Source organism: Carya illinoinensis, chromosome 3, assembly GCF_018687715.1.
Source record: "Carya illinoinensis cultivar Pawnee chromosome 3, C.illinoinensisPawnee_v1, whole genome shotgun sequence".
Taxonomy (NCBI): domain Eukaryota; kingdom Viridiplantae; phylum Streptophyta; class Magnoliopsida; order Fagales; family Juglandaceae; genus Carya; species Carya illinoinensis.
Genome location: NC_056754.1, coordinates 13,134,828 through 13,407,525, shown reverse-complemented (window position 1 = coordinate 13,407,525; position 272,698 = coordinate 13,134,828). Strand labels below are relative to the sequence as shown.

The 272,698-nt window shown below is 35.0% G+C and overlaps 19 protein-coding genes, 1 long non-coding RNA gene and 4 pseudogenes across 34 annotated transcripts; 10 read left to right on the top strand and 14 right to left on the bottom strand.

Annotated features, from left to right (window-relative positions):
* Positions 1-13,165: 13,165 nt before the first annotated feature.
* LOC122303922 lies at positions 13,166-15,640 on the top strand. 2 transcript variants are annotated; one of them, XR_006240857.1, is made up of 5 exons: positions 13,166-14,175; positions 14,324-14,422; positions 14,518-14,620; positions 15,206-15,448; positions 15,589-15,640. It is a non-coding gene; the product is annotated as an uncharacterized LOC122303922 (long non-coding RNA). The 2 variants fall into 2 exon arrangements; XR_006240855.1 differs by having other exon boundaries at positions 13,167-14,175; positions 14,518-14,616.
* Positions 15,641-22,049: 6,409 nt separating this feature from the next.
* Positions 22,050-25,535, top strand: LOC122303349 (F-box protein At5g39450). Of its 2 annotated transcripts, XM_043115104.1 has the most exons (3): positions 22,050-22,474; positions 22,542-24,476; positions 25,037-25,535. In XM_043115104.1, exons 2-3 carry the CDS (start codon positions 22,615-22,617, stop codon positions 25,059-25,061), a joined length of 1,887 nt encoding a protein of 628 aa, XP_042971038.1. In that variant the 5' UTR covers positions 22,050-22,474; positions 22,542-22,614; the 3' UTR covers positions 25,062-25,535. The 2 variants fall into 2 exon arrangements, with proteins under 2 accessions (XP_042971038.1, XP_042971037.1); XM_043115103.1 differs by having other exon boundaries at positions 22,050-24,476.
* Positions 25,536-25,671: 136 nt separating this feature from the next.
* On the top strand, positions 25,672-28,548 carry LOC122303351 (annotated as a pseudogene).
* Positions 28,549-29,472: 924 nt separating this feature from the next.
* Positions 29,473-32,874, top strand: LOC122303347 (farnesylcysteine lyase). The gene is made up of 5 exons (XM_043115101.1): positions 29,473-30,100; positions 30,427-30,600; positions 31,314-31,673; positions 31,777-31,952; positions 32,447-32,874. Exons 1-5 carry the CDS (start codon positions 29,576-29,578, stop codon positions 32,706-32,708), a joined length of 1,497 nt encoding a protein of 498 aa, XP_042971035.1. The 5' UTR covers positions 29,473-29,575; the 3' UTR covers positions 32,709-32,874.
* Positions 32,875-33,530: 656 nt separating this feature from the next.
* LOC122303348 (vacuolar protein sorting-associated protein 20 homolog 2-like) lies at positions 33,531-37,859 on the bottom strand. Its single transcript, XM_043115102.1, has 6 exons — positions 37,489-37,859; positions 35,902-36,054; positions 35,483-35,635; positions 34,769-34,852; positions 33,938-34,088; positions 33,531-33,844 (listed from the first exon to the last, which is right to left on the bottom strand). Exons 1-6 carry the CDS (start codon positions 37,588-37,590, stop codon positions 33,819-33,821), a joined length of 669 nt encoding a protein of 222 aa, XP_042971036.1. The 5' UTR covers positions 37,591-37,859; the 3' UTR covers positions 33,531-33,818.
* Positions 37,860-48,141: 10,282 nt separating this feature from the next.
* On the top strand, positions 48,142-52,143 carry LOC122303346 (amino-acid permease BAT1 homolog). The gene is made up of 7 exons (XM_043115100.1): positions 48,142-48,389; positions 48,585-48,767; positions 49,296-49,415; positions 49,521-49,712; positions 50,705-51,010; positions 51,184-51,366; positions 51,531-52,143. The coding sequence occupies exons 1-7, from the start codon at positions 48,309-48,311 to the stop codon at positions 52,020-52,022; spliced, it is 1,557 nt and encodes a 518-aa protein (XP_042971034.1). The 5' UTR covers positions 48,142-48,308; the 3' UTR covers positions 52,023-52,143.
* LOC122303345 (lipase-like PAD4) lies at positions 52,116-57,166 on the bottom strand. Its single transcript, XM_043115099.1, has 4 exons — positions 56,949-57,166; positions 56,513-56,846; positions 53,402-54,106; positions 52,116-53,024 (listed from the first exon to the last, which is right to left on the bottom strand). The coding sequence occupies exons 1-4, from the start codon at positions 56,966-56,968 to the stop codon at positions 52,209-52,211; spliced, it is 1,875 nt and encodes a 624-aa protein (XP_042971033.1). The 5' UTR covers positions 56,969-57,166; the 3' UTR covers positions 52,116-52,208.
* A 12,009-nt stretch (positions 57,167-69,175) lies between these two features.
* On the top strand, positions 69,176-80,688 carry LOC122303344 (ultraviolet-B receptor UVR8-like). The gene is made up of 12 exons (XM_043115098.1): positions 69,176-69,485; positions 71,327-71,513; positions 72,285-72,431; positions 73,976-74,057; positions 74,558-74,713; positions 75,961-76,134; positions 77,014-77,085; positions 77,438-77,509; positions 77,641-77,759; positions 79,204-79,289; positions 79,384-79,436; positions 80,400-80,688. Exons 1-12 carry the CDS (start codon positions 69,395-69,397, stop codon positions 80,469-80,471), a joined length of 1,311 nt encoding a protein of 436 aa, XP_042971032.1. The 5' UTR covers positions 69,176-69,394; the 3' UTR covers positions 80,472-80,688.
* A 1,611-nt stretch (positions 80,689-82,299) lies between these two features.
* LOC122303343 (auxilin-related protein 2-like) lies at positions 82,300-100,948 on the top strand. 3 transcript variants are annotated; one of them, XR_006240654.1, is made up of 9 exons: positions 82,301-83,205; positions 84,900-86,562; positions 86,641-86,776; positions 86,890-86,987; positions 87,135-87,200; positions 88,116-88,205; positions 98,306-98,482; positions 100,049-100,452; positions 100,618-100,948. XR_006240654.1 is itself a non-coding variant. In XM_043115097.1 (8 exons), exons 1-8 carry the CDS (start codon positions 82,598-82,600, stop codon positions 100,085-100,087), a joined length of 2,856 nt encoding a protein of 951 aa, XP_042971031.1. In that variant the 5' UTR covers positions 82,300-82,597; the 3' UTR covers positions 100,088-100,599. The 3 variants fall into 3 exon arrangements, 2 of the variants coding, with proteins under 2 accessions (XP_042971031.1, XP_042971029.1); XM_043115097.1 differs by lacking the exon at positions 100,618-100,948 and having other exon boundaries at positions 82,300-83,205; positions 86,662-86,776; positions 100,049-100,599; XM_043115095.1 differs by lacking the exon at positions 100,618-100,948 and having other exon boundaries at positions 100,049-100,599.
* A 522-nt stretch (positions 100,949-101,470) lies between these two features.
* On the bottom strand, positions 101,471-106,665 carry LOC122303342 (amino acid permease 2-like). Of its 3 annotated transcripts, none has more exons than XM_043115094.1 (7): positions 106,528-106,665; positions 103,733-103,853; positions 103,368-103,601; positions 103,162-103,255; positions 102,814-103,028; positions 102,552-102,691; positions 101,471-102,414 (listed from the first exon to the last, which is right to left on the bottom strand). In XM_043115094.1, the coding sequence occupies exons 2-7, from the start codon at positions 103,851-103,853 to the stop codon at positions 101,761-101,763; spliced, it is 1,458 nt and encodes a 485-aa protein (XP_042971028.1). In that variant the 5' UTR covers positions 106,528-106,665; the 3' UTR covers positions 101,471-101,760. The 3 variants fall into 3 exon arrangements, with proteins under 3 accessions (XP_042971028.1, XP_042971026.1, XP_042971027.1); XM_043115092.1 differs by lacking the exon at positions 106,528-106,665 and adding an exon at positions 104,051-104,240; XM_043115093.1 differs by lacking the exon at positions 106,528-106,665 and adding an exon at positions 103,998-104,238.
* Positions 106,666-111,907: 5,242 nt separating this feature from the next.
* On the bottom strand, positions 111,908-118,563 carry LOC122303341 (probable glucan 1,3-alpha-glucosidase). The gene is made up of 6 exons (XM_043115091.1): positions 116,850-118,563; positions 115,583-115,856; positions 115,253-115,388; positions 114,205-114,415; positions 113,809-114,015; positions 111,908-112,527 (listed from the first exon to the last, which is right to left on the bottom strand). Exons 1-6 carry the CDS (start codon positions 118,419-118,421, stop codon positions 112,159-112,161), a joined length of 2,769 nt encoding a protein of 922 aa, XP_042971025.1. The 5' UTR covers positions 118,422-118,563; the 3' UTR covers positions 111,908-112,158.
* Positions 118,564-119,080: 517 nt separating this feature from the next.
* On the bottom strand, positions 119,081-124,614 carry LOC122303340. The gene is made up of 10 exons (XM_043115090.1): positions 124,054-124,614; positions 123,686-123,783; positions 123,550-123,595; positions 122,803-122,885; positions 122,632-122,696; positions 122,389-122,450; positions 120,481-120,540; positions 120,356-120,388; positions 119,317-119,382; positions 119,081-119,219 (listed from the first exon to the last, which is right to left on the bottom strand). The coding sequence occupies exons 1-10, from the start codon at positions 124,501-124,503 to the stop codon at positions 119,172-119,174; spliced, it is 1,011 nt and encodes a 336-aa protein (XP_042971024.1). The 5' UTR covers positions 124,504-124,614; the 3' UTR covers positions 119,081-119,171.
* A 283-nt stretch (positions 124,615-124,897) lies between these two features.
* Positions 124,898-149,511, bottom strand: LOC122303338 (beta-galactosidase 10). The gene is made up of 19 exons (XM_043115087.1): positions 149,200-149,511; positions 148,524-148,619; positions 148,104-148,216; positions 147,882-147,948; positions 147,645-147,737; positions 146,379-146,522; positions 145,387-145,475; positions 138,494-138,599; positions 138,212-138,299; positions 137,974-138,092; positions 135,566-135,730; positions 134,561-134,769; positions 133,114-133,223; positions 132,026-132,135; positions 130,526-130,633; positions 127,470-127,580; positions 127,135-127,346; positions 125,977-126,313; positions 124,898-125,235 (listed from the first exon to the last, which is right to left on the bottom strand). The coding sequence occupies exons 1-19, from the start codon at positions 149,410-149,412 to the stop codon at positions 125,125-125,127; spliced, it is 2,601 nt and encodes an 866-aa protein (XP_042971021.1). The 5' UTR covers positions 149,413-149,511; the 3' UTR covers positions 124,898-125,124.
* Positions 149,512-161,173: 11,662 nt separating this feature from the next.
* On the bottom strand, positions 161,174-167,923 carry LOC122303339 (beta-galactosidase 6-like). The gene is made up of 18 exons (XM_043115089.1): positions 167,681-167,923; positions 167,135-167,230; positions 166,925-167,037; positions 166,710-166,776; positions 166,166-166,258; positions 165,909-166,052; positions 165,663-165,757; positions 164,814-164,922; positions 164,373-164,457; positions 164,066-164,184; positions 163,668-163,835; positions 163,160-163,344; positions 162,957-163,048; positions 162,706-162,815; positions 162,286-162,393; positions 162,071-162,178; positions 161,825-161,970; positions 161,174-161,440 (listed from the first exon to the last, which is right to left on the bottom strand). Exons 1-18 carry the CDS (start codon positions 167,849-167,851, stop codon positions 161,290-161,292), a joined length of 2,160 nt encoding a protein of 719 aa, XP_042971023.1. The 5' UTR covers positions 167,852-167,923; the 3' UTR covers positions 161,174-161,289.
* A 4,486-nt stretch (positions 167,924-172,409) lies between these two features.
* Positions 172,410-174,347, top strand: LOC122303337 (NAC domain-containing protein 2-like). The gene is made up of 3 exons (XM_043115086.1): positions 172,410-172,715; positions 173,247-173,521; positions 173,648-174,347. Exons 1-3 carry the CDS (start codon positions 172,556-172,558, stop codon positions 174,095-174,097), a joined length of 885 nt encoding a protein of 294 aa, XP_042971020.1. The 5' UTR covers positions 172,410-172,555; the 3' UTR covers positions 174,098-174,347.
* Positions 174,348-180,780: 6,433 nt separating this feature from the next.
* LOC122303670 (aspartic proteinase Asp1-like) lies at positions 180,781-184,343 on the bottom strand. Of its 2 annotated transcripts, XM_043115551.1 has the most exons (8): positions 183,702-184,339; positions 183,502-183,616; positions 182,811-183,037; positions 182,142-182,375; positions 181,786-181,924; positions 181,470-181,666; positions 181,270-181,340; positions 180,781-181,013 (listed from the first exon to the last, which is right to left on the bottom strand). In XM_043115551.1, the coding sequence occupies exons 1-8, from the start codon at positions 183,941-183,943 to the stop codon at positions 180,904-180,906; spliced, it is 1,335 nt and encodes a 444-aa protein (XP_042971485.1). In that variant the 5' UTR covers positions 183,944-184,339; the 3' UTR covers positions 180,781-180,903. The 2 variants fall into 2 exon arrangements, with proteins under 2 accessions (XP_042971485.1, XP_042971486.1); XM_043115552.1 differs by lacking the exon at positions 182,142-182,375 and having other exon boundaries at positions 183,702-184,343.
* Positions 184,344-184,822: 479 nt separating this feature from the next.
* LOC122303336 (aldehyde dehydrogenase family 3 member H1-like) lies at positions 184,823-190,557 on the bottom strand. The gene is made up of 12 exons (XM_043115085.1): positions 190,362-190,557; positions 189,595-189,696; positions 189,249-189,501; positions 188,976-189,044; positions 188,768-188,864; positions 187,629-187,835; positions 187,347-187,462; positions 187,160-187,264; positions 186,914-187,086; positions 186,723-186,813; positions 186,120-186,269; positions 184,823-185,328 (listed from the first exon to the last, which is right to left on the bottom strand). The coding sequence occupies exons 1-12, from the start codon at positions 190,400-190,402 to the stop codon at positions 185,089-185,091; spliced, it is 1,644 nt and encodes a 547-aa protein (XP_042971019.1). The 5' UTR covers positions 190,403-190,557; the 3' UTR covers positions 184,823-185,088.
* Positions 190,558-192,166: 1,609 nt separating this feature from the next.
* LOC122303334 lies at positions 192,167-197,534 on the top strand. Of its 2 annotated transcripts, none has more exons than XM_043115084.1 (2): positions 192,167-193,285; positions 197,138-197,534. In XM_043115084.1, the coding sequence occupies exon 1, from the start codon at positions 192,337-192,339 to the stop codon at positions 193,255-193,257; it is 921 nt and encodes a 306-aa protein (XP_042971018.1). In that variant the 5' UTR covers positions 192,167-192,336; the 3' UTR covers positions 193,258-193,285; positions 197,138-197,534. The 2 variants fall into 2 exon arrangements, with proteins under 2 accessions (XP_042971018.1, XP_042971017.1); XM_043115083.1 differs by having other exon boundaries at positions 192,169-193,262.
* Positions 197,535-198,859: 1,325 nt separating this feature from the next.
* Positions 198,860-206,321, bottom strand: LOC122303333. 7 transcript variants are annotated; one of them, XM_043115078.1, is made up of 5 exons: positions 205,959-206,321; positions 203,445-204,337; positions 203,257-203,378; positions 201,169-201,258; positions 198,860-199,235 (listed from the first exon to the last, which is right to left on the bottom strand). In XM_043115078.1, the coding sequence occupies exons 2-5, from the start codon at positions 204,157-204,159 to the stop codon at positions 199,119-199,121; spliced, it is 1,044 nt and encodes a 347-aa protein (XP_042971012.1). In that variant the 5' UTR covers positions 204,160-204,337; positions 205,959-206,321; the 3' UTR covers positions 198,860-199,118. The 7 variants fall into 7 exon arrangements, with proteins under 7 accessions (XP_042971012.1, XP_042971015.1, XP_042971013.1 ...); XM_043115081.1 differs by having other exon boundaries at positions 203,526-204,337; XM_043115079.1 differs by having other exon boundaries at positions 201,169-201,243; positions 205,959-206,317.
* A 1,322-nt stretch (positions 206,322-207,643) lies between these two features.
* Positions 207,644-210,563, bottom strand: LOC122303331 (15-cis-zeta-carotene isomerase, chloroplastic). The gene is made up of 4 exons (XM_043115075.1): positions 209,916-210,563; positions 208,962-209,108; positions 208,644-208,853; positions 207,644-208,127 (listed from the first exon to the last, which is right to left on the bottom strand). Exons 1-4 carry the CDS (start codon positions 210,555-210,557, stop codon positions 207,792-207,794), a joined length of 1,335 nt encoding a protein of 444 aa, XP_042971009.1. The 5' UTR covers positions 210,558-210,563; the 3' UTR covers positions 207,644-207,791.
* Positions 210,564-212,043: 1,480 nt separating this feature from the next.
* On the top strand, positions 212,044-218,997 carry LOC122303329 (annotated as a pseudogene).
* A 54-nt stretch (positions 218,998-219,051) lies between these two features.
* Positions 219,052-220,255, bottom strand: LOC122303330 (annotated as a pseudogene).
* Positions 220,256-229,354: 9,099 nt separating this feature from the next.
* LOC122303740 (protein DOG1-like 4) lies at positions 229,355-230,879 on the bottom strand. Its single transcript, XM_043115671.1, has one exon. It carries the CDS (start codon positions 230,690-230,692, stop codon positions 229,760-229,762), a length of 933 nt encoding a protein of 310 aa, XP_042971605.1. The 5' UTR covers positions 230,693-230,879; the 3' UTR covers positions 229,355-229,759.
* A 10,037-nt stretch (positions 230,880-240,916) lies between these two features.
* LOC122304506 lies at positions 240,917-251,843 on the bottom strand (annotated as a pseudogene).
* Between the last annotated feature and the right edge of the window lie 20,855 nt (positions 251,844-272,698).

Sequence of the window (272,698 nt, the reverse complement as noted above, 5' to 3'; positions counted from 1 at the left end):
CTAAAATAGTTCTTGAATTTTTTAAACATCTTCCAAAAAAACTCTTTAATTTTTTATTTAATCAATTTATTCTTTGAATTTGATATTATTATTATCAATCAATTTCTTATTATGTTTACAAAAATTTTATACGTAATTACTTTTATATATTATTTATACACTCTACTAATGTATTTAAAATAATTGTTTTGATCAATTACATAATAAAATGTGTAAGGAGTATTCAAAAATAATTATATCATATTTATCATCTTTAAATTATTTTTTATTTTTTTAAAAGAAAATTTTAAAAATTAATAAATATTATCTAATTATCATTATAGGATAGATGTTGGATACGAGTTTGGTCCGTAGATTTTTCCTTTTTCAAATTAAACAATTTTTTAGGATGGTCGGATAAGAAAGGAAGGCCCTTGATCACATCTTAATCCAAAGATCTCGCCAAAATTTAATGTTTTATTATTTTGAATGTATTTTTGTCTTTATACCATGCTGATGTGTCAAATATCGTATGTTTGATTAGCTACAACGTGGTGTAAATTTCCTGAAAAGTAGAAATTGATGTTTAAAAGAATTTGGATGGAAGGAAGTGATAAAAATGAAAATAAAATAAAATTCAGATGGTAAAGGATTTTAAATTTAGATTTTTTATTTTAAAAATCGGATCGGATCATATGTTATTAGATTATTAGACTTGATAATAACGAGAAATCACTTTAGAGTAATTTTTCATTAAATAAATATAAATATATTAAAATAAAAAATAAATAAATAAATATAAATATATTAATAAAGGAGTGTTGGGGACAAGAAGTTATTAGCTATGTAAGTGGTGTTAATGATTATACCGATAAAAGGGTAAAATATTCCTTCTTCTATGGAATATTATACCCTCACTTTCTAATCTTAGGCGGGAAAATCAATTATATCCTTCAATTTCCTTCCCCCAAAGTTTTTGCTTTCTTGAAAAGTTGTGTTTTTGCGTAACTTCTAACCGATAATTTTTAGATTAGGACTATCTCAAAGATGTTTTACAATTCAAGATGATATATAGAGAGAGCGATATTGATTTTCATTCTAAATTTTGTTATCACGAGTCACACTTGATATCAATCATATGAAAATTATGTCTACTTAACTCGCTTGCAAATAGAATTATTTCTTAATTATACTACCTAACTAGCGTCACTAAAGATAAAACTTGGAATGAAAACATTTATCCTCTAAGCATATATAAACATCCTTTCTAAGACTCTCTCACGGATCAACTACCACACTAGATAGAACCATCATTATAAAAGGGAAAAAATAAAAAAAGGTTCTCTCTCACACTCTCTCAATACTACATAGGATTAAACCGCCTATTTTAATATTTAAATGTAATTTAATAACTAAGTAATGCATTGGATTATGCCATTGCACCTCTGTAATATTCCACGATGACAATGAGATCCATAGTACCCCTCTCTCTCTCTCTCTCTCTCTCTCAATTTTAATCACGATGATCTATTGGCTGGATTGGATTAGCAACAAATAGTAATGGCAATAGATGTTAATGATCCAACAAACACAATACTATCTAGTTTGGGTGATTTTGGATGATTAAATAATCTCAACATGCTTCACTATTATTTATTAATTTATTATTATTTTTCATATATTTTTTATTATTATTTATTATTATTTAATATTTTGTCATTATTTTTTTTACTATTCACAAAAAATATATATATATAATCAGCTCAGTATTAAAAGACAACCAACTCAACGGCCTGACTCTTAATAAGATAATGCCGAAGTGTGATAATGGCTGCTAATACCACGTATCATCGCCATTGTCACCATTGTCTAGCTTCGTAAGACTATAACCTATCATCAAGTGGGCAGTGTCATCAACCGCAACTAATATTAATCCTAGTAGCTAGCAAAAAATAATAATAAATAAATAATGGTGACCATCTCTTTATTCTTGGCCGTGTCTTCGATACCATGTCATCACTCTTGATAAGCCTTCTTGTCAAAAATGAACTTATTACAACATCTTTTTGGTGTACGACCTTCAGCCTTCAAAGAAGCTTTCATATGAGCAATAGAATGAAAAAGCAAAGGCTTTAAGGGTATCCTACCAATCACATCTCATTAATCATTTTATTTTGACAATGAAAAGGCATTATTATCAATTTATCTCGAATTTAGATTTTGATCATAAAAATGATTTAATTTAGAAAAAGCGTTGGATTTGGAGAATGATGAGCTAATATCTCATATCAAATCTTTGTAGACAATTTATAGAAAGCATATAGGTAGTTGTTAAAGAAGAATAGCGCAAAGATTTTATATTCTACATCCAAAATTTACTAAAATTACCCAAATGTTCGTGTATATTAATACAAAGATCTATCAATTTATTCAAGAAATTGGTTAGTCGTTAACTATGTAATTATTTAATAATTAAATAATAACATAAGGTAAAAAAATTGCATAATACCAAGATTGTTAATGAAAAAAAATTATTTTATTTAAATAACTCTTTAAAGATAAAATTTTACGAGACAGTCAAACTCAGAAAAATCAATTTTATTATTTAAAAATTAGTTACAAGCAAGTTTCAATTACAAAACTTTTATCAATTGACCCTCTTACTTAACCAGACAAACAGCAGTAGCAGGTAGAATCTCTGACGATCTTTAAACATTAACTTTTCTCTTAGAACTCCAGTGGTTGATTCACGATTACATTATCTCAATCTTAGATCAACGATCATACTCTTTGAGAGAAATAATATAAAAATTCTCTAAGAAATTTTCTTATCAAGATATGCAATAAAATGCTCTAAAAAATATCCAGAATTAAATCTCTACAAATTCCAACCAATAGGATCTCTTAAATAAATAATTTGAAAGCGGTTTGAATTACAATAGAATTCTACTAACAAAACGACTTTGTCACGAGGACTCTTCTAAAGAGATGCTGACACTTGCCACTAAATTTTCTCGGTAGTAGCAGTTTCAAATTCAAACTCTTTTCTGGATAATTACATAATCATTGAACTCAATTTTCATACTCTTGACTTATCTAAAACACTTTCTAATAATTTCTAGATAAACTCAAAATAATTATAGATAAAGTCAAACTGTTTTACATTAATCCAAATTATAAAACCAAAAATAAAATAAAGTCTATCATCTCAGTTACCTAATCTTATCCAGACTTATCAACTTAATCACTTAATCATAGTCAAACTCTTGCATCTACATTTACTTTCTCTATAATCTCATTGTGATGAGATACATATGAGCCAATAAAAAATTTGGAGTGGGACAATAACCACATGTATAATATCTGAATTCTAGTTTTATCCATTATAAAATAATAGAATTACGTGAGTCTCTACACAAAATATAAGGCATACTCACAATCCAAATAAAGTCATTGGCTTCTAGAGATGCGTCAACAACCTAATTATCTTACTTTATTGATTATCCTTAATATGCTCCAAAGACATGATCATTTACTTAAATCCTGTTTGTATAAAACTTATAACAAAATGATTTTACTATTAATTATGGGGTCCATATAATTATGCATATCCCATGTGGTATTTGATGCCTCGATCATTATTGCTCATTACACTCGATCCATTGTCATCATTATTGATAGCACATAAAGGGTGCCTTTAACCTTTTGTTTTCTTGAGTATAATGTTCTTTCCGAGTAAACTAATTAAAGGATTACTGTTTCATTGGCAATGCCCAGAAAAAAGATATAACAAGACTAAAAAGGTGGAATAAAGCAGATTACACTTTACAGACCAGCTACTTAGCGCCTTATCTACAGCATATATTGCAGGGATCAATACGCACTGTGCCCAGTAAACGCACCATACTTTCTGACAGTGAAAAGCACTTTTGAAAGCATTGGCCAGTACAGAAGTATGCATGACTTTCTTGTAAAAAGAACATTACTGCCGCATAAATATGGTCATACTTTGATATTCGGTCAAAAATTATACAAGTGAAGTTAAAGCTAGAATAAGACTATTTATGTTGTTTTCACAATTTCTCGTAATTATTAAATTCTCGTCACTTTATTGGTTTAACACTACAATTATTTTTATGTATTTTTTTTTAATTTTCTTTGATTTTATTCTTTTTAAATTAATTTTATTCTTTTACACATAATCCATATTTTGGTAAGAGAATTTTTAAAAAAAAAATATAGTATGTAATGTATGATAAATAAAATTTTTCATACAGATGTTTTACACTTTCTAGTCTTTCGAAAATTTACTGGTTATATAACAAATTATGAAAACTGATAATATTACATATTCAAATTGTAAAAAGCTTACACGTAAATTCTTTATTAAAATTATTTGGTAGTTAAAACTATGTTGCTTTATCTATTCTCGTCTAGTTCACGATGCAAAATACAAAGTCTATTCATATTTTGCTCTCAAATCGACGTATAGAATACATAATTCACATCATTTAAATTTTAAAATTTTATTTATAAAATTTAAAATTTAAAATTTATTTTTTAAATCAAATTATATCACGTAAATACTTAATTAGATATGCTCTATACAATAATTTGATAATAGAAATTTTTTAAAAGATATAAAAAAAAAAGGCTCATAACATTTGAAATTTTAAGATTTTATTTATAAGATTATATTTAAAATTTACTTTTTAAATCAAATCATGTCAATGCTTTATCTAATAATTTTATAATATAATTTCTTTAAAAAGATATAAATAAAGGGGTCATAACATTCGTGGGAGAAAGAATAGAGAATGTAATAATTCATGGTAAGTCATATCGATTAGGATATTAAAGAGTGGGACATGGTTTTGAAGAAATTGATTGCTACCGAATATAAAGAATATTGACTGGCCATTTGATGATGGAGATAGGATAAATTAATATATATTTATGTATGTATGTATGTATTAAGATATACCATCCATGTGTTAAAAAGTTGACTGATTTATTTGGACGGTTGGTTTGTTTGTTTACAACATGCGCATGATCGCCTCATGTGTAAATGCCTCCCAATTAGGGTGCTTGTGGGGCTTTGCCTCTTCCCAACCAATAGCTATTAATTTAAGTGTGTAAAATTGTAAATCAGTTTGATCCGGTCCGGCGATGACCTATCAGTTTTCCCACCGAAAAATACAGTGGTAAGTGTAACTATATATTAATATATATATTAATTTAATATATTTGATTAAAAAATAGATTTGATTAAGAATAATACTAATTTAAATTTTAAATATAAAGGAATCAATATTGATATACAGATTAATATACGATATTACTTGTACGTGGCAAAACTCGTCTATTCAGTTTGACTCAATTATTTTTATTATTTTCTTTTTCTTCTTTCAAATAAATTAATAAAAAAATTATTCAAATTATTAAATTAAAATTAATTGAATTATTAATATAAATTATATAACTAACTCATTAAAAATAATATTTTATATGATCGATAATAATAAATTATATGAAAATTAAATCATTAACTTATATAATTACTATATAAAAATACTATACTAAATTATTATAAATATTTTTAAAATATATATAAGAATTCAATCTGGTTCAATTCAAAATTTATAAGTTTTAAGATCGGATCGAATTTTTTTGATCCATAATTTATGAAACTGAAATCGATCGGTCTGGAGTTCGGTCCAATCCAATCCAATCCAATCCAAATCGGATATTTTGGTTCAGTCAACTTTTTGAAGTTCTGCTTGGCCTTAAGGAATTTTTATCTCAAATATAAAATTCTTATCTCATCATTACAACTTTCTCAAATCCTCATACAAAATATAATAAATAATTTAACTTTTTCTTAACTTTTTCAAATCTCAATACAATAATAATATTAAAATATAATATTTTAATATTTAATCTTAAAACTCAAAATTCTCATCTGAAAATTCTCAATGGCCAAGCAGAACCCTTACATCTCTAATTATTAAAAGCAACTGGATTAGGCTTTTTGATTGGCGCTTAGGATTGAATGGAAAATATGCAAAATACAAATAACCACAAATGTCAGAAAAATAGAAAACTTCATGATGAATATGACATTAAATTGAGAGAAATGTTATTTATTATCTTTACACCACACATTAATATATATATTTTTATTTTTATCATTTTATTTCAATAAATATTTATATATATTAATATATATATTTTTAAATAAAATGATAAAAATAAGAAATCACGTATTAAGGTATCGGATTGGGAATGATAAAGAAGAATTTTTAATAAATTATAGTGGCTGTGCTGAAATCGTAGAACAATTATTTAGGTCTATCGTATTGCTCCGTAATAAGTAAGAGCTATTAACACAAGTGGAGTGCCGTCTCTCTTCTTTAAGAAAATAATAAAATCAAATATTAATGTTAATAAATATCTGCATGTACGTGTGTTTGTAAAATAGAAAATATAATTAATTACAGTACAATTCTATTTTAATGCTTTTATACAATGAATAATGCTAAAGTCACTTATAAAATCTTCCGAGAGAGTCACTGATTGGTGGTTTTTTTTTTTTTAATTGATTAAGTAAGTATTTTTAAATAATATTATGATCTTCTTAAAAAAAAAGCTTTTAAAATAATTAAAAAAATACATGAAAAAAACTTAAAAATAAAAGGAATAATTTTATAGGTGAGCTGTGTCGGGATCCATTATCTTACATAATATATTATTTACGTGATATAATTTAATTAATAAAATAATATTAAAATTAAAATTTTATAATTTATATTATGCGGTGGTAGAAAGAGGAAGCACAAGTATTAATTGCGAACTAAGGTGGGTGACGGGATGAGCCTATCAAAGTATCCTCTGCTAGATCTGAGGTTACGCCTGGTCCCGAATATAAAATGCGACGCCGATACATAAATATGGGTGGGTCAAGGTCGGCACACGGCGTCAAAGCACTGCATGTGCTTGCTCGCCCTCCTACGCCGCAAATCTGGACTGACATCTGCAGCTTGGCATGTTTGGTAATTGCAGTGGCATTGGATTCTACATCCATATATGCAAAGTAATATTTATATGATAACATGAATTTAAATTTTTTTATATTAAATTATGTATCTTTGTATTTTTGTATGATTATAAATAGTATGTATACAAATTTAGAGATCTATTATTCACTCTTCAAATTTTATTTCTATCTCATTTCACTCTCTCTTAAAACCATTTTCTCTACTCCCTCCCTCAACAATACAACAAATCTTCACCTTAACTATCATTTTATTATTATAATATCATTTTATTATATTTTTAATATAATATATAAAAAAAATTATATTTATTATTATTATATTTGTATTATTAATACCAAATATATGTAGTTGATGTTAATTGTAAAATATATATAAAAAAATTAATTTTAAGAAAAAAATTATGTCTCATATATGCATAATTCAATGTGAGAGTTTTTATTAAATGACAAAATAAATCTCTAAAAGAGGTGTTTTTGTGTGTGCATATGCATAAACCAATGTCAATGCTATAAGAGGATGAGAGATAAAATTTTCATTTTATCTCATAATTATAATTTTTTAAATTTTTTATATAAAATATAATAAACAATTTAATTTCAATTCAATTTTTATAAATTTTAAAATAATAATAATATTAAAAAATAATATTTTAAATTTTCTTTTAAAATAAAAAATTCTCATCTCCCAAACCTACCGGCGAGTTTCAGTGGAGTCTTGACTTTGCACGTTGTCTTCAATGGAGCTCCCCTCTTATTTTTCCACTTACAAACAGTATAAACCAACTATACTCATGTCACACAATTTGATTATATGGTTTTTTTTCTTATCAATCATTTAAGTGAAAAATATACTTAAAAAATCTATCATGTAAATAAAATATAAGATTAAAAAAAACATTTCTATATATTAAAAATAAGGTAATATCAGGACATTACTTCTCGTGATTCTTACATCGATTATAATTAATGCATAAAATTTTTTCACTTAGAACTTTTCACGATGCTGATCTGATCATGTATTTTGCTTGAAATTAAATTGAGCTCCATAATATTAATAATTAAATAAATAAAAGGAATTACATTAGTATATTACATTTTGTGATTCTTGGGTAAGAGATAGCGTATAAAAAACCCTCCATTTTTTGTTAAGACTTTTGATATGAAAAATAATCGGTGACAAACAGAAGGGAGAGACATAGTTATAATGGTAAGACAAATAGTATAAATCTAAATTTCCCACCCACATTCATTCCCTGCCCAGCTTTGTATGGAGCCCTCCATATTAATCTATGTAAATAAGCAAATCTTGGTGGGGCGGCTACTGCACCCACCATTTGTATACGGCAGAAAAACGTACATGGCTCCAGCCGTCTATCCAAAGGATCCCAAGTTCAACACCTAACCACCACGTGCTTGTTGGGTTTTAGCTTTCAATATATATATATATATATATATATATATATTGGTTAAAGATATAATCGGTCCGATCTGATTCAGTTTAAGGGATTAATGGATTGATAATTTCGGTTCATGATTTGTCTAAAACAGATAGATTATCCGGACCGTTAGTTATCGATTTGGCCAGTCTAATAGGTCTAATTTGGTTGGTACGAGTTAGAAATAATTTCCTCTTTTTTTGAAAAATTAATTAATACAACAAATTAATTAAGTTAGTAAAATTCAAATTAAGTAAACTCTTTAACGTTGATTATGTAACTAATTTATTAAAAAAATAATTAATTATAATTATATCTATGATGTCAATAATTACTAACTTAGTACTTTAGTATTTACAATGGCCTATATTAAAATTCTAACATTTAATATATGGTTAATAAATATGAAGTAATTTAATTGTCTATAGATTATTCATACTTACTTGCAATTTAGGTATCTTAAAAAATTACCTAATTACTTTAATTAAGCGTAAATAGTAGAGTATGTATGTACATATAAAACATATATTATCATATATTTTATCATATGATATATTAGTTAATTGATAGCATATATTATTTTAACACTTTATATGGTTAATGATAATAGATTAAATAAAAATTATATAATTAACTTATACAAAACTTTATAAAATAACATATTATACATAATATTTACAAAAATTTCTAACAATCTAATTCGGTCGGTTTCAGTCCGGTCAGATCCAAAAAATCTACACTCTAAATCAGACTGAAAACCAAATTTCTCATAGACAAAGGACTGAAACCAACCAAAAATTTTTTTGGTCTGGTTGGTTTTCCCTAGTCCGAACCGAAAAATTCTCACTCCTACTGATGGCCCACAATTATGCACTTTTACTCGACCTTTACTCTGGACACCAGTTATAATATGAGTAATGCTAAATATAATCATGAAGTGTGTAATCGTCGTACTCTTTTTTAAAATGAGTATAGTTCATTATTAAAAAAAATTAAATTTTTCGTGCATGTCTTATATTATTCACTTTTTAAAAAATAATGCACTGCATTTATACACTCTATAATTATAAATATCATTTCTCTATATATATTAGGGCCTCTTATAATTTGGACCTCAATTTTTTTTCTAAGCATTTGGACCTCCATTTGTTTGTATTTATATACTGCTTGAAGTCTTGGAATGAAGTAAAATTTTAGAGAGTATTTATATATGAATTCTTGTAAATATTTTGAGTTCTACAACAAATGAGAATATTGCCTAGTGAGTGGAGCATAAGAAATACGGAAATAGTACCAATGGGCCCTACCATGCATTTTTTTCTTTTTGCTTTTGTGGGCCTCTTCTTCATTTCCTTGTTCTTAGTTTGATATGATTAGATATATTGACACCCGGTATGGAGTCCCCCCCCACGTACTTGATCGTTAAATTTGGCTTGGATTCGTTACTTTATAAGCGTTGTTTTATTCTGGAGTCGGTGTGGTGTCGGTGTGCTTGGTAGAGTATATAATTTTTTCCCCAATATCAACCAAAAAAAACTATTGTACACGTTGTTTTAATTTTGATACAAAAACACAAGGTTTTCGGTTGACTAATGCCCCCATCGTTTATTAAGCCCCGTGTATTGCTTACCACCATTTTTGTAACTCCCTTTAAACAAAGGTTAATACTATGGACGGTGCTACTCTCACAGCGCTACCGTTAGTTATACGTAATATTTTTTTTAATTTCTTATATATATATTTTAACATTTTAATTTTTTTTAAAATTTATAATATTATTAAAAAATACTCACTTAATTATGGAATAAAAATTAGATAGGAGCTCGGAGCAGTGAAAGTATCATTTCCCCAACACTAAATGGACAATGATACACCACTTAACTACGACTGCACATTAAAATATTAATATATTTTTACTTTAATTGAAAATTTCTCTACTTTCAACAATTCAAAGTAAATAAAATAATAATTTTTTTTTATACTTAATTGTAAAAAAATTGTAGTATAGTTTTTCTTCTATCATTTTCCATACTTACAACAGAATGTGTTAAGTTGGTAAAATAGAATTTTACAAAAATATAACTATTTTATAAACCACAAAAAAAAACTTCCACTAAATGTACCACTTCTGTTCTAAACATATCTTATAAATAAAATATATGTTAAATAATCAACCATTTATCTAAAAGGTTTAAGACCGTTAAATGCTAATTTGATTAAACTTTTAACCCTCATGATCATAACATTTCACTATGCTTCTAAATTCAACATCCACAACAATCTACTCTATTGACACTGATCCATGAGTAGCTTTTTCTCTTTTGACAGCTTGACTCATTTATCAGTATTCAATAATTTAACAACATAGCCATACATAGTTACAATATATTTTAATCCAGCTTATAGGTTATTCCCTCCATGACTTGAACTTGTAACGTGGTCTATATTTTGATACCAATTATTAAAGATTCAATCATTGATAAAAAAATATATTAGAAATATTAGATACTAATTTATTAAGCCTAGGAACATAACAATATAATTGTAACATCCTAAACTACTGGGCGCCCGTGGCTGTCGGGAAATGTCGGAAACAGAGTTGCAAGTTGCGACCAAACTACAACGTGATAAAAATTAAAAACATTGTTCTCCATCGCCATTCCCAAAATCCCATGTAATGTTATCGAGACTTTTACAGCGCGCACACAAATAAAAAGCTTGAAAATGGCAATAATAAAGCAAGCCATGTTATTCACTAAGCAGAAAGAGAGACAGAACAGAAAGGCAATGTTAACAAACATGTGGGCATATATGCGGCCGACCATTCATTTACATATGCTGAGGGATGCATACCCACGTTCTCTTTGGCAATTGCAGTAGTTGAGAATCAAGTCACGTGTAATGTGCCTCTCAATTGTCTGGTGCTAGTGGAAGGTTATGGCTATGGTTAGGATTGAATCCCCCTCCAAAAGCCAGCTTTGCCAATAAATTCCATCCTTTTGTCCTTATTGTTAAATGGCTTTAAAATAAAAGTAATTATATATGTAATTGTGAAGTGCATAAACACTATGTTATTGTTTTGATAAAGAGTGTAATCTACTATAAAATAATATGGTTTAATATTAAAAAAATAATTTATTTTTACATAGGTCACGTATTTATTTATTTTTTTAAAATGATTGTACGGTCCTCATGCAGTTACGACTGTAACTATCATTTTTCTTATATTATTGACATGACAAGATATCATTTATAAGAGATTTGAATTTTAAATTTTTTTTTTTGCAAATCAAATTTTGCTATATCAATGACAATGATGGTTTACTTTATGCACCGAGTTATATATATAATTTTTGTTAAATGTTGTTTAAGATAAACTTTGCATGATCACCCACCAGTTGGTGACACAACGTGAAGGATATATCACTACAGTTTGTTCTATTAAAAAAAAAAGGACTTTGTTGAGCGGATATCACTGAAGCCCATGCTATGAGGCCCATGAAGCCCACTTAAATCCCAACCTACTGAGGTCCAACAGATTAAGATAATCATAGGCCACTTGGTGGCAGGCAAATTGTTAAAGGAGTCGATTAACTCCACTCAAAAGTAAAGTAATGAACCAGAATATCCTAAAAAATTAGCTGAATAATTAGAGAACGGTTATTAGGGCGAATATCGAAGAAGCACATTTCATAAAAGATACGTCTTGTAGCTATAAAAGATCTCAAAAAAAAAAAAAATTTACAAATTGATATAACTTCATATCATTTATTATATCTAATTTATAATAAAAATATATATAAAATCATGTAAATTTATAAATTTATTTTTATAAAATCTATTTACAGTTAAAATATTTTTCTAATAAAAAATACTTATTGCATGACTTGAAGAGTATTAAAGATGGAAAGATGACTAGTAATTTCACTATTTATGTACATGGAATCTGTGGAAGGAAGGATAATAGTTTGTCATCTTTATAATTGATACAAAATGATAGTTAAAATCGTGAGTTGATAAGTGTCGTGTAATTATTTTAAAAGATTAAATAAATATAATATTTATATAAAAATTAATTTTTAATAATAGATACTTGCGCATGACTATATATATATATATCTATCTATAATAACAAGCATCTATGCTTCTGCTACAGTAATAAACAGTACAATCCCATTCCGTTTTCGTGTATTTCATATTTTCACTTTTTCCTTTCATTTTGTGTATATTGTCCGTACAAAAAATTTTTAAATTGTGATTATAATAGAAAATTTTTACTGATTGTACAGTCTGCTGGTCAGATCAGTGCATGCGTACAAAAGTTATTCTTTCTTTTAGTTGCTCAGTGCATGCGTACAATTAATTACAATTTGTTAGACATCATAAAAAAAAATTAAAATTCTGCTATCTGAGAATCCGGATGCTATAATAATTTTGTCTATTTTTTTTCCAATGTTACCCTTAACTGTAATTCAAAATTTTGTTGGGTTTGCTTTTATTTTTCTTTTGCTAACTGCCATTTTAGTCTTTTTCTACATTTATGATCTTTTTAGTTCTTATTCAATGCTGACACTCCCAACCCACCCACTCTCTCTCTCTCTCTCTCTCTCTCTCTCTCTCTCTCTCTCTCTCTCTCTCTCTCTCTCTCTCTCTCTCTCTCTCTCTCTCTCTCTCTCTCTCTCCGCTTATTCCTCTTCACTGCCACACTCTCACCTCTAGCAAAGCAAAACCGAGACACTACCGCCTCCATCAGTGAAGCACAGTCTCTCGCGTCGAATCTCTAACCCGTGGAACTTTTCAACCTCAACATTGCATGCCTCTGGTCTCAGCCTGAAGAAGACGAAGAAGGAGACAAAGGCCGAGAAATCTCATCCTCCATCTGAATGAGAAACAGAGGTGGGTGAAGAACACCAATGGATCTTCCCAAAGCTATGTTTTTTTTTTCAATTTATTTTCAAACAACGAATTTTTGAATGATTACTTTACTGAAGCCATCAAATCGGAAGATTTTGTTCAATGTTTTTGGGTTTTTTTTTTTGGGTGTGATAGACATCTGTATGATTTCGGTTCCTTTTGTTGGGTTATTTTCTGTGAGAAAATGATCTATCTGATCATGCACGTATCAGCATATATGGCTTTTATTCTGTTTGAGTTATTATTCCGTATGGTTTTTATTCACTATTTGGTAATTTTCTTCCTGTTGTGTATATGCACATGATGTATATGATTGGGCCGTTTGCTTTGTGTTTGCCGTGTGGTGGTTGACCGTGCATGGAAGCTTTGTTTCAGCAGCAGAGATACCCGTGTCATGCCGTGTTTAATGGATGGAATTAGTACAACTAATGTTGGCCGGATTCATAGTGTCAATTTGTTTGGAAGCTTGCTTGTATTTAATGACTGTCCACATCACTTTCAATAACCCTTCTTATTCGTTCTAAAAGAGGTTCCTTTAGTTTATTATATTTTTTATATTTTGTTTCTTGAATTTTGCATGTGGGATGCATATGAATTGTTATTTCTTCCCTCTATCATATTGAATATGATGTTGCTAATGTATTCTTTTTATTTTATTTTATTTTATTTTTTATGGTGATTATAAACACAATGGCAAGCACATATGGAGCAGTGGAAATTTGGATGAATGAGCATGTTTGAAGACTTTGCACAAATAACTGAGCTGATTTTGTATACGACTTTCTTGAGGTGTTTCTCTATCATGACTACTATTACCACCGTATGAATTAAGGATATCAATATCTTTAAAAAATAAAAGATATACTTTCGAACCTCAATACTGCAGAAGTTGTTTTTGTTTAATCTTGTTATTATTGTTGTCATGAAATTGTTCCAGACTTCTTCAAAGAAAAGAAGTGGGCATTGGCTTATATGGTGGTTTGAAGGGGTGGCCACAGTTTCAGATTTGATGCAAAGTAAAGAGTTCACCTATAATGTTGGTACTTCCTCTCATCAGCCTTTCGAACCTCAATACTGTAGAAGTTGTTTTTGTTTAATCTTGTTGTTATTGTTGTCATGAAATTGTTCCAGACTTCTTCAAAGAAAAGAAGTGAGCATTGGCTTATATGGCGGTTTGAAGGGGAGGCCACAGTTTCAGATTTGATGCAAAGTAAAGAGTTCACCTATAATGTTGGTACTTCCTCTCATCAACCATTTCATATAGCATATGAGGCCTCTATATAAGCAGCTTTAGCTGAGCTAACATTCTTAATAGATGTGATTTCAGATATAGGTTTTATTGTTTTACTTGGTTAATAATATTATGAATGATTCTATTCTTTTATATGGAGAATGTTTATTCTTTTAAGGGAGAATTCTGTATAGTACTTTTGTTCAAGAAACATGTACATGTACATGCAATGTACATGTGCATGCAATGTAATGAATTGGTTGTGGACATGATCAAGTGATGGGTTGTAGCTGTTCATGCTCTGGTTGCAGCTGTTCATGTTGTGGTTGCAGCTGTCTTGAACTCAGGTGACAAGTTGGTATTTGGAGCAAACCATGCTTATGTATCCTTTTATTTAGGTTTTGCATGTTTACTTCAATTAGTTCTATGGTGTTGACTCTGGGTTAGAGCATGAGGAGAGCAGTTTAATAAATGGGTTTAAATTTTGTTTCTTTGCATGTCATGGTTTTCTGCAGCATTGGGTTTGTTTTTACACATATTTCCTTCTAAGACCCTCATTTCTTGGTTTCTTTTAATTTTAATTTTCAGGGTGTCTACGAGTGGGACGTGAAGAAAACCCTCAGTTGATCTCTGTTGCAGTAGATATCCGTCACTGGTTGCATATAGGGGCTAACCTAGAGAAATAACGTTAAGGAATAAAGTCTCCTTTGATTTCTGGCGGAGCTTGACTGGTACATCTTCAATGTGTTCAATTGAAATTAAAAATATGGGCCTACTCTGCAGCAGAAACCGTCATTTCAGAGGAGTAGAGGCTGAAAAGAATGCGCACACGTAAGTTCTCTTTTTTTTTTTTTTTTTGATTTTTTATGTTTGGTAAAAGACATCCTTGGTTATGCCCATGTATGAAATAATTGTAGAGCAACTTTATGTGGCATATAGCTTTATTTTTCTTTTCAATGTGTGTCTTACAGGATGCAGAAATTTAAAATTATCTACTTGTTAATTGAAGCTCATGAAGGGAGGGAAAAAAAAAAAGATCCTATTTTAATGATTGAAGACAGCACAGGGCCTTATACATGGTTCTGCTGGTGGTGCTTTGCAAAAACTAGACAGAAATAACAAATGTGATTTTTTATAGAATTTGTTTGTTCTTAAATGTTGTTTTTATTTTTATTTTTTGGTACATATGACTTTAAGATGAGTTTTGGGAAATTAAATTTTTTCTTTATTTTATAAAGGACTAGTTTTTCTCTTTTGTGGGATTCCCATCTGCCTGTTGGTATCCTTTAATAAATTCTGCAAGTTTGGCTTATACACACATCGTTATATAAGTTACTTTACAAAAATGCTTTCAATTTAAAACATAGTTGTATGAATGGTTGTAAAAATGTCGAATGTCTATTATTTTCCTAACTTTCATATATCCAACCGTTGCCATAGGCTATTACCTTTAGTCCTGGATAATCTTTTGTATGTCTGCCCTTAGCTGGACAATCATCAATGTAACTTTCACTTGTGAATGGTTCTACCAGTACTTGATTTTGTTCGTTTCTCTTAAAGGCATGCTTGAGTATAGTTGGTTTATTAGGTTTGAAGTAATGATAGCTACTCCAACACTCCAAATAATTCATATTGCTACATCCATTAGCGATCATTTCTGGATGTTTTATGGCTATAATTCATTAAGAAATCAAGGGAAAATGGTTGAAAACTTGAAGAACCAAAGAGAGAAAAGAACTTGCTGCTGTTTGTTACAGTTTTTGCTGGTCTGTTTCAATTTTCTGTTCTATTTTGGATTTCTGTTGCCCATTGTTTGTGTGATTTTGTGTGGCTTCCCTGATTTGCAGCTTCCATGGAAAAGAAAAGAAGAAAACCATGAAGAAATCTGGAAGTTTGGACTCTCGTTAGACTGGAAAAGAAGTGAAAGAGCAATAAAGGAAATTGAGTGTTAAACTAGACAAAAGACATGTTACTTTTGTAGCCTTCTAAAGCAAAAAAAGGATTACTTATAGGAGAAAGGAAATTGAGTTTATAATTTTAATTGTTGAGAAGTTTATGTGGTTTGTTCACTGCAATCAAAACATTGTATTTTTTTCCCCTTTTAGGATTAATTAACTTGGTATGTGTATGGTTGAAAAAATAGAATACGTTGCTGAAAACTCTCTGTTTTTCAATGTATTTGTTTGTCTACAGCTGTTGGTATTTATACATGATGTAAAGGAATAAATACAATTGAGTTGGTTACAAATCACCGTAGACATCAATAACAAATTTGTGTACTGTTAGCTTTTAGAACTTGTACTCGATTGCACTGTGCTCTGCTGTTGAGTGGTACCCGTGGTACCCTGTTGTTGTAAATCATGATCACTCTGTAAGTGTCCTCCATTGTTTGCTGTAGTGTCATGCCGAGTGTCCTCATTCTGTTTGTGAAAAGGTGGCATAGAGTCTCTTATTTCAATATGTACTACTAATAATGTATTTAGCATATCATTCTTATAGGTTGTGTTGTGTCTCTAACCTGTCCGAAAATCACACAAAACAATTTTAAAGTGGTTCAGCAAATTGCTTACTTCCACTGGAGCCTCTTTTATAGAATTTGTATAAGATTTATGAAAATCTACAAATTCTCAATTCTCTCACGTCCATCTTTCTCTTTCTTTTCTCTTCTCTCCTCTACCTTCTCTGCAGATCAGAACTCTCCTATTTATAGGAGGAGTTCTCCTCAACAAGTTGCTAAATACGGTGCAGCAAATTGCTGCTAAAATTATGGGAGGCGCCTGATAAACGGTGCCTAACAAAACAATGCACCTTACGGTGCATGTGCAAATCATGCCATTTGGGTGGCTTTCAACAATTACCCCCTCCACCTAAGTGTGTCATATCAGACTGTTTACAAATTGATTCATTCTTCAAATGAATGCACATCTTTCTTTGACATGAGAGACTTCTGCTATCGAATATGCTCCATTGCACCCGAGGGTGCTCAGCAGTGTACAATACTAATCAAGTCCAAACAGTGTTAGAACTTGATTCCTATGACGACCTTCGTCAACATATCTGCTGGATTATCTTCAGTGCCAATCTTCTGAAGTTTGATGTCATCTTCTTCTAATATTTCACGTACAAAGTGAAATCGGACATCTATATGTTTTGTTCGAGAGTGATAAACCCGATTCTTGGCCAAATGGATTGCACTTTGACTGTCACAGTAAACGGTAACCTCTTGCTGCTCAAAGTCCAAATCTATTACCAATCCCTGTAACCAAATAGCTTCTTTCACGGCTTCTGTTACAGCCATCATCAGTAGCATGTTTACCTCTCCACATTTCAATGGGTGTCTTCCCATCATTGGCAGCTGCGGGTAGTCGGTTGATGAGGTGGCAGGCATATGTCACAGTTTCAGCCTAAAATTTCTTACTGAGTCCAGCATTCAGCAACATACATCGCACTTTCTCTAATAAAGTACGATTCATTCGTTTTACCACACCGTTCTGCTGCGGTGTATCTCGTACTGTGAAGTGTCTGACAATTCCCTCTCTCCGGCATACTTCCATGAAGGGGTCTGAAGTGTATTCACCTCCATTATCAGATCTAAGCCGCTTGATCTTCATGCCGGTCTAAGTCTTAACCATTTTCTTCCAATCAAGGAAAATTTTCAGCACTTCATCTTTATTATTCATCGTATACACCCACACACGACGAGAATAATCATCAACAAAAGTTACAAACCAATGTTTACCTCCCAAAGATGCATTTTGGGTAGGTCCCCAAACATTGGAGTGCACATAGTCAAGAATTCCCTATGTATTGTGTACTGCGGTTCCAAACTTGATTCGCCTCTGCTTCCCCAATACACAGTGCTCACAGAAAGATAGTTTACCAGTCTTGGCACCTTTGAGTAAGCCTTGTTTCACCAGTGTTTGCAAAGCTTTTTCTCCTGCGTGTCCCATACGCATATGCCAAAGACTGGTGGTGTCGGCATCAGTCTCATCTAGCTTCTCACAGCCCGCGGAAGCTCTTCCATCAATAGGACTTCCCTGTAAGAAGTACAAGTTTCCTCGCCTTAAACCCTTCATTGCCACCTGAACTCCCAAAGTACACTCTCATTAGTACTTTGAGAGTTCCGTCTTCAATGACGATTCTGAATCCTTTTGAATCCAGAGATCCCAGTAAGATGAGATTCTTCCGCAAGTCTGGAACATACCGAACTTCTGTTAGAGTCTTGATGCTGCCATCGTGCAGCTTTAACCGAATGCTACCTATTCCCTGTGTCTTACAGGCACTGTCATTGCCCATAAGTACTACTCCACCCTTGATCTTTGTGAAGTCAGTAAATCAGTCCCAATTGGGACACATATGATAGGTACATCTGGAATCCATAATCCATTCATCGGAATGACAAATGGATGATGAACTTATCAAGGAAAAATCCGAATCATCATCTCTGTCCACGACATTGGCTGTAGAGGGTTGATTCTGCTGTTGTCCCTTCCGGTTTGGACAATCTTTCCTCCAGTGTCCTTTATTGTGACAAAAGGAACACTCGTCTCTGGCGAGTTTTCTGCCGACTGATGAACCACGTGATGTGGTCCGGGTTTTCGATTGAAAACCGTTCTTCTTTCTGGGATACCTTGACTGTGGTCTCCCTCTTGCTGTTAAAGCTTTACTTGATGTATCTTGATGTACCTGCTTATCTTTTTTCCTGTACTCATTGCTAATTAAAGAACTAGATACATCGTCAAAACTAATACTTTCCTTCTCATACAGTAGAGTAGTAATTAAATGCTCATATGTATCGGGCAAGGAATTTAACAAAAGTAAAGCTTTATCTTCATCTTCGATTTCAACATCTAAATTTAACAAATCAGCAAGAATTTGGTTGTAATATTCAGATGTTCAGACATTGAAATATCTTCATGAAATTGGAATCTGAAGAATTTCTTCTTCAAGTGTAAACGGCTCTTAATGCTCTTCTTCATGAACTTATCCTCCAATTTCTGCCAAAGTACCCTAGCATTTGTCTCTCTTATAACAAAATATTTTTGTTCTTTGGTAAGGCATAATCGGATTGTACTACAAGCTTGAGTATTAAGCTTCTTCTAACCCTGATCAGTCATATCATCTGGCTTTCCTTCCAACGCAATATCCAACTCTTGTTGGATCAACATGTCCATGACTTCACACTGCCACATGCCGAAGTTGCTTGTTTCATCGAACTTTTCAACTTCAAACTTGGCATTTGACACAGTGGACCGACGTCCTGAGCTACTGGCATGTTCAGAGCTCCTGTCTCTTCCAAATCCTTCCATTTGAATTTAGAAAATTTATACTCAAAATTTCAAAATTCTAACCGTTCGGATGATTCCAGAACGATCCAAATAGTAGAAAAGTACTATTTGATTGCTGAAATCGGATTCCGAATGGCTTAGATCAAGCCGAAAATGGATCTGAAAAACGGACAGTTCTGATCTGTCTGGCGCGTGGGATGCACGCGCTGCACAGTGCGAGTGGGCAGCGAGTGGCGAGTGGATTACACGCGCTACAGTACCTTGTGCTCGTGGGGGAGAGTGAGGCGCGTGGATTACACGCGCCGAACCTCTGTAGGGCGCGTGGGGGCACGTGGGCGCGTGTGGCTCAGTCGTCTTCTTCCTCCGATGCGCGTGGGGGCGCGTGGATGACAGCAGATGCACGCGCTGACCTTCTAGGGGAGAGTGTGGGCTCGTCCAACCTCTGTTTTTGATGCCGTTTGCGGCAACGATTTCGTTTCGACGCGAGGAACACCTTGGAGTTGTCAAAAATTGATTTTGAGCAACTTGAATTTTCGGACAGCTCGAACCAGAGCTCTGATACCAATTATTGTGCCTCTAACCTGTCCGAAAATCACACAAAATAATTTTAAAGTGGTTCAGCAAATTGCTTACGTCCACTGGAGCCTCTTTTATAGAATTTGTAGAAGATTTATGAAAATCTACAAATTCTCAATTCACTCACGTCTCTCTTTCTCTTTCTTTTCTCTTCTTCCCTCTACCTTTTCTACAGATCAGAACTCTCCTATTTATAGGAGGAGTTCTTCTCAACAAGTTCCTAAATACGGTACAGCAAATTGCTGATAAAATTATGGGAGGCACCTGATAAACGGTGCCTAACAAAACAATGCACCTTATGGTGCATGTGCAAATCATGCCACTTGGGTGGTTTTCAAGAGGTTGAGGGTGTTAAGCTTAATGTAAATGCTATACTCCACTTGAATTATTAGAGTTTTTTTCCAATGTTAAATTTTTTATTAGGATCAATTTTTTATCAAAAATATTATTTTTTTCTTAAATAACCAATTGAACTAACTAAGCCAACGTGCTACGTCCTTTACTTATATATATATATGATATTAATCTTAATTTATTATCCCTAAAAAGAGAACATTAATTCAGTATGTACGTGGGTGCACGAAACACAAGTGATAAATTAATTAATTATTTTCATTCCCACGGACAGAGAGATAAATTAATTAATTAATCACACACAGCAGGGGAAAACAACGACAGTTTCTATACTGACAAAAAGGAAACATTTATTATTATTATTTTTAGAATAACATGTACACCCACCACGAGACAATGTCTCACTCCAAATTTCATGTATTAAATACTATACTTTCCCAATTGTTATAAAAAATTTTAGTATATCCAACAAATTCAAATCATAGTCTTAACAATATCAAAAGACTAAAAATAAATATGGATTTTAAAATAAAAAATACTAAAAATTGTGAACAAATATGAGCTTGTTAAAATAATATATTAATCAAATTTGAATGACCTAGTTTTATAAGGATCTTGAATTTTGAATATTTAGCTAAGTTCAAAACAGATACAACTGTAGAGAACGAGAGTAACTAAGAATTTCTTTGCTTATGTCATTTTGAGAACTCTTATACTTATGAGTTTGCGAGTTTATTTTTATAAATTTTTTTTATAATTAAAATATTATTTATAATAATATTAAAAATAATTTTAGAATATACAAATTTTATGTATTTAATTTTTTAAATTAATGTATTTTTATGTATTTTATTAATATAATTAGTTATATTATTTTTTTAATATAAAATAATTATTTTAATTAATCATATTAATAAAATTTATAAAAATAACTATTTTTTAATTTTTTTTAAAATTTGTGGTTGTACCAGATGTCCACAGTCCAATCATGCAAGATGGCCCGCTTAAGATAATAAGAAAACAAATGCTAAATTCCACACACTTTAAAGAACCCTTGGACAGCGGGATGAGAATAATGTGATGGCTTTTTGGACTTTTCGGCATCTTTCTCCTTCTCCTTTCCATGTTTTTTACGGGTGGGCTTTTGGTGGGGAGTATTTGGACTTTTGGGGCTTGGCTTCTACTTTAAGCTCAATTTCTTTCAATATTGGTTGGCAGGCACAGACGGACACGAGAGGAGCCGACCCCACACTGCTAGTACCAATGCCCTCTTGGACTCGTCTTACTATTTCTTCTCCTCCGCCATTATGCCTTTCAGAAGTGGAAAAAAATCCCAAAAAGAGGGTCGAAGTTTGATTGAGTGGACTTGACCTCGTCAGCTCATCTCATTCCTAGGTTTCTCATTAGTCTCCACATTTTAATCCCCCTTTGTGAACTGTGACCTATCTCTCCAGTGTCGTCCATTGCAGGTCTGATGGATGGAACCGATTTAAGTTTTGGAGATTTTGGAACAAACCCAATTGAGTTTTGGAGAATCTTTGACAAACCCTTTTCATATTTGGTCTGTATTACTTTATTTATGCTTCTTAGATGCAATAATTGAGGAGTCTGAGGCAAGCCCATTTCGGCTCGGTTCCAGGTCTGATTCTGTTCATTTTGTCTGTTTTCTTTTCACCTAAAGATTTGGGATTGGGTTGTGTCTGTAGTGAATTATGCAGTTTAGGCGGTGAAGAACATAGAACTCTGGTCAAATATCCACCAATTGTTAGTCAAATTACAATGTTGTCTGAACCCTGCGACTCGAGCTTTCTCCTTGCTCTGCCGGATGATGTGTTTGCCATAGTATCCCGGTCCCTCTCTCCGAGGGATCTATGTAATCTCAGTTTATGCTGCCGGAGTTTGTGCGCCCTCGTGGCCTCTGAAAAGTTCTGGCTCACCCAATGTGAAATGATAGGGGTCGTGCCCCATAGAGACCTCATCGAGTGGCGAAAGGGTGTCTCTTCCTACGTGGCACTTTGCCGCTTCCTCATTTGCATTCATCCATTGATTGGAATTTGGGTTCATCAGAACCCCGAGCTTGGCAACGTGGTCTATGTCATGCCTGGTTTTGTTTCAGTTGTTGGATGCCGGATAATCCCACAAGAGCTTGGTCCATTAGGCATTGAGGATGGTCCCATCCTATGGGCTCCTGTGTTTGAAGTTCTTGGTAATTATGATGGTTCCGCCACATTTTTCCTCCATGGAAGGGAGAAGGGAAATGACTATTTTTATCCTGGTTCAGTTAAACCTATCGAGAGGACTTGCAATGTGCTATTGCTTGAGGTGGAGGCATTGCAAGAAGAAAATGAGGGAAAATTGTTGCATAGCAAGAGCTTAGCTCACCATTCAGATAACGATCTAAGAAAAGTTAGTAGGTCAAATATTGGAATTTCAATGTCTCAAAGGATGCTTGGACCGAATGAGGCGAAGGTGCCATTTGGTCGACTGGCTTTTGTTGATAGAAGAAAATTGCTTAGTGTTGCTACCAGCCAAATTCGTCAAAAGGTTCCGGATTCTGCAAATGGGCTACTATTTCCAGGGTTAAGAGATGATGAAGATAACTTTCAGAAAGATCTGGCATTCTTATTGGAACGGAGATCACTGCTTATGGAAATGTATAAGTTTAGTGCTCGTCAAATTGATTGGAAGGCAATTCCTGAGCTGCCATCTGATCCTACCCAGTCAGAATTGAACCAGATTAGAAAGAGTCTTGATCGTCCAAGTGGTTTTACCAATTCCCTCAATTGCGATGATGATGGTCACGTACAATGCGCCAAGAGAAAAACTCTTCGTGGCTACTTTAAGAATAGCCTTAAACAGTTCCTGGGGAGGTCCAGCTCAATTAATGTTGGCAATGCAATTTCAAGGAATGGTTCTTCAAGCGGCGGGAATAAGCATGCACAACTTCACGAGTTTTTGACGTCAGGTGATGCAATAAGACTTGCATTACATGCATCCACTATCAAGTTATCTTCTTATCGAGCATGGCCAAACATGCATGACAGTCGGTTTGCCCTCTACAAGTTGCCCATGCGGGCCCCAACTGCTGACCATGAGTATGCTGGTTTATGGGGAGGGACTTTTGGTTGGCCTCCTGGGAGGCCTACAGAAGAAAAACCTGGTAAGGCTCTCTTCTTTCTACTGCTCTCTTATGAGGAGTCCCAAGGGCAGCGGCATCTTATCGCAACCAAAATATTGGAAGGCACCCACTACGTTCTGCATCCTAATGGCTCAGCAATGTTTATAGTGAATATAGATGAGCCTTCACCAGATCCATTTCCTTTCGATTCCGATGTAGATTCTATTCCTGTGAATCTAAAGCATGCTTTTATGGGAGAGGGTATTGCAAATGGTTATGGATTCAGGTATCCCGGTGCAAAGCCTGGTTCCCTCTTTGCATTTCAAAATGGTCTTCTTGCCTTCATTTGGAAGGAAACCAGGGCAGTCTTGACCTTGCAGAGACTCGACTTGCAAGAGCTGCTGAAGAAGGGTGAACAAGTGCCTGCGCTACCTCCAATCGCCAACTTTTCATATTTGACTCGGTCATACTCAAACGTGTTTGCAGGCTTCGCAAACAACTCAACTTGTTTGTCTTCACCAAGGTTTGGCTTTCCTCTTAGATGAATAATTATGTTGTGGACCTCTCATTTTATTTTATATCTCTCTCAGTAATTGATATTGTCTTCTTGTCGAAGTGTAGTTATTTTATATAGAGTACTTGATTTCAAGAATTCTATTTTTTCATGCAAAATTTGCTTCATGGTCCAAAAGCTTTACATGGTGGCTACTCTTTTGAATATTCTTTTTTATCCTAAAATGACGTGGACATATTCAATCAGAAAGACTTGAGAAGGATTTTATGAGTAGCAGAGGTAGTATGGACTTGTACACAGTTGGCAAGGCTGACACCAAGTAGCTGGATTTATTCTTGTGCAAACAACATGAGAAACATGAATAAATGCTTATGTAGTTAGGCTTCTGACATGATGCGAGATCTTGAATTTGTGAAGGCTATACAAATCAGACTTTTTAGATCAACTTTAAAATTGTATGCCGCAAATCACCTCTTCTTCAATGACAACTTCTCTGCTGTATCTTGCTACCTGTTGCCCCTTTCACTCTGATGATTTCTTACTTACATGAATGGGATCTGCTGATGCAGGACCTCTGAGGACATATCTTCCTAATCTAGAGAGGATGAGTACTATTGTGGTACTAGTTGACCACTCGATATTATAATTACTTAAAAGCAGTTTGTCTATTTCTAAAGTACACTTGTATGCTATTGTTGGGGTACACTGAAGGGACAAAGTGGGTGTGGCTTTGTGTGGATGGGAATAGTTTTTTTTTTCCTCCTGAGCTCAAGCTAGGTTATCTTATCTTGACTGCAGGACGATTAGAGTCGGCTTTCCTTAAAGCTCCATCACGGTTCATCACTCACAAGCCGTACATCCTATCTTGGTCTGTGTAGCCATGGGCCATAGTTGATGCAAGTTCACTTGGTAGGATTGAAATGTGAAGATTCTTGACAGTTAAATGAGTTAACGAGTGGTGTGTGAAATTCAGAATTTTATCAGGGAACATAAAAAGTTGTTACTGATTATAGTTACACATATAAGATTTCCGAATTCTGGTTTTATGGTAAATTTTATTTTTTGTGATTTCTCTGGAACAAGTTTTGGGAAGCTGGTAACAGTTTTTGCATCCATTTGAGAAAATGTTGACAATTTATTCGCAATCACGTTTCCAGAAAATTAATTTATCAAGAAATGATGTCCAATTATTGTCCGTTCCCCAGAGGCACTGGTTCAAGTTTCTTTGAAAGTGCAGAAGGGTGCTGAAAGACTCACAAGTTAAGATGATATCCTGCGTGTATGCACCAATTCTCTATTTTTCAGTCCTCTACTGCATCTCCTACCTCTGATTACTGCCTATCATTTCTAACGGAAGGTGTGTGGGAAATAAAAGCAAGTAGATTATGAGAACAGAAGAGATCATAGTTTTGGTTCTGCTCTTGGATGCTAAACGTTGCTCAATCTTTGGGCTTTTGGGATAAAAGCAAATGACTATTGATTGCTAGGGGTTGGCCTATGTGATGAAGGCCTTGGTCTTGGGGAAGACTCCTCTCAAGGTCCAAGGTTCAATACCTCATGGGTGCAAATAATTCTTTGGGGCCACACCCTCTGATAAAAAGCCAACGATTTAATCAGTTCTGTATAGGAAAACTTTCAAAGATGTGCACGGGACTGAAGTTTACTCTGTAGGAGTGGGTCCTAAGGGCCCTGCCTTGGAAAGGTTTTCCGACATCAAAAACAAAATAAATCCAAGTATACTATTGGAATTAGAGATATCTCTGCTAGCTAGCCAAGTTATAAGTTTGTGTCTTTGAGTTTTTGAGTTTGGTTTGAAGCTATTGAGGTGAAGCTGTTCTGCTCAATTCAATTGATGCTACGTTGATAATATCAAAATGTGATGTCGTTTCCTATTTCTCAAGTTACCAAGTGAATGAGCACTCTTGAGGTATGATGCCATATTTCCATTTGACAGGATTAACATTATCAATACTGCTAGATACAACCAAGAGGGAAAACCGTTGAAAAATCGGCTAGCCACGTCAGTCAATCTATGAATTTTTTTTTTTTTTTTAAAGAGTTGTCTGAATGACACTATGTGAAGACGGACCAGAATGGCGGAACAACGTCAACCATCGTTACTCGATATGAGTGTCCCAGAAAATCAACAAACTCCGATCGACCTTCCTTTCATATCTAGTCCCTCGACTCATCGATTTTCCATACTTGCTCCCATCATCTCTCTCTCTCTCTCTCTCTCTCTCTCTCTCTCTCTCTCTCTCTCTCTCTCTCTCTCTCTCTCTCTCTCTCTCTCTCTCTCTCTCTCTCTCTCTCTCTCTCTCCAGAACATGAAAGGTGTTTTGTGTTGAAACCTATACCTTAACTACGCCTTGCGGCTCATCTCGAATCCATGGGAGCTTACAAGTATGTGTTGGAGCTATGGAGAAAGAAGCAATCCGATCTGATTGAGGTTCCTGCAGAGGGTGAGGCGTTGGGAGTACCGCCAGCACCCTTCCATTGTTTGTGTTACCCACACGACTCGCCCTGACAAGGCTCGTCGCTTGGGTTACAAGGCAAAGCAGGGTTTTGTGGTTTATCGTGTTCGTGTTAAGCGTGGTGGCTGGAAGAGGCCTGTTCCCAAAGGTATTGTGTATGGAAAGCCCACAAACCAGGGTGTTACTCAACTGAAGTTTTAGCACAACTAGAGGTAAGTTGCAGAAGAACGTGCTGGTCGAAAGTTGGGAGGTCCCGGGGTTCTGAACTCATACTAGCTTAATGAGTATTCTACTCACAAGTATTATGAGGTGATTCTGGTTGATGTCGCTCATAATGCAATCTAAAATGCCCAAGAATCAATTGGATCTGCAATCCTATCCACAAGCACATGGAGCTTTGTGGTCTCACTTCTACTGGGAAGAAATATAGGGGATTGCATGGAAAGGGACACCGCCACCACAAGCAACATCCTTCTCGCAGGGCAAACTGGAAGAGAAACAACACTTTTTCACTTCGTCATTACCGTTGATTTTGGCTATGTCTTTATCATTTTATAGTCATTCGTACGAAGGGAACATTAGTGGTTATTTGGAATTGAAATTTTTGAGATCGTGATACTTGAATTATGTTTTACTTTGAAATTTTACTTTAAAAAAAAGTGAAAGGTGTTAAACTCATTCATTCCAGAAATGCGCATACACACACGAGAGAGAGAGAGAGAGAGAGAGAGAGAGAGAGAGAGAGGGCCAACTGAACAAAAAAAGAAACATTTGTACTAAGCTTAGTGAGTGGAAATGATTTTCATACATTCCAACAAATAAGAAAAAGAAATTGAAAATGTCATTTTTTGTGTCTTGCAACTTTTTTAGAAACCAAACACAGCAAAATCCATAACTTGACATGGTAGAAGCTGCGGTAGTGTGTTTTTTCACTTTCCACTCCGCCCAGTTCTCACCGATTGTTCACGAGAAAATTCATAGGTCATCGGTGGTGGCTATCATCGTTGGGTCATAGGTGTCAAGGTTTTTAGGCAGATTTAAACGGAGGCAAGCTCCTATGAGAAAACCCAAAAGCAGCACCCCCCTCCCCCAAGAGCAGCCACCTCCCTCACTGAGTTCACAACCAAGCCAACTCAACCGAGCTATCAACGGTGGTGGTCATCATCGTTGGGTCCCAGGTGTGGGGGATGAGGGTTGTGATGGAAAAGGCAATGGGAACTGGACACTCAGACGAAGAGAACTGGAAAAGACTCAAATGAAGACTCGTGGGGATGGGTGTGGGATGGAGGCCTCTATGCTTGGGTTAGATAACAAGTAGAAATAGAGTCGTTTTTAATAATGCCATGTCGGATGTGATGCCTCGCCGATTCCCCAAGTCGGTTGTTTCCATCATTTTCGAAAAATTATACTAAGACATTTGTGGGCATTAATTTAACGGACAAAGGATTTAAACGATGCTGTGCAGCCATGGCTCTGATTCATTGTATAGTTAGGCAAGTTTGAAAGCTAACGCCTACATTGAACTTGTTCATCTGTACTGCCTGTCATTTAGTGCTCCCCGATGTTGCCAAGTTCAGATGACATAAATATGGAGTCAATTTGGTTCCTCAACTCCTCTCAACTCATTTCATCATTACAACTTTTTTAAATTTCAAAATAATAATATTAAAAAATAATATTCTAATAATATTTTATTCAACTTTTAACTTTTATTTCAATTCAATTCAACTTAACTCAATATCCAAATGCAGCCTTAATCTCATTCTGATATGAAGTGATCAGAGAGCTTAGATTGCACATCTAAGAAGCATTTGCCAAGCAAGCACCCCGAGTTATATAAAGTATGTCACCCGCTAGGGAACTTAACAAAGTTCCTTTGCTATTTTAATAAAAATAAAATTTTATATACCATACTATCATTTTAATTTTATCTCAATATATATATGTGACATTTATTATCATAAGATGATAATTAAATGATTTTTATTATTTAATAGTGATAAATATGCTATATATTATATAATAAAATAAGAATGAGATAAGATTGTGGTATATAATATTACTTAACAGGCCAGTTGCCCCTTTGGGCCTTCAAAATCCACTTCTATTCGTTGGCTCTTTGAAGCAAACCTAAAAAAATTGGACACGAATTAATAGATATTTTTTTATTATTTTTAAATATTATTTCAATTTTAATAAAAATAGAAAAATGTGTATAACATAATCCAAAGAGTTAATTTTGGAATAAATTAATTGAAAATATAAATTTTAGTAAGAAGATGATATAACGAGGCTAAGCTAAACGAAAACAACTGTGGAGAAAGAAATGGAAAAAGGATTGAAAGCTGAAACATTGTTTTCAACAAATATTGTATCATTTTCTGTCACTGTTTTAGATAATTTTAATTAAATAATTATTTGTATGAATATAATATATATATATATATATATATTTTTTTTTAATAAGATGACGTCTTAATGGTAAGTGACTCCAACACTACATGATAATTTATCTTATACAAGGTCAAAAAACATAAAAAAAAAAAACAAATTGTCTTTCGGCACTAAACAGAGGCGAGGAAGGTGGAGACGACTTCGAGTTCGAGAAGAGATCATCGGTTCCGAAGCAACAGCATGTTGTCACCACTCGCCGTCTCCCTTTTCACCTTCCTCCTCGTCTGTCCATCGCTCTCCTCCCTACCTCAATCCCCTCTCCCAACCCCAACACCAGCTCCAAATGATCCGCCCACTATCTGCATCGTCGGCAGCGGAATCGGCGGTTCCTCCGTCGCTCACTTCCTCCGTCACTACTCCTCCCACCCTTTCTATATCCGAATCTTCGAGCGTAACGGCATCGTCGGGGGCCGCATGGCCACTGTCAACGTCTCCGGCCAGACCTTCGAGGCCGGTGCCTCCATTCTCCACCCCAAGAATTTCCACGCCTTGAACTACACTAAGTCCCTCGGGTTGAATATCAAGAAGCCCTCTTCTTCGGATTCTTTCTCTCTCGGCATTTGGAACGGCAAGAATTTCGTGTTCAAAACTTTAAGCTTTAGTTCCAAGCTCCCATTCGTTGACAAGATCGTCTCACTCGCCAATTCCGTGCTCATGTTCCTGCGCTACGGGTTTTCACTCCTCAGAATGGAGAGCTTCATCGAGGTCTTTCTTTCTTCTCTCTTTTTTTTTAACTGACCTGCTTTTTGTTTCTGACTTTTGGTTTGCTTTATGGGAAAAAAGGGAGGAAAAGATGGAAGTTCCTTTTTGTACAAAGATTGAAAATTTTCAGTGATTTTTTGTTTGTTCTTTTTTTTCGATTCTTGCTCAGAGAGAAAAACTACTTTTTATCTCCAATTGCTGGACAAGCAAGTATTGAATTGATGGGCTACTTCGTCGTTTTTGGTTAATTAAATGACCAAAAAAAGAAAAAAAACACTTACCTGAACGTTCATAAAACTATTCTCCTGTTGTGTATGTTCGTGATGTAGAGTACCGTGGACAAGTTCTTGAAGTACTATGAAAGCTCTGAATCCAGACCAGTTTTTGAGACTGTGGATGGGATGCTAAAATGGGCGGGTTTGTACAATCTCACGACCCGGACTCTGCTGGAGGAAATGATTGATTCAGGGTTCTCTCCCTTATTGATAGAAGAGCTTGTCACTGTAAGAACGTTCAGTATTTTACTTCATTGTTTCTTGCATTATTCTTTCTGCGCATTGGTTGACTTTGGTATTTTTGGACTGATTTCGGGAACTTTTACATGCTCATGTTCAGAACAATTGTATTGTACGATGAGAGCCTTTAGACGTTGATTAAAAAAAAAAAAAGGAGTTTTTGAACGACTTATGAAATTATGAAACATTTCTGGACAACCAGTGAACATATTTACAGGTTGAGTATAGGTGAAGTGAAGATTTTGAGATGGGCTACTTAAGAAACTTTTAAAAGTTCTTAAAAATAAACGAGCAATTTCGTAAAAAATTATTCTGCCTACATTTGTTGTGAAATAATAAAATGTTCAGCTCTGATAGCTCAGAAATATGTGAAGAAAACTAGCAGGTATACTGTCTATCGTGAGAAGGTGCCATGGGAATTTGAGATGATGTGGTAGAGGGACTTGTATGTGCTCTTTGAAATATTTAAAAGGCCAGAAGCTATGCCATTCTCCAAACACTGAAGATCTTATATTGAAGGAGAGGCATCCTTTTTTTGTTTCTTGCACGGAGTATCTTAGCATCTTAATTCTTTTCAAAATAATGAAAGGTGTCGGTTTTGGTTATAATTATGATACTTTAGATTGAAAAGTTAACTTTGAACTGGAGAACTTAGATTTTTCAACATCGATCACATTTCAGATTTATCATAATTTACTCAGGTCATCACAAGAATAAATTATGGGCAGAGTGTCTCTATCAGTGGACTTGCTGGTGCAGTTTCATTGGCAGGATCTGGTGGAGGGTTGTGGGCCATCGAAGGAGGAAATTGGCAGATGGCTGCTGGATTAATTAATCGCTCAGATGCTGCATTGCACCTCCGTGAAGAAATAGAATCTATCTCTTATCTGGGAGAATATTATGAGCTTAACTCCACAGTAGGGAATAGTTACACGTGTGAAGTTACGGTGGTTGCTACACCTATGGATGAGCTGAATATTCAGTTTTCCCCTCAAATTTCAATTCCTAAGAGAGAATTACAGCACACCCATGCAACTTTTGTGAGGGGCCTTCTAAATCCTGTAAGTATCCTAACAATTACTAATATTTTTTATCATCCCTTTTTCGGTATGATCCATGATTTAAATACTTACCCCATGATCTTGGATGTATTTCTGTGGAAAGGCATATTTTGGCCTAAATGTTGTATCAGAAATCCCAGAACTGGTAGGCACGATAGAGGATTCTGACCTTCCATTCTCAAGCATTTCAGTTCTAAGGCAACATGGTGAGAAAGATATGACTTACAAGATATTTTCTCGTCAACCCATGGCAGATACGTTACTGGATAGCATCTTTAGGTAACATCTTACATATGGGTATTTTATAGCATACTTTTTTTTCCCGTTTTCTTTCTTTTCTTATTCTGATTTTGTTCTTTCTTTTCTTTTCTTTTCTTTGGGGGGGGGGGGGGGGGGGGGGGGGGGGGGGGGGGGGAATATTGGCAGTGTCGGTACTCGATTTGTGTCCATGTGATCCAATACAGAAGTTACCCACTTGTGCTTAACAAAGTTGCTAAAATTAGAAATTTTCAGAGGATCTGGGTTTCTTTCTTGATACATAGGATGTCGGAAGTTAATTTCTGTCGATTTTCTTGCTTCCAGTTAGCAAAGTAGCTAATTGATAATTTAGGAAGGAAATCGCGTCAACTCTTGATACTGACTTAAAGATTTGGATCTTTATAAACCATCTATGGTACCAATGGAAGAGATATAGTGGAGAAGTTAAATGGTCTTTACATGATGTTTTCGATTTTTGGGTTTTGTTTTGATACTAATTTATTGCTGCATGCCAGTGTTAGGCAGGAGACAATTCGGATTGATTGGGGTGCTTACCCTCACTACAGTGCTCCTGAAGTTTTTGCACCATTTATCTTGGATGGTCGGCATTTGTACTATGTGAATGCTTTTGAGAATGCAGCTAGCACAATGGAGACAAGTGCTGTTGCAGCTGAGAATTTAGCACGACTAATCCTATCAAGATTTTTTAACCTAGCACCCTTGATTTCATCTAACCTGAGCTCAAACTCTGGGGAACTTTTACATGTGGACCTGTGAATTGTGTATATAGTCACAACTTTTACACCGAATAATTTCAGATATTGGTTAAGATCCTAATGTAAGATTTTGGATATTAACCATTTATGTCTGGCCAAAGAAAGAAGCTTGTATCAGGTATTTTTGTTTTATGATATTTTGAGAAGTTGGTGTGTATGTGCTAAAAGGAGTTCCGGCAACTTTATCATTTTTTACCTTAGCATTGTAAGTGTCGTCTTCTTCTTACATTTTTCTTAATTATAGTTGTGGTTTCCTCAGTTGCATTAAAATTAAAAAGCAGCAAGAGAATAGAAAAAAAAAAAAAAATGAATAAATGAGACTGAATATGATTTTGTTGCATTCAATTGGGACATTCTTTCGGGTTTTATCCTATACAAATCTTTATCATCTTAGACCAAAAAGACATGAGAAATAACCCAGTTCATCAGATACTGGATTGGACTATTTGGATTTAAAAAAAAAATAAAAAATAAAAACAAAGAAGCTCTCGATGAAAGACTTTTCCAACTGGATTTGGAATCATCGTACTTACTTTTCTTGTCATCACTTTTTCGGCAGGAATGGTGAAACCTTTGAACCCTAGACCCTTTGGATTTCTCTTTTTGTTTTTAAGGATTTCTGTTTCTCCCATTAAATGTTTCAAGGATTGTGGTTACTGGTTAGCGTGGAACTACTTGTTTTCTAAAAAATATCAGCATCTTTTCAACCAGAAACCAGTTGGCAATGTAACAAATGGCAGCTATTATCCTCAAGTGTCCCGATAAAGGTTTCCATCATGTATTTGTATTCAAACGTACATGGCAAACAGGCTGATCATAGCAATTTTGAAAAACAAAGAAACATGAATGAGTTTTATTGATCAGCTGACAGTATTTTGCAATATCTTTATATATGAAGAACGTTGTCAAGATACACATATGTACAATCCAATGTTTGTGCTGAAGAAATCCAAATTAACATCTTACGCAATTGCAAGAATCCATACCCCTTCCCCCCCAAGAAAAAGAAAAAGAAAGTACCAGATGCATTGACGCAGGTCAAAGGTGATGGTTCATTGAAGTAGGCAAACAACTTGACATGATGGCAACATAAATTCCACGTTTTTCCCAATCAAGCTGGCAATGGTTCCTCCAAGACTGCGTTTCAAAAAAAAAAAAAAATCAAGCATTTGTAGTTAGAAAATGTGTATATATATATATATATAGAGAGAGAGAGAGAGAGAGATCGACCTTTCCTCTTTGTGGATACTTCAGCATCATCCGCAACCACTTCAGGTGCGACTGGTGCTTTGGTTGGTACATCTGGAAGGTTCAGCTTCTTGTTGTGTTCTTCGGAAGATTGTGTTTTAGTTGGAACATCAGGCAGATCTTGAAGGATGATCTGAACAAGCAAAGATGATTTTTCTTTCAGAGAAAACGATTATGGTTTGAAGGGGCAATGGCAATGCAAACATGCAAAGTAAAAATCCCAAAATAAAGACAAAAAGTAAACACAGTCTGGAAATGAAAGTTCAAGCTACAAATTGAAATAAAATCAGTTCAAATAAATTCATCTAGCAGCACAAATCAACTAAATTAACCAAACTCATTGGAAAGAACACAAATAGATACTTCCACTGTTTAATCTTATAAAGCACTCATTGCAGCATCAACATAAGACAGCGCATGAATCATGAAAGCCTCTTCACCGTCAATTGAAAAATCTAATATTTACATCAGTCATTGAATGCCCCACAAGTCAGGCTTGTCCCAAAATCTGGGACACACACCAAGTGCCATTTCTAATATTTTATACCGCAATATCACAGGAAAATGAGTACAATGCTGCAAAACAATGCTCGACTACTAGATTTAGTGTGGCGAAAAAGTGAAGTGTCTAAGCAATATAACCTCTGTACAGCAGGAAAGACATGAATTCACACAACTTCAATACTGGAAATGGCCAAAATTATGAACACTCAGGATGAAATATATATATAATTTATACTGTAGAGTTATATCAATATAAACAAAATTCAGGCACATTATGGACCCGTTGTCTGAATAGAAAAGTATACATACCTGACTTTCCAAGTTCTCAAATTCTGCCAAAACTTCTTCTTCATCTTCTGCTGATAATTTCTCTCCCAATATAGCATTAATTTCCTTCATAAGAAACATAGCAGTACATACATTAAAAATTTACTTATATAAAAAAAAACATACATTAAAAATGAATTTAAATTTCCAAACAACAGGAACATGAGGTATTAAGTTGGGGAAATGTAAATGTGTGTAAAGGAAAGAAAAGAAACAAAAAAGGCAAAAAGAAAGGAAACACTGTATCATATGCAATCATGTTGCTGCTTATATTACTTTTCAAGCTTCTAAAATTAACCTAAATAATGATAAACAGTATACAGAAGCACCAAAGACTTGCCAAGATGTTACTGCTACAATTTTATCTAAAAGGAGAGAGAGAGAGAGAGAGAGAGAGAGAGAGAGAGAGAGAGAGAGAGAGAGAGAGAGAGAGAGAGAGAGAGAGAGAGAGAGTCCAAAATATTTAGATTTAAAACCTCACCCATATAAACATACAGTCCTTAAATCTAACAAAGCTGGAGCAGCATAAGAAACTAAACAAATTACTAAAGCTCTATAGAGATGAGAGAAAACGTTTCTCAATTGTCGGTGATATTTTCTGTTTAGAATTACCAGATCCAACATTAAGCAATATGCTGTTCTCAACCATGCAGTATAAAGATACAGAAAAAATAAAAGAGGCAGTTTCAAGCTTACATCTTGATAAGCTTTTGCTTCATCAGTATCATCCACTAATTTTTGAACATCCTCCAGGTTGATCTCACTTTGTATAGCTTTAATTGCATTATTACCAGCCTTTAAACTATCAAAAACAGCTTTCTGCTTGCTTGCCAGTTCAATATCTGCCAACTGAATCAAAATGTAAGTTTGGTATCTCTGTTTTTTTCTCAAAGTAGTTTACAATCTCATAAAACTTGAAAGCAAGTTTAAGAGCAGCTCCAAAACATAAAGCTGGTCATTCATTTAAAGTTAAGAGAAACAAATCCAAGCCCATTCTATCGCATTAGCAAAGTAACAAAATCAGTGGAGAACTCCTGGGGTGAACAATTGCCTCTGAAAAAAGTAAGGAAAAAAACCTTGAACAAAAGAAGTAAGCTGAAGATTGGTATAGTTACCTGTTGCTCAACATTAATAATCCAGGCATCAACTTGCTTCAATAATTCTTCTTGTGCCTTTTTCTTCTTCAATGCTAACAAGGCCCTGTCCTTTTTCTTTTCACGAATCAAGTCTCTTGCTGCTTGCTTTTCTGCTTCAATGACGGCATCAAGCTGAAAGGGGTGGATCACAAGAGGAAGCAGCATAAGCAATTTGTCAGACGAATATGCATATGAGTTTAAACTACACTTTCATTAGTGATCCTTTAGAAGGTTCCAGATTGTTCAAAAATCTTTATAAATAACTAAAAAATAAGAGTATTGCTACTCTTCATTCTAAATCCTGTCATCCCTAGTCACACCTGACAATGTGTCACATATCTCAAGTGGTTTCGTCTATTAACCACTTGAAAGACGAAACCACTTGAAAGGTAACCACTTGAAATCTGCCACATCACCATGTGTAATTGGGGATGACAAGGATTAGGATGCAAAAGAGTATTACTCAAAATAAGAAAGTCACATCTAACTCCTATATAACTTGCAGCAACAAGTCTATAATGTTTCAATAGTGTATACTTAATTTCTCACTGATGTTTTACAAAACAATGACGCATAATTGAAACCAAGCTAGAGCCGAATGCAAATCTTTCCAGGGTTCAGCATAATTTCATTTGCCACGCCAGTTTGATTGAACAAAACCAATTGGACAAAATGTACGTCCAGAGTAAAAAGCAAAAAATCAACAACCACAAAGCTAGATAAGTAAGTATAGGAAATAGCACTCAATGAAAGCACCAAAAAATTATATAAATAAATACATATATGTAGTAGCTGCAATAGAGGAGCTTAAAGTTCAAACAAATACATTCAAATGCACGCATGTCTGCAAGCCAGTGTTGTTTTTGTTTTTGTTTTCCGACTTAAGGAACACGATTATGTTATTAAAAAAAAAAAAGTAAAAAACCTAGGTATGCAAATCAATGTTGTTAAAAGCACCAGATGCATGTCAGTGCAAAGGCCTCATCGAACCCAAGTGTGAAGTGGAAGCAAAGGCGAGGAATGTGTCTGATCTAAGTAAAGCGCACGTATCTTAAATACATGTCAAGCCAATCTTCTTTGGTTCCGTTTAATCTAGGGAACAAACAAGTACAATACGGATAATTGTAGTAACAATGCTTCCATTAATGAATCACATAAAGAGCGATGGAACTAAAAGCCGATGAAACGAAATGATGTTCAAACTTTTCTTGGACCTAATCAATGTAAGGCTGATGAATCTATCAGGTCAAGGTCATCTTCCCGAGAATCATAACTTCCATACTAGTTTTTTCTAAATACAACTGCAACTTGTTCCCCATATTTCCCAACAAGAAAACTAGTAAATTAATGCATATTCTTCCACAAATAACTATACTTTCATTATATTTTCCAATTTTTTAATCAATTTTTTACTTAACTCTTATATGTTAGTTCCTCAGTTTCACATGCAAAAATCCAGTTGAAACCAGTAGAATTCCTCAAAAAATTCAGTGTCAGAAACTAGAAGGGAAAGGAAAAAGAAGAGAAGATGAAGAATTTTTTTTGGGGGGGGGGGGGGGGGGGAACCTGTTGTTGATACTGGCCGAGCTTGCGTCGCTGAGTCTTGAGAGAGAGAATCGCTCGATCCACTTCCGTGATCTTGGGCTTCTTCACAAATAAATTCCCCATCTTTTACTACCCAAATTTTGGTTGAGTTTTCGAAGCTTTTACTTTCCGGTTAAGAAAGATGATTCTCTGCCCCAAAATCCTAGCTTCCTTCCTGTCTGTCTCCGAAGCTCTGGCGAGCTGAGCTGTTACCTCTGAATATAGTCCATAATCATCGCCAGTCCCTTATGTGTACGTATGTATGTACATATGAATGATCTGATATGCTTTCGCCACTCTTTAATTCTAATTGAAATTGTATGATTCTGGAGCCCAACACGAAGCCCAAACCCAAGTTCCTTCCTGCACAATAACAATAAAACAATGTGGAAAGTCGTCTTCCTCCACGAGCCTCTTTAACTAACAATCAGAAGCGACGCTCTTGTTGATGTTGTAAAATTTGCTCAACAGTTAGAATGAGAGAAATAGTCATTTCTAATCTACTGACATGATTTAAGCTTCTATCGGTGTTATTTGGGACTCCTGACGATATTCTGACAGAGCCATACAGTACCAGTGCATATGTTCATGACGGTGAAAAGAGAGCAAGTGTAGAGAAAATAGAGAAAAATAGACACAGATTTATGTGGTTCGGCACTAGATTTACGTCCAAGGAGGTTTGGGGAGGAGAAATTTACTATAATATTCTTGTTTTATAGCATCTCATGACCTCTCATCTATCACTGTACAAGGAAAGTTAGAGATACATTTACTAGAAAATAACGTATGCGCCAGAGTTCTCTAGAGTTGAAGAGAAAAACCGAGGAAGAATGAGAAGTCAAGGCCCCCTTTTTCCATCTGGTTGGAGGCTTTTTATATATCCTTTTATTGCTTGCGCCAATCTGCAGTGATGAGACCCTGCCCCTTTACGTGCACCAGTTTTCTTTCTTTTCCCATTATCCCTCTAACTTGCTCTAAGGCCTCATGTCATTTGCCTGCCCCATGTCCCTCATTGTCCCCCTTTGTCCTCTAACACCCAACTAGGTGGATTGGACTTAGGCCCTGGGCCTTGGGATTTTACTCCCCTCACAGTATCCCATGATTCTTAAGGGCAACCTATGCTAACAAAAGATCTTGAGAATATGTAAGATAACATATACAATAGAAACTGTCAGTAGGAAAACAAAATATTATGTCTGTGTTAAGTGATAAATGCCTCTAAGGGTGAATTTAGGCAAGAGGCGTGTGTGACTACGTAAGGCGCAAGCACGAAGTTCGGATGCAGCGTGAGACTAGCTCGACCCCACAAGGTGTTAGCGCAAAGCTCGGATGTGGCGGAAGGCTGGCTCAACCGCACAAGGTGTGAGTGCAGAGCTCGAATGTGGTGGAAGGCTGGTTCGACTACACAACGTACGAGCACAGAGCTCGGGATGTTGTAGGAGGTTGGCTCGACCCCTCAAGGTGCGAGCGCGGATGCAATGAGAGGCTGGCTTGACTGCGTAAGGTGTAAGCGCAGAACTCGGATGCGGGGAGAGGCTGGCTTGACTGTGTATCGTTGGTATGTTTATTGTTGTAAGAAAGTTTATGCTTGTTTTGTGTCTTTGTTTCCGTTTCACTATCAATGTTGGAGTTTGTGCAAAATAACCCATGTAAAGTGGCCAGAGGGCACGTCGACCCCTGGGTCCACCTTAGGCGATTGCCAAGCCAGTCGACTCGTTCCCTAAGATAACCCACGCAAGGCAGTTGTGGAGTTCGGAAGCTCGTTAACTCTGAATGCTCGTTCCCAGAGGCAATGGTTGTGGCTCAAGCTTGACACTTAAAGCGACGAGTCTAGAGATTCGGTTTTGTTGAATGGGGGGTTGGCAAGTTTCGAAGACTTGGCATTATCCTACAGTGAGTTTAGGGATCCGACTTCGTGGCGAGTTTAGAGACTCGGTTTTGGTAGACGGGGGGGTTAGCTAGTCTCGGAGACTTGGGCTTACCCCGGATATGGTTGCAAATCTAGGGACTCAACTTTGCTGGACCGGGAGTCGGCTAGTCTGGAAGACTTGGCCTTACCCGGCATATGGTTATGAATTTAGGGGCTCGGCGAGTCTAGGAACTCGACTTTGTTGGACGAGGGGTCGGCTAGTCTCTTAAACTTGGTCTTAACCCCGGCATATGGTTGTGAATCTTGGGACTCAGAGAGTCTAGCGACTCGACGGGTCTAAGGACTCGACTTTGCTGGACGAGGGGTTGGCTAGTGTCGAGGATTTGGCCTTACCCCACACATGGTTGTGAATCTAAGGACTCGACGAGTTTAGAGACTCGACTTTGTTAGATGGGGGGTCAGCTAATCTCGGAGACTTGGCGTTACCCCACATATGGTTGCTAATCTAGGGATTCGACGAGTTTAAGGACTCCACTTTATTGGACGGAGGTGCTTGCCATGCTGAATTGTTCCGTCAGAGTAAGGGGTCACATGGCCTATGTTCTACGCTACAAAAAGTGGTTAATAGAAATGAATTTACACAAATCGTAAGAGAGACAAACCAGAGGGATGTTAGCCGTTGTAGTCAACAAACACTATCTGCTTTGACTGAAAAACTATTCGTTGTCGGCTATGATTTTTCTATCTTCTTACTTTTCTTCCTTTTATTTCCTTTACAGGATGCTGACATACTATAGTGGCTTTTCACAGGCCCTCCCATTCCAAGCCAAGAGTTTGAGCTAGGTAGCTTGGGCGAAGGCCCTCGGGTCACGTGGTTCCTAGAGGCAAAGGGCACAATGTGAGGCTGGTTTCACAGAGTAGTAACTACCTCCTGCTCCTGGCAATGAAAGGATAACGGGCTAGTGGCGTTGTTTTGTACCAAGCCCGTGGAGAGTCTGAGCAATGCTTCTCGAGATCGATAAGTTCTTCCCACGCCGAAAGGATTTTCCTGAGAGGTGGAGTCCCGAGTCCTGTGAGCCATGAGTGGTCTGGTCTAAGCCCATGCATGCCTGCTTATCAAGCCCCGATCATTGAGCAGTCTGGTTTGAGCCCATGCGCTCATGCTAGTCGAGCTCGAGCCCCGAGTCATGAATGGTTTGGTCTGAGCCCATGCGCTCCTACTAGTTGAGTCCCGAGTAGTCCGAGTGCACAACAAGGTGCACACGAGGTGAGCAGCCCAACGGGCCCTGTGGGTGGGGGCCGTTGTGGTTGAGCTAGAAAGTGTCGGCGGTTCACATGGTGACCGCCGGTTGGGAAACCATGCTTGTGGTTGGAGGCCGCAAGCTTCCTATTGCGTGCACGACAACGTGCAATTGGTGCACTGTCGTTGGCCAATGCAGCGCCAGTTATGCTGTCGTGGACACCATCGGTGTGGCTAGACGACGCCAAAGGACCATGGGGACCTTCGACGGTGCCCTCCTAGTTGGCACCATGGCTGGGCCATGCTGTTATTGCCCCGTGTGCACGGCGAGGTGCATGCGGGGCATTGTTCATGGCCTTGCGGATGGGGGCCGTGGCGAGGATGGCAGATCGATGGTCCACATGGTGGACATAGGCGAGCCATCTGGGCTCACGGTAGAGGTGCTGCAAGCCACTAGGGAACGACATTGCCGTGCACCACGTTGCACTGTGCGGGCCATGCACAACGGACGTGAGTGCACCGCACTGTACGCACCCCCCACACTATGTATGTGCCTTGCAGGGATTTGTTTTTGTGTGGTAGTGTACAATACTTCCCTACCAACACATGCGCCATGTGTCCTGAGCAGTGTATTTTTAATGTGATAGAGTGATTCAAGTGTAGGGACGAGGAGTCTAGTAAGTCCCTCACCTGGGCGAGGAAGATATACTATCCGTCCATTTTTATAAGTGTAAAATTTAAAAAAAATTAAAATTATTCATCTGGAAGGATGTTGTCCGCTTGTCCGATAATAATCCAGCATGCTGATAAATCATCATTCTCCCACCTCCAGCTTAGAAAGTATTCAGATCCCACATACAATGCTCCTGTTGATGTTGTAATGTAAAGGTAAAAGTTGACTAGGATTATATGACTAAATGATAATATTTATCTTATAATTATATTTGTAATTTTTGGATGAATGTAAAATAATTATCGACTTTATCTTTAAACAACATTGAGTTTACCTAGAAGTTATTTAGATAAGTCATTTAGGTAAAAATTGAGTCCATGAGGATTTACATTTATCCAAAACAAAAGCTGAACAGAAATCAGTCACTGCAAAAGAGAGTTATCGCGAAATGTCAGCAATCTGTTAGGAGACAACTTCGCGACAGATTCTATTTGTTAGCAAAATCCTACTTCAACTGGAACTCTTTCCAGATTGTTTATTTAAGAGATCCTATTAGTTAGGATATGCAGATATTCAGATCTATATATTTTTCTAGAGCATTTTCTAGTGTATATTTTGATGAGAAAATTCCTTAGTAAATTTTCATATTTGTGATCTCTCTTTGAGTGTAATCATGTTTCAAGTGTAAATGATCGTTGATTGAATTTTAGCTTCTAAAGTTCCAATAAGGAAGTTAATAGTTTAAAGATCGCCAAATGTTCTAGTTGTTGCTGCAATGGAAGACAAATGAGTCATTTGTCTGGACAAATAAGATAGTCAAGTTACAAAAATAATCAAGAATTACTTGTAATTTATTTTTAAATAATAAGATTGACTTTCTTGAGTTTGACTACTCCGTATGGTTTTTACCTTTAAAGAGTTTTTTAAAGGGTTTCCCTTCGTAACCAATCGTTATGTCTTGCAAGTTTGATGATTTATTTTAAGTATTTGATTCGTTATATAATCTTGATAATTGAGATCTAACCAATTTTTTCAATAAAATTGGTAGACAATTTCGTGGTTATACAGGAGTACTTGGGGAACTTCATGTAAAAATTGCTCAACAAGCCGGAGGGAGAGAAAGAGTCATTCTCAGCCCACTGACGTGATCCGGGCCTCTATTGATGTTGTTTGGGGCTCTCGGCAGTGTTCTGGCAGAACCATACGGTGTCGGTGCGTACATCCATAGCGATAAATAGAAAACAAGTGCAAAGAAAATAGAGAGAAATAGACACATAAATTTATGTGGTTTGGCACTAGGCCTACGTTCACGAGGGTTTGAGGAGTGAAAATTTACTATAATATTCTTGTTTACAGCCTCTCATGGTTTTTCATCTCTCACTATATAAGAAAAGTTAAGGATACATTTACTGGAGAAAAACGCCTGGGCCAGAGTCATTTGGATTTAAAGAGAAAAACTAAGGAAGAAGGAGAAGTCAAGGCCCCTTTTTCCCTCTGGCTGGAGGCTTTTTATATATCATATTATTGTGTGCACCAATTTGCAGTGATGAGATCCTACCCCTTTGCACCGATTGCAGGGGTATTGTGAGATGAGTAAAATCTAAGGACCCAGGCCTAGCCTACCTAGTTGGGTGTTAGAGGACAAAGGAGGAAGGAGGGACATAGGGCAGGCAAATGGCATGAGGCCTCAAAGCGAGTCAGAGAGAAAGTGGAAAAAGAATGGAAGCTCGCATACGCAAAGAAAAATAAAAGAAATAAAAGAATAGATTAAGAGGTTGTTTAGAATTTAGATAGTAAAGTGAAATAAGATGGTTTTAAATGAAAGTTGAATAAAATATTATAGAATATTATTATTTATTATTATTATTATTATTATTTTGAAATTTTAAAAAAATAAATTATTTATTATATTTTGTGTGAAAATTTTAAAAAATTATAAGAATAAAATGAGATAAGATGAATGGAGGGTTTAAAGTTCCCATCTGCATTTAAAGCTGAAAGCATAGCCATCCAATTTAAATACCAGGCAAATGGCCTGCATTTGATTCAAAAAATTATAGAATTATCAGCATTATTGTGTAGACAAGGTCGCAAGGTATGCAATTGAAATGGGTTTTTCACTCAAAAACCTAGCACCAGTAAAGGGACTGTTTCCCTTTAAATCTGCCGACCCGCTCCACCACCAGACTTCTCCATATCCAGTCCTGCGATGATACCCGGTGTAAGTCTCCTCCTCCTCCTTTTGACTTGGCTTCTGAGAAAATAAGTCAATTCATGATTCATTTTCTTCCATTACTCTTTTGTTTGATTAGTACTATTTTTGTTATTTGATAGTGTAACAAAAATGGTAATGGTCCGTATAAACTAAGAGAGTTTTCATCTGAATGGAAGTTGTAAGGGCCTTGATGATTTGAGTTAAGAATGACACACTGAAATGGGTTTTCACTAGTGAGGAGAGGAGACCATGTTCCTATAATGTGCTGTTCCCCAGGCTTGTACAGAAATGCCATGGACCCAACTCGCCCGACTAAGGTCAGGTTGATCTTAATTATCAGGTTTAAGATGTATGTTAATGTCCAATATGTAGGTGAAATTAAACATACTCTCTCTCTCTCTCTCTCTCTCTCTCTCTCTCTCTCTCTCTCTCTCTCTCTCTCTCTCTCTCTCTCTCTCCATTTTCTTTTTGTTCTTCCAATACTAGTATTTCTAGTATGGAATGCCATCCTTAATTTCTGGAGGTGGTGGCAAACTGCTATCTTCTTAGCTTCAAGGCTTATGGTTTGCATGATGGTATGATTTTCATTTTCGATCATTTGTTAGAGAAACTAAACCACTATTGTGTTCACTTGAATCATTTGCTATAGCAGACTGAATCATTTGAATCATTCGTGTTGGGAGAGATGAGAAGTTGCTATTGTTGAGGAAGTAGTGTGTTTGATGTGTTATCTTTCCATCTCTTTCCATTTTTTTTTTATTGGCATCGAGTGTTTGGGAATAGCATCCTGACTAATCCCAATAGTGCACAAGCTCTCGACAAGGAGTTTTCTGCAAGTGTACCTCGGACAATTTAAGGAAAAAATCTCTCAATCCGATAGTCCCTAAAGATTGTTTATACCTAATAGGATTTGAATCTTAGACTTTGGAGAGAGTATACCACTAAGACCAAGTCCTTTATCACTTGTGCCAATCTCTAGGAATTCCATCTCTTTCCATTCTTTTTTGTGGGAAGTTGTATCTTGTATGTTTTGGTGGAAGGGTTTTTAATTTTAGGAATAAAATGATGGAGTGGGGTTTTTGGAGTTGTGACATTTTGATGAGGAATGAGTTAATGGAAAGAGGTCTCGGGATATTAGGTTGCATGGAAGTCTGGTGGTTTGTAGGATGGGTTTTGGGAAATCTTTGAGGTAGAGTTTCATGATTGATGCTATTATTGATTTGAATCATTTACTACATGTGTTTGGTTCTGTTTAAGACCAAAACCCAGCTTTTTTTTTTTTCTTTTTTTTTCTTTACTTGCAAATTATTATTATTCTGTTTTTTTAAATTGGTAAGACTACCAAAAATAGAAGCTGCAATTGGAAATAACATGAAATATTTGTTTGGGTACTGGTCCACTGGATAAGTTTTTTTACTGTACATATTGCACGATACAATACTCAGATAGTAACTCCATTCTTTGGAATAAGGGTTTGGGTATTGAGAAGTGTTGAGGTATGTTGTGAATAGTAGTGAAAAAATAGGTAAAAAATAATAATAGAATATTGAATAGTAGTAAAAAGTAAAAAGTAATAATAAAGTAATAAATAGTAATGGAGTATGTTAAGAAGTGTTGAGGTATTCTCAATACCCAATCATTGCCAGTATATATTGCATGTGCAAATATATATATATATATATATATATATTGTACAGGACCACAGGTACATATGTTTCCATGAGGCTGAGTTTCATGGTGCTAAATTTAGACCATGTAAGTACATATATAGATGTCACTCCATCTCCAATAGTCTAAATTTAGTACCATGAAACGTGGACAAAATCTTATGGAACACTGGGAACGCTTCATTGCCTAACCGAACTTGATGGTTCCATTCTCACATTGTATAAGGAAAAAAAAAAGACCGGATCTCAATCCAACCTAGAATGGTCGGGCTAGGTTGGGTTGGCACGTCCTGGTTGGTGGATTGGGTCGGGCCCAAACCCAGTTTGGCCTAATTGGATTGCAGGCCTTCTATTTCCCTGGTGGCTTTGACTTCATTATCTTATTTCGGCTTTATTTTAAAAATATATATTTTTACAGTATATTCTAATGCAGTATTAAGATTAAAGGCAGAATATTGGGATAGTTCATTTTGATTTTTTTGATGACTATGTATATAAATATAGTTCTCACTGATAATGCTCATAGCTCTTTTAAAATACCTGAAATTTAGGACTTCTACATGCAAATGTATCAGCTGTCACAAGCACAGAGTTTCTCAGAATTGATGAAGAACTTGTGGTCCCTAATTTGAACTCATCAAGTAAAAGGTGGTCCTTTCAAATATCAAATTGGGACACAGAACTGTTGGGTCAATGTGTTAATATAGTTGTTAATTCATCTTTAATTGTTTGTGGATTTAAGCCCCTCTTGAAATGCATGTGTATATATGACCATCTAAAGAAAAAAAAAAAAATTACCCTTGCTGATTAAAATGCAGTATTTGAAGGTTTTCGTGGAGGCTGAATCTCAAGTTCCTAGACCTCAGGTTAGAGCCACACTTCGCCTTGGATCATAAACATATTCTGTCAACGCAAACAAGGGTAATCTTTCTGAGCAATTGATTTCAATGAAAGAGAAAAGAATGAGCATACTGAAGGAATTCATCACCAAACATAATGCTTCTAATGATGTTCCTAATGAACTTGTTGAAAGCTCTTTAGAGGAGGATACCGAAACCATCGAGAAGACCCATGTGAAGTCAAAGAAGACGAAATTAACATAATTATTCCTTTCCCCTCCTTGGTTTAAAACCCCAAGAGACAAATGGGATGCCTCCTCCATTGTGTTAGAACTGTCTTGAACAATATCTTGAAATAGTTAGTACATTAGATGTCATGTAAGATGAAGTGTTTATGTCCTTTTCTATTTGACTTCTCTATTCTTAAAGACTGCTTGTCACAGAATCTTTGTTCAAGTAGTTTGGCCATGTAAATCCTAACCACAGAGGAACCGGAGCTATTTTTTTGTGTTTACCCAACTTTGAGGCAAAAGACTCAAGCCAGCAGTTGGTGTTCACAGCAAGACGACAGTTTGTCGCCGGAATTAACAGCCGGTCTCAATGCAAATTTCCTCTGGAATTGCATCAGTTGTATAAATTTTCTTATATAAAATTAGTATATAGATCTAACAGTTTTGATTTGATTGAGAATAATAATATCATGGCTTATCGATCGTGCTTAGTCATTATCAAGTGCTATAGTTGCATTTCTTGAATTGACTCTTTCTTGATGGGCTTGAAAGGAGATTTCCTAATAAAATAAATAAAATATCTACTTAAGATCCAGAAAATCTGGAACATCACCTGTTTGACCAATTGAACGGGGAAAAAGGGGGTAATCAAAGAACAAGGAAAGGGGATTCATACGACAAAAGAGAAGATGTCAACGGATTCGAGCTATTAAACGCAATCGTGCTTTTTTTATTTAATAAAATAAAAATAAATGAGACAAAGTTCTTCTCTCATAAAATACAATATTTTAAAATTAAAAATATTATTTTTCGTTTAAGTTATAAATATATATATATTTTAAATAGAATTTATTATTAAAAAATAATTTTTTTTAATATAAATTTCATATTTATCCATAATTTTCAAATGAAATATACGAAATTCGTATATTCTAATATCGTAAATAATATTTTTTAAAAAAATAAAAAAATAATATTTATAATTTTAAAATAAACGTTCTTACACTTTTAAAAAAAATAAATCCAAAAATTATATATTTTTTTAATAATAATTCTTTTATTAAATAAAATATACGAATATACATAACTATGTTTAACATTTCTTATAATTAAAATTGAGAAGAACGAGATTCTTTTGGCTAAATTTAGAGAGAGAGAGAGGATGTGAATGATCTAACGGAAAACAGTATCGCGTAGTCGGTCCTCGTTTTGTGGAGGAGCCGAAAATGAATGATCGAATTGTCAATCGTCCAAACGAGTAAAGTGAAAACGCACTTGGGCTGGAATATAGACACCTGCAAAACAAAGTATGAAAGCGCTGAAAAGCATATCGTCGGCGGGAAATATCGTGGGAAAGTAATGTTGGTTATGTTAATTAGTTGGACAAAATATTTACTTATTTTTAATAAAATATCATGACTAAATATTATTTTTTCTATACTATTTAACGTCCATATATAACATATTATATATATTTTCATTTTCATTTTATTAAATTAATTAAATTATTTTATTCATTATCCATATGTCTAAAGAAAAGAAATAGAAAAGCATGAATGATGTACAGCCTCTAATATAAAAAGGTCAATGCTATGTTCACATAGGATTCTTACCGATAATCCTCACGGATCATGCTTTTTTTTTTTTTTAACATTTTTTAAAAGTATTTAAAAAAATTTTAAAAATTAAAAAAAATCATTAATTCATTTAAAAATAATAAAAGTAAAAATAAAATAAAATGCATTTCGGTAAAAATTTTGGGTCAAAAATATCTGTGGAAATAGTATTTCTCATATAAAAATGATGAGCAGGAAATTAAAAACTATTTAATGCAGTTTCTTGGACGGAACAAAAAATGACATTTCAAAAAAGATTGCTATAGGTTTTGCTGACACGCATCCTAACCGCAACCAGAATATACAAAGGTTTTATAGTTGAAGAGTCAACAATCTCTCCTCCTTTTGTGACTTCTCTAACGATCCAATTCCATATCACGTTTCCAGTTTCATGTTCGAGCTCTCATTTACCAAGTGATATCGTTCATTTCTTGAGGTACGACCTGCTGGAAATGTCGCAAATCCCAGACATGGATTCCGGGGAGAAGCGGCTCAATGAGCTGGGTTACAAGCAAGAACTCAGAAGAGAAATGGTGATTCTTTGTTCGATATTTCTTGCTGCTCTGTTTGTGGTTTCTCTCGAGTCTCCACAATGTTCCTGTATCATCGTATATATTTTATTCTTTCTCGTTGTTTGATTATATAAAATCATCTACTTTTTCTTGCTGATGGCGGTTGTTTTTTCTTTTTTTTTTTTCAATTTTCCTTTCTCGTTTAATTTGATGCAGACTTTGTTCAAAACACTTGCAATATCGTTTTCGACGATGACCCTTTTTACAGGGATTACTCCACTGTTTGGTTCAAGCCTTCAATATGCAGGTCCAGCAAGTCTTGTGTGGGGTTGGGTGGTAGTAACGTTCTTCACCTGGTTTGTTGGATTTGCGATGGCTGAGATCTGTTCCTCTTTCCCGGTTTGTACCTTTCCAGTTTCCATTTTCCCATGTTTTTTCTTATCATTAATAATAATATTGTCGATCCTCTGTCATCCAGTTTTTCCAATATTGAGCATATTTACACTGGAGTTCTGAAAACCATGAAAGTACTAATGAACATGACTTGGTTTCGACTAAAAACTGCGCAGAAGTTAAATAGCTTTCCTGTCTTCATTACAAGAGAATAGCTGTCCAAGATATGATCTTTACTGAGCGAAAAATAACCATTTTGCTTTTATTACACTGGCTACTGGCTAATGGAACTGAAGAGTGGTGATCAATTTTCAGAGCCCCAAACAACTTATGAAAGTTTTACCTTCTCTGAAAATAATGATAGCAATTAAACCAGTACTTCTTTTCTGGCTCGTTAATATCTCAACCTAATATCTATCCTGGTCCCAATCACCATCACACATAGAGGCAACTATTTCCTTGCTAAGGGCTTTGAAATTTGAATGCTTCTTGCTGAGATTTTGTCACTGACTCTCTTGCTTGTATATTAAACAGACTACTGGTTCTCTTTACTTCTGGGCTGCTCATTTAGCTGGACCAAAATGGGGTCCATTTGCATCATGGTGTTGTGCTTGGCTCGAGACCATAGGGCTCATTGCAGGCATAGGCACACAGGTACTTTCTTATCTTTATTTTATAAACTTCATTTTTTATTATTCTTATTTTTGTTATGAGAAACTGCAATCAGATTTCTAACTTTATTTTTTAACTTGCTGCAAGGCTTATGCAGGATCACAAACACTGCAGAGTATCATTTTATTATGCACTGGAACAAATAAGGATGGGGGATATCTTGCTCCAAAATGGCTGTTCTTATGCATGTACATAGGCCTGACTATCATTTGGGCATTTCTCAACACTTTTGCATTAGAAGTGATTGCCTTCATCGACATAATCTCAATATGGTGGCAGGTATACAATCTAGATAGGCTTGCTTGTATGCCTGTTACTGTCTTTTTCATGGGTGCAATGTTATAAAATCCCTTTCGCATCAACAGCTTCCAAATGCTAGTTCCTTTCCTCCCTTTTTCCCAACAACTCAAATGGACCATTACATATGCTCCTTTGCCTACTTGTTGATGGTGTAATATTGTAGTAGTAATTTTTAAGTTTTGCAGGAGATGTATCAAATTGAGAAGCAATTATGTGAAATTCTGTCTGCAATGCATGAAAACAATACAGTAATTGGAATTTTAATAAAAATCATTCCATTTTATCGCACAGCAGTTAAGCTGAATACATTCTCTACAATAGTGCCATTACCAGAATGAGAAAAAGAAAAAGGAAAGAAATATGAAATAATCAAAGTGGAAAAATGGCCATAAGCCAAAGTGATAAGGCACTTAAAGTTTGTGTAGGGAGAATCCTATAATTTTCTTATCTTCTTTTCATATTAAAAAGTTTCAGCAATTAGTGATGATTCGTAGTTGTAATGTATACCAGTCATCAACTGATCAATCAGGGACTGTTGCAGTGGTCTATATATGTAGAACACATCCTCAGTCCTTCGGTTGGCACATTAAGACTCTCTCTGTTTGGTTTTTGAAGATGGGAGGGAATGGAATCTTTGAGTTATCTGAAAGGGGAATAGTATTAAGTTTCTAAGTTTTTTTCTAGGATTTTATTTTCCAACTGTCTTCAATGTGGCAAAGTTAAGCATTACTAATGTATGGAGTTATAAATGAGAAACTCTAGTCTTATAGATGTCTCTTCTTCTCGTTCCTTTCAGTATTCCTACAAAGGAATCATATGAAATTTAAAATGAGGTCATAAGAATTCTTAAACAAGGAGACATGGAGAAGCGTTACCTCCCGAACCTAGTCTTTCAAGCTCTATATCAGCTCTTGGATTAAAGTAATATGTCAAAAATATATTCCAGTTTTAATTAGAATCCTCTTTTTCAGGTTATTGGAGGAACAGTTATTGTCATAATGCTTCCCTTGGTAGCACTGACTACACAATCTGCCTCATATGTGTTCACACATTTTGAAACGGCACCTAAATTGACTGGAATATCAAGCAAACCTTATGCTGTTATTCTATCTTTTCTTGTCAGTCAGTACTCACTCTATGGATATGATGCCGCAGCTCATCTAACTGAAGAAACCAAAGGTGCAGACAAGAATGGTCCTATTGCAATTCTGTCTAGCATTGGGATCATTTCTGTATTTGGATGGGCATACATTTTGTCCCTTATGTTCAGCATTCAGGTATATGCTATGATGACTAATTTTCTTCTTCGATTTTAGTAGCAAAATATGCTCACTTCTGATATGACTAACAGTGATCCCTCACACTGTGTATTTTTAAGTGATATTTCATTTTTCCGTATTAGATATCAGGGTATTGCCTAACATGATATGCTTTGCAAATTTTCACTCAGGATTTTAGCTACTTGTATGATCCAAGCAACGAGACTGCTGGAACATTCGTACCGGCTCAAATACTCTATGATGCATTCCATGGGAGATATCAAAGTGGTACTGGAGCTATCATTTTACTATTTATCATATGGGGTTCATTCTTCTTCGGTGGGCTTTCCATCACAACCAGTGCTGCCAGAGTTGTAAGTGGCTAACATTTTCTTGCTTAACTATTATGTGCATCAGGAAGGGTGGGATCTTAGGGGAATGAGGGTTCATTGTCTTGGTTAAACCGTGTGTGTGTGTGTATGCACATGCGTGCGTGCGTGTTTCTGCACACCATTGCACTAAACTGTGACATTTTCAGGTATATGCTTTATCAAGAGATCAAGGAATTCCCTTCTCATCCATATGGAGAAAAGTGCACCCTAAGCGTAAAGTTCCTTCAAATGCTGTGTGGCTCTGTGCAGCCATCTGCATTCTTCTTGGACTCCCAATCTTAAAAGTCAATGTCGTCTTCACTGCCATTACATCTATATGTACGATTGGCTGGGTTGGGGGTTATGCAGTTCCAATCTTCGCAAGAATGGTTATGGCAGAAAAGAATTTCAAACCCGGGCCATTTTACCTGGGCAAAGCTAGTAGGCCAATTTGCGTGGTTGCCTTTTTGTGGATCTGTTATACCTGTTCAGTCTTTCTCTTGCCAACTTACTACCCAATTACTTGGAATACTTTCAACTATGCACCAGTGGCATTGGGTGCAGGTTTGGCTCTAATAATGCTTTGGTGGATGTTGGATGCAAGACACTGGTTTAAGGGACCTGTTAGGAATATTGATGGCCAGAATGGGAAGGTTTGACTTCTGTCAAATGTTGGACTGTTTTCGGTCCTGGGAACTTATTGTTATCTTTTTTACATGTTTCTAATCACATTTTCTTTATTTGACCAAAAATAGAATAACAACATTTCTGGAATACCAATGCATAATAGTTTACATCAAAATAAACACAAGTCGTTTACAGAAGATACAGTAATAACCATTGTTTCAAAATGCACTAGAAGGGCCATGGAGTATAGACTGGGGAGATAGCACCTTTGATTTCAGTGCTCTGTATTCCACCATCCACAAACTATAGCTTGAATTCTTTGCCAGAACGTCTACAGAGACCTGCTTACTCTCCACCAACTCTCTTGCATACGTTTCAAATGCCTCGATATTCTCCCACAAGAAAGAAGCTTTTCTCATATCGCTTTCACTTTTAACATTCTCAAGCCACTCCCTTGCTTCCTCCACCCTCGCCCAAAAGCATGAATCTTGAGTCAAGCCCGCGAATTTGCTCCTGTTATTGTTTACACCCTCACCAGAATTTCTCTCTCTCTCGTTCCACCACCTATCGAAAATCTCGTACCTCCTCTCCCTTCCATGCTTCAAGTAATGGCCCTGGTCAAGATGCCTACGTTTCCCATAGTATTCTGCAATATCCAGAGGCTCGACCAGGAGTTTGTAGGACTGGGAAGCATTGACCCATTTGGCTCGCCGATTAAAATCATGAGGAAGTTGGTTGGTGTCCAGCATAGAGATAACAGCGTCCCAGAACTTGGAAAGCTTGATCCGGTTCATGTTTACCCTGGGCTCCCTTTTTGAGTTTGATATTGATCCCCACAGCTTGAAGCAATCGTAGTACCCCATTTGATCTTCAGACTTGTCGCAAAATGCTTTATACCATTCTATCTCAGCCCTGTAAGGTGCATATTTTGATAGGCGAATAGCCAGCTCCGCACTCTTCAGGGATGGTGTGCGATCCATCCGTCTCGGCCTAGGCATCTTTAGGCAGTCCTTAGCAGGTCCGGCAACTGATTGCTATAGGTAAAATGATGCAGAAAATAGTTTAGGTATACCACCTCATTGCAGACATGATCCTGTTGAGCTCTATGAAAATGGTGGAGATTGTTGTGTTATTGAGAAAGTGATTAGGCCTTTTGAGCTGAAGTGAAAATTACAACTACAGGCCGAACTCACAGTTTGTGATGTTTTCCCTTTGATTGTATGTTTAGTGAATGAAAAACTTCGTATATTTTCAAAAAATTTGAGATATAGTTTGTATCGAATTTTGTGACAATGGATAGGCAAAAGCAACTCCTGGCTATATATCTATCCCGAATTGGGATTGATAAAGCTATATATTTTGCTGTTTCTCAAAACAAAGCTACTGAATTGGGATTGATAGAATGCAATACCTCTATCCCTAAGGATTGCAACGCCGAAGCAACCCCTGCTTCATAGCTTGACTCAGGAAGATCCGCTTGCATGAAGCCTCTCTGGTTCATGAACTGCACAGAAAGTTTTCCAACATAATCTCCGTAGTTGAGATGATCCTCAATACTACTACTTGGAGTACTGTTGATAAGCATCAAATGCATCATCTTGGAAACAGAAACAGCATTATCCACACAAATTGCTCCCTCCTCGGAACAAAACAAGTAGCTTCCCAAGGGCCAGAACAAACTCGTCTCTTCTCCTGCCTGGGCTAACACTCCCAGATGAAACAAGACAAAGCGAAAGAGCTCAGCTTTATCTTCGTTGCTCAATTGGGCAGGCGTGCCGAAGTGTGGAGTCATCATCATGGACAAGTGCCAATATTGCAGAAGGAAATGCAGGAGAGGAGTGAGGGATGCTAGAGGAGCAAACAGCAGTCTCGGCATGATGTCGTGCTTTGAGACTACGTGACAGAAGTTGCCACCCCATCTTTCTCGCAGGATGGCTCGGGAAAGGGAACCGTTGCCAAGCAATGGAGAGCCAAATGTAATGCACAGAACTGTTGAAGGAGAGGACACAGATTGGAGGTAAGAGAGGAGCCAGAGAGTGCAGAGAGATGCAGTTGTTCCTCCCATGGAATGGCCTGTCACGATAATTGACTTGCTTTTCTCCATTAGTGCCGAAATCTGGTTGCATATGTTTGAACTTAATTAGTTTGTTATTTTTAAGCATCAATAATCATGCAATAACTATATATATGAAAGAATTGAACAACTTTTTTTATTTTCTGTAAAATTAACTGACTTTTTCTAATAGGTTGGCATAATGTGTTACTAATAACTAAATTTACATTGTAATTTGTAAATAAAAATATATTAACATCACTTTACATAAATACACTCATTTAAAAACATAGTTGTAAAAATGATTGTTCATGTATTGTTACTCTTAGCAAATTGCTTACAAACTTTTTCAGAGTATCCATTGACTATTATCTTATGACGAATGATAATTGCAGTCATGATTGCATAAGTGTCATGTAATCATTTTGAAAAAAAAATGAATAAATATAGAATCCACATTAAAAAAAATTAATTAATTTTTTAATAGCAGACTATACTCTTTTTCAAAATGATTGTATAATATTTATACATCTCACGACTATACGTAGCATTGCTTATAAGCACTATATTTAATAAATAAATAAATAAACGATTAATGGGAATGAACCAAAAGAAGAATTTAAACCTTATCTTTGTGGAATATAGTAATTCTCATGTTATAGAAATTGATGACAAAAAATATATATAAATTGAATTAAGCAATAATGGGTATTCAAAATTTCAAATTGCATGACTTGATTTGGTCCAAAATGCGTGCAGGTTGGCCTCTTGGTCAATCAAAACTCAAGTGGATATTTTCTTTTCTTATTACCAGAATTTCCTAGTCCGGTCTTGAAAATAATTGAGGCATCGAATAAAAAATACAAAACAATTAGAATTAATTACTTTCTATGAGCGGACCAGACAATTAGGGTAATCCACAGAGTGATCACGAAAACCAAACACTGCTTACTATGTTTTAAAAAAAAAAAAATTATAACTATATTATAAGTGGGACCAATTAATTTATATATATATATATATATATATTATATGTGACAATTCCTTCCTTTGTTGTTAATGCTGAAGTCTATGCTGTCTTCATTAGAGCTGGACCAAAAATTAAAATTGGACTTCTCATCCGGCCCACAACTTTGAATATATATATATATATTTATATAGACAATAACAATTAGAAGACTAGTATTATCTAAAAAAACAAAAAAAGACTAGCAACATGGTAAAAGAGACATACGTACAATTAATTAATTAAGAGTTTTGTTTCATATAATTATTTTTGTGTATTTGTAATTGGTCAAAATAGTTATTTTATATTAAAAATGATATAATCAATCACATCAATACAATGTATAAAAAATACATAAAAATGACTGCATATAAAATTTTTGATTAATTAATACAAAAAATTATTATTCCTTAATATTGATCTCTAAATTTACCTTAATATTGTTAAGTCAAGACGACCCAAGAAAAGTTTGGCGCTTTTAATTTTGTCCGAATTTATTATTATTTTTATAAAGAGATCCATATGTTTGTATTTCTTTGACTTGATCGAGGCTTGAATTTGACCCACGGGCACCAACTACCAAGTTGAGCTTTACTTCCCATGCAACTACAATTCAAAAGAGCCAATCAAATGGTAGCTGTGCATCAGTCTTTAACAGGGTCTTTTCATATACATTTTTATTTTATTTTATTTTATATATATTTATAAAGAGATTTGTGGGTGGAAGTAAGCTTAGCGATCGAGACTTCGTTAAATTTTTTAATATAATTACTAGCTAGCTACTTAACTCCCTTTTTAAACTTCTTCCATCAGCCACCCTAATTACCAGCCTTAATTAAGTTTGCGTGCTGAATTAAGTTAAAATGAATTAAATTTTTTATAAATAGTAATAAATTAAGATTGTGGAGTGAATTTTATATAATCCACTTAAGATAAATTTGGATATTAAGATAAATTTAAATTTATTTATAGAAAATTAAAAATGGTTGTGATAGATTTTTACGTATAAAGAAATTTTGAGTTAAGAGTTAAGTATTTTGATATTAAACTCAGTTTAAAATTAGATTAAACTGAGTTAATTTCAATTGAATCTAAGTTAAACTTATCAATTTCCTAAAAAATTAGCAAGACTCTGAACAACAACGTCGTGGGACAAACAAAAAGTAAAATACAAAGACATATTAATTTTATTCTTATGGACAAGTTAAGATTAAGAATTTCTTGTCACATATATTTGTTAAATCTAATTAACTATTATTTTCATTAATTTATGTTATCACACCGTTATAATTTATTATATGCTAAATATTTCCAAGATGATCATAATTAAAGTGCGGTGATGATCTCAACGTAAAATAAATACCAGTACATCAAACCTCAAATAGAGTACTCAAATCATGACGATCAAACCAAAGAACTGATGCTAATTTTCCTTTCAAGTCGATCTGAAATTAATTACGTACCTGGTCTTTGAAACTTGGAGAATTATGCATAGACAGAAAGATATGCAGCATCCCTGCATGCACCATGGCTGGCTCCTGGCCTCCATTGTGGCGGTGCAGTTGAGAGAACATGGTCCCGTTGCCAGCGCTCTCCAATGGAACCAAGTTTCTCCAGCTGGGTTCCGAGCTTCCAGGCATCTGGATGCCGGAAAAAGCAATATACCCTACATCTGCAACTTGCTCCGTTACAAAACTGCCTTGCGCAGTGGTGTTGGCGATGCTGCATAGCCTCCATGACTCCGGTAGCAATGGCTTGGAAGCCAAGAAAGTAGCCAGCACCTCGCTGGTCTCGAACCTGCAGACATGATACTTAATTTCAGCCAGGGAGTAATATTATTATAATTAAGTTTTCAAGAGCAAGTTTCTTGTTCAAATTAATGCCGATCGAGTAACTTACGATGAAGCTTCGGCATCCATGGATCGGACGACTAGTTCTTCTTCTTCTTCTTGATCTTTCTTACGTTTCAAAGGTTTGGAGTCTGCAGTGTGAAAGAAAACCGAGTCTGCAGTGTGAATTTCAAATGGTGGGGTCTTGAAATAGAAAGCAGGCTTTGTTGCCTGGAAAGGGGGATTGATTCTCTTTCTTGTTCTTATATCACGATCAAAAACTAAGCAGCTTATATCACGCAATTGTTGAGGGAAATAAAATAAAGAAAGATTTTATTCAGTAATCCTCCACTACATATCTGAGAAAAATAAATAAATAAATGTGTGTGATATAAAATTCATGTTGAATATGAGAATTCTAAAATAAGACAATAAAAAGGAATTAACAAATAAGTACATAATGAGTCGTGTAGCACGATAAATTCTATCGAGAAGCTCATATATCTTCTTTTTTTAAATACATTTTTTTATATTTTTAAACATTTTTTAAAAATAATTCACAATAATATCTTTAAAAATACTTACTCAATTACTAAATAAAAAATATATAGCAATAATTCATCGGATATATTCTTGGTGAGTTTAGCTTTTTTCTTATATAATATTTGTCAAGTTTCTAAAGGCATCGATCATAGTAGGTTTGGCGCGCAAGTAGGATAAGATACAAAATTTTCATTTCATCATTATAATATTTTTTAAATTTTCATATAAAATATAATAAATAATTTAACTTTTTAAATCTCAATTTAATTTTTTTAAATTTTAAAATAATAAAAAAATAATATTATTAAAAAAATAATATTTTAAATTTTTATCTAAAATAAAAATTAATAATAATAAATTTATCTCACCGTCCAAATCCATCCTAGCGAAGGGAAGTACTCCAGCTTGGACTTTGAAATGCCGCGTGATCAGACGGAGAGTGATCGTATTCGTGGGTCAATACTCAATATTGTTTGGTCCTTTACGACTATATATAACATATCAATATCAGTATGTACTGTATATATATATGGACCCACGCATGAGATGACACGGTTACGTTTTACATGGGAGTTGAATATATAATGTGAACATGATGAAAAGAAGTACTGAAAATCAGTCATCATGCTTTTCTAATATTAATTATATGAACAAATATTTCCTCCGAGGGTGTGGTCCAATTACAAATTAATATATAATATGACTTAGCTAGGTGGGGCATGATGGAATAGGGGTCACCATTAGGGAAAAAAACTCCTAAGTCTCTGTGTTTTTTTTCTTGGATACTTGGAGAGCCAAAGCCTCCTAGCTTCCTTTGTCACGTCCCCCACCTACACCGAGATAAATAAGGGACTTAAGGGGAGGTAGAGGATCATTACAAGAAAAATAATTATTTATGAGGAGTTATGTGTGACAAATATAGACTTATTTCAATAAAATAAAATAAAAATAATAATCTTTTTCGTGACGAAGAATTGATCACAAATAAGCGTTTTATTTAGTTAAGTAATAAAAATCATCTTTTCAATTGATAAAATAAAAAGTACTAGACATATAATTTTCTCAAAGCTTTTGATAATTTTCTAGATCAATAAGTGGGTGGCCTAGTCAATTGCACCAATACTTGAATTGGTATATATATATGTATAGTATCGGATCGTATGATATCATAGGTTATATATATATATAGAGTAGAAGGCGTTGGTGACACTTTTCTTTTCTTTTTTAATGAGAAATATACTTCAATCATTTATGAAAGAGAAGTTACAACTTTGACCTAATACATACAGAAAAATTATAAGTCAACTTCTGCAATTAAAGCTCCTCAATACACAAATTTCTTTGTGACTGACATGATCTTAACAATTATTATATCTCTCTACAGACAAACCGTCTAAGAGATAGCACTCTTCTTAAAATAGAGATTCTAAACCCCAGCTTCATAAGAGAAGAGGACTTACACTCAATGGACAAAATTTTCAAGAGACTATTTCATTTTTACTTGAACTAAATAAAAGGAAATAACAGTAAATATAAAGATAGATGTGAAAATAACAAATTACAATTATAACATATGTAATAATACTATTTGTAGAAATATCTATGGTACCACATAATTAATGGGACTTTAAAGTGTTCCATGTAACAATTAATTTCTAGTTTGCTTTAATTTTGTCACAATGCATGACCAATGAAGATTTTAAAGTGCCATGCATCTTGATAAACAAATACAATATGTGGAATTTAAGAAATCAATGATAATATATAGGACGATAATCAATTGCGTCCTATTATAAACGTGTTTCGCACTCCTGCGAATTTTCAAAATAAATAAATCTATACCAGAAGAATCAAGGAAGGCGGAAAGGGTATAAAATACCTTGATGTCTATGTCAATTAAATTGTATATATAGTTTATCTATGAATCAAAGGGCTAGTTTTTCTTGCCTTGAATGTGAATTCCCTTCAATATATTACATGAGAAAATATATTTACAATTATAAATTATATAATTATTGCGTAATCGTTTTAAAAAAATAAATAAAATATGAGACTTATATAAAAAAAAATTAATTTTATAATAATAAATTTTATTTTTTTTCAAAGTGATTATATAATATTTTATAGTTATGTGTAAAATTATTCTAACTAAGGTCTATATCTGGGCACTCTTCAGTATTGGCGCTGACAGGTGGGCTTTGTTGGGCCTCGGGCCATGTGGGGTTGGCCCACTAGAGGGAAGATTTTTGCTCCTTCCACGTCCCATCTCGCCTGCAATTGTATTCACGCGTCTCCATCCTTTCACGTGTGTGCACACGTATTTGTGGGTGGGCTACACAACTTAATTTGAGCAATCTCCTTTATTAAAGAGTCGTCAAACGTTGTCTGTTTCTAATTTGCATGTTTTTGAACCTTCCTTCCACTAGAAAATATTGATCTTGACTTCGGTTTGAGTCTTTGGCATTTCTGTGAGAAAATTCAAGAAAAATTACTGTAAAAGAGACATTTATCTACTATCAGTTATTAACTTATTTGTGACAAGAATAATTAACTCTATTCTAACTTGTAACAAATAGTTTTTCTTATTATCATTTATTTTTTGCGAGCTAAAGGATTTATAAATAAATTTTCTGAATTTTGAATTCATTTTTTCTCACTGTCCATCCTTATTATTGAACTTCACGGAAGGTTTAAATATGGTTTGAATTGAAAATATTATTAACTCATTTTATTTTATTATTATATCTATTTTAAATTTTCATATAAAATATAATAAATAGTTTAATTTTTTAAATCTAATATAAAAAATCAGAGGAGTGCTAAAGTCAAAAGAGTAGCTTTGAAAGAGTGCTACAATGACAAAGATATCTTATTTGACCATTTGCCTTCCAGTATTTGCAAAACAAATTAACCTAACAAGGTAAGGAGTGGCCTTGACTAAGCCCATGTGCCCACTTGAAGAACGAGATCCGAGAATAAAGGGGTTTCATCAATTCGGGAGATTTGGGTGCGCATCTAGGCGTTACTAAAATTTTCCACCTCGACATGGCCTTTAACTGTAAGGCGGACAACACGGGATGGTAACATTTGTAGGGAAGTACGCTAAAATGCTGATAGCCACGTACCAAGGGCCAAAGAGGATTACCAAATTAATACAATAGGTACAGTATAAATACAGACCAAGGTATGCACCTAAAAAATTTAAGCTAATACACCATTAGAGCTTAGCAATATTTTACTGACTTAGACATTGAATGCATCCCTCACCCAAACCCGAGCCAATTTCATTTCTCTTATTAGTAGGACTGTTCATCCGGATTCCGGACCGGGAATCCGGGTATACCCGGCCTGGAACCCGGGTTCCAAATCTGGTCCGGATTCCGGACTGGATTAGTGCGGATTATGACCCGGGCCGAAACCCGGATTCATCAGTGTTTTTACAACCCGGAATCCGGGTTCCGGACTATACCCGAATTTTTTTTTTTTTTTTTAATAACGTAATCTTACTCGTTAATTTTTTTTTTTTCAAGAAAATGATAGTGTTGAAAAGCATAATTTGTTTTTTAATCTAAAAGCCTATATTCTATACAACTTTTTCAAGAAAAAATGTTGAAAAGCATCATTTTTTATATATAAAACAAAAAATATTTCTAGTTAATGATATATGAAGTGTTTCCTTTCAAAAATAAAATAAAATAAAACTAATTACATTTTTAACTAATAACATTATTTGATATTTATATATTACATTACAAAACACACCTACAATATATGAAAATTACATATCTATGAATAACAAGGTATTCTATGAATAACAAGTTATTACAACCAAGGTGAAACATAGGAAAGGTGTCTAAAACATGATCTGAATAAATTTTATAAAAATAAATTTATAAATTGATATAATTTTATGTAATTTTTAAATTTATTTTATAATAAAAGTAATTTTACAATCTGATATACTACATCAATCTATGTCAGTTTATGAATATATTTTTATAAAAAAAATTTGTGATTAAAACATTCAAATAATAAACTCGTAATTGTTAAAAGATTTGTGAACATAAGAAAAGAAGAACTACATATGGAATGAAATGTTGAATCTAGAATTAAGGTCATTTGGTAAGTCCGCGATGCACTAAATTCATACAACGGGATACAATATACATTATATTATGACAAATACAAGTTCCTCTACAATTTTATAACTCAAAACATTTTTTACAATTTAGATAAAGATGCTCGCAATCTATGATCTCCATGACATTAAGGGTTCATTTTGAAATTGCGTTAGAAGTTTTAAAAAGTGTTTAAATAACTTTAAAGGTTCTATAATAAAAAAAATTTGGCTATTTACGAGTTAAATATTAAAGAATTTTTTAACTTTAAATAAGTTAAAAAGTAAGTTCAAAGAAAAGTATCATTTCGTCAAACGTACTTTTCCAAATAATTAAAAATATAGTTTAAATTTTAAAAAGATAGTTAATGAATAAAAATACCTATATAATTTGTACATAACTATAATTTTCAAATTTTTATCGTAATCTTTAAAAAATTAAATAATCGTCATTTCTATCTCAAAAATTATTTTTTAAATTTATTTTCAAATAAATATAACATATTTGAAAATATTTTAAACATATAGTTACTAAATAATAAGCAACTTTTTAATACTATAACTTATTATTTAAGCTATAATTTATAAGCACTAAAACTATAATCTATATTTTTTACCACAATTTCAATTGTGCATGAAATATTATTTGTAAACAATGTAATCTCTAACATGATTTGTGCATAATCTATTGCATTAAAATAACGAGAAATGCTAGAAGGAAGTATTATATCGTATACTTTCACTTAATTAACCTGTGATTTATCATTTTTATTATTTTATTTAAATTTACACATATTTAAATATTAATATAAAATAAAAAAAATAAAAAATTACATATTAATTAAATAGAAGTATGTGATATAAAATACTACAGACTCTAAAAATATGGTACAAGGTGATAAGTTGGACAGGTGAAATAATTAAGTTAGTGTATTATTTTCATCTAACTTTGTAGCAACTACGCTGAAGGCTGCAGGTTTATTAGCGGGGCCTTTCAAAGTTGATAACTCTTTCGTTTCATTTTATTTAATTATTATAATTTTTTTAATTTTTAATATAAAATATAATAATTTTTTTAAATTTTAAAATAATAATAATATTAAAAAATAATATTTTAGATAGAGATAAAAATTTTAAATTTGAGATGAGAGTTTATGAGAGTTTAAAATATTATTTTTAATATTATTATTATTTTAAAATTTAAAAAATTATATTGAAATTTGAAAAAGTTAAATTATTTATTATATTTTATATAAAAATGTAAAAAAATTATAATAAAGAGATAAAAATTTTAAATTTTAAATTAAATTTTTTTATCCCAAGTCTATTCTAGATCCCGGTTCTGTTTGGCTACTGAGAATTCTCATATGAGAATTTTAAGTTTTAAGATTAAATATTAAAATATTATATTTTAATATTATTATTATTTTAAGATTTGAAAAAATTAAATTATTTATTATATTTTATATAATAATTTAAAAAAATTATAATAATAAAATAAAAATTTTATATTTGAAATGAAAAATTTAAGAGTTTTATTACATACAAGCACAGTTGCGCACTAATCTGTATACTAACACCGATTTATTTATATTTAAAATTTAAATTAATATTATTTTCAATAAAATTTACTTTTTGACTAATCACATCATATTAATACACAGATTAATACATAATTATACTTGTAACTATACTTTTCTAAAATTTAAATAGTGAAACAGTACCTTAGTCTTAAACATTTCAACTTAGAGAGAGAAAAATGTACCTCTCCTTGTTGTATTAAGACAGAGATTCACTGTACAATTTGTACTGAACAGCGGCAGTTGGGCTAATTTAACTCTTCATTATTATGGTGTTTTGTCATCTTGCCGTGCTTACCGGCCGTGTTGTTTTGTCGTTTCATAACTCATCATTATTATGTTATGATAAAGGTAGTCGGCATTGATAAATTTTTTAATTTATTATTCTTTATTATTATAATTTTTTAAAATTTTTTTATATAAAATATAATAAATAATTTATTTTTTTTTAATTTTAAAATAATAATAATATTAAAAAATAAAATTTTATTTATTTTTTATTTAAAATCATTTCATCTTATCTCACTATCTAAATAATCTCTTAAATACGTGTAAACTATATGATGTGGCATGCGAGATCTTTCTTATAATAAAACAATTTTTAAATTCGATTTGAATAATAAAATGAGATAATTTATTAATAATAGTGAAATAATTTGAGTTAAGACATTATATTTCTAAACGTAATTCTAAACATATATTAAATATTATTTGTAAACTCTTTGTTTTTTTATGGTAAATTATTTGTAGACTCTAACATGATTTTTATGTAATCCATGATATTAAAATAATGAGAATTATTATAAGGAAGTTTTATACCATACTTTTTAATTTAATTAATATGTGATTTGTTATTTTTATTATTTTATTTAAATATACACATATTTAAACATTAAAATAGAATAATAAAAATAAAAAATTACATATTAATTAGATGAAAATGTGTGGTATCAAATTTCTAAGTAAAATTTCTCTAAAATAATTAAAAAAAAAAAAAAAAACACTTCCGAGTGGTACAAGGTGATAAGTTGGACAGGTGAAATAATTAAAGTTAAGTGTATTATTTTCACCTAACTTTGTAGCAACTGCGTAATTTACTGATACTCTGAAGGCTGCTGTTTATTGGCAGGCCTTCGAAAGAGAGTAAATATTCCAACTTCCAAGAGGATAGAAAACTGGGCCTCTCTTGTTGTATTAAGACAGATTCACTGTACAATTTGTACTGGATAGGGGCAGTTGGGCTTCTTTAAGACAGCCGACACTGTCTTTCCGTGCTTACTGGCCTCGTCGATTTCGGCTGCGTTTAGATGTTAAATTGAATTGAATTTTTTATAAATAATAATAAATTAAAATAATAAAATAATTTTAAAATTTTATTTAAAATAAATTTATATATATTATAAGAAAGTGTTAAGTTAAAAATTATTGTAGGTCTTACGTGTAAGAAGATTTTGAATTAAGAATTATATATTTATATGTTAGATTCAGTTTAAAATTAGATTGAATTTAGTTGATTTAAATAGATTCCAGCAACCAAGCAAAACCTTATCATCATACATATGGTTATCATAGATGTCGTTCGAATTGAAAAATATTCTCAACCTATCTTATCTTATCTCATCTCATTATTATAATTTTATTAAATCTTTACATAAAATATAATAAAAAATTTAACATTTTTAAATTTTAAAATAATAATAATATTAAAAAAATAATATTATAATAATATTTTTTTTAATTTTAAACTTTTATTTAAAATTATCTAATCTCAACTTATTATACAAATAACCTCTTAAATTTGTGTAAACTGTATAACGCGGCATGCAAGATCTTTTTTATAATAAAACAATTTCCAAACCTAATTTGAATAAGGAGATGAGATAATTTGTTAATAGTAGTAAAATAATTTGAGTTAAGATATTTTATAGAATTTTTTAAAATAAGAGATAAAAAGTTAGATAGAAATATTATAAAGTAAAAATCTTGTTATAATATTATTTTATTTTAAAATTTAAAAAAATTGTACTGATTAATTAATAATTAAATAAAAAAATTAAATATTTAAAATTAGATTATATTTATATTTATAATATTTTAATATTAATATGAGATGAGATTGAATATCTTAAAATTCAAACAGAACTTATAATTTGTCCCATTATATTAATTAAGTTACGATGTCACAATAAGAAAAATAATATTTATTTTGTACGTAAAATTTTACAGCTGTAAGAAGGGTAGATAGAGAGTATTGATATGGAGAGATGAAGATGGAGGAGTCTTGTTCGGCATGAAGATAAAATTAATGGAGACCACGTGGCATGTAAGAGAGGTTCATAAACTGGATCTGAATTATGATCCATGAGTCATGACTTTGCCTTCCACTTTTATCCTTAAATTCGGAGTGGATTCTAGAGAGGGTAGGTGGGACTGCATTTAGATCTGGTTCTGGGCTTGAAACACATGGATTGAGTTCAAACATAAAGGCTTTGGTCCATCAGTCAGTCATCGTCTGGTAAACCCCTTAATTTCCGCAATAAATAAAAATAATGACAAACCCATAATAAGGTACCCATGCACTTACCCCATCCAGGTTGGCCATTTATTTTAGGCTGCGTTTTAATGATCAACTCAGTTGAATTGAATTATTATTATTACTAATTTTTTTATAAATAATAATGAATTAAAAGGATAAAATGAATTATGTAAAATTTATTTAAAATAAATTTAGATATATTTAAATATTAAGATAAATTTAATATTATCTATAAAAAATTTAAAAAAATTATAAGACTTATATAAAAAAAAATATTGAGTTGAAAAAAATTATGCGTTCTATATATAAAGAGAGATTTGAGATGAGTTTAGTAAGTTAAGAATTGAGTGTTTGAATGTTAGACTGTGTTTAAAATTAAACTGAATTAAATTGATATCAGTTAAATTTTATAACCAAACAAGACTTAAAACTAATATTATATATAGTTATGAATTGCATAAAATTTTTATATTTTTTTTAAAAGTGAAATTTATTATTAAAAAGTTAATTTTTTTACTTGAATTTTATATTTAATTTTTAAAAAAAGAATATACAATTCTTAAGCAATTTATGATTATAAATTATCATTTCTAATATATTTATGGTACTCCAACAATATTAAGCTCTTATTTGATCATGTAAGATTATATGAAATAAAAATTAAAAAATTAAATTATTTATTATATTTTATATAAAAAATTAAAAAAATTATAAACACAATCCGAAAGATCAAATAAAAGAACAAAAATGTACGGAAGGTTTACAAGTCTTGTCACAATAATTGAAACTTTCAATCAATGACCAATGGTACTGCCGTGGATATTACTACCTGTTCCATTTTAATAAAAAGCCAACAATAAATTTTTTATATTGGTAGCTGGCCTATGCATGGTAGATAAATCAATCAAACTTTTGTCCGTTATGAAGGGAGGAATAGGTCAAGAAGGGTTTAATTATTTATAAATAATAATAAATTAAAATAATTAAATATTTTTTGTGAAATTTATTTAAAATAAATATAAATATATTAAAATATTAAAATAAATTTAAATATATTTATAAAAAATTAAAAAAGATTATAAATATTGTGTATAAAAAAGTATTAAATTGAAAAAATTATAAATTTTATATATAAAGAAATTTTTAATTAAGATAAATTTAAAAATTTAAAAATTAAAAATTTAAATATTAAATTTAATTTAAAATTAATTCTAATTCAATCTAACTTCGAAAAATGATATTCGTTTTTAAAGTTAATATATTTCTAATATTTTTTAAAGGATAATTAAATTAGTTTTATAAGTCAAATGTGTTGAAAATGGACCGACAAAGGAGACAACACGTGGGACGGTGGGAGTGAAAGCTGGATGGATTGGATTAGATTTAGGTAAAAAAAGAAAAAGAAAAAGAAGCCTATTTCCAATATCAATCCCAAATGTTGAGAGAGAGAGAGAGTGATGGATATTTGGAAAGTTATTAGTCTACGTTGTAGACCATATCTTCACTTAAATATTAAGATTTTATTTGTAAATATAAATTTTTAAATTCATTTTTATTATGTATATATCAAATATTTCAGATAGAATAATGTTAAAGAAAATTATCAAATACGTAAATCTTTTATTAAAAAGAGTATTTTTTTAAAAAAAGCTTTTCACACATTTTTTTTTTTAGTGTGATCAACTATTTAATAAAAAGTAAATTTGTACTATAAATAATTATCTTCAAATTATTTATTACTTTTTGAATTGAAAACTACAGCAATAAAAAGAGAAGACGGCAATGCGGTGGAAACTGTCCGTGGTTCGCGGCGACAGGCATAGCTGTTTACGGAAAAATGATATTATGATTATTAAATATATTTATATATTTTTAATAATTAATAGAGTGATTATTAATAAATTTATATATTTTATTTTCTTAATAATTAAGAATGTTTAAAAATTAATTAAAAGATAAAATAAAATTTTGTATTTATACTAATATGCACTCTAGGCCTGATTTGAATTTAAATATAAGATGAGATGATTTATAAGAAATAAAAATTTAATAAAATAGTGTTAAAATATTATTTTTTAATATTATTATTATTTAAAAATTTAAAAAACTTAAATTAAAATTTTAAAATGTTATATTATTTTTATATTTTATAAAATATTTTTTAAAAATTATAATAATAAGATAAGAGTTAACGGAATGTTTATTTACAAATCCAAATAAATCCAAACTTGATATAGCTACCTTAAGAATATTGTTAATGGATTATGTATATATAAAGGACAATTTTGATAAATATAAGATGAATTTAAATTTTGACTATTCTATTTATATAAATCTTCACATTAGAATATCTATTTTTTATTATATAATTATAAAATAATATTAGATAAATTTGATTTTAACTATTCATATCAAATCTTCATATTGGATTATCTATTTATTTATTATATAGTAATGAGTAATTAATAATTTAAAAAATATTTCATTTTTTAATTATTAATTTATGTTATTATATCATATTTTAATTATTAATTTAATTTATTTTATCATATTTTACTATTTTATTTAAAGAAATTGATAAAAATTTGTAAATATAGATAAAGAGAAGAGAGAATGTTATAAAAAATAATAAAATAAATATTTAATTTATATACAATAACTATTAAATTTGATTTTAATTTTAAATTTATTGTAGCTAAAAGTTACGTAAGAGTATCTTCATCCCATTCCTCATCTCCATCCGTATAATTTAACTCAAAATCACATTTCTTCAAATTTTATTCATCTTTCAAAAATTTTCTACATCTCATTCTCCATTTCTATCTCTATTTTATTAAATAATATTTTTTATTCTTTTTTTATTATTTTTTCTTTCACTTCTATTTACAAATTTAACTACTCAATATTTTTTCTTATTTTTTGAACTATTACTCTAATGAATATTTTAAACAAAAATTTAAATTTTGTTTTTGTGAATATGATAATATTTTTAAAATTAATTTTTTTATATTTTTGTAATTAATTAAATTATTTTTAAATTTATTATTTAAAACTATAATAAATATGAGTATAAAAAAAGCGTAGATGATTAAAAAATTATTTATTTTATATATTAGAATAAAATATTAATAAAAATAATTTAATAAATAAATAATGAGTCTTTAAATATAAAGATTTATTATTTATTCTCTAAATCTTTTTCTTAAAATAAGAATTTAGATGTAAAAGATATTTTAATCAAAACTTTATAATAAATTCTATATTATAGAAAATTCGATGCTTTGATCGAGATGTGAATTTTCTTAAGAGTGCTTCTGCTTCTCTAATCTAATGTAATAGCTAAAAGGTACAATAATTTTACATTGTCGTTAGCGCCGAAACTGACCTATCGTCATAGGATGGAAGACCAAACCATAAAATCTAAAAACTGGGACCCTCCATCAATCAATGCCGTTGTTTCTACCACTCCGAAGACAAACAGTGACTACGACCATCTCTCTCTCTCCGGAACTGTGCGCCCAACCGAACAAAGGACTGCCCTTGCACATTACATGTGCCGTCTCCCTAGTCCCCTCCTATAAATAGGTTTCCTTGTCTTCGCTGCATCCACTTCAAACTTGTACCCTTCATCGCTGTCTACTGCACTGCGGATATTCTCGGAGTATCTCTCTCTCGCTTGTGGCACGTTTCTGTTGTCCGTTTGAGTTTGCGGAGGAAGAGAACGAATTTGAAAGCGGGAAATGTCGGAGGAGGGAGCTAGGGAAGTTACAGGCCCTGTTCGTCGAGTTCTTCTCATCTCTGCTGGTGCTAGTCACTCCGTCGTGCTTCTCTGTAAGCTCCTAATTTCTCCCCTTTCCACAATTCTGGGTTTTCTTGTTTCCAAGTCATTGGCTTTAGTGGTCCAGCGATCGTTGTTCCTGTTTCTTACGTCCTGATCAATCTGAAGAAAGTTCCCGCCTTAGTGACGAAAATGGAATGCAATCTAGAGTTTTACATGGGTTGAGTGCAAGTTATTGTTTCTTGGACTTTTAAGTGACGAAAAATCTATAGTTCTAGATTGCATTTTGCTGTTTAGCATTTTGTTTTTTATATTCTCGATTTGTACAGCATTGAGAAACTCATTTTCTATGTTCTTTATATTTATACTTGAAATGTCATTCTGGAAACAACTTTCAAAATGTTTGTGCACACATATGTACGTACGTACGTACGTAAGTATGTATATATGTATGTACGTATTTATTTAGATCTTGTGCACGAGTCTCCGATTAACTATTATTCTCTTTCTTATTCTTTTTTCCCCTCAATTTGGATGTAATTTTTGTTGTTACTTTTTACCTTGAAGAGAGGGTCCCTAGAGATCGTTGTCTAAGGACACTGAACATGCATGGGATTGGCCCTATTTTTAATCGATTTTTACAGCATTATGTTCAATTAGTCAATAGATTGATTAATACTTGGTTTGGTTATGAAATTGGAATTAGTTTTGTGTGTGCTATTTTCATTTGGTATTCCAACTTCATTACTGATTTATTTTGGTAAACATCGGTCTCTCCTTATTATTTTCTTGGCTTTTGCCGTTATTGGGTTTACTTCTATCATGATCATATGAATTTCCTCTTGACATTGCCTTTAACTCCTAGCATAAGCACCAAATGTGAAGTCTGTCATTGTCCATTTCTAGAATTTTGGTTTATTTTCTAGCATGAGTTTCTTCAGTTCTACTCATACAGAAAAATATCATTTTTGTTTCCAGCAACTATTTTCTCAATTATATGCATCAGTGTGCGCCAATCAAATAACACCCAACTGATATAGCGTAGGTTTGGTTGTCCCCCCCTTGAAACTAAAGGACTCGGATGTATGCCGCTTATCAGTCAAGGATTTAAACTATATAACTAGAGCTATAATCACTGCTGTTTTTTATTCGATAATCTAGGATTTTAAGAGACTTACCTGTCCCAACTGTTCTACTGATTATAATATTGGCTATCATTTCTGTGAACCCTGTTAGAGGGATGGATTTCTACACAGAAACACGACAAATTAATTCCTTTCCGATTTCCCCAGTCAGCCCTGGCGTTGGTTCCATTTCACCTTGACACCATACTCTTGAGCTATCCTTAATCTTTGAGTATAATATCAGATTGGTGTCCATTGCCTTTTCTAAAGAGATCATAATGCTTAAGAGATTAGCAGAAGAAAATAGTAATTATACTGATGAGACACACCAAATCATGGGAGAACAAATCCACCTTTTAGGACCTATACTAACCAAATTTGCTTTCCAAGTTGATATGAACTAAATGTGGTTTTGTCAAAGGGGAAAAATTGTATCACTGAATTTTCTCCTCTGATGATGGATATTGGAAGAGCAGTTACTTCAGTTTGCTTATTTACTGAATAACAAAGTTCTTTTGAGAAAAAGATTTGGCTTGGTTTACCTTAAAACTTGTTTTGGGTGTTTTTCCATTGAATGACTTCTATGCCCATTCTGCCACTATGACTATCCTCCTTTATTCTTCTGTTAATGGATGGCTTTTTGGTTGCCTCAGCTGGCTGTTTATATTCAGTGGGTAGTTGGCCTTTGAAAACATCTTCAGCTTCATTCTCTTTCCTACATTCTAACTTAAGTGAATTGGTTTTGTGGGGCTTTTGATAATACATTACAGCTGGAAGCATTGTTTGTTCTTGGGGACGAGGAGAAGATGGACAGTTAGGTCATGGGGATGCTGAAGATAGATTTTCGCCTACTCAATTGAGTGCATTGGATGACCGTGAAATAGTATCTGTTACTTGTGGAGCTGATCATACAACTGCATATTCTGTGTCACATCTGGAAGTTTATAGTTGGGGATGGTCTGTAGATCATCCTTTAATTTTATCTTTTGAATTTTCTTTCTAGATTTATTTATTTATTAAATTTTATTAGAGTTGTGCCTTCTGCAGTATTGCTGCATTGATTTCGGTTTAAAAACTCAACTTGGTATAGAAGTTGACTAAGACAAATAATTTAGCCTGCATGAAAGAAAAAAGTTAAGGAGAAATTGTTGGCCTCAAGAAACGGAGAAGACATCCTCCATCAGATGACGGAACTTCAATGAATTGAGATATAGGTTCTCATCTTTGATAATATGTAATCCCCTCCTTTCCCCTCCTAAAGGAGAGTTTTATTGCCCGTCTTACTGTCTTACTGCTAGAAGCTTTTCTTATCCAGAACGGTTTCCATTTCACTTGCATTTCATCCTTCTGTTTTCCTTGAAAGCTTTGAGAAGCACAATGGCAACCAATTAGTCTTTGAAGGAACATGTGAACATCGGGCTTGAAAAACATTTAGTATGCATGCGCGTGTATATTTGCCTATTTGCTTAGAAAAGTGTTTAGTATTTAATAATTTCGGGCTTATTTTACTTTCCTGCTGACTGCCATATATAATCAGTTCTGTAAGCAGCATGGCATTTAATCCCACATGCAGAATTATTTATTAATTTTCTGTTCTAGGTGGGTCTGCATGATATATGTCTTATCCGTATGTGGTAAATATTAAAATCAAGATATATTGATTTTTGGTGGATTTGTGTAGGTTTCATGTAGCTTGTAAATATATTGTGCTCTTACCTATTTTCTCAGGGGTGACTTTGGGAGGTTGGGCCATGGAAACTCCAGTGACTTGTTCACTCCTCAGCCAATCAAAGCATTAAATGGTATAAAAATAAAGCAAATTGCTTGTGGTGACAGCCATTGCTTGGCGGTGACTATGGAAGGCGAGGTGCAGAGGTTAGAATTCTATTCTAGTCTCTCCCTTTCTCTCTCAATTTTATAACTGATGAATGATTAAAATTTAATTTTTTTCATTATAGCTAGAGGAATGGCCCAACCAAAGGGGGTTTCTTTTCCTCTTTGGCCACCCTCCTTCACCTCACACATAATGGAAAAAATCAAGAGCAGAAGAAAAATACAGAGAAAATTTTGTAACTGAAAATGTTTGTGGTAAAAAAGTACATCTTGAATCCTGAGCAGTATAAATTACGTTGTGGGTTCGAAACTCTGCATTCACACTTTTTAGGGCCATTAAACGGGGGGAATTTTCCCTTGAATTGCTTGAAATGCATTTGTAGGAAACTCTTTGCTGAGGGAATATGCTCCCCGGGATTAGTCAGGCATTTGTTCCTGGATGTCTGGAGCCAATAAAACAAGAGTAATGCTATATACGGTCACGAGTTGTTCAAGCATCATGCACTCTTTTTGAAAAAGAGTGAGGTCCACTATTAAAAAATTAATTTTTTTATGTGGTCTCATATTTACTCACTTTTTTTTGTCAAAAGAAGTGCATGACATTTGCACACTATGACAATAAATATCGTTTCTCATAAAAAAAAAAAAAAATGCATCATGACTCACAAGGTACTTTTGTATAGTAGTTACAATGCCCATGCAAGCATCAAACTGCAGTCCTTGTTTACAGGGAGAAGATTAGGTACTTCACTTGACCTCAGTAAAAAGGCCATGAATGGTGTTGGGAATTTGGACCTCCAAATTCACCCCCCCTAGGATCTACCCTTTGCAGGAGTAACAAGAAAAATAAAGAAATAATAACAACACAAGAAATTTACGTGGAAACTCCAAAACAGGAGAAAAAACCACCAGACCCAGAGAAGAAAATACACTATGTGAAAAATTATTACAATCACATAATTTCTCCCCTCACCCTAAACACACCCACAAAGCTTTCCCCACTAGAAAAACTCTAACTCACACCTCTTCCCATTTTACAAAAATGGACAACAGAGGAATTTAACTAGAGTCAAAAGTTACTAGCTAAGCATTTGACTGGTGCACTTAAACTAAGAGGCTAAGCCTCTTATTTATAAGCCTTGAGAGCTTGCTCCTTCCCATTTCCCACCCATGTGGGACTAACCAAAGGAGCAAAAAGTCCAACAAATGGTATGATCCAATAACAAAATGGGATCAAGTTTCCACTCTATAAATGTCATGTTCGTGCTCCTGGATCCCTCTAGCAAGGTAAAATCATGAAGATTTTGGAATCATTCTTCCAAACACTCAGAAGGGTTGTTTAATAGCATGCTCCTTTATACCAAGCTTTATATTTGGTTGAATGTTTCTGCACTGAATTAATGCTGATTGCAACCATCTTGAGCATACTTATGTTGATATACCAATGCATATATTTCCAGTTTCTAAGTCATTGCTTGTTTTGTTTGCATTGTTGACTTCTGTTGTGAGTTACTGCTTGTGCATATCAGCGCTAACTCTTGGGAAAATGCTTTACTGTTCCATTATCTGTCTTTGTTTGACTGAAGTTGGGGACGGAACCAAAATGGTCAACTTGGTCTAGGAACCATGGAAGACTCTCTTGTCCCGCAGAAAATTCAAGCATTCCAGGTACACTGAGTGATTTAGTTATTTACAATAGACATATATTGGATGCTCCATATCACCTTCATCACTTTTGATTCACAATATTCAAAGTTAAGGATGGTAGGTATAGCTAGCTGTGAATCCTCGCAAGAAAATAAAAAACCAATAGATAGGATTTTTATGGAACGGAAATCTCACCACCGAGTGTCAGGTCCATACAGGGATATATTCTTTTATGCTTATTGCTGTATTATAAATGAACCATGGGCACTACCATGCTACCAACTATTTGGCCAACACCGTCTATGTGATAATTAGTGATCTCATCAAGAAAAAGGAAAGATGGAAGCTAATGAATTTATCAACATAAAGGCTTATCCAACAATATTGTTGCAATTATCACATTCTGGTATCAAGCAACAATGGAACTTGTGAAATATACTGACACAATTTTCAATCAGGTTCTCATACATACTCTTTTATGAAATGATTCATGTGTCTAATTTTCTTTTTTATTTTGTTAGGGAGTCTCTATCAAAATGGTTGCTGCTGGTGCTGAACATACTGCAGCTGTTACAGAAGCTGGAGAGCTATATGGATGGGGCTGGGGCCGATATGGAAACTTGGGCTTAGGCGATAGAAATGATCGCTTGGTTCCTGAGAAAGCTTCTGCTGTTGATGTATGTCCAAAATATACTATCATTTATTTCCTTTTAGAAGATAACAATTCAAATGATCATCTAAGTTTTAGGAGTCTTTCAAAATTATGTTGGGCATCTTCAAAGTTGTAGGTTTTTGTCAGTTGTGGGGATCAATAAGATGGGTTGTGGTCCTATGGATTCCTTTGCATAACTCCTGTTCCTTAGAAGGTGGACTTTAAATAAATATATATTTTTTTGGGCTTCACCGATATTGCTTGATATGAGTGACCATAGAGGACAACATGGCATGCAGGTGAATGATCCCACGATGTGGCTTTAGTATTAATCCCTTTTTAGTTCTTGTACTGCATATGAGATGCTTTTATCTGACGAAATTTATTTTATTTACGAAAGCAAGACCATAATGGGTCCAAATCATTTATCAGAATTTTAAACTTAAGAACAAGGAGCATATAAAGTTATATTAAGTTAGAAGGTTTGACCAAAGCTTCAGCAATGTTCCACAGTTCATTGCTTCAAATGAAAATTAGTCCAGGTACCAGATCGAGGCATTAGTGATATTGTTGCTGACTTGCCCGAACTCAGTTGTGTTATAGGCATGTTGTGAGGCTTGAATGTTTCCTGCTTAAAGTCTCAGCCATTACAGCCCATTTACGAATTCATGACAGAATAAATCGTGTGGTATGTCGTTCAGTTTTCTGGATCCTGCTAGAAATCAAAAACTGCATCCTAATTACTTGTGAGCGGTTCTGTGACCAAGATGATTATGTTAAGTGACTATGGTGCACCATGTTTCATGCTCATATCTGGAACCACACTTTAAATGGAAGGTCTGTTCGGGAGAGCTGTATCAAATTGTATGTACACATGATATGGTATGTCATTCATGGAAGTATAAATCATGTGGTATGTCGTTCAGTTTTTCTGGATCCTGCTAGAAACCAAAAACTGCACTCTAATTACTTGTGAGTGGTTCTGTGATGAAGATGATTATCTTAAGTGACGATGGTGCACCATGTTTCATGCTCATATCTGGAACCACACTTTGAATGGAAGGTCTGTACAGGAGAGCTATATCAAATTGTATGTACATGTGAACTAAACTGCAGACGTCTATATGATTGGAGTCTTCTAATTCAGTCACTGTTCTTCACAGTCTATGATAAGATATAATGGAAGTCTGCATGTGGTGTTTTCATGTTATCTCCTTGTATGTTAAACCTCAAAGGAAAGAAAGATAATTTTTCTATAAAATTAAATTACAGGGTGAGAAGATGGTTATGGTAGCTTGTGGATGGCGGCATACAATATCTGTTTCCTCATTGGGTAAATTATACACTTATGGCTGGAGCAAATACGGTCAACTAGGACATGGGGATTATGAAGATCATCTTGTTCCTCACAAGCTAGAAGCCTTGAGCGATACTTACATTTCTCAGGTGATCTTTTATTCCCATTGTGCTGGTATGGTTCTTAATTGTGTCTAGAAATGATTTTTTATCCTACAACTTTGTGTGTTTGGAATGCTACTTCAAGCTGTTTTGCACCCTCCATTGCCTTGGCGACTAATGAATGATATGGATAATTATGAATGGAAGTTCTACAGAGTCATAACCTGACTTCCAATAAATTTTCGATTGAATAGAATTCTCATTCATATTGAAATACTCTGCATCTGCACTATGTAACTGAAATTGCGATTGGCATGAGACTGATCATGTTTATCAAATTGTTTCTGGTTAATGGAGCATTATCTCTTCTCAGAAAAATTTATTACAGTAGCTTGGGAGTATGTCACTTTTTATTTGGATCATAAAGTTGCGTCCACACCTCTCATACTTCTCCCTTTGTTTTCTTCTTGAATGTGCAGAGGATGTAGGCTTAATATTATGAAAGACATTTAACCCTGTTGTCTGTTCAAGAATTAACTTAGATCAAATTTTAATCCTTACTGAATGTGTGTTTTGTGTGTGTGTGTGTGTGTGTGTGTGTGTGTGTGTGAGAGAGAGAGAGAGAGAGAGAGAGAGAGAGAGAGCAGCAGCAGCAGCAGCAGCAGCTGCAGCTGCTATTGGTAGGTCATGGAGGAAGCAGTGTGGTACAGCAGAGTAGGCCTATGTGGTCTTAAATGCGGTCTGTGGAAGTAGGCCCTGGATTAAGTCATTCCTCAATGTCTTGGAGACTATAAACTATAGATGCATTGGATTGTGGAAATTTCTGCTGTAGAATACGAGCTTTGCTTGAAAATTCACTAGTTGTTTGGAAAAATTAGTGCTTTTAATCCATTTTGTATGTACTTTTCTTGTATTGATGCTATTTAGGTATCGGGTGGTTGGAGGCATTCTATGGCAGTTGCATCTGATGGAAAACTTTACGGCTGGGGTTGGAATAAGGTTAGCAATCTACATCTTTAGTTTTCAGATATAAAATATTTTGTTGTGTCCTCTTGTTCATGAATATTTAATAGATGAGAAGAATGTAGGCTCGAGAAATCTATGGATAGACGAATAATTACTAGTTTTCACTTATTATAAGTTGATCCTATGTGTGTGTGAACACAATGCCCGAGAGTCTAGATGCTTCTAACTTACTAATATTTCTTCCATCTCTAGAGTTTCATTAGCATATCCTTACTCTTAAATTTTACATCACTTGAACCTGATATATATGTACTTCATCTGCATTAGCTTATTTATTGTCTTACGCCTTTTTTCTTTTCCTTTTTTTTTTTTTTTTTAAATATAGTTTGGACAGGTTGGAGTTGGTGACAATGTTGATCATTGCTCTCCTGTGCAAGTAAAATTTCCCCATGAACAGGCACATTCTTATCCCAAGATTGGTTAAGATAGGCCGTGGATTGATGTTCAGTTCCATGGAGTTTTCTTCTGAATTTTCTTCTTTCCACAAGATTATTAGCCTATTTCTTAGTTTTAGTTGGCACTTGGCAGAGAGTAATTCAAATCTCTTGCGGATGGAGGCATACGCTTGCTCTTACCGAAAGGCAAAATGTATTTTCTTGGGGAAGAGGTACCAATGGACAGCTTGGGCATCAGGAATCTGTTGACCGGTAAAGGCATTTAGATCTAAATTAATACCTGGATGTCCATGCATACATTAATATCATCAGTCTATTTGCTCTGAACAAAATTGGTGAATTATCCCTGTCAAATATATTTTTAGACACTGGGTGGGGCGTGGGGAGTAAAGGGAAGTGAAACTAATTGCTGGGTTCTGACCAAAACTGGTGAATGACCTGTCAAATATCTATGGTATATAGTGCTAAGTTTATCTTACTGTTAGGATTTAGTCTTGATGAGCTTAAGAAGAATGCTAGTCCATTAAAAACTTGCTTTCTTTATTGGGTTGTACTTGATTACATGCTATTCAGTCCACTGTGTTAACAGAGCTGTTTTGTGCCAGATTGTTGTGGCAGACACCTAAGGCCAAAATCTTTAGTACTAATAGCATTGGGTGCACCCATCATTTCTGATAATTGTTATGCATAGTTGAAGAGTATACTTAATGCTATATCTGATAAGGAAATACTTAAAACTCAAACTTGTAACCAAGAGATAGTATACTCTATCACAGCCCCTCAAATAATGGTAATTTGTCAAAATCATCATGTGTTTGCTTAACAAAAGATATGGTGTCTGTGAATATTTGCTGTATAATTTCTAGGACAATAAAATTTGGTAGTGTGAATACTTATGCTGCAATGCCACTGACATTGAGGAAGATCTGCCACTTTAGATGGTGCATGAGGATCTGATATCTTATATGATAAAAGATGTGACATATCTTCTTGAGAGCCACCCTGGCTTGTCTGTTCACTGGATACCCAGGAGACCATTAAGCCATTCACACAGAATTGCTAAATGGGCTGAAGCCGAGCATTTTTGGATGTATTTGTGGGACTCAACTACCCTCCCATGTTAATTGGGATGACTGATGAGATCTTAGATCCCCCATGAACATGATTAGTGAATGATGACATTTACTTGGGGAAAAAAGTTCAAAGCTAAACCTAGGGATAGTTGTGGACATGTTTTCTCATCAATCCTTATCAAATCCTTGAGATATTATCCTGCTAACTAAATCTCTGTCGATTGAAATGTGATGAATATATATAGGATCTGGTGCTTCTCACCTTACACCACAACTTACATTGAAAAGATTGTATACTTAATAAGAATTGATGGCATTGATCTAATAGTGTAAACCTTTGTTAGTTGTGACCCGATAATTATCAAAATTTGGGTGCTTTTTGGTTGTTCCTTGCTTGTGAGTAGTGAGTCCTGTCAAGAACAAATTAGAATCTCACACCATAAAAACCGTATCATAAAAGTGAGCGGCTTTGGCGAGTTGGGATATTTAAGCTTGATTAAGTTATTTTTACTTGCTACTTTATCTCTTGTCTGGTTGTGGAACTGAAAACTAACTAGTTAAAGCTTCTTGACATCTCTATATTGTATGCTCAAACTCATGGCTTTGTCTCATGTAATCCATAGGAACATTCCAAAGCTCGTAGAGGCTTTGAGTGTTGATGGATCTAGTGGACAACATATAGAATCCTCCAAAGCTGATCCATCATCAGGTGCTATATTCACCCAAATAATTATTTTTGGCTCATAACTCAACAATCATGTTTTTACTGATTTTTTAATATGTTCAAATGTTTCTTTGGATAGGCAAAACCTGGGTCTCACCATCAGAAAGATATGCAGTTGTTCCTGGTGAAACTGTAAGATTTTGTTTCATATATGTTGACATGAAGAACACAAAACCAAAAATATAAATCTCATGACTTGAAAAAACGCAATTGAAAACCAAACCAATTTCAGTGCATTTCTTTAATTGCTCTTTGAGCTAACTCAATCAGTCAATCCATATCTATTTTTGATGATTTCAACCCAATTTGAGCTAATTGATAACTGTATATTTTTTGAATTGTGTTGGAGAAATGAAATCTTATTTTTTTTCTTGTACTAGAATAAGATAGTATCAAATATATTTACTTTTTCATCCCTGTGCTCAATGAGAAGGGTGTTAGAAAAATTAAAGATAAAACATAGATCTCTTTATTTTGATTAGTTGGCAAGAACAAATTAGGAGAAAAATGAATCTTTTGTATTAAATTTATGATTATATATAAAACACTACTATTTCCATGGCTTTATAACCAAGGATTTATTTTCTTTGTAGACGAGAATATTTGAAGCAAAAGAAAAGGACCCTTGAGTTCAAATATATGAACTGTATTCTTATTGAAACTATGTAGATTCTTATTGAAGCTAGTCAATGATGTCATTTTCTAAAACTCTTTTATATATGATTTTAAATGTTTTGAGTTGCAATATATATTATCTATATACTTTTTATTAGCGCTAAAATACAAGATTCAAAATTGTTATGAATTATCTGATTCAACAAATTGAATTCTCAATTCATTAAATCAGTCCTTTACCAATTCTGAATCTGATTCTGATTCTGATTTTTCAATCATAATTCAGTTTTTAAGATATTTTGGTAGCCTTAACTCTTCTCTAGAATTTCCTTCTTTTTTTTTTATTAGTTTTTAAGGGTGCTTTCACTGCCATACTTGCCTTCGCTTCCGAGAAAGATAGAAATAGGCATCCTCTCTGTCTCTGGCTGGTATACGAGTCTTTTATATCGTGGGAACTCCTTGTTCCTTTTGCTTCTGCAGGTCCGAGTGGAAACAGCCGTTCCAGTCCGGGGTAATGGGAGTGATGCGAGTGTTCCTGAAAAACTGATGTGAAACGGAAATGCACCATATTGTGAATGAGGCCACGCCATGACTTGCTGATGCTGCCATCATTCATGATTGTAAATTCCTAAGATGCCTTGGATTTTATGTTGTTCTATGAGCAAAGTTTTACATCTACCCCTACTTAGTAACAAGTTGTGTGAATGCTATATAATGTCTGGATTTTATGGTATGGCCATGGAAAAGCATTCAATGATGCTTTGTGAAAGCTTCTCTGGGCATCTTTTGTTCTAGGCCCCTTGAAAGACCATTTCTGTTTAATTACACCGAGTGCTAAAACATAAAATGTCAGTTACACCCAATCATTTAAAAATTTTTAAAAACTCATAAGGGGAATCTGTTTAGCCAGACTGGCTTCTGCTGACAGAAATATTATTCTGTAACAGAGTAAGTCCACCAGTAACAGACAAAAATTTTCTCCCCATCTAATGTAGGGATTCTCCATGAATTAGAATTTACAGGACAAAAGTTTGAGATCAGTTTAGTTTGTTAGTTGAGTAAACTGCTCGGTATGCAGATTGCACTGTATAAATGGATACTCAACCTTGCGTTAATGCAAAAGGGTATGCATTTTCAATGTCTTCACCCTTTATCCGGTTACTTGGAGAAGACTCGAGCTTGCCCTTACTATGGTACAAACTGATTAATATGCCTTTTCTGCAATACAAAACCCGAACAAACAATAAAAGTATTTTGATTCCTTTTATCTGGCACAATGGGTTTTATTCTTAGTTGTTGATGACTAGTAATCCATTGTCTGGTAAGATGCATTCTAAGAGTAATGTATAGAACAGGATACCACTCGATACATGGATTATAAAAGTCTTGAAGTGAAGCCTTGATACTCAAACATCATCTTGCAAAATTGGTGTTGGTTTGCTTCTAATGCTCAAAGCAAGCCTGCAAGGGAATCTTCTTCTTCTTCTTCATTTATGAATTATTTCCCACATTGCCAATGTGGGAAATATTTCATACAAGCTAGTATAAAAAGAATATTAGTGTTTCAACTGCTTACAATTTTTATGGTCTTACAGTCAGTGGTATATTTACACACTAATTTGAAAACAGTAAAACTTCATTAAAGATATATACACGTGTAAAATAGTATAGACAACATCATGGTTGTGAATTGTGTGACATTTGTTTTATGTCATGGTTATTTGATAAATAGAGTTTAGGCCACATTTGGTATGCTATTTTTTCACAAAAGAGTTTCAAAACAATTTTCAATTTCAATCCATACATCTTTGAATCTCAAAAATGTTTTTTATCTTCTAAAAACAGAATTTTATCAAATCATTGCCAAGATTTTCTTGAAAACAAAAACAACTTCCTTAGAATCCAAGTTATCCAACACTACAACTTTCACAAAAGTTATATCTAGACAATTCATAAAATCTCTCCACCAATTTTCAAAAACTCTAATACAAAACATATATAAAAAACAATAATTTAAATAAATATTTTTTCACTACTTTTATAAAAAGCAATGTTATATATAATTGTAGAGTGCACAAGCGTCGCGTAATTCTTTTAAAAAAGAGTAGAACTCACTATTAAAAGATTAATTTTTTATCATGTTATCTTGTATTTATTCACTTTTTTCAAAATAATTATACAGTATTTACGCATTTTTACGATTATAAATATTATTTTTTTTTTATAAAATCCTGTAAAATACATATCAAATTTTCCTTGTAGCGAAATATAATTTGTTTTTATGTTTTTTTCTTTAAACCCCAAAAGAAAAGGAAATTAGACATGGATTGGCAGCCTCCTCTCTCAAATGGACATTATTCGTTACCAAACGAAACGAAGGCCCGGGGGATGGTCAGGGAAAAAGCATACAAGAAAGACCCAAACAAAAGTAAAAAAATAAAAAATAAAAAAAATAAAGAACGAGAGAAAAGAGAGCAAATTCTTGAACAGAAGAAAACAATGGAGTTGGAGTTCTGATTCTCCTCCACCATCTCCACCGTACCAATCCTCTCTCTCTCTTTTCTCTACCGCATGCCCCAACGCACCACATCTGATCCTCGTTGCCCTTTAATTTTTCTCCTCTGATCTTGTTTCCTGTTTCTGATTGTTTCCACTTCCGAATCCGGCAGTTTTCCGATATGAACGACTTCGAGGACCTCTTACCCACTGATTTGGGCTTCAAATCACAGGGACAATCCGCTCCAATGACCTCCTCCAAACCCTCCTTCTCATCTAATTTCGGATCGTCGCATCCTCGCTCCTCCTCCTCCAATTCTTTTGACGATCGTGATTCGGTGTTTACATCCACCGGTCCACCCCACAGATCCCAAGACTTCGGCTCCGGATACGGCGATCTCTTCGGTTCCTCGCGGTACCCCAGCAAATCGGAGAGCTCCGCGGCCACCACGTCGTTCAATTTCGAAACCTTTCGCGATTCCGGTGCCACAAAGGCTTCGGCGACGCCGGTATATGATAAGCCGGTGTATGACGACGACATTTTCGACGGTGTGCCTGGGCTGAAGAGCTCCTCGTCGAGGGCGAAGTATGACGACGTTTTTGCCTCAGGTTCCGCATCGTCACCGAAGGGGAGTGATGCGCTTGATGATCTTCTAGCAGGGTTTGGGAAGGCGGAGCGTGAGTCAAAGGGTTCAGGCGTCAAGGGATCAGAAAGAGAGGAGAAGGGTGTGCCGGTCGGTTTCGATGATTTGATACCCGGGTTTGGTGTTACTAATGTCCCTAGTGAAAGGTAACTTTTATCATTGGTGACCGCGTCCGTTGCCTAATTAAGTTTAGTGAGCTTAACTTTTAAACAGTTCGCGTATCTAATTTTTGTGTTGGATTCACTACCCATTTAGCCGTCTTGTGGGTAAAATACGTTTTGAAGCTGGTTTTGATATGTAATTGGATCAACTTTTTGTGGTAGTGATCATTTCGGTTTTTAGCAGATTGGCTGATTTTATTGCATGCTTAAGTCTGGTGAACTTTGATTGGAGCTTTTCAGGTTCTGACTTCTGATTTTTTTGTTTAAGAAATGCTATTTGCATCCTATTATCTGTTTGTGGTTAAAATGCAGGCTAGCTAAGTTTATTGCATAATAAGTTTTGGTGAATTTTAATTTTCTAAAGATAAATCCAGATTAGTTTGGACTTTGTTCTCGGACTTTCGGACACCCAGGGTGCCAATAAAAATAATAATCTATTTTATAGTTTACAGTTGAGATGAATGTTTGTATTGATTTCATGTGCAATTGGATTGACATTTTATGCCAATAGTTATTTGGCTTCAGGTTCTTAGATTATAAGCTGCTTCTGACTTGGCTTTTGAATTGTGGGTGAATGTTGGATTTACTTTTGTGCACAGAAAATCTTGGAACACAAATAAGCAGTAAGAGTAAGAAATGACGTAATACGTTTATTTTATTGAAAATGAAGTATGTAAACAGGAAAAATCATGAAATTATTACATGAACTGAGAGGGAAGAAATCTGGGCATGTCCACATAAGAAAAAGTTCATTGTCTAAAATTTTCAGCCGATGTGCTTGTCTTATATTTGTAAACTGAAGAAACATTGTGTCTTTCTCTCTATCTTTCATAAATTCATTGGGGATCTTAGAAATGGGTTTGGGATTTTTCTTCTTTCATCAGTCAATAATGCTAAGTGTCTCAATTAATTGTGATGCTAAAACTATGAAAGATATGAATGCATTTCATTTGCAAAACACAACTATACATTCGGTTCATGGCATTCTGTTGCTTTTGGTTATAAAGTATAAATTCTTTGCAAAGGAAGTGTCTTGTATATGTCATCCCATGAAAAATATTTATGAGATGACTTTAGACATGGACTGACCTTATCTTTGACATTAACCTGCTGAGTGGCTCTACAGCCACCGAGTCGGGACCCAAATTTGGGTCCCGATAAGTGTATTTCATCTCTTTTATTTTTTTGCTTTATTATTTTTTTTTACATGCATTTTTTTAACATCTTTAAATATTTTTTTTTAAAAAAAATTCACAACATCATTAAAAAACATTTCCTTAATCACTAAGTTTAAAAAAAAAAAAAAAAAACATTGCATCGGGACACACTATCGGGACCCAACTTCAGTGGGTTTAGCATTTCTGTAACTTGCCACTTGCTTGCCTCATCTCTGCAGTCCTGGAAATATTGAAAATGAAAAAAAGCTGAGATTTTCTAGAATGGGACATATACAGTAACATTCATCAATCTTGTTCCCATTGCCGTTATCATATATTTATAAACTAAAGAAAGAAAAATTTGATGAGTAAACTGTATTATGTTTTGTAACTTTTGCTCTATTGGTTTCGTCAGTTATGTTACATCCTGTGTGACTATGCCAAATACTCATTTTTATATTCAGTCTAATATGCTTGTTAAAATTATGTATCAGAACCATATTGCTTAATTTTTTTCTACAGGCCAACTTCAGAGGCCAAATGGTCCTCTGAACCAACTGTAAACCCAACTAGATCAGCCACCAATGTGATGGAAGACCCCTTTAAAATATTAGAATCAACTTCGCGTCCTGTGGTTTCATCTCCTGAGCATTTTGCTGACCCATTGGAAGAAATCAGTAAGTTCAGCAATTCACGAAGCATAAAAAATGAGGGGGCATCTGCTGCTAATAGTGGGGAAGTTTATGATGATACAGATCCCTTTAATGGCCTTGGGAATCTACCGGCATTTTCATTAGAGAGGAATAACAGGGTGAAAGAGAAGAGTCCTTTAATGACAGATATGAGCACGGGTTGGAATAGAACTTCCATTAGTAAAGATTCAATTGAGATGAATTCTGTGAGAAGTCCTGAAAGCCACTTGCAGAAGAATATGCCAGTTGAAAGCGATCAGTATTCTCATCAGACCATGTTCGACATGCCAACATTTTCAACAGATTCTCATAAATCTTTTGGTCAAACAATTCCGCCCCCTTCCTATTCTAGTACCAATGAGGCAAATGCTCAGGTGGATATGTCTCCTAGAGCTGAAGAGAAATTGGATTCATTCGATGATGTATGGCTGACTGTGTCAGAGATTCCTCTTTTCACACAACCCACAAGTGCTCCACCACCTTCGAGACCCCCTCCTCCAAGACCCGTACAGGTTTCAAATTCAAGAAAGAAGATAAATGAGCACACTTCATTCCCAAATTCAGCACAGTACACTCAAGGTCCCAAGTCAGCTCCTGCTGCAGCGAAGGACTCCGTTAAATCTCCCTTTGATGAACTAGAAGATTTTGCCATGGCCAGGAGTCAAGATAATGTTGATGAACACACAAATGGTCTTTTCAACGAAGAATTGGGGATGAACTCGGCTGCTGCTGCCATGAAGGAGGCTATGGATAGAGCTGAGGCTAAATTTAAGCATGCAAGGGAAGTTAGGGAGAGAGAGAGTACAAAAGCTGCCAGAAGTAAAGATGCTGTGCAGCTGGAAAAAGATGAAAGAACTGCACAAGATGAGAGATCAGTAAGAGAAAAACAAGAGTGGTCAGACCGTGATTGGTTGCATGGGGATAGGGAAGAGGAAGAAAGGGAACAGAGAAGAATTGAGAAAGAGAGGGAAAAGGAGGAGAAGGAGAGAGAACAGAGGAGACTTGAGAAGGAAAGGGAGAGAGCAAGGGAGATTGAGAGGGAAAGGGAAAAGGCAAGACAAGCTGTGGAAAGGGCTACTAGAGAAGCGCGTGAAAGAGCAGCTACTGGAGCTCGGCTAAGAGCTGAAAAAGCTGCTGTGGAGAAGGCAAATGCCGAAGCTCGAGAACGTGCTGAAAGGGCCGCCGTCCAGAGAGCCCAAGCTGAAGCTCGTGAAAGGGCAGCAGCAGAGGCAAAGGAAAGAGCTGAAAAGGCTGCTGCAGAAGCCAGGGAAAGGGCTAATACAGAAGCCCGTGACAGAGCTGCGGTAGCAAGGGCTGAGGCTGAAGCACGACTGAGAGCAGAACGAGCTGCTGTAGAAAGGGCTGCCACAGAGGCTCGAGAAAGAGCTGCAGCTGCTGCCAGGATGAACCAACAAAAGAACGAAAATGATCTTGAATCCTTCTTTAGCATGGGCAGAGCTAGCAGTGCGCCAAGGCCTAGGGCTAACTCTTCGGTGAGCTTTTGTAATTGAAACATATTTTTACTCTCTTTTGTGACTTTGGGTTGTCGGTTACCTGATTGTATATTTCAGGACCCGTTGTTTGATACCCAGTCTCAGAACAGGCAAGATCCTGAAGTGGCGAGGAGATCTGCCACGTCTTCCTCAAATATTAGGAAAGTAAATTCTACAACAAATATTGTTGACGATCTTTCTTCAATTTTTGGAGGTAGTTTGAATGCAGCATTATTAATAACACAGTAATAGTCTTTTGTGGCACTCTATCTCATATTGTGGCTGGATGATTGATTTATTAATTATGCTTTTTGTGGGGGGTGAAAGCTGCTCCGTCATCAGGAGAGTTCCAGGAAGTTGAAGGGGAAAGTGAAGAAAGACGAAGAGCTAGGTTGGAACGCCACCAGAGGGCCCATGAGCGTGCGGTATGTGCTCTATCAATGAACTAATCTATTCTCTGTTCCCTTGAAGGAAGAGTGGGGTTAAATGCATATACCCCTCGGACCCTATGGTCTGTTTATCAACAATGCAATTTGTTTCTCTGAAGTTTGTATTGTTGAATTTTGCGTTAGGCAAAAGCATTGGCTGAGAAGAATCAGAGGGACCTTCAAACTCAGAGGGACCAAGCTGAGAGACATGTAAGCACTTGTAGTTTCCATCAAATGTACTAGTGTTCTCATCTGTTTATATTTTGTCTCTTCTGCCAACTGACTGAGTGGTTTGGACATCAACTGAGGTAGTGATTAAGTTTTGTTTAGGTCAGGCTGACACTTATATAGTATTGGATGGATCTAAGTTGGTCATGATTATTACCATTATTATACATTGCTCAAGTAGCACCAGTTCTATTCCCCCTTTCCGTCTGATTGGAATTTAGTTGGAGAGGTTGGTCCTCTTCAAAATAAATAAATAAAATGGATGAAAAGAAAGAACCAGTTGATGACTTTCATGCCTAGAGGCATAATTTCCTCTGAGGCCTGGTTTGAATAGTGAGTTGAGATGAGATGAGATAAAAGTTGAATAAAATATTGTTAGAATATTATTTTTGTTTTGGAATTTGAAAAAGTTGAATTGTTTATTGTATTTTTTTGGAAATTTGGGAAAGTTGTAATGATTAGATGAGCTAAGATGAGATGCAATGAGTTGAGATGGTTTCACCATCCAAACCAGTCTTGAGTCTATTAATGGATGGGTCTAGTTATGTGAGACTTGAACTTGGGTTCATAATTTATTTTCTACCTATAAAAAAATTCATTTTGTTTCTTTTTTTTTTTATTGGTTACAAGATTAGAAAATAACTCTATATTGTTTTTACGTGTAAGTGGTTTAAGAGGCAGACCTGCACTAAAAAATGGGACGGGCTATTTTAGCTTAAAATTGTTGTAGAGATTGATGTGTTACGTTATCTTTTTTTAATGGATTTTGTGTGCATTAGATTTTTATATATAATATTTTGTTCTTTTGCATGTCTTAGATTCTACGATATGCTGAAATTCGCATGGAATTACTGGAGTAATTATTAACTTTGTGATCCTGATGTGCACTGATTTCAGAGGATTGCTGAAACCCTGGATGTTGAAATCAAGCGATGGGCTGCAGGGAAAGAGGGCAATTTGCGCGCTTTACTCTCGACTTTGCAATACGTATGCTTTTGTAGTCGAAATCTTGCATATTCTTTATGCTTCTCATTTAACCTCATTTTGATGCCTAAAGGTATTTTATCCTGCATTCACTTTGCACATTATAATGTGTATATGTTTGGGGGTGTACAGTGTTGCACTTTTTTGTCTTTTTAAAATCTCTTTACCATGTTCTAGCCAATGAGCTCCAGTTGAAGAAGCTCGTCCTCCCTCTGTAGGAATGGGATGAAGGTGGGCTCTTGGGTTCAAGAACCACTAGGTCATTGTATTATTTCCATTTAAATGATCAAGTTTGATCATTATCAGCTTGTTGAGGCTTTTATATGTAACAGAGTACTTACTAGCAGCCTATAGTGGTCACCCTTACATAATTTTAGGTGTTTATTGGCTCTGAAAGTTTTGTTCTTGATTTCTTGCAGTGACCTGCCCATGGCATTGAATAGTTGTTGTATCAATGAGATTGATATTAGTCCTGCTGGGCGGGCCCCCATATCTGTTTTTTCAGGCCCATCTGTCTGCACCCAGCTGGTACCGGGCGGGCAATCCGACTGGTATTACTGGGCTGACGGGCAGACAATTATATTATTAAAAAAAAGGGGGGAGGGGGAGGGTGTAGGGTACCCACCCACCCGGTAGCAGTATATAATTCAGCCACCTCTTTTCCTCTTCTTCATCTCTTACTCTTTTTTTTTTTTTTTTTTTTTAATTCTCCATGACCCACAGCAGATGGGGCCACCTGCATATGCTGGACGTGGGAAAAGGGGACCCCCGCCCAGGTGGGGGCAGGATGCCTGGCTGCCCGTTCTCATAGGGCAGGTAGCAGGCCTAACTGATATTGAAATGGAGATGGAATTTACTACGAGGAGATTTAGTGAATGGTTATGCTTGTCTCCTTTGGTAGTTCTGACTCTTTGATAGGGGATCTTCTCCTTCTTTTACTTCTTGTGACTGGGAGATTCAATCCTAATGAATGATGTTTCTCTCTCGCTTTCATTACTTTGTTCTGTCGTATAGTGCAGAAACTTGAATTCTTTGACAAGAAGGAAGTTGAGAGCTACATATTTTTTAGTTCTTGCACGCTCAGGTGATGCTCTTGTATATGTCCCGTGTCCTTGGGCTATAAATTTAACAGGAGCATCTCTCTCTCTCTCTCTCTCTCTCTCTCTCCACTTTTTCTCTCTGTACTAAAACTCTTTTCTGATGGGTTGTCTGTTCTGGTGATCCTTGCCAGAATCAGTCCCCATTAGTTTTTTCTCCGTTCTTTTTTCTGAGTTGTGATAGGCATGGGTTTCATTAAGCATCTGTTAATAGAGACAAAAGTTTTTGTTTTGTCACTGGAGGGAGGAAACTCATGTCGCATTACACAGAGGGGGAGGAAGGTTACTAAGGAGATGTTGTTCAATCTGGACAGTGCCCGTTGGTTGGCAAATGCAGTAGAAGAATGCTTATTTTTTGGGGGAAGGAAGGTGTTTTATAAGACTTATAGATATGGTGCCAAAGTTCTTTTCGCTCATAGGCGCTCTAACTCGCTCGGGTGTTTCTTGGAGATAACAAACTATGGTGGTGGCACCGGTGGACATGGTATGTTAGCAATCTCGGAAGGGATGGAAGGTAAGGGATGGAAGTTACTATCGATGGAGTTGAAGAATGCCTTGTCTAGGGGGGCTGCGACTAAGCATGGTCCTTCGTTGACCTCATGGATGGCTAGAGAGGATGACAAGGGGAAGGGGAAGGAGAAGGAGAGGTGGTCATATGCAGAGGCAGTGATGGGTGGTGCAGGTAGCAGAAAGGAAGTGGCTGGAAAGAACATTAAGTGGCGCTCTATAGGTAAACATCCAAGCGAAAATGCTGTAGATGGCAGAGTGGTTGTTCCTGAAATGGTGAGTGGGTCACTGTCCTCTCAATCTTCCAGCGATGTTGTTGGTTTTCTGTCCTCTCAAATCTCCTTGATGAAGAACAGAGAGCAAATGTGTGAGCCGTAGGTCATCGTAGTGGCACAGACTTTGCCGTCGGCATGTTCTGGCTCGCTTCTCGACTCCTTGTCGACGACGAGCCTCCTGGTGGCGCCATTGAATATCTTGAAGGAGGTGAATGCAGAGGTGGGTGGACTTGTGGGGCTTGGGGTGGCACAGAACTTGCCACCGATCCCTGCTGAGCCATTCCCTACCACCATGGCGGCATTCCCGAAGCCGGTGCAGGTGGTGGCTCTGGGTGTGGAGACGTTAGAGGATCTGAGTGTTCTCGAAAATCCTGTTTTTGAACGGCAAAAGGAGATGGGAACAAAAGGTGATATGGGGGAGATTGATTTGGCTAAATCTTTGGTGTTGTTTGAGGATAATAGGGATGGGGAGGATTTTCCTACCCCCTTTAACTCGTTTCATCCCAACGCGTTCGACTGGGTTATCCAGAGAGAGATGGATATTAGACATATGGTAGGGATTTCATATGGGGGTTTCGAAGCTGAATTTATGGCCCTACTTACAGCCGTAGAGGCTGTGAACGTACAATCCAAATCGACCAATCATTGAATCTGGCCAAGAAAAAGGAAAGAGAACTCAAAAGGTTAACTTGGGCAATGAAAGAGGAGGGAGGTGAGAAGAGCTCCAATAGGGAGCGTTCCAAGGGGAGGGGTAAAATGGTTGTCCCATGAAGCTAAAAATATTATCTTGGAATGCGAGGGGGCTGCATGATCCTAATAAGCGGCTCCAAGTTAGAAATTTACTTCAACTATGGAAGGGGGATATTTTGTGTTTACGAGAGACTAAGTTGAAAGCAATCTCGAGACAAATAGTTCATAGTTTATGGAGAGGGAAACATGTCGTGCGGTCTTTTCTTCCATAAAAAGGAGCACTTGGGGGTGTTCTAATCATGTTTGATAAAAGGGTGGTGGAAAGGGTGGAGGAGTGTGTGTGGGTGATTTTACGGTTTCATGCTCCTATGTTAATCTTGAAGATGGCTTCAAATGGGCATTTGCTGGTATTTATGGCCCGAATATCGATTTAGAGAGACGGTTTTTGTGGGAAGAATTGGCGGGAGTTCTTAGTTGGTGGGAGCTTCCAAGTTGTATTGGGGTGGACTTTAACACATCTCGCTTCCCAAGCGAAAGGTCAGGGTATCCCACATCACTCCAGCCATGAGAGACTTTTCGGATTTTATCTCGGAACAGGAGCTTGTGGATATTCCACTTTCAGGAGGTACGTTCACATGGTCTTCTTTCTATTGTAACCTCTAGCTAGGTGTCTCTCATGTATACTTCCTATGTATCTGGACTTTGCCTATTTCTATAAATATAACTTCTTGATTACCTATAAAAAAAAAAAAAAAAAATTGTTCACGGATAAAAAAAAATTATTTAAAAAAAAAAAATATTTAGTTCTTAGCCAAAGCTATTGATATACTTGGCTTGTGGGATGGTAATGGGGAGGAAAGAAAATTTAATTTGGTGAGTTGGAACAAGGTTTGTCAACTGGTTTCAGGTGGAGGTTTGGGCGTGAGAAATTTAAAGCTTTTCAATAAAGCTCTACTTGGGAAATGGCTTTGGAGGTGCCATTTTGAGAGTAATAAGTTATGGAGACAAATTGTAAATATGGGAGGATGTGGGGGAGCTGGTGCACAAATGAAGTTAAGGGGTGTATGGGTTGGCTTGTGGAAGTCCATCCAGTTAGTATGGGGGGATTTTGTTAAAAACATAAAATTTAAAGTGGGGGATGTGGCAAATATTTATTTTTGGCATGATACTTGGTGCGGGGATTCAGCTCTTAAGTACATTTATCCTAATTTATTTAGGAATGTTAGAGATAAAGGGGCTGCAGTGGCTGTCTTATAAGATTTCTAATAACATGCTTCAGTGGAATGTGGATTTCAACAGAGATTTGCAGGACTGGGAATTGCGTGAGGTATCTAATTTTTTTGGGAAGATTATATGATATGAAAATTGATCAGGATAGAGAGGACAGCCTGCTGTGGTTGCAATCAAATAACTCCAGATTTTCTGTAAAATCTTTTTATAAGGCATTAATTAGTTAGGGAGTTAAAGACTATCCCTGGAAATGTATTTGGAGGGCTAGCGCCTAGCAAGGTTGCTTTTTTCTGTTGGTTGGTGTCTCTTGGGAAAATATTAACCATGGATAATTTGAGGAAGAGAGGTTTATTTGTGGTTGATTGGTGTTTTATGTGTAAGAAGGATGGTGAATCTGTTAACCATCTTTTTCTTCACTGTGAGGTGGCGACAGTATTGTGGAATGAGATTTTAGCAAGGCTAGGCATTGCTTGGGTGATGCCTATACATGTGGTGGATTTTTTGGCTTGCTGGCAAGGTTCAGTGGGATGTAGAGGCAGTGCAGCAGTGTGGAGGATGATTCCCTTATGTTTGTTTTGGTGCTTATGGCTAGAAAGAAATGGGAGGTGTTTTGAAGATTGTGAATGCTCTATGGGGGAGTTTTGGGATTTTCTCATTAGCACTTTAAGTTTTTGGGTGAAGAATCTTGTTAGGGATGGGAATATTTGCAACGTTTTATTTTAGTACTGTTTTGCTTTAGCTTGTATTTAGGTGTACTCACTTGTATACATCCTGTGTACTTGGGCTATGCCTATTTACTTGGAATAAAATCTCTTATCAACTATCAAAAAAATATACTTGGGTTGCATCTAGAGCAACTTGATATTCAAGTATTGCTTATTTGTTTCAAGTTCTTTTGGTCTAAATATCTGTTTAGGAAATCATGAGTTGGTATTGGCTGCAGTGGTTCTAGGTTTCTGGGAGATTGCTGATACATTGTGGTGTAAGGTTGGCTCTCTCAAACAACTTTTGTGGGCTTGCCTTTGGGCTTTATTATGAATCTATTTCGATTTAAAATTTTGAGGTTAGAGGATGGAGAGAAGATTGGTAGGCTGAACCAAAAACAACCCACTTGCCTACTTGTTTCTTGGAGTTTTTATTACTATGCCTTAAATCCTCCACATGGACTTGTATGCTAAAGAGGACTTTTTTTTAAATTTTTTTGGGAGGCTTTAGTAATGATTTCAACCATCAATTGGTTGGATTTGGCATTGTTTATTCTCCTATCAAGTAGGAGGTTTAGGAGTCGGCAAGGTTCGTGCCCTGTAACAACCTAAGGAAAAGTCTAGCCAGATATATGCCTATACTCTAAAAGATCCTAGATGTGTCTTGGACTTTCCTTTGGTCATTACAAATGAAATCAAAGCTGACTGGTAACACCATGTGGCACTGGATTCTCACTGTGACATAGATCCTAACAAGGACAACAAGGATTTGAGAGAGGAAATTGTGATACCATACTATGTCCCACATTGGGTGGCAGAAATATGGTAGAAGTGAATGAGAATGATAAAAGTGCACTAAGTGTCAAGATTAAAATTTTTGAGTGTCAAGATTATAATTGAAGCTCGTTGGAATCATTATGAAGCTCCGTTCAACCAATTAAGGAACCAATGTGGAATTCACACTCAATGCATCTTTATCATACTCATTCATGTTTATCATAGCATCAAATACTCTTAAATCTAACATATTTTAAAGAAATCATTATGATTGTTATTTGAAGTCAAGGGTGGTTGATGTTCTACTGCAGAAGCTCAATGCCATCCTTTTTATTAATCTCTCGGGCTTTTTGGAAAATAGAACTTCCAAATGTAGTTTTCCTCTCCTTTTTGAGGTAATTCATCAACTTGAGTAAATGGGTGGAGCATATCACACTCTTCAACAAAATTTTCGGAAATGGGCAAGTTGTTTATGACCTAATAGGATGTTGCCTCCAGAAGGAAATGCCAAATATTCTTAAAGATAATTTTAGTCCTAAGAACTAAGAGCCATTATCCAAAATCTCTATGCCTGGATGTCAACTCATAATAGTTCTAGCTTTGCCAAATATTTACAACTTATTTTTTATTGCTTTACTTCTCCCTAAGTTTGTGTTTTTCCTGCATTCCTCCTGTGTACTGTACATTGGGTTGCCTCCTTTTGCCACTTGATAAAATTGCTATTTCCAGTTATGTGCTTATAGTTGGAAGAATTATCTCAAAAATTAAGAAGGGGGAATAGAAAGAATAAGAACCGTACAAGGTCCAGTTGCTAATAGGAAGCACAGTGTGGATATTTGCTGAAATATATATATATATATATATTTTTCTAAGTAATAAGAAATTTATTAATGCAAGTAGATAGGCATAGCCAAAGTACAGAGGAAGTATACATGCGGAAACACCTAAATACAAGCTATGAAACTAGGAGCTAGCGAAGTCTAAAAAGGAAACATTTAAAGAATCCCCATTCAGTACGAGAGTATTTGCCCAAAAACAAAGAGTTCAAAAGAAAATCTCTCTAATTTCTCCCAATGAGCAAGCTGTGTCATCAAAACAGCACCCATTCCCTTCTAGCCACAAACACCACATTAGACATAGAGGTATCATCTTCCAAATATGAGCAATGTGATGGCTGCCCATAGATCCTTTCCAACAAGCCAATAGATCCACCACTCTCTTGGGCATCACCCAAGCAATACCCGATCTGCCGAGAATCTCATCCCAAAAAGTCTCTGTGACCTCACAATGCAGAAACAAATGATCAACTGACTCCCCATCTTTCTTGCACAAATAACACCAGTCCAGGCATATTATACCTGGCTTCCTCAAATTATCTGTTGTTCGAATCTTCCTGAGTGACACCAACCAGCAGAAAAAAGCAACTTTGGTTGGAACTTTGGATTTCCAAATACACTTCCAAGGAAATTGGTTGACACAATGACATGTCAGCACTTTATAATAAGAGCTGACAGAGAGAATTGAATTTCCAGCTTGTTTCCACAACATTCTGTCCTCTCCTCCCTGCACCATTTTAATGTTATACAGTTTACTGAAAAATCAGAAATAATCGGCACTTCCCAATCATGAACATCTGAAATAATTGCAGATAGCTTGGTTTTTCTTAAAGAGCCCTTAATGAGGAGATGATTCATATGGCCCTTGGGGAAGAGGGGAAATGAAAGAAAGAAAGGGTGCCATCGACTGCAGCTGTTGTCTTTGACAAGATAATTTGTACCGAACGACCTGCACTGTTATATTATTATTTTTTTATGAGCACTTACAATGTTGTATCAGCTACTTTCACCATATCTCCTTACACCTGAATGTCTTTCCAATTTGAATATCCCTCCCATATCCTTGTTTTCACATAAACTCAATTCTAAATTTGTACTAGCGGCACTTACAAATTAGGCTTTATGAAGTTTGCAAATTTACCTTGCACGTGAAATATTTCTTTTCTTTATGTCAGTATCGTGTAAGATTCGATAGTTGTTTCTTGTGCTCCATTAGCATAAGGAAGTGATAATTTGCTGTTGATGAGTTTTTGCTATCCTAGTGGAGCACTTTTAGGAGGTAAGTTATGAGTTTAACAATGTAATTGCCCCCTGATGGTGTTGACAGTGGTAAGGCGAAATCCTCTGTGGAAGTTGTGTCAACAGAAGGCGAGAAGGTGCTTTTTCTGGAGACCTTTGATGAGGATTTGTGTACTCTGGTGGTCGATGATCATATATGGAGGGAGAACCGGTGCCTAATTTACAGTTGGTTTGCAAGGAAAGGGATGGCGTTGTCTGTTCTAAGAATGGACTGGAGGAGTATAGGGATGAGTTGAGTCCTATTTATTTGTTACCTCCGGTTTCAAACTGGCAGGTCTCCATTTGGATTGGGTTTTGTGGATGAAATTCTTGGAGAGGCCTTCGGGGCAACTCTCAAATTGCATCATATGGAAGATGGTACCTATGTATTTATGCTGGTGCATTTGGAGGGAGTGGAATGCAAGAAGCTTTGAAGACCAAGAGCGATTGATGGATGAGCTTAGAAACTTGTTGGTCTGGTACATAATATAGCCCTTTTATCTCTAGCAATCCTAAAAAGATTAGGGTAAACATCCTTAAGAGGTGAATCCCCACACCAAATGTCATGCCAAAAATAGATCTTTGCCCCATCCCCTACCTTGAATTTAGTATTCTTGACAAAGGCCCCACATCCCAGCCGAATAGACTTCCACAAACCCACCCCAAACATCCCTCTTACTTCATTCGTACACGAACTCCCTCACATCCTCCCACATTTAACATCCACAATATTTCTCCAAAATGCATTACTCTCATTATGATACCTTCAAAGCCATTTCCCAAGAAGAGCTTTGTTGAAAGTCTTAAATTTCGCACTCCCAAACCTCCACAAGACACCGGGAGACAAACCAACAGGTACCATTTCCCCTATATTACTTATGATCACGTTAATTGGGATTTTTGGTATATATTTTTGGTAGGTATGGTTTTGGGGAGGCCTTGGACATGGTGGTATGCTCCCTCAAGGTCTAAGCTTCGAATTTCATTGGTGGGTGCAAACAATCTTTAGAGGCCATCGGACTGGAAAATTTTTTCCTTGAATTACCCAAGGTGCACTTGCGGGGAACTCCTTATTGATGACATGTGCATCCCTGGGATTAGTTAGGATGCTGTTCTTGGATACGTAGTGCCAATAAAAAAAAGGTATGGTTTTGGAGAGTGGTGGTGTAATTGGATGAAGCATTGTATGACCACTGATAGATTTTCGGTTTTGGTTAATGGTACTCCTGGGGGCTTTTTTAATAGTTCTCGTGTCTCATTTCCTTTTAAGAAATGCTACAAGGAAGCCTTACACCACACACCTCCGCCTAACCAACATGTGATTTTTCATTTTTTTCTCTTCTATTTAAACACGCACATATTTAAGCATTAATATCAAAGGATAAAAAATGAAAAATCACATGTTGATTAGGTGGAGGTGTGTGATGTAAGGCTTCCATGTAGAACTTCTCTTTCCTAGTTGTGCTTATAATGGATGTGCTGAGCAGAATGTTGGAAGCGGCAGTGGGTGGGTGCTTTCTTTCTGGTTTCTCTTCTCAGTGGATGGATCTTTGAATGGTGTGTAAATTGATGACGCTGCTATTTTTTTGTGAGCCAGATCTTGATCAGATTTGTTCCTTAGGGGCCTTCTTGCTTTGTTTTGAAGCTGTTCCAGGCCTAGGTGAATTTTTTGAAGTCTGAAATGGTACCTGTTGGTTTGGTACATAATATAGGGGAATTGGCTGATATTTTGGGTTGCCTATGTGTCGACTTTGCTTGATGGTCTGCGAATATGTATTATGCTGATGCAGTCTGATATCAAGGTTGAAACTGATTCCAAAGTGTTGGTTAACTGGTGGAATGGACAGGTGATGTTCATTGGGCTGTGCAAGAAGAATAGGAGAGAATTGCTCACTCTGCCAAGGAGTTAAACATGGTAGTTAGACACATATATAGAGAAATAAATCAAGTAGCTGATTTCTTGCTAAAGAAGGTGCCAAGGAAATGCGATGGATAGTGGTCCCCAAAGGAGATAACAGGCATGTTGAGATTGGATAGGATAGGATTGCCGGTAATTAGTTGTAAGGTTTTTTCCACGGTTTTCCTTTGCCATAAGTGAGGGTTTTCAATAAAATACTTATTTAGAAAAAAGGGGGGCAATGTGGGATGGTGTTTTTGACAGGCTTGGTATTTCCTGAGTATTGCCTAGGAGGGTGGTGGATCCATTGGTTTGTTGGAGAGGAAATTCAGGGTAATTGTCAAATTGTGGCTGTTTGGAAGATGGTGCCATTATGTCTTATATGGAATATATGGAATGAGAGGAACGGACGTTGTTTGGAAAATAAAGTATGTTTTTTTTTTTTTTTTTTTAGTGTGGGTTGGTGCGCGCGCGCGGGGGTGGGGGGTTTGGGATTACAGATTTCTTTTTCCATACATTGCTGCTTTGGGCAATTTTATTGTATGGGATTAGCTTTCCTGATTTCTTTGCTGCTCTTTCTAGTTCCTAGCTTGTAATTAGGTATTTTCTCTTGTATGCTCCTTATGTACTTGGGATATGCCTACTTTCGTGGTTCAATAAAATATCTTCTTACTTATAGGAAAAAAAGAAAAGAAAAAAAAAAGAAGTTTTATGATTTTTATTTGTTATAAGTTAGCGTTGGTTTTATTTATGGTTTTGTAATTGTTATCTGCATTATTTATACTGACTGCACTCCATTTTTGGATGATCAGGTGCTCTGGCCTGAATCTGGTTGGCAGCCAGTTTCTTTGACTGATATGCTTACAGCGCCCGCAGTTAAAAAAATTTATAGGAAGGCAACTTTGTGCATTCACCCTGATAAGGTGCAACAAAAAGGTGCCACTCTCCAGCAAAAATATGTTGCAGAGAAGGTGTTTGATCTCCTAAAGGTATTCAATCATTATAAAAACCATTTAAATAGTTTCAGAGTAATGTTAGATACAAGTCTAGGGCATATAAGCCCTTTGAAAAAAGTGGGATCCACTTGAAAAAATCCCCCATTTTTTTTATGGTGGGTCCTATTTTTTTGAAAGGCTTGCATGCCTGCCCTAGGCTTGTATCTAGTATTGAGGAAAATGATACCATATCTCCTGAGTTTATCTCCTCAAGACGGCTCATGTATTTTATTTTATTTTTTAATATTATTTTTTACTAAATGGTTAAAGAAAAAAGAAAAAAGAAATGGTTAAAGAAGTTACTATTAGTGTATTGATTTTTTTTTTTTTAAATGTTTGAAATAAAAAGCAAAAAGAGAAAAGAAAAGTGCCATTTGCACTAGGGGGCACACCAAGTGGGCAAACTTGGGTGGCATAGTAGCACTACCCCTAGCATTAATCATAGTTTTATTGCCCATTTCTAGTTAGTCTTCTTGGGTAAAAAATAGGAGAGAGAAAAGTTTGTAGGCTTGCCATAGTCCAGTGTATTTGCAGTTGATAGAGTTGTGCAGTAATTCTGTGGATGCTTGAAATGACTCTGGAAAATCTCTGGCCACAATATTGTTAAAAAACTACTCAATTCGAAGCTACTCTAGAATCACTTATAAAGCCCGGTTTCACCTATTAAGTAGTCAGTGGGACTTAGCACTTATGACTACCTTTATACTTGATCACTCTATATTAGTCATTCATTTTCTGAATGTGGGACTGGGATGCTACAAACATGCTTTTCAGTTATAGATGTACATATTTATGCAGTTAACTGGTCAAACATTGAGTTCATTATATGCATTATGGTTGCGGAAGAGAATACCGCTGGTTATAGGAGCTGCTGCATGCCTGCATAGTAAGGAAAATGATAAACCTACAACTAGTCTACAACTATTTTACAACCCTATTTAAAATGAAGGGTAATTATGTAAAATTGAAAATAATTTTTAACGAAGTGGCAAAATTACATCAGTTGATTTGAAGTGAATAGTAAAATAGTTGTAAAAGAGTTGTAGGTGTATCGTTATAACCATTGAAAAATTCTATTAATCATCTTCACGCCACACACCACACATAATTTTTTATTTCTTTCTCTTATCAAATGTGTGGTGTATGGATAATGAGTAGAAGAAATTAATTAGTGTAGGAAGAATAAAACCAAAAAAAGTTTAAAAATTAAAATAAATATAAAAAATAAGTGTAGTGGGAGGAGATGATGAGTAGCAAATCTCTTATCCATTTAGTAGATATTCAACTCGAATCCTCAAGTCAACTTCCAAATGCGCATGTTCTAGAATAAGGATCCTCTCCATTCTATTTGAAATGGATGACATCCAATTAATGCAAAGTATTGAATATTTTGGTTGTCGTGTTGCAAAGAAGGATAGGATTGACAAGTGAAATGGAAAGCGTCCTGTTTCCATTTTGTAAAGGCGTGGATTTCCATTTTTTATTATATTTACTATTGATCAGTTCATGGTGCTGTGGTTTTATTTTGTAGTGATTAAAAGTTTGCTTATATTGTCACAGGAAGCTTGGAACAAGTTCAATTCAGAGGAGCTTTTTTAAGTTCTTTTGTGCAGGATTTTCACTCGAGTTTAATCTGTTGGTAACTGCGCCACTTGCTGGAGAGGGAGACGTTGTTTGGAGAATTCTCACTCCGGTGTTACTGAGTTTTGATTGAAGTTGAAATGTATCTACTGCTAAAGGAGGCTTCATTTTATATAGCAACCGAGATACCCGATTGGTATTCAATTTTTCTACTTCCATACTTGGTGTTCCTTCAGGGGTTATTGCAGCTCCAAAGATCTGTGAATGAAATTCAGAATGCTTGTGAATGTAGAATAGCATTTTCTGGGCATCATGCCCCATGTCAAATTTCATTCTGTCGTCTTCTCACTTCCTTGAGCCTGTCATCTCGCTTCAGTGAGAAGGTCTTTAGTTTTTTTTTTTTGTTAGTTATTATTGTTTTGATGATTTTTTGACTTTTGTGATATGGTACAAATCATGATATGTAACGTTGACAAGCCAGTGTGCCATTGAAATGAGAATTTGATTATGATAATGATCTTCCTTGTGAATTTCTTTTGTGAATGCAGCTGTGCTTGATTTGGTATTGTGTTTTTTGTGTCAGCAGACCACAATCCATTAAAGCTTGTTTTAAAGTTTTAACTCCATTGGCACCTAAATTGCTGGCTAGTAGAGGAGCTACAGTTACCTTAATTCATAGTCTTGAGTGTTCAAGACTTCTTGTCTACTGATGAACTGGGTATAAGGCATTCGGCATTTATGCTTTATCTGAAGAGATTAAACTCAAAGCATCAAGTCACTCAACTTTATTTGATTTCTGAAAGAAAAACTGTCGGTACTGTTACGTGGCATAAATTTTGTATACATACATTCTACAAATTTCCAAGTACCTGACATGCATCGGGAAGGCCGTTTGTTTACAAAGACGTACGTATATGCAGCCCCGGCCCGCAGTTGGCATGCATTTCATGGCCTTCATTAATTTTGTCAATAATATAGCCAACGCTAGCTCTCGGCCATGCTCGATGAGTCGTGATCAAGAGGTCATGCGGTTGTTATACGTACGTACCACTTCAATTGCTAGTGGTGGACGGTTACGGCTAGCCTTGGCTTTGCGAGGTTGACGCTCAGCTAGCTACCTCCCCGTCCGTTAATCTGAATATTTTTTATTATTAGATTTCTTAACAGAGTAATGCTATGCACGTATCATGACTCTCTCATCTTAATATCTTCTCACTACATAATATGTGACATTTTGATCGCTCTTAAATTATCTTTTATTCTTTTCTTAAAAGAATTAAAAGTTGATGGACAGTGTATCTCTTGAGTACAGAAGATGAAAGTGGTAATAGAGTGATATATATATATATATATATATATAAGATTTTTCATCTAAATTTTTCTAGAACTGATCGGATGAACTTGAATTAAGAAGCGGATGCTCATTTTTTCGATTTCACGTAGATAATTACATGATACAAAGTACATTCCTCGATCTCTTTGATTTTTTTTTTTTTTTGAAAAACCAGAAGCCTTCAAATGAAAGACTGAAATCGAACTACATAAATCAAACCACACCAACACCAACCACATTAATTAGGTTGTTTCATTTACATGGAACTGAAATATAAATGATGTTTGTTTTTCTTTTTGATCTTTTTTGTTCAATGGTAAGTTGATCCAAAAAAGATACCCAGAGAATGAGATCATGATCAGTAGCTGGTTTTGAATGGCCTGTAGGCCTTGAGGTCGAGCATGACACCCGCAATGGAACCGGCAGCCGCAGCAACTGATATTGCAAGGCAAGAAATGCTCAAGATTTGTAGGCATATCCATCTAGTGCTCCACTTTGGTATATTCTTCTGTGCAATATACATCTCCACAGGAAAATAGACAGTTAAAGGCCAAAACCCAAGTGCCCCAATAATCCCCACGACATCATTAAAGAAGGGAAGCAACATTGATATAACGGTGGTTAAGACCACGAACATCGTTCTCCAAACCAAACGGAAGAGGTTTAGTTTATATTGGCCACAACCCGGGATTGGGATTGCAAATTCCTTGGTGATGAATCCGCTTTCTGGCCATTTTTGTTTTGCCCTTTTCTCGATGAAAGCAAAGATAGGTTGGCTGAAAACTTGATATGCTCCCACCAGATGGATTACTATAGCAGCATTAGCAATATCAAGAAGCCAAAAAGGGTTGTAGAAACCAAAACCAGTGAGGAGATTTCCAGGTGCAAGGTCACCAAAAGCTGCATAGCCCGTGCAGCCACAAAGCATGTAAAATACGGTCGTCACCGAAACGCTAAGTACCGTGGCCTTCTTCATTGTCTTTGCTTCTGATGGTGGAGATTTGATTGTGTCCTGCAGGGAGGATGGATTAATATACACACACACATATATATATACATACATATATATATACATATAATCATATTTATATAGGTTTTAAGCCTTTGATATTATATTCTTTGTTTCTAATCCCAACGAAAAAAATATACCTGAATTTCAATTAGGATGGCAGAAAATGAGTAAGCAAAGGCTATGTCGCCTAGAGCCTGGAAACTCCTCAACAGCTTTTGGGTTTGGGACACATTATTAATGCTTATTCCAGTGAGACTGCCCCTTAAAGTTCCCGTAGCTGCTCATCAGTTAAGAAAAAAGCTTTAGAGTCAGTTTACACACACACGCACGCACGCACGCATATTATAATCATTGAATTTCAACAAACTTATTTCAGAAAACTTGAATCGGTTTTTCAACCTGCAACTTTGGCAATTCCAAGTCCTAGACCAATTGAAGAATAAGTAAAAGACATCACAGCGGCGACAATTGATAGCCACCATATTTGATCGAAGTCCGGGATTTGAGAAAACAAGATTTCAGTTACACCAAACAAGATCATGTATGGATAGCTCGACATCTGACATGGGTTCTCCCCGCCACTCTCATGAAAACAATTAGAACGCTTGATTGCCCTGTCAGTCAATTAAAATTATTCAAAATCCTTAACAAACAGTTCCAAGTAATTAGAACGCAATGTATCGAGAAAGAAATTAGAAATAATTAGAAAATAAAAATACATTAGTTCTGCTTGGATATTAGACTCACATCATGCTTATAGATGCTGCGATAGTGTATCCAATGGCTATTCCAAAAAGATTCACATACTGAATAAACCCACAAGCCTTGACCTTAGCTTCACCTGACAAAGATATATAATGCACGTACGTATATTAGAACGTTGAAAGATCCTCACGATCCATACGTAGTTACTGGTTTAAATAACCCTACTGATCAGGTTCTCAAGTTTTTACCAAGAATGGACCGGACTGCTTCCATGTAAGTATAGTTTCTCTTGCCGGAGACGAGGTCACCGGTACGGTAACAGTCTGCAAGCAGTGATGAAGTGTAGAAACCGACAAAGGAGAACAGAAGCATCATAGCTGGGCCAGCAATCCATCCTAGCTGAGCTATGGCCCAGGCTAAGGATAGCACCCCAGATCCAATCACAGCTGTTATTATGTGAGCACTTGCAGTCCAAAGAGTCCCTGGTTGATATCAGATAATATTATGACCACAAGAACGATGTTAATCGGTAAAAGACTCAAGATTTTAAGGACAGTGCAGGAACAGAGTATAGATTTGAACGTGGAGCAGGCTAGGTTGGATGTATATTTACCAGTTCGTTTGAGACGACCATCGTCGTCAAAGCATTTGGAGCCACTCTGCGGAAGCACATCTATGGAGATGTCAAAAACTTGGTGTTGGTGGTGGTACTTTGTGGCAGCGTTCTCACCCATCTTAAATTGATTGAATCGAAACCAAGATCAGAGGATATTTGTGAGAATTAAACAAAGAAGCTGGAAACGTGTGTTTTTTTTTTTTTTTTGGTTATTTTCTTTCCCTAATGTCCAAAGGAAAGCTTAATATGAATTAATTAGTACTTAGAGGGTTGGCAGCCAAGATGGGTAAGTCTGAGATGCATTCAAAACCTAACCCGAAGAGAGAGGCTGTAGTAGTTGATCATTTGCATGCACAACCTAACCCCGAAGAACAAGGAGAAGATCAAGGACAGAGAGAGAATGAGAACAGTTTTGATCGAAGAGGAAATTAAGGATGGAGTAGTGAGAGTCTGAGAGATAGCAGTGGAGGTAAACTAGGGACGGAACGAGGGCATAATATAGCAGCTTCCATGAACCTAAGGCCCAATATGACTGGGTAGTCAACCATCCACCCAAATTCCACTCTTTCCACCATCCCATCAAACCCATTAAAAAATCATTTTTGGGTCAAATCTCTCTACTATCTTAATTTACTTTCTAATGATGAATGCGCATATATATATATATATATATATATATATGTATATATGATATTATTATATTATTTTTATTTTTATTTTTATTTTATTCTTGTTAAATTAATTGAATTCTTCTATGTACTTATCAGCCATTATTTTTATATCACATACTTGTTAAGGAAAAAAATAAATAAAAAATAAAAAAAATCTTGTATGGTGTATGCTAAAGGAATTATGAGTAGAATTTTTCATATATATATATATATACTAGGTGGGAGTAACGTGCAAAGCACGTTTATCTAATTTTATGAAATGATTATTTGTAAAAAATAATATATATTTTATAAAAATTATTGATGTCACTTAATAATTTAAGGCATATTGGAGAAAATAAAAAAATTAGTTCAAAATATTATATAATCCAATACATGTTTATAACATCTATAATTTTAGTAAAGATGTATGCGAAAAATTTAATAAAAGTCTAACACAAACGGTAGTTCAAAATATGTGTCGTTTGATATTTGTATTATAATTCATCAATTTATGTCATCTTGTAGACAATCAATAGAGACAATATTGAAATTCTTATTTTGCTATTGGTTGAGTCGATCAGGGACAACACAAAGTTAAAACATAATCTTTTTATAAAATTTGTGGTATAATATTTTCTATATATAGCATATATATAAATCATAAAATATATTTTGAAATTGTTGGCCGAATTTACTCTTTCTTGATTAGCTCAAGAATCACGGCCTTTGTCACGTGCCTATCATAGCAAGCCTACGTATGAAATATGACTTAGCGGAAGCTACGTCCTACTACCATGGGAAAAAAAAAACACTTGATTAAACACACTTATATTATATATTATATGAGATTTTTAAATTTTGAATACTCAATAATCTGAGTTAATGAAACGTATAATATATGTATATTATACTTAGGGATTCACATCTTATGCACCTAATACACGTGTATATGTTAAGGAGAAAGAAAAAAATATAATAATTAATCTTTAATTACTTATTATTATATAAACTATTAAATATTATAATTATTGAGATTAATAAATCATATAACAACATTGAATGCTATCTCTCTCAACATTTATGTCTTCATTTTATGTGCCAAACCGTTAAAACAAACGGTGTTAACTTTAACGGAAAAACAAGAAAAACCGTTAAAACAAAATTTTCCGTTTCATACACACTTTTTATATATAGAAGATATGTATCATGTCCGTTTAGAATCTTATCGTGGATAACAGCCAGCTTGTAATTAATTTCCATCCTATCACAAAATGTTACATTATTATATATAGTTGTTAATATAAATATTAAACTTTTAATGATATAACATGTTATTATGACAAAATAAAAATACTGCAAATCGATTCTTTGAAATTATCTAACAATTAATTTATATATATGTACATGTTTGTAACATGGAGGATTTATTAGAATAAAAAAGGGCGATACGGGCATGAAATTTGAGTTGCAAGCTGCCTGAGTCGTGCTAATAATTAATAGTAGGGTATATATATATATATATATATATATATAAAGAGACAAACCAGTAAGAAAAAGTAGAAGAAGAATGCATGCTTCCTACGTGTGCCCTTGAAAGCTAGGCCGTTTAACTTATATATAAGTCCATGAACAATATATAATAGATGAAAAAGGAATTCATGGGACCCTAAAAAAAAAAATAAAAACTAAAAAAAAAATAGAGTACCCACAGCCGACATCTTAATTCTAATAAAGATCGATGTCTAAGTTCATCAGTTCATGGGATTATGCTAAGGTTGCTTTGAGTCATGAGGCTCATTATATATTTGACCTAACTTTATGTCAAATGTGTAAATTAATGTAATAGAACTCAAATCATGATTGTGGTCTCCACTTCATGACCCTAATTAGGCTTGCATCCATAGTTAATTAATATGATTACCGGTCTGTACTCCTATATTAATTAACTTTTAACTGTCTTTATCTAACAACAAACACATTAGACACACACCATACAAAAACTATAAATTACCCCAACTGGCCACTAGGCAATATTGCTTTCTACTTTATTAATCAAGATCATCAATATATATATATATATATATGCACAAAATAATTTGGCCAAAACCAAAATGTGTATATATATGAACGGTGTCTCACCTGCAATATTATAATTCAAAAGCTCCCAGCTCCCTCAGACAAAAGTCGAGGTAAAACAAAAAAGAGATGGGTGAAGGAGCCTATATATTGCTGCAATTTGTTTTGGTTTCGTCTTTCAAGATTATATATAGTACTCATCGGAGACAATGGCTAGTGTTGGAATTAAACCGCTTTATACAAAAGAATATTAATATTGTATCCTTATTTATTATATATATATATATATATATAACAGAAGATGATGATCATTACTTTTGTATTGACTTGTCACGTGTATTGCCTCCCTCCATCCTTACTAAAGGAGAAGAATTTATGCTTCTTCCTCCTCCTCCGTACCTTTGTTGTTCAATGCATCTTTATGTGTTTGATTGGATTCGCTAGTGCATGCAATTATTCTATATATGCAGCTAGGTACTGCAAGAATAAAAGTGTAACCTGATCATGGTGGATTTGTTTGTCATGTGGGGTGTAGTGCATGTGAGTTGGTCCCGGCCCTTTCCTTGTTATAGCATATTGGGGACTGCCAATATTCAAAGAAAAACAAACTACTGTGAAGATCGTGATGATATTCTCTGAAGTACTCCATGGATTCTCTAATAAATAGTACTATATATATACTACACTCAAAATTATTTGTCGTTAATGTGTGTGTATATATATATATATATAATGTTCTCATGAGCCATATATGTTAAATATTGGTTTCCAGTAGTACTATATCATGATCATGACTCGCTTGAATATTATAGGTGATCTAAGCATGCAGTAAGTACCGCTGGGATCTCTCGAACCATGCAATGTATGAATATTGGATGAAGAAAACGATCCAGGGTTCAAAGAACGTTCTACAAACAGATCAGAGTACTTGCTTAATCGAATAAATAAATAAATGAGTAAGAAAGAAATGGGTATTTGATTTAGTACTGCAGGTTGAAACCTGAAGGACTACTCAAAGGGTGGTCCATAAAACTTTCCTTAAAGATAGAGTCCGGCCAATATTATGAGGACCGTTCAATATTATATTGGACAGAAAAATTCATTAAGGAAACAAACAGCATCTGATGCTCATTGGCACTTGGTGCCCAAAAACTGAGGAAACATATATAGATATATATATAGTAATTGGAGAACGGATCGATCAAATGCTCCTATCACTAACTAGCTACAGCTAGGGATCATGAAGTATCTTTGAAGTTTGAATTCTCCTTTTTAATTATTACTTATAAATTAATTGGTTAATTAATTATATAGAGCTATCTATTCATTTAATGATGATGGTTTACTTTCCGTAAGTGCAATATCATGGTTTGTTGATAATTAATTGACATGACAGGCAATACAAAATTGACAAGTGGTCGTTTGACCTGTTCTGATCAACGTGAGGATATTGTAATTACATAGACCATTTACGTGAATTAAATATTTGTATATTCGATCGTTTGCTGCCAACTTAAGTACTAGGGCATTATCTAATATTCTAACCTCTCATAATACCTGGCCGGAGCCTATTAATTAGTTAATGAAAAACAGATATTGTATACATATATAGTTCTAGAATATATATAAATTTATTTTTAAATAGTTATTAATCTTATATATATATATATATATTCTATGTAACTATGAGTTATCAAGTATATAAAATTAATTATCCATCGACCTTTTGAAAGAGTTTGGCAGGGCAATCGATTTCATGCAGTTTGTATGTTAAATATGATCCCCGCACCCATTTTAAAAACTCGATCTATATGCAGTTATTTTTACGTATTTTTAATGCACTCTACTAATATGATTGGTCGCATCACTTTTTTTAATATAAAATAACTGTTTTGACCAATCGCATTAGTAGAGTGCGCAAATAATATACAAAAATGATTGCATATAGTAAAACTCCATTTTCCTTAAGGTTGAAGAAGAAAATAAATCTCTATGAAAGTATTTTACAAGCAAGAAACAAACAGTACTTATATAATTTGCGAAAAATAAATGCATTTCAATTTCGAACATATTTAATCATGTATGAAACGTTTGCCAGGCAATTGATGATCACTTGGAAAAAAAAAAAAATTAGATACTGATCATCGATCAACCCTGGCCTAGCTTTAATTTGTTGCAAGAGATATTTTAGTATATATGATCGATGGGCGGGACAGTGCAGATGATGAGTGGAAAGGCATCATTTCATGAAGTTAAGTCGAAAGAACTACCATTGAAAGTGGGGGTTTAAGACATTTGACCACAAGATTAATTAAGTGGCGGGTCCAATGCAGCTTGAGTGTTAGGTCTTAGATCGTCAAGTTGGCTATACGTACAGGTAGCTTTCTATCCTACCACTGTATATATAGCTAGCTAGATGATCCGGTGGACCAGCAATATTAATGCAAATCCTGTGCCATATATTAATGCTCCTCTTGACACTTGTAGCAAAGCTATATATATTTACATATAATATTCTGAATTAGAATCTAATAATTGGAGGCCGGCTACTGTCCTGGTGGAAGGGTGGCCAAGCATTTTAGCATGGGATTTCGATCAATGTCATATTAGATAGGTACCCCCACTACATGATGAGCTTGGAGTACTCTCAACGGTGGGTATGATCTTTGGTTACTTTCGGTTTGTTTGTTTATTTGATTTTTCCTCCTGGGTTTGGGGTTCTTCATGTGATCTGCACCCAATCATATATAATTTTGATTTATCTGCAGAGCTAGTACTTATATAGCTATATAATATGCTTTTACTCAGTGGGTTACTGCAGTTTATGAACGTACGTAGGTGTTTCTTCACTCACACCCACTGGCCAGTACCCATTATGGGAATATCGATGATTACAAAACGAATTCCCAAGTGATCCATCTGTTCTCGATGTTAAAAGGAACGTGACATTTTTGTACCGTATGAATACTCTTGTCATGCTTATCAAACCTCGTAAGCTAGACCTAAATTCTCATAAGGTCTGCGAGCTTGCTGTTGGCACTTCGAGCTTGAGTCGAAGTACTCCTGATCGATCATCATCATCATTATCATAGTTTTTGAGCGCAAAACTTGGTTATCTGAAAACCCTTAACCATGTTAGAGTAATTATTTAAGCTAACAATTCCAAACCTATTTTAAGCTAGACCCTATTATAAGCAGAAGATGGGAAAATATGTCTAATTAGAAACTGTTTTCACACAGTTAAATAATTGTTGCAGCTCCCTCCATGAGCGCCACACACACACACACACACACATACATATATAATGGCGTTCTGGCATGGCCACTTGCAAAGTTAGCTAATGATTTTTCATGGCGCTTGAGGATTGTATGATTTCTATGGCCGCCTTGTTGACAATTGTTACTCGGCCGCCGGCCATGTGAATGATGATCATTAGATCAGCTAGCTGATGATCATCTGATAGTACTATTAATTTTGTATAACTACTTGCTTAGCTTAGAGATTAAGAAGATATTTGAAAGTTGGAAGTATTAATTTAATTAGTGACCAAATTAAGGTTGGGTTTGGATAGTGAGTTGAGTTGAGATGAAAGTTGAAAGTAGAATAAAATATTGTTGGAATATTATTTTTTAATATTATTATTATTTTGGGATTTGAAAAAGATTGAATTGTTTATTATATTTTGTGTTAAAATTTAAAAAAATTGTATTGATTAGATGAGATGAGTTGAGACGATCAGTTTGGTACCAAACTAGGCAACGTAACCCAAGAAGCAAGAGTACTACTTGTCCAATTCCAAAGATCTTCCAAACATGCTAACTAACATCGTCAAGATATAGTTGAAATGTTCCAATATCTTTGGCTTTGTTCTTATATATATAAATATATATATTGAAAACTACATAAGTGAATTATCTCTCTCTCTCTCTCTCTCTCTCTCTCAAAGATCGGCCATGTGATTGTGGGGGGCCGGTCTTTAATTTTAGTGGTTAGGTTCTAGGAAACAGAAAACAATCACTCGCTTTTGCAGATCACCTTATATTGTTAGATTCTTGTTGTCTGAGAAAAGCTTAAAATGTGATCTTAAATGCACTGCAACTTTTCGAAGTAGTCAGCTCCATCCTTGCTTTCTATCGATCAATCCTTTCATGCATGTCTCCATTGATGTCAATATCCAGTACTGGGCATCTAATTTCCAACTCACACCCACTTAGCATCTAAAAGTTAATGATATCGATTCTAAGACCAGAAAATAATCATATCGTTTTTTATTTTCTGAAAATGCTGTATGCATGAATTGAGGATGTCAGTCTCCGATCTCTGGCATCAAAACAGTATCAGGCTATCAGCCCACATGGGATTTAGCTGAGTTTTGGTCCCATTCTCCAATTATTTCAACTTTCAATCTTCTTCTCGATGATCTTTAATTAGCTTCCACAATGTTATGAAACATACTAATCATATCATTTGATATCTCCATACGGTATTAATTATGAATTGTCTGTTTAATTGGTTTCATGATTCGTTTGAATTTGAATTGTTTGGCAAAACCTTTTCCTCCATAGAACAAATAGTTTGATTTTCTATGCATTATTTGCAATTGACTTCATAGTCCAAGAGTTTATATGCCAGAAAAGTCTTTTTCCATTATTAAATTAGATACTCCACCCTGATAAAAGCACTCTTTTTCCTTTTTCCCCCCCTTGATGAAATGTCATGGTACACTATACAACAGTAACCCCACGTCCCCACCCCTTGATCTCCAAATCTATCTTTGTTCTATGTTATCTAAAGCTGATGGTAAAGTACTGGAATATTGATCTCTTATATATGCTTTCAATCTTTGTTTTTTTAGAATTTTCAGTTAAAAATTTATGATATTTCTTTGTTCCACCTCAAAGAAAGAAAGACCCACAAGCTCTGTTTCACCATCAAAAATTTCAGTTGTTCACAAGGATTTAATAAAATTTCTATTGGGGGAGCTCGAAATGAAGTAAAATATCAAAAGGTGAAATTTACCCTATGGATAAAGTATAATTTAATATGTTGCTGTCTCTGATTATAACTTGAAATTGAGTATCAACAGGGGTTAGGATCTTATTTCTAGTGGATGACGAGCCTCGCAGATGAAAATTGCAGCCAGTTTCCACAGGTTAAGGTTTACAGGAGAAAAGTAGTACGGAGTGTATCATGGCTAAAATGCCAATATTTTTTTCATTTTTTATTTTTTTTAACAGAACCCACAGAATGGGCGACAGTCCTTAGTCCTAACCCTCTCCTCAATCAATTATTGAACTTAGAAATAATCAATTAACCGTCTATTTTCTCATTATCCTCTTCTTATCGTCTCTTGATATAACATTAGATAATCGGAGACTAAACTTGATTGTTTGCTAGGTACAAAGTTAGAATAGTAAACAGGGTATCTGGCCTTTAAACATCTAATCCAACAGGGCGTTATCTTCCTTCATTTCTTTCTTTCACTGTTTCATATTTTTTATGCTTCCGCAGGATAGTAACATTCGAGGAATTAGATACATTGCCCTTACTAATGTGTATCATACATAGTTCTGAGTTCCAGATTGCGCCACCACAGGTCAAAATGACGGAAAGAATTCCATCGATAATGATCGTACCAGAAACATAGGAGATTTCATCCCCGCTAGGAAAAAAAGCCATATACGTCAACATTCTTACAAAAATTTTATCGTCCAGTCGTCTGCAATTCGGATACCAGGCTTGCGGACAGTTACAACAGTGGAGCCACGTCCCCACTGAAGCCACAGGGGCCCCAGTCCAATTTCGACCTTTTGATTTGTCGCCTCAATTAGGGCACCCTTAGGGCTGTGAGTATGTCCTAGCACTATAATTCTCTCAATAACAGTTTCTGAAGAAAATCGGGATTTACCAGAGGAAGCGGGTGCCAGGTTCACAGACGTCAGCTTGCCATCTGATAACACAAACCGGCGATGAATATAGGCCCCATGCTCAAATTCAAAGCTTTTGCCGTCATCAACATAGAGTTCACCTTCAGCTGCTTGAGAGCTATTAAGAGCAATCACCTAAAGAAGACAGGAGAGATAAGCACAAACACCATTTGTTTTGCTTGTTAAGCAGATTAGCACTAACAGCTACTAGTGCTATTTATAAAGGAGTGGTTAATGACAGAGAGCCTTTTTTTTTTTTTTTTAAATTGGCACCAGATGTATGAGATCAGCGTTCTGAATAATACTGAGGTGCACAAAAACTTGACAAGAAGTTTCCCGCAAGTGCACATTGGGTAATTCTAAGAGAAAATGCCCCAGTCCAATGGCTCCTAGGAATTGTTTGCGCCCAAGAGGATTCGAACCTTAAACCTGGAGGGAGTATACCACCAAGACCAAGGGGTTTACCACTTGAGCCAACCCCTAAGGGTTAATGACATAGAGTTAGCAATAACAAATGTTGTTACTAGCAGAATCATAAAGAAAATAGTGATGCTTCATTAAGAAGGGTCCTCCTAGCCCCAAATTTGCCATCATTATATTCTAAATCAATGACGTGTCTTACTGTCATGGCTAAATGGTTAAAGCGATGCATTTTAAGACCAAGGGACTCAATATCAGATGCACAACTCTATAGCAAATCTACAAGTTATTCAATCTTTCCCAGATCTCAATGTAGAAGATGTGCCTACCGCAAGAACATGATGATCAAAAAGATGTGTAAAGTGATGTGAGGGACTACTTCTACAATCTAATAGGTCTTCATGATCTTAATCCATAATACAAACCGTGATGCTCAAATGAAGTACTATTCTACCAAAATGTATAACAACCTAAATAGCATAAACATAATATGGTGCTTGGAAAAATGAAATAACTTCAACTTCTAGGTCGCATGTTAGCTTGGGTACTAAACGTGTTCCCCCACTTCCAATTAAAAATATGAATCAGTCACATGCCAGAAAGCATAACGCTCTGTTTCCAAACTTTCAAAGCAACCTGCTGATTTTTCTTTTTTGGGATGAGTAAAGCAACCTGCTGAATTATGATTAGCTACCAAAGGACACAGTGGGAACCAACACAAATAGTTATGGTATTAGTGCCTAAAGCCAACAGCTAATCATTTGCAAAGTAAGTGTATGACTCTGATACATGAGGACTTCAGAATTAGATTGATGAGTAAAGCAACCTGCTGAATTATGATTAGCTACCAAAGGACACAGTGGGAACCAACACAAATAGTTATGGTATTAGTGCCTAAAGCCAACAGCTAATCATTTGCAAAGTAAGTGTATGACTCTGATACATGAGGACTTCAGAATTAGATTGATATAAGTCATATCAATGTCAAATACATACCAGAGTGTATGGATCATTCACCATCTGCGTGGAGCTTCGCCGAAATCGGTCTTTCCTTGGTATGATGGTTCCAGCCCTTTGAAAGGCAGGAATGGTTTCTTCAGAGACCGTCATCTTGTGGGTCATGCCTCCCCTATATGAAGTTCCAGTTCTCAGGTCATACCAAGATTGTCTACCAGGTAAATACACTGATGCAACTTTAGCTTGCTGAGAAGATCCGATAGTTGAGTTTGGGATATCACAAAACAAAAACAGAAGAAAGGATATAAGTGGAGATAATTGTCCAGACAGATATAGCGCAGTTTGGGATATCACAAAACAAAAACAGAAGAAAGGATATAAGTGGAGATAATTGTCCAGACAGATATAGCGCTAAGTATGTGGTCACTGCAGTACCTCAGTATAAATCCCTTGCACCAGAATACTGTTTCCAACCATGAAAGCCTCATCATTGCTGAAAGTCGCTTCCTCAGAAGGGAACTCCATCCACAGTGGACGCACAACAGGAACACCACTTGTGTTTGCCTCTCTAAATAATGTGTAGAAATATGGTAGCAACATGTAACGGACACGTATGGCATCTCTGATAAGTTCTGTATTTCGCTCTCTGCAGTGATGTGGCCATGGGTAGATCATATATCAGTAAATACACTAGGCTTGCAGGGACTATGAAAGATGCACGCAAGGTGAGACTATGACTGGAAGTTGTTAGAAGCGGATGCCCATATTGAGATATTTATAGCATAAGCAACTGCAAACATTTAAAATCAGGTTTTCATGTCTTTCAATGACTTCCATTCGACACAAGTCTACTTAACTCCATTCAAGGAGTTCCATTCTACACAAGTCTGCCTAACTCCATTTGAGCGTCCTTGATGACCCTAAGAGCCCATGAAGATTATTTCTCCAGGTATCAAACATTCTAAGTAACACCTTATTTGAAAAGGTTATCTCCCTGCAGTCTTTCTGTTCAATTAAATTCATTCTCCCAGATAAAGCAAAGCATATTATCTCATCAAACTGGTCTGCCTTTTTAAGGCTTACTACTATATGTTATTCATCAAAAAACAAATAATAAAAAAAGGCTTAATACTCTATGTACAAATTACTTTCAAGGAACAAGTTCACAAGTTTCCAAAAGACCAAATACATCGTGGCACATAGAATACTACACTGCCATCATAGTACATGGAAAAGGCAATCTATTGGGTATAGCGAAAGGCAATCCATTGGGTGTGGTGGGATCATACTTCTGCCTCTCACCGTTTACCGGCAAGATATATATACTGCTAACACTAATTTTGTAGGAAAATTCAGTTACCTGAATTCTCAAAAATAATAGCAGGAAAAAAAATAACAAAGAAAATAAAATTATTTTCCCTTTTCATTTGTTATATATACGTGAAAAAAAGGAAGTGTACTTGGACAGAAGATGACATCCTACCCAAATAACCACGGTTCACGTCTTTTCGTGTCATGATGAGCATGAGCCCTAAAGAAAGGATGGTAGGCACCAAGTTGATACCAGCGAACTAATAATTTAGGTTCAGGATTGCCAAAAAACCCACCAACATCGGCACCTACAGAAAAGCATACCAACAATCACCATCTGTAAGAAAATTTGAGTCTTTTTTTTTTTCAAGTTATGGATATATAAAACACAGACCCAATGGGTCTCAAATCCATCAGATCACCATCCACCTTGCTCTAACAGGTGAGGTGGCATTTAAGCAAGAGCTTGTTGTGTCTTTGTTAGATTAATTAATAAGGTTACCAGAAAATGGCAGTCCAGTAAGACCCAGTGTCAAAACCATCGGGACTGAAACCCTGAGATGATCCCAATCCGCTGTATTATCTCCCGTCCAAACTGCACCATGCCTTTGACTTCCAGCAAATAATGCTCTTGACAAAACAAAAGGCCTATCCTTCCCTTCCCCACGTTTTACAAGCCCATTGGCTGTTGCCATGTGGAAGTAGTAGCCATAGGCATTATGTAGCTCCCGATTTTCAACATCTCCATAATGTAAAGCATCTCTTGGCATTGTCAGCTGGTCATAATAAATGGTTAAGACATTAGGCTAATAATTTTTTGAAAAACCACAGTTATCTCAGCCACCAATGTTCCAACATCATCCCTAACAAATAAAAACAAATATGTGACATATTCATGGAAATCTATTAAAATATCTCCTAGAAGCATGCACGGTCATGCCATCTTCTTTACTTTTATACCTAAGATAATTTTAAATATGAGCCAAAAAGGTACAATCTGTACACACAAAACACCAGTGATTTCTCCTTACTGGGACAAAAGCTCTACACAACAACTCAAACGGCATCATATCAAACACTGGCAAGAGGATTAAGATTTTCTTTTCAAAATTTTGCATTCTAAATAGCTGATTAATTAAGGTCCTATCCATAAGCTTCTCATGCAAACGAGTCGCTTCAATAAAATTACTCCAACCCTATGATTTATATTATTATATAATATAAAAGCTATTATTTCAAAAGAAAGAATATGAAAATCATTTTAGGGAACCCATGCACATGACTGCACCGCATCCAATCCTTCTACGAGCAAAAAGAATATCAAGCCACAATAGACATGCAGAAGCGCACACCCAAATGTATGTTGAAAAAATAAATAAATAAATAAACGAGATGCAGTAACTGCAAGAAGCTAATTCCATCTTGACTTTCTGGGTAAGGCTCATGAAGAATATAATAAAAGGATATAGTTATATAACTTACATTACTACTTTTTCCTTTTGATGAGTAACCTAGGTTACTAATTTAAAACTCAAGTGGTCAAAATACCATGATCTGGCTGATTAGTTGCACATACATTGGCCCCAGAGAATATTTGTTAAGTATTTCACTAATGGAGATAATGAACAAAATCATCTCAAGGACTTCATTTATCTTGTCGAATAATAGCACGAACATTGAGAGGCATTCACAAGGTAGCTACCATCTTGTCAATATCAACAAAAGCACGGAATCGGCAGAAAGACACAAAACTGAAGCGAGTATCATACCTCTGGACCATTAAAAACAGAAGGTTCGTTCATGTCATTCCAGATGTAAAGCGAAGGAGTTGAACCAACATAATGCTCAAAAGAGAATCTGTCAGCCCACCATGACCTTATCTGCGGATTCAACATATCCGGGTACGACGAAGAACCAGACCAACACCACCCATCGAAGTCATTCCCACTCGCATCCTTAACATAATACCCCTTTTTCGTGGCCTCCTTGTGCACATTATACGAGTCATCCCTCTTAATATGAGGATCCACAATCGTAACCATATGTCTCCCCTTGGCGGCCAACTTCCTCTGCATCTCCTCCGGATGCGGAAAGAGCATTCTGTCCCAAGTAAAATATCTCTTTCCGTCAGTATGCTCAATATCGAGCCACAACACATCGTATGGAATGTTGTGCTCGTCAAATTTGGAATCCACATCCTCAACATCCTCCTCGTCCCTATAATTCCATCTATTTTGGTGATACGCCGTGGCGAACAACTGCGGCATTGCAGGCATTCCAGTCACACTCGTGTACTGTCTAACAACATCCTTAGGCCCTGGACCAACAAAAAAGAAGGCGTCCACGATTCCTGCCTCGCTCATCCAAAACGTATCGATCCTAGTCTTTTCAGATGGCAACCAAATCCCCGAGTCGGCATCCCACCCGGCCCCCATCACATCAATCTGCATCTCCGCCGCATTCAACCAGAAAAACCCGGAAGTTCCCCGTGACTTCCCGTGCGAAATCATGAACGGAATAGACCCGTAAATCCCGAAAGGCGAATCGTGAATGTACTCGAACACATCTAAGTTAAACAATCTGTAGGGTTCGGAATATTCCACTCCGGGGCCTCTGGTGGGCTTGAGAGCGAGGCTCGTAGCATGCTCAGGAATCCCGTACACAAAATCCGCGGCGTAAAACGACACGTCGAAGCTAATCGACTGCGGGCCGTACGGCCTCGTGTCTGTGTGCCCTCGAAAACTCTCTTCCCACTCCTCACCTTCTCCCTTGGCAGTCAATTGCTCGAAGTCAAACAAGCCATGTGAGTTCAGGGATATCACGCGATTACCACTGCCCTTCTCTCGCACGTAAACCTCAAAAGGATCGTGCCGGAGAACAGCCTCGTAGCCGTCCGCTAAGTGCACGATTGACGAAGGCCCCGTATCGCCGTCAATCGTCTCCGTGGAGATCCTCTGGAGCCAGAGTTTCTTGTCTGAGAATTCGGGGACGATCACATCGGGGACCTTAAAACGCTTCTTGGGTGGACCGAGGGAGGGGTCCTCGTCAATCTTGAGACGCAGGACGCCGTCCTGGTACAGGGAGAGAGTGAGAAGCAAGGGGTTGATTCCGTGGTGGTCTTCCGAGGTTTCATGATTCTTGGGGAGGAGCTTGGCAGTGAGTTCACCATCGGAGATGGTGACGTGATGGGCAAGGAGGGAGCAGGAGCCAGGCTTGCGGGCCCTGGCGCGCTTGCAGAAGGGGGTCTGGTTGCAGTTTCTGAATTCGTCTTTCTTCCAGGAGAGGACTGAGATGAAGTGAAGAGATAAGAGGAGGAAGAGAAAGAGATTAAGGTTTCTCATCAGGGGTTTCGTGTGTGGAGTGGGTTGGCATGGAACGCCAGAAACACAGGAGGAAGAGAAATGGAACCCCAGAAATGGAGGCAGTAGGTGCAGGCTCAGCGTGCATCAGCAGCCAGATGGATTAGTAGACTCGCCAGTATCGAGCAAGTAATTTTAAAAAGGAGAAAATTAACTCACTCGGTTATGGAAAACCTCTCTCTTTTAATATTGTTATTTAAGTAATTTTCAATAATGTTGTTAATTTTTATTTTATTTTTAAATTAAAGATGATTAAAAAATATATGTAAAAGTAAAAAAAAAAATGAAATGAAATGCAAAACTTATGGAATTTGGATCCCGACTTGTGGCTGTAACTTTGCTCTAATTACTCCGACAATCTCATTGACATTTATCACTCTCATTTTATCTCATCTCAACTTAATAATTTCACTCTGACAATCAAACAATCAAGGCTGATCGATCAAGATGAACGCATGCTCTTTTTTATCTTGATCGTATCATTTCTTTGTGTAAATGGTCAAAATAGATGAATTATGGTCCTACAAAATATATCCACAATCTTTAAAGAAATTTATGAAAATCCGAAAAAATAAAAAACCAAAGATCTTTAGTAAACCAAACCCGACAGACACAACCTACAAGCTTCAACACATTAAACATGCAGACTAAACTTGTAATATATTTACACAAAAGGAAAACATCCACAAGATTGTTTCTACAAAACTTCTGACATGACTTGATACATCTGGGTTATTCTTCCCCTAATTTCAATGATTCTAGAAGAGCCGCCTCTTCCTCCTGCAAAACATGATGAACAAGCCAAAGCAATCATTTAGCGCAGTAAAATTATGAAAACAATGATAGTTACTGCACGCAAGAAAAGCCCGTGACATACCACCAACGCATTAAATTCAGTCTCCTCGTCTATTGCACTTATAATGGGAGGGTCCTCCAGGAGATCCTGTTTCAAAGAATATGACCAGCATGTATGTAAGAGCCAACGCCAACTAATTTTCAGTTCTTCAAGACCTTGTGTGAATACTTAAAATCAGTTATAGCTCAGAGACGAGCGCAAATGGAACTTTTTCTCCCACAAGAATGGGATGGAGGTGAGGTTATAGGTTCATCAACCACTAGGTGCGTTTTTAACTAATCAATAAAAAAAAATGCATTAACACAAACATGTACTTCCTTGTGCAGACAATTCTTTACAAGTCGTTTACTGGGACTAGGCAACAGAACATCCAAATTAATCAAAGATACACACACCCATGTACATAGATACACAGTGTTATCCACAGATCTCCAGAACTCAGTTTCGTCAAACCCTGAAGATCCAAAACCTTCTTTTCGAATAGTTGATCTGGGGGCCAAGAATGTTACACATACACTATCACAAGCAATATAAGGGCCCAAATCCAAAATAACATCTAGAAATGAGCTAACCCATTTTAGTCTTACCAGGCCAACAAACATCGTCAAAATATCTGCAGAGGTCTGAGTGACCAGAATGATTACCTTATGCATTCCTTTAAGTGGTCTGTGATAACTATCACCTGCCATAACTAATCTCTTTAATGCTGATAAATGTGTAAAAGCTTCTTCAATTCCAATTCATTGATTTTACGTTAGCGGCCTCTAGTTATTATGATCTCAAAATTTTAATTAATCTAGAAGGGAACCAGGGCATGCCCAAAATCCCTATGGTAACAACATAAAGGGCACAGGCGTAATATTTTGGAGGACCGAGAATAGAAAAAGAATTATATTATCAGAAGTGATAATATGATGAATAATATAACTACTATAATCCCTATGCAAGTGACAATGGTTAGAACCTAACAGAAAAGCTCTACTGCAGCTAAACATTGTTCCTCATGAAATGAATGACATTGCTTATTACTAGCTGAGGAAAAAAGAACTAGAATGCTCACATCATCCACAATTTGCAATACTCCATTGTGATTCTGCACAAAGAAAATTCAACCTGTTTTAATTTTGTTTCAACTCATGCACTTGCCCAGTTGCCTTGACAAGCATGATAAAATCTAGAAAGTACCTTTACAGCAACAAAAAGAAGCGGATCAGATGGTGTGTAAATCATGTATTGCGCACCATCCTGCAACAAAAGAACTATAGATTAAAAGCAGCAGTGGAATAACCAGTTTTTTAAATATTTTATTTTTTGATACATAAGCAGTGGAATAACCAGTTAAGCTCGTAACTATAGATTGCCAAGCATCATATACACGTAAAAATATAAATGAAACACACATACCAGTATGGGATAGGAGTACAACAAGACGCAAATATGGTGACACGAAAAATCTTTAAAAATCAAGATAAGTTAAAAAATCAACTAATTGAAATATACTCCCGCTACCCCACAATAGATTGTGTTTTCTACCTACTGCATCAAAATAGATTAAAGTTTTCAAAAAATGAATATATTCCATATTTCATATTTGTCTAGTTAAACTTTTTGTTCACTCTTAATTTGAACCATATTTTCAAATATGATCTCACCTTTCTTTGCAATCTAGGGAATCTTTACCAAGAATGTTTATGTCATTGAAATGTATGCAATTAATAAACTTTTATTTATTGTGGGATGTGGGAAAAAGTATGAAAACATTTAAAAAAAATTTTGGTTGGCACCGTGTCTTGAACACAAGTCCCAACTAATCTCAGAGGTGCACAAACCATCGACAAGGAGTTTTCCGCAGGAGCACCTAGGATAATTCAAGGGAAATTCCCCCAATCCGATGACCTCTAGATATTACTTGCACCTAAAGGTTCAAACCTTAGACCTAGAGGGGGCATACCACCAAGACCAAAGCTCTTACCACTTGAGCCAACCCCAAGGGGTTAAAAAAAAATTTAAAATCATTCCTAAGAATAATTAAAATGCAATAACAGATAGTAAAGACTCAATCATATTACCAATTACCCATGAGTGATAATGGGGTAATAAATAAAAACTGTTTTTTGGGTAAGCATAAAGAGAAACAAAAGAAACAGAGAGCATGGGAAAGATCTTCTTTTTCTTTTTTACTTTTTTCTCCACTTTAATTAGTAGCTGTAACTTGTGTAGCGACCGTATCCAAACCATGTATCAAATTTGAGTTCTTCTAAGTTGTCAAACACTGATCTGGCCATGTTGATAAGTCCCAAACACTGAGAGTCCAGAGTAGTTAAGTATCACGATTCATAGAAATTTATATAAAAGCATTTCCCGTCTACGAGATTCTCAAACCATCCCTTTTTTTGGTAACGTGGAACTCCAAAAACCGTGCAAATGCAACATGTCTTTTACTCGGTTAAACTCTAGACCCGTGTAATGTGCCCCCATTATAGACTTAATATATGACTCGCAAAAGTATCACTGCCAAGAAAACAAAAATTTTATTATAAAGAATCATAGCTCTTAATCTTTGGAATAGATTGATCCCTTTTGACACCAAATGCGGATGCAGGACAGATTTAGGAGCTGCCAACTGTTGATATGGTTTTAGGTTCCAAAAACATGTGATTGTATGGTTGGGAACAGTGGATGAAAGAAATTAAAGCTTGTAGACTGAGTAACGGTAGTAGTCGATGTATCAAGCTTAAAGAATGTTGAAGCTTGAAGAATGCTGATTGCTGGAATTTCTACTTGAAATTATCCAAGTGTTTAGATTAAGACATTAATGGTATCTAAGCTCCAATCCAGAACAAGAATTACTTCACTGTCCAATTATGTAATTTTTTTTTATTGGTTCCTTCATCAATCATTTATGTATATTTTATTGAAGAAGATAACGGTTCGATACGAAAGAATTTGATATGGTAACAATTAGGTCTTTCTATAAAGGTACATGCACATTTACAAGTCAGTTTGCAGCAACTTTCATATTTTCCACATACCATAAATACATCAATTTCATATGATATTAACTGTTCAAAGAATAGGTGGCTATGACATTACCAAATGGAAGCATGTGATTTCTACACCTTCAGTTGGCAAGCCATCCACATCTTGTCCGTCATCTGCAAAATGGTAAGCAACCTATGGTAAAATCTTGCCGCACAAAGAGACCTTCACTTGGGTAGGATATGATCTTACACAGACAGATGGGGACTGGGCTGGGGGCCGATAAATAAACAAAGAGAAAAGCCCACTTATATGATTCAAGAAGCATGAATTAGTTTAGAAAGAGAGGACTATTGCCTGTACGGAAATCAAATATGTCATCTTCAGAGTAGCAAAACCCTCCTCGTGCTGTATAACAAAATCTGATAGGATAAAAAAGAAAGAACCAAATGGCGCCAACACATTTAGGATAAACAAAACAAACTGACATTATTAAAGTCCCAAATAAGCAAATCTCTACCACCATACCCACTATGTACAAGATGCATGTGTATCTTGGAAAGAGCATAAGCAGCAGATGGAAGAATGGACTCAACTTCTTCATCATTGACCTAAAATGCAGAAGATAGTGATTATAAGGATGTGGAATGTGAAGCTTACTAATGGAGAAGTCAATGAAAGATTACTTAATAGACCTTAATTCTAACCACCAAGGGAAAAAAAATTGGGTTGATTAGCGATATAGGTAAAGAAACTTTTGATAGAGAACCAATGCATAGAAATGAAAAAAATGGTATAGTTGCTCAGAAAGGGTCTAGTTTATTATAGAAAAAAAATTGCAATCATATGATTTCCTCATCATACAGCGCCCCCTTTATTTATCACCTAAATCTTCACTATCCATCAATTTTTAATAATTTAACCATTTTCAATGCCAAACTTAACTGGCCCTTAATCCCAATTAAATTGGAGTGGACTGTAAATTCTTATAAGCTAATCAGGGTTAGTCACAAGTATTCTTTACAGTCATTTTATCATTTCGGAATTCACACTTTCTTTTCCCCTCCCTGCTTTATATATCTTTATTCATTACTCCTGATCGTGTTAATTTATGCTCAAATTACTCATGTTAGTTTAGCATCTCTCCACCACATCTTTTCCGCAACAGGAGCATCCCAAAATATACATATTTTAAGGTAGAAGATCAATAATCAGATCAAGTCTGGATAAATCAGAACCCAACTAAAAAATTTTAAGGTAGAAGAATAAACATACAGCTGACCACCCATCAATGTTCGTGCTCTTCAATATCTGTACAGGCCTGCAGAAGGTATCCATCTATTAAATTTCAAAGATATAACTTGGGATATACTTGGGGACATATTACACATACAGAAGCAGCATTTCTTACGTGTCAACTGGGCAGAGCAGCATGCATTCATCCCCTTTAGAACTTTTGAACACTCTCCTCACAACGCACTCTAATGGAAGATTATTCATTGGATCAACCTGTCCATGAATTCTTTAGAAACTTCACATTTTTTTATCCAAAGACCAACAGAGCCATGGTAGTCCATCGATTGAACTAAGCGGGGGAAAACCAATGCTTCTAATTACTAGTTGGAACCGCTTTGGTAAAAAAATAGTAACTTGAATTTATAACCAGCTTTTCCCTTTTTCTTGATTGAAACAAGAAGAGCATTGGGAAAAAATTTCCAATTTTGTATCAATTTTCAAATGTTCACCTAGCCCGTCTTTACGAAGCAAGAAGAAACTCACAATGGTGGCAATTCGCTTCGCTGGAGCCGAAGCCATCACAAGTCTCCCATGATCATCGACCACAAACCCAGCTGGCGGTTTCGGCAAAGGCATCTGTTGAAACGGCAAAGACCGCTCATCAGAGCCCAAATATTCCTCGACATCTTCACCAGCATCACCATTATCGCCACCCAAATCGTGGACGACTTCAACTTCTCTGAAATTCGAAGCCTCGGAACCTCTGCCACCGCCCTTACTCTTTTTCTTCTTCTTATTGGCCGGTGGTTTCTTGAGCGGTCCGGTCTGGGACTTGGCGGCGCGGCAGAGAGTGAGGCGTAGTGTGGCGGTGGAGCTAGGATTTGGGATGGGAAAAGATGTTGATGTTGGGAAAGGAGGGAGTGATGGGTGGTGGAAGGAGAAGAAGGAGAAGCTTGAAGAGGGTGCTGATGGCGTTGTGGAGATTGAGGACATGGCCGACTTATGCGGAGATGCTTCAGTGTGCGAGTGTTGGCTTCTTTGGAATGTCTCTGTGTTTCCCTACGAGTTAGGTGGTTCGGAATCTCGGCCCTCGGCTGGTTATTATATTAGTTTTTATTACAGCTAAATAACGGGTGATATTGAAAGGATAAATTTATAATAAAAAAATAAAAGTACAGTCAATTTTACATAGGCTTTTATTAATATAATTAATTACATCATTTTTTTTAATATAAAATATCTGTTTTAACTAATCATATTAGTGAAAAATATAAAAAGTACGTAAAAGTGATTGTATGTAACATAACTTATGTAAAATCAATATTAATTTTAAAAATTTATACTAATGAAAAGATGTAAATTTAATTATTTAAGAACATCTTAAAAATCTCTTGAAAATATTATTAAATACTTTGATATTGCTAGAAACTTGGCTTAAACACCTGTCTTGACGGATGAACAAAAATAATGAAAGGGCAGTCTTTTTTAGTAGAGTTTTCAAACAATGGTGAAAGGGAAAAAATTACAAAAATAAATATAAAAGCCTCACTGGTAATGTAGGCAAAAACAATATATCACGTATTTGAATCTCTCCACTAGAATGAATTGTTAGTTTCAGCTGCACACTGCTTCCACAGCGAGTTTCTTAGTTGCATCAGGACATAAAACTTTACTGAAATTCTCCTCTGTTAGTTCTATGGCACATTCGTTTTTGTTCAGGCACATCTGCAATCACGTTGAAGCATATTAGGGAATCATAGTGATAATATAGAGATCCTTATGAAGACGATACGACTAAATATTTCTCAGATGCAAACATGTCGATTCTATTTATGATAATAGGCTGAAATTTATTCGTGCAATTTTCTAAATTGATTCTTGATGCTGAGAAACATCGCGGGATGAAAACAGTTTTGTCTAAAGATGTAATAAAAATGGAAAATCACATTTTACAACGCAAACTACTACCATTTTTACTTCGATTTGAACCTTAAACTGCTAAAATTGTCAATTTTCAAACTAGACATCTAAAGTTTAGCAATTTATACTCTTGGTTAAGATTTTAAAGTAACCTCAGATACAATATTGACAGTTATTGTCAAAAGTTGATAGCATGTTAATCGACAAGTTGTAGTTTAGAGTTCATATTACAGAAGGAATTGTGTTCGGGGATGCAAAATGTGATTTCCTTAAATATGCATACTTTCGAATACATGTTTTAAGTACGTGTACACACACACACATATATTATATACATTGAGATGTAAAATATATTTTTTATCTAAAATGGGACTTGTGAGTTGGGACATACTGTCGTGAGAAATTCGTTTGCTGAGACATTCAAATAGGAGTATCATGAACTTGTCCCGGCAAGATGATCACCAGACAAAAAGTACAAAGAAAAGGATAACTAATTTTTGCGCCAACTACTGAAATTGAAACACAAGATGAGACAGAAATAGTTACCTTTTCGACAACAGAAATGGATTTAGGATCATGGCACTCTCCTTTACTGTAAGACCCACAAGTTCCAGTAGGAGTTCCAAAGCTGGCAAATTTTACAGTGGATATTCGAGTATGCTTGGGGCAATTCAATAAGATGGCGGCGTTGTTTTTGGTGCCTACATTTCCATTTTCATGCTCAGGTTCGAGTTCAAAGGAAGGGTAATCCTCAGCAACGTCAGCACATACACCTGAGGTTTTCCGTCTTGAGAAACTGATTTTTGTTGGATCTCCACCTTTCTCCTCAAAGATCACCAGAATGTTTCCAGATGGCTTGAACCAAGAGCGTGGAATGTGGTACCTGCTCATACATCAAGTATTCCACGGACCACCACAACAGGGTGAGTTTTTCCTTCCTATCACAGTTTATTTCTAGTGAAAACAGATGAAGATGAAGATAATGTTGTAGCACGTCCTCAAATAAGTACCAAGAAACTGGTGAAACAAAAAGTACTTTCAAGATGAATAGCAAGTGCATGTTCCCATAAAAAAATTAAGGTATATATTGTTAGTGGTCATACTGAAAAATCGAAGTATCCATCACACCGAGAAACTTAATTTTCAGGTTTTCTCAAGAACCATGTGAGAAAGAAAAATCATGAACTTCATAGAGCTCATATAAAGAGCCAAATAAGTAACCTCAGCATCCTTGTTTGCCTTTTCAAAATCTTTGATAATTTATTAAAGAAGCATCTCTCTCCAGGAAAGCATTTTTTTGAACTGCCACATTAATTATTTTGTTGCGAATGAACAAGACATTGAGGAATTGTCCATACATAAAATCATAACTGTTGACCCAGGCCTTTTCCACAAAATTGGAATCTTGATTTCTTGATTCTTTGCAAATATAGGACTCGTGAATGATCTAAATCTCACTATAATAATTAAGTGATCATTAGCAATAGGTTTATATGCATAATTTTTTTCTTTTGATAGGTAGATTTATATGCATAATGTCAGTGCAGTATGAGCATTTCTCTACAAGCTATGCTAGCCAGTCAAGCACATTCGCACAAATCCATAGAGATTGTAGTTAGGCTGCAATGGAAAGGAAAGAAGAAAGATTACGCAGATTCATAACTCCTTTTTTTTTTTTTTTGTGGCAAATCAATTTTTCCTTACCATCTTTGTGTTGGTTCTCCACATCCAGTGAAGCACTTGTCCGGCATAAATTTACCCCTGTAATCACATTCTTTAACACACTTATCGTGGACAGAGCTTTTCCAAGGCCAGTATCTTCCGATTTCTTCTCCATTCAACCAAGCTAGACCTTTACCCATATGTATCATATCCAGCCCAATAGGTTCATCCCCCGGTGGGGCGTCCACAATAGCCTGCACAGATGAGGAATCCCGAAAGATAAATATGATCTGCCCATCATATACTGGTATCCAAATAAGAAAAGATGTGTGCTTCCTACAGATGCACAGATGGAAATGATTTCTCCAAGTTTTTACCTTGTACCATGTCAAAGGTTGTTCTTTTGGTGGTTCTGGGGTTGATAACCAATTTACATTATCCATACCATCAGACTTGTATAATCCCAAGTGTTCTCCTTGCAATCCAATCTGGGAAAAGAAGAAAAAGGAAGTAAACCTTTCAAAAAACTTTTTAAAAATAAATTCTATGACAGATTATCATCATTCAGTCTATCTTATCTGATTATGCAGCCCCACTAAAGTTTCAGACACTGCTTGACTTGTAGCTAGCAGGGGAGAAAACAAGCCAAACTAATGTGAGCATCTATTTTTGAAGTTAGGTCAGCTGATGAAAACAAATGGTTGAGCTTGAGCTCAGTAGAGAATCTTTCGAGCTTTTTGGATGGGTCTTTTGTCTTAATTAAAAACCACATCTGCACATAGAATTCTGGAACAGTAAAGGGGAGCATCTTTAGTTGATTGGCTCCACAAAGAACACATGCAATACTTAATATGCTCTTTATAGCTAGGGAAGATATTGAAGTTAAATGAGACCAAATACTCGATCAATTTGACTAGGGTCTTGAAATTACGTACGAGGATGGCTCAATTCAGTTCGTGATTGAACCAAAACAAGCTTTTAGAGCGGAAAGTCAAGAAGCTTGTTCAATCTACGGTGCTGGCAGTTAAACTCATTTTCTTCTAAATAAATTTTTAATTTTCCTATACATTATGGCTCAATCAATCGCAGTGCCTTCAGTTGTTTGTTGTGTTACAGAAAAGCATTGGGATCTATATCTGCAAGGCATAAATCTTTGAAACACAAGAAGCACTGTGAGGAGAGATCAGCACGTCAAATGAGAAAAGAGGCTCATTGCTGTAGGATGGCTGTCATTTGGCTATGTGAGTTTTGTCACGAAATGATGATTTTATCTCTCAACTGCTTTGTTTGCCAAATGATGTTTCAGTCAACTAACAATAGTTAGCTCTTGGCCTTCCGGTTGAAAAACAGCGTCGATGAAGACGTGTAGGCACGTGTGGAGGGGAAGATCTGTTTATGATATAGTTAAAGAAAGGGTCGTCATTTTTCATACTAGAATGGTATTTCAAATAGCCAAGTGATGCAAAATGGCTGTTCCTGTTCCAACAAGTGTGAGACACCTGAAACTAGAGTTTCATGTAAGGTATTTGTTTCTGCACCAGGGTAACAAACCCGTTCTAACACATGTAAAGAAGCCCTAGGACAAGTGGACTTTAGAGGAGAGAAAACATGGCTGCTGTAACTTGTTTCTAATTCATAGATTTTATTTAATTAGAAATCAGTATTGTTATCCTAAAAAAATGTCTCTTTTTTAGCGTTTCTTTTTACACAAACCCCTTGGTTTTTCAGTTGTGTACTTCCAAATGGGCCAGCTGATCTAGAATTCATTCTACCACAGCATATAGTTTTATAACACTTATCAAACCAAGTCCAAGTTGCTGCTAATTATTTATTCTTTGTGGCTCTTTACTATCACATGCTTGCACAGGTTTAGCCTCTTATTCCAGCTCTTTCCTAATTATTGCCCATTACTAAGTGCAGGCCAGTTATTGAAGTGCACAAGGGTGGGTATCTAACAATCCACCTGCGAGCTAGGAGGCCAGGTTTAGCCTCCGAGCTTTATCACAGGATGCTCAGAAGTTACCCTTTGACAAATGACATTATAATTGGCTTCCAAGTTCATAAGATCAAGACAACTGCTTTCTCAGCCCTCAACTTGAGCTAGCTGAAACCCACTGGTTTAGACCCTCACAGGGACAATTCAAGGTTTGGTAGTCATTAAACCTTTTTTTTTTTAGTAAGTAAAAGATAAATATTATTGATCAGAAGATAACAGGCATTGCCCGTGTATACAGGGAGTATACATCAGGTACCTAAATACATTCTATAAGCGAGGAATCAAAGTGGTAGTGATTAACTCTTAAAATTAGCTTTGTTTCAACATCCTTTCTATGATTAATGAACAAATAGAGCTATAAAAATAGTTTTTTATCAGTAAAAAAAAAAAATCTATTCTTTCTTAATAGTTAAAACGAATAGCTAAAAATAAAAGACTATGGGATGATGTCTTTAGAAGATTGGAGGTAGCTTGAGTTATGCCTGCTATGGTGGTTGAGTTCCTGGCCAGTTGGAAGAATTTGGGTGAAATTCCACAAATGACAGTGTGGTGTGGAAGATGGTGCCTATATGCATTCTTTGGTGCCTATGGAAGGAACAAAATGATCAGACTTTTGAAGATAAGGAGTGAACATTGGAGGACATTAGATTGTTCTTTGTTAAAACTTTTTACCTATGGGCGAATGTTGTAGATTGCAATGGTCTAGATTTTCTCAATTTTCTTGTTTCTATCTCTTCCTCTTAACTAGGTGTAAACTCTTGTATACTCCCTGTATACTTGGGATAGCCCATTCTCATTAGTAAAATTTGTTTCTTATATATATTAAAAAAAAATAGTTAAAATGACCCTCTAATTATTTCTTAAGTAATATATATACAAACGCAACGTCTTGCGGGAAGTTAGGGGTGAGGAACTAGTTCAAACGGTCAAAAAGGCTCTACCCAAGAATATAGAGCCTATAAATTAGATACACCTAGCCTCCCATCCACATATGGCAAAGCTTCCATCCGCTGGTCACCATACACTGATTCTGCCCAAAGAAACTAACCTCATCATCCCTCTGCTTCTCTCGAGGATTCTAAGAACAGATACGCCTGCCTCTGCTGACAGCACAAAGGCCTTACACAGTTACACTCCACAAAAAAAAAAAAAAAAAAAAATGCATTTGCTCAAAGAAAATTGAAGAAATGATACATAAATGTAGGAAATCACCAGTAAGAATTAACTCAGGCCCGATGAACAGAAACATTCAGACATGGAGAGAGAGAGAGAGAGAGAGAGAGAAAGAGAGAGAGAGAGAACACAAAAGTACAACACTTTAAAAAGCATAAACAAGGACAATTATATTGCTATATTATGTCAGAGTTGACAGCCTTGCAATAAGAAGCTGCAAAACAGTACAAGAAACTCGTAGACAAAAAAAATGAAGAAAAGTACCTTGTAGGTCCAAGCATTTGATGACAAGTCAACTGTCCCATTATTGAACCCCTCAATCTTGACACTTGTTAGTCCTGCTCCTACCCATTCATAAAATGATCCTGCATTCTAATTACAAAAACAAAAACAATAAGGGGTTTCCAGCACTAAAGGAAACCAAACAAATAGGAATTTGAGAAAAATATGATACATTATATGATTCCATAACATCACCAACAAAATTTTAATTGATGCATCATCATGATTTTAAATATGCTTTGTGACTTATTTGAAAACTAATGACATAAAGAAATATTGTCTTGAAACAATCAAGGATCGCAGGCTGTAAAAGAAAATCCTGTCACCCACTATTTTTTCCAATGTGAAGGTGAATATAGGGACAATCCATACAAGAGTTAAACTGATGGGCACCAAGGTGGACCAAATCTTAAAGATCTTTTGCAAATTTCAGATGAGACAATCACAAGATTGAGACCTAAGAAGAGCAAGAAATCAATGCAAGGATTGGTGCAATTCACTTGGGACGAGTCTAGCAAGAGCCCGGCATTCAAGATGTGCTTAAAAGAAGAAGATCCAGTTTTGATCCATTTGATACAAGTTATGGAGGAGGGCAACATGACTTAGGATTTAAGGATTTATTATTTGGGCCTATTATTATGTTTATGTGATTGAAGTTTTGAACTTGTTTAACTCATTAAAATGGATTTTTATTAGTTATAGGAATTAGTCTAGAATAATTAGACTTGAGGATGCTTGGCCCACATGTTTTATTTTATTGCACTAGGGTTTCAAGAGGTTAAGTTACTGTAGCAGTACTGTAACCACGCACTATTCACTTGGGGTATTTTTGGAAGACTCATTTTTGTTTTGGGAATGCATATTTAAATACTCTCTGTAGCCATAGTTTATGAAAATTTATGAAATTTGATGAATTTTATTCATTATGAGTTGAGTTTATCTCCTCTTATTTTTTAATGAACTTTTAAACTTATCAAAGGTAAATCACAACCTTTGTCGCTTCTCCTTTATAATTTGGATTTTTGAGACAGATTCTTCAACAAGTCTAAATTTTCATATAATCTAAGTTCTTGAGACGAGTTCTTCAACGGGTCTAAGTTTTCCCATTGACTTGATTTTTGCTTTCTTGGGTGAGTCTTCAAATTGATTGTAGGTTCAAGGGATTCCATTCCCGCGGGTTCATATCATAAACCCAAGATAGATGGATAGAAATTAAAAAGCAAACATCTGCCAGGATTCTTTGATTCCAACAAGTGTGTGAAAAACAACAAACTTACTTGCTAATGGACTAAAGCAAAGCACAAAGAAATCTACTTGTAAATCAGCAAACTAATGAAGCTCATATTGTGACTGAAAACTAAGCCCTTGTGCCAGATTGTGAATAAACATCATCTAACAGTTTATATTCCCATTTGCACCACCAGATGAAATTAGTGTCTTACAGTCGGAACAATCAGCACTTCCAAAAGAAGAGTAACTCACTTGTAGACCAACAGTCATGCTTAACAAAGCAATTTCGTTTTTCCCCGCCTTAAGAGAAACAGGTTTCTTAAATTTGAAAGGTGGATTTGTGCCATTTCCAGATGCGCTAGCTGAAGATCACCAAGCATAAACAAAACCAAGACAACTCAAGTTTTTAAAGTAGATATATCACAACACTGTTTCTAATATAGATATGATGACAACACTGTCTGGATCAATAACAAACTTTCTGCACTTACAAGAATGCATGTAAAATGATGGTTGAATCAATAGAATAATATTCGATAACAAGAAGGGGAAAATTGACAAAATAAAAGTCTAGTAGATAAGACGCAACTACTAAAAGAACAGTAACATAGATAGCAAACTTGACTGTAGCAGTAAAACACTTGCATTTAAAAATATGCAGTGATGTACCCAAAACAGAAAATAAACATGAGACACTTACACACATGCTATGTATTTTTTCTAATGATACATCCACTTTGAAAGAAACCTTCACTTAGCATTCAAGAGAAATCGTGAATTAAGATTAATTTCAAATGTAGCATCACAGCCTAGAATGCTATCCAAACATTCAAATTTTACATAAGCAGCAAGCATAATTTATACTAACTGGGAACTTGAATAGTTAAAAACAAAGCTTAGAAAAATTTTGAATTGAGATTAATTTCAAATGTAGCATCATAGTCTTGAATGCTATCCAAACATTCAAAAATTTCATAAGCAGCAAGCATAATGTGGAATACCTTAACAGAGAACAAATCCTCAAGCAAATTCCCTACCTTTTTTTTTGTTTTTGGGGGGGGGGGGGGTGCGGTTGGTTGGGGGGTGAGGGAGGGTAGCAAATTCCCGAGCTTCATCTCAAAACAGCCAATGTTTCACTTAAATCATAGGTTGAGGTGTTTTTAGCAATTTCAGTTAAATCATATTAAACTAGCACTAAGCATCACATGCAAATGAAAGTAATAGGATGTAAAATGGGAATTTTAAATTTGCATACTGCTCTGCTCTGCAAACGACATCAATTGAGCCACAGGTTAAGGTATGCTGCTAAAAATAAAATGTTTGACAAAATGGATACTAACCTTCAAGTTTCTCATTCACAAAAGCATGTAGGGCATGACCCTTTGATTCAATAAAAAGAACTGGCTGGCTTCCCTTCTTTAAGAAGGCTTCATTTTCACTAACAAATATGCTGCCATGAAGAATAGTACAACTCAAAATCTACTTCAACTCCAGTTCTATCTCAAATGCTTCATTACCTTGCATGTCAACTATGTTATGCGTGATCATACACTTATAACATATAGAAGCAATTTAGCTAAAAAATATATATAGAAGCAAGCAGAACAGATCCAGTAAAGTACATAAGTTCCATAAAGAAACCATTTTTTTAAAACCCATAAAGGAAACATGAGGTAGAAGCACAGAAAACCCATGCCTGGCTCTCTTGTGAAAATTCAATCTGCTTCATGCACTGCTATTCACCACTAGTGCTCCCAAGTGATTTGGAGGTGGTTTATTCCTACAACAGCATATCAACCATATGCATTTGAAGGTTTTATTAGAAAACCCCTCTCGATTACTCAGGCCACTAATCTTAATCAATTTGTTCCTCGAAATGTTTTTGGCCTCAACAAGCATATTACCACCAATGTGCACCCCAAGTCTGGTGCATTCTCTAATATCTGCTCCATCATCTGATGGTGAGTCTTCTGGTATTTGTAATCCTTCAATGTGATGGTGCTAATACTCCAATTGCTTTTGAAAATGAGTTTTGGCTTTTACCCAACATCGTATATCCAAATTTGTTTCATATGACTATCCTTTCAATTTCTCTTTGAAAAGAAGCTAAAGAAAGGAAGTGTTGATTTGCATGCCTTTTATTGACATCGAAGGAACGTTGGACCAATTTGTTCACTAAAGGTCATACCAGTAGGTGTCCTCATTATATTGTATGCAAGTTGGGCATGAAAGATATCTATGTACCAACTTGAGAGCAAGTATCACTCATTACAAAAAATCGAGAGCGAGTGTTAGAATATGGAATCTTACCATTTAGTAATAAAAATACATATAGGTGAAGAGAGATAAGTAACATTCTCAAACTGTTTGTATGAATTTCTTCTTTCTTCTTTTAGAAGTCATTGAAACTAATAAGTTTGGATGATGGTCTCTCCGTGCCTAATATAGTGCATTTGGCAATAACGCAATGCCCAAACTTTTGAAGACCGTTACAAGATTGTGACAAAGTTTAAAAGCCCTAATATTCAGCACCCTCTATGTTTAAATGGCTGCTCACAACAGTTCTCAACTCTCTAATTTTCTAGCACTTTTCTCCTTTTCTTCACTTTGCTACTTGGGTAAATCCAAAACCCTAGATACAAATTCCAACTCATTAGATGCTTTTGCTTTCCTATTGCACAAAAAAAAAAAAAAAAAAAACAAAAACAAAAAAAAAACAAGAAGTTGTGACAAAAAAAACATTTTCACGAATTAAGGTATGATTTGATCTTTTTTAGCAAGACGAACCTTGTTGTATACCAGAGGTAATCAGTAATGTCTTTTGTGGTATTGATGTGATCTACAAAGCCATTTTTAATGAAATCAGCTTCTCCCCAAACCCCAACTTTCTCCACAAATATTTCCCACTTAAGAGCTTTCATGCCTTTATCTGGTGATGCCACAGATGGTTGCAAATCCTCTGCTACCATTTCTACTACAGTGGTCTGAGCTCTAACCTGTTAAAATTTCATGTTGAAGTGCAAAGACTTGTTCAGTGAATGAGATGCTTAAGACCTACTTCATCACCATTATTTTAGCAGTTTGTTTTGATATTAACTGTCAAAACAACATAATCTGAAATGAAGTGCACTTGTTACTTGTATTCAGTCAAAGAAATGAGCAGAAAAGATGCATAAATCCAGATATTACAAATAATATAAATGGGGATAAATACACTTTGAACCCTTAAATTACTAAGGATTTTGCATTTTGCCCCCAACTTCCAAAAGCTAACACTTTTCACCCTCCATTAAGATCTGACCATCAAAATTGTGCCACATCACCTATTTTTCATTCATCTCAATGGTCATAATTGAATTAGGGTGCGAAGAGTCAGTTTTTAGTGATTTGGGAATGCAATATATCAGTTTTAGTAGTTTGGGGTGAAAAAGTAAAACCCATGGTAGTTTGAGAGTGCAAAGTGTATTTTTTCCAAATAATTGACTTGTGCATAAAAGTATCTACAAAAATTGGGTTTCAGTCGTTAGCTGTAAATTCTGCAAGCCTATGAGTACAAATTCATATTATCACTAGTAAAGATGCTATGACCTTTTGTGTTTTTAATGAAGCTTTATTACTTATAAATAAAAAATTAAAAAAAAAAACAGCATTGTTGGCGCACGTTGATACCATTCCAGAAATTGAATAGAAACCTTTTCACAATCACATTGCATTCATCTTTTTCTAGCAGATCAGATTGGTTTCATTACCAAGATGCCTAGTAGAATTTGGGATGAAAAAATATTTAGTTACCTTTGCGGTGTTAAACACTACATTCTTGCAGTCAGGCAGAATGCTAACAGACCATGCGGGCAGGTGATATGATGCATTCCGAAATTCAACTGTCTTGTCATTTTTTTCATCCGTGTTAGAGATAAAGGCAGCGCATGCTCCTGTAGAGTCAGTGTAGACATCGGCCTACAATGTAGTTTATTCAGTAAACAAGTGCAATTGCAAAGAACAGATTAAAGGCACACTGCAGTGTGCAATCATAGACAACAGATAATATGAAAATAAAAATTACAAGCATATAGAAACTATCAAGTAATGCCCACCAAATAATTCTTCTATTGTAATGACTCAAGTGTTAAAGGTGAAAAAGATTCTTCATTTTAAAGCTTGTGCAGTTTCCTACATGGCTTAAGATAGATTATCTCCAGCTTAGAATCCAAACTCAGCCACCATAGTGGAACATGGGTCCCCTCAATGAAAGTTAGAGAAAGTGGGGAAGATTGTAATACACCTCCATGCCAAAGAATTGCATAAATCTTAATTGTATGGGCATTATGAGGGTGTGTGTTGAATTCCACCTCAGGCATGTGCTGAGTAGATATAGCACAATATAAGTAATGACACAGATGCTGACCATGATTAGCGCTTTGGGATCTCACACCAATGTGACTAGCATTCTCAGATCTTGACACCATCAAGGCATCAACCTCCCCCCTCCAATCTTCATGCATCTTTTCTTTTTCTTTCTTCCTTATTCTCTCTTTTTCCCAACAGCTCAATGATTTCTGCTGAGTTAATTGAATGCTTATTCAATATAGCAATTACAATTAGCTCATGCAGTTAGTACCTTGATATAATATAGCTAATAAAGTACCATAACCTCCCATTCCTTTTCAAATATTCATTTATCAAGAAGAATTCTGATCTCTGCAGAATACAAAGATTGGAAAAGAACACAAACGTTGATACAGAAGAACTGATGCTGCCAAAAGGAGTTATGTGTGTATATATATATATTTTTATTGGCACTGGGTGTCCAGAAACAACGTCTCGACTAATCCCGGGGGTACACAGGCACTAGGCAAGGAGTTTCCCGCAAGTGCACCTCGGGTAATTCAAGGGGAAAATCCTCCAGTCTGATGACCCCTAGAGGTTGTTTGCACCCAAGGGAATTTGAATCTTAGACCTGGGGAGAGCACACCCCCAGTCCAAGGCCTTTACCACTTGAGCCAACCCCTGGGGGTTTATATATAAATATATATACATATAAGTAACATAGCCAATGACATTATTCGTTGCTAAATAACTCCTTACAATTTCAGAACACTAGCTAAAATTCTGTTATCCTACTTTAACCAACTCATCCAGCAAATTTTGCAAAAGGAAATGGATGTAGGTCAGGCATTCTTTGCATGGCAGCAGGTCTACATTTTTATGTATGCTGAAAGAAACTTTTACCACCATTATGCTTCCTACATAAAAAAGCATCTATAAGATATACCAAAACCATAATTAAAATCACATCTAATATTTGGATACCTCATTTTCTATATAATAAAAGTTCTCTCAAGTCTCAACCCCATCACTTGAAGACTGGGTGCATAATATGCCTTAAATTTCCAATTTTAGTAAACAAAATGTCGCATCTGCCATTGCATATCTAGAACTGGAAAATCTCTCAGTTCAGCTACATCGTCCAGTTAAATAACAAAACTGTGCTTTGATAAGATTTCCCCTGCTATCTTTATCAGGTCATTGCTATGCAATTCTATACATTAAAGGGGGTTCCTTTTTTCATGAGAGTTATTTTCATTCACATGAGTAACACCAATATAATGGTGGACTGAAGGAGCTAGTTCATTTAGTGAGTATAAATATATCCACAGTTGTTTGGTGAGACTAACTTGTATGACATCATGGTTACAATATCATAATCATATCTATTCCAGAACATAAACCAATTCCTAACAAGCTCAACTACCCCAAAATACTCACGTTAGTTGATCTTGCATTTGCTTAAACCAATAAAAATGAAAGAATTAATGAAACAAAGATAAAATTAAAAATTAAAAAAAAATAAAAGGAAACTGAGACAAGTGGTGGCACTCAGGATACGAAAACAATACCTATTAGGCCAATAATCTCATAATATGTGGGTGAACCATCAACTCCAAAATCAATGGGCATTAAATTTTGAGCAAGCAATGAAATATCAAGCACGCTATACATTAAGAGCACCAAAAGTGAAGTTCAGTTCAAATATATTTGCTGATTTCAATTCATCCAAATGTTATTGTGGGCATGAAGTTGTTAAAATACTGAATGCATGTATGGACAAGTCTGGATTTGTTCAACAATGACCGAAAAAATAAATCATTTTAACAATATAGCACTGATAAATGTAAACAGCTAAAATTAGAGAAAATTACCTCTTGAGAAGGACCTAGGGACATATGAGTTGGCTCACCATTGAGCAATGCATGTTCACATAGCTTTATAGCCCCATGAAGTTCTTTAAGGTGCCCCCATTTTGGAAACCTCGGTAATCCTACAAGCCATATGAAACTAATGCTCAATATTGCATTTTTTATTGAAGTAGATTAACCATCTTTCCATATTACAGATATTAAGCATAAATCATTAGAACAAGGTATGAGGATTGCATACCATATTCATCAATTGGTGCATCATAGTCATAACTTGTGGTGATGAATGGTCCACCTGAAGTGCGACCAAAATTTGTCCCACCATGATACTAAAATGAAAATAGCAATAACATTATGATCATGATCATGATGATATAATGATGTCTGTTGTGAACATCCTAATGATTTAGATTTAATCAATGTGGTACTATGAGCTAAATCCCAAATACAACATCTAATTAATGACAACATTATACTAAATGTACACAACCATTCAAGATGAATAGAAAATTAATCAAAATACCATGTAGTAGTTTTGGACGCTACCACCTTTCTGGAAAAAGCGGGCTACAGAAAAAGCAACATCTTCAGGTGGCCTATGAGGATCTCTGGACCCAAATGTTTTAAACCTGAGAATGGAAAGAGACTAACTGCAAAGTAAAGACATGAAAGATGGTTCACAATAGCAAGGGACAAAGTCGACCTAAAGCAAGAAAGTTCAAACATCGCCAGATCAAAAATGATTGGCAGAAAATCTTAACATCATTTAGGAGCCAGCTAAATGCACTTAAAAAATAGCTTAACAATAGATCACTTGAGAAAGCCAGAAAGAACTAGGACATGCAAGAAATATAATGCAGGGGCACAGTGGCAGCAGATGAGGGAAAACTTTTTTTTTTTGATAGGTAAATAAATTTTATTGATCCACGTAAATAGGCCAAGCCCGAGTACACAGGGAGTATACAAGAAAAAAGCCTAGTTACAAACTAAGTGCTACGGATAGTGGCGGAAAAGTCACTAAGACTCGTTCCATTTAAAACTATAGTAGTTGCCCAAAGGAGTAGAGTGTGAAAGAAAAAAGCTCGAAAAGCATCAGGAGAGCGCTCCTTGTTCTCAAAACAGCGGCTATTTCTTTCGGTCCATGTGCACCACATTAAGCACAAAGGTACCATCTTCCATACCGCTGCAATCTGGCGATTCCCTCTTAGCCCTTGCCAGCAAGACAGTAAATCGATCACCCTCTGTGGCATGGCCCAAGCAATGCCAAGCCTCAAGAAAATCTCATACCATAAAACATTTACTGTGTCACAATGAAGGAGAAGGTGGTCCACTGATTCAGCGTTGTGTTTGCACATGAAACACCAATCCATTATGACGAGTCCACGCTTTCTTAGCTGGTCTATGGTTAGGATTTTACCATGAGACGCCACCCACCCAAAGAAAGCAACCTTGAGGGGAACCTTGCTTCTCCAAATGCTCTTCCAAGGGAAGGCGTTGGGGGAGTGATTCGTCAAAGACTTGTAGTACGAACGGACTGAAAATTTCTTATTCCCTGTGCATGTCCATAATAATCTGTCTTCCCCTCCAGCCCTGATCTTCAAATCATGTAGTGCACTATAGAAGTCAGTGATAGCGCCCACCTCCCAATCTTGTGCTGCTCTAGTGAATCTCACAGACCAAAGTACAGAACCATCGGTAAGACACATATTTTCAGCCACTGAGGAATTCTGATCAGAAGCTATCCTATAAATGGAAGGGAAAGCATTTTTTAGGGCAACATCACCACACCAAATGTCATGCCAAAATCTAATTTGTGTGCCCCTTCCCACCACAAACCTACAATGGCCCCGAAAACCGTCCCATCCACTCCGGATAAATTTCCAAACTCCCACACCATAGGCTCCTCTTACTTCCTTTGTGCACCAGCCACCCCACTCACTTCCATATTTGCATTCTAAGATATTTTTCCATAAAGCGTCTCCCTCAAGATGATACCGCCATAACCATTTACCAAGAAGAGCCTTGTTAAAAGTTCTCAAATTCCTTATGCCCAAGCCACCACAGGACAGAGGGGTGCATACTGTATTCCATTTGATCAAGTGGAATTTCCTTGTATCCTCTAAACCTCCCCATAAGAAATCCCGGCAAATCTTCTCTAGTCTATTCGCCACTCCTGCTGGCACTGGGAATAGAGAGAGAAAGTACGTTGGAAGGTTAGAAAACGTACTTTTAATAAGAGTGATTCTCCCCCCTTTAGACAAGTAGATTCTCTTCCACCCTGCCAGTTTTCCTTCAAACTTCTCAATGATCCCTTCCCACATAGACTTAGTTTTATGAGGGGCCCCCAAGGGGAGTCCAAGATACTTCATAGGCAAGGATGAGACCTTGCAACCCAGGATGGCTGCCACCGTACCTAGGTTGTCGACTGTGCCCACAGGGACTACTTCTGACTTGGATAAATTCACCTTAAGGCCTGATACAGCTTCAAAGCAGAGAAGAAGTGCCCGTAAGGAGCGGAACTGTTCCTGGTCTGGGTCACAAAAAATCAAAGTATCGTCAGCGAAGAGAAGGTGGGAGACGGTTAAGCTGCCATTGGAACCGCCCACCGTGAAACCTGAGAGAAAACCCCCCTCCACCGCCCTTCTCAGCATTCTACTTAGCACATCCATGACAAGGATAAATAAAAGTGGGGAGAGAGGGTCCCCTTGTCTCAAGCCCCGAGAACTGTTGAAAAATCCTTCAGGAGTGCCATTGACCAAAACGGAGAATCTGGCTGTTGTAATACAGTGCTTAATCCACTGGCACCAACGTGTCCCAAAACCGTACCTACCAAGAATATACAACAAAAAATCCCAATGCACGTGATCAAAAGCCTTTTCCATGTCTAGTTTACATAAGATACCTGGAATGCCGGATCGGATTCTACTCTCTAGGCACTCATTGGCGATAAGGGCTGAGTCAAGAATTTGTCTTCCTTTCACAAAAGCGTTTTGGGACTTCAAGATGATCTTTCCCAGTACTTCGCTCAACCTCTTCGCTAGAACTTTGGAAATGATCTTATAGACCCCACTTATCAAACTTATGGGACGGAAATCATTCACTTCCACCGACCTTGCCCTCTTGGGAATGAGGGCGATGAAAGAGGCATTGAGGCTCTTCTCGAATTTCGTGAGGGCGTGAAATTCGATAAAGACCTTCATAATATCCTCCTTGACAATGTCCCAACAAGCATAAAAGAAAGCCATTGGAAAACCATCAGGTCCCGGGGCTTTGTCTTTATTCATACCTTTCAACACTCCAAGAACCTCGATTTCATCAAAAGGCCTCTCCAACCAAGCCGCGCTTGAGTGATCAATGGAATCAAAGTCTAGTTCGTCAACCTTGGGCCTCCAAGAGTATTGCTCCGTCAAAAGCTTCTCATAAAACTGGACAATATGCTCCTTGATGACATCTCTACCCATTAAAACGCTTCCATCCGCATGAAGAACCTCTATAGCATTAGTTCTTCGATGGGAATTGGCAATTCTATGAAAGAACTTTGTGCTCCTATCCCCTTCCTTCAGCCAAAGGGCCCGTGATTTTTGTCTCCACATAATCTCCTCCATAGCAGTAACTTTTTCCAAATCAGCAACAACCGTCACTTTTCTTGCCCTATCATCTTCTGATAAAGTCCCTTCTACTTCTTTTTCATCAAAATGTTGTAGTTCCATGAAGAGTTTGTTCCGCTGGTCGTTGATGTTCCCAAAGACTTCCAGGTTCCATTTTTTTAGATCATATTTCAAAGCTTTTAGTTTCCCAGCTAGTATGAAACTAGGAGTGCCTGTGAGCTGGTAAGATGCCCACCATGCGCTGACTTTCTCAACGAACCCTTCCGTCTTTAACCACATGTTCTCGAACTTAAAGTATCTGCGTCCCTCTTGAATACCCCCGCAGTCTAGTAGAAGGGGAAAATGATCTGAGCAAAGTCGGGGAAGCCGTTTTTGACATAGAGTGGGAAAGTGGGTTTCCCAAGAGGAAGAAACGACAAATCTGTCCAAACGCGACCATGCCCTTCCATTGGACCAGGTAAAATCTCCCCCTGCCAAGGGGAGATCCACCAAGTCTAGATCAAACAAAAGCTTGGAGAAATCTGCCATGGCTGAATCCGAGCTAGGAACCCCGGACCGCTCACTAGGAAACCGAGTGATGTTGAAATCGCCCCCTATACACCACGGTATATCCCACCAACTGCAAAGGCCAGCTATCTCATCCCAAAGAAATTTCCTGCTACTATCATAGTTAGGCCCATAGACACCTGCAAAGCCCCAACAAAATCCATCATCCACATTAGAGAAAGAGCAAGCTATAGAAAATTCCCCAACACATTCATCTACAAGATTAATTGCTCTTTTGTCCCATAACACCAGAATACCCCCAGAAGCACCCTTAGAGGCAAGAGTGGTCCATCCTGCATACGGACAATGCCACAAGCTTCTAACGATGTTTCTATCGACATATTTTAGTTTCGTTTCCTGAAAACAAATAACATCTGCCTTCCATTCCCGTAATAAGTTCTTGATAGTGAGGCGTTTTTTTGGGTCATTCAAGCCCCGAACATTCCAGGCTAGAATCTTTGGCTTCATGGATCACCAAGATTCGCCCTATCTTTAAGTCGTCCCCTGCTCGTGCTGCCCTCCCTTGCATCATAGTTTATGGAACAAGTCAGCCTTTTAAGTTCCCTATCTTTCTTCACAATAGATTTAGCCAAAGCAGGCTGACCCTCTCTCATGGCGATGAGTAAAGCTTGCAACTGGTCCTCAAAGCCTTCGCAAGATATACCCAAGCAATGCCGCATCTCATTCACCTTCTGTATGACCCAGTCTGGTGGCAATGGCAGTGACTCAGTTGAACAATCTTCTGGTGGCAGTGAGCAAAGAGGGCTAGGTACTTCCTCGGGTTCATATGGTACAGCGGACAAAGAGCCATCCCCTAACTCTTTACAAGCTAACTGTAAATCTGACCCACAGAGGGATCCTTCGTCTGAAGACCTCCCACCCAAGAGAGAGGCGTCTACCTCATCATCCATTGTGCATAATACCTTGGTCAAGGTCTCAGAGAGACCTTTAGAGGGAAAGAGGGTTTCGGGAATCACTCCCGTGTCTAGGCCAGGTGCAGACGAAAACCCATCCCCGTTGAAACTGCTTTCCACGATCTGAAACTGGTCCAGAGTGCCACACTCAGCTCCATCGTAGGCTCCCGGCCTGTTCTGTGGCTGCCGCGAGATGGAGGTGGGCACTGAGGCGTCATTCCCAGGCAGCCCGTGTGTATTCTCCGGTGGAAACTGTGGGGAAAAACGCTCGGCTGCTTCCGTGTTCTCCGTACCGCCGTCGGAGGGTTCGCCGGAGACCAGCGGGACATTCTGCGACGGTGGGTTGTCGGTCTTAGGTGCCGCCGGTGGAGAAACGTTTACCGAGCCCTGGAGAGCCGACCCGTCTGAGGGAAGCGGGTCTAAGGCTTTGGAGGGCCTGCCCGATGCCCGTGGGCTTACGGCCCGAGAAAGAGGCCCTGAGGCCTGGGTCTGAGGACAGGCAGGGCCTGCCTCAGATGAAACGAGTTGGCCCACGTGAGGGATTCCGCTGGTGGTCCTGCTTGGCCTCCGTGAGCTTACGGCCTGTGGGAGAGGCCTGGTGGCCCAGGTCTGAGGACAGGCAGGGCCTGCCTCACCTGAAGCTAGCCCGCCCACGTGAAGGATCCCGTGTGCTAGGCCTCTTGCCTCGTGGGCTATGCTTGTGACCCGTGGGCTTTCGGCCTGCAATTGTGGCCTTGAGGCCTGGTATTGAGGGCAGCCAGGTTCCCCCTGTCCTACGGCTTCTCTTATAATTACTTGCCTTCCCGATGTTTCTTGCAAGTCTTTTTCAGCACCATACCTTCTGCCCAGTTCAACCTCCTTACCGTGTCCCATCACCATGCTCAAACCCAGGTCTACCTTTTTCATCAAAAAGGACACATCTTCTAGAACTCCTGAAAGTGAAGCTCTGACACCCCATAGAATGCCTTCAACGTCCCCCACTGACCGCTGGGTAGCCCCTCCATTGACCGCTGGGTATGATGAAATTTCCCGTTCTGGCGAAGAGCCGGCCAAGACCGAGGCATAGGTTGCCGAAGTGCTTGGTTCCATACTTGAGCCACCAGCATTCCCTCCCTTGCGCAACCCACCCTCCATCTGCGCCACCATCTTCTGGCGTTTTAAAGGCTCGGCCACTGCAGACTCAGCCACCTTCTCAAGGTGGTAAGCAAAACCATCCCATCCACTGCCCTTATCTCCCTCGGGTATGATCAGCGAGCCCTTCCTTCTTTCGTTGTTAAACTCCTCCAACAATAAATAACATCCCCTTGAGTTTTTGAGAAGTTGTATAATGAAGACCCCGTTACCTATCCTAAACTTTCTGAAAAAGCCTTCACGCCGACGAGAATCCATGGCTTCACCCACCATTCTAACCACCCATGCAACTGTCGCACCGTTAAGGAGCAAAAATAAGGCCATACGTCTGTTTCTTTCGGTAATGCGAAAGAGGTTGGCACCCACCTTAGTGAAGAAGAAAGTTTTTGATTCAATCGTGAAACGCCTAGCCTCAACCATCATTAATAAGAAAGCAAAAAAACGGAAAGAAAGAAAGGAAGAGAAGGGAGAAATTTGAGGAAAGGAAAGAGAAGTCAAAGAGGAGGGAGGAGATCAACTCCGGCGAGGGGCGCCGGAGGGAAGGATGTGTGTGTGCATGTAGTACGGAGAGAGTAAACGGATATATGACCCAAGTAAAGGTGAGGAAGCTAACAGGGGAAAACTTTTTATGATGTATAACCACAACAAGGTCTCTTCAGACCCACCCATGGGGAGCAAACCCCAGATACACAACCAATACTAGAACCGTGTATTGGGTACTCGAGGGCAAAAGTAGATGAGGTAACTATTTAAACTGAGATCAAGCCCAACATACCATAAATTATGGTGATAATTCTATCATATACCTCTATTAATATTAAAAGAAATGAATGTGAAATGGAAGTTCAAACAGACTTATAGACCCTCTTTACAACAATATAACACACATACAAAGCAATTCCACAAATAGGTACATACAAGTAAACAAAAACGTATTTATAAAAGTACATATGCATACATAAACGCCTAGGTTGAAGCTTCCATCACTACATTAACTAGTTGCTTTTAGTTCCTTTTCTCTCACTTATATGTGTTAATTGGAAACACAAAGGAGCTGCTTGACACAAACTTGCCTAAAAAAAGTACTAGATATTACTATACAGCACATTTAGGGAAGGTAACAAAACCAATTAGCTCAGAAAAACAAAGTAAACTATTAAATGTGATCATAGAAAGAGAAGAAGAGCATAGAGCTCAAAGGCGAAGTACAACATTACCAGCCAGGCCAATTTTCAGTCCAGATTTTGGGCTTGTTGGGAGAAAGAGGTTTGAATTGATCACAGTAAAAGGAGTTACAAGTATCAATCTGCAAAGTTAATACGAAATGCCATGCTTTACTCATTTGGTCCAAATGTTATCAAATTGAATTTCATAAAAAGGAAAATCTAGTGAGCATTAAAAATCACAAAATTGCTATGTTCAACAAAGATTTGTGATTTGTGAGCACATAGTGTCCCGGGGACTTTTTGAAGTCACATACAAGTACAATAACGATAACCTTTCAATAAAATTGGGGTACCGTCCTCTTTAAAGGGAAAAAAAAAGGATAACCAACTGGAACAAGAATTAACTAAAACTCCAATATGACAATTCATTTAACTTGTGGGTAAGAAGACAAGCACATGACAGAATATATGTGCATCTGTATGTGCACATGCACGTCTGTGAGTGCGGGTGCACATGCACATACACAGAGATCATAAAGAGCAAGGTTAGGGAGGTAGAAGAAGATAAAAATAAGTGGTCTTCAAATCAAAACTGTTGACGTTTTGGAGTATTTACAGTGAAAATGGTTATTAATGTTTTCATAGGTGTCAGAGAAATAGAAACTGTAAGAACAAACTTGTTCTGCCTTAATAACTTGAAAACAAAAATGAACTTTTGAATCTGAAATGTATACTAGAACCTCCAAAAGCCTAAAGTAATGAAGTTCAAAAGATTTTCACTCTTACATTAAAATTATATAAAAGGTATTCCATATAATAAAAATCAAGTACACATCGCAAAATATGTAGTAAATCAAAAGTACTGAATCAATGTTACTCATACTAAGGACAATAGGAATGCATGATATCCCGCATTTACACAGCCAAGTACATGATTTCATGTCCCATTTAACCACGGTTCATGATATTAAGATCTGCAGTGCTCTGAATACTATTTGCAAATGAAGATAAATACTGCTTCACTTAAAAAAACAAACTCATACCACAGTATCAGGAGCATCAAATTGCTGGCACATTATCCAAGGGACACCTATATTTTGAGAAACAGCCATGCTAGCAGCCCACATTGCATATCGCTTCCCCGCCTCTCCATAAGCGCTTTCATAGTATCCATATTCATTTTCTACCTGAAAGAAAAGAAAAATAAATGATTGATGTCTATATTCATGAACATAAGCATGAGAAACATATCAAACCAGATGAACAAAAGTGACTTTCCATTCACAGGATCCGAACCTAAACTTCCCAGCCTGGCCAAAGTGACTTTCCATTTACAGGCAGTTGAAAACATAATATAACCTTTTTTTTTTTTAATAAGTAAAACATAATATAACATATACAAAGGAAAACATATTAATCAACATAACTTTGACATTCACTCCCTAGTAAAACAACAGTAATTTGAAAGTCAAATAGAAATGAGAAAATCTTTTTTCTAGAAAGAAGTTTCCAGCGATGCCTCCAAATTCTAACAGCCAAGATAATTGGTAGATTTTAAAGATTAATATCTTTTTCATAATTAAGCTTACATTAATATTAGATCAACATACCTCTTTTTATAAGTATATTAGATCGACACACCTATAATGAGAAGTAGTTCCAATCACACACTGACGGATGGAGAAGTGAGAAGAACAATTACACCAACTTTCCCTGAATCAAATTTCTATATTCATTATGAAATCACACACACAAGTTCAGTAGGCTCTTCAATATTTCCCTTTAGAAATTTCAAATTGTCATTTTAAGTTGTACACCAACTGATGAGGGCCAGGAAAATCATACAGTTCAAACTAAGAAGTGGATAATTTCAAGAAGCTGCCAATACCATATCTTCTGTGAGTCCACGATGCATACATCATGGATATGGTGGGAAGTAGCGTGCTACTGATAGATCCTCTAGTACTAAAACATCAACATCTTATCATGCTATAAGCAGGATAGAGTTGTGCTTTTTGAAAGACTACTTGCTGAATTTACTATAGGCCAAAACCCAATGCAGCCTTGACAAATAAAAATATGAAACACTAAGGTTCATGAGCCACAATGCCCACAACTTTCCACATTGTAACTAAATAAGGCAAAAACGATCTGGAAGCAGGTAAGACAAAGTTCAAAAGTTGACTTGCTTTTATAATAACCCAATCCCGTTCACTGGAAATAGGGTGAAACATAAAAATAAAAAATTAGAACTGAAAACAAAAAAAAAAAAAACCGACAAACTACTTCAGGATTAAAGTTTGACTTGCCTGGGCCAAAATGATGGGACCTCCTTGTGACGCAAAAAGCTTCTCTTGTTTCATTAGGTTCACTATGAATGTTGTAAACTTCTCCATGTAATGCTAAACCCCAACATGTAGCTGGAATCGGTTAGAAAAGCCCTACTAATTTTCTATAGTAAGACGTTTCACAAGTAATTAAAACATAATGTTCTTAAAACGATATGATGAAACACTATAATAAGAAAAAATTGTCCCTTCTCATACCTTAAAGGGCTCATTGTCAGTTCGGAATACAGTGCCAGGCACGTAATGCAACCAAACAGGAACACCACTGCATCACAGAACTGTATTTTAGTAATTCCCAGGCAATAATTGAAGTTTAAAAGTGTCTGAATATTAATGTGTCATACTCCATTAAATATCCTAGCATATTTAAAATGTTTTTCTTCTAAAGAAAAAATATTGTGATCTATGACAAGAACGTACCCGAAGTTCCATTCTGCGGCCACAAATGGACCAATTCGAAGAATTAAATACAACCCTGCCTCTTGAACAATCTTCACAAACTTGACCAGATCGTATCTCCCACCAAAATAGTACTAGGATTCCCAATTCGAAGGGAAGAAGAAGCAAACAGAATCGATATGATTAGGCAAAAATGACCAATGTATCTACTGAAGAGATGCAAACTCCAAAAACAAAAAAAAGGGGGTAAAAACATATGAGAAGTGACATGGCCGTTTATGAGTCTTTTTCACTTTCTCGAAAAATATGAAGGTAATATAAGAAAATGAAGATCTACGAACTTCCACTTTTGGAAAAAGATTTCGATATGAAGACTACTCAAAAAAGCAAGGCTATCTATCTTGATACAGAAAGAGTCTTATTATTTATTATCTCACTCACATTGCCCGGGGATAGTTCATGACCATTCCAAAATACATACGTTTCGATCACATCGACCCCTCCCTTCTTCGCTGTTTGAACCAACCCGGGCCACATCTACCATATAACAGACGCAGATAAGTAGAGAGAGTTAACTTCCATCAGAAACAGCAGAGAGAGAGAGAGAGAGAGAGAGAGAAGAAGAAGAAAAAAGTACTCAAAATGAACTGATAGAGAAAACAATCAGATAGCTGAACAACGTATAATCTAAATTGCACATTACAAAGAGAAAATCAATTACACAAAATTAATATATATTGTATCAAAACTAGAATGTAAAGGAACTATATAATGTTAAATTAAACAAGCCAACGAATCAGTATGCTACCTTTTGTTATAGAACAAAATGAATGAAATAAAAATAGCAATAATCTCTTTCCTTTCCCTGTCTTTTAGTTTCTTTTTCAGCGGATTATTAGAAACCAAAACAGAAGAGAGAAAAGTCAAACGAATCGGAAATTATAATTATTCGGAAAATCGGATAAGTCCTCCCCGGCGGATTCATTCTACACTCGGTTCTCTCAAAAGTGAGCTTATCTCAGTACTGGACATCATCATTTAAGGTCATTTAATAATCCTTTCTCTGAGCAACCAAACAGGGGAAACGCGGAGAAGAGAACATAGAGTGGTCTCTCACCGCGGGAACGCTGCGAGGGTAGTGAATGGCGGCGGAGATGAGGAGCTTGCGCTGGCCATTGATGATGAGAGAGCGATGATCGTAGGTCACATTGCCAGCATTAGCAAGAGAGAAAGCAAGGCAGGAGAGCACGAACACTGTCAACTGGAGCAGAAAGGAGGAGAGCTTCATATTGGGCCGAGAGCTGAAAGTGAAGCCCTGCACTGTAACCATGTATGGGAAGTGGGAGGAGAGGCACAGAGCGTGGGTATTTATTTAGGAAAGCAATGCATAGAGTAGTAGAGTGAGATCAGCACGCGGAAAGGAGTCCGGGACCGGAGTCGGGACAGACAGCTATATTGTCTTGTCTAATACGCCGTCCAACCAGTGATATTACTTATTTGGATAAACTTACATAATTCTCCTCAAGAGTTTTAGCTCAGTCCTGTTTGGATGTTAAGCTCTTGAGATAGATGCATTTTTAATAAATAATAATAAATTAAAATAATAGATTGAGTTTTGTAAAATTTATTTAAATTAAATTTAAATATATTTAAATATTAAGATAAATTTTAATATATTTATAAGAAATTAAAAAATATTATAAATTTCACATATGAAGACACGTTAAGTTTAAAAAAATTATAAATTTTATGTGTAAATAAATTTTAAATTAAAATAAATTTAATAAATTAAGAATTAGATATTTGAATATTACACTTAATTTAAAATTTAAATTTAAATTTTGTTTGTTTATTCAAATCTAAACTATTTTATTTTATCATTATAATTTTTTGAATTTTTCGATAAAATATAATAAATAATTTCATTTTTAAAATTTTAAAATAAAATAAATATAAAAAAATTATATTTTAATAATATTTTATTTATTTTTCAACCAAACATCCAACGAGTTGGTAAATAATTTAAGTTACAGTTTCCGACGAGATCTTTAGTTTCATACTAAACCCTGAAATCATGACAATTTCACGTACCACCGCCCTCTGGCAAGTGGCAGTAACAATCATTACGTCAAAGCTAATGCAAGGGGTTCGGTTCAAGCAGTGTTGAATCCTCGCATAATAAATAATAAAAATAATATAATATATTATTATTATTATATCATAATTCTTTTAATACATTTGGGGATATTTTCTTTCCTTTAAAAAGAAATATCAGATTCAATCTCGAAATAAACAAGTTTTATATAATTTTTTTTATAAAAAATATAAGTAAAAAAATGTTTTTTTACACTTTATCAATGTGGGATCAACTTTTTTTTGTAATTGTCAAAATTTGTCTATTTATAATCTGTATAAATTATTTTTCTTTTTCTTTTATGTTGGTTTAATATTAAAATTAATCTGTATAAATTATTTTTCTTTATTGAAGTTGAAATATTTTATGCCCCTTTGTGATGGAGCAACGTAAACGTCTCAACACCAATACATCAATTGCAACTATTTTAAAATTCATTGGCCAAATCTAATTGGTTACTCAACACTCAACCTTTATTGGAAATGAAATAAGATACAAAATTTGTTAATAGTAATAAAATATTTTTAAAAAATTATAATGATTAACTAATAATTAGATGAAAATTAAAAAATTAAAAATTGAAGTATTTAAATTTAAATAATATTTTAAAAAAATATGAGATAAGATAAAATAGTTCCAAACCATGTCTCAATCTTTTGCCTCACTTCATATACAAAAAGAATTAAAATCCTTCTCGATCCTAGCTCGAACCTTCAAATTTTAGGAGAAGAATCTCACTCAATTATTCTTTTAGCAAGTATTGCATTGAATCATATGTGCTTCTTTCTAATCCCATTCATCATGAATAGAAATGTCTATGAAATATTAGGTTGTATTTAAATATTAAATTGAGTTGAATTAATTTGAGTTTTTTATAAATAATAATGAGTTGAGATAGTTGAATAAATTTTATAGAATTTATTTAAAATAAATTTAAGTGTATTTAAATATTAAAATAAATTTAAATGTAATTATAAAAAATTGTAAATATATAAGACCCACCAGATAGGATATGTCACAGTTGGCGCATCCGGTGAACCAAAAAATAAATAAATCATGCAGCTGGTTTCCATTTTTTCACATTCGTATAAATCCAACAAATGGAAACACGAAAATCGAGGGATGGAAAGAAGAAACCGAGGTATGGAAAATGAAAGAATAGAAAGTAATGATATGATGTTTGCCCAAAGATGAGTTGAAAATTGAACTCCATTTTTCACTTTTATTTGGATGCCGAGACACTCTGAAAATTAACTCATTTGAAGTCATCTGAGATAAGTTCGTCATCCAAACGAGATAGATTCCGATGATTTAGTTAATAAGTCTACAAAGATACTCATGGAACAAAAAAGTGCATGAGAAATTATGAAAAAAACAGTAGAACAAAAGTAGAATGCCATGATCTCTTAAAATCTTCGAGCTCAATTTTTACGTCACAGATTGATTTCATTTAATCTACTAAAATAAGAAGAGTCGTTTTCGATGTCTTTTTTTTTTTTTAATTTTTGTATTAAATTGTCATTCTAAATAAATTTTCTGATTCTATTTGTCTTGAACTACCTTTTATGGTTATAACTTTTAACAAGTGTTTTCAAACATAAATATATCCGTGACAGTATATTAGAAATAGATAACCAAAAAACATTTTTTTATTCTTTTATTTTTTATTTTTGATTGAGCACAAATAATTTTGCAAGCTAACATTGTGGGCCAGTGGAAGCCCAGTCACAAAAACAAAATCAAGTAGGACTGTAATCGAGCTGAACCGAACTGATTTTTAACTTGCCAAGCTCGGCTCGGGTCAAAATACTCGAGCTGGATTTTTTTTTTTTTTTTTTCGAATTCGACTCGATAAGTTAAAATCTCAACTCGAACTCGAACTCGTCCTACAAATAAGTTCAAGTTGAGCCAAGTGAGCTTGAATTTTTTTTATAAGATTTAATATTTAATAAATTAAATAAATAAACAAAAGAATTAATATTGAATTTATATAACTAACAAATAGAATTTCTATTAAATTATAAAATTTTAAAAAATTTATAAATAATTAATATCTAACTAGTTGTTATTTATTCTAAATAACAATATATTATATGCTTACGTATATTATTAATATATACATTTAATATGATAGCATATACTTATTTCATATATGGTTCTCACATACTAATATATAAAATTATTAAATTTTATCAATTAATTATTATACAAATTATAAAATATATCTATGAAATATATTTACTATATAGATATAAGTAATTAGAATACATATTATATATTTAATTATAAAAGTGATATACTTATATTATTAACTAATACATATATACATGCATAGATGTATGTATATATTTATTAATATATAAATGAGTTTTAATCGAGTCGAGTTAACGAGTCGATTTAAACATAAATGAGCAAACTTAAATGAGTCTTAACTGAATCGAGTTGAGTTTTATTGAGTATGTGACATTTACAAATCGAGTAAATATCTATTCTTATAAATGAACTTTTTTTTTACGAATCAAATTCAACTCAAATTTAAATAAATAAATATCAAACAGATTATCAAAGAGACTAGTTCATTTACAATCACGCGTCAGAGGCCTTGCAAGAAACTGAAAGGACATATGTAGATAGGGCATTACCTAGAATGCCGACATCTTTACCTAGAATGCCGACGTCAAGTAGCATGTGACAGCTTGAAGATGGGATCTGTTTAGGACACAGGTTGGTGGATGATCCATCCAGCTATGCATGAGATATTTTTCAATATTTTATCTTCAAAAATGATATTATTAGTTATAAAATATATAAATATGACGTAATTTTTTTAAAAATAAATAAATATTAAATTTATATAATAAAAAATTAATTTTAAAATAAATAAATATTAAATTTATATAATAAAAAATTTAATTTTTTAATAATATACATTAAATAACACTTGCAAATTTTATATCTAATATTATTCTTTTCTCTTTGTTAACCTTTGGTAATTAGATTGGGAACATCCACAATCAACATTCTCGGAATTGTCACCCAATAGTGGAAGACAGTTGACCAAAAACGGAAAATAAAAAAAGCTCGGATTTTGAGTAAGATAATATGGTAATTAGGACGCCAATTATCGCATGATCTCAGGATTAATTAAGAAGAGTGACTAATTCGACTAGACTAAAAAATTCGAGAAATGCTTGAGATGTTGATAATGGTTTTAAGCATTTCTCTTTATCAATATATTTTTGTATTTAATAATTAAGTAAATATTTTTATTATTGTGAATTTTATATATTTTTTTAAAATATCTAAAAATATTTAAAAAATACATTAAAAAAATAAAATAAAAAATTATATTGGCCCCCACAAGTCGGTGGTAATATATCTTGATCATATAATAATATAAGTATAGATTCGAACAGTGTAACGCGGAAACATGGTTCCCACACAATATATGACTTTCTTTTCGAATCAAACAAATCCTAAATTTGTGGGTCCTACAAAATCTGTAAAAGCCTGTTAACTTTTCACGACTATTTATAAGATGTTATTATAAATTTGAGAGATGCTTTGACTATAATGATAAAAAATAATTTATAAATTGATATGTGTTGTAAAATAATATTATTGTAAAATAAATTATATGACCACCTTGAGCTAGTCGATATATGCACAGGTAGTAATTGGCATAGTAAATGACCGACATATGCACAGTGTATAGTGCCAGCATAGTACTACATAGTAACTGACATAGTGAATGGCCGACATATGCACAGTGTATAGTGCCAGCATAGTACTGCAAAGTAACTGACATAGTAAATGACCGATATATGCACAGTGCATAGTGTCAGCATAGTACTGCATAGTAAGCTAGCATAGTTCCCTTTGTACGCCTATATATATCGTTGAATTTTTTAAGAAATTCATAAGTTTCATAACTTCTCTGAGTTCTATCTCTCTCTCTTCTTTTAGAAAATTTTATAATAAATCTATCTCTCTCTTTACTTTTCGATAGTTTTATAACACGTTATCAGCACGAAAGTTCTGACGATCTTGAAGCTAATAGTCCTCTACTTCAAGTAAGTCTTTTAATATATTTTTGTAGTTTTTAAAATGAATATGAAATATTAAACATACTTATGTTCATGATTTATATATGTAGAAAATGTCAAATCTTACAAAATTGGAATTCGTTGCTCTTGACATTTCTGTGAAAAATTATTTATCTTGAATCATTGATGCTGAGATCCATCTGGATGCAATGAACCTGGGAGATACAATTAAAGAATGAAATCAATGGTCCCTGCAGGACCGTGCTAAGACAATGATTTTCCTTCGGCACCATCTTCATGAAGAATTAAAAACTGAGTATCTAACGGTGAAAGATCCACTTATTTTGTGGAATGATTTAAGGGAGAGATATGAACACCAGAAAACTGTAATCCTCCCAAAAGCTCGTCATGATTGGATGCACCTAAGGTTGCAAGACTTCAAGAGTGTTAGTGAGTATAACTCTGCACTCTTTAAAATTAGCTCGCTATTGAAATTATGTGATGAAAAAGTCACTGATGATGACTTGTTAGAGAAGACATATACTACTTTTCATGCCTCGAATGTGCTCCTGCAGCATCAGTATCGAGAGCAAAAGTTCAAGAAATATTCTGAACTTATATCTTGTCTTCTATTAGCTGAGCAAAATAATGAGCTTTTATTAAGAAATTACCAGTCACGTCTTACTGGTTCTATATCATTCCCTGAAGTGAATGGTACTAGATTTACATCATTCCCAGAAACGAATGGTGCATCTTTTCAAAAAAAAAGAGGGCGTGGACGTGGTAAGAAAAACTATAGAAGTGGAGGTCCTAGAAGTAACCACACTAAAAGGGAAAATAATAGATATACACCGTACCACCAGAAGTGGTTCAATTCAGAAAAGGGCAAAGGTCCTCAAAATAAATTTATAAAGAAATATGAAGATGAATGCCATAGATGTGGTATGACTGGACATTGGTCTCGTACCTGTCGTACAGCTAAGCACTTGGTTGACTTATACCAATCTTCCATAAAAGAAAAAACAAAGAAATTTGAAACAAATTTTGCTGAACCATCTTATGCTTTAAATTCTATAGATGGAGAAGATATTACAAGCCTTGATGTTTCTGATTTCTTTGAGGATTCTAGTGGTAGAGTTGATCATGGAAGTGTTCCTTTTTAATTAATGTATTTCCTTTATATTATTGTAAAATATTTTTATTCTGCAATGTTTTTTTTAGTAATGAAAGTTTTATATATTTTGTAGAATCATGAGTCTTATTGATGAACTTTTTATCTCCGAGATGAATAATAAAGATGTATGTCTGGCTGACAGTGTTACAACTCACACAATTCTTAAGGATAAAAAATATTTTCAAAATCTAACATTGAGTAAAGCCTATGTTCATACCATTTCCAGTTCATCAAATCTAATTGAAGGCTCCAGAAGAGTTTATATTGTGTTGCCTAATGACACCAAATTTTGTATTAATGATACTCTATTTTCTTCACAATCCAGAAGAAATTTATATACGTCGTAATGGTTGTCATATTGAAACCATTAACGAATACGATAAAGAGTATCTTCTCATTACTAAAATAATTTCGAGCCAGAAGCTCGTATTAGAAAAACTGTCTGCCCTCTCATCTGGATTGTATTATACAAAAATGAGAACAATTGAATCACATGTGTAATGCACCAGAAGTGCATTGATCCCAAAATATTTATGACTTGGCATGATCGCCTTGGACATCCGGGATCAATAATGATGAGACGAATAATTGATAATTCGTATGGGCATCCCCTAAAGAATCAGAAGATTATCTTACCCAATGAATATCCATGCTCTGCATGTTCTCAAGGTAAATTGATTATCAAACCATCTATCTCAAAAGTTGTTTTTGAATCTCCATCTTTTTTACAAAGGATTCATGGAGATATATGTGGGCCTATTCAACCATCAAGTGGACCGTTCAGATATTTTATGGTTTTAATTGATGCATCAAGTCAATGGTCACATGTTTGTCTACTTTCCACTAGAAATGCTGCATTTGCTAAACTTCTTGCACAAATAATTAAGCTACGAGCACAATTCCCTGACTATCCAATTAAAACTATTCGATTGGATAATGCAGGAGAATTTACATCTCAAGCTTTTGATAATTATTGCATGTCAATAGGAATAGATGTTGAACATCCAGTTGCCCACACACACACTCAAAATGGTTTAGCTGAATCATTGATTAAAAAGCTTCAGCTAATCGCTAGACCTTTACTCATGAAATCAAATCTTCCTATTTCTGCTTGGGGACATGCTATAATTCATGCAGCATCATTAATTCGAGTTAGGTCATCAGCATATCACAAATATTCACCATTACAGCTTGCATTTGGTCAGCAACCAAATATTTCTCATCTTCGTATTTTTGGATGTACTGTATATGTTCCAATTGCACCTCCACAACGTACAAAGATGGGCCCTCAACATAGACTTGGGATATATGTTGGGTTTGATTCTCCATCTATTATCAGATACCTTGAGCCTCTTACAGTGGATATGTTTAAGGCACGTTTTGAGAATTTTCATTTTGACGAATCCATTTTTCCAACATTGGGTAATGAGAAGTCGGTGCCTGAAGCACGACAGGAAATTACTTGGAAAAATAAAACTCTTTCCCAATTTGATCCTCGTACAAAAGAATGTAATTTAGAGGTTCAAAAGATTATTCATTTGCAAAATGTTGCAAACCAATTACCGGATGTATTTACTGACACTAAAGGTGTGGTAAAATCATATATTCCTGCTGTTAATGTTCCAGCAAGGATTGCAGTCCCTAAATGACAAGTTGCCAAAATAGCAATAGGCGAATCTAAGATACGCCTGAAGCGTGGACGGCCTATTGGTGCTAAGGACAAAATTCCTTGGAAGAGGAAAATATAAAATGAATTTGGTACTCCTGAAGAGTCCATACCAACACAGGCCATAAGAGTAATCGATGCTCCTGAAGAGAGTAAATCTCCTGAGAAAGAACCTCCTGAAGAGATATTTCATGAAATGTCTTCCCTTGAAGAGGGACAGGTACCTGAAAATAACGAGATCTCGATACATTTCATGAGTACAGGAGAAATTTTGAATAAAATAAAACTGTTGTCGACAACATATTTTCATATAAAATGGCTCTTAACATTACCAGAAGTAATGAAGAAATTGAGCCAAGAACTGTCGAAGAATGTCGACGTAGAGATGATTGGCCAAAATGGAAATCAGCTATTGAAGCTGAATTAAACTCGCTAGCAAAGCGAGAGGTCTTTGGACCAATTATACAAACATCAAAGGGTGTAATGCCCGTTGGATATAAATGGATATTTATATGTAAACGTAATGAAAGCAATGAAATTGTGCGATATAAAGTACGACTTGTTGCACAAGGTTTCCTGCAGAAACCGGGGATTGATTATGAGGAAACATACTCTCCTGTTATGAATGCAATCACATTCAAATATTTGATCAGTTTGGCAGTTATAAAAAGATTGAATATGCAATTGATGGATGTGGTCACTACATATTTATATGGATCATTAGATCATGACATATATATGAAAATCCCTGAAGGATATAAAATGCCTGAAGTTTCTAATCTGAGTACATCCAGAAGTATGTATTCTATTAAGTTTCAAAAATCTTTATATGGGTTAAAACAATCCGGACGCATGTGGTATAAACGCCTTAGCGAATATCTATTGAAAGAAGGATTTGAGAATAATCCAATATGCCCATGTGTTTTTATTAAGAAATCAGGCTCCGGATTTGTTATTATTGCGGTTTATGTTGATGATCTAAATCTTGTTGGAACTCCTGAAGAGATCAGAAGAACTGCTACATATTTAAAGAATGAATTTGAAATGAAGGATCTTGGCAAAACGAAATTTTGTCTCGGCCTGCAGCTCGAGCATTTGCCAAATGGAATTTTCATTCATCAATCAAATTATACAGAGAAAGTCTTGAAACACTTTACATGGACAAAGCTCATCCCCTGAGTACTCCAATGGTTGTTCGATCACTCAATGTGCAAAAGGATCCATTTCGTCCTTGTGAAGACAATGAAGAAATTCTTGGTCTTGAAATATCTTATCTCAGTGCAATTGGAGCCCTGATGTATCTTGCAAATTGCATTCGGCCTGATATTGCATTTTCAGTTAATTTACTTGCAAGATATAGTTCCGCACCAACTCGAAGACATTGGAATGGCATTAAACATATCCTTCGATACTTTCGAGGTACGGTTGATATGGGATTATTTTATTAACATGGTTCAAATCCACAATTAGTTGGATATGCAGATGCAGGTTATCTTTCAGATCCACACAGAGGTAGATCTCAAACTGGATATGTATTTACTTATAGAAATTCTGCTATATCATGGAGATCTGTCAAACAAACATTATCTGCCACCTCTTCAAATCACTCAGAGATCATTGCAATTCATGAAGCAAGTCGAGAATGTATTTGGCTAAGATCAATGATCCAACATATTCAAGAAAAGTGTGGTCTTCCAGTGATTAATGATAGCCCAACAACTTTATACGAAGATAATGCTGCTTGTATTACTCAAATTAGAGGAGGATATATCAAAGGTGATAGAACCAAACATATTTCACCTAAATTCTTTTATACTCATGAACTTCAAGAGAAATGTGAAATTAAAATCAAGCAGATACGATCAAGTGATAATCTGGCAGATTTATTCACAAAAGCATTACCAACTGCAATATTTAAGAAGATTGTGCAGAACATTGGAATGCGGAGACTTGAAGACCTTTTATCATGCACTTTTCAGGGGGAGTAATGTCTTGAAGACTTATACTGATTGTACTCTTTTTCCTTCGCTAAGGTTTTATTCCACTGAGTTTTCCTTTGCAAGGTTTTAATGAGACAATCTTAAAGCATTTTACGGTACACATGAATATTGTACTCTTTTTCCTTGGCCATTAGTTTTTTTCCCATAGGGTTTTTCCTTGGCAAGGTTTTAACGAGGCATATTCATTATATGTGGTCATCCAAAGGGGGAGTGTTGTAAAATAACATTGTTGTAAAATAAATTGTATGACCACCTTGAGCTAGCCGATATATGCACAGTGCATAGTGCCAGCATAATACTGCATAGTAACTGGCATAGTGAATGACCGACATATGCGCAGTGCATAGTACCAGCATAATACTGCATAGTAACTGGCATAGTGAATGGCCGACATATGCACAGTGCATAGTACTGCATAGTAAGTTAGCATAGTTCCCTTTGTACGCCTATATATATCGTTGAATTCTTTAAGAAATTCATAAGTTTCATAATTTCTCTGGGTTCTATCTCTCTCTCCTTTTAGAAAGTTTTATGATAAATCTATCTCTCTCTTTTACTTTTCGATAGTTTTATAACAATATGTAGTATGTTAAAAATTTATTTTTATCATAAAATAGATTTAATATATTATAAAAAATTATATTAATTTGAGTGTTTATTTTTATATAATATTTTTATAACTGTAGCATTCATTTATAAATTTAGAAATAAAGTGATTTTTAAATTGTCAAGTTACACTTTTCTTTATTAATATTATACTATATAATATAAAGTAATGCTAGATATAATTATATGGTGTGTAAATCTCACGCACACCCTTTGTAAAAGATTAGAAAAATTTAAAATTTATATGAAAAAAATTATTTTTTTTAATAATGAAGCTTACTTTTTTGAATAGGAATATGTAAAATTTGTGTTATAATATTAATATATAACTTGCAAAAATAGAAACTCAATAATATAAAATTTGAAATTCTAACCATTTTTTTAATAACAGATTAATTAGGGTACAAGCATTGGATCCTCGAAACAATATTATAGATGAGGCTGATCAAGTTTTTAAATCAAGTTGTTTGAACCCTGTCACGTGTTTTTAGAATATCAACAAAATCCGAATTAACATTTTATACACGCTAATTAAATGATACAAATTAGTTTTATAACAATGGTCGAGGAAGATTTTGATTCCAAGCTGGAAGATGCCACCGACATATATGTATTGATACGGACATTTAATGTTCACTTAGAACTATGTCTTAGACTTTTATTTTCAGTTAACCATGTGTGCGTCATGTTTTGAAAACGGTGACATCTTTTTTCCTAAGCTGTTATTGGCTCCGTTTGTCTTTTAATTTATCTTCTCATTTTATTTTATTATCATAATTTTTATAAATTCATATATAAAATATAATAAATAATTATATTTTTTAAAATTTTAAAATAATAATAATATTAAAAAATAATATTTTATTTATTTAATTTTTAATTGAATTCATCTCATCTTAATTTATTATTTAAATCTAACCTTAATTATTGAAAGGTGTGGTATTTTTTTGTTTATAAAAATGGAAGGGGTGGGTAACCCATTCAATTCATTTAAGAATGTCACGTTTTCTTGTTTGCATGTGTGGCCCTGAGCCGACACTATCGATTACCGCAAATTACGGAGATATGTTTTGTTTCATACAATATACAATGTATGGGATCAGGTGCTGTTGCTAATTTAAAAATAACCGGTAACATGCCTATTCTTTAAAATAAAAAGATATATATATATATATATTTAGTGTAAAAGAATATTATAAAAATAAATTTATAAATTAATATAATTTATCGTGATATGTCTAATTATAAAGTTATTTTTATTATAAAATAAATCTAACATATCACGTGAAGTAATGTTAATTTATAAATTTATTTTTATAAATCTTTGTAGATGTAATAATTATTTTTTATTTAAAAATACATAAGAAGATTAAGTTGAAAATAATAAATACATGTTAATACAATCTTGTAGATGTGTTATTCATTATCTATTTTAATTATCATCTTCCCATGTGATATCAAATAATTAAAAAATCCTATATTATTTTTTATTTATCTTCTAATTATTTGGTATTACATAAGAAAATAAGATGATGAAGAAGTGACTGTTCATATACAAGAGTACATAATTTTTCTATCAAATTATTGAGAAAGGTGATAATACGTGATATCTTCATGTACATTGATAATCGAGACGGTATTCAAGAAAGTCTGTAAAGGGTTTCCACCAATTTCTTCAAGCAAAACCAAAAGATTCCCAGAAGTTCTGAGAAACGATCGAGGAATATGATACCTAGAAAAGCATAAAAGTATAGGTTTAGAGATGTTCGAGGTTAGCCACCTCAACTCAGCTTATCGAAAATACAATTCTAATGACGTGGTAAGAAAATTGTATATAGAAGTCTCACGCTATATATCTCTATTTATTTAATATGTAATTTTTCATTTTTATTATTTTATTTAAATACTTAAATTATGTGTATTTAAATAAATAAAAATAAAAATATCAAATAACAAGATAAAAATGTGTGATGTAAGATTTTATTATCTTCTCGTAAACATGGCATGAAAAGGTTTGAAATTATCTTATACGTTTATTTAAGGCTTGAAGCAACTATAGGCCCAAAAGCATAGACCCAAAAAATGCCCATGTAGAGCGTTGTGAAGGGCTACTTACATTGTTTGTGATGGGTTGCCATCAGAGTCGAGGAAAGAAACCCAATAACGACCAATGCTTAGGCCATTAACCCAAGCCTCACCTTTCCCCATTGTGCTAAGGTTCAAGGTCACGGGGTCATTTCCCATTGGTGCATCGAAAAATGTCTGCAAATTTGGATAAAATTTCTTACCAAGTGGTATTATTTTTCATTAAATTATAATTACATGCATGACATATAAATTAATTAGTTACATATATACGTACCTTGTACCATGTAAATGTTCGATTGATTGAGGTTTCACTTTGTTTCCACACAACATTATCCAGATTTTCTTCCCTATAAATTTGTAACTTCTCTCCGAGCAGTCCGACCTATATAATAAAGGAGCACAACAATAATTAGTTAATGTTCAATATATATTATACATCGATGATTCCCATGAAAAAAATATGTTCAAAACTGAGATAAAAGAGAGAACCTGGTATCCCCACGTGTAGTTTTTAAAGTTATAGAACTCTGTTTCAGTGCATTGAATTTCTACTTTTCTTAAGCCAGTAAACTTGCGTTCTAGGAAAGCTCCTGAATCCTTCACGTACACAACAAGCATGTCATGAATTAACTTAGACGTTTTTGTAAAAGATAACTCGTTAATTAATTAAAGAATATCATGATCATCAATTACTACGTAGAAATGAAATTCTAAAATAAATCAATAAGAGTTATTATATTCTTAAGAATCATATATATAGAACATATCTTCGATCCATGTCACAACTTGGATGGTATAATTTGATTTATAAAATTTAAATTTTAAAATTATGTCATATAAGCACTTAATTTATTAAATCGTGTATTATTCATATCAATTTATAAATAGAATTTTTGAATAAATAATTACCGGTAGCCCGACCATAACGCTCACTATAGAAATATTGTTGATCCCATCATTTAACATAATCGGAATGTCCATTGTGAATCCCTTCACGTTATGACTTCCATGTGCAGCTCCTGATCAATCGATGTTTAGCACTGAAATATGCATGGCTTGAAACTAAAAAAAGAAATTAACAAAGAAAGGAAAAAAGGTGATCTTGATCTCTTTCCAATTAAGAAGATTGAATTTATTAAATAGTGTATATACGTACGTACCTATATAAATGTTGTTCAAATAAGCATGGGCAACGTGCCCAAAAGATTCGACATGAAGTACTGGCTCAGTGCAAGACAAGTTGTGTTCAAACCTGAAATTCAACATGATTTATATGACTCGATTATTTATCTTCTAAATGTCATTAATTAATTAATTGAAGCAAAGGAGAGAGAAGGAACGACTGGATACACGATTATAGTACCTAAGAGTATACCAGAGATAATCGGATTTATCTTTGGTTGTATTCATGTGCTCTAGAAATGTATTGGATTCTAGTGATGTATCTTCGATCTTGGGGAGGACATCCTTGAATTCTTTCCAGCTATCCCTTGAATCAAACTTTTGGGTACGTTTTAAGATTCTCTTATTGTGTTGTTCTGTATTCACCTAATTTCCAAACATAAATCAAGAGAAATATAATAAGAACTTGATCAGCATATGCACAACATTGACTCATCATGATATACATATATATATATATATATATATATGAGCATATCAAGATTATTATAAAACAATATTACAAGAAAACTACTTATTTGTTGCCAGTTATCTTTTGCTAAAATGACTTTCCTATCAAAATGATCAGTATATTTTCTTTGCAAAAAACTCATTATAAATACTCATTTTCTTTGTAGATATGTATGCATGACATAAGAAAACAGGAAAACATGAGCAAATTACACAATATTGTTCCATTTATAACTCACCTTTGCGGTGTTGAAGATTACAGTTTCACAGTCTCGTAGGATACTGATTGATTTTGGAAGCAATTCAAATGATGTATTATGAAATTGCACGGTAACATTATGCAGGCCATCATAATTTGTAAGAAATGCAACACAACCTCCTCTAGTCTCTTCTTGGAAAACATAGGCCTGATGATCATGATCAGTTAAATGAATAGACGATTAAATTATGAATATATGCTAACAATACAGCATGCATGCATGCATGCACAAAACACTACAAGAGAAGTGGACTTTTGTGACCAAAATGACTATTTTCTACAAAAATTGTGGGAAATAGTCATTTTGGTCATTAAATTTTGGTCACAAAAATCCGCTTTTCTTGTAGTGAAACTTTGAGACATGATGATGATGATCACCTCTTGATATTGACCTAAAGAGAAATTTGTTCGAACTCCTTGCAGCAAAGTTGCAGAGCATTGTTTCATTGCAGCGTGTAACTCCTTAAGATGGCCCCACTTAGGTTGCCTTATAAGCCCTAAAATAAAACTTAATTAAAAAGTAGTAGAATTATTTTACCCATCTAGAAAACAAATTAAGAATTGTAATATCATTTCACATATATATATGTTACTAATGAGAATTAATATTTGCAGTCATAGATCACATGTGCAAGCGTTATGATCATGATTAATGTATCTAACATTACTCGCTACTAATTTATACCATATTCATCTAGCGGAGATTGATCATAATAACTTGTGGTGACATATGCGGCGCCTGTTCTCCCAAGATTAGTTCCACCATGGTACTGCATATAATATATGAGTGTAGTATTAGACGAGATATAATTATATATGACAGAGGTTAAGAAAATTAACATTGTTTTAGATTTGAATCCTTTATGAATTTTAAGTCCTAAAGTAGGAGAGAGATCGATGGTAGATAAACATACAAAGTAGGCATTACAATATCAGATATATAGGTCGAAGTGATCTAGATGCTCGCAAGAGAATTTGAATCCAGTGATGATTTTGTAATAATATATGTATATATAACAAATTAGAGGTGATTTGCTGATCATGATCAAGTGAAAATAGGAAAATACATTAAGCATATATAATTTGGGATGATTTAAAAATTAAATACAAGAAGAATAGTACGTACCATGTAATAATTTATATAGCTTCCGTTAATTCTTGCAATAAAAAGTGCCACATGAAATGCGATGTCTTCAGCAGATCTTATGTATGGCTTCCCACCGTATACTTGATAGCTTCAAATTAATTTAAAAAAAAAAAATACACTGATCAGTTGAGTACTATACATATATACACTCAAATATAAAAAATAAATAAACAAAAATAGCCAGTAACTAACTTAATTAATCACACGATGATCAAGATGATGATAAAGATGATGATATAATTGAACAAAAATTTTATATATGTGCAGTCATTTTTGCGTATTCTTTGTGCACTCCAATAATGTAATAGGCTATGTAATTTTTTTTTTAACGTAAAATAACTGTTTGGGCTAATCACATTAATAATATGTGAAAAAAATACGTAAAAGTGACGTCTTTGTAGTATTTTCTTGACAAAAAATTTAGGTTTGATTATGGGTAACTAGTAATTAATTAATTAACTTTTTTTTTTTTTCATTTGGGGTGGGGGGTAGGAAAAGAAGGAAAGAGATCAATAGAACCACTATCCTATCAGACAGTTAACTATACTTAATTCTTTATCCCTGCATTAACTAGACTTAATTATTTGTCCTATTAAAAACATTAATCCATTACCCTGGACAGAACTCATAATTGATAGCTTCAAATTAATTAAAGAAAAAATAAAAAATACACTGATCAGTTGAGTACTGATCTATATATATATACTCAAATATAAATAAATAAATAAACAAAAATAGTCAGTAACTAACTTATTTAATTAAATGATGATGAGAATTAATCACACGATCGATGATGATGATGATATTGAAAGCTGCATGCGTACGTACAAAGATGTCCAATTCTCTGTCCATAACGATGGCTTATTTGGTGAGTTGGGTCCACTGAAAGTTTCTCCACACCTCATCCCGTTGCAAGTGTTAATCTGCATATATATATTTATAAGATCATGATCTAGCGCTAGAGCGAGCTAAAAGCATATATGCAGGAGAAGTAGTACTATTAGCTAGTCTATTATTAATTTGGCTGAGAATATTATATATAATATAAAAGCTGCAAACGATCGAATTACTAACAATTGGATCAGGAGCATCGATTTGCTTGCACATAATCCATGGTACACCAGTCTGGAGCTCGACCGCCATTTTAGCCGCCCAACGAACATAGGAGACTCCTTTTTTCTTAAATGCTGCTTCAATGTTTCCATATTCATTCTCGATCTATATATGTACGTCTCATCATACATACGTACATGATAGGAAGTCCATGTCACATATATATCAATAGATAGATAGATAGAAAAGTAAAATATATATATATTTTCTATATATACCTGTGACAGTATAATTGGACCTCCTTGTGAAGCAAATAGACTCTCTGACTTCATCATCTTCACTATTTTTGTTGTAAAATTTTGCATGTAAAACTAGCACATATGTGAACTCACAAATAAATTAAATAAAAAGGAAATTAATCATATAATTTATGATTCATGTCAACTACTATATTAATTAACTAATTCATCAAACTATATATATAATATATAGAGTAATGTTATTTATTATCCTAATTTTCATCATCTTCCTATCATTCTATGATGTGGCATTAGATGATTGGAGATTATTTATTATATTTTATTTGTAAACCTATCATCTAATGTCACATCATAAAATAATAAAAGGATGATGAGAATTAAGACGATGAATAGATTTTTTTTAATATATATATGCACGTAAATAATTTAGCATGACAAGAATGAAATTGCAAGCGCATGCTGCTTGCAGGAAATTTAGAAACCTCAAGTACGTACCTTAGATCATTAATATAGATATGCATGGGTTCCATTTATCATGCATGCATGCAGGTGTGATTCGTACCTTGAAGGGTTCATTGTCCGATCGATAAACAATGCCAGGAAAATCATGCAACCAAAATGGAAACCCCCTATGTTTTGAGAAAAAGTTCCAAACGTGCATTAAACACCATGCACAGAAGAGTCACATGATCTCATGAAGGAGCTAGCTCGAATGGGCCAGTATATAAAAACATTGGCGTAAAGACGGAAAGGGAATATACATATACACATGCATACCCATAAGTCCATTCAGCCTCTATGAAAGGACCAATCCTCAGGCAAGCATATAGTCCTTGAGCCTCGATTTCCTTTATGAATCGCACCAGATCGTTTCGTCCACTGAAGTCATACTGTTCAATTACACGAAATGCATGCATATATGCATGCTCTAATATCAGAGAGAGATCAGAGAAACAGAGAGTTTGAGTTTATGAACTAATTAATTACCTGACCAGGTTGGGGCTCGTGGAGGTTCCAAAACACATAGGTTTGAATGACGTCCAGTCCTCCTTCCTTGGCTTTTGATATCAAAGATGGCCACATCTGCGCCCGATCGATTTATTTTTTCCTTTTTTAAATATTAGTTTCTACAAATCTCATGTACCAGTAATTAAGATGGCTAGCTAACATTTTTGTCACATATAATGTTTTTTATATGTTTTTTATTTCTGCCAAAAGTTAAAAAAAAATGTTTTTTTTCCACTTTACAGAGAAAATGGCTGCCGAAACTTTATTTGTCAAAGTTAAAGATGATGAATTGGCCGGACACATCAGCTAGCCTAGAACAAGTTGAAAATAATCGTAAACTAGATCGTCGATCTGTCTTCCGGCATATGAATATACTGCTAAAGAGATTTTGAGCAAATCATGTACGTGTTACAATTCTATGTGCTTAGAAGAAATATATATTGATGGCTGCCCGATCAGAAAAGAAAAATAAATTTATAAATTATGTTGATGAATAATGTCGACATTTAAATGATGATAATCTACCTCAGGAGTGCTACGAGGATAGTGAATAGAACCAGAAAAGAGAAGTTTTCTCTTCCCATCAATGATGAGAGATCTTCCATCGTATGTCACTTCTCCTCCTTCAACGTGGCCACCTTCTATCATTATTATGATCACCACCGCCCCCCAATACAGCCACCACCGCCCCTCCATCTCAAGGCGAACGTCCTAATTATACTTCCAATCTCTCTCTCCCTCTCTGATCTCAAGTATAGCTTAATTAGACGTTGCAGTGGAATAGGTATATATATCGAGATCGAGTAGCTGATCAACAGACATGATGAGGTGAGTGGTCGTTGGGTACTCCATCGGGCTCCCCCCACAGTCGGAAAGGTACGTTAGTGCTTCAATATATTCAGTATTTACGACGGAAAGATGACAGGATTAAGTAATAACATAAGTACATTTTGCACAATAATTGGGAAAAAACTCGAGCAAATATTATAATGTTAATTCCACTAGTTCCAACATTCTTCATCCACATGCGTCTAATTATTGTAATGTTTTTTAAATTAAAAATATAGATGTTAATTAATAATATACATGCATTAAGGTGGTATGCGTCTAATTATCACCCTCTTAACTCACATTACATGTTTCGATTTAATTCACATTATATATGGATTATTCAAAACGAAATATTATACCTTGGCCATCACATATATATATATATATAAAGAAATACGCGAAAACATCTGACATAATTAAAAAGAAAAAAATAATTATTATATTTTTTTATGTGTTTTTTAATATTTTAATGGACCCCATTTTCCAAAATAGTCTTGCACGTCAATCAAGTTGGTGGCGTGCATGCATGACGTGCCTGAGGTTCCAAGTTTCATAAAATTAACGCGTGAGGTCGACCACGACCTCGAGGGCCGCCCAATTCCAACCACGATGTATTGACAAGTCAACGTACACGAGTCCACGATATTATATACATAGGATAATGCTGTTTGAATGATGATTTTTGTTTTATTGTTTTTTTAATTTTTTATTTATTTATATTTATTAGTGATTAAAAATAAGTGAATATTATTGAATTTGTGCGCTGGTTAACGTGCATGTGGGAGCATGTCACTAACCTTGCCTGTAAGGCACGGGTTAGTACCGTGCACTGGATGGTGTACACCACTAGCCTTGCTAAGTGGTACAAGGACACGCATGCATGCGTACATGTGCATGCTTAAGGGCACGTGCAAGCTTACACACCTGGTTTATGTGCAGCCAGTAGTCTCTATGGTTGTTCGCTGCGTGTCATCGTTTAAGCTAAGACATGCAAGCAGGCTAACCATGTGACTATCTTGACCCTCCATAAGTTGTGTCGAGGTGCGATCCCGAACAATTCTCTTGGAGTTTGTGACACATCGGTCCGAGTTGCAATATGCATTATATATAGAGTTTTGATATATATAAATAAAATCCCGTACTATTTTACTTACAAATATTTATTTATTTATATTTAAAATTTAAATTAACACTTTTTTCAATAAAATTTATTTTTTGATCAATCACATTAAATTGATGTACTTATTAATGTATAGTTGTACTTATAACTATATTTTTTATATATATATATGGATTAGTATTTAATCAACTATATGTCTCTATTTTTTCCAAGTATTTTTTTTTTTTTGGCTGCTAGTAATTAACGATAATTTTATAGTACCTCTCTTCATCCATTAATACTGATTACCGATCGATGTATATAAATAAAAAATAAATTCCAGGAAATTAATTGATCTGAAAATGATGCATCTAATTGCGCATTCTGGCTAGATATAATAATTGGAATTAATTAATTAGTTGATCAGCGTTTTAATTAAGGTCTGAGTTTTATGTCTCAAAAGTCAATTTTACGTATAACCATTTAGAAGCTGCTGCCTGCTGTTTTTATCATGTCTTATCCAAAATTTATTGTTCATGAGGTTCTCCATCAGACCTAGCTACCTTGTAAGTACCTTTGCAAGGCCAACGTGCGTGTCTGCACGTGTGTGTGTCAATTTCATGTGTATGCATACAGTACTGTGCTTGTATACAGAGACAACAAAGCATTACTTCAGCTGCCAAATAAAACAGATCAGGACATGTACCAATTATCTTTTCCTTCTTTTCCTGTCCATTTCCCATTTATCTCTGTAGAAGGGCCTGGTCCTTATAATTCTTAGCCCACCAACTTAACTACTGCATATATATATATATATATATTTCCTAGTTAAAAAAAAAAAAAAAGAAATAACCAGGATTTCAAGGCTGTGGATCCTCGACAAAAGAGGCCAACCATGAGTCAACTCACTGTCATTAATACAAATCACTTCATAATATATAAAGTAGTATCGTGTTGAATATAATATCCATTTGGTCGAGACTTGGGAACGAAGGAATTGGTGGTCAATGTTGACAGCTCGTCTCGACTCCGAAGAGCCTTCGCCGAAACCTGCTAAAACAACAGTGACCTCTTGTGTTCATTTCACCTAGACCCTTCAATTTGCCTTTTCTTTTACACCACTGGTTATACCAACTGACACTGATGTTTTGTCTCGCAACTTTAAAAATAAAAAATAAAAAAACAGCTTTGAATTTTGAGGAAAATCTCAACAAAACGGCGGCGATTATTGGACTTAGCATCCCATCCCATCCATCAGCTTCAACAACCCATAATAACAATATTATAATTATTTTAGTTTGAATATAATTATAATTTTTAATTAAACTTATTTAATTTTTAATCTAACTAATAAAAAAATATAAGAATTTATTTATTATTATTTTATTATTATAAATCATATAAAATGAAAGATCAAATTATTAATATTCATATTCAAATATATATCAATTTCAAAGATAACGAGGACAAGAAAAACAACACCCTTTATTAAATATTTAATATTTAATAAATTAATAATATTACTTGCTCATGTTTAAGACCGAATCACGAAACGGGTTGCAGCAAACGAAATAAAATTAATTATTAATACATAGAGTACTGAAGTGGTGATCACAGAAATAAAGTCATGAGTCCAAGTTGGCCAAATTGGCCATAATAAAGATCAGAAATAAAGATCAGAGAGAAAAAGAAGAAGAGGATTTGCCAAGTTGGACAATTTGTAAAGCAGATTAGAGAAAAAGATATTCATGATCATCCCCACAAGATGGGGCTCTGAAAAAGTTTATATATTATTGTGCAGATAAAGTGAATGAGCATGGAGTATAGGTCGGTCGGCAATGTCCAAGAAGCTTCCAACTATAACATCCTTATCCACGTAGAGATGTCATGCATCACGTCATATGCAACCTACGAAGACCAGAAGAACCACATGATCTGCATCCACATCTGCCCCGGCCCCAATTATTATATCAGGAATGTTCTGCAGTCTCCTTAACCGGTCAAAGTGACCTTTTGTTTTCCGAGGGGATGGTCAAAATGACCTTAAAAAAAAAAAAAAGGTCAAAATGAGTTTAATCGAACCACGTAATTCACCAATAAAATGCAAAAGAAAACGAGAAAACCTATAAATTATTTCATTAAAAATTAACTTTCTATTAAATATTTAAGTATTCTGTATTCTTAAAATTTTCATATATAGAAAAATTTTATATATTTTATTATTTTCATTCTATTACATAAGATATGACATATTTATTATTATTAAATAATTTTTAATTTATTAAATAATAAAATAATGATTATTTATTATCATAGAATGATAAATATATCACAACTTATATAATAAGATAAAAATAAAATAAGAGTATGAAATATAACATTACTCATTTAAAATTAATCATTTTTAGTAATAACCAAAATAATAATTTATAAATTTATGTACCGCATTTAGGGTGTCCAACTTTGATCAATTAGATTAAAAAAAACAAATTTTTTTATGATAACAGGGTCTATTAATTATTTTGAAATAATAAAAAACGACCAATTTATAGTAGGTGGGAGACTGGTGGGGGAACATGAAGGGGACAAGAGGACGTATGAAACTTGCATTCACATAGTAAACATGGACCACATTATAATGACCAAAGTTTCATGCCATGCATGCATATCCAGCACTGAAATTATATCACATTTTCTTTACTGCGAATTTTAAAAGCTCGAGAATTTCATTTGCTTTTTCCGAATAAGGAAAAGTATATATAGGAAACAGACTTTTGAAATTCCCCGTGTGGATTTAAAATCCAGCTGACAGCCGGCTGATGATGTTGGATTGCCAACGTCGGAATCACGGAAGCTGACGTGTAATTCAACTCCAACCGGCAACCAGTTGAATCGATTTGGATCCTCTACGGTCTACACCATATTTTTCCGAGAAAGCACCGAGCTGACCCATTCATAAACAAGCGTTTACGTCAACTGACAACGCGTCATTTACGCTAAGGTACGAAACTGACCCTAATTCTGAGACGTGGCAGAGAGTGCACGAGCGCGAGATAGAACTCCCTGGGGCGCATTGATGACCCATGCTAGACCAGTAGCAATCAACCAGATGTGGTTGAGCCGACTTTTAGAAACGGACAAGGTAGGTGACGGAAGCAATGACAAAATCACAAAAGAGTGGGACATGCACACGCGTCGGATTTTGATTTGCCTGTCGACGCGTGCCTCTGTGCTGCCCAGGCTGCGGTCAGCACGTTTTTGTAGCACTAGCTATGACCTGCATCCCCTCCCCTCGAAACGTCGTTAGTATATAAAAGACCTCATATCGACTTAGCTCTGCAATTGCGAGTCATCCAGAAGAAAAAGAACCCACAGAGAAAACTTAGTGAGAGGCGGAGAGAGAGGAAAAAGCTTGGAGATATTAATTTCTTCTCCCAGAAGAAAAAGAAACTGAGAAGGGGCGTTGGTGAATGACGAGTGAGCTACAGTTACCACCAGGGTTTAGATTTCACCCCACCGACGACGAGTTGGTAAATCATTATTTGTGTAGGAAATGCGCGTCGCTGCCTCTTGCTGTTCCTATTATTAGGGAGATTGACCTGTACAAGTTCGATCCATGGCAGCTCCCAGGTAAAATCCTTAATTTCCTACTTTTTCTTTTTACTAATTACAGAAGATCATGTGTTATTGGATTTTGATTTGCGGTCCACTTTTGCGAATTGGGGTCAGCTTAATATCACTTCAATTTGCTTTTGGTTGTTTAAATTCTTCCTAAAACTATGGGTTTCTGTTTTCCCCCTTTTCAGTTTCTGAAATCGAGAAAACAGGGTAACCTTTCTTCTTCCTTCTGGTGAATTTTCCAATCCAATCACGGAAGTATTGTATGTAGTTTTCGGTTTGGATAAACGGGTTTGCTGGATTTTAAAAGAATTTGCTTCGCTTTCTTCAGATATGCAGCGAATTTCTCGGATGAGTTTTGAACTTTACACCAGTTTATTCGTTTTAATTTGATATAATATTATAAACTCTCTTCTCCAAAAAATAAAATATATATTACATATGGGTGGAAGGGAAGTCGCTGAATCATAACTTGAATGATTGTGTATTTCTCTTTCTATTTTCATTTTTGTTTAATTTCTTTGTTTACGATGATTTGTGCAGACATGGCTCTGTACGGTGAAAAGGAGTGGTATTTCTTCTCCCCAAGAGACAGGAAATATCCAAACGGTTCCCGGCCCAACCGAGCGGCCGGAACAGGCTACTGGAAGGCTACCGGAGCCGACAAGCCCATCGGCAAACCCAAGCCACTGGGAATCAAGAAAGCACTTGTTTTCTATGCTGGCAAAGCTCCCAAAGGAGTCAAAACCAATTGGATCATGCACGAATACCGCCTTGCAAATGTCGATAGGTCTGCCGGCAAGAAAAAAAACTTGAGGGTACAACTTCTCCTCTCATCCTTCTATACACATATACATAAAAAAAATTCTAGAAAAGCACTGAGAAATATAAGATTTTGATGCCCAAGTTTGGTCTAATTTATTGGATTTTGGGTTCTATTGCAGCTTGATGATTGGGTCTTATGTCGACTCTACAACAAGAGAGGTACGGTAGAGAAAAACTACGCTACGACGGAGCAAAAGATGGCAAACTTGTCAGAAATCGATGAGCAGAAACCAAAAATTATGGCGTCCGGACATAACAACATAGCACCGTCATCAATGTTCCCCGGCGACCAATTGCACATGGATACTTCAGAGTCGGTGCCGAGGTTGCATACCGAGACGAGCAGCTCAGGGCAAGTGGTGTCGCCCGACGTCACATGCGAGAAGGAGGTCCAAAGTGAAGCCAAGTGGGAGGAGATACAGAATGCATTCAATTTTATCGATTCTTTTGAGTATAATAATTACATGGATGGTTTCGCAGAGGACCCTTTTGCCTCTCAAGTTCAGTATCAAATGGACCAGATGTCACCTCTTCAGGACATGTTCATGTACCAGCAGAGGCCACTTTGATCAGATCATCTTAGATCGGGACTTAAATATTTTTAATTCATTGTAGGTCAGTAAGGTCATATATATATATAGTGGTGAAGATTTGGATTTGGATTTGGATTATGATCGACAAAAAGAAAAACTAAGGTGTAGACGTGTAGGTGATCGATCCAACGGGTCATGTTAATATGTAGTACTGTGGGAAAATTCTTTGAGATTGTAGCTGGATTCTTTCCATACGTACAATTAATGGAAAATGCTTATTTTATAAGTTTATTTGTTATACACCAGGTATCTTGTTCATACTACAATGATCACATCAGTTGATATTAAATAATATTTTTAATAATTATTTTAAATTTTACTATTAAGTGATGATTTGCATGCAAGAGGACTTGTATTTGAATTGCAATTTCATATTTTATTTGATGGTTAGAGTTTGGTGAACGCGGAGGAGAAAAACAGAGTCTCAGTCATCTTATGATTCTTATCTTCTCTCATAATAATGTTCTCATTGAAGTAGCCTATTTTATTGGGGTTGATGCATGCAGTCATGGTGTCTAAAGCTTCCTTTGTTTATCCGATAAGAGGAGATAGGTCAAAAATATGCGAGTAATAATGAGATAAATATAATTTACAAATAATAATAAAATAATTTGAATTAAGATTTTAATGAGATTTTTAAAAATTAGAGAAAAAAATTAAATAAAAATATTATAAAAATTAAATATTATTATAATATTATTTTTGTTTTGATATTTAAAAAAGTTGAATAGTTTTTTATATTTTATTTAGAAGTTTTGAAAATTTAATAATTTGTAATGATTAAATGAAAAATTTAAAAATTTTAAAAATTAATTAAAAAATATTTACATATCAATAATATTTAAATATTAAAATAAAATAAGATGAATTGAAATTATCTATAAAAGCAAATGGACCAAATTGATAATTTAAGCGAGGAACAGTTTATCATTTCCCAAGGATGGTGTCTTTATTTTTTTAAATGTTTGGCAGGTACAATCCTATATTATTCCTACCGAGACATCTCATGGAGGCCGGGGTGGTCTCGACTATTTCTTTTTCTTTTATTTAATAATTAAGAAATTATTCTTTTAATAATTTTGTGATTTTTTTTAAATATTTAAAGAGTTTAAAAAAATACATGATGAAAGCAAAAAACAAAAAAAAAAAAAATGCCGCTTCGGTGGAAGTGTCGATGGGTGTAGAATTACCTGCCTTGTAGGAGAAGAGACGCCACTAACCACAGTGGTAGGAAAATGATAAAAAGTGTTATGAAACTAAAAGAGAAATGATATAATAAGATAGAGAGAATATTGTAAGAGAAAGAGTTATTTTTCAATGTAAAATTTGATGATATACAAGTGAATGATACCCATATATATAGGAGTACAAAGGAGTAGATATATCTTAAGTCTTAATTGATGGCTAAAGATAGGTCTTAATTAATGGCTTAATAGTCTTAATTAATGATTAAAGATTGGTCTTAATTGATAGCTCAATGGTCTTAATTAATGGCTATGTATGGTCATACAATAAGTTTATAACACTCCCCCTTTGGATGACCATACATAAAGAATATGTCCCGTTAAAATCTTGTCAAGAAAAAATCCAATAAGAAAAAATCAATGGTAAAGGAAAAAAAGTACAATATTCATATATATCGCCAAGTGCTTTAAGATTGCTTCATTAAAACCTTGCAAAGAAAAACTCATTGGGATAAAATCTTAGCAAAGGAAAAAGAGTACAATTAGCACAAGTTTTCAAGACATTACTCCCCCTGAAAAGTGCATGATAATACGTCTTCAAGTTTTCGCATTCCAATATTCTGTACAATCTTCTTAAATGTTGCAGTTGGTAATGCTTTTGTGAATAAATCTGCCAGAGTATGACTTGATCGTATTTGCTTGATATTAATTTACTTTTCTCCTGAACTTCATGGGTATAAAAGAATTAAAGTAAAATATGTTTGGTTCTATTACCTTTGATATATCCTTCTCTAATTTGAGTAATACAAACAACATTATCTTCGTATAAAATTTTGGACTATCATTAATCATTAGAAGACCACACTTTTCTTGAATATGTTGAATCACTATTCTTAGCCAAATATATTATCGACTTGTTGTTTCATGAATTGCAATGATTTTTAAGTGATTTGAAGAGGTAGCAGATAGTATTTGCTTGACAGATTTTCACAATATAGCATAATTTCTATAAGTAAATATATATCTAATTTGAGATGTACCTTTATGTGGATCTGAAAGATAATCTGCATCTGTATATCCAACTAATTGTGGACTTGAACCATGTTAATAAAATAATCCTATATCAAACGTGTCTCGGAGGTATCGAATGACATGTTTAATGCCATTCCAATGTCTTCAAATTAGTGCGGAATTATATCTTACAAATAAATTAATTGAAAATGTAATATCAGGCCGAGTACAATTTACAAGATATATCAGAACTCCAATTGCACTGAGATAAGGTATTTCATGACCAAGAATTTTTTCATCATTTTGACAAGGACAAAAGAGATTTTTCTGCTCATCAAATGATCGAGCAACCATTGGAGTACTCATGGGATGAATTTTGTTCATATAAAAGTATTTCTAGACTTTATAATAAAAGGCTTTTGCGTTGATGCATCTCAATATTATGTACCAACTCTTTAAATGATATAGTTGATAATGTTTTGGTAAATAAAGTCACCATATTGACTCAAAATCATTAAATTCACTATTCTTCTGGAGTTGTGCTCTTCTGAAAGTTTTGTAAATAATATAGCTAGTGGAGAAGTCATCAAAATTAAGCCGCTAACCTTATTTTTCAACAAAAACGGTGGCCATCTTTTTAGACCAGACAAACACCACAGGCATTTACAGCTCTTCTGTAGTTGTCAGGCGCTGCAGAGTTACGATGATATATCTCTTGTTTCTTGTAGAGAGATGCTTCATGAGAGATGTAGTGAAGTAATAGAGATGTTTTGTCATAATTTTTTCTACAAAAAGAAATATTCAACTCATCTTTATACGTATCTCATCTTCTTCACTTTTCTGTAATTAGTCTGCATTCTTACTCTGCAATATCTTTCTTCATTCTTATTCTGCAATGGATCAGCAATCTTCTCATGACCAATATATGAGATATTCTGCACCTTATTTACCAATTATTTCTGCTTCTTCCGTAGGTGATGCAATACAATAATGATTTGATTAATAAGTCAGATAATGAAGCTATCTACGAGCTTGTGAGTCTCGGTACCCAATACTCATCAAGCATTGTCGCATTTTCTCAGCGACTACAATCCAAAACTTGTGGTGTTGACAAACTCCACGAAAATATTTTTATCGTTCAACGATTTCTTCTGGAATTCAACATGAAGATAAGACCAATAAAGTAAGAGAATAAGAATTTAAAATCCTTACTTAAATATTTTTTTCGATTGCCTACTCCTTTAAATAGGAATGCAATGCAAATTTTTGAAGAACAAGAGCGTTTAAAGAATGAGACGAAGAGCCTAAAATTTCTGTAATTTGTTTTCGAAATAATAAAATAATATTTCTCAAATATTCATATTTGTGTTTTTATCTTCTGGTAGATGTTCTGTGTGCTCATTTTATTTCTCCTTTAATAATGCACACTTCTTACAAAATCGTAATTAAATCTGAAATACTAATTGCATTTAAGAGATAATATTTCAGAACTAATAATTTCATTTATCTCCCCCTTGAAGTCACAAGAGTTTCAGATTTATATTTCAAATATGTACAGTTTTTATGAGCTCTTTTGGAGTCTCAGTGATATTTAAATCAACTATATATACAACAATAAGTTAATATAGATACTGAAAATATATGGAAAATAGCTTGTTTCACTTGCGTTTGGATTGTTTTAGATCATATAAGGATTTTTGAAACTTAATAGAATACATATTTCTGGATGTATTCATATTAGAAGTTTCAGGTATTTTATATCTTTCAGGGGTTTTCATATATATGTCATGATTTAATGATCCATATAAATATGCAGTTAATCATGCATATCCAAACTTTCGGTAACTTTCAAACTAATAAAAACCTCAATATAATTTCAACCATTTTAAAAGCATATCAATATTGTTTCTGCGAGAAACCAACTCGTGATTTATATATCACATTTTCATTTCCTTTATACAAATATCCACTGATATTTAATAAGCATCACCTCTTTAGGTGTTTGGATTACGAGTCCATATGTATCACATTTTACTAGTGATATCAATTTTGCAGGAATTATCTGCGAGAAACTGACTCGTGATTTATATATCATATTTTCATTTTCTTTATATAAATACCCACTGATATTCAATAAGCATCACCTCTTTAGGTGTTTGGACTACCAGTTTATATGCATCATATTTAACTGGTTATATCAATTTTGCTGGAATTGTTTCTTTCAAATTTGGCCAATATTTTTATGTCAGTATTCTTCGACGGTTCTTGGTTCACTTTCTTCATTACTTATGATAATGTCAAGTGTCATTTTATATGAAAATACGTTGTCGACAACGGTTTTATTTCTATCCAAAATTTCTCCAATATTCATGAAATGTATTGAGATTTCGTTATTTTCAGGTACCTGTCCCTCTTTAAGGAAAAATATTTCATGAAAAATCTCTTTAGGATGCACTCTTTAAGAGGTTTATACTCTTCAGGAGTTTATATGAGAGAATTTTATACAAAAAATTTGGATGGATCTTATTGCTTGTTTTGTGGGTACAGCCTCTTCAGGAGCACCAAATTATTTGTGCTTTTCTCTTTTGAGATATTTTATCTTTTGTGTCAATAGGTCTCACATGCTTTTAGATATGTCTTATGCTCATTAGACTGCTAAATTTCTTAATTATCCTACGAGAACTTTAATCATTGCTGGGATTTTAGCGTTTTTATCTGAACTTTCAGTTCACCTATAATAATCAAGATAACGTTGAATTATTTTATTTTATTTGCTTTTAGCAAATTTTTCTTTCCACTCCTGGTGGTAAGACATTATAGTAAAAGAATCTTTTGATTCTTTTATGTACGTCTATATGAAAATTTATTTGACTTATCGTAATTGATTTTGGATGATCAAGATAATCATGAAAACATACAAATATTTTAAATCATATCACTTTTGATACATTATAATATTTGATTCAATAATTGTATAATATCATCTCAAAGAGAAAATTGACAGTTTTTCCAATACGAGCTTCTTGCTGGAAATTATAAAAATATTATAAAGATATTCATTATCACATCCAATCTCTTAGTTTCTTTGAATAAAATGCACCATTCTCTTCATTACAAGGCATAAAATAATATAAATCCAATATCATTCTCTTCATATAATGATGCGGAACTATTAGTACGTGACTAATGATTTCTTATCAAAAACTCATTATTTTACTTGGTCACTAGAAGATCATATATAAATTTAGAATATATTGTGAACTTTTACATTTGATATTGCTACTTCAAGAGCATATTCGAGGCATTCATTTTAAACATATATTCTATAGTGGCTTTTCTCTACTCAATTTCAATTATGCAACTTCAGATGCATTAATCATAATGAGCTTTTGGTACACGTATTACTCATTTAAATTATCTCACAAAATCAATAGATCGTTTATTATGAGATACTCAATAAAATTATTGGTTTAGAAAGATCCTTCAAGGATGCTCAATTTTTATTCCAAGATGAATCTTAATATGAGATACCTAATAAAATTATTAGTTTAGAGCGATCCTTCGGGATGCTCCATTTCTATTCCAAAATAAATCTTATCATCAGTAATTCATAACAAGTATAAAAAGTAAATAGAACTTGTATATAAACTATGTAAATAAAATTTACCACATATATAACTGAGATGTAAATTATGTGAATAAATATAGAATTTTATCAAGTAATAATGATGAATATAATTTTTAATACTCACATTGGAGATTGTAAATAATATATTGAAAAACTTACTTGAAGTATAAGACTACTAGCTTCAAAATTGTCAGAACTTTCGTGTTGATAACGTATTATGAAACTAATAGAGAAATGATATAGCAAAATAGAGAGAATATTACAAGACAAAAAGTTGTTCTACAATACAAAACTTGATGATATACAAGTGAATGATACTCATATATATAGGAATACAAAGGAGTATGTATAACTTAAGTCTTAATTGATGGTTCAATGGTCTTAATTAATGGTTAAAGATTAGTCTTAATTAATGACTCAATAGTCTTAATTAATTGCTATGTATGGTCATACAATAAGTTTATAACAAAAACAACAATTATATTACAATTTGTTTACAACTAATTATAAAAAATTATTATTTTATATACTTTAAACAGTTGCAAGTACAAAAATTTTGAATTAAAGTAAAAAATATTAATATTTTAATATATAGTAGTAATTAAATTGTAATATAATTGGTGTTGTATTATTGTCCAAGCTGATAACCCTAATCTTATTGATTTAACGCATATAGTTTAATGAAGTATGCCGTCCAGTTCTTACTGCTAGATGTGACTGTTAGTTCAATGGTTTATTTATTTATTTATTTTTTTAACACTAAAAAAACATAAATTCAGTAATAGTATGTAACTTTGTTAAACATTTAAAAAAATACAAAAAATAAAAATAAAATATACTAACGATAGCTTTAAACAGTATACTCGAAAGGTAAATAGCATTTTCCATTTACAAATAGATAGCTAACGAAATCTTTAATGAATAGAGACAAAGTATGAGAAGCCGAATGGTTATTATCATCAAATGCTAACGGCTTTAGACTTTGGAAATGGATCACATTTGTCAGGGTGCCACCCAATCAATTGATTCTCGTTGTCAAAGATTACCATCTTTCCTTGCATTGATATGTCTGTAAAAGATAAAACAAGGATAGAAATCCCGACTAATTAATTGAAGAGAATATGGTCAATAGGGAATACAAAAATTTTATGTGTAGTAATTTTTCAGGTATTTGATTGTTTACGTCATTTTTTAATATAAAATAATGACTTTGATCAATCATATTAATAAAATACATAAAAATATATAAAAATAACTGTGCGTAGCAAAACTTGAATATTGGTGTAAGCAGTAATACGCTATTTATAATTTCTAGCAACCATTACCTCCAATGATGTTAAAAGTTGCCCCTTCTTCTGTTCCATTTAGAATACCCAAGCAAACATTTTTGAAGTCCTATAATATAATATATAATTTTAATTAAAATTTTAATACAAAGCGTCTTAATTGCATTTCGAAAAAGATCAGAATGATGAGAGAATATGAATTAGGTACAGCATATATGAATTAGGTACAGCATATATATGAGAGTATGAGATAAGCATCCGGGGGGAGTTCAAACTCAACTCTAGCTTTCCCATCAGTACTGTTGAAGCTCAATGCCATGGGCTTGAAGTATTTACTCGCCTCCTCTAAGCTTTTGAATGGACCCTCCCAGCAGAGTGAGAGAGTCTGGTCATTCTCTGCTACTGTTAATTTCTTCTCACTTGCTTCTTTCTTCACCTTCAAATATGTACATACATGATGATGAGCAAAAAGAAACGATTTTTAACCCATGTTTAATGTATCATGTTTGTAAGGGAAAATGATTAGTGCTACTTGAGTTGCAGATTTTCACTGACCAAATCGGTCAGAGTTCCGTAAGCATGAGAATCCAGGTATGTGTAGGAGGTGCCACTATCAAAAACCGTGCGTAATTTTTTAATTCCTGTAGTCTTCCCTCCAAATATCAGTTCTGCATCCCCAGGTGAGTAATGTTCGCTGACATATATTACAACAGTACTACTTTGTTATAATTAAGAAGACAGACACTGAAGCGTAAACGCACTGTTTATTTTGGGATCATGTTTTTTTTTTTCATTTGTTGTTTAGCTGATGCCGGAGGCTTTTATATCAGTGATCATGTGTTTAAGATTTCAATAAACAAGTTTGCAAATAAATTGATTAGAGGAGATGCAGATGATCAAGAGCAGATTACGGATGTTTAGGTGACATTTGTGTCCAAGACAGACTTGAAGGATCATAAAGGTCATCCCCAAAGAAAAGATATCCTCCGCCTTGACCTTTGAAACAATGTCCAATGACATTTCGCACATAACCCTGCTCATTAAGCTGCGATAAAATGCTGGACTTTCCTTTGCCAAGACCGAGCATTCCGTCAGAGGGATGATGATGATAAGGGCCAGGTCCAGGAGTTTGGTCATAACCACAGCTGTATGTACGTAGACATGCAGGAAATTAAAACACAAAACAATTAAAATTACATGCATGTCAGGATCACGTATTAATGATCAATCATATCATGTAGATGGGTGCACTGGAAGACGTATCGTGTACGTACAGATCAAGTTCAGAGAGATGACACAAATTATAATCTAGTATTCATGTGTACCGCTTAATTAATTGGTTACCATGTTACAACATGAAGATGAACTCATGATGTCGATTCAATTATGAAAACCTGATCCATTTTGATTGGTGACATTGCCAGGAAAAAACGAAGAGGAACTTAATTACGAACGTCGGCAATTCTATTTAATCAAAGGCATGAATGCATGATTCTCTAAGAATATTACTTCAAGAAATTGAAAATTAAGAGTGGGCAAGAGTAATTGAGAAGAAGAAATTAGCAAGCAAAGTCACCAACCCAAGGGCTAGAAGAGGTTTGGTTGTTTTTCCACCTGTGAAGTTGAGTGAAAAAACGTCCTTGACAAGGAAACCACGGGAGGAAAAGCCATCTGCATACTGAATTTCATAGTCACATCGAGATGGGGTTTTGCTTTTGTAGTCACCGGGTGGTTGCAAGGATTTACAAAGAGGGTCCTCAGGGGGTACCACGTAATCATTATTGTGCTTGTAAGGTGGATGAGGAGCCTGCAAAACCAATAGTAAAACAACACGAGGAATAGATCAGAAGGCAGTCCAGTCACAAATGCATGGCAAAACTTGGGCGCATGAAACTACGTACGGAAGTTTCAAAGAACCAGAGTACAATCTTCGAGTCTGGTAGGTTGGCGGAAGCTAGCAATTAATACATTATGGTAATGAAGTATTTCGAATCGTATTAGCAGTAATCAAGAACAAGTATCCAAATTTTCACTCAGTTTGGGTGCAAGCTATTTCATGATATGACTATATAATCCTCCCCTCTTTTATTTCCCTAAATTAGCAACAAGAAATTGTACTTGCCTAGAAAATCTCCAGTACTCCGGCCACTTAGAGAGCTAGCTACCCTGATCATGACGTACAGTAAAAAAAAAAAAAAAAAAAACTCATGCGTCCTCGACGGGAAAGCTATATGTGTAGAATTCATTGTCATGACCATTTGAATTAATTACCTCGGTGCATGCAAAACAGGGCTCGCACTGGAGCCATGTGAGGTCACTACCTGTATCAGGATCAAGAAAATATGGCTTTGATGGCTGGCCTATGTGGAGGGTAACGTTGTAGAACCTGCAAATTATGATGCAACAAAGCTTTAAATGCAACAGACCGATCGCTTCTTATATAGAAATCTTAGAAGTATCTTCGTATGTACCCAATAGGATACACGTTCCCGTCAATAGGGAACACAACGGAGGATTTAAAATCTCGGTTGAGCAGCAGTGAGGCAATCGCTTCAGTGATTGGTTGCACAGACTTCCTCCCATTTTGCTGGTGCTGATGGTCAACATAATTTAAAGCTAAGGATGACGATGACAACTCACATAAACTCAGCAACAACACCAGCTGCAGCACCTGCAGTAGCAACATCACTCCCACCTGATCCTCTTCCTTCATGATCTCATCTCTAAGATCTCTTCAGCTTTTTCTTTCCCTCAATTCGCAATTTGAATGAACGAGTTGCATGCAATGACTGTACTAATTAAGTACTCCATGTCCAACAAAATGGCATGCAGGGAGACAAGATGTACGTACATACTGGCATGTGGGTGGGTGTGATAAAGTGGCCGGGTAGGTCATTTAAGTACGTTAGTATCACTTCAGAGCAAAGGATGAATAAGTATTGCTTGCTTGTTTAATCCTCTCTAATTGCTATCCTTTCCCTTCTCTGTACTGTCAGGCTTAATGTACTAAAAGAAGAAGAAGAAGAAGATGAGGTTTCTTCTAACAGTGGTTATTCCTTCCCTCCATTGAGACCTTATGGATTGTATTGCTATTAACATTGGAGGGCTAGCTTTTGAAAATTATTCTCTTAAAAATACAAAATAAAAAATATAAATAAAGATATGGGAAAGAGATGAATTCTGCTTTGAGTGAAGAGAAAAAGCCATGAATGTCGGTTTGAGTGAAGAGAAAAAGCACTCCCAGTTGAAATATGGGGAATTTCTTGGAAGCTTCTTTGTGCAGAGAAGTACTTTATCTCTTATCTCTTTTGTCGTTCCAGACTTTCCCCACTTATTTAGTCTAACACATGCATGCAAGACAATTAATAGGGAAGCTTCCATCCATGACCTGAGTTACTTTATATATATATGTACGTACCTGATCTGATTAATCATGCATGTATAAAGAATTTGATACTCTTTACAATGTTGAACGCATTTGAATGGATTTAGTATATTTGTGATATAGTTTACCAATTAACAACAAAAATAATAGATGCTAAAATCCTTTTTTCAATGTTATAGTATATATGCTACAACCTTGAACGGGTACTTGATGGCACACTACAAGAAGGACGAGCGCCTTGAATTCCACAAATTTCCAGTGATTACAAGACACTGACCTTGCATAAAACTGAAGCTTGAAAGTTAAACTTAGTCCTAAAAAGTATTTGACAGGCCAGAGAACTTCAGACTGTATTCATTATGCAGAGAATATACCTGGCCATTGATTATTTGAAGAAAATACAAAAACATTCCTAAAAGAATAACTGGAGAAATTAAACAGATCTTCAAAGTGACTCATCCCCATCTATCTTTTCAATCTTTTGACCTTCCAATCAAAGCAAGTATTATGGAAATTATGTTTCCACTGATCAGGGCCTTCAGCAGTCTTTGTTTTCCAGCCGTGTATGGTGGGTACCTAACAGATGCATCTCCAGTAAAACTTCTGTATAGAACTGCCTTCTTATGGCTAAAAGCATCGAAAGAGAATTTGCCATGGTATGCTCCCATTCCACTCTCCCCAACTCCACCAAAAGGTAAACCGTCTACTGCAACCTGCATTGTAAAGTTGGTATGTCCAAATGTCACATGGTCTCATGTCATAGAGGGATTTGAAGATAATTCTGAAGGCAGAGGACAATCAAGTTTCATGTCACAGAGTTGAAATCTGTACACCACATCTATAACCCAAATATTTGTCAACCTTAAATCCAAAACTTCCATCGATCTGTTGAGTTCCTCAAATTCAATCAATTTGCTCTTTCAGTAAGAAGATTAACTGATTTTTTTTTTTTTGATCAAGAGTCGGGGTCCCTTAAAAGGAGACCTCTCCCCAGTATATTAAACTTAAACAAAACTTTGTGCATGGGATTACAACCTCCTTCCCAGGCACAAACAAACTGTTAACTTTACCAGAAACATTGTTCCCTAACCAATAAATACAAACGGACAGAGCTACAGACATTGATCACAACTAAAATAAAAAACAATCCACATAAAGCCTGCACTTAGAGACACCACCGGATATTTGGCAACCCAAGTTTATCAGTACGCAACACTCCTCTCAACAAGTGAGGAAGTGAGTTAGCAATAGAGACCTCTGAGGAATGTTGATGCGATAATAATGGTCTTGCACAGTTACTTATTTAGCCATCAAAAGGTTTTAAAATGTTTTCACAGATGCCAATTATTCCAACCAAACTAAACGTATGATGAAATCATCATTTTTGGTTCGTATTGATATTGGAACCCAAATATGACTGGATTTATGAAATAAGATCAAAATGCATGGAATAAATTTGGAATATCTATCTTTTGTGTATCAATTTCAGGATGAGAATATTCACATGTAGAATGGTATCATTGATGAGCATTCCTCCTGAAGATATCTTCTGCACAAAATCCTTCTTCAGCTGCTCATCATTAGTGAAGAGATATGCAGCAAGGGGCTTCGGTTTTGAGTTGATCACCTCAAAGCTGTCTTCCAAGTTCTCAACCTGTAACAAAACAGAAGAAAAAATGATACATTTCTACATACTTGTGTGACTCTGTCCCACTATAGGAACTGCAAACATAACTTCAAAGAATCCACTGCTGTGCACAGATCTGGGAAATGTGTAGCACAATTTTTCAGGAAGAAGAATTGAGTGAAGAAAGTGCTCCATTGACATGAAAAGAGCAGTGGTTTTCACCACCATTAATTTTTGAAAATAAAATTAGAGAGAGAGAGAGAGAGAGAGAGAGAGAGCATTGAGGTATGGACAATTCATATGACTAGTTTGTAGTTGGTCTTTGCCACTTGGGCATAATGAAGCAGATTAACAAGACACTTCTTATTTTTCAGAAGATGAATGGGGCGAGAATACAGTTTCCATCCTCATAAAATGACAATCTCTTTAGAAAAAGCCTCAGAGGAAGATGCACTTCTTAATTCTAACCATAGTACTCACAGTGAGAATAGGCATTAAAGGCCCAAATATCTCCTCCTGCATTATCTGGGAGTCCTCTGGGACGTCCAACAAGATGGCTGGAGCTATCCTTCTGAAATCAAAATTTAGACAATTGTTGTAATGATGGTCATCTAACTTAGATAGGACTGTCAACAGGCTAAATCAAACAAGTAATGAACTACCGTACTCACAATTGACTCTCATCCCTTTGGCCTCCGAACACAACTTTATCAGATACCTTGTCCTCATCCAACATCTTTACCAGACGAGCAAACTGGGATGAGCTCACAATGCGGGAGATATCTTTGGATTGCAGTGGATCTTTCCCAAAAAATTGTTCCAATTCATATTTTAAAGAATTTATCTGTAGAGCAGGCATATATTAAGAAATATGCATTTCAAGTATACCATTTCTGTCTTCCATGAAGCGGCCTTACCAACTTTGGAGCAAAGTCTTTTGTTGTTATAATATAGTCAACATCAATACATGCTTGCCCATTATTCAATGCCCACTTGCCAGCAATTATCCTCCTAACAGCGACCTTATACATGCAAAAATTTAATCCATTTCAGAAACTACGAGGGGAAACACGATTCAAACTCCAGCAGAAGAGCAATTCTTACTTTTAAGTCGATGTTTGAATCAACAACAGCTGGGCATTTCCCTCCAAGTTCTAGAGTCACAGGTGTAAGGTGCTTTGCAGCCGCAGCCATCACGATGCGCCCGACCCTTGCACTGCCTGCAGAAAACTCATCAATTATTTCGTAAGTACTAAATATAAGTACGTCAGGCATGCGGGGGGGTATTTAAATGCAACTGCTGCTTACACATAACAATGGACGTTTCAAAACCTTAGGATCACGTCGGAAGTAATTACGAAAAGTGCTAAAATGCTTAAAAAAAACCTGTGTAGAGTATCTTATCCCACTTCTGCTCAAGTAGTGCAGTAGTTTCATCAACAGCCCCTTCAACAACTCTTATTGCAGATTTGTCTAAATATTCCTCCACTAATTTAGAGAGCAGTAATGATGTGGCAGGAGCAATTTCTGATGGTTTTAGAACCACAGCGTTTCCAGCTGAAATAGCTCCAATGACCGGATCGAGAGATAACGCTAGAAAATAAACACATTATACGTTATTTTTTGTCTGTGGATAGTGTAATGAGTAACTCTATTATATAATCCTCTGCACCACACACTATCAACGTCACATAATTTGATTTGAAAGATAAATTTTAAAATTTGAATTGAAACTTATAATGTCAACAGTGCACAAAATACCATAAAAAAATCTCAAAGAAATTATAACAAAGAGAGCGATATTTATGTCACAATGTTGCATAGATCACTACAAGTTAACAAATTTGAGAAAGAGGAAAACAGGGTACCCGCTGATTTGTGAAGCTGATTGCATGTTCTTAAGATTATAGAACAGTGGGATGTTGTTTTACACAAGTCCATGAAACCAACCAGATAGGCATTCGGCAGCAAAACATGCTTCTGTGTGACATGTTTGGCCACGCTCACATTCCTGGCACATAATGAAATTCCAATACGTGCTTTACAAAGGTCTAGGAACAACTTTGGGTTTCCGACAACAGTTCTTTTTGCTTTAGATATGGGATATGCATAAAGAGAGGAACGTCATTGCTCAGCAGTACTAAAAAGAAGTGAAGTTTAATTTTGAACTCAATGTTTGCACAATGAATAAGTAGGAACTTTTGAAAGCTGCATGAAGGAACAACTTTTGTCGTCCCTATGCAGGGGAGCTACAAAATATTAGGACTCAAGTTAGTGATACTGGAAAATTGAGATTACAGTACTTAGTCAAAGACAGTGGAGAACAATATTACATTGCAGGTGTTGTAGAATGTGATATAAAAATATGCATGATGCTATTACTCTAATAAAAAGTTATTATGTATAGCTACTAAAGGCACATTAGAAAAAAATGGGATTTGTTGGGATGAGAACTCTGAAGAATGAAAATTATGTTGTGAACCTGTGTCAGATTGCATGAAACCAGATTCTGATCTTTTACTTACAGAAAGGAAAGTTCCATGTCGAGATGACCAACACAACTCCTAACGGTTCTGACACGATTTCTGCTGATGATGGATATGTTGTAAGTGAAGTTTTGACCTGAAAAGTGTTGACAAATTTATGCTTGTGATTGTTTAGATTTGAGGAGACAGCCAAAACATTACCCATTTACAGTTGTTCTCAACGATAAAAGTAGGCACTCTTAATCACCTTTTCTGGAATCATCCAACCGCTCAATTCTTTTAGAGCCGACTTACACGATGATTTTACCTGAGAAATCTGCATCAAACATCAAGCATATATGTTAATTATTTAACAGAAAACATGGAGTAAATATGTGGGAAATAAATGAGATATTTATATATATAGTATGACATGGTACAAATGGCAGTTGAAAGATATACTTCAGAGAAATTCTACGAGGAAGGAACAAAATATGAATGACCACAATCGCTATAAACCAAAGAAGAAGATAACGAGTACCTCGGAAATAAAGGCTTCGACTGCAGGCTTTGAGAGGTCCTTATGAAGTGCTTCGGTGATCTCTTTCTCCTTCTCTTCAACCATCTTCTCGATGCTCTTCAACTGCGACACTCTCCATTCATAGCTCCTTGTCCTGCCGGAGTTAAAGCTCTTCCTGAGCTCCTTAACGAGTGAAGCTGCTTTGTCGGCGTCAAACTTTGGCTTCTCTTCCATCACCACCATTAATGACAAAGTTGCTGAACAACTTTTAAACCTAAAACACACATATATACACGAAGAAAATGAGTATTGAGAGAAACGAGGACACCAAGAAAATATGCGCAAAGATGGAAAGGAATTAGGCTACCGATAGGAAGTTCTTGTTAGGTTGGGGAAAGAAAGTCGTGTTTGATTGCTCTTTCTTGTAAAACGGTAAGAGAATGCTCTGTTAGCGCCAGCACTACCTGCACTGTATGTATAAGACAAAGCATAGTCACATGAGTTCTGCTTGCGTTTATCTGTTTTCTTCTCTCAAGCACTTAATGCAAAAGAGTCTCTTCGCTTGTTCATGGAATTTGAACTGCTCAATTTCAACATCACGTAGCATGTTATAATAATTCTTTTGTTACCAAACTTTAAGTAAGTACTGATCATATCCTTGAACAATTGAGTTTTGCTTCTTACCCAAAAAAGGGCTAGATGTTTGCACATGTACTAGAAACTATATATAAAGCACGGGAAATCTGAGACAAAAAGAAAAGGCAACAAAGCAAAAGAAAAATGAAGAAGATGGACCCGTGATCAGTGGAAATGTCAAGAGATGTAGCACTTTTTTGGAGTGAGCGGTGAAAAGTAACAATTGTAGAGTGTAGAGTAGATCTTTTTCTTGCCTTGTCTGTGGGTTGTATACAGTCTACAATTTCTAAATTATACTGCATCTAAAGTCGTGAAATAAGTCTTTATTCATCACGGAAGACTGAAAAGACGAAGGAAATAATTGCAGAAATAAGAAAGCCATGCCCTTCTTCAGAAACTCCATAGTACCATGTAATATACAAGTTGTAAGGATCAGATCGACATTCATATCTAATTTCGTTGATGAAGTGACAAATATAAGAAGGTGAGAATAATTACCTGCAGTGCGACATGAATAGCTCGATAGAGATGTTCTTCATGATGGAAAGAGAGAAAGAGAGAAAGATTGAAAGGCAGATTGTGGAGTATCCTCCTAGAAATGGGCACAGAAAGCATACTTAAATGCCTTTTGGGCTTGGGAAAAACATTTGCATGGAAAACGCTCAATATGTTCTGTATAAACATGACAAAACATAATGCAGACAATGATTTCTCAGCCATTGAAACATGAAGATAACGTTAAAGATTCTTGGCATTGGTTGATGCAGTACAGTTTTTGGCCCTTTTGGGGACTACTTCTAACATTACTATCAACCGGTCCCCAAGAAACCATGGTGTGGTGCTTTTCGGTCAGTGGTCACCAGGCTACTTTGAGATTCCGTTTAAGGGGCTACAGAGAGAAGACAGGTAAAGTTACTGGCTGGATTTGGCTCAAAATCAAGCGTAAAGGAACGAGGATCGATGACCATATAGTGAAAGAGTTTTGCTACATGCAAGTATAGTTGCGCACTAATCTGTATATTAATACTGATTTATTCATACTTAAAATTTAAATTAACATTGTTTTTAATAAAATCTACTTTTTGACCAATTACATTATATTAATGCACAGATTAGTACATAATTATACTTGTAACTATATTTTTTTGAGTGAAATTGCAAAAAAGTGGAATGAAATTTATTTCTAAGCTAAAAAATTCGATGTCTTGTAATGTGTGGAGCTTCTCTCTCTCTTCTTCCTTTATTTTATTTATTTATTTTTTTAATTTAGAAGCTGTTTTGTTTGAGAACAGTGTTACATGTACCTATAATTTTTTTTATACTATTATACGTACTAAGTGTCAGCCTCATTTTATTATTATTTTCTATTTTAATTTAAATTTCAAGTTTCAAATTTTAAAATTTTCATTATTTTTAATAACTAGCACATAAACACATATAGTTACGTGTAAGTAAAATTGTAGTTATAGATACATTTTACTTTATGGGTCAATGCAACTTCACTCGTAAGTCATACGGCAGAACAGGTTAAAGGGGTGTCTTTTGCTTGCAGGATTGTACCAATCTTATAACTTAGTCAATTATTTTAGTTAATGTTTCAATCTTTTACCGTTACGTTAAAAGTTAAAGAGGATATAAGCGGTTTTAATGATATAATATTTTATGATAAAATGATAATACTTGAGCCCATGCTTGGTCTACCACTTACTCACAATACTAATGGCAACAAAATCATTTGGATTAGATAGTTTTTTAGGATTTTCAGAAAATTTTCACCGGATCAAGGTTTTGGTCACAAATTCTTGTCCTAACATGAGAGAAACAGAGATAGACACTAAAGTTAATCGTACGATACTTATTACTCGAATAATATTTTATATAGTTGTGAAGTGTATAAGTAACGTATAATCATTTTGAAAAAAGTGATGTCTATTATTAAAAAATTATTACTTTTTTTATGTGAATCTCGTATTTATTTATTTATTTTTAAATAATTGTGTGACGCGTAGACATTTACGACTGTAATTATTATTTCTCTTATTACTCATTCAATGTTACTCAAAATAATTATACAGGCGATAAAAAAATATCGTAAAATTTACTTTATATGTATATCTATTTCCCACTTAAAAGTCAATAAATTCAGACAAAAAACTGAAGATATTTTTGCCTCTTCACCTAGATAAAAATAGATGTTATGAAATTAATCTGTGTACCTTCTTACTATCTTAAAGTTTGGACAGGCGTTAATGAGACCTTATTGCTTTCATATGACCTTAGTAGAGAAAGTTTAGGAAAGCAAAATGGACATATAGTCAAAAATGAAGAAAAACCACTCTCTCTTGTCTCTTTGTTCAAGAAGCAAAGGGGATACGGTTGGCTGTTCAAGATTGTTCAAGATATTCAGTCTGTCACTAATAGAGAGAGATAAGGAAATGCCTTCCCATATGAGAGAGAGAAAGGAAAAGCGAAGATGCTCCCACTAAAGCTGGTACGCGCTCTGGTCTTGGGAGAAACCATTAACAACCCTTTGCAGCAATCCTGTGACCGCGATGACAATGACCATCTTGCTCGAGATGCCAATGATGTCCTTTCCCGTCACAAGCAGAGAAGAAGAAGGAGATTCAAAACCAGCGCTGACAAAATCACCATAATAAAATCCCCACTACTCCTATTCCTCCCAACAAAAGAGCTCATCACAGACACATACAGACTCGCCACCATAGCCAGAGACATGGGCATGGACTTGTACCCCACTCCATCTCTCTCTCACATCATTTTTGCATACCCATCATCATCGTCATCCTCCTCATCCCCATCAACCTCCTCCTCATCATCACCATACCCCATATCGTGGTCATCCTCATCGCTCTCATCCTCCTACTTACCAAATGATGCCGTTCCCCTCCCATTTCCTTCACTGACTACGGCCTCTCTCACCCACCTCCGCTCCTTTGTGACACTTTCCAAAGGCCTCTTCAAACTAGCCTTTATCAAGGTCGCCCATTCCCCTAGCAAAGCAACCGCCGACACCACGAGTAACTGGGATTGTTGCTCACTCTCTCTCTTCTCCCGGCTTACAGGCAATCGAATAGACACCATGGATGGCTTTTCTCGGTCTCTGGCAGGAATGGGTTGGACCCTTTTCAAGACCAACCAAAACCCATCTTCGGATTCCGGGGATGGGCGGGTTTCTGGTGGGAATTTGGTGTATTTGTTCAGGAAGGTCGGGTCCAGCCGGGTTCGGTTAGGGCGGGTAAATGGAGATGGTGGGAGTGGTGGAGAGTGCAGAATTAGGGAGTTGAGGTTGCCCCCATTGGATTTTGGGAATGCCCCTTTGAGGATTTTGCAGTACATTCTTCTAATGACTGATGATATCTTCTATCTAGCTTGATACTGGTAATTATATTATTTGAATATTGTTATGTTGGTTTTCTTTCAGTTACTTTATTTGCCCTTCTTGTATTGTTATGTGAAAATTTGATTTGAAGTCTTATGGTTTCAGATGGCTGTTTTTTTTTATGAAGTTTTTGTCTTTGTTCTGTTTTCTCCTTTCCGTGTTTGTTGATGTTGGTCTGTATAAATTGGAGTTGAAGCTTGTGATTTGTTGTTTGAGATGGGCTCTTTTGGGCAAATGTGTCAAATGGCTGTCTTTGGTCGGTCATTGTTCTACTTTAATATAATGGTTTTGCGGAGTGATGAACTTCAATACCCCAAAAGGAAAAGGAAAATGCTTCTATGAAAAAAAGGGTACACCACCACACCACCACCCCCCCACCCCAACAACAAAAAGAAAAAAAAAAAAAAAAAAAAAAAAAAAAAAAAAAAAAAAAAAAAAAAAAAAAAAACTGCATTTAGAATGCAGACTGCAGAGCAATGCCTAAAATCTCTTACTGCAACTTTGCTTAAAGGAGGTACGATGAAAAAGAGAAAATAATGAAGCGTGTTTTCCCTTTAGTCTGTAATTTTGGTGCCGTGTTAGGATTAGGATTTTTTGTGCAGATCGAAGTGATCAAGATTGATAGAAGGGAAGTTGGAAATATTTTATTCGGAATTTTTAATCCCACTGTGGATTCAATTGATTATAGTAACCTCAATAGATTATAACATTGAAGTCCATTGTGTAATGCATTGCTATTATTGATCTGTATTTCTGTTATCAACGCACAACTTGATCCCCTGGATGATTTTAACAAATAGTGTACTATCTGGTGTAGACTTTGATAAGTAAGTTGAAGCCGCTTGTATGGCTTTGGCTGAACATTAAGAATCCTAAACTAACCAATATATCTAATTGCTGTTGTCCATTGTATCTTTTAATTCCTGATCTGTGTTTAAATAATGAAGGTCTGTGGCATGATGTTCTAGCCTCCATCATTGGAAGCTTGAGACGTAAATAACAATCTATCATAAATTTCAATGATTAATATCAATATAGAGAATGGAAGTAATTTTGCAATGATATGCCATATGACTAGTTAAACTTTGAGATCTGATTCTTGATTCCACAGATAATCTGAAGGATAGAGAGATGGTTTTTTTTTTCCATAAGTTGGAAGGATTGAGAGATGTCAATCAACTAAACCAGACATTTCCCAAATATCTCTGACTTACAGTGGAAAAATAAACAAGCTCAGGAACGCTGCTGAATTTCTTTGAATTTAGTTTAAAGATTAAGTGAGAAAGTATGATTCAGTGCTTGTTGATCTGGAAAAGGAGCTAGAAGGCATGTGACAATATATATATTTTTGTCGGGGAACCTCTCCAAGGCAGGGCCCTTTGGACCCACCCTTGCAAAGTAAAGCCTGGTCTGTGCACCGTACTCTTGGAAGTTTCCCTTCACGGAACTGGTTAAATCGCTAGCTTTTCACTATGGGTGTAGCCCCAAAGGATTGTTTGCACCCATGAGGTGTTGAACCTTGGACCTTAAGTCGAAAAAATATATACCAGAAAGGTTGTATGGGTGTCATGCATGCTCATGATTTTTAGCCTTGCTTTTAAAATTTGGACATTGTTATCAATTAACCTTAATTTTAGTGATAGGCTTTTGGAGTCTTGGACATCTGTTCTGAACTGTACAGATCAAGTTTCACCATTTCCGTAGTTATACAGACACACAAAGTGGCCTCAATTGCCAGAGACATGGGTTATCACCCTCAAATGTAACCATCATATTGCCATATCTGTATGCTCCATGGCTTACCCTCATCGTCATTCTCGTTAAACTTTTTAAAAAATGGAAGAAGAAAGTAAAGAAAAACTAGAAGGATATAGAAATGAAAGAAAACAAGGAATGAATGTGGTTTGGCCTAAAAGCTTACATTCACAGCTTGTAAAGTCCAAGGGGCTACATCTTTTCTGTTGACTTGATTTTCTGTCACGTATTACAAGAGAGGTTTTTTTTTTAGAAGTATGTAGTACTAGAGAAATACAAGTTTGATACAGGTTCTATGGTTGCAGTAGTGGTATGGTAGGTGAAGTATATATGGTAGTTGGAGTACATTAACATACTCCTTCAAACTCAAGGTTTAAACCTGAGGCGTATCGAACCATGTGAAGGCATATGGGGACTGTATGTAGGCATATGTTGTTTGTGTATTGATAGGTCCAAACATGGATAGCATGGGTGTCAGTTGTGTAGGTTTTTGTTTTTTTTTTCAAACCTTGGACTGGGTGAGATGGAAGAGCTAGGTAAGGTTGAGTGGGCTAAGTTCAGACAAGACCACTTATAAAAAAAAAAAAAAAAAGGATAGATTTGATATGGACCTTGTTGACTGGATACAAGTTTTGAATGATCTGAACCCAGGTTTGGCAAGACCATGTAGGAAACTGGTTGGAGTTGGATTGCGATCTTTGTGTGTGGGTGTGAGGCATTCAGGACTCAGGCCTGTTGGGTGATTGGAGCATGAGTGTCATGTGCCCGTGTAAAGCACGTGCAAGGCTTGTTGTGTGTAAGGAGTGCATCTATGTGAAGCGTGTGGAGCATGCGAGCATAACAAGGCTTATCTCATATAGAGTGTGTGAAGCATGTTTAGTGGCAGCGATAACTACAGCTAACGTGCACGTGTTGCAGAGCTGGTGGGGTAGAATTCATCGATTCAAGAAATCAGCAACCTCTAAACTCGTTAATGGTGCTGGTGGCTGTGCAGCCTGTGTGGTCATGAGCAAAAGGCTTTAAGAGATGCATGGTTGAAGATCAACATCTTGTGGGCATGGTATAGATGGACATTAGCAGAGGTTATTAGTCAAGAACATGACCCACAAGGACACTAGATTTTGGTTAAAAAGTTTCCGACACTTTGGGAAAAAATTTATAGGTTTTAAGAACTCATCTCTGATAATATATTAAAACTTCCCAAGTTAGTGAACAAGCAGATTAAGCAAATACTCAAGAGAAACTTGTTTCTTTGTTTCTGTAGCTATTATTTGCATATAGTCCTGGCATCTTTCTACGATATTCTTTGTGGTTACCAACAGTAACTGATCAACCAATTGTTGGAGTTCAAAAGCATTTGCTTTTCCATTTTCATAAAAATGGATAATAAAGAATTACACAAGGAAACATGGAAAGGCAAAATGAGGAATTAACGTTATTATTGGACCTATATTGATGATCTGAAAAGTCTAAGGAGTTACATGTTAATATTTGATTAGGTTTTCTCTTGTATGTTATATGGTACTACAGAAAAAAGTGTACTGGTGATACAATCGTAGTATGGGTGTGTTGGATGAAGTACATCTCATAGGCGCAGTACACTAACAACTTTATTCTGTGTCATGATTCCCTCTTATGTATCTTCTCCTTCGTGGCGTCTATGCTTATATTTGCTGCTTTGCCAACTCAGAAGTTTTCTTATACTTTCTTTTTGCTGCTTTGCCAACATGCAAGTTTTTCGATGTGCCAATGTGTAGAAGTTTTCTTCAAGATAAGAGTTTTTATTTTCACTACATATTTAGATGTCCATGATGCCAAGTTTGCTTCTGTAAGATTGCCTTATGAAGGATGTGTGTGTGTGTGTGTGTGTGTGTGTGTGTTAGTAGTGCAGTTGTCTGAGTGTTATTTTAGTGCATGTGCAGGTTTTGCATCTTTGGCATTTCTCATTCTGGTTTTTGTCTTTCTTTGTTTGTTTGCCTAGTCTTTGTCATTGACAAATTTAGAATTGGTTCAAGAATTCGTTGTTTAGTTGGCATCTTTATTGTCAAATATCAGGCCCATCGTCTTTCTCTAAATGCGAAAGTAGTAAGGATTGATTTTGTCTGCATCTGCATTGCAGGGTTTGGTTCTCAGAGAATTTGATATGTAGAGGAGTGAAGAAGGCAGAGTGGAGAAGAAAATTTGGGTCTATCCGAAATTTGGAGTCATTTTGTTCCTCCTACTAGCATGAACTTGAGTAACTAACAAATTTCAAATTTGATCTCTTTTCCCTTGTTTTTTGTATAGTTTCCCCATTTTGTTCATGATAATGACTGGGTTTTATCTAATGGCTTCTCATGCCGCTGGGGTTCACCAGCTTTAGACTAACTTTTGTATTACATCCATACTTGTACCATGTATCAACTTTTTCTTACCCTTTTTTGATCTTTTTCCTCTTCTTGTTGACGAGGTCGTTATATACAATATACAACTACCATTACAGACAGCTATAATATCTTTAGATGTTACTTTGAAAATGTTTGATTTGATTAAGGGTAGTGAAGCTCTTCTCATGCCTTTCTCTTCTCTGTTCTCTCTCTCTCTCTCTCTCTGTTTTTTAACCATTCTTTGGTTGGCCCTTTCTTTCTCTAGGAGAGATTCAAAAGTTCAACAATAACATAGAGAGGAGCAGTTCATTCTTTATAATTGGTAATCCCAATTCCCAACTAGTGATTCCCACAGGTTGCCCTCAATTTAACAGTTCGCCTAGGCATTTTAGAGGATGGGTTTAGGTGACGTTAACTCGATGACTGATATGGGACTTTGACTATGTCAGCATTAAGCATTGGTTGTTCAAAAAATAAAAAATAAAAAGCACACTGCAATCAGTAGACCACCTTCCCCTAGCAGAATCTGTAGTTGCTTCCACCCGGAGCAGAACATGCACTGTTTATTTTCCCTCTTGTCCCTCACTTATAGCACTTGTTTAGTTCTTTGAACCACTGCCAGTATTCTTTCCTCTTGAAAGCCTTCCCAGATGGTTATTCCACACGGGAAATAGTAGCGGAAAAATATGTTGAGTCGGGTAAATGCAGTTTCTAAAGTCTTGGACAAACTGAGACGTCCGAGGTCAGATTCTGCTTGTACCATCATCACCATTGATGGCAGTGAGCTCCTCCCGAAGTCTAGCTCTGGGGATTACTCAATTTACTTCGAATTAGATTTCTTAAATGCTCACCGCAAAACCCACCCTTCACGTGAGTACAGTGGGTTTCAAGACGAGGAACCATTTTCAGTCCATCGAAAAAGATGCAGCAGCTCTAGGGGCGTGTTCAGTTTTCGACCTTGAACGTGTTGGGGCCATTTTATTTTTATTATTATTATTATTTATAAAAAAAAAAAAAAAACCCCATGCTGGACATAGGCTTTTACCTAGATCAGGTAATACGTCTGGTACCAAACATAACTAAGGAGTTCAGACTTCTAAGCCTAACTAATCTCTACCTCAACAATTTTTACATTACATAGATGGCAGGCGAAGAAGACAATGTATTAAAGATTTTGCTGTATCAACACATTTGGGGACTCTTTGGTCACAGAACATAAAAAACATCCATACTCGTGAGTAGGACCATCAGATCAAAGGTTGGAGCCATACCATTTCTGGCAGCATAGGTTCGACTTCCCCAAATATACAAGGCCCTTCTATATTTAAAAAACATTTATGATTGAAAAGAAAACAGCAGAAATCCCATGAGAAGCAAATGGTACTCGGTTTAACTCCCAACATTACTTCCAACCTCAAAAAGTGTCAAAAAGTGTGTTCCGGGTTTGTGACCTACACAACTTGAAGTCCCTCAGAAACTCTAAAAACTCAATATTTACCATGCAAGGGTAAAGCCAGAGACCTGCTGTTGACAAACACACAAATGTTGCACCTGAACAACATTGCCCACAAAAGAGCTACTTTACAATAATGGGCTTATACATTCTAACACATTTTAAATAGTCTACCAATAACTCATTTTTTGTTCGTGCACTGGAGACATCTATGAAATAAAATGCAGTTCTACAATGGCTAAAAAAAGTGATTGACGTGGATAAACATTATGCTGACATAATCATGCTGAATGAGTGCCATGAGTCCGCGAAGCCCATATACCAAAGACAAGAAACCAAAAGACGAACAATATTGCCCAGTAGCGTGCAGGTCCATACTTGATTCTGGTAAGCACAAACTGCATAATTCATACGAAAAACTATCAGACCCAGATCAGTATACGGACAGAAAAAAGTCTACCATTGCATATTCCACTTGGTATTCAATTAGAAAATAGTTTCACTGTTCTAAGATGTTTCAATGAACTCACAGAAGATTCCATGTACATAAAACTTAGAGTAGAGAGAAAAGACAAGCTTTCTGTTGAATGCTATATACAAACCCAGATGCAAACCACTCTGAATTAGTCCTAAAATCAGGTTTGATAACTTCAAAAAGGCAGTTCCAGCAAGAAAAACCTATAATCAACAGTATATGGGGAGAAGAAAAAGAAAAAGAAAATAAATAAATAAATACGTATAAGCAAGAAAAATCTATGTTACAGTTTCAGGCTACATCTCAAAGGTGAGCAAAAATCTCATCATATATATTACATTTCTTCTTCTCTTTCCCTCAATAATTTTTTTTTGATAAGTTTTCTTTCCTCAATAATAATAAACACCTGCAGATGGAAAAAGCCTCCTGTTCAATAATGGATACCCTTATATAGATGCCCACAGTTTTTATCCTTTAGCAATAGTGAAAAGGATGCACGTTCATATGCCTTGTGTAATATTCTATGTAAATTATCTTTGTATACGCATCTGTGTATGTATGAAGAATCAACAGCATTATGGATAGACAAAACCTCTATTTTAAAGTGGAAGCCAAAAAGCAGCGTGACCAGAATGAATGAAATTGATTCCTGTAGACCAGAATACAATGCCTTTTTGACAAAGCCTCTATTCTACCCCTTCCTTAAATAGTCCCTTGCTTTCATCTTGCTGCACAATTTTATCTTAGAAACTTGTACCCTCTTTCCAACCACTAAATTACTCAGCACTTCCTCATTTGCCTTATTCCCTCAATCTGAGTTGAGACAGTTACAATATAGGAAGCTGATCATTTGAGCAGAGATGAAGGTTGGCAGGAATACAAGTTAAAAAAAAAGGAAGGGAATGAACTTTGAGGATTTTACCTACCCATAAAAGGGGGAAAAAGCCTTGGATTTTGATAATCCCAATCCTTTGGAATTTTATGTTATTGAAATTTCTGCTGAAGGAGCTGTACTACTCATTTGCACATTGTTAATCCAAGTAATGTTATGAGTAGACTTGATATGTGCATGCGAGTGAATGCAATGTACACAAAACAAGACCCAAGCTTTCATTTTTTAATGTGCAAATTCCAAGAGTGAACAATGTACTTTTATAACCCAAAGCACTAATCTTTACATTATAAACACATATGAACTTGGGCTTCTGAGAAGAAATGGTAACATGCCAGCAAGGAAAAGTAAAACCACTTAACCTGAAAAAGAAGAAGAAAAAAGAACAAATCTAATTCAGACACGCATACTATAAGTTTCTCTTATATATTACTGAATGGAATCTAAGGTTTTCGCAACAAAACCTAGCTTGAAACTATAGTAGACCCTATTCTAACAAAGATTTGAAGAGAATTAGCAAAATTCTGTTGTCAAAGCTGAACCAAGTCAAGAAGACCACAACTAACAGATATGGGATAACTCTATCTGTTAAAAAAGAACTCTTATCTAATCTCTTCCTTGCAAAAGACCTTCATGTAGTTTTGTAAATGCGCATTAAGGGAATGTAAGGCATTGTTTTTTTATTCAACAGATAGAATAACTGTCTTAGGATCCTGTTTTTTTACTTGTATTATCCTTATGTCTCTCACAAAAAAAAAAAAAAAGAGAAACAACAACAACAACAAATGGCTAACACCTTTGAACAGCACCATAGTGATAGAGGATCGGAGTTCTATAATCTAATGTATTCTAGTACCCATTGCTCATCAAGAAAGTCAAACATCTGTCAATACATTAAACCAAATGCAAATGATCATAGTAAATGGAGGACGAGAAGAATGTTCACAAATAGTAATCCACTTACAAAGCGAAAGAAAACCACAATTGTTAGAGCACAAATGCCTCCCAGGAGAATATGAAGGCCGCTCCTGGCAGTTTTCTGCACAAGTGGAATCTATCAAATAAAGCGTAAAATAAAGACATTGTGACTTACTCATAAAAAAGAAAAGGAAAAAAAAAAAAAAGACATGGTGATTTAAATGATAAACACAAGAAGCAATCTCAAAACCAATGTGGAAGCATTTTCTTTTGAGTTGAAAGCAACACCTTCTGATCAAAATAGTTTTTTTTGATAAGTACCTTCTGATCAAAATTTTTAGCAGTCTATATGGTCAGATTCCTAGTTTCATTGACTATTTTACACGTTCTCTTGCCATGGGTCACACATAGGAAAGCAAAAATGCACCAATGCTGCATTATATAAATTCCACCCTCAACTCCTTAATCATCAAAGCACACAAAGTTAAGACATTAGCTCATCACTAATAAACCAGAAAAAACATAATGAAGCCAAGAAAGACATGCATTCCAGCACTTGAGATATACTTCACAAAACTGATGTCCAGGAGGAGCCATCCAGCTCATAAAGTTGTTAATATTCTAGTTCCTCTAGACTCAAAAGCTCACAAAACTGATGCAAGAATTCTCCCCAAAGAAAACCATGCAAAGGTTCATTTTGTATGAACACATACATGCAGGGTACTTTAGCAGTAGTATGACCATATGCTAATGGTTAACACTAAAGCGAGCAGCGAGTGTCTTTATTGAAGCAGGGTAAAGAGCTCTTGCTTATATCCACAAAAGATTATTTTGTTGCAAATGGTTAAAAGATATTGGAGTCACTCTTTATGGGCCTACCATGCTCTTTCGTTAAAATAAGACTGCAAAATCAAAATAACACACAATGACGTGTTTGATGAGCAACGAAACATATAGGAGCAGCCTTAATCACTTGGGGTATTTTTTTCACCATTTATTCTATAGGGTTTGGATGCTAGACAATTCCTTTAGAGCTTCAAATCATGGCTCTTATGAAGTTCCCCACCAATGTGAGATTCTGACACTTGGGATCCGAGCTTCATATTTATCCTTTGAGGCATATTGAGTTTTAGGGGCAGATGTTAAACATATTGATTCCATATCTTCTGGACATGGATTCCTCCTTATCAATAAGCATGTAGGTAATTTGAAAAAAATGCATGCGAGTAAAATGTATTACACTCCATTTGGTTATACAAGTAAACATATTGATTCCATATCTTCTGGACATGGATCCGGTATGACTTCTTCATAAAAGTGGTTATACAATCAATTATATTACACTCCATTTGGTACGTTATCAAGACGAAATATACTGAAGAAAAGAAGAGCAAACAATTGTTCACTTTTTTGGATATAAAAAGAAAGTGGAGGGAAATTAAGGAGAAGAAAAAAAAAAAAAAGTTTAAGCATCTTCTTCTCCTTACACCTAATGTTCTCTCTCTCTCTCTCTAGATCTCTCCTAGGCTGGAGAGTAAATTCTAGTGCGCCTGAGAGGAAAACCAAATGTGGTCTTAATGTATGTTTTTGTCTTGAAGATAATCGCCAAACATACCATTTTTGATAAGTATCAAACATACCATTTGATACTTAAAAGAAATTCTGCCAATTGAGGAGTAAAGAGAGGACATCGAATTCACAGTAAACTATCAGACAGAAAATGATAGTTGGCACAAGATTTGTCAAGTCAGTAGCATGTGGCAACCCCGGGCCAACAGCAGGACTAGGAATTAACATGATAATGCACAAATACACAGTTATAGACAGAGAAACTATTCTTTTCTTTATCAAAAAGTGGGGCGTTGGGGAGAGGGGTGGGGGAATGATATTCTGTCTATTTCCTATCATTTTCATCATCTGTCATGATCTTCTTGAATGGCACAAGTTGCCTATACTTGTGCATGTATTCTAGTGCAAACCAAAAGAGTTAAATACCTTTACACATAAGATGAGCTAAAAACCAAACTAATTGAATTTTCATGCCAATGCAAAGTTGCCTGTCTGCACTGTCTTAATACACTAAAAGAATGCTTAATCTACCATACCTTCCCAATGCTTAGGAAGAAGAATGTACCTTCCCAACACGAGGTGCAATGAGCCATGCAAGAGTAACAGTAAGAAGTCCTGTAGCAAGCAGAATCCCAGTACCTTCCACGGCCCACTTGGTTGCAGGATTTTCATCAGGGACAACATATTCTGAGACAGTATTAAAAGGTTGTTCAGAAACAACCTGTGAAACTGCAGCAGAATTATTATAGTTACCATTATTATGTGGAATAAACCACAACGAAATCTCACTAAGCCGTTGCCTTCGGATGGCAGCAACAGCATCGGGATCTACACCTTGATTTGTACGCAATGGTGCAGGACTGGGTTCTCCACTAGCAGTCCTTTCTCTCAATGCTTCAAATTCCTTTAAAGAACCCACAACCTTTTTGAAGTCTGCAGTTCTAATATTTTTTGCAACACATCCACAGATTTCACAAACGGTAGATCCATGGTTAACAAACCATTTTAAAGCACACGCATAGTGTACTAAAGCAAGGTCATTTTTGCAAGAACAGCCAAGCTCTACCAATGTGTCTTGGTGGTGACATGAACCCATCTCCAAATCTGTATTACAAATGAAAACCTCCCCATCCGGGCCAATAAACTCCACAAGCCCACGTTCTCTTCCACCATTCTTTTTTAGAGAAAATTTATTTTCAATATCTTTGATTACTTCCATTCTATCAGGCTGAACCTCCCCATAGCTTTTACTAGCATCTTGTGATGGAAGAGAGATGCCCAAAAATCCTAAAACAGCATCCCCCATTTTGTCAGATTCAGTACATTGGCACACACGACAACTTGGCAGGCCTGCCTCCTTATCAAAACTATGACGTGGGTGAGACTCCAATTCTTCACTCTCGATAGAAGAGCAATCCTCATTGCTGACTCCATCCTTCATTGTATGTGACACATTTTCCTTTCCCATTGAATTAAAAGAATCTATGGATTCAAACAAGCAAGTTGCACTTCAGATTATTGTACCATTTGCCTTCAATAAATTTCACTTAACTGAAGTTCAGGAGGCCAATGTGCTTATATGGCGAAGACAACAAGTGGCTAGCAGTGCACCATGAACTGACAAGCACATAAAACTTTTGTTCCAACTGTGAAAGAAAACCAAGACTTTTAGCATAACTTAAGGCTGTGGTAAATAAAAAAAGAAAGAGAATACACATGAAGAATATATCCAACGTTCTATCTTCAAATTCCTATTTCAGAAATATGATGTAATGAAAATTCATTTTTTCGTAAGTAAAAATTTGACACGAAAATTTATTTTACAGTGACTTGAGGAACATCACTCTCTAAAGCACCTTTATTAAACACTTTGGTAAATGCACTGAAGTGTTAAAACAATACATCATTAGGAATAAGTGTGAAAGCATCCAAAAGATGTACTAAACCTCCACCCCTGGAAAAAAAGAAGAAGAAAAGATGATTATATTTCAAGAATAATACTCATGTCAGTCTTGTGTACTTGGGCTATGCCTATTATAATTAATACTACCGTTTTAACTCATGTCAGTGAAAATTTCTTTATTTACCGTGTTATTCTGCTAAAATGATTTTTTTTTTTTAAATAAGTACTTATTCCACTAAATTGAATTAGAATTCAGAACTCTCACTCTTCATCAATTTAATTGTTACAATCTTTTATTTTGGTACAACAATCATAAACATCAAGATCATCCTTGTTAGGAGCCTAGTTATGAGTTTCCCGATTTAGACAATGCAAGAAATTGACCACATAAAAAAATCTCACCTAACCAGAATAAGTATGTTAAGCAATGGACTTCACATCATCTTATTTTACCTACATAACCTCTTTAAAATAGGAAGTTATACCATATCACTGTAACACTTCAAAATGCATTAATGGCAGTTTCACCAATAATAAAAGCATGTCAAGTAATGAGTCACAGAATGTTCGCCTATGAATCATTTCATCTCTAACATTGAACACCAATGGCCTTCACGGTCTGAAGTAATGATTTCATTTTTAATTTTAAGATTTTATTCTTATAAAAAAATTAAGATTTTGTTCTTTGTCGTCAATTTCTGCAAAATACAACATTAAAATCTTATTCATTGAAGGAAGGACCTAAACACAAACCTAAGAAGGCATGTACGTAAGAAAACCTCTTGTAAGCCATTGTTAATGTCTTGAATCAAATAATGTAGAGACTCGAAATGTTCTGATGAACACCAAGCATAGCTTGTTAAACTCTAATTCATATGGGAATGTCAGAAGTATCATTTCACTTATACCGTAGAAAAAATTCAGAACCAAACGAAATATGAAAATCTTCTAAATTGAAATTATATCTTTGAATTGAAGTATTGCGCCGGTAGATTCTCAAACCTGATTCAAACTCTTGAAAACACTGGCCCAGTGAAACACCCCCCCCCCCCCCCCCCCCCCCCCCCCCCCCCCCCCCCCCCCCTTCTCTCAGAAACAATACTTGCAGCTTTAAATGCATACCATTTAATCCATCGGATCAAATTCCTCGAGAATCAGGCAATATTGTTAGAGAATTGAAATAAGCAGGCGGCAATTGGCCAGTGCGCATTATATTTCTTTAAAAAAATTCAACAAAGCAATGGATCACGGTCGTGAACAAAACCCAGAACCAGAAATCATGAAATGAAGTCAAAACACATTATCAACGGGATGAAATTTGTCGGTAGAGAACGGAAACAAACGAAAGTGAAAGAAAAACTAACCTCTCTCTTAACACGCGCACTTAGCTTAGGAGGAGGAGAGATGGGCATCAGATACCCAGAGATCGAGCACTAAAATCAATCATAACTGAAGCAACTTCCAGCCTCAAGATTCTCTCACTAAAATATGGGGATCTCTCTCTGTCTCCACACTCTTGAGCAGTGGAGGTCCCTGCTCACCAAAGAACACAAAAAGTGTCGCATATTTACCTAATAAAGCACACTCACTACGTTTACAGATTATTTGGCCTTTTCCCATCCTACTTGCCAAAAGTCCATACCTTTTTCATCAGAGTAATCAACGTAGGTACTGTACAACATTACAGTGAATTTAGTCCAATGTCTCACCAACATGATAGCTCCTGCGTTCTTGCTCACCACACAATTCTTCTGACATTAGTTGCGTGCATTTAATATATAAATTAGTGTATATTCAGCGACTAAGGTAGAGACAACAGTTAGGGGTCAATTTGTATATACATCATCCTCACATGTTATTCATATGATAATTCTATGTGAATATGGGTAGTGCTACATCCAACGAAGGATGTAGCCCAAATATCCACCCAAAGAAAGTTTTTTTTTTTTTTTAATATATATTTTCTTAAATGTTATTTTTAAAAATAATTCACAACATCACTAAAAAAATATTTTCTTAATCATTAAGTAAAAATATAAATAAATAAAAATTTTCGGGACACACTTTGGGTTCCAAATTCATTTCTCATATGAATGTATATATACTTTCATAATTTCAAAATTCACTAGCTTGAATTTATAGGTAAATTAGCATTAAATTACACATTTTAATTCCTTAACTGTAATTTTGGCATTTTTACTACCTAGATTTTTTTACTTTGATCAAACCAATCATTCCATTAATGTGTCGCTAGAAATCTGTCAAAATGTTGTGTATGAATTGTTGAGCCATGTGGCTACAACTATGATATATTTCTAAAATACAAATTTTTGATGAGTAATTTTCCTTCCATCTGCATCTATTAAGTAATGTTAAATATAGTTATGAGTTTACAAGCGTAGCATACTTTTAAAAAAAAAAATCATTATTAAAAAATTAATTTTCTTATATAAATTTCATATTTATCATTTTTTTAATCAGTTTAAAGTTATTGTTAATATAAGAATTTTAAGTAATCGAGATACTCTGTTATATAGTGAAACTACCACGCATTCCATACTCATTTTTCCGTCGTCCATCATCCTTGACTTCTTAATTCCTATAGTTTTCCTTCCCCTAAGTCCATACCCGCTGCCAACTTTTCGGTACCCATTCTCTTCTTGATATAATTTTCCCCTTCTCTTATCTGAAGTTGTGTTATCTTATGCACTTCAAACTGGTAATCCTTTTGGCAGATGATGACTCCAACGCCTCTGGCAATGGTTGATTGTCGGCTTCACCTAGTGTAGACCGTTTGATGAAATGCCTAATACAAAAGCCACTCCTTGTTGTGGCTTTCAAGTAAATGGCTTTGTTATTTTATTAGTTATTAAAATAATTTTAAGACAGCTCATAGTTATAGTTTGTGTTAAATCCTCAGGCAAGTCCTCTTTGTTATGGTCCTGGATGTTTGTCTTTCTTTATGGAATTTTCGTTCAGATATTTCTCTTTAAATCCTCAAACAAGTTCTCTCTCTCTCTCTCTCCCCCAACCAAAAAACAAGTAGACATGCATGAAAAATGCATTATTCCTGAATGGTAGAACTTGTAGTGTGTGCACGGGACAAAAGCAAGTGTTTTGGTATATCGATTATATACAAATCCAAAAACGAAAATGGCGTATCATCGGATGCAACAGCAGATGAATGAATCTATACCCTACCAATGAAGACCGAAACTGGCTGCCTGCATAAGTGGGTGTGCAAAATATGCACCTAATGTCAATGCTGTGATTGTCAAATATGGAACTCGAATAAATTCTTTGTAGTATTCTTTTGGCAACTTTTGACGGCCTTCAAGAATCGCTGCAAATGGAATTACACTTGTTCGCCTTTTCACAGATTCGAAAGCCTCACCATACCGTATAGCTAACCTCCTATCCCCATTCCAAACACCAAATAGATGGTGGCCAATCAATCCAACAGAGGCAGCTACAACCACCGAGTTTCCGATCCAAAGAGTGTGAGCCAGGCACCAGACTACCTGCCCAACCATCTGAAAATAAACACAAAACCTTAAATTGGTTAGTAAAATGTTCGTATGGCCGGCTATGCTTTGCTATTCATGTGTACGTGTGCGGTGTTAACTTACATTGAGGCCTATTGACCCACATTGAACACCAAAAAAGAAAAGGAACATATGAAGAGAGATGGTGTCTCCGGTATTGTTATGTTGGCAGTCCATTAGAGATGTAAAAACAATTTCAGTTTTCTCAGCACCCTAAATGAAGGAAAATGGCGTCTTCTATAATGAAACAGATTTAATTACTTCTGTCCAACACCATCACACATATTTTCTGTTCAAAACACCTTATAGTGATTTTGTGAACATATGGAAAGCAGTGGTTGAATGACTTATTAATTGAAGGAGTAGGATCAGAGGTTGAAGTTGATTGTAGGCCGTCAATACGACCAAAGATAAAACCAGCATTTATCCCAATGCCCTTCGTCTGTCAATTCTTAGTAAACACATCCTTATTGAAAGCAAGATGGTGGGTCTTAATTATTATACCTGTGGGTGCCTCGTGATTCTCATTATCCCAGTCTCCCAAAGATGCATTTTAGGCTTCTCAACTGCCGCTACCTCCAACAAATTAAAGGTCGAAGGATAGAGGAAAAAGAAAGAGATAAAAGAAGAGAGCCACACGAATTGGTGAAGCCCAGGAACACTCTGGAGCTGCCATAATTGTTGTCCATCATATCTGTGGTTGATAAAATACACCTGCATCAAAGCCGAAAATGATATAAGGAAAGAATGAAACAAAAGAAAAGGCAACACATCAAGCTAACTTTGGGGAAGAAGCTCCTGTGCTTCAAATAGAGAACTCACAATAGTACTAACAGCCAACGGTAGAGATGTCCCTGCAAACAGAACACGGAAAGCACGTTCTCCTATGAGTTTTTCACCCCCATCTCGGAGACTAGCCAAGCCACTGTGGACAATGGCAAAAATGAGAATGAGGGTTAACATCACAACCTGCAGAAAATAGAAAGTTCCATAGCCCATTAGCATACAATGGTTTTTATCAAGAGCTCTGTAAAACTAAAAGAAAATTGAGTGAGAATAACAATTTGTCATGCTATTGTTTTTATTTAATTTATTTAATGTTTGGGTACCATCACATGTTGGACAAACAAATTTTTTTTCCAATGGGAAGAACCAAGCTTTATGAAAATTTTAGCACTCCCTGCAAAACTTATGACCACACTAGCATTCGCTCACTAAGTAGACTGATGGACACCGTCAACGAGAAGAAGAAATGCTTCCACACTTGAACTTCCTGGACATTGAAGAGAGATGTCTTGACCATAATTAATTGAAGATTCTGACAAGAGAAGAGTGAGGTAGAGAAGGGGCAGCTAAGGGAAGAAAGGAGGTGGTATTGTGGGTTTTAGCCTAGCTTTTTGGTTCCATGGCTTGTCTTAACATAAAATCAGATTCGTCTGACTGCAAATTATTCTTCTTTTTTTTAACCAATAAAAAAACTGTAATTATGCTTATTCACTTAATCATACGAGGTTGCCACATGTAATTGTCTTTCTTGAAAGTCGATTATCACATAAGAAAAAAGTCGTTACAAGATTGAGCAATCCGTAGATGGTAGCAAAGCTTATGGTGGATATGTTGGACCATGTCGAGTGACACAAGGATGATCAACGGTTACCCTCCCACACCTTTTCTCAGTAAGCAAACAGATGGTAAACGTGAAAACTGAACGAATGCATCAATTGCCATCCCCATAGAACTCCCTCCCCGCACCCACAAAATAGATAAAGAGATCACCTCATGGCTGCCCGAAAGTCCAGAAACAGCGTCGACGAAGGCCTTGCCGAGGCCAGTCGAGTTATCAATCCAAACAAAGTCAAGCACAAACAGAACCACTCCAAGAATAAGAGAGAAATATATCCAAGAAGATATCTTCTGCTGGGCCAAGTCGAACGAGGCGGAGTCCTCGCCCATCAACAACACTGGCGAAGACTCATCATCATCATCGGAAGATTTCTTTGTCTCCGTATCACCCGTGGAAATTCGGACGGCCAGCTGAAACCTCCGGGTGAATAATGGGAGGGAATTGGAAGCAAATAGTGAACTATGGAAGGATTCCTTGAAAGAGGGTATGAGCAGAGTTTTGAGGGTAGAGGCAGGCCGTCTGAGTAGGTGGGTCGACCGCTTATTGCCAAAGGGGCGGTGAGGTAAGGGGGAGTAGGGATTTGAGAAGACAAGAGTAGTAGCCATTGCTACGGAGTGGTGAAGTGAAAGAGGAAAGTAGATAGGAGAAAACACCCAAAGCGAAGAGCATCTGAAGGGTGTTGCGCTCTCACCTGTGGATTTTGGATTTTCTGTGCTTTTTAATATTGTTTTCGGTGGAGCAACCGAGAGCAGGAAATGCTTAGGAATTAGGACCTCGGCAGTCGGCACCCCCATCAATATCCAACGCATTTTGTCCGAATCTTAGGACTAAAAGCTACTAGAAAAATAAAGTCAGGTTAGATATAGGTTGTGTTTGGCTATAAAAAGTTTTTATTTCAAATATAAAATTTTTATTTTATTATTATAATTTTTTTAAATTTTTATATAAAATATAATAAATAATTTAATTTTTTCTTAACTTTTTTAAATTCTAATATAATAATAATATTAAAATATAATATTTTAATATTTAATCTTAAAATTTAAAATTCTCATCTAAAAAATATCAGTGATCAAGCAAAACCATAGTGTCCAATTTTAAGTCGTGAGATTTGAATCTTAAACAATATTTAAATAACTTTAAAAATTGTGCGAGGAAAAAATTAGATTAAATTAAAAAATACGTTTGGAAAAAATTATTAATTATAACAAGTATTTTTCTCAAACATGTTTTTCTTGATAATTTGAAATGTAATTTAATTTTTTTAAAAAAATCAATGAAAAAAATACCTATACAATTTTAAAATAATTATAATTTAAAAATTTTAAGAATATTTTCATAATTTTTTAAAAATTAAATAATCTTTATTTCTATTTTAGAAAGTACTTTTTTACTTTATTTATAAACAAATATAATATGTGTAAAAATATTTTAAACATATGGTTATTAAATAGTGAATAATTTTTTAATAGTAGAATTTATTACTTAAGCCATAAGTTATAAATCATAAAACTATAAGTTATTTTTTTCAACGCAATCTCAAACATGCACTTAATCAGATATAGTCATGTCACATAAATTAAATAATAAGATTTAATTTGTAAGATGTAAATTTTAAAATTTATATTCTAAATCAACTTATACTACATACGTACTGTGTGGTATAAATATCTTACAATAACATTACTCATACTTATATATTTTAAAATTATACAAATCATTTTTTTACGAAAGTGATGGATGTTATAATATCTTATAATATTTAATCTGATAGAGTTGATAAAACTTAAATTGATGAAGATATGAACACAACCTCCACTAGTGCTTTAGTGTTTGTTGTCCAACTTTATACATAGTATCAAATGTTGGTGTCTAATTATAAATCATGAATTGGCCGAAAGCATAAAAGAATCTGCCGTACCATCTCAACTTCCATAATGGATTATGACTGGGATGAGCAACATGGCATATCGCAAATGCTCACTTATTTATTTTTTTAAAAGTAATTCTACAGTATATACTCGATCACTATTATATAACTGTTATTTCTCTGTTCAAAATAGAGCCTTTAAAGATCCTCCAAAAGTTTCTATAAAGTGCTTACTTTGGTTGTCGATCGTGAATCAAATTACAAGAGTAATTCAAAAAAATTTAATTCACGTGTGTGTATATATATATATATACAAGACGAAGTTAGAGAACCCAGAACGACAGTGCCTCGTAAGATTGGCCATCGAAATCTCAACAACGTTGTTAATGGCTTTCACCGCGTGTACGATGGGAAATCGCATAGCGTCCGTGACAGCAACACCTGCCATGCTTATATCTGCTTATCAACTTTGCCGATCTCATGCACAAGGACTACTCGTTGATGTATTCTATGTACCACGAGAAAGAGCGTACACAGCACACAACAGTGACTATAATACCAGAGAGCTGCGAGCATGGATTCTAGGTTTTGGGCCTGCTTGTTCTGCATGCTGGTGCCCTTTCTGTGCAATGCTACATTGGTCTTTGCCGGAGAGCACGTGCTCACGTTGGGTCACTCGTACTTCACTGAAACTGTCTCCAAACATAATTTCATTGTCGTTGAGTTCTATGCTCCATGGTGTGCCCGTAAATCTACTTAATGTTTTTCGCTTTCTTCTTTCCTTATCAAAGTTCTGAATACTGGGTTTCCTCTTGTGTGGGGACTGAGAAATTAAAACCGGCTATTCAAACCAGCCAAGTACTGGAGTCACCGACTGGGTCATTAATTTTATTACAGTAGGAAAGAGATTTTATAAAACAAAATGTGTTCAAGTGATACCTACAAATAAACTTGTTATACCAAACGACATTAATTTTTAAGCTTACTAAAATTCTTGTTTAAAGTATTTTTCTTTTAGCAAACATAATCGATATGTTGGGAATTTTATCTCAAAATTCAACAGAAAAGAAGGAATGCGTGTTTGCTTAGTGAAAGTTTAGGTTTTTTGGTACGTCTGCATGATATTTTCAGTTGTTAAATTTTATAGGTTTTTATGCATGTTACTATAATTTTGTTCCTTTACCGAGAAGAGGATGGCTTGGTTTTTGGGAAGCTGTATATTTAGCTAGAACATGACAGATTTCCTATGTTGATTAATTATGTTGTATTAAGGCTTAGAAATATTCAATCAAAGCGAAATCTGAGTTTTAAAGTAGAGTTTAGCCCCTCCGACGTTGATATTGGCAACCATGGTAGTGCTGATTCACTTGTTCCACGGCTAGTGAGTAAGTAGTCCTCTATTTATATAGTAGTCCTGTTTGAGGCAGCCCACAGCCAGTGATATACGTACTGAGTTACTTCTATAGGATTGATGAATGGTTGTTTGGGCTGATTCACTCAACATATAGGGTTAAGCTCCTGGCCAATCTGGGCATTCTTAGCGATTAAAGTCGATGTCACCTTGTGTTTTGCCCTTGTAAAGCTTTCCAGTTCAAGTTACATTGATGAATTATCATTTATAATCCCACTGTTTTTCAAATAAATAGCTATTCAACCGATTATGCTTGATGAGATGCCCATTAAAAACTTCCTCGAACATGGTTAAAACCATGCCTAGTTTGAGTTTGTGTATTGGCTTACTACTTTGTTTACTAGGAGTTGTCAACTTGTTTACACTATGCACTCTGTGCTTCCCCAAAAGTTTGAGTTTTCATTTTCCTGTGTGTTTGGCTGGTTCATTCTTTAGTCTAATACTGCTTTTCCCTTCCCTGTGACAGGTGTGGCCCTTGTATTAAGCTTTCCCCTTAGGTAGTTTAATTTGTCTTCTCATTTGGTTGAATAGGGAGTTGTCTAGTGTCTTCCGCCATGCATGTGTAGTGCATTCTTAATCGAATGGCATAGTTATTTCAAACTCAAATTTGTCGAATGTGTAGTATGAAAAAGCTGCTTCCATTTTGAGTAGCCATGACCCTCCGGTCATTCTGGCAAAAGTAGATGCAAGTCATGAATCAAACGAGGAACTTGCGAGTGAATACGAGATCACGCGTATCCCTACTCTCAAGATTTTAAGAAATGGAGGAAAGAGTTTGCAAGAATTCAAAGGGCCTCGTGAAGCTGATGGTATAGTAGCTTACTTAGAAAAGGAAGTTGCTCCTTAGCTGAAATAAAATCTTTGGAAGATGCTACTAGTGTTATTGATGAAGACAAGATCTCCATAGTAAGTACTTTTGGGCTTTATTTTCAACTTCTGTTTTCTTCCCACCTTTTTATACTAATTTATTTGTCCAATTCAACAGGTTGGAATCTTTACAGAATTCTCTGGGGAGAAATTCGATAACTTCACAGCCCTAGCAGAAAAATTGCGTTCTGACTTTGATTTTGGTCACACGTTGGATCCCAAACTCCTGCCAAGAGGGGAATCTTCAGTGAATGAACCAACAGTGAGATTACTAAAGCCATTTGATGAGCGTTCTGTTGATTTCCAGGTACGTTGGAAAGCTACTACTGATCATATAGATCTTATTGCATTTGTTCTGTTATTTTTTCAAGTATGATGCCTGGTTTCTTTCTCTTTATGTTTCAGGATTTTCATGTGGATGCTTTGGAGAAGTTTGTTGAAGAAGCCAGTGTGCCTACTGTGACTCTTTTCAACAAGGACCCAACTAACCATCCATTTGTTATCAAGTTCTTCAACAGTCCTAATGCCAAGGTCAGAAATTTGTGAAATATCAAGATTAAACCATATGATTGCACACAATCCAGAAAAATATATGATTAAACTGAGACCAATCAGCCCATGGAGAGGGGAGTTTTGGACAATCGGATGGAAGACCACACCAAACACCAAGAAAGCATGAAGAAAATCTATCAGAGGAAAATAATAGGTAATAAAAGGAGGGGGAAGGGGGGCAGCGTGGAAATACATGCAGAAAACATTTTTGTAATAGGAAAAAAAAATCAAAAGATCATCCCCAGCAGCAGATCTAAGAACATAGGAGATAATCTACCGGAGTAGGTTTTTCACATAAGAACAAAATTTTACCATATCTGCCCGATCAGTGCACTACAAAGCAGACTTTTTAAGCTTTCCTCAATGACCAGCTGCGTATGAACAATAGAAAGCACGCTGAGAACATTTTTCTAAAAACATTTTACATCAAAACAAATCAGAAACCATTTTGGTTGAATACCATTTACTTGAACACAAATGATTTCATTATTTCATAAAGATCTGGCGGTTCCATTTCCGAAAGTGCCATGACCTTTCATTCATTTTATTCTCTAATTTATTTGGTCAGAATGTCTAGTGTTAGAAACTCCCTTGTTTTCTCTTTCTGTGTTTTGGTCTAGAAGAATGCATTTATGTGGACGAACTCACTGTCACGGTTTTTTGTTTTATGTTGTTACAGATTCTTCTTTTCTTTGCCTTTTTTTTTTTTTTTTTTTGTCTTCACAATAGGCATGATAATACTTTTTTTTGGTCCGGTTAGGCGATGCTGTTTTTGAATTTCAGTAGTGAACTTGTTGATGGTTTTAAGTCAAAATTCTATGATTTGGCTGTGCGCTACAAAGGGAATGGCATAAGCTTTCTAATTGGTGACATTGAGGCAAGCCAAGGGCCCTTCCAGGTAATTACCTTTTCCACCCAACCCAATTTTATTTGAATTTATAGGGCATACTATTTTGACATGTTTAATTTGTATTTGGACTGGACGGGCAGTACTTTAGACTCAAAGATGAACAGGTACCTCTTATCTTCATATTAAACAATGATGGTCAAATCAAACTTGGAGCCTGACCATATTGGACCTTGGTTGAAGGAATATATGGTAGGGCTCCCACTTCTTTCGCTGTGGATATCAATTCAAATGGCTGCTGCATTCCTTTCAAATTGCAGATTTAATTTGTCACTTTTTGTCATGAATCTAAGTATCTTTGTTCATTAATCTCATAAACCATAGTTATTTTAGCTTTTTTCTTGTCTGTAATCTTAAATTGAATTGACTTTCTGAGGTTTCATTGTGTTTATGCTTCAGGATGGACACTTACAACCATTTGTGAAGTCAGAGCCCATTCCCGAAACTAATAATGAACCTGTGAAGGTGATTGTTGCTGATAGCCTCCATGACCTGGTTATTAACTCTGGAAAGAACGGTCCGTCTTTAGTACCATTTTATTAGTTGCATCATTCATATTTTCTTCCTATAGTTGTTAGATCACAACTTTTAAGTTTCGGAAATAATAATAAAAGTGGGAATGAGATCATTGTAACAGACAGCACAAATAGGGGTAATATATGCATAATCATTCCAGGTCCACACATGTTGTCGATAGTTGTTATTAAATTCATAAAAATCTAAAATGGATGGAACACAAGATAGACAAAGTCTGGAAGTTGCTGAATCAACTGCTTGATAGGCTCCAAGGTGGACTGAGTCTAAAGTCCATCTTGGATGTTGGAGTCTTGCTGCTAGCTTCGTCTCAGGTGGATTGCACCAATCCTTGCATTGATTTCCTGATCTTCTTAGTTCTTGGCTTTGTAATTGGCCCATTTAGTATTTATAAGGGGTTTTTAAGACTTAGTCCACCTTGGAGCCCATCACTACTCCTCTAGAATGGTTGGGAATACCACTTAAGAGCAGGTAGACTGTCCATCCCAGTGCCACTACCTACATATAATAAATGATTGGAAAGTTAAGATCTCTACATATGAATCGGGCCTAGAAGAGTTTCCAACTAATAATAGTGGTATCTGGTTCGTTTTCGCTTTGACAAGTTCTATTTCTCAAAGGAGTGCTGGTCACTATTAGTCGTGATATCTTCTTTGTGCCCATGCAGCTAGAATTTCTTACGATTCTTATGCAATCTTGCTCTTACAAATGGGGCCCTTAATCAGAATGGCATGAATAACTATTTTGACCATGCAGTAAATCCTCCATTAACATTCTGCACCTATTTTTTCAGTTAAAGAAATGAGCCTTTCATGATTCTCTGCCATCATAACAAAGTTCTCTCTTGCTATAAATCTTATTGGATTTGCATGGCATTAGTGCTTTAAACTTTGTAATTAGATGATTGAAAAATCAGAGGTATTCAACTGATTATCTCATTGCTCTTATCAAATATGAGGTAGTTTTTATAGTCAGATATTGACTGAGATTGCAGTTGTGAGCAAAAACTCGTTTGACATTGAAAGTTAAGTTCCCCTGACATACCATCTCATTGTAAGAGCTTTAAAGTCATATAAAAAATCGACATGATGTTATGCAACCAGATAATGGATGCTGATAAGCAAGTAAATGCTAAACTCTTGTTATCTAGACAAGTCGTCTCCTTTCCCACCCTCAACGGTTCTTTTGCTGCTCATTCTAACTCTTTTCCCTGCATAAAAATATGGTTTTTGCTCACAGTTCTGCTAGAGTTTTATGCACCTTGGTGTGGAGACTGTGAGAAACTGACTTCAATTTTGGATGAAGTTGCAGTCTCATTTGAAAATGATGCTGACGTTATCATTGCAAAGCTGGTAAGAATCTTTTTCCACACGGTCAGGAACTCCAAAGACAGCTCAATGGCCTAATTGTGCGTAACTACTACTATAGGTTGTGCCCCTAACTACTACTACTGAAAATTAGGCCAAGTAGATGAAAACCAAAGCAACTGTAATTATTGTTTGAAGGGTTTTAAGGCTGACAAGCTGGGCCTCAAGGAAAGAGCATTGGAGCAAAACCTTGAGTAGTTAATGTAGGACTGACATTTAGTTTCAGAGCAAGAATCAATAAAAACCAGATATTGAATCTACATGTTGTAGCTTGACTTATGTCTAGACCATTTGCCTTTCTTGCTAATCCAGCATGAACTTAAAGTTTAAAATCAAAGCATAAGTAACACTAGAATGTTAAAGACTTCTGTTGCATTAATTATCACTTTCAAATTGGTAAATCTGACTTAGCTTCGTATAGATCCTTAATTGGTTTTGGTAGTGATTTCTTTTGAATCTTATTACTGTCTAGGATGCAACTGCAAATGACATCCCAACTCATATCTTTGAGGTACACGGTTACCCAACTTTGTACTTTAAATCTGCCAGTGGCAAATTTGTTAAGTATGATGGGAATGGATCAAAGGAGGACATCATTGATTTTATTCGGAATAATCGCGAGAACACTATCCAACCAGAGACGGTGAAGGATGAACCGTGATTATGGTAAGTACCTTTTCATGTGCTACAAATTATCCGATTAGTTGTTGGTCTCTTAAGATCAAGGTTGTTAATTCTGGGTGCAATTATTCTTTTCCTTTTGCTCCTTGAAATATATTGGCTGCTGAATTTACTTCTGGACCGTAACTTATCAATAATTGATTTTCAACACGAATAGTTAAAATTAAAACAAGAAAAAAGGCATAAACCCATTAAAGTTATATTGCTTTTATAGGGAACTATAATTGTACGCGCCCCAAGGGTCTAGTTCAATGTTTATTGCTGCCTATGTGATAAAATTATTATGCGCTTGAAAGCAACTTCCCTTGGAGGATTCATTCTTATGTGATCTGTTTTAATAGTTTTCACAAGGAAAAGAGCAAAAAGGCTAAAACATGTTCAGGGAGATTTGAAATCATGGTTGCGACTTGGGATGCTTAGAAAATTGGTGCCTAAAGGCATTGACTGAAGAGTTAGTTTAAGTTCATTAAAACGTTCTGGGGTGAAAGATAAATGGGTCGTTGAATGGATTTGGCATTGGATGTAAACGCTAGTGGCTTGGAAAAGTTGTGATCTGCTGTGTTTTCTAACCTGAGTCCAAGATTTGTTTTCTAATAGATAAGCATCGATAAATTGATTTGCCTGTTTCTTGTCACTGCAGTAGTGCTTCCAAACGGTAAAGATGCTTGGTATGGAGGACTTTACCCGGGAGAATTGAAAGCCTTTATAATCTTTCTGACTGCTGGATCAAAAGAAGAGATGATTGACCGTCTCATGCGGTGCTTGCAGTTCAGTTTTGCAGATAGTTTCCTTTGCAGTGACATCTTGTACGTACTTTTTTTCCAAACATATATTTTAGAGCCGTTTAGCCCTTGTTGCAAATCATCTCTCAGCTCACACATGGACATATAAAAGGCACACCGTACATATATAGGTAGAAGGATACTTAAAATCGGTGTCCTTAAATTGGCCTCTCCTATTCCATTGTTAATACGTCTGCCTAATAGTGATTTTGCAGCCGAACCAATTAATATATACAGAAAGTTCTTTAAACTATTGCCACTCATACGGATTGAACAGCACTAATCCTGGACTGTGATTCGTTACTTTGCAAATATACTTCCATAAATATATCATTTCATTCTCTCGGATTAGAACCGAAACTACTGATGGTGGGAAAAGCATGCAGCACCTAGCCAAAACCTTTCCCCAGTTCCATCACTAGGTGAAGAGGTGTTTTTCTTTTCTTTTTTCTAGGTGTTGTCATCGGACGTACACTTTAAATGACGAAATCTTAAATTTGGTCAGGGAATGTGTTGGTCCGAAGAAAACGTTCACTTTACTGCTAGAAAATTCCAAGCGATCAGTTCCCCCCACCAGTAACATGTTGATTTGCATCCTTCTTGCCCCAGTCATGAAACCTCAGTTGTAACTCTGCAGCAGCAATCAAGAAATGGACAGCCTGGATTGGAGTGAAAACATCAAGAATGGCTTTGAGAGTTCTCAGACGTAGATCATCAGCCTTCAGCAAGATCCTCTCCAAGCCCTTCTTCTTCAACTCCAGAACAGACCCAACTCTCTCCTCAAGTCCACCCCCACCAGTACTCCTTCCTTCCTCCACCTCGTTCCTCATAAACTCCGTCACCAAGTGTGACAACTGCACCATCGACTGGTCCGCTACCGTTTCCTGATGCTTCGCCATTTTCTCCGTGATCTTTCTCTCCTCCCTAATGGTCCTCTCCTGCAGGTTGTCAATCTGGACGAGTTGCCTCGGCGAGAGATCGCCCAAATCACCTATACTCAACCCTTGAATGAAACTCAATGGTTGGTCCTCGAGTTGCAGCCCCGGACTTGGAGTAGAGCAACTGAAAAGCCATACTTGGTCGCCACCCTCCTATCCACATGAATGCATTCTCGAGAGCGCTTGTCCACGGGGGTGTCAGCATGACTACCGCATCTTGCTTGGCATACCTTGCCTTGGCCTGATGGTATTTCTCGTAATGTAGAATGACTCCGTTAATGAGAGGACGTAAGTGAGGGTTGTCTGGGACCAGAGTCTCCCCAGTTTGGGTTGATTCAGCAGCAAGGGTGGTGTTAGTGTTTGAGCGTTTGTGCAGTTTGGAGGCAGATATGAGGTCCTGGAGGTGTTTATTTTGCTCCAGAATCCAGTGCTCGAAAAATATCTGGAAGCCTTGGCGATCATGATTGCCATTTGGGAATTCGGACATGCTGGGTGTGGTTTTTTAACTTCAGTGGAGAGAGGTGTGGTTTTTTAACTTCAGGGGAGAGAACCTTACATGCAAGTACATTGGGAGTTACCTAATTTATCTGCCTCTGTGTTTTATAGAAGGAAGATTTGCCGAAAGAGGGTTTGCATGAATGGATTGGGTTGGGAGGGCCCGGGCGGTCTGTCCGACAAAAAAAGCCAACTTGCATTGCTGGATTTTTGGCGTTTGCTCAGTTTGGGAGCCTACCCAAAGTTCAAACACACCAGTTTTCAGGTCGGGTTATAAAAATACAAAGGGTCCGGCTACTGTGCCGTCCAGGCCAAATATATATATATATATATTTTCATTTCACATTTTTTTAAGATATTTAAATATTTTTAAAAAATAAAAAAATAGACCAAATATCATGAGTTAATGAAGCAAGTTTGCACATCCAAAACAAGTGGTTTTTGGGTGGAGTTCATCAGTATCTAGGTGGCATCCACTTTCCTAAACCGACATGATCAGTTTTTCTGATTTTCTATTGCAATGAGCCTTAAAAAACACAAGGTCTTCGTAAGGGCACGTCGCCGCCTACACTTCACATGACGGTAGAATGGAAGGGAAAGATGCTGGGAATGGCATTGTCAGATTATAGATGACATCAAAGATTGTTTAGATAATACAAAAGATTGGTCAGTATAGTATACAAAAAGAGATAATAATAGCGTAGCACATAGTTTGGTAGAGATGAAGTTAAATGTAGAAAACGAGAGTATATAGATAGAAGAGGGTCCGGAAGGAATTCTTCTGATTGTAATACTGGAAAAACTTTGTAATGTTTCTGTTTTGAGGTAATACAGAATTGGTTTCTGTTTAAAAAAGAAAAGAAAAAGGTGGTATCCACTTTCCTAAACCGACATGATCAGTTTTTCTGATTTTCTATTGCAATGAACCTTAAAAAACACAAGGTCTTCGTAAGGGCACGTCGCCGCCTACACTTCACATGACGGTAGAATTAGCTGGCTTTATATAGATTTTGCTTACGAGTTCCGATATCCATTTCATCGCACAAACTGGAATGGCTTTCGTTCGTTCCATCATCACTTTCCTGCAAAGTACAGAAAAAATCAAAACAAAGAAAGGCTAGCAGTATCCTAATTTATGCCGCCTGAGCTTGCTTCATTTATTTTGACTATTCATGTATTTATTTATTTATTTATTTATTTTTTAGTTAATAATTAATGAAATGATTTTTAATGTATTGGTATATATATATTTTAAAAATATTTAAATATATTAAAAAAATATAAAAAAACAAAAATAAAAATAGAGATTTATATTAGCGGACACGTCCTGCGATTAAAGCTGAGTAGCACGCTAGCGTTGTCCTTATTTATTTTTACTCAATGATATCTTTGCCTCTTTCTGAAAACAAAGTTCGTGGATGAGCTGATTCTATAACTTTATAGGTTAAGGTTGTGTTTGGATATTGACATAATCTCAGATAATTTGAGTTGTTCTATGAATAACAGTATCTTGTAGGTCCTATTAAGATGTATTTAAATGTAAATAAGTTGAGATATGTGTTTGAATGTAAGAAGTAGGTTGAGACAAGTTTAACTTTTTATAACAAGTTGAAAAAATAATGAATCATATTAATGATTAGTTTGAGATGTATTGAGATAATCTTGACATTCCTAAAGATTTTACTTTATAAATATTTTTATATATTTTTTAAGAAAAACAAAACACGGAAATGGTTGAGCTATAAAACTCATTTTGAATTGGATATCCTCCCGATCAAGTTAAAGTGTCGGAATTAATTGGGCGTAAGCAATAATTTATATATATCCAAGTGTAACGCCACAACACCTAGCAAAACTTAACGGCAGGGGAAACAAGCGCTTTGATTTTGGACGCTTTTTTATAATTGAATCAGTATATATCAATTTTGAAAATTTAACAATCGATACCGGATCAATCTATTATTGAAATTGAAACTTTCAGCCTTTTCATTTTAGGTTCGATCCAGTCCCTTTTTTCAATTTTACAGATAAACAAAATCATACTCTAACAATACTTTAGCAAATTTGACCCATACCCCCATTTTATGTTATATTAATTTTATGTTATAAAAGTCAAATTTATATGTTATATCAAAATTTAAATATTATATAAAAAAAGATTACTTTTATGTTATATCTAATGTTATATCAACTTTATATTATAAGATTAATAGACATGAATAATAAAATTTTAAAATTTTATGTAATATTAATTAAGAATTTACATATAATATATATAATGTAATATAATATAAAAATCATAAAAAAATTATTTATTATATAATATAAAAAATAAAAAATAATATATATGTACCTGTCTCGTTCGATTCAAACCGATGTTCTAAAACCCAAAATCGACAATGGACTAATTTTCAACCAATTTTGTTAAATAGGAACCGAAACTGGACCGAACCTACTGGTTCCGTCCGATTCAATTCATCGGTTTTCCAAAATTTTTTTTTATAACTTTACTTAACGTTGTAAAAGTCAAATGTGGTTATCTAGATTCCTAACCAAACTCTAGTATTAAATTTAATAAAACAAATTATCCGCCCGATGCATAGTTGATTATGGAATAATTTCCACGTAGTCTTTTTTTATTATTAATTACAATAAATTATATAGAGAGGATAAGACAAATAGTAGGCCTAGGGCTGTACCCATACCATACTTGGTCCGCTTGGCCCCCACTTAGGGAGGCAAACGGGCAGGAGGGCGTCCATGTACAAAAGTGTGGGGTGGGTGCCGGGTTGGGCTTTGGCCTTGCCCATGTTTCACTAGCCCACCCAGCCCATATATCTACCATATAATATAAACGTCAATATAGGAGAAAACGCCAATATATGACAGATCTCCAAAAACAAAGACCCACGTATTTGGATACAAGAACCCCACAAAAGACACCAGACGCTAAACGAACTTACTTAGCCTTAGTAGAGTGGGAAAGAAAAAGATTTGAGTGTGTGAGAAAAAGCTTTGGGTGTGTCTGTGCGCTACCATCCATGTAGAGAGAGAGAGAGAGGGTCAAACTTAAAGCAGGAGATTTTATTTATTTTTTTTGCTTCAATTATTTTAATGAGTTTTTTCTCGAAAAAATTAAACATAAGAGCCTGATTCTCCACTGGCTTCATCCTGTCCCTTCATGTTTTGACCCTTTTAAATTTTCCATTTAGGGCTTCAAATTCTTGTGCTCCCAATACATTCTTTCTTTTAGGTTTTATGTTTGTGTTTTTGGAGGTTCATTGCCGTTAAATTTTGCCTTTTTGGATATTTATAATTTTTTTAAAAAATTTATTGATAATTCTCGCAAATGAGATAAGATGAATTGAGATAAAAGTTACAAATAAAATAAAATCTTATTAAAAAATATTTTTTAATATTATTTTTATTTTAGAATATAATTTAAATTATTTATTTTATTTTATGTAAAAATTTAAAAAATTATAATAATTAAATGAGATAAGATAAAAATTTTTTTTGAAAGTAAATCCTCAATTAAAGGTCAATGGTCTGTGAAACTGTTAAGTAGTTGAAAAGGCCAGGTATGTTGAGGATGGAGGGTCTGGATGGGTTTTTGAAAAGTTAAAAGAAATGGTCATGGGAGAAGGAGTGCTACAATTGTAAATAATTTTATAAAATTAAATATATAAATAAATATATAAATTGATGTGATTGAATGACAAAATCAATAAACTTAATTTTTTTAATAACAAATATATTATATACAACAATATATTTTAGGAAAAGTTGGTCTAATTTTTTAAGAAATAAAGCTACACAAACAAAGCAATCAGTCGATTCAACAAAGTTAGATTTTGATAAATGAAAAATAATTTGTGCAAATTTTCTGTATTTATTGGTAAAACATATACGGTTTTAAACTTATTTAAGTAATATCGGCCCATTTTTTTAAAGGAATTAGACATATATGATATAATTGTACTTTATAAAATTAAACATATTTACATAATCAGTCACTCTTTAGATAGGTTAATCTTATAAGAGGACTTTATCGGAGACCACTAATAAGGAGACACATCAGTTGGGTACATAAAAAATGACTAAACTTGGCCATACTAAAATGCTTACACCCTTTGTAGAATGAGAAATTATAGTTGCACCCAATCCGTAGAACAACTATCTTCTTCCCCTTTTCATAAACCCAGCCACACTATTTATTGGAACTGAAATCTCCTACTCTAGATTGGCGAACTCAGACTGACGAACTCACAATTGTAAACTAACAAAAATTGGAAGATGATAAATATAATCATTTTCTCCTCCCTACTGTTGGTTCTTGCAAGGACACATAAAAAGAAAAATGTAGATGTTGAATCCAAGATTTCAAATTTTGTGTAATTATATATTTACACATAGATTTTGATGATAACAAATGAATTCAAAGAATAAAGAAGTCTCAATCTCAAGTTATCTACATAATGGAGTCAAACACATCAAGGAAACAAGCATGAGCAAGAAGGGAACAAATTCACATTAAAATTATAGAGTAATGTTGTAAATCTCTTCAAAATTCGAAATTAGGATTAATGCTCAAAATTAATATTTTATCATAAAGCATTAAAATACATTTTCCACATGTGCATGAATATTTTTGAAAATTAAATTTGAAAATTTTGAAAGATGATTGATTGTCATCTTTTGCATGTGCATGCCTTGATTAAAGGGTTAAATTTTGAAAATATTAAAAATGATTGATTGTCATCTTTCACATGTGCATGTTTTATTTGAATATTTTCAAAAGTGATTGATGCTTTTTTAGACTTATACAAAAAGTAGATGATTTTGTTTGAAAAATTTGAAAAGTAAAGTGTGCTCATTTTGTCATATACAAAAAGTAAAAGATTAGGTTTGAATTTTTTGAAAAGGAAAGTGTGCTCATTTTGTCATATGCCAAAAGTAAAAGATTAGGTTTGATTTTTTTGAAAAAGTGAATGATGTTGTCTTTGACAATTGAAAAAGAAGAACCTTTTATTTGAATTTTTTGAAAAAGTGAATGATGTTGTCTTTGACATGTGAATCTTTTTAAATTTGAATATGAAGTCTCATATGCCTATAAATAGATCATTTGATAGCTTCACATTTACAACATCTAGAGCATATAACATTCATTCAAAACTTTCATTCTCTCTTCTCTAAGCATTGACCTTAATCCTTATTTATTTTGAGAGATATAGTTTGTGCTGTATTGTTCTTATTTCACTCATTGAGCAGTGTTTTCTGATAACCTACCCACTATCAGCTTTTGTATCAGAAAAATGGTGTGTATAATCCTTGTACGTGTAGAAAATATTCTATACGAAAAATAGTTGAATCACCACTTGTAAGGTGATTGCAAGTGTAGAGGGTGTTCTACACGGATCCTTTGTAGCGGTGTTGTTCAAAGGTGTAATAGGTTTCTATCTCCACCTGAAAGAGGTTGAATAGTGAATTTGAGAATCCTCAATGGGTAGCTTGAGGCGAGGACGTAGGCAGTGGGACCGAACCTCGTTAACATACTGAGTTTGCTTCTCTCTTACCCTTACTCTTTATATTTATTGTTATTTCATATTTTGTTTATATTTTATATTATATATTTGATTTATAATTGTTATTTTTTTTAAATACAATTCAATTCACCCCCCTCTTATGTTAGTCATATGGACAACAGTAGATGTGGAACATAATACCCAACTGAAAAGGAATTTTACCCGATAATGGACATTTTTATGTAAGATATGCAAGCTAAAAATAGAAAAAAAAGAAAAGAAAAAAAAAGGGGCTGTATAGGAAAGTAGGGGTTGGGGATAGAGAATTTTTATTAACTTTACCGAAAAAAAGGTAGTTCAACTGCCTTGTACTTTGCCATATTAATAACTCAGCTATTAGAGCTCAAAATGAGTGGCCAATAATATTATGGGGTCGTCAATATGCATATAACTATATGTATGTCGTAAAATAATTTTGGACTGAGGTGGAATTGGTATTGTGAACAGATGAAATTTTTGTTGAAGCCTACATAGTCCACCGCACCAACTTGAACGTGTATCCCCTACATAGCTCATATCTATTGGTTGCCGTTGTTCTCCCTCTATCGAATAAACTGTTTGAAGTTATTCTCTTACATAATTTATAAATATGATCTTTTTTAGATCGAATACACACAAAAATATCTAATTCTGAATGCATATACTATTTCTTTAATCATAAATTAACTTATAAAACTCAATCAATGCCACAAGTATATGAATGTGATTTAAATATGTTTATATAAAGGAAAATAATATATAGTATGACTTCTCATTTTGATCCTTTATATATTTGTTTTTATTTTTTACTTAATAATTAAAAAGAAATTATTAGTATATTCATAAGAGAGTTGCTTGTGAGCAAGTGGTTGGGGTTTGACTTAGCCGATGGAATGGGGATGGCAGTGGACGGTTTGTACAAAAAAAAATAACGGTGTTACTCAAAATATTGGTAATAAGATATTTGATTCCCTGCAATATTTTATTCCGTTCAATTTTATGTTATATAAGTATTGAATTTATTTATTCGATAGCGCTTATTATTTTTAATATGTTAATGTAGTTTTATTTAACAAATATTACAATTATTGTGTCTTTTTGTTTTAACATATTTTTTGGACAATTGCGTCAAAATAAGCTGAACATGCTCTTAATCAATTCTATAAGTGAAGCAACATGATAAATGTTCGAAATCTTTTTTTGCTATAATTTTCCATTATTATAATTATATGCTTAAATACAACCTTGACTTGTATATAAACACCATAGCTTTTTTAATTTGGTTTTGTTTAAATTTTGTAAATTTATGATATGCTTTATATCTGTTTAAATTTCTTTATTTACCTTTTATCTATTATTTACTATAATTTATTTATTTACTTTGTAGCTGGGCATACGTGCAATGCACGTTGTCCACATTTTCCTTACTAGTATATATATATATATATGTTAGAAAAATAAGTTTTATAATGAAACGACATCATTTTATTTTAGGTTTAATCATCCCCCACATCTCTAAAACCCTAAATTAGTTTAGGAGTTCAATCTTTTAGGGTGTCGAATTCAAGACCCTAAATAATCCAGGGGTTCAATTCGAACCCTTATTTTAATTTAGAATTTCAGATTGAACTCCTAAATTACTTTAGGGTTTCAATTCAAAACCCCTAGTCTAATCTATTTTTGTGTGGTTTTTGTTTAGAGTTATCGTTCTTAATTCATATTTTTCTTTTGCTTATAAGAGACTTTGTTATATTTTTTTGACAATTTTTTTTTTTCTTTTTAAATTCAATTGTTATAGGGAAAATTTTGAGAAAAGAGGCTCCATCTCAATCTGTATCGGCCGCCTATTGATAGCTTGACTTTGATACACCCTTGGTTTAATAATTAATTCTTTATAGTTTGTATTTATGTTATTATTTTTTCCTAATTGATGTTCTTTTCTTCCTAAGACATCATTCGATTCATATCCTCATTATTTTTCCAGATTTTATGATGTCAATCGGAGCTAGAGGGAGTTGGCAAATGATTTCTTTTGTTGTTATCTTTATTTCTTTTTTTAATGTATTTCAATTGTTGTAATATTGTTATTCATTCAATTTATTTGACAATTTATAATATTTTTAGATTAGTTTGTAAGAATTTTAGATTAATGTGTAATAGTTTATACTACTTTGTATTATGTTGGAATTATTAGTTAGCAACTTTATTAGGTTTATTTATATTTAGAGATAAGGTTTAATTTTATATATTTTAGATTTTTAAATTTTGTATTAATATATACAAATTTGAAGTGAAAAATAGGTTTTAGACTAAAATTGATCCAAAAAAAAAAAAACTATAAAAAATAAATCTTGGGCCCAAAAAATGGCTCAAGAAAAGGTTCTGAATCTCAGCCTAATGCACCCATTGAGGTCCACGGATGGGCGGACTACCCATTGAATGATTTGCATATATATGGCCTTTGTAGGTACTTGCACAGCTTTCTATGGGTTCAAATATCATTTCTTATATACATGATTTATTTGAGTGCTTGCATCTGTTTTGAATTTGCATTATCGATCATGTGTTATATGAAGTGGTCATTTGAGAAGAAAAAGATACTAAAACACCCATTCATCTTCGTTATTACATTTTATCTCTATGTAAAAGTAGTATATATGTGGAAGGAAGACCTCTGGTAATGCAATGGGACTGGGACTGGGAGTAATGCTGCTGGCATGGCATTAAAGTTGTGTAAAAAAAGATGCTATGTTTGAGTAGCTTCAAGCTGCGCGTTCCTGTCAATCGCCAAGCGGCTAATAAGGGCAAACGATGCATCCCCTAACAGGCAAAATACATTAATATCAACATCGGGACTCGATCTGTCTTGAAATTCTCAATGACTGCTAGCTGTTATTTACAAACAAAGAAACTTGAATTTTCTCCTGTATCTGCACGTACCAAAGATCCCAAAGATCCTCACCAGTGTAAGGTCGAAGATGAACCACCATTTAGCAAGCAAACTTTCACAACACTCTACGTAAAATCCTCACTTGGAGAATTGTATATATAGCATGTACTTGGATACAGTAGAACATCTTCTCCTCACTTAATTGCTACTTTACAGGAGTCCTCGATCTGCTGCCAATGTATATCCTTAAAAGGTAAATCATATCATCATCAGCTTTCATCTATGAATTAATCGATTTTGAGATAACGAGTCGTGATTCTCCATCCACCACCGTATCAACAATCATGGGATTGTCTTTGTATGCCTGGGCATACCAACAACTGCAAGTGAATTTTAAGGCACCTCCAGTGGTTGTTTCAGAAAGGCTGTCTCAGGAGCAACTTCCCTCAACTTTTCGAAAACTCCATACTATTGAAGATGATTTCCTCAAATCCTCAACTTGCCTTGCTTTCACCGATGGAGGATGCATTTTCTTTTGACTTCAGCCTGGATGTTATTGTCCAGATATGTGGATTCAGAGTGTCTATTTACATATAATAGCTTAATTTGCATCTTTTTCTTGGATTATGCTGCCGCTTTACTTACTTGAATTGACATTTTGAAGTATTTTTTGGTTGACTTGGCAATTTCAGGCTTGTGCATGAAAAAGTGTGCAAGCAATAACAACAAAGAATTTAGAACATTACTAATTTTTTCTTCTTCTTCCTGCGTAGAAGTGCAGGACATATACCAGCCAGCACCTCAAAAACACAGTCCTACACACAAGAAGCTAAGATCAGATACTCAAAACTTGACAACCAGACGCACACCAGGGATACCGTTTAACACTTCAATACAGTTGATAAAGGAAACGAACTTTGAAGACATATATCATTTACTAATGCAACAAAAAACTTGTCCTAAAATAAGAAACTGACATAAGATGCTACCAAAAAAGGTAGGAAAAAATGGACCCAACTCATCACTCATAATTTATAAAGAAGTCCTTTTCCCCATCTGGATTCTTAACTTTAATTCTAACCTAGTACCTCAGCTGCATGCACTCTCTTCTCCTAGTAGCAGTGAATTGGAATTTTGGTCATGAATGTGGGTGATCATCACTCCCATTACTCCCATGGTGTTGCCTAGCCTTTTCGTCCCTCTCCTTCCCCCAATTATGAAGCCTCAGTTGCAAGCCAGCAGCAGCGATCAAGAAATGGACGGCCTGGATTGGAGTCAAAACGTCAAGGATTCCTTTCAGAGTTCTCAGCCGTAGATCATCTGCTGTCTGCAAGATGTCCGCCAATCCCTCCTCCTTCGGTGCCAGAGCCGAGTCGACTCGGTCCTCGTCGAGTCTAGTACCATCCCCGCCCGCCTCCCTTTCCCTCAACAACTCCGTCACCTCGTGCGACAACTCCACCATCGAAGAGTCGGCCACCGTTTCCTGATGCTTTGCCAACCCCTCCGTAAGCTCCCTCTCCTCCATTAGCGTCCTCCTTTGCAACGCATCCACCAGGTTGAGTTGACTCGGCGAGAGATCTCCCAAATCTCCCGTACCAAGCCCGCGGATCAAATCAGCGAGATGTTCCTCTAGTTGCAACCCGGACTTGGAGTAGAGCAAATGAAAAGCCATACTGGGTCGCCACCCGCCTATCCAAGAGAACGCGTCCTCGAGCGAGCTCAGCCAAGAGGGAGACAATATGGCGAGCACGTCCTGCTTGGCCCACGTCGACTTGGCTCCATAGTAATGTTCGTAATGCTGAATGACTCGGTTGATGAGTGGGCACAGGACAGGCTCGTGCACAACCTGGTCATGAACCTGGTCATGAGTCGACGACTCGGCTGTGGAGGTGGTGGTACTGTTGGGGTCGGCGTTTTGGTTGTATCTCTTGGAAACAGAGATGAGTTCCTGGAGGTATTGGTCTTGTTCGGAAAGCCAGGAATCGAAGAACTTGCTGAAGCCCTCGCGCTCGTAAGTGTCATTCGTGATGGCATGTGCAAGGAATGTATAACTATTTGGGAGTGCGGACATGGTGGCATTTGACGGTCAAAAGAATAGAGCACTCTGCATCATATTCCCAAGTCCGATCCAAAATTTAATGGCAGAAACCAGAGCTTTGGTCCTGCTTTTGGTGTCTTTTTCTTTGTTAGCAAGAAACCGCTTGTGGGTTTGGGTTTATATAGTAACCAATGGCGGTGACAAAAGGATACAGCGGTATAGACCATGGTCGTGTTCGGTTGTTGAATGTACAGTGGTACAGACCATCGATACTACTCACTACTTTTCATCAGAGAAAAAAAAATGATGAATAATAAAAAGAATTTACTTAAAAGTAAAAGAAAATAACGGAATAAATAAAATATAAATAATTTTTTTTTTAAATATATAAGACGAACAGTATCTATTATATGTAATGGGTTATAGTAGTTAATTGTATTTTACAATTCTTTTTATATAATGAAATGAAACTCTTTTTTAAAATAATTTATATTTTTGATATAATACAAAATCTATTGAGAGTGTTCATTGTCCAATTAATAAACACGCTATGAAGTTCGTGCGCGTATCATTGCTTTGCAATGCAGTAGTGAGCGAGCTAGATGGTTCATTCTTTTTACTTTTAATTTTGAATTTTTTTCATCCCATATTTTGAATTTAGTTTTAGGTCACGAGTCACAGCAAAAAAAAATTAAAAAAATATAAGTAAACTAAATAACTAAAAAATAAGCAATTAAGTTTAAAGCACAAAAATAAAAAATATCCTCTCCTTCCTCTCAAACGAGGGGATCAGGATATTCTTAAATTTTGGTAAGGATAGTCGCAGAACGAAGACACTCCCAAATGAGATTGAAATCTCTTTTGGAGTGGCTATGATCCCAAGAGAGATACCTAAAGGTGGGGATGTAACAGTTCCATTCAATCTGATTTTAGATATATTTTAGAATTGAGTCGGTATATACTGATTTTGAAATTAGATAATCGATATTGGATTGATTCATCATCAAAACCAAAACTTCCTATTTTACAGGTTTCGGTTCGATTTTTTTGGTATAATTTTAATGATGAAAAGTGAAACCTCAAAAATTTTTCTATTCAAAGAAATATACTATTATAATATTAGATTTAACTATAGTCTATATAAGTTAGACTATACACCTCTTATATAACTATCAAAAAGAATATATATTATAATTCATTATGTCATAAAATGTATTTATCTTTGATATATATATATATATATTTATATAAAGTAGGCTTATATATATTAATAACTTAATATTATTGTTTATGTTTAAGATTAAAATTTTATGTTATATTAATTTTAAAATCTTATGTTCTAAAATTCAAAATTTATATGTTATATCAAATGTTATATTAATTTTATGTTATTAGATTATTAGACATGAATAATAAGATTTTAAAATTTGATATTATATTAATTAGCAATTTTGTATATAATATATATTTAAAAAAATTATATATAATATAAAGAATCATATAAAAATATTTTATATGTAATATGAAAAAAAATTATATATATGAACCGATCTGGTTCAATCTGATCTGGTGTTAGAAAAGTAAAACCGGAACCAGACCAATTTTGAATCAATTTTGTAAAATTGGAATTGGTACCAAATCAAATCGATTTTACCGTTTTACACCCAACTAAACACACAAATTTGGTCCAAATTACCAATTTTTCGATTTTTTTTTCCAGCCCTCCCTAAAAGAGACAAAGGAGAAAGTCTAATACATTCAATGTGGAGAAATGGGGAGACATCCACCAAAACATATCTCCTCCTCAGCAAGACAGACTTGCTCAAAGTTGCGGCATCATGTATAGCGACATGCTATCGGCAATTGTTTTAGTAGTATCGACTATGAGTAGTATAAGTCTCGAATAGAAAAGTTTTATATACATATTTTATAAATAAATAAAAAAGGATCCCACTGATCATTCTCATCAGCTAAAATGGTTTGTGAGAGACTCTAACTACATGCATACATACGATGCCCGGTATAGCATTAGTTTGAAATCTATATCCACTGGAGCTTTTGGTACGGATAGCAATCCAAACTTTTATCTTGTATTCAAATTTTAACTTTTATTTCGTTTTATTTTATCTAGTAATTAAACTGAACCGTGTCTTGTAGTGTTGTCTACATCTGGGATCATGATACAACAAGCATATATCTTCTTATACATAAAAGTGTCAATCCTGAAATGAATAGTATTTATTTTCGCTCTTTGTTCCCATTTTACCCTCTATGCATTTTCAAATCCCTGTTCCCTTCCTTAGAAGCCTCAATCTGAAATTCAACAGTATCTTCTTGAAGATGAATCCATTGCTTACTAGATTTTTTTTAAAATGATGTAAATTCTGGAAGATCAGTTCACTACTTACTGAGTTCCTTCTGTTTAAATCCACCGCCTTAGTGACTATTATCTTTTTTCAGTGTCTTCTACTCACTTCTTCCTCTTCTCAGCTTCTTCTACTTAGACCAATCCATTGCCTAATCCATTATATATACCCCAATTGCCCAATGAAGAAAAATAAAAAATAAGGACTTTGCAGAGAAAATTATTTTAAAGATCAAAACTAGAGAATGACCACAATATTCTATCTCCCAACAAAAGCAAACACAATTACCTTTTTTTGTATGTTGTGCATATGCACGCGTAAGTATGTGCAAGTATGAGAGACAAGAGACAGATGCATTCCTTCTTCATCTATCGCTAAAAACTCTGTTGTAACAAAATTGACACACTATCGATATTGTTCATCAACTGGCTATTGATATGCAACACCAGAGACAGAGAAGCCATCGCCAATGCATCCAAGGATCCCAAAAGCCATCAACAACAATTCTACACCGTCCTCATGCATGAACAACCACATCAGAATTAAACAAAACCATATAGATGTACATGACAGGTAAAAAAAATCCCAAAAACACAAAACAAAAGATTTCCCTAAAATGATTTATGTGAAATTTTTTGGAGGATGGGGATTTCTTGGTGCTTCAATTTCTACAATATGATCAAATAAAATAGAAGATGCCCATATGTATGACGAAAAAACCAAAATCCAGAATTTTTTTTTCCACAAATCTACTCATGGCAACATACAGCATAAATGATGAACATATATTTGCACTCCACAACCCAAATGAAGAGGCAAAAAAACAAAACTGAGAAAAAAAAAAATTAGTCCCACACATTTTCTTCCAAAAATGAAACAAAAAAAATCCCAAGATAGACATGGAAATACCCAACATTTTTACCAAATGGAACAACAACACATGCGAAACACCGAGATCTACATCCAGTAAAATATAATTAACCACATAAAAAAATTAAACAGAGAAATAAACAATTAAAGAGACGTAGGCTGATTTGGTAATGGAGAGAAAAATAGAGAGAGAGTGAGAGACCTTCAATATACAAACTTAGGAGAAAGAAGAGTTTGTGAGAATCGGAAAGACAAAGAAGGATGACACAATGGAAAAGGAGAAACAGGAAGTCAAAGTACAAAGTGTTGTCTAAACTAAGTATTTTGAGAAAATATGAGAGATATTTTGAAGATAAAAAATGAGTATTTTGAGAAAATATGAGAGATATTTTGAAGATAAAAAATGAAATGTCAGTGCATGTACAGCCTCTTGGTGAACTTTGTCTAAACCTATATATTTAATTTATTTAATTAGGGCCAAGCTAGAATGTACATAGGGTGAAATTAGATTATTAAATTATTAGTGTTTTTAGGTTCAAAATCTTTTTCTTTTTTTCTAACTATGTTTTCCGTGTTTTGGATTTTAATTCGAATTTTTTGTCACTTTTCAAACTCTTTGTCTTTGATGGTTGGCAGACAACTTCACTGCTAATTTCCCACTCATAGATTTTTTGGACCAAGAGGAATCGCAAATGACTATTATAATAATAATTGAAATTTTTTTTTATCAAACTTTACATATAAATAATTTTAAAATTCAAATATTTCTCTACAAAAAATACTATTATAATAATGATTTCCACAAGGCATATGTGCCCGTTTACTAGTATATATATATAAGAATTTATTATTAAAAATTTATTTATTTTTATATAAATTATATATATTTTAAATAATTATAATATGCTTATACTGCAATTATCATTATTCTTTCATTCAAAATGCTGCACATATGCCTTGGAAAAGACATTGTCTTTGTCTCGACTGTTGAGTAGGTTTATTTGAAAACAACAACAATGCGAATAGAACCAAATTAATGGGGGAAGACAGTACTGATAATCAGACTGGAGTTGCAGCTTTGTGAAATTGCAGCAGGTTTCGATTTCCAAAAAGGGATGATATGGTACGTTGGTTTTGATGAAGTTGACCCCAAGTAGCCGCTTTTTTAATGCACCGACTCTGGGTGAATGGTGGGCGGCTTTCAACTTTAGTGAGGGCAGCTTTCTTGATAGACGAGAATCGAGATCAGGTCAGGAACAAATTTCTTTTAAGGAGCTAGTCATTGATTCAAAATCTTTTACACTTGCAAAAGAGGGGGCAGTTTGGCTATCATAGAGAAGACCTGGAGGGTGCTGGCAAAGGTGGTTTTAGGACCTTCAGTAGTGCAATGGTTGGCTAAGGCCATGAACTTATGCTCAAAGGAAGTTAAGAAGGAGTTCTACACCACAATACGGGAAGGCAGCATTAGCTTTATTGCACAACGGTGCTCAAATAAGAGATGCCATTTTATGGCGGTGTTGGAATATGGTGGTGAAGGGAGGAGTAAGTTCATTTTCATGCACGAGGAAAAGGGTAGTGGCTAGAGTAGAATGGGGGAGGCGTTGAGGGATTCTTTCATTGACAGAAGAAGCCTCCGTGATAGTAGTTTGAAGATGATGGTCAAGGCTCAGCCATAACTTTCTTCCTATAGGGAGGCATTGATGGTGGAGCAGCCTCATGGGTTGCGGTTTTTAAATGATGGCACGCTAGGGCAGAGAGGTACGGCTAAGGGATAGGTCTCTGACAGAGAGATGCATACAGTACAATGGCAGGGTGGTGGCAGTAGACAAGTAAGTGGCGTAGCAAAAGGGGAGACTTTGAAGCTTCTGCGAGAAACTAAACTGCAAATGGGAGAATTGCAAAGTAAAATAGATTACTTAATAAGGAAGGAGATGGGATTGGAGGGTAATGGGCTTGACGTGGGCCTGGAGGGGAGAACCGAACCTGAGAACATTAGGCCTCATTGTATTGGACGTGATGTTATAACTTCTCACATGGGTATTTCAAAGGGTTTTGGGCCTGAAGCAGGCCATGCGGCAAAGGCTCAGCCTTTAGGGCCTTCAACCAATCCAACATGGAGAATCCGAAATGGGGACCTGTGACCCATAACCACCGGTCGAACAGATAATGAAAATCTGTGGCAGAACACAGCGGAAGCTAAGAGGCCAGCGGTGACCCATGCCCAGGTAGAATAGATAACGCCAATGATGCCAGCACAGGTGGAATAGCTAAAGACAGCGATGGTGACGGAGCAAATATTACCGTTGCGTGAGGAGGAAAAAGCAAAAAATCAGGCATCATCTTCCTTTTTCCCTGAGATATACATATAGAACCCACCGATAGTAGGATGGGAAATGAAATCTTCCCAACTGGAGGCCCCTGGTGCATTGATTGAGCATTTGGAGTTATTTGGAAGAAGGGGAAGAGTTGAACCTGGAGGTCTTGTAGGACAGTATTGAGGGACCTACTCAACAACTCATAGAGATTAGCAATGAGTTATTTTTGGTTTCTAATACTTATGTGAATACCCATCTTTCAGATGTGGTGGAGAATAATGTGGGTACAGTAGTGGAATGGGAAGGCCATAAGCTGTTTGGGGGAGATGTAGATGATGGTGATAGGAATCTGTTTCCTTTAACTGTTTGTTACCAAATGAATTTGAAATGTCAGATTGGGTATTCAAAAAGGTAAAGTATATTCAACATGTCGTGGGAATGAAGTGTGTGGGTTATGAAGAACAATTTATGGCTCTTCTCACGACCATTGAGGTGGGTCGTTCGCAGTCTAAGAAAATTGGAACAAAGAAACAAAGGGAGCTCAAGAATCTTGACTGGTCTTTGAATGAGGGTAGCTTAAGTTTTGATAAGACCAAGGGAAGGGTATGTTTGTTTACTCATGAGGTCGAAAATAATGTCTTGGAATGTCTGGGGGCTAAATGACATTAATAAGTATCTCTGCATAAAAAACTTGCTTCGAGAATGGAGGGTAGACATTGTTTGTTTACAAGAAACCAAATTAAAGTTGGTGACCAGGAAAATAGTGATAAGTGTGTGGAGTTTCCCATTTGTAGATTGGGTTTATCTGGTTTCAAATGGGGCATTGGGCGGTATTCTTGTAATGTGGGACAAAATGGTAGTGAAGAAAATGGAGGAGTTTGTAGGGGACTACACAGTAACATGTTCCTTTAAGATGGTGGATGATAATTTTTTGTGGGCTTTTGCAGGTATATATGGACTGAATGTTGACAACATCAAACATCATTTGTGGGAAGAACTTGCTGGTTTGTACAACTGGTGGGACCTTCCTTGGTGCATAGGCAGTGACTTTAACATCATAAGGTTTCCAAGCGAAAGATTTGGAGATAGTCGCCTAAGTCTAGCCATGACAAATTTCTAAGATTGTATTTTTGATTTGAAACTGGTGGACTTATTCCTAATATCTCCTGATTGGAAAAGTCACTATCTAGACATATGTCAGAGGAGATTGCCGCGCTTATGCTCAGACCATTTTCCTATTTTACTGGATGGATGAGGTATCCAAAGCAGTCGTCGTTACTTTAAGTTTGAAAACATGTGGCTTCAAAGTGAGGGCTTTGTGGATAGGGTAAGGCATTAGTGTTTATCTTATCAGTTTAATGGTACTCCCTCTTATATACTTGCAGGCAAACTAAAAGCTCTAAAGAATGAGTTAAAACTGTGGAATTTCCAAACTTTTGGTGACTTAGGCCTCGTTTGTTTTCAGAAATGAGATGAAATGAGTTGAGATTAAAGTTTAAAGTTGAATAAAATTTTAGTAGAATATATTATTTTAATATTATTTTTATATTTGGATTTGAAAAAGTTGAATTGTTTATTTTATTTTATATGAAAATTTGAAAAAATTGTAATGATTAAGTAAGATGAAATAAGATGAGATATTTTGTGAAAGTGAACAAGGCCTTAGGGGAGCAAAAGAAAACCATGAGGGAGGAACTACAGACCTTGGAGAGGATCAATGAAGATAGAATTCTCACTTTAGAGGAAGTATAGCACGTAAGGTAGAGTTGACTTAAGAATTGGAAAGGGTATTATCATTAGAAGAGATCTATTGGCGTCATAAGTCAAGAGCACTTTGGTTGAAAGAAAGGAATCGAAGTACGAAATTTTTCCATAGAGTGATAAATTCTCATAGGAGGAATAATACCATTGAGATGTTGAAAATTAATGGTAGAGAATGCACGGAGGCTCCTGTGATTCGGGAACATGTGGTGAGTTTTTTTTATCATCTATTTATAGAACGAGAGGGATGGAGGCCCAAAGTGGATGGACTTGATTTTGACTCTATTGAGCCATAGATAGCGACATGGCTAAAAAGAACTTTTGAGGAAGAGGAGGTATATAAAGTGGTCAGACGAATTTGAAAAGATAAAGCACTAGGACCATATGGCTTTTCGACAGGATTTTTTCAAATATGTTGGGAGGTTGTAAAAGAAGATATTATGAGTGTGTTTCAAGAATTCTTCTTGTTTGGAAAATTTAAGAAAAGCCTGAATGATACTTTTATTGCCTTAATCCTGAAGAAGACTAGCATCAGAAGTGAAGGACTTTAGGCCCATTAGCCTCATAAGTGGGGTGAATAAAATCATTTCCAAGATACTTACAAACAGGTTGGGGGAGGCCATAAGTAAGATAATCTCAAAGCCACAAAACGCATTTGTGAGGGGTCGTCAAATTCTGGACTCTGTCTTAATAGCTAATGAATGCCTGAATAGTAAATTAAAGTCTGGTATTGCAGGGATCATTTGTAAGTTAGATATGGAAAAAGCATACAATCATGTAAACTGTGACTTCCTCCTTTACTTAATGAAGAGATGTGGCTTCAGGGAAAAATGGTGTAGGTGGATCAGATGATGCATATCAACAGCAAGATTTTCAGTCTTGATCAATGGTAGCCCATAGGGTTTTTTCAATAGCTCTTGAGGCTTAAGACATGGAGACCCTTTATCCCCACTTTGTTTGTTATCATCATGGAGGCCATAAGTAGGATGTTAATGGCTTTGGTTACCAACAGTTTTATGACGGGCTTTTCAATGGGTGATCTGAATATGGGCCTTATCTCGATTTCTCATTTATTTTTTGTAGATGACTCACTAATCTTCTATGAGGCTGAGCAAGATCAACTTAGGGCATTGAAGGCACTTCTTTTATGCTTTGAAGCAGCGTCAGGTTTGAGAGTGAACTTTGATAAATTAGAGTAAGTGCCAGTCGAGGGCATTAGCAATATTCGACAATTGGCCAACACACTTGGGTATAAGGTTGCATCTCTCCCTATGACCTATTTGGGATTACCATTGAGGGTTGCTTCACGAGCTTTATCTATTTGGGATACAATTATTGAAAAAATAGCACGAAGGTTGACAGGGTGGAAGAGATTGTATTTGTCCAAAAGAGGTTGTGTGACCTTTATCAAGAGTACTCTGTCTAACTTGCCAACTTAATTTTTTTCTTAATTTCCAATTCCAGCTTGCGTGGCGGCACAAATTGAAAAACTTTACCGTGATTTCTTAAGGAGTGGGATGGAGGATGAATTCAAATTCCATCTAGTCAGTTGGAAAAAGGTATGCAGACCAATTCCTTCAGCTGGGTTCAGGATAAAGAACTTGAGATTATTTAATCGGCAACTTCTCAGGAAATGGCTTTGGAGATACAATAGGAACTGGAAGTACTATGGAAATTAGTAGTTAATTGTAAACATGGCAGTACATGGGGGGTTGGTGTACTAGAGAGGGAAATGAGTCCTATGGTGTGGGGATTTGGCTGCATATAAGGCATGGGTGGGGGGTGTTTACTAACCATACTAGGTTTATGTTGAGGGAGGGCACTCGCATAAAATTTTGGAGGGACATCTAGTGTGGGGAGGAGGCACTAAAGGACGTTTTCCCATGCATTTTCCGAATGGCTTGTGATTAAGAAGTTTCAGTGGGGGACCTCATGGTTCGTTCGGGGAACCAAGTCCAATGGAATGTCACTTTCAATAGAGCAGCTCAGGATTGGGAAGTTGACAGGTTTAAGACTTTTTTTAGTCTAGTGTACTCTATGAAACTGAATGGACTGCATGAAGATAAGCTGTGGTGGAAAGCTGCAGGTAAGGGTACTTTCTCAGTTCACTTTTTTTTTTTTAAATCCCTTACATTTATTCCAAATTCTCATTTCCCATAGAGAAGAATGTGGAGGAACAAGGCACCTCCCAAAGCATTATTCTTCACGTGGACAGCGGCCCTACGTAAGATTTTGACTATTGATAATCTGCGAAAGCGTCGGGTAATTATTTTAGATTGGTGTTGCATGTGTAAGAAAGCTGGTGAGATAGTGAATCATCTCTTGCTACATTGTGAGACAGCTAGAGCCTTGTGGTGTGAGGTTTTCAGTCAAATTGAGTTACGCTGGGTTATGCTTGCTTCAGTGGTGGAGTTATTGAGAAGTTGGGTGATGTTGGGTGGTGTTCCACAAATCAAAATTGTGTGGAAGATGGTCCCTATCTGCATTATGTGGTGCATATGGCGAGGGCGTAATAAACGGACATTCAAAGATAAGGAGCGGACACTTGAGAAGCTTCTTTCTTTATTCTTCAGTACTTTATTTCTTTGGACTATAGCTGTAGATTTAATGGTCTAAATGTACATGATTTTCTTGTGACATCTGTAGCGACCTAGATAGGTCTTATTTTTTGTATACCATCTTGTGTACTTGGCTATGCCTATCCTTATTGATACTATCGTTTACTTATCAAAAAAAAAAAAAAATCCCTTACAAAACAGTCTACAAGAATATTCCCAAGGAAGAACATATGGAGGACTATGATCCCCTTAAAAGCTTCTTTTTTTGTATGAACATCTTCATTAGGGAAGATTCTCACCTTAGATAATGTAAGAAAACACATACTTATTGTGTTGGATTGGTGTTATATGTGCAAGAAAAGTGGAGAGTTTGTGGATCATCTATTACTACATTGTGACGTAACCATGAGTTTGTGGAAAGACATCTTTGCTAGAGCAGGGCTCCATTGGGTGATGCCACAAAGGGTTGTGGATTTTTTGGCCAGCTGGCAAGGCATCCGAGATAACTCTCCAATTGCAGCTATGTGAAAGATGATACCGATCTGTATATGGTGGTGCCTATGGATGGAGAGGAATGGTCGAAATTTTGAGAATCATGAACGGACAGTGGACGAGATTAGAACTTTATTTCTTCTTACTTTATTTCATTAGTCGATTGTAATAGACTTTAATGACATGAACATATATAATTTGCTTGTATCTTTAGACACTCATGCATTGCTATTGCTCTTGTCTATGTCATGTGTACTTGACTTCGCCTATTTTAATAAAATTCTTATTTATTGATAAAAAAGTAGCTTTTAAACTTATGGTATAACTGGTAACATAACTAGTCCCAATATACACCTGCACACACACACTCAGATACATATATATATATATATATATATTGAGAGAGAGAGAGAGAGAGAGAGAGAGAGAGAGAGAGAGAGAGAGAGAGAGAGAGAGAGAGAGAGAGAGAGAGAGAGAGAGAGAGAGAGAGAGAGAGCCTCCATAGCTTGTGCAGCAGTTATACGCTTCCAACGATCATATCTGCTGATAAAGTCATGAAAGGGTAGTGTATTGATTAAGAAATAGTTGGATCGAGTAGAATTATATCGACAAAAGTGATACAAAATCAGATCCACAGACAATACAGCAAGATTTATAGTATTGAGGGTTTTTCCTCTACAGATTGAACACCCTTAACCTGATTCATGCCACCCACACATCACTTCACAGAAATGCACATTTACAATGTAAATAAACATTTCAGGAAAACACATGGCAGATTCAGAGAGAGAGAGAGAGAGATAAGATCTTGGGGTGTAAGATCTAGATTTCAGATGCCATGGCAGATGGAGGTGGGTGCCTGAGTTTTGTTCATTATTTTATTGTTGTTGTTGTTGATTTTATTCTCGCTTTTAATTTTTAACATCACCATAAATATGTCAAAGAAACAACAGGAATTTGATGAGTGATATGTGCCTGATGTGGCATACCTCAATGCCAGCTTATTAATTTGGCATGTGCCATAGCTAATTTTGTGCCAGTCCATCGCCTCAGTCAACACTTAAAGTGACGTTGAAACATTAATGCAATCTCACAAATTTAACTATAAGCTCTCAAAACTCTCATGTATTTAACTAAAAGCAATACCAAATTTTCAAGGACCAAAACAAGTAATAGATAATAGACGAAATTTCAAAACGTTTATAGCTAAGCCAATTAGATAATAGATAAACAGATGGCTAGAAGGTGCCACATACTCGAGCATCCTAGACAGTAAGTCAGATGCAGTAGTTTTTGGAGAGAGGTGAACGATATTATCAAGTCCAGTAGTTTCACGGTAAAGAACAAAATTAAAAAAAAAAAAATCAAATTAATATGGGCAAAAAAATAATAATTTAAATAGACAATTATTGCACTCGCGCAAGATCGAACTTGTGACCTCACCCTTCACCCTTGCATATAGGGGTAGGAGATGCCATTTAAACCCAGAATCATCACATAAGTTCCTTGAAACCTATTTTACTTTCAATATTCAGTGAGAATAAGGGGAAAAAACCTTTTTTTTTTTTTTTTTTTTTTTTTTTTTATTTATATATATATATATATATATATAGGCGAGAAGCGGGGGAAAAACTTACTACTTGTGCCCTTATATATGCTGCACATCTTGTTGCCAATGTGAAAGATTTGCAAGTGTTGACCACTTTTCTTGTGTGGGATGGCCTTATGAAACAACCATGAATGTAATATAGATTAGCAACATAGAAAAGGAGAAAACCGTCCCAACATGAAAGTAAAGAGAACAAATACCTAAGACCTTGAATATCTTGTCAAGTTGATCAAGCTTCACGAGTGGAAAAATACAGGGTATCCAGTACAGAATAGGGAATTGCAACATGGATATGAAAAGTCAGTTAAGGAAAGCTAAACTTTGAAAGGATAAGGCATGAACACATTATACCTGGAAAGGATTTGATGTTGCCTTGACTTCTACACGTTGAAAAAGTGGCTTCCAAGTCACAAGCTCAGCAAATATGCATCCAATGGCCCACATATCTAGTTCCAATATTGAGGATTTACTGCTTCCTTAATTTTCTATAATCATAAGGCAGCATTAATATGGCAAAAAGCTTAAAATATAATTCTTTCTAAGCAGTTTTCATGGTTCACTTTATTTATGGTGCCTTAGTTCTATCTTCTATACTTCCTTCCAAGTCAATCTTGATGACCCGTGCAGTACAATCTCTTGCACTTTTAAGTCAAAGAATGATGTAATATATCCTACCATGCCATGCAATCAACAATAGCATAAATGATCATTTCCGGTGTTAAGGAAGCGCATCACCTCAAACATCATCGAGTATCATTCTAACCAAACTCAAACTTGAGACACATACAACATAAAAAAGCACCAAGTTATTAAGGAAAAAGTTAAAAGCACAAGCAAATATTTCTTGGCAACTTTGCTCGAGCATGCTATATGGGCTTGCAAAAAGTAGAAGGTGAAATATACTGTCAAGGATACCAACAGAACTTGCTTAGTGCTTCGCCACAAGGAGCAACTCAGGTACACGATACCAAACAGTTACCACGACCTGTCAGAAATAATTAATAAATAAGCTTGCAGGAAACTAAAGAATAATAAGAACATAAAAAATAACTTTTTTAATAACTGATTTAACGGGGACTGGGAAAGCAGCTTATTCCAAACACCCAAATTTCAAATTACCAGTAAAACTCTACTATGCTCACTTCCTCTACAAATACTAGATTTGCAAAGTGAAGAATCTTTTTTTTTTCTTGTTTTTATGTATGTGTGTGCACGCACTAAAGAAAAAGCCACATTTTTCAGATCATAATTTCTGCAAATGCAGTCAGACCCAAGAAGCTGAAAGTTTCAATAAGCACCACTTGCTTCCAGCATTTTCAGCTTGAAAAGAAAACATTAGCAAAATATAAATTACAAATAGTCAAATGCATGTGACAATCATCACATGAGGCTTGCTCCAAGAGGGCTGACAGCCCTAATACATGAGAAAGTGCAGTGGAAGAATATGGGGTCAGTCTGGTAAGATACATCCATTGTTATATAAATTTGTTGAGAATTTGGACCTCCCAAATTCACCCTCTTTAGGATCTACCTTTTACAGGAATAACACAAAAAAATAGAGAAATAATAACAACATAAGAAATTTACGTAGAAACTCCAAAACAGGAGAAAAACTATCAGACCTAAAGAAGAAAATTTACTATATAAAAAATTGTTACAATCACACAAATTTTCTCCTCACCACACCTACAAAGCTACCTCACTAGTAAAACTTTAACTTTACACCTCTTCCACTTTTACAAAAGGCTAATAGAGGAATTTAACTAAAATCAAAAGTTATTAGATAAGCTTTCAACTGATACACTTAAACTAAGAGGTTAAGTCTTTTATTTATAACCTTAAAAATTTGCTCCTTCATTATTTCCCACTGGTGTGGGCCTAAACAAAGGAGCAATTTAGTCAACAATCTCCACCTTGCGACTTTGACTGGTCCCACAGCCAAGCTCCACCTCGATGAAAATCTTCATAACTTCCGTTATCATGCTTCACCATAAAAGCATACACACTCAGAATAAATCAATTCCAAACATTTCATTTCGGCCCATGTCGAAAACAACGTTGCTGAAAATTATGGTATAATTTCCACGTTTGGCTCTTCTGGAATTTCATCAGCCATCAATATGAATTTCCACTACACACCCTGTATCAATGCCAAACCAATGCCTGTGTATAAACTTGTGGACCCGCTAACATTAATACATCCTCTATCATGGTAACTTAAGAAATTAGTGGCATGCCATGAGGATGTACATGTTTCTTTTTAAAGATCAAAATCTTCCATGGAGAGAGACACAACATTAGCATCATTTCCAATATCTCCATTTACTGACTTGGAGCCACTTGCTGAACTTGCTCCACCTCTTGGACAATTTTTCTTGACGTGCCTAGATTGTCCACACTCCCAGCAGACTATTTTCTTTTTCATGAAGTTTTTCATCTTCCCATTTCCAGTTGTTACCATTACTAAGTTTTCAAATGGAACATTACTTCCACTACTTAGTCTTCTCTCTTCAGAAAATATTTCACTTGTAACCTCTGAAAAAATTATTTTCTCCTTCCCATGTATCAAAATAGGTTTCATGTGCTCATAGGAAGGTGGAAGAAACCAGATGAGTCTCAAGGCTTGATCCTCATCATCAATTTTAACTCCAATAACTTCTAGCTCAGCGACAATGCCATTGAGAACGCTTCAATGATCTAAAATAGTTGTACCTTCACTCATCTGCATTGTATGAAACTACTCCTTCAGGTACACACGATTTGAGACGCCTTTCGTCTAATACAACTTTTCAAGTTTTTCCTAGAATTCCTTTGCCGTAGATATTCCATGCACATTTTTGGCCAGACACAGACGTATCACACTTGCTGTTCTCAAATCCAGATTCTCCTAATTTTCATCGCTCATTTTAGATCTGCTCATTTCACCAGTCACACTAATACTAGTGCTGACTTCATGTGTTGGTTTGCCCTTTAATGCCTTGTGTAATCCTGATTGAATCAAGACATCCTTGACTTGTACTTGCCACAAGCCAAAATTGATTCTCCCATCAAATTTCTCCACCTCAAATTTAACAAGATTTGAAAACCTACTTCCTGACATTGTTTTGATGAATTTACTATAGAAATTAATAATATCTCACTAAGTCAGTTCTCAGGAAAGATTGGAGGGTCACAATGGACACACTTAAAATTTCCAATCTCCTAAACAGAATCTCCTTAGACTGTACGTATCCATACTACTATACCAAAACTCTACCCCACAAAAAGAACCTAGTGGCTCTGATACCAACTGTTGAAAATTTGGACCTCCCAAATTCACCCCCTCTAGGATCTACCCTTTGCAGGAATAACAATAAAAAATAGAGAAATAATAACAATACAAGAAATTTATGTGAAAACTCCAAAATAGGAGAAAAACCACCAGACCCAGAGAAGAAAATTCACTATGTGAAAAATTGTTACAATCACACAATTTTTCTCCTCACCACACCTACAAAGCTACCCCACTAGTAAAACTTTAATTTTACAACTCTTCCTCTTTTACAAAAGGCTAATAGAGGAATTTAACTAAAATCAAAAGTTACTAGATAAGCTTTCAACTGGTGCACTTAAACTAAGAAGTTAAGCCTCTTATTTATAACCTTAAAAATTTGCTCCTTCATTATTTCCCATCGGTGTGGGACTAAACAAAGTAGTAATTTAGTCAACAAAATTTCCAGCTAAATTTTCAAAATTCATAAATTGAATGCCTGGTTTCTTCCAACAAGTACCATGTAGCTCAAAATTCCTCAATAGATGCACACCACAAAGATTTTTCTATCAGATAGATGAAAGATGTAGATTCCTCCTATGAAGCATTGTTAACTCGAGCTCATTATTACTAACTCTAAATAGTCTTATTAAATGTGTTAGGCTCTAGGGTATGTGGCTTTGTTTGTCCAGGCTAGCTATTGCTACCCCCCTAGTGACCATTAATGGTCAAACCCATATATGGCTTATTCTTGATCAGATTTGTCGATCCTTTGCCTAAATTCTTGATCAGATTTAGTGTGGAGATGCCCAAAATTATCTCGACCCTCTGCATCAGAGATCAACTCATGAATCCACAAGTATAAGTTCAAGAAAAGAAAGGCTCCTCAGAATTTCTTTGGGTGAAACTAACAAAAATGGAAGAGAGAAATTTCAACGGGCATAGAGCTTCCCTTCCCATGACCCTCTTTATTCTTGTAGTGCAACATCCCGTCCCAAAAATGTAATTATTATTATTATTATTATTATTATTACTATTACTACTTTTATTACTATCATTACTACTTTTATTGCTACTATTTTACAGATATGTTTTGAGAGGGTATTTTGTTTTGAATAGGATTCATCTTCTGATAACTTTATGCCCCTTAAAATTCTATGTTTAAGTTCATAATTAGAAAACTAACTCAATTCAAACACTCTTATTTGTTTGACTCCTCCTAGTGATAAGACCCCTAAAGCCAAACCAACTCCCAACTCCAAACATTACCCAATCTCCATGTCACTCATGTATTCTTCCTCTCCCTCATCTATAAATTCCACGAGACCCTTAGAATTGAACACAAGAAAAGTCCAGTTAAATCAGGGAAAAAGTACTTGCTCAGCCCCTTCGTTTTACTCAGCCACCTCGTTGGAGCACCATCAGATCTGCACAGACATTGCCTACCAAGCCCACACCACCACGGTGCCAGATACTGCCAGTTAACTCAACTCCATCGAACACCCCACTATCTGGTAAGCCCTCTGCCATCTGCCACATCTCTCTCTCTAGTGTTTCTCGGCTTGTCAATTTCTCTCTCTCATGTTGCACATTGCTCTTCCTTAGCAAGCCCCAGATCTCGTCGCATGGCTCTTCTTTCTCCAGCAAATGATTATTTCCTTTGTTCATGCCTTTTATTTCTTTTACTTTGAAAAGCACATGCAAATTTTGGTTATTACACAAATACCCTTTGACCCACTACACTTAACCTTTCCGTAAACTGCCTCGTGAAGGAACTTTTGGAGAAATTACTTCTTTACTCTCTAGTAACTAGGCAGACTTTATGTTTTAAATCCAATCATGTACGTGGGTTAATTTCCTTGTGGGTTGGGCTTGAGGTTAGTTAGACATGTATCATTAATATGGACTTTAGTTTTAAATTGGGCTTGATTCTATTATATTTCAGAAATTATCGTAATAGTTAAGTGAGTTGAATTCATATGGGCTTGATATTTAAAGTGTAATTTTTTTTTTTTTTATAGAAACTGTTTTTATTGTTTAAGTGAACAATTTTCTTCAATTGGGCCTTCCTTTGTTTTAAAGTATAATTTTAGCCTATTACTTTAGTTAATATTCCAATTAACCTTTAACTAGATTTTTACAAAATTATTAAGATATATGTTTACACATAATATTAAGTAATATGATATGAGTTTTAAATATTATCATTTTATGAAATCTTTGTATAATTGAATATTTATTAAATTATCTCTTTGGTATTATGTTAAGTATTTAGAATGCTACGACAAACTTTTCTAGAAAAGTTAGTGACGATTAGTGCCTCGTATAAGTTATGAGCTAAGACGTGAAATTGTGGAAGCAGCGCTAAGAGGTAATTAGTATGATCATATAATTATATGTGTACTGTAAATTTTCTAATGGAATATGAAAATATAATGTTTGTCTATGCTACACTACGAATTAAGTCAAAGTTAGATTCCTTTTACGATCTTTGATGAATTATAACATTATGCTTATATGAATGAATTTGTTGTTTGATGGAGTGAATGATTCTATATCACATGGAAGTCATGAAATGTTCATGTAGTAATTTAAGTCAAGTATGCCATGTAATAAAATAGCCAGATTGTGAATGCCATGTTCATGTAGTACCTACCTCATGTATGCTATGTTCATGTAGGGATTAAATCATATATGCTATGTGATGTCATGGAGTATTTAGATCAAGTATGTTATGTAAAGTTCATATAGAACCCAGATCATGTATGCCATGGAATGTTTATGTTTAAATCATATTATACCATGTACAAGAATATGTCATGTTATGCTATGCCATGCACAAGGATATGCCATGTTATGCTATGCCATTCTAGAAAAGTTTATGATATTAAATAAGTTCTCATGCATTAAGAAAGATAAGATATTTAAGGGTAACACAGACCTAAGCATGTTCACCACTATGTTAAGACGGTGCCACGGACCTAAGCGTAATTCACCATATGTTAAGTGAAACACGAACCTAAGTGTGTTTCACTCCAAGTTATGTTAAGGATGAAACAGATCTAAGTGTGTTCATCACAAGATATGTTAAAGATGACACGGACCTAAGCGTGTTCATCACAAGTTATGTTAAGGATGATACGAACCTAAGTGTGTTCATCACAAGTTATGTTAAGGGTAACATGGACCTAAGCGTGTTCACCACAAGTTATATTATGGGGCGCCACAGACTCAACCGTGGTTCACATTATGTTAAGTGAAACGCAAACTCAAGCGTGTTTCACTCTATGTTATAACAAGTTATGGGGTGCTACATATTCAAACGTGGTTCACCATATAATAAGTAAAAGATAAGATAAATAAGTAATTTATGCATTCATGTTATTTGTTCGCCATGATTATGTATGTTTTCATTCATGTTGATGATGAATAGACATGCTATGAGAATCTGTGTATGATATATGTTTGTTTGAAGAGTCTTTCAAAAATTAGGTCTAAGTTGAATTCTATTTTACAGTATGATATACTATTTACTGAGTATTCGACTCATTTTTTGTTTGTTTGTTTCTTTGTTATCTTCTAGATTTAACTATCAGAGATGATGATTATAAGGACGTAAAGCAGGAGGACTAGGAGTAGATCTAGTGCAAGGACTTAGTTTCTTTTATGATTTTTGGATAAAAGTCATGCATAGGGTTAGTTGATGTTTTCAGTTTCATGTTTCAAAAACAAGTTATATTCAGTTTAATTAATGTTTTCAATAAATGAGGTATTTCAGTATATGAATCTCTTTACCAGATATTATATTATGTACGTTAGTAACATCTCTATCCTACGGGAACAAGGTATTACATTTAGACTGAGGAAAACATACATAACATTTTGCTTATCTACATTGAGACTTTTTATTTTCATGAACTGTATTAGCTTCATCATGCTTGCACACCACATGTAAAAAGGTCTGCCTATTTATTCATTTTGATGAAATTTCATTTCATTATAATAGATATGAGAACATTACATGAAAATACAAACAATGTAGTGCTAAAGGACATAAAAGAAGCTTCCTACCCCATTGTCAGATAATGGTTTCAAAGGAGCTTGCAAGCCCAAAATCAGCAATTTTTACAACTCCTTTCTCGTCTCCCTCACCCATAAGCTGTTCACAAAGGATTCATGTAAATTTGAAAGCAATTATAAAGGCAAATATATGCACATACAAACTCAGTGCACAAAGAAATGACAACTTTAGGATGTAAAGTTATTCATCACATAACAGAGAAAAGTGGTCAAAACATCACCAAGATATTCGATGGCTTCAAATCTCTATGTATGATCCAATTACTGCAGAAAGTTCCACAATATAAATCCTTCCATGATGATGACATCGCAATGGAACTAAACAGAAAAAATCAGTGTCGCACAAATAGAACTACTTGTGGAGATAGTTCAGTCCATTGAGCAGCTGCTAGAGTAATGGTTTAACTGTGTAGGGGCCAATGGCATGGTTAACCTTGTCTCTATGATGTCTAATAATTTCCTGTCATGCAATGTACATAAATGGTGTTATTATATAGATAAAAGTGTCAACTAAATGAAGCTGATAATTTTTATTCTTTATAAATATCATCAGATATATATTTTTTAAAGTAATCTTGCTGCTTCACCAGACTAGCATAAGATCTTAGGGCTTGTTTGGAAAAAGTTTCTATCTCAAAATTCTCATCTTATCTTATCTCATCTCCTTCACAAACATCACACAAACACAAATATTTTCAAAATAATTATTACTATATTTTCAAATTAATCATTACAACTTTCCCAAACTTTCAAATAAAAAATAAAAAATAATTCAATTTTTTCAAATCTTCAAACAAAAATAATATTAAAAAACTCTATTATAACAAATTATCTCACTACTATTCACAAACTATCTTACTACTATTTACAAAATTATCATCTCATTTCATCTCACAAGATCATGTAATGTACTCCAAGGAAAATTGAATCGTATCCGTCTAAGTTTTCAAATATCCGAGATTAAAATGCATCATCTAGGAAATGTAAGCTGCTCATCCCAAATTCCTATATAAAATATAATAAACAATTCAACTTTTTCAAATTTTAAAACAAAATTAATATTAAAAAATTATATTAAAATAATATTTTATTTAATTTTCAATAAAACATCTCATCTCATCTTGTCTCATCTGAATTTATGTACCTAAACAAGGTCTAATTCTTTTATAAAAACTAATTCCCGGCATGATAAGGGTAGAGATAAACATCATGTCACAAAAAGTTAAAAAAACTACATAAGCTTGACTAAATACCCAAATCGAGCATAAGAAATGCTCTAAATTTCCAAACGACACAGCTACTACAATTAAAAGAAACTCACACTCACATAAAGGTCATGTTCATCGTAGTCGAAAGCTAGATACAGTGACATGTCTCCATGATTGATGTGAACATTCACGAGCTACACAATGTTCTCGTGCGAAATCTCCCGTAATAACTGAACCACCTCAAAAATAAGTAAATATGTACCTACATTTCCTCAGAAATCACAAGTTAATATTTCGTGCTATTCCATCTGGATCGTAAGAGAAAATTATGAAAAGTATACGGAATATTAAAGATTTCGTGCCAGCCCCCAAGGGTAAATATATTTTGCTCCCCGATTCGCAAACAAGAAAGGAAAGAAAGGGAAGGAAAAAGGGAACCATGATTTCGCAAATGGCAGTAGGGGAAACTCTGTCGCCGTCCTTAGATTGCTTGAACTTCTTGATGGCAATGGACTTGCCGTAATTGGTGGTGGGAGACTTAATCCTAGCCAAGAAAACAAGCCTACCCTACCTGATCTTCCCTATAAGATCATACTGCTGCAGCCACTCCGGCTTGCTATTGTTGCCGCTGTTGGTTGAAAGTCCTGTGTTGGTGGTGGCATTGCCATATCCCATTCTAATGTTGTTAGGGCTAGCACACTATGACTACAGCGTTATGGGTGGGGTGCGATAACGGTGAGAGAGAGCAGAGCAACCCCTTCTTCAAAAAATTACCTGGGAGTCTGGGACTCACCCACCTGAGAAGCTTAGCTACACATTGCACTAGATTGTGCGCATATTAATCTTTGTTTCGGTGTATTTTTACAATTTTCCATTCTTCAAAGTTGCCAAGAAGGTGGTTGATATCTTTGATGATGTTTTCCATAGTCCAGTCTGTAGATTGCTCTTTTCTGTTTATTGCTTGAACAACTAAGTTTGAGTCACCTTGAACTATAATTTTCTTGAGATGTAGTCTGACTGCTTCCTTTATGATCATTAAGGCAGCAGATGCCTAGCCTATGTTTGGATTGATGCTTTGGATGAAATATGTTTTCACCATATCTACCATTCCAGAATCTGATCTACAAATTGCAGCAATTGTACTACCTTCTTTTTTAACCGCAACATCAAAAGTTAAGAGGTGGAAGCCTTGAGGTGGTAAACTGTTAAGGTTTTCTGGAGCTTTTGACTTTTCTATTCAAACTTTTGTATGCTCTAGGTACGATTTGAGGGTTTTTGAGACGAACATCTGGGGTGAAAGGTTATCTTGATCATGCACTGTCCTGTTTCTAAAATACCATAGATTGTCCATTGCAATTGTGGCAAAATTTTGAAAATTTTGATGTTCTTCCATTGGGATCTTTAAACACCGAAAGGGGTTCATGATGATTGCTATCCAATCTTTTATGAATTGGATTGCAATACATGTGATGTCCAGAGGCCATGGAGAACTTATCCAAAGGATTCTAGTGTATATGCATTTGAGAAATAAATGTTCCAAACTTTCAACATCTTCCTTACACATAGGACAAAAAACTTGGTCATTATTCAAGTTTATGATTTTTTCCAACTTTTTTCTGGTAGGAAGAATATCATGACTAACTCTCCAAAGAAACAGTTTAAGTCTATCCTAAAGTTTGAGTTTCCACAATTGTTTCCAGTTCACTTCATTTTGTTGTGGATTCATGTTAACCATTGCTGTATATGCTAATTTCACTGAAAAGTTCCTAGATGAGTGGTGAATCCATTTAACTTTGTCCTCATTTGTTTGAAAGTTGTAATTGGAGAGTGGAATTTTTTGAATTTCAGCAGCAAAATTGACATCAAATAGAGCATTTAAAAGCAATTGGTTCCATCTTCTTGGTTGTTCTAAGATTAGCTTTGAGAAAGTCATGTGTTGGTCCAGATAATTGCAGTTTTGATTCGGTGTTGCTTTGTACGAAGGTAATGTTGGGGTCCAATGATCTTTCCATACTCTTGCTTTTGTGCCATTGTTTATTTGGAAACAGAAACTTGTTTTAAGAAATTGTCTCTGCTTTGAAAGACCCTTCCAAATCCAAGAGTCAGAGCTCTTTGGATTAACCTCAAGAAATGAAGTGTTTCTGAGGTATTTTTTTGAAAGGATCTGTTTCCAAAGACTTTTGTTGTCAGTTAGAAAAGACCAAGCAAGCTTTGTGATTAGAGCATAATTGAAGTGTGTAAGCTTTTTTAAGCCCAGACCACTCATTGATTTTTTAATGCAAATTTTTTCCCAAGCCTTTGAGATGTATTTATGGGTGTTTTCAAAATTAATACCCCACCAAAAATTATGAATAGAGGAGTCAAGAGTTTTTGTGATGGTTGTGGGAATGAAGATGGTTGACATGACATAAGCAGGAATAGAATTTGCAACCAATCGATCTTATAAGAGTAGTTCTACCCGCTTGTGATAGGGCCTTTGACTTCCAACTTTGTAATTTATTCTGGACCTTTTCAATGACATCAATGAAAATAAATTTGTTTTATCCTCCTAGTATTCATTGGTAATCCTAGGTATTTAAGGTAGCAGTTTGCAACCGTCAATCCTACAATTTCCTTTATATCTATTTTTACATTGGGGGATGTGTTCCTACTAAAATGTATTGATGATTTTTTTTTTTATTAACACACTGACCAGACCAGATTTTGTAAGTTTCAAGGCAGTGTGTAAATGCCTAGGCAGTTTATATCCAAGAGGAGCCAAAAAGAATTAAGTCATCAGCAAAACGCAGGTGTGACAAAGCAGAACACCTATTTGAGAGTTTAATATCCTAAACTGTTTGATTTAGCTCTTCTCTATGAATAAATCTAGTAAGGACCTCAGTTCCCAATAAAAAAAGAAAGGTTGAGAAAGGATCTTCTTGTCTGAGACCCCTTTAAGGTTTGAAGGAACCTTTTGGGTACCATTGATGAGAATAGAGTAACTAACATTAGTTAGACATTCTTTCATCCAATTAATCCACCTCTCATCAAACCCCAGATTTTGGAAAATCTCAAGTATAAAAGACCATTCCACATAGTCAAAAGCATTTTCCATATTAATTTTTATAGCCATTTGACTTGTACCACCCCTTCTTTTCTTTAGATGATGAAAAATTTCTTTTGTAGAATGATGTTCTCCTGAATGAGTCTACGGGAAACAAAAGCCACTTGATAAGGTAAAATGATGGTGGGAATGATTTTTTTAATTTTGTTTGCTAAAATTTTTTTAATGAATTTATAGCAAATATTGGAAAGACTGATAGGTCTAAAATTGTGGACTTCATTGGGACTATCTTTTTTGAGAATCAAGGCAATATTGGTATGATTGAGTTCCTTTAGGGGCTTTCCATTGATAAAGAAATTTTGAATGGCTGCTACTAAATCAGTTTTTATCACCTCCCAGTATGTATTATAGAACATCCATGTGAAACCATCAGGACCAAGAGCCTATGTGAATGGTGTTTATTTAACAACTTCCCAAATTTCCATCTCACCAGGGACATTGCATAGAAAAGGTTTTCAGTTTCATTGATCTTGTGGGGAAGATATTATTTAAATCTTCAGAGATTATGGGATTTGAAGTTTGCTAGATCCTTTGAAAATGTTCTTGAAATTTTTTGTTAATGACATTTTGATCATAAGTCCAATTCCCATTGCCAATTTTTAAGCTATCAATTTTGTTTCTCCTTCTGACAATTGTGGAAGTATGAAAAAATTTTGTATTTAGATCAGTTGGAAAAAATTTTGTATTTAGATCAGTTGTTGTAAGCCAAGTGATTCTCGATTTTTGTTTCCATAAAGACTCCTCCTATTTAAGAGTTTCATTTAATTGCTATTTGAGATCATTTTCGAGATTACTAGGGACCTGAGATGGATCTTGTGTTTCCAATTTTTGAAGGGCTTGGTTTAACATTCTAATTTCTATCTGTATCTTTCCAAAACTCTTTTGATTCCAAATTTTGAGAGCATTTTTTGCAGCTTCCAGTTTTTTAAGTCTTGCCTATTATTTAACCAAGTATATTTTGGGCCAGAGAAACCTAGGTCCATAAAACCAAAATTTTCCATATACAACTGCAGGCCCTTTGGAGAAGATGTACATGCTATAGGACGACCCCCCAATTTTTTAGATTGAAAAAGAACAGAATTAAAGTCCCCAATGGTAAGGATAGGTCTAGAAAATGATTTTGTTACTTTCTCAAGTTGATAACAATTTTTTTTTTTTTTTCTGTAAGGCGCAGGACAATATATGGCATTCAAAAGCCAAGGCATATGCATTGGATCATAGTAGACTAAAATGGATATTATAGTTTCACATAGATAAACACAGTCAATATCTACACCTGGGTGGTAAAGAAATAAAAGTCCATCCCATTTTCATTTAGAGGGAAAATTCACAAAACTAGCAAATCCTAGTCTATTTACAACATTGGTAGTATCAGTTGCATTTAACAGAGTTTCAGAGAGAAATATAATATCAGGGTTATGAGTCCTAATTATAGCCTTTAAGGATTGAATTGCTCGGGGACGGCCAATTCCCCAACAATTCCAAGAGAGTATTTTCATGGGCTGCTTGGAGGCAGTGGAGACCCTGCCTCATCAGCCTTTGGACTCATTGAGAAAATATTCATGGTGGGAGATAGTTTCGGAATACCCATTGTGCTCGCTGTTGATTTCAAGTATGGTGCAAATCGCAACACCTTCAGAACACGCTGTTGAACACTTTATTCATTTCTTTTCTTTTTTTTTTCCTTCCTCTTCTGTTCTAGCATCTCTTGACCTGCGTCAGAGCATTTTTTTAGTTCATCTTCTGGATTTTCTTCATCAGCGTCATCAACTTTGATCACAAAGGTCAAAAGGAGTTTTTTCTATTGATGGGCATTTTTGCTCTCAAGGATTGAGGATTTCCTCTTCTTTTCTGTAGTGGATTTGGGTGTGAATAGGAAGGGTGTTGGTAAAGAGTCAAGTGTAGATGATAGATTTGGATTTAATTGCAGGTTATTTTGATGGGTTGGAAAAAGTTGAAAGGTGAATTGGGGCTGATTGAAAATTTGGGCCTGGTTAAGTGTTTGGTTGGGGTTGAGCTAAAATGTAGTGAAAGCAATACAAGCATTTCCAGATGGACTAACCAGTAAAGACAAGTTATGATTGGGCTAAGGGTTTTCAAATGGGCCTTTCTGTGCCTTGAACTGAGAGATCATTTGTTTAAATACAAATTTCGCTTAATCTGTTGGAGTATTCTGTAGAGGAATTTTTTGGCAGTGAATATATGAATGCAGTGCAATTAATTCCTAAGGACTTGTTTGAGATGACAGAATGGAGGAATTTTCATCTACATTGGTTACGTGTATGGCCAAGGATTTTTTGACTATAGTCAATTGGCTTATGCCATGTACTGGATTGAAAGTATTTTGACAGGTAGGGAATTTTTTTAACTCTATGTGGCTGTAATCTTTTATTGGTTGCAGATGTACTTGTAGAAGTGTTTCTTTTTTGCCACGTGTTGGGAATAGATTTTTTCCATGTTGAGATATTCTTTCCTCATCCTTTCCTGCAACTCCTTCATGAAGTTGATGAACAGTACCTGATACAAGGTTTCTTGTCATAATTCCTTCAGAGAATATCCTTTTCTTTGCAGTTTTAATATCTTTCTCAACCATTATTTCTTTACCTTTCCCACTATGAGCTTCCATCAGAATTTTTTCTTTTCCTTTTCCTCCATACGTTTCTTGTCTCTATATCATTTCAGCAGGTTCTTTAATCCTTATCGGTGGCAAAACTGGAATTCTTTCCTGAACTTGCACTCATTGCTTGTTCTCTATGACAAGTTGAATTGTTGTAATAGTTGAGATGATTGGTACTGGCATTGGAGTAGGTTTAGCTACATGTTCCTAAACTCTCCCATACCTACGATGTTCCTGAGGGTCAGCTCATAACTTTTTTCTGTAGATTGGTTCCACTTTGTAATCTACATCCATAACAAAATTCTGAGAGTCGCTCGTATCGAAAGTAAACTTTTGCTGGCTCCTTTCCCAATCTCGATAGAGAAAATCCATCAAAGAGTGGTTTTGTAGTGTTTATTTCCACTCGGATTCTCAGGTATTTCTTCGCGTAGATACTAGGGATAGAGTTGTAAGCTATTTCCAATAGATTCCCTATGACTCTGCCAATTTTTTATGCATTCTTTTCAGACATCGTTTCAAGTGGGAGGCCATGAATCTATATCCAAAATATTGAATAAATTAGATCAACTTCTTGAAGGCTCTGACCAGGCATCCATTCTTTTAAAATCATATGGTATACCTTGAAGCTCCATGGTCTTTGATGAAATACACAATCTTTGTCTTGTTGAGTGGGAAAGGTAAACAAAAAGGTATTCACCCCAAGATCTTCAATAACTAAACCAACAACAAAGCTCCATATGGCCTTAATTGTAGAGTAAAAAACATGCTTGTTATGCTTTGGTAGAGACTATCTTACCAATCAAGGCGTGATTTGAGGTATTTGTAGCAATTTCTGGAGCTGGTTCTAGAATGATGTCCTCCCACGACAATGCATTTGTTTGTGAGATGAGTTGGTCAATTTCCTGGGGGGCCTTCCATCGGTTACACAGGACATGCAGATTAGATAAGTGGTTGATTAAAGTGATAGAGAGTTTTGGTTGGTTTGAAGAAATTGGTATTTTGGAAGGTTAGAACAGATTGGAAAAGGAAAGGGAATGGGGGATACTACAGAGATGAGAGGGGAGCCCATCTGAAGAGAGCAGGGAGAAGCTTGCCCCATTTACCATAGAGCACTACAAAACTCATTAAAAGTTCAATATTAAAAACACAACCAAATGACCATCTTCAATTAATTCTAGCCCAATGTCTTTCGCCTCACCACCCGTAAAATCTCAACTTTTCTATAGGTTCTGTTTGGCCATACAAAATTTTCATCTCAAATTCAAAATTTTCATCTCATCATTACAACTTTTCCAAATTCCTATACAAAATATAATAAATAATTCAACTTTTTCCTAACTTTTTCAAATCTCAAAACGATAATAATATCAAAATATAATATTTAAATATTTCATCTTAAAACTCAAAATTCTCATCTCAAAATTCTCAATGGCCAAACTGAACCGTAATTAAAATGGTATTAAGAGCATTTCAATGGAGTTCAAAAAAACAAAAAAGAGCATTTCTAATGGTGGATTATGTAAAACATATCTATCTATAAAACTTGAAAAATAAGTCCAAAAATCTAAATTACAAGTCTAAAAGTTCAACAAATTACAAGTACAAATACCAAAAGTCTAAATTACAAGTCTAAAAGTCCAACAAATTACAAGTCCAAATTACAAATCCAAATTATGTGTCCAAATTATAAGATCATCCAATAAAAAACTTTACAACTAAAACAAATAGCTATGCACCAAACCACCAACTCCAATAGTTCATTCAACAAACCTTGCAATTGTATGAAAATAAATCAAGCAGTTAATTCCAATGAAAAGTTAATAATTACATTAATTACAATAAATGAAAAAAAAAACTGAAAGAAATATGTTATACAAGTTGACCTACCTTAAATTTAATCATATCCAACCAAAGAAGTAGGTCTTGAAGAACTCCCTAGGTCTTTCATGAGTTCTACACTAAAGGGAAGAAAAAATAATAAGCATAATAATTAAAACAATTACTAATATGATATATACTTTAGAGACAGTTAAAGAAAAGATGAATGATGCCATAGTTAAAAAAAAGGTGAATGATGCTACATACCTATATCAACTCTGGAAATTGATTCTGGACCGGACCAGACTTGTTAGACTAGTTTGGGCCTTTTTCTCGGTTTTTTTTTTTTTTTTTACACATCTATATCCAATGGATGCTTGATTTCATCTCTGATTTTCTAGCTTGCTATAGTGTCATTGCTACATCTAAGTATGCATGGTGCACCGTTCACAAATGTAAATAATTTTTTATTAATTCCTCTCTCCTCTTGTTATTTTTTCTCTTATGGGAAGGTTTAACTTATTTCATTTCTATCCTCTAGTTTGTTTGTCGCCAATGCGCCATCTTCATTTCCTCTGAGTAATTTGTGCTCGTCAATTCCATAACCTATCAACTTGTTTTCTTGTGCTTCAACTTTGCGAGACTATGGTTCAAGCATTTTGTTGTTTGATTGAGGTAAACATTCTAAAACCTTCATGTCGCTCTCAAGAGATGCACCTAGAGCTCTTCAAAATGTATTGCATATCAATATTTTTTCTTACTGAGGTTTTGCAGGCTACTTCTAGCCCTTAATTCAATTTCATTCAAATGCACAAGTTTTAATTTCGTTTTTCTCCCCAAATTCAAAGAGGAAGCTAAATTTCTCCATAGCCAAACACAATAGGGAAGGTCAATTTCAGTTGTGCAAATGTGGGTCCCACTGGTCAAGCTCCAAGAAAAGATCGACCACAAAAGGTTTCCATGGATTCCTCGCTTGTGGCTCTTAGAAAGGGTTGAATCAGATGTCAGATATTGCATCTGCGAGAGAGACCTTGGAGCCTTTGCTCGACACATTCAAAGCGGTGTTGAAGGTACGTCGTTTGTATGTGGATCTTATTTGAGCTTACTCGGATTTAGAGCAAATCAGCATAAAATTTGATTTTTGGATTGTAACAACAGGTTAGCAATGCCTAATTAATGGATAACATTTGTGATTTGTTAACTGGCTGCTTTAGTTTGGAGTTCATTTGTACCTATCAAAAAGTTTGGACTTCATTTTGTAGTTGCTTAATTTACTATCTCAGAGGAATCAACGAGCACAAATAACTCAACTCCTAGGATTGCTTTAAAGTATTTAGAATTAGGTGTTTTGCATTCTTGGTAAGTTTACTTTTCATTTACTAGGTCTTGGAAGGATGGTAGGCTTAAGTTGTATTTGGATCAAGGAATTGCACAAAAAAGTATTCCTTTGTATGGATTGTTTGTGTATGTTTTCTAAACTGTACTCAGGCTGATTGGGATTTTGTATGTTAAATTGTATGTAGTTCTAGGATTTTATGTTTTTTGAAGTGATAGTTTGGAGTCGGCAAAGAATGTGAAGTCAGTGAGTATAATTCACATGTGCTAGTTCATCATTTTGATCTTGTTTATGTCAAAAGATTTGGTTTGTTGAATGGGAGTATAACTTTATCTTCTGCATTGATTTCTTTGGTTTGCTTTGGTTTTTTAGCATTCAATACAATTGTCATTTCCTAAATGCAGATTAGCAAAAATAAGGGACACCAAGACCAAACTATGGCGCTTGAGGTGTGGGACAGACTAGAAGAATTTGTGTTCACACTCCCATTCTTGATATGCATGGAATTTCTAGAGAAGTTGCATGGATATGTCTGACATTTGTGAGCTTTTTGACCCTTGAATAGATTAGTTGCTTCCATTACATTCTTGAAATGCTTTTGCTAGGCTTCATGACATGCTCATTGAGGCTCATTTGCCAAGTGAGACAACTGAATCTTAGTTCTAGTTTGAGTTCTTAATTAGCTAAGCATAGACTACCCAGAACTTTATTTTGGTATGTGATTGACGGCTCCTTCTCTTCTTTTTTGCCCTTTGCACCCTTCAGTTTGTTGTATTTGTTTTTGTATTTCATAAGAACTTTGGGGGCAAGGAGTAGAGGTGGTCTTTAATTGTTTTCCTAGCATCAAAGTAAATGTTTACCATCACAATAGGAATTGATGGGTGTAAATATCTATGCTAGAAAGGATTTGAATAAGAAACGCTGGGACCTAGCGAACTTAGGAGCTGGTGGATAGAGGAGATCCCTCATGTTCCATATTGAGATAGATTTCAAAAACAGATCAGTGCATGAAAGTTACTCCTTTTATTTTGGTAACATATTTTTGGCATAAGGCTGATGGGAGTGTTTTGATCTTATCTAACAGATGCTAGAAGAAGCAACTAGTAATTGCGAATTAGGATGCTCATCGTGATGATGTTCTATATTATAGGATATACCTGAGATTCTAGAGGTGAAAGTTGAAAGTTGAACATTTGCAAAGCAGCCGGTAATTGTGAAGTATGCTCATTGCATTGAAGTTCTATATTATTGGATATGCTTCACGTTGGAGGGATGGAAATTGAACTTGTTGGGAGATATTGTAAATATCAAACGATATGAAGATATTATTGGTAGTTAGAGAAAATATTTAAAATGAATAAAAAAATATTAAAAAAAGAATATTTAAAGGATATAGAGAAAAAATAGATAAACTGATATATGGTATATTGTAAAAATCAATATATACAATAGAAAAAATAGGTTTTTGTGATGTATTTTAAATAATGGGATAAAAAAAAAACCATTGAGAATGCTGTGACGCCCCCAAATTCCGTTTGGGATCGGACGGACATTTGAAGCGTCGAGACATGCAACACAAGGTTACCTGCCTCCGTTCATGACATATAAGATGCAATGTTCCTAACATGCATCTAACATTATGCAATATTCGCAGCGGATAATTTTTTTCTTTAGCAATACTATGCACCAAATTGAAAATATCCCAAATGCTTAAAACATACTTCATACATAAAGACCTGTTGAGTAGATCACAACACTAGTCCAAAATGGTTATGATCCAAAAATACTAAAGATGCAACTCCATTGTACAAGTAGTAATTTACGTTAACTACTATATTCACTTTGACGTCGCACCGTCGCTTAGTCAACTGTGTCTAGTTGATCAGCTCACGATTCTCCTTCAGGTCCTGTAACAAAATCTACTATTCGGGGAGAATGGTAGTTGGGACTACCAAAGTGAGATTTGATTACAAATCTCAGTAAGTTAACAAAAAACTTCCACACAAGCTAATGATGCATGCATGACAGTAAAAGCATAAATGCATAATCAAATTCATAAGTAATTAAAGCATAACTTGGCGTACAACATAGCATAATTGACATAACTTAAATTGAAACATGAACTGAACTTGACTTGACATGAACTTGATCTGAAACTTGACTTAACATGAAAAATACATACTCCACAGTTGTTGTGGCCCCATGTATTCTACGTGTAAATACATACTCCATAGTTGTTGTGGCCCCATGTATTCTACACAAACTTGACTTAACATGAAAAATGCATACTCCACAGTTGTTGTGGCCTCATGTATTCTACGTGTAAATACATACTCCACAGTTGTTGTGGCCCCATGTATTCTACGGAAACTTATTCTTTAACTGTTTAAATACATACTCCACAGTTGTTGTGGCCCCATGTATTCTACGTGTCACAATTGCTGTGTCTCACGTAGTGTATGCGCTATAATTGCTGTGACCCTATACATAAGTAATCAAGATGAAACGTGACTGGAATACGAAAGGACTGAAGCCCTGACGTAACATAACGTGACTTGAATATAACTTGAAATACATGACCAACTTGAGATAAAAACATTTTGTAACATGACATAACATATAATAGACAACATATTTAACATGACATACTTGCAACAGTGAATATTACATGACTTGACATACATGTAATATATGACATACTTAGCATGACGTACTTGTAAGGTACAGTAATACATGACAAAATATATTATGTAACAGATAAAAATTGATGACAGAATAAATTTTGTATAATAGACAATTACGTGATAACTTGACATGGCATGACATATATGATAACACACATATATACATTGTAGTTCCTTTACTTAGCACACATACACAGTAGACTGCTAGTAAGTTAAAAGTTAACTTACCTCGATCTCCGCGTTTCTTATAAAACTTAGAGTGTGATCATGAGGAACTGTAATTAGTGATTCTAAAAATTAGAATTAAATCACTAATAATTTGAAATATGGAAAATACTAACTTAAAGAGTAAAATTTTCATTTTACTCTCTACATGTGGGAAAATGACCGTTTTACCCATAACTTAAGGATTTTGCATACTAACTCCAAAAGTTTCCAAAATTTACATTTCTCATGTAAATTTTGTCCTAAACTAAAATATCAACTCAGAAAAATTTAAAACAAAACACAACTATGAAGAACACACTATGGCCGAAACATCCATAGGTCATTTTCCTTGATTTTTGTTGCAATTCCTTCCAATTTCAAAACTCATGCTTAAACCAAAATTTTGCAACAAACATCTTCCAATCCTAAGTTCAAAACCATACTTAAAACATCCATTTAGAAAAAAACTAATAATTAACACCAAACTTTTTTGTAAAAAAATCCAAGTACTTGAATCACAAGTTTTAACCTTAAATCAAAACATCTCCAAGAATTTCAAAAATCAAATCTTACTTCTAACATATTCATAAAATCATCCTAACATCAACCATGCTTTAAATCATCAAACTAAAGTCACCAAAATGACAAAATAACATTTGGAGTTTTTGGTTTTACACTTGGTCCAAAAACAAAAACTTTTTCCTTAACTAGTTTTGATAAATCTCTTGATCTATGAATTATAAATATATGATCTTCAAACCAAACCATCACATGGTTTAAAAAGATGTCCTAAAACATATATAAGCTTCTAATTCAAGATCACATGGTTAGAAATTAACCAAAACATAAATTTAGCCAAGAATATCCACACTTTGGCTTATTTGAATATCTCTTTACATAAAATTTCATATCTTTGAAACTAACATCAAATATCTTCAAAATAATAATATAACATGTATATAAGATACTTAGGATCCTCCAATAAAATTATTAAAGTCATTAGAATAGGTTTAGACCACCAAAGAGTTAAACTTTTTCAAAATAGAAACTGTTTTTCTTCTTCCAGTTTCTAAGTTTCTAAATCTAAGAAAATCTTTCATCAAAACCTTTAATCATGCAAAAATCCTCAACCAATAGTCACATATACATGTTAACAATACTCCATAAAAATTTCGGACCAATATCTATCCATTAGCTTGGTCAAAAACTCCAAACTATAACATATTTTTCAATTTATCTTTCAGAATGACCTTTCTATAGTTTACACAATATTTGACTAACCAAATAATCTTCAAATGGGGCAAATAAGATATCCATGTAAACTAGACTAAAAAAGGAACAACTTATATGAAGGAGACTTTATAATAAAACACTTACAAAAGCTTCAAAATGGGTGTGCAAAAAACTTCCTAAAAGCTATCCGAGAGAGAGTGTTTGATATTCTTTCAATGGAAAGTGTAAATGAAGATTATTTCATGGGGAGAGGTGGCTGGAGATACTTATGGATGAGATATGGAAGAGATGTGGCTGGAGTTGAGAGTTGAGTGTAGTTTTCTCCTACCTAAAATATCTATAAAAGATTATCTCATAATATTCTATCCAATAGTATCTACAAAAAATCAACTTAAGATATTTTTATCTAATAATATCTATAAAATCAACTCAAAATATTTTTACCCAATAATACTCATGAAAATTACCTCAAGATATTTCTTTTTATCCAATAATATTTAAAGTTTTGAACAGACGTTTTGTCCGAAAATATGAAAAAATGTTATTGCGCCATAAGACTTTAAATAACCCTCCGAGTCTAATGGCACAAACCATAATACATTTTGACACTTCTAACTATCTCCAATAATCAAAACACACTTCTGATACCATAGTAAATAATAACACTAACTATGTAGTTAGACAAAAACCTATACGATTAATGGATTTGTGAAAACTTATGGGGTTTTCACGAGGTTCCTAAGTTAATAGAAATTTCACAATTGAATTTCTAGCGGGCTGTTACAAATGCTGCCCTTTTTTTAGGTTTGTAGTGCTTTCACATGATATTTTGGATTGGATTTTATATGGAGCATGAGTTGTTTTGTTAAACCATGAGATTTTGTATTTTGGGTACTTGTAAATGAGATTTTGTATTTTGGGTACTTGTTAAACCATGAGATGTTGTCAAAACGTTTTACAATTTTCTTCTCAAATATTACTCAAATACAAGATACTTTCTAATTTTAAATTTTTTAACGTTTTCATCTAATCATTATCTAGTCGTTATCCAAACACAAAATCTTGTACAACTTTCTTTAACTTTCAAATAAAACATAAAAAATAATATAACTTTTTTCAAATTAAAAGAAAAAATAATATTCAAACAAAATTTTAATTTTATAATATTTTTATTCAACTTTTTTTCTCTCATTTCCTAAAATCCAATAAAATATTTTATTACTATTCACAAATCAATTCACTGCTATTTTTTCTCACTGTTTCTCATCTTATTACCCAAACATAGTTATCAACCACAACTCTGTTCATTTCAAATTCGAGACGTGATACAAATTAGGGTTCCATAAATTATTTAAAGGTAGCGCGAGTCTCTTTATCTGCAAGTCAATATCAAAGACATATCGCTTGTTTGATAATATTTTATTTACAATATATAAATTTTTTAAATTTATTTTACAAATTAAATATTAACATATCAACACATCCACACTAATATATATATATATATATATATATAATGGAGCAGGCACTACTTAGGGGTTGTACTCTTAACCATCCTTGTAAACACCTAAATAATGTCAATTTTCTAAGTAGCTAATAATCAAATTTAAATATGACCATCATAGCACTCTCAATGGCTCTTGTAAAATATATTTTTCTTTAAAATATATAAAAATGCTCTCAAAAGAGAGCTCCATTGGATCTTGTATTTCAAAGACAATTTACATTCTGCTACAGTGATCCCTCTACATGTGGAGGATCCTATTCATCAATGTAAACGTTTTTAATTCATTTCTCTTTCCTCCTCATGCTAATTTTCCCAATTTCTTCAAGTTACCTTTATTTTCATTTCACCCCCTCTCTCTCGTTCCCACGTTTCCACGCTTTCTCTTTGCTTGGCGCCAAAGATAGAACCAGAGCCTTCCATCTTCCTTAACTTCGCTCGTTGACTCCATCACTGATCATCCATTGTCTTCTTCTTCAAGTTCTGCTTTCACGGTTGAGGTACATTAGAAATGTTTTTCCTTTAGCGTGTACCGATTCATGAAATATATGGGTGAAATACTTTGGCTTTTTTTAAATCTCTCTCTCTCTCTCTCTCTCTTTCTAAAATGCATGAAAGCACATATTTTTTCTTTTCAGAATATGGGTCTAGGGTTTTGAGTGGGTACGTGATTGTGGGATTTTACATTGAGAGAATTTGCAAAAGATCATGAATCAATGCTCAGAAACAATAGCTTGTGTATAAATGTAGAAAGAGAGAGAGAGAGAGAGAGAGAGAGAGAGAGAGAGAGAGAGAGAGAGAGAGAGAGAGAGAGAGAGAGAAAGAGAGAGCACATGTGACATAAAAACCAATTTATGGCCATTGTTACAGTATACAATAGAAGGTGTTGGTGGCTTTCAAATGAATTTCTTTGAATGAATATATGATGCAAAACAGAATTATGACGCCATGTCGAGCCTCTTCCATTACCTAAACATTCTTCTTCCATAACAAGAACTAAATTTAATTTCAACTCCTTGTCTAATGACGAAGAGTTAAATACCTCAAAGATGGGATCCATAAGAACTATATATATATATATATATATATAAACTAGAAGAATTGTGTAAAGAAATGGAAATGAAGATGTTAGTGAAACTTTACGAAGAAATTGTGTTATTTTGTAGTTGAAGTTTTGAGAAAATCAAAGATATATTCTCATAATATACTAAAGAATATACTAAGAATATTTTTTCACAATTATCGAAAATGGATATTCACGAAATATACAGAAAAATATCTCAAGAATATTCTTTTACAATTATCGAGAATAGATATTCTCATAATATACTTTCAGAATATTTTCGTTATATTCTTTTTATTTTGTGAATTAATTTATATTTTGGTTTAGCTTATAAATTTGGTTTAATTTAAAATAGAATATAATTTATGACATTGTATATGGGGAGATATTGTAAATATTAAAAGTTATGAGAATATTATTAATAATTAGAGAAAATATTTGAAATGAATAAAAAAGATTAAAAAATATAATATTTAAATATATGAAAAAATAGATAAGTTAATGTATGATATATTATAAAAGTTATTATATAAAAATAAAAAATAAAAAAATTGTAATGATATATTTTAAATAGTAGGATGAAAAATCTATTAAGAGCGGTATAAATAGGTGTTACGGTCTGGGAAACAAGAAATAGGAACTTTGTTTTTTTTGTTTTTGTGGAGATATCATCTTTGACCTCAGCATTTGGGTCTTCTTGGGGTTTTCAAATGCACTGTAGCTCAACTGGGATCCAAAATCCAAATTGGGTAATGCTAGGCCTATAGCTCGAAAATGTGTCTTGAGAATTGTATTTTATTTTATTTTATATATTTTTTTAATATTTTTAGATGTATTTTAAAAAAAAATTATATATTATTAAAAATTATTTTCTAAATTATTTAATAAAAAATAAAATAAAAAACAATTCTCAGGACAATAGCATTTTCTGATACAAAGAACTAAAAAATAAAGACATTTTTTAGTGCACATCGCATCAGTAAGTTGCTTTATCGGCCTCACCTATTCTTTCTCATTCAGACGAAGAGATCTATTCCTAAGCCAGTTGAAGTTACCAACACCACGCACCGTGATGTGGCGAACCCAGTCTGATCACCACGTCATGATTTCTCACTTCCCACCCAGATGGGGTTTGTCCCTTCATATAGTTTCCTCCTCGTCTCCTTTGCTTCCCTCTGTCCATAACCCACCAAAATCTCATTTCCAAAATCTCAGAGTTTGTTTCATCGCCATGCGAGAAAAGGACCCGCACCCATCAAGCCTCTATTTTCCCTAGCTCAGATCTGTTGCATTGCCGTGCAAAAAAAGGTTCCGCACCCACTAAGCCTCTGTTTTCCCTAGGCGATTTCTCTTTCTCTCTTATGCACCTTCACTCTCTGGCCATCTCGCGCTCGATTTCTCAAAATTTTGCAGGTTCCACTTCCTAGCCCTCTCGCTCTGGTTTCTCAACATTTTGCAGATTTCACCTCCATTTCCTTCACTCTCTGAATTTTACGCTTACGGTTTCTCCACATTTTGCAGGTTCCACCTCCATTTCCTTCGCTCTCTGGCCCTCTCGCTCTCGATTTCTCGACATTTTGCAGGCTACTCCACCTCCATTTCCTTCATTCTCTTATAATTATCTCAACAAAGATATTGCATATAATGGACTGCTTTTGTTGTCATTTTAAGGTTTTTTCTCCTTTGCAAGCCATCTCTTAAATGCATGACTACTCTATGGACAATGAAGGGTTTTTAACATTTGGTAGTATATAGAGCATTCTTTTGTTGGAACATGTAGCAGAATGGAGTCGGATACCTATGCTCATGCATTGTGTTTGTTTGTTTGTTTGTTTTGTTTTTTTTTTTTTTGTTTTTTGTTCTCATTAAGATTGCCACATTGATTTGTTTGTGCTCATTGTTTCATCTTTTCAAGTTATTATGTTACTTGCTCAACGAACGAAGCACAGTTGGCCGAAGGAGGGCAGAGGAGCAACGCGAGAGAGGGGCGACGCAGGGGAGGGGAAAAATTAGAATAGGTGTGCGGAGAAAGAAATTTGATAAAATGTTCGTTTTACTTGAAGGAAAAAAAATTAAATAAAATGCCACATCACTGGATGTGTGGTGTTAGAGAAGTAAAGGCAGATGAATAGTAGTACTCCATTCAGACTCTAAACTTTACAACCCAATAGGCTGACAGTGAGAACTAGTTGCTATATATATATATAACAACATGTGTATTCATCATTAGTCAATTGATTGTACGGTTCCACTTTTCTTTTTCTTTCAAAGATAACATTTTTTTATTTTAAATTTCGCTACCCATTTGCCTACCTTCTTTACACATTTCCTTTTATTTATCATAGTTTTGCTGCATACAATCACTTTTACGTACTCTCTATGCATTCTACTAATTGGCTGTATCAATTTTTTTTATAATATTCAACCAATTATATCAGTAGAGTGTACAAAAGAGTACATAAAAGTGACCACATATAAAATTTTTATTTTAAAAAAATACCCATATATCTACTTAACCCAAAAGAAAAAGAAAAATGCCAAAGAGCTAAAAAAGGAAGCAAGCACTCTGGGCCTACCAAGCAATCCTTATCTTACTTTAACCCTGCACCCAGCCGTTTATGTTTTGGACAATGTCTTTTTGATATGAGGAAGACAGAAATGGAAATTGTAGACTAGTGGCACTAAAGAATCACAGGAAATAATTGTGTAGAAAATGGTTTCCTCCTTAATTCATCTAAAGGAACGTTCATGTCTATTTATAGAGGAATTTCTACATCTAGTTACAAGGCATTTGAATTTTGAATACAATTTTGTTATTATCCTATTTTTACTTTATCTCTATCACAATGTTGTTGCTGGTATTGTTGCTGGTCTTTATCCTTATCTTCATTTGAGTTGTTATGATCTTTTTCCTTGTTAATCTGGTGTTGTTGTTGATCTGTAGATAAGTTGGAGTTTATCTTAATATGCCCCCTCAATCTCAAGGGTAACTCGTGAACATTGAGATTGGCTTGTAACTAGAAAAATCATGCAGTTGGTAGTGGTCTGGTAAGTGTATCAGCCAGTTGATCATTGCTTGAAATGAAATGTACTGACAACATGTGTTTGGAAACATGATCCCAAACAAAATGTAAGTCGATCTCGACATGCTTTGTTTTGGCATGGTACAGCAGATTTGCAGTCATGTAAGTTGCTCCTGTGTTGTCGCACCACAAGATGGGGGGGGAGGGGTGGGGGTAACTGGGGTAATGCCCAATTCAAGTAGTAAAGAATGATGGCATAATAATTTAGCAACAGTGTTTGCAATTGCTCTATATTCAACCTCTGTGCTGGAACAAGATACCGTGGCTTACTTTCGTGAGCTCCAAGAGAGAAGGTTTGAGCCGAGAAAAATATAATACCCACTCACAGAGCGTCAATCATCTGGGCACCCAGCCCAGTTGGTATCATAGAATGTTGTCTACTGTAGGGTAGAGTTACGGTGAATCAATAGCCCGTGATGTATGGTGTCTTTTAAGCAGCAAAGGATCCTCTTTACGGTACTCCAATGTTCTGTAGTTGGTCGATGCATATACTGGCAGACTTTGCTGACAGCATAAGAGAGATATGGTTTGGTAAAGGAGAGATATTGTAGTGAACCAATGATACTACGGTAGAGAGTTTGATCAGAAAAGGCTTCACCTCTGAACTGTGAAAGATTTGCAATGGTGGACATTGGAGATTGCATTGGCTTTGCTTCTAACATATCTGTTTTCTTGAGGAGATCAATGATGTACTTCTGCTGAGATAGAAATAAACCACTAGAATCAGAGATGGCCTCGAGACCCAAAAAATAATGTATTGGGCCAAGATCCTTCAGAGCAAAATCATGTTAGAGTTGTTCGAAAAGAGTTGTTAGAGCAAGTGGGTTAGGCCCATTAATTAGAATATGTCAACATAAATAAGAAGAAACATGAGATCTGATCCATTTCTGTAAATAAAAAGTGAGGTGTTGGACTTGGAACCAGCAAAACTTAGATCGACTAATTTGCTACTAAGGCGTGAGAACCTGGCCCTTGGTACTTGTTTCAGTCCATATAGGGCTTTCTGCAAAAAAAACACACATGATTAGGACAGTTTGAATTGATATACCTGAGAGGTTAGGTCATATATACATGCTCTTGCAAATTCTCATGCAAGAAAGCATTTTTAACATCTAATTGACAGATTGGCCAATTCGAGGAGACTGCAATGGAGAGGACTATCCTGATGGTTGTTGGTTTCACAACTGGTCTGAAGGTATCATCATAATCAATGCCGGTTACTTGATGAAAGCCCTTTGCAACAAGATGAGCTTTGTATCTTTCTATGGACCCATCTGCATGCCGTTTAACTTTATAGGCCCCATTTGTAGCCAATGAGATTCATGTTGGGCTGATGAGGGACAAGAACCAAAGTCTCATTATCCATGAGGGCTTGAAACTCATCGTTCATAGCCATGCGCCAGTTGGGGTTTACAGTTAAGGAAAAGCATGTTAGTTCAATGATGTTGTCTTCTACCATGGTGAACAAGGCTCGACGAAGAGGATAATGAACCATGTCAGGTGGTGTCTTTTTCTGTTTGCTGATGTTGTTTTTGGACCGTGTCTGCATATGGTGATGAGAAGCTGCAGGAGAAGCTGAAGAAGGATCATAATTCGTATTAGAAGCACGTAAAGGAGCTGAAGTGGGAGCATCACACGGTTCAACTGGAGGCTTTGGTGAGTGATAAGTAGAAGGAAAGTGAGGCGGGGAAAGTTGGATGGAGTAAGGGAGTGATATGACCAATAATGGCTATTTTTGCAAAGGAGAAGATGGATTTGCAAAGGGGAATCTATTTTTATCAAAAATGACATGGCGAGAGATGCAAATATGATTGGTTAATGGGTCTAGGCAGTGGTAACCCTTGTGTTGTGTGCTATAGCCAATGAAGACACAGAGAGTGGACCTGTAGTCAAGTTTATGGCGATTGTAGGGACGGAGATATGGCCAGCAAGTACAACAAAAATTTTTTAGAAAATTGTAACCTAGTGGGTGTTTGTATACATGTTCAAGAGGGGTTTTGTGAGATGTTGTGGGAGAAGGTAGGTGATTGATGAGATAGCATGCTCTTTGGAAAACCTCATCCCAATAGCAACGTGGGATAGAGGTAGCAGCCATTAGAGCAAGGATAGTTTCCACAAGATGATAATGACGATGACAGCGTTCAACTAAGCTGTTTTATTCGTGAGTGTGGGGGCAAGCAAGTCAATGGTTAATGCCAACAGATAGGAAATGTGTATGTAAGGACCTGAATTCCCCACTCCAATCAGATTGCACATTTTTTATTTGACATGAGAATATTCATTCCATTTGAGATTGGAAATAAACAAAGGTTTGAAAAACATCTGATTTTTGCTTGAGTGAAAAAATCCACATGAATTTGGAAAAGTCATCAAGAATGCAAAAATAAGATTTTTTTTCCTTGCATAGATTCAGTGGGGGCAGGACCCCATACATCAATGAAAAGTAACTTAAATGAACTGGAAGACCTTGAAGGGGATAAATAAAATGAAAGTTTGTGACTCTTGCCAAGTTGGCAAGCATGACATATAGAGACTTGTCTAATCTTCGAGATTGGTAGATGATTTTTGGAGACGACTTGATGAATTGTGCGTTAGGCAGGGTGACCAAGTCTGGAATGCCATTGTGCAACAGACACACGTTCACCTAAGTTGGCAATTGGTGGAGATGATGAAGAGATAGAAGTGATTGTTGGGAGAGGGTAGAGCCCATTTTTACTTTTGTCGCTGAGTAGGATAGTTCCCAAGGATGGATCCTTGACACAGAAAAAATATGGATGGAATTCAAAATATACATTATTGTCTTTGGTGAATTGATATACCAACAATAGATTTTTTTTTTTTTTTATTGCAGGTACATGAAGAGATTATTTAAGAAGAAAGAT

Bases quoted from the DNA above. Each gene is read 5' to 3' on its own strand.
- LOC122303346 (XM_043115100.1), top strand. From the start codon at position 48,309: ATGTCGCAAATCCCAGACATGGATTCCGGGGAGAAGCGGCTCAATGAG. The intron at 48,768-49,295 runs GTTTGTACCTTT...TATATTAAACAG, and splicing joins AGATCTGTTCCTCTTTCCCG to ACTACTGGTTCTCTTTACTT. The intron at 51,367-51,530 runs GTAAGTGGCTAA...TGACATTTTCAG, and splicing joins CAACCAGTGCTGCCAGAGTT to GTATATGCTTTATCAAGAGA.
- LOC122303349 (XM_043115104.1), top strand. From the start codon at position 22,615: ATGTTGTCTGAACCCTGCGACTCGAGCTTTCTCCTTGCTCTGCCGGAT. The intron at 24,477-25,036 runs GTTTGGCTTTCC...CTGCTGATGCAG, and splicing joins ACTTGTTTGTCTTCACCAAG to GACCTCTGAGGACATATCTT.
- LOC122303333 (XM_043115076.1), bottom strand. From the start codon at position 204,159: ATGGGAAAGGAAAATGTGTCACATACAATGAAGGATGGAGTCAGCAAT. The intron at 201,259-203,256 runs GTACATTCTTCT...TTTATTTGATAG, and splicing joins TTGCACCTCGTGTTGGGAAG to ATTCCACTTGTGCAGAAAAC. The intron at 199,236-201,168 runs GTAAGTGGATTA...TGAATTATGCAG, and splicing joins TTGTGGTTTTCTTTCGCTTT to TTTGTGCTTACCAGAATCAA.
- LOC122303345 (XM_043115099.1), bottom strand. From the start codon at position 56,968: ATGGATGCCGAAGCTTCATC. The intron at 56,847-56,948 runs GTAAGTTACTCG...TCATGTCTGCAG, and splicing joins ATGGATGCCGAAGCTTCATC to GTTCGAGACCAGCGAGGTGC. The intron at 54,107-56,512 runs GTACGTAATTAA...ATATGCAACCAG, and splicing joins CTCCAAGTTTCAAAGACCAG to ATTTCGGCACTAATGGAGAA.
- LOC122303334 (XM_043115084.1), top strand. From the start codon at position 192,337: ATGCTCCCACTAAAGCTGGTACGCGCTCTGGTCTTGGGAGAAACCATT.
- LOC122303336 (XM_043115085.1), bottom strand. From the start codon at position 190,402: ATGAAGAACATCTCTATCGAGCTATTCATGTCGCACTGCAG. The intron at 189,502-189,594 runs GTAGCCTAATTC...TGTGTGTTTTAG, and splicing joins CTAACAAGAACTTCCTATCG to GTTTAAAAGTTGTTCAGCAA. The intron at 187,463-187,628 runs GTTTTTTTTAAG...AGTTTTCTGCAG, and splicing joins GGATAAGATACTCTACACAG to GCAGTGCAAGGGTCGGGCGC.
- LOC122303348 (XM_043115102.1), bottom strand. From the start codon at position 37,590: ATGGGGAATTTATTTGTGAAGAAGCCCAAGATCACGGAAGTGGATCGA. The intron at 35,636-35,901 runs GTAACTATACCA...ATTTTGATTCAG, and splicing joins TTATTAATGTTGAGCAACAG to TTGGCAGATATTGAACTGGC. The intron at 33,845-33,937 runs GTCGATCTCTCT...TTTGAAACGCAG, and splicing joins AGTATCCACAAAGAGGAAAG to TCTTGGAGGAACCATTGCCA.
- LOC122303347 (XM_043115101.1), top strand. From the start codon at position 29,576: ATGTTGTCACCACTCGCCGTCTCCCTTTTCACCTTCCTCCTCGTCTGT. The intron at 30,601-31,313 runs GTAAGAACGTTC...TAATTTACTCAG, and splicing joins TGATAGAAGAGCTTGTCACT to GTCATCACAAGAATAAATTA. The intron at 31,674-31,776 runs GTAAGTATCCTA...TTCTGTGGAAAG, and splicing joins TGAGGGGCCTTCTAAATCCT to GCATATTTTGGCCTAAATGT.
- LOC122303340 (XM_043115090.1), bottom strand. From the start codon at position 124,503: ATGTCCTCAATCTCCACAACGCCATCAGCACCCTCTTCAAGCTTCTCC. The intron at 122,886-123,549 runs GTATGTTTATTC...TCTGCATTTTAG, and splicing joins ACATTGATGGGTGGTCAGCT to GTCAATGATGAAGAAGTTGA. The intron at 120,389-120,480 runs GTACTTTCTAGA...TTCTTTGTGCAG, and splicing joins TTCTTTTTGTTGCTGTAAAG to AATCACAATGGAGTATTGCA.
- LOC122303344 (XM_043115098.1), top strand. From the start codon at position 69,395: ATGTCGGAGGAGGGAGCTAGGGAAGTTACAGGCCCTGTTCGTCGAGTT. The intron at 74,714-75,960 runs GTATGTCCAAAA...ATTAAATTACAG, and splicing joins AGAAAGCTTCTGCTGTTGAT to GGTGAGAAGATGGTTATGGT. The intron at 77,760-79,203 runs GTAAAGGCATTT...TGTAATCCATAG, and splicing joins CATCAGGAATCTGTTGACCG to GAACATTCCAAAGCTCGTAG.
- LOC122303670 (XM_043115551.1), bottom strand. From the start codon at position 183,943: ATGAAGGAAGAGGATCAGGTGGGAGTGATGTTGCTACTGCAGGTGCTG. The intron at 181,667-181,785 runs GTCAGTGAAAAT...ACATATTTGAAG, and splicing joins ACGGAACTCTGACCGATTTG to GTGAAGAAAGAAGCAAGTGA. The intron at 181,014-181,269 runs GTAATGGTTGCT...TATCTTTTACAG, and splicing joins AACTTTTAACATCATTGGAG to ACATATCAATGCAAGGAAAG.
- LOC122303341 (XM_043115091.1), bottom strand. From the start codon at position 118,421: ATGAGAAACCTTAATCTCTTTCTCTTCCTCCTCTTATCTCTTCACTTC. The intron at 115,857-116,849 runs GTATGATACTCG...TATTATGACCAG, and splicing joins CTGTTTTTAATGGTCCAGAG to CTGACAATGCCAAGAGATGC. The intron at 115,389-115,582 runs GTAACCTTATTA...GCTTTTCTGTAG, and splicing joins TACTGGACTGCCATTTTCTG to GTGCCGATGTTGGTGGGTTT.
- LOC122303740 (XM_043115671.1), bottom strand. From the start codon at position 230,692: ATGTCCGCACTCCCAAATAGTTATACATTCCTTGCACATGCCATCACG.
- LOC122303337 (XM_043115086.1), top strand. From the start codon at position 172,556: ATGACGAGTGAGCTACAGTTACCACCAGGGTTTAGATTTCACCCCACC. The intron at 172,716-173,246 runs GTAAAATCCTTA...TGATTTGTGCAG, and splicing joins CGATCCATGGCAGCTCCCAG to ACATGGCTCTGTACGGTGAA. The intron at 173,522-173,647 runs GTACAACTTCTC...GTTCTATTGCAG, and splicing joins GCAAGAAAAAAAACTTGAGG to CTTGATGATTGGGTCTTATG.
- LOC122303331 (XM_043115075.1), bottom strand. From the start codon at position 210,557: ATGGGGGTGCCGACTGCCGAGGTCCTAATTCCTAAGCATTTCCTGCTC. The intron at 208,854-208,961 runs GTGAGTTCTCTA...GCTTTGATGCAG, and splicing joins CGTTGGCTGTTAGTACTATT to GTGTATTTTATCAACCACAG. The intron at 208,128-208,643 runs GTATAATAATTA...GTTTATTTTCAG, and splicing joins GAATCACGAGGCACCCACAG to ATGGTTGGGCAGGTAGTCTG.
- LOC122303339 (XM_043115089.1), bottom strand. From the start codon at position 167,851: ATGGAGGGGCGGTGGTGGCTGTATTGGGGGGCGGTGGTGATCATAATA. The intron at 167,231-167,680 runs GTAGATTATCAT...GATCGGGCGCAG, and splicing joins ATCCTCGTAGCACTCCTGAG to ATGTGGCCATCTTTGATATC. The intron at 164,185-164,372 runs GTATAAATTAGT...GTTTTATTTTAG, and splicing joins ATCTCCGCTAGATGAATATG to GGCTTATAAGGCAACCTAAG.
- LOC122303338 (XM_043115087.1), bottom strand. From the start codon at position 149,412: ATGGTTACAGTGCAGGGCTTCACTTTCAGCTCTCGGCCCAATATGAAG. The intron at 138,600-145,386 runs GTAATGTTGTAC...TTCCATTCTCAG, and splicing joins ACTGAAAATTGGCCTGGCTG to GTTTAAAACATTTGGGTCCA. The intron at 130,634-132,025 runs GTGAGTTACTCT...TTTTGTAATTAG, and splicing joins GCATGACTGTTGGTCTACAA to AATGCAGGATCATTTTATGA.
- LOC122303343 (XM_043115095.1), top strand. From the start codon at position 82,598: ATGAACGACTTCGAGGACCTCTTACCCACTGATTTGGGCTTCAAATCA. The intron at 86,777-86,889 runs GTAGTTTGAATG...GGGGGGTGAAAG, and splicing joins TCTTTCTTCAATTTTTGGAG to CTGCTCCGTCATCAGGAGAG. The intron at 86,988-87,134 runs GTATGTGCTCTA...ATTTTGCGTTAG, and splicing joins AGAGGGCCCATGAGCGTGCG to GCAAAAGCATTGGCTGAGAA.
- LOC122303342 (XM_043115092.1), bottom strand. From the start codon at position 104,086: ATGCAAATGATCAACTACTACAGCCTCTCTCTTCGG. The intron at 103,854-104,050 runs GTTAGGTTTTGA...AATCAATTTAAG, and splicing joins ACTACAGCCTCTCTCTTCGG to ATGGGTGAGAACGCTGCCAC. The intron at 103,256-103,367 runs GTAAAAACTTGA...TATCTTTGTCAG, and splicing joins AGCAGTCCGGTCCATTCTTG to GTGAAGCTAAGGTCAAGGCT.